Below are 288,358 nucleotides of genomic sequence, written 5' to 3'. Positions count from 1 at the left end.
ACTTTGGCCCACCTCCGACTGAGAAGATGATACCAGAATAGAGGTAGCAGGAGGTATATTTAGTAAAGACAGATATGAATATAATAAGGATGAAGCTCATGTGCCCCATAGATAAGGTCAAAGCTGAAGAAACATGTTAGGAACTGGATAATAAATCACCGGAAGAACAACATGACTGTCTCAACAAAAATTATTTTAATTGAACCGACAAAATAGATGCAATGTATATTTATTGCTGAATTTCCTAAGATGATAATACTGTGCCTGAGATGCATGGTGAGAAATGGACTGTGCATATGTACCTGATATACAATCACACCAAACTACTACATGAATACTAAAGAATGGCTATAAAGCACCAACCCATGAGGTCATACTGACCAGAAGAATGAAACGGTTGTTGAATTTTAGTGTTTATGTTCGGTAGAAAATCCTCACAGAATGTTAAGAGAGACACAATCAAAATTTGTTTTTGAAAAGTGATATTAAGAATGCGCTCGATGGAAGTGAAGATGGGGAGGGTAGAGAAGATGTTATAGACGCCCAATAACCAGGATGCCCTTCGACCTCAACAGGAACAAAAATCTTGCAAGAGTGAACACTTTGTTGGGCAGGGATTGCAGATTAAGTATTCGCATGGTTTCTGATGAACCTGGCATCCCTCTGAGTGATATGCATCGACTTGTGAGCTAAAACATAGGCAAGAGAACGGTGTGCGCGAAGTTGGTGCGGCGAGGGCTCTCAGACGACCAAGGAAACTTGCACACAGATCTGCCAAGAGCTTCTAAAACATGAGAGTGAGGATCCAAATTTTTTAGACAATGCGCCACCAGACCTTTTCCTCTTCCCCCACCTCAAATCCATGCTGTGAGGAAGTCACCAGTGGAAGCATTACAACAGGCTGTGAAGAGGGAGCCTCGCAGTATTCCGGATGCCGCCTTCCCGAAGGCATACGAGGAATGGGAAACCCGTAGCAGCAATGTGTGGGGGTGCTACTCGGAAAACCTTCGGGTGAATGTATCAATTCTGGCAATAAAGTTTCATTTTAAAAAATCAACTCAGTCCCACTACTTTTGGGACAGACCTTCTATACACAATAAACATGAATAATCAATCTTAAATTCATTTACCCTGCAAGTAGAAGCTCTTTAAATGGATTTCAAAACTGAGTCATTGAATTCTTTGATTTCAAATTTAAGCGGTTGGTAATATTTATTAAAACAAAAATTAAGTACTCTTACCCCAAGATATCTCCAGTCAATTTGATAATTTACATGCTTTTATCAAGATCTCCCTTCTCACTCTCGTGTGCAGCTAACTTTTCTTCATGTTCCACCCTTGACCGAGAAGGTCGACTGTTTGATGACTCACCAACACAATCCGAAAGACTTTCACTTTTAGTTACAGTAGTAGTGCAGTCCATTGGCAAATTGTCCAACTGTAAGACAGGTTTAAATAAAGAGTAATCACCGCACAATACATTATTAATTACTGCATAAAACTAAGATCAACGCATCAAAGAATTAGATACCTATATTTACTTTATATGTAAGAAAGGGTGCATAAGAGTTAAACACATATTAATTAGAATTGATACTAAGATATTAGTATGTAAAGAATATGGAATAAGAGCACCATCCTCATCAGCATTTCCTTGTGAATGCATGTTAGTGACAGTTAGTGTTAATGACAATCCTGGTGACAGATCCAGGAGTCAAATTCTTAGTTGTGGATACAATGTCCCAAGGTTGCTAGAGGATAAGGAGCTAGGGAGGGTGGCACACTCTTTGAGGCTGAGGATACTTTGGACCATCATATGGAGGAAGGCCAACTTCAACCACAGGAGACGGAAATGCCTGGACAGCCATCTGTTGGAAATCATTTAAAAATGAACACTTACCAGTGATTCCAGGGTGGGAATATTGACCCAGAAAACCTGTTTCCAATAAAAAGTAGGGATGGCCTGACAATAAATACGGATATACCAGTCTATTAATACCAACCAATACAATCAAAAACTTACTGTGATATATCCATGACAGTGACAAAAATACACATTACAGATTAAAAAATACAGGTATGACAAGCACATTAGCAAATTAGGAATTAAAACTACTCTTGACCAGCCAATTGAATGAATAATGAAATAAGGACCATCTGCACTTTTCCACAGTTTATTTAACGTACGATGCGTTCCAACTCATCGAGTCATCATCAGGTACAAGACCCAGGTACAAGTTCATTATGATAAACTTCCACGACCTCAAGCCTGAATCTGTTGAACCAATTGAATGAATATTTGAAAATTTCCAATGAAGGCACCAGTACACACACATGCCAGTCCCACTTTCAATAGGATAAGGGCTGCCCGGGAAGTGCTTAAAAAGTTCCCAAGAACCTGCTTAAAAACCCCATTACTTTCTAATTAAGTTGACTAATGTCAGCATAGAAAATATATTTACTCAAATTCACTGAATTATTTCCAGAGAATGTGAAAGCTGATTGCATAATGTGTCACTTATCTTTTTGTTAGTTCTAGTTTTTCAGTTTTCTATGGATAATTAAATTTTTCTTAAATTTAAAAACTGGCATCGGGAAGTTATTTAAAAATCATGTTCATTGGACCTTCCTCCATAGTGTCTCAATTTCATTCTTGTCACTTGGAACTGATGAAGTTACCACTCATGAACATAACTGGGACATCTTGTATGAATCATCATATCTGAGAGACAAGAGCACATTAATATAGCGTACATACGAGACAAACCAACGGTTGGGAAGAGTACGTTTTTGTTTCAGGGTCATAGCCATAGACCCATGACTCATCTCCAGTTTTAACCTTTCTTAGAAAACCTGGGTCATCATTTGTAGCTGGGAGCAAGTCCCCTGCAACTGCAGCACAAAATTCTTGACATTAAAGAGATCAAAGGGCATACGATGAGGCAGGTGGTGATCATTCCAAAAAAGGACTTTGCTGATTGTTTTGAAAAGTGGAGGAGACGCTGGGATAAGTGTGTGAGGTCCCAAGAGGAGTACTTCAAAGGGGACTACTTGCACACCATATGCATTGATTTACCAGGCAATAAATCCAAAGAGAAACCAGAGGTCACCGAAATGGTGTTAATGTGTCATTATCAAACTGAGTGGGATTACATTCCAAAAAAATTAAACACAGTGATTAACACAAAAAAGGAAAGTAGAGATAAATTTAACTCAACCAATTTGCTGCGTATTGGGGTACATCACTTTTAAGGTAAGTCAATATCTGAGGTCATTCCCCTAACTTCTTAGTTTACACTGCCCAAGGAATTTTTACTGGTCTTTACACCTTAAACGGTAAGAGTATTGTTAAATTCATAATTACCGCACTGCCAACTGCTACTCCTCCCACAGATCTTCCATCACTGCCAGAATCTTTACGGGAACCAATGGTTGCAACTGGCTTTCCTTGTACACTTGCCAGAGGAAGTGATGGATTTTCCTTATTGATATCAGATCCTCTCGAGGCACGCACGGCCACGGCTCTTCCTCCTTCAGGAAAGAGTTCTGGCTTCATCTTCCTGCCACTTTGACGCAGACTTTCAAGTTTAGGAGAGGCTCCTTGGTGCACTGTAGCAGATGGTTTTTGGTATGATTTTCCACATGAAGAATTCTTCATACCAACCACATTACCATGTCTACTGCGCCGGACTCTACTTTCAGGCTCCTGAATAAAGGAGGGCAGCTCTTATCAATGACTCAGTAAAAACATCTCTTACGTGGTCATTACCATTTACACGAATAATTGAGAATTAATTGAAATATTATACAAAATAAAATGGCCATAAATAACCCTCTTTTGCTTGAATACTTGTCACCTCACAAACAATAATGACAAAATTTACAGTTTCAAAACTTCTGCTTATATGAGAGAAAACATACTTGGCAGCTTCAAATTCTGCATGTCCACTAGCAATATTTTTATCTATGCTAAACACACTTTCCAGAGGCTACTCTTCAAGCAATTAAAAGTCACACACGATACACTGTAATTAGCATACATTTGACTCTTTCAAGCCAACTCCTTCCTTTATTCCTTTATCGATGTTTCTCTTTTCACCATCGGCAGCTGTAGGGGTAGCACTTGCTCCACCCAATGGCAAATCTCTACTTTTCTGCATTCTTGCCACACTGGAAGCCATAACACTTGCTGCAGGAGCTTTGGACCAAGACACTTTTTCATTCTGTGACTTTTACAATAAATAAAAAAAATGTAACATTTTTAATGCAGTTGAACTAACCCACACAATGGCATGCAAATAAAAAAATCAAATGCAGTAATCGACCCCAACATCGGTTTGGTAGGTTATGGTAGTGTTCAGACAGTAATAAGTCTGATGGCGTGTGAAGCTCACACATCAGGGTGGAGGGACCAGACCCTTTCCCTGTGCCAGTTATGGCTTCCCAGGAAGATCTGGCACCCGAAAAATAACACAGCTTGGGTGGAGCCGATTGTGCCCATAGGCATTCCCAGGAATCGAACCCAGGCCCTGCAGTCAGTAGTTCATTGCTCTACCCTTGGACTACCACGTCCCTAACAGGGTAAAATTAAAATCATTTTGAAACTGATTTTAATTTTTCAGGTACATATTTAAGAAGATCACCGCACCATTAAATTTTCACTTATGTTTTATGAATAAAGAGGTGTATACTACATGCATGCTAAATAAACAAAGTGCATCAAGAGTAATAACAGATTCACAAACAATGCAAAGAGGAGCTCATGGAACTTGTGCGATTTTGAAAGGAAGTTTTCAGGTCACTATAATGAGTGGTAATCTTGTAGCAAATGCAGATCCTTCTCTGAAAAAGGAAATCTTTATGGCCACATGATAATTACAAATAGCCTCACCTGAGTTAATTAAACAAAGAATCTTGCAGCTACAGGGGCCCTTAATATAATGAATTAAACATGCACTTAGTTAAGGTAGACATTCACTGCCCGGGACCTATTTCCCCCCTTAATTCCCATCTTTTGACCCCTTCCCCAACTCCCTTGCTCATCTCACTGCCTTGAGCTTCGGCTTTACTCTATCGCTACTAAAATATCTACACTATTTCAAACCACAACCAGAAATAATTCATATTATTTAGTAATTAATCCCATGCACATTTAAATTACCTGCATTTTGTTGAAATTAAGCTGGGGACTGTTTTCAATTTCCCAAAGCGCTAGGTTAAATCCCTTGCGTCTTTTCTGAAGCTTGCCGAATCTTTCCTTATTCCCCTCATAAGAAAAGAGCTCAGATAATTTACACGCCCCACTAAAGTGAAAAGAACAATGCATAAAACCTTTGTTAACTATGAAATTGGATTGATTATTACCCGCCCTAATGCATATGAGAACTGAGATGAAGCCAATTGATTTTCAGTCAACTTGCAATTTTGACTTCAGAATCACTATAACCCCTTAGCAACTTTCACCAGTTCAAACCTTTGCACTGATTAATTGATTTCACAACTTTTTGCTGGAGGGTATGAACTAACAGAATTTTATCTCCATTTTACATTTTTATTTCCTTAATCATATTGTACACTTTATTGCTACTTGACCACTGTAGTTGTGAAATGAGAATTTTGTGCTTTTTATGCTGTGCTAGAATGCAAGCCCTTGTTAAAACATTGAGATTTATGGAAATAAAATATTGCATGTGATTGTCAGTTACTACCACAAGCTAATAGTCGAGTTCACCCTACTTATATTTCAAAGGATGTCTGGCTTCATGCGAATGCAATGAGTCCTCATACAAAACTAATGACGTTTTTGCTTTTGAAAGAGGATAAGTTTTGAAGTATAGATAATAGGAACACACTAATTTCACAATTAATATTTATTGCTGATCATGGTTGCCTGCAATGCCATTTACATCAGGCAAACTGTGAGAACATTTGGACTACTTCACAAACAAAAAATACACTTCTCAGTTGGCCAAACACCCATTGAAACCCAACCAACACAGTGCTTTCCAAACCAAGATCCTAAATATGGAGAAAATAGGTCCAAGATTAGAGGTGCTAGAAAAATTAGGAGTAAGCCCATGTGAATACTCTAATGAAAACCCCCTGATTAATAAGCTATTGCACTCCTCTCACTCTCCCCTCCTAAGTTCCCCACTGCCCCACCCATCTCCTTCGACCATGCGGTGCGATCTCAGGCCCCCATGTGCTGTCCATCTACCCCTCCCCCTTCGCCAAAATGCCTCACTCCTTCAATGCCTGCCCCTCTTCACCTAAATGCCTCAATCCTTCAAACCCTTCCCCCTCTCACTCCAAACCCTCACCTGTCCCTTCTTCCTGGAAGTGCATATATCCCTTGCTTCATGACGTATTTTCACCCGATGATGCCAGTGGCAAAACCATGGCAATCAATAAATATTAATTGTGAAATTGATATGAATCTGTTCTCTGTACAATGCAGATATTCCACCGAGTAACAGCAAAAACAAGGTTGTAGATACATTTTTTCATTATGTCAACATGGTCCTATCACAATTACATAAACATATCATATGCTTTCATTTTCATGGACTATAAACTGTGGGATATTTATGCTGCGAATGATAAGGTGTCTTCTGAACATTTGATTTGAAAACCTAATTAAATAGTGTTCATAAAATAGTGGCATCAAGCCCTACTAAACTAGACTGGAGAAACTTTGATTGGCTGATAGGTGGCAATTGCATTGAAGACTTTGCCAACCAGGGTGCGCACGCTTGCTAGATCTCACAAGAGTTATACAACTCTCTCTTTTGTGGGATGTAGTCTCAGTGGGTTGCTTTGCTGGCTTCAGGACCTATCGCCTTGAATTGCACAATTTGGTTTGAGAATGACCACCTGTACAGTACCCGATATTAAATTCTCTATTTTAGCCCGCTGCTGTGGAACTTCCAAATAACAAAGCTGCATTGTAGCTGTAAGGATTTGTGTTTTCTATTCTTTTACAGTGTTCAGTGGTTAACAGCCATTTTGGATTCCTGTGTGCGAGGTCATAGCTGGTTGGTAGTGTTGCTGTTCAAGTGTCTTTTATTGTAAATGTTTTGCCTTGCAATCTGGATACATTGTAATTGATCTCAAATTTTGTGTTTTCATAAGTAATATAAATAGCGGGTGGCTTTATTTGTTAGTTAGGTCATTTGTCATTGACATCAATTTACACTTGAATTAACATTAAATTACCATTCATTGAGCCGGATGAAATTATTATTCATTAAATTCTTAACATTCCCTTTTTTAAATTCCCAAATCTTTGTTTAAAGGTTTGGCAAGTACCATAAAATTAGCATGGCTACTACAGGGTCTTCTGTCATGATACATGCCTGCACCGGTGACTGCATGCCTGTAAGGACCTTTATCACTACATTGGAAGGTATCATGTCTGATCGAAGAGAAGGCTCTTCTTCTGGAGAAGGATACTCCCTTGGGTGGAATTGCAAAAACTAGCCGTAACAATGGGACTGCATCAGTTCACTCGAATGCAACAAGTGGCAGAGTGAACAGAAAGCTGCCCGAGGTTCAGTCTTTCGATGAAGGAGAGATGCCAATCCTTAGACTGGAAGATTGGGAGGCTTTCTTGTGCCGTTGAGGTGGGACGCGACAGCTGCAGCAAGGGATGGAAGAAGTGAAGACAAACCTCATCCTCAAATCCCAACAGATATCAGGTACTAGTAGAAGATAGCCCCTATGGTATCTGCAATCCCTACCTTCACTTATGTGAGAGCACCACTGGACAGGCACCATCAGAGTAGGTGAGGATCCTAATGGTAGGCATTAAGAATGTCAGATGTGTAATGACTCCATTGCAGGAAAGGGCGGACCAAGAGGGTGTGAGCCAGCACCTAATGGCCTGGTGCTCTCAGATTGGCGGAGTTTCCAAGGTGACAAAGGTAGTTGGAGAGGCAGCCATGAAGCACTCCAGGTTTGGAGTCATGGCTGACGTTGGTGTCAACAGTGCCGTTGACTGTGGCTCTGAGGAGATTCCTTCAGGGAATTGAACTCGGAAGTGAAGTGGGTAGGTGGGGTGAAGTGGTTGGGTGGCTTTGAAGAGGTTGATGTGACATAACCTTGCCTTGAGGATTGATCATTGACCTCTGGTTTTGAGCCAAATGGAAGGCATTACTAAGAGGTTGCATCATTTCTGCAAACAAAGGGGCCACAGCCTTCGACCTTAAGTCGATGATTCAATCATGTAGGAGCCCTCTGAATCATTCTGGTGTGAACTACTCATCTAAGGCCACCAGGTGCGCAGTGGGTAGGACATAAGATCACCGCTGAGCTTTTTAGATTAAAGAATAACTCGAATATTGGTTTCCTAAAATCCTCGTTGTTAACTAATTAAGACTTAAACGAAGTGACGGACAGTGCTAAAGTTGCAAACTTATTATGTAGATAAACCGGACAGAACTTTCAGAAATAAAAGGAAAATGATCCCATCAAACGCTCCAGTAATCGTAATGCCGTAAAACATTATCTACATTAGGACAGTGTCTGGCATAGTACAATTTTATTTTTTACATAAAATCAAATGCTTGCGGAATATTCTGAGTACTGTTTAATTACAATATTAGTAAGTTAGTAATTTCCATAATTTAAATCTCTAACTAATGTTTGAACAAAATCAAGGCAATATTAATGTGTTATTGTTAGATTAGAGGAGCTGAGGATGGGTATTTCAGCCAGGAAAAGCCTACACAGAATACAATTATAATACCAAATAGCATTTTGACGAAACAACAAACACAATAAACCGCCAGTTCACCACGCTATGTACTTACGTTTCGTAGGTTCCAAAAAAGTGGACCTTATACTTGTTGCCCTTTGTGCCAGCTGAATGTTCTGGAACAGTTTCGACCTTAAGTAGAATAGGTATTAATAATTAATATTTCAAATTGAGGTGTTTAGTGATCGTTAATGAGAATTACACTTTTACCCTTGCTGGCCATGGCGGATATCCTCTGACTTTGGCAAATACTAAGTCACCTGGAATATAACTTTTAGCCATTTTCAAAGGTGTTTTCCTAATTCACCGGCTCGAGCTTTTACTAGTCAACGATATCATACAGTTCAATCGGTTTGTGCAGAAGCAAATCTTGAACTTTTTGAGCGGGACTTTTCCTGTATTCATACGCCTCGGATTTTCAGACTGCTTAGTGGCTCCGCTCATGAGTGTAGTGCATACAATGCAAATAAATATAATAAATTTAATCCATTTAATGGCTCTACTTTTGTAGAATGTCATACCATATTTTCTCTGTATAATAATTAATGATTTAAATGAATTATAACCGTAATAACTATTTTTGTTAATATTTTCGGTAAACAATTGCCAAACTATCTTGCTTAACATTAGGTTGAAATTCGTTTCAAATTGCACTTAGTCTGGACCTCACTTGAACGTGTATAAATTGATAAACTTATCGGTCCACCTCGTTGGAGGGCACAGAGAATTTTTGTTATTTCTAAAAAAATCACAATTCTACTGATGCGAGAATATGTAAATCCCGAGGTTGCAGTTATTTTAGATTTCTCCGAACAACTTCCAGTTAGTGTGGATTCATTCGGTAATTGTATACTAATTTAGATTCTGACGTTATTGCCGTAATAACATTAGTCTTTTCTCGCCCATTGTAGTTTTAAGTGCTTAAAGCGAATAGATGTAAGATTTTTAGAATATTTTGTCGCTGCACCCCTTCTAGTTTCTTTGGGTGGCTTACCATTAATGCATGTGGTGTTAGCAAAAGATTTTCTGTGATTTCATTAAAGGATTGCATTAACATTAGCGGTGAGTCACTACTATAAATAAGGACTACTGACCGGAGGGGCCGGGATAGCCTCTCTGGGCACCTGCAACACCACCCAAGCTTTGTGATTTTTTGGGTACCAAGTCTTCCTGGGTACCCATTACCGGCAAAGGGAAAGGAACTGGTCCCCGTACCCTATGTGTGATTTCCAAGCGCCGTATAGGGCTTGGTAATGGTTGAACTCTACCATCACCGACCTTCGGGTAATAACTATGTTTATATACATATATCATTATTGGTCGTTCAAGCCTAAAATTGGTTGACTACAGCCCTCCATGCTACCCTATCTGATGCTGATGGGCTTACTTCCTGGTATTTTTTGCAATGTACTTTATTCTATATTTGTCTCTTGGCCTTCCTCAAGGGACTTTTCCCTCCATTTTCCTTCCATCATATTCTTCACAAATCCATTGTGCCTCAGGGTGTGGCCAACCCTTCTGGTTCTTTTTTCTAAGGTAAAATTCCAAGCATGTTGTTCCATTCCACATAGTTGAACACTTTCTCCAAGTCCATGAATGCCACATACAGTTGCTTGTTCACATGTATTAAATTCTCTATTACGATTCTCAGACCAGAGTGTGGCTTCCCTGGTTCCTCTGTTCTTCCTAAAACTAAATGGTTTCCTGATAAGTTATCTTTAATTTTCCTCTCCATTCTTTGACTTAATATTCGTGTAAGTATTTTTGATTCCATTGACACAAGACTCAAGGTTCAGTGTTCCTCACATTTCGCTGTCCTCGTTTTTTTCTTCTAGAAACACAATCATCACACTCCTTTGATAGTCTTCCTTCTTTGTAGTTATCTTTGATTGTTGCTTACAGATTGTCCTTGGCTTTATATCCGAGTGCCTGGATGATGTCTTCATCGATTTTGTCATTTCCATGAGCTTTGTTAAGGTCTTTTACTGCTCTATTGAATTTGCACCTCAGTATGTATGGGCCTTTGTTTCCATCATCCGTTTCACTCTCGTCCTTCATCAGGTTTTCTTCCAGCAGCCTCGAGCCTTAGTAGTTCTTCGATGTATTGCTTCCATCTATTGGCCACATCTTCACCTTCTATCAGTTTATCCCCTTTTACATCCCTGATGTTATTGCTTTTCATTTTCCCTTCTCTGAAATGTTTCTTTGCCAGTTTGTATGCTGTGGCAGTATTCCCCTTCATATTTTCGTTCATTTCCTCGCAGCAGGCTTCTATGCAATTCTTCCTAGCCTTTTTGCATTCTCGGTCGACTTGGTTCTTAAGCTTCTTGTGGAGCCTTTCTCCATCATCATTCCTGGCGTTCTTATAATTTCTTCCTTCTTCTACTAGTTCCCTTATCTCTGTTGTGGCCAAAGGCCTTGATGGAAGGCCAAAAGCAGAGTAGAGTGTTTGCTAGCGATGGCCTTCTGCAACAGCATTTCAGCCATTCCCCAACCCCTTAGTGTCCCAACTTGGCACCAGCAGACCAATTCCTATTCCCAGAAGTGAACTCCTCCCTCAAAGGACACCACCATGGGTCCCAAAATGCCGTCAATGAAGCTTGCACGCATATCCTTAAGGACCTTCTGGAATCTGCCTAACAGGGAGCCTTTGTGTTGTAAAAAATCCGCTGGTAAAAGTATGTAGAAGCTCACGGGATGTACTTTGCCGAATTTTGAAGCATTGTAGCAATATCAGAAATAAATCTGCTTTTCCAGATACTTGTTATACAAAATATTTGCAATCTACAGGGCCATGTAGGTTATCATAATCAGCATCTATGTTTGTCTTCCTTGTCACGAGGTGAAGAAGAATCTGCGGACCATGACATTTGGTCCCCCTTCTCCCTCCTCCACTTGCTGCAACAAAGGGCCTTTGGACAACCACTTCTTCTTCCAGGCCATCAGCTGTCATCTATGCTGTACTTCTCATATGATTTCCCAATTCTCCTTTATTGCTCACGCTCCTCTCTTTTGGTTGGCACTGAGAAACTGGTCTGGACTAAGTTTACTTAGATTGTGTTCAATGGGATAGTATTCTTGAAGAGAGTTCCCATGAAGATTGCTAAGCTTATCCAATTCATGATGTGATTCTAGGTATAATGGAACTCCCACATTTGAAAGCTGCGTTTATGAGTGGAATGGATGTTAGAGTTTGAGAGGCAACAAACTCGCCAATCACTTCCCAACTGGCAATTACCCCTCCTCAACCAATGACACTGCCTATGAAATATTGTCAGAAATCCAGGCAAACAAAGTTTTCGTACTGATTTTTTAATTGATTAAATACACTTCATTTACAGGTGATGAATTAATTCAAAGAATATGTTGGTCTTCAGCTCATACTTTAGCTTCATATGCACTTTGCTATGATTAGTCAGGTCGAAAAATATAATGATCTATTATGCTATTTATTGATGAATACTTAGAGGTAATAAATATTTGAAACACCAAAATAATCCCATGCAACTCAAATGAGAATTTTTGCGATGTTTACCTTATGAAAAAAATTAGGAGAACTGCATGTAAAAATATGGAAATTTGCAAGCAGGTAAAAGTGAATTTATATTTCTCCTTATACTAAAGTTTAATATTTTATTGAGGTTTAAAATTGTTCACTATCCCACAGAATTAGCACTCAATTCCCTCTTTTACGATACACATTTTGCTAGTTGATTTGAGTCGGTATCATTTTTATTACGTATTCTTTTTGGATCGTTTTGCCGAGTTCATTCATTCACAATCACTAATATACATGCACAAATTAACAACAATGCATTATGATTACATTAAAACTGCACTTTTTATTTCCAATATAAATACAAGTTTTGTTTAGAAAGGCAACGATTTTTTCGTGACATGTGCGTGAAGTGCTGAATCAGACCATCAGTTAAGTGTGTGAATGATCGGAGATCATGTTGGCATGGATGAGATGACAGTGCACACCATTATCACTGGCAATTCAGCAGATGCAAAAGATCTGCCCTAAACTCATCCAGAAGGTCTTGATGGATTATCAAGGGTAGAGTTGAGTCTCTGCTTGAAAAGAGCTTCTGCAAAGGCATTACAACATCTACGCAAACATCTTATAGTCACCACTGGGCACCAGCAGACTATTTCTTATGCCCAAAAGTGTATGTAATCCTCCCTCAAAGGACACCATCATAGGACCTTTAGGTACTACCAAAGAACCTTGCACGCATATCCTAAAGGACATTCGAGAATCTGCCTACCAGGGGCCCTTAGATTAGTGGAATAGCCACTGGCAAAAGTGTGTCAACACTCAAGGGATATACGTCGAAGAATTTGGAGGCATTGCAGCAATATCTGAAATAAATCTATTTTTCTAAAACTTTTCCTGATACTTTCTATACAAACCATTTAGGTATGTAAAATGGAATTTGAAACATATATTTATGCAATACTATAATAGCCTACTCATAAATAAGAGAATACTATGGAAAAGAAATACTCAATCACAATACCATCAGCTGTATGTGGAAAATCCTATAATAAAAAACCCTAGAATTATTTTGCTTGGTTTCAACTTAGTGTATTAGGCCTAGTTTCAACTTTTCAGTATCTTCTTTGGCTTTTTGACTTTTCATCCATTTCCTTCATTTTAAAAGTCTTTTCTTAACTATTTCCAACTAGTTAATTCCCTATTCAACTTTTTCTGTATTTTAATTACTCCGTCCTTGTTTTCCTTAATTATATTAGTAACACATTCTTTTCCTGATGACATCTACTGAGCTCATCAAACTCTTAGTTATGTTTAATGCATCAAGAAGCCTTTACAGTATCACACACCTTTTTTAGTACTCCTAATCTTTATTCCAATAGGTTTGCCATGAAGTAGTAATTATTTTTTGAAAAACTCAATAATGCCATTGCATTGCATTAAAAAGAGAGCATATGGACCTGTATGAAAAGTTTTTCAGGATGGGAAACAACATTTTTCAAAAGAGGCATTTCAAATCATATGTAATCCCCCTTCATGCTTCTGTTTTATTGCAGAATATAGACATTTAAGGTATTGCTCTTTTATAATACCTGTGATAGCTTAATTAAAGTGGTCTTGGCTGTGTCTCCAAAGGGGTTTCAAAAGACAATGCAATCTATATTTTCCTCTGATTTGCATTTGACTTGCTTTTGAGAGAAAAGTAATTTGCAGCTTGAGTTAACTTTTTATGGTACGTTTATGTAAAGCTTCCAGCAAAGCCAGTGCAGCAATGGAAACAATCCTTTTTAACAATCAGGCACCAATGATGACTGCTTCTAATTTGACTCGCAGCAAAAATCCTGCATCAATATGCTTTGTAAGCTTTAAATTTTCTTCTTCAAATATAAAATTTCCATATTTTGTCCAAGGCTCAGGCAACATCCATCCAGGAATACTGCGTCAGTGGGTCACCATAGGATGAATCCTTGACTGATGGATCCCACCAGGTGATAGATAGAGGTAACTCTCGCCCAGAAGCTGAGTTTTTTTTGGACAGATGGTATTTATTGAAATGGCATATGCTTCAAAGCAGGTGAGGATTATTTATTCAAATTTATTGGATACGTTGGAAAGTAGGGTAATGGGTCTTTGCCTGGTTTAGGGATGAGAATAATTTTGCATGTTTTCCAGGTTTCTGGAAAGTAGGATGAAAGTTAACAAGGGTTAAAAAGATCAGCTAGCAAGAGAAGGAACTTTGGGACTGAGAGGCAGATTCAAGTATGAAGTTGGTAAGGTCGTCCAGTCCTCGGGCTTTATGAGAAGGGAGTCAGTCAATTATTGATTAGATTTCAAGGGTGTCAGTTAGTGTTGGGTGAGAAAAATTGTAGGGTCTTATTTATTTTGTCTTCAGTTGTGCTGTTGGAAGGGTCCAGTGTCATGGTTTGTTGTGGGATGTCTGGTTGTAATTGTGTTTGAAATTTGGGTTTGAATATAAGGTTATTACCTGTCATGTGTCAGGGTAGGGGAGTGAATTTTGCATTGTTTTCAGAGCGATCGTATTCTTTTACAGAGGGAATTTTCCTTGAAGGAAAGTGTGAATATGTGCGCTTCCCATTATTTGGATGTATTTTTATATTTCGTATTCAATTGTGTTGGAAAGGTGAGAGTATAAATGCTTGTCATGAGGGAGGCTGGAGTATTGCCAATTTCAATGGGAGCTGTGGCATAATTTAATGAGATTTATTAGATAATGAAGCAGCGGGCAAAGATGTTGATGTTTTTTGGGACTGTGCATGTGATTTTGTTCAGGGATGTGGCAAGGGACTCTGAGATGAGTATTGCATGTGTACTCGTATTGACGTCTTCATACGTCGGGTTTTGGAGTGGGGTGAGAAGGTCAAAATTGGAACGTAATGTACCAGGGAAATGATGCCAGTCGGTTGATCGAGTGCATGCCATGAGTGCTCCAGCAGTGTTGGGTGGGAAGAGTGTCTATGTCAGGTTTGATTGGAATCACAGAGGATTGGGAGATGGTCAGAATCAAGAGGGTGGATATCGGTAGGGGATTCTTGGAAAGGAAGGTTCTTGGAGACAGCAATATCCAGGACGTCACTACGAGCCCAGGTTTGAGGAGGAATATGGGTGGGTTCAGATGGAGATAAAATGGAAGGAGGGTGCTTTGTCAGAAAGGAATGAAGGATGATGCCAGTTGTTTGAGCGGCAGCCCCAAACATGGAGTTCCAGTTGCATATGAACAGAGACTGATCTCGGAGTGGAAACAGCATCCCTAGATCCTCCTTCCTTAGCTTTTTTGGTGGATGATATATTGTGTGTTGTTGCCATGTGGTGTGTAATACCAATGGCCTTGACACTATTACAAGTGGGGATAGATAGCCGGGTGTGCTTAATGTCCTTCCTGACTAAAACAGTTCCTCCTGCGTGCGAGTTTCCATCGATTTTGTAGTGTTGTGGGTGGGAGAGCAATATGCAAGATGTGGTTTCAAAAATGTTTCTTGAAGAAGTATGATGTCAGTGTTGTACTCCGCAGTGTATTTAAGTAACTCGTTTCCTTTACGATATCCCATTACAGTTCCAAGAATGTTTACATTATTCGGAGTGTTTTAAGAGTGTATGTCGTCCATTGTACAGCTTGGATGACGAACATATGTTCCTGCGGGAAGTTTTATTCTTTTAGGGTGGGAAGAGAGGACATTTTGCCCCATGTGTCCTTGAAAAAGAACATAAAAGCTACGGCTGATCATAATTGGACAAAGCAGGAGTTGACCCGACTGAGTAGGGTAGCGAGGGAAAGGACTGTGGCATGTTAAGGGCAAGGGGGTGGAATAAGATGAGGTAAGTTGGGGGAGTGGGTGTTCTGGGAACAGGAGATCAGGGCCTGCTTGGCATCCTTTTGAACCTGGCAACCTCGGTAATTAGCCATGTGGTCCAGTTTGCAAAGATAACACCTTACCAGTGTATCGTGGGATTTCTCACAGGTGGAAGAATCATGGGGACTGCCATAACAGAGACAGTTTGGTGGTAAAGTGCAATGGTTTTTAGTGTGCACGATCATTTGAAATCTGAGGCATTGCACTGGGATGTGTACTTTCCTGAAACAGTCGGTCTTGATGCTAAGGCCTGAAAGGTAGGTTTCTGCTAGGAGCACCTGTATCCAAAATGTTTTCAAAAATCAGTTGACATGAGCAGGTGGGATATTTTGAGACCAATGTCTGTCCCAATAAACACTCAACGTTGGAGGGGCAAGTGGACCACATCAAGTGGACAGAAACTATTTTATCACTTCCTCAGAAATAGAGAGGAAGAGACCTTTCACAAAGAACTTCTTTCCTCATTCTGTTACTAGTTGGTATGTGTCAAAGGGCACATCCAATGATTTAATATGGAGGATACCTTATCATCATCAATAGTGTAGCATTTAATAATGCCTGAGATGGGGCCGGCGGAATGAGGGACAGACAGGATTAAGCATGCTTTTGGAATTTCAGCAATGGTTAACTATTGACAGTCAACCATTTAGAAATATCAGCAGAGCAAAACGGTGGGAGGTTTTTTTTAAAATTTATGTTGGTGGTGACGCAAGTGGGTTTGAAGTGCATTTGTTTGGTTGTGCTTCGTCCTCCACCAAAGTGCAAAAAAGGGGTCAACCCATTCCTCACATGAATTGGTATGGATGTTGACTGACCGTGGGGTTGGCTTGACTTTCTGATTGTTTGCCTATTGGATTTGCCATTGGTAGAGAGGACTTCGAGCTAGAAGAGCTGGAGGGTGTCCTTGTGGGTTCTTTAGTGTAGTTTAACTGCCACGGCAGGATGTTCCACTTGGAGTTTTTCATCACGTTTGCTGCTATCCTCGTGGAGTTTTTCCATGGAGCCATTCTCAAAGTCCGAGTTTCGGCATGACTAGCCAGACCCAGTCACAATTGAATTTACTTTCAATGTGTTCTAGCTTGCTTGGTTTTATTGGAGTAGGCTACATCTATGGTTGAGAAAGAAGTGAAAAAATAAATAATTTTTAAGGCCATAATTCAATTGCTGAACATGGCTCCAATGAGTACTAGAACCAAGTGATACGTCCCAAAAAAAGTAGATTAAATCCAGAAAAAAAATGAATTTCAGATCAAAGAAAATTTCTTTGAAAGAGCACCCTTGGGCATCAACACACCAGTGTCACTGCTTGGATGTGGAGCTGGCAATTGTAGAAAGAAGTGGGCGGTGATCTGATTGGTGGGAATTAATGAGATTTACTTGATGTTAAACAAAGTTAGCAAATCAAGAAAATCAAATTTTGCATTGGAATCTCCCATAACAATATCATTGATATCACCTGCAATTATCTTACAAAAAAGGAAATAAATGTTTCCTCTACAATTACCTCAAAAAATTCAAAATCATTGTTTGTTCATTCCCAAAATGCAAGGGAAACCATTTCTACAATTAAACAAAAAATTTTTATTTCATCCTTAACAATATACTACAAGTTTAATGGCATTCTTGGAGGTGGAGCCTCCTTTCTTGAGGAAACAGTTTTCATAGGCGGAAGAGGCCTTATTTTCCGTCCAAATCGCCCAGTTTTCCTCTGCCAGAGTCCAGATCTTGGCCTATTCCCAAGTTCTCTGTTCCTCTGCGCACTTCCAATGGGAGTCCTGCTATGCATTATATTTGACAGCCTCCCTGAAAATTAAGTACATGTTATTGTTTCTACTCAAGAAAATTGATTAAAAATTATTTTAAGCAGAAACTAAGCCGGAAACAACTGGCAGCAATAGAAAACCATGATGATGGATAAAAATGTTGGCAATCATTTTGAAAACTTTGCTGAAGTAATTTAAGAAGGTTAAAGTAATAAAAATATGAAGTTGACAACAAGAGCATATTAATATTGATCCCTCCCATGGACTACAACCTTGAGGTATTGGAAGGGCTTTTGCATTCTGATGACCCCTGGAGCTGTGCTGGTGGGAGCAATGGTAATTGCTCCTGGTAGGGTCACCCATGCCAATAAGTTGAAGGTTATGAGACAAACGAAAGATAAACAATGCAGCCGGTGTTCCTCAATGAGGTGGCTGCAAAGGCCAGCGGGGCAGCCATTGAGTGATGATGTTACATGAAAAACACTATTGAGAAAGGCAATGGCACACCACCTCAATTACTATTCCCAAAAACTTTATGATGCTTAATATAAAGAATATGAGTCCTGGCAACTATGGAACTTGGCCCAATTGGCCGTGTGTTGTGCCCGACAGTGGGAGAGGCAAGGCTTCCGCACTTGTCATTTCACTAAAACCTTGCAAAGTAAAATTGACAGCAGCAGCAGGACAGAAGACGAAGAAGAAGATGACCAAATTAATTAGAATAGGAACTTGGAATGTTAGTACAATGTCCAGGACTGGAAAATTAGAGAATATATAGTGAGAGATGGGAAGAGGAAACATAGACATATTAGGTCTATGCGATGTGAGATGGAAGGATAGCGGGGATAACTGGAGCGATAGTTACAGAGTAAGAAACAGCGGAGGGGATGAGAGCCATGGGTTGCCATAATATACAGGGTGCGGCACTTAAATCTGGGCAAGCACCAAGCACATGTTTCCTCGTATAAGATTTCCTTGTCAGGTTAGGGAAACCTTCCCCAGACTTCTCCGAAGCATTATACTAATCAGCAATATCGTAAACAGTCATTTGGGGTACCAGAAGAATTGAACTATTTCGAAATATAACTCCCAGGGCGAGGACTTTCGATAACATCGGTTTTTCATTTGTACTCTACACTCGTGCGTACCATCTAAGCCATTTTGAGGTTATGGCTCTTTACTAGATACCTATAGCTTTCAAGAACGCCAATCGCGACCTCCAGTGGAACTACAATGAATGGGAAATTCAAATTGAATTTTGTCCGGATTTAAGCATTGCACCGTGTAAATTAAAAAGCTTGTAAAAAGCAAAATCAACATACGGCAAGCAATGGCTAGAATATTACAAGGAGGGATAAAAGGAGAGCCCACGAACTTGGTCATTTCTCAGGTATCCATGACAACAAGCAATCATGAGGGGGAAGAAGTCGATAGGATATAAAATCAGTTGGAGGACATAATCGCGAGTGTTCCTGCAGGGGAACATTTGATAGTGATGGAGGATTGGAATGTGACGTTAGGCGAGGGAAGAAATGGTGATGAGGTGGAGTACGGTTTAGGTATAAGGAGTGACCCCGGGGAGAAAGAAATTGAGTTCTGTAGGAGACAGGTTTATCATCACCGACACTTGGTTTAGACAACACAAGAGGCATTGGTAGGCATAAAAAATGCCAAATGCCTCAGAAAGGTTTCAGTTAGATTATATCATGTTTAGGCACAGATAAGGCATTAATTTGGCACTGTTATATAATCTGATGCCCATTTCAAAGGGTCCTAAGTTCAATGCTTTAGTTCTTATATTCCCAATATGGATGTCATTCCTTCCTCTGGTGTAATGATGATAATAGGCAGAGTTAAGAGAATAGTTGTCAATGTTATTTTTTATATTTAGAATTAAAAAATAATGTAGATGCACGGAAGTGGTAGAATATTTAATTCATGGAAAATAGGCCTTGATGGAGCATTGTGAGGTTTCCTGGTGATGATTCTAATAGCTTTCTTTTACATTTTAATGATGATTTGAGAAATAGCAGCTGATCCCCATAATATTATACTGTAGGTTATATTTGAATAAATTTCCCCATAGTATAAATTGAGTACTGGTTTTTAATTGTAGTTTCATACAGGTGTCTTAATAAGTAGCACGTTGAACTGAGCTTGTGTTGAAGGGCTTTTACATGAGTATATCAAGAAATATTTGCACATAGAGAAATACCTAGAAATTTGCATTCTGTCACATTCTCAATTGATTGGTCATTGATTTTTACCAGCAGATCATCTGACACGTTCTAATTGCGTGTAAAGTATACTATTTTACTTTTATTTACATTTAAGTCGGGAAGGTTGTCTGTACACCACTTGCTTATTGCAAGTGTGACAGACTTCGAATTTTCCTCAAGGCTGGGATATGTTTTTGTTGATATTATTACATTAGTGTCGTCAGCATACAACACTGGTATTATTCCATCATTATTTGGTAAGCAGTTAGTTAGGTCATTGATATATATCAGAAAGAGGACTGGCTCAAAAGTTTAGCCTTGTGGAATGCCTTTATTAACTTGGTATGCTTCAGATGAATATTTGACCCATCCACTGATAACACTACTTTCTGAGTGTGATTATGAATATAGGACTTCATGCAGTTTAGAGGAATTCCTCTAATTCCTATTTTATTGAGTTTAATTAGTAGTCTATTGTGGTTTACCTTATCAAAAGCCTTTGACAAGGCAAAAAACATTCCAAGAGTTTTGCGTTTAGCATCCAATGAATTAAGCATGCTGTCGATTGCCAGACATGGCAGTTGTGGTAGACCTTTCAGATCTAAATCCATGCTGAGAATTTGAAAGTAGGAAGTTTTTTATGACCAGAGTGATGGTTGCAATTCAGCTGTTGGGGACAGATGGAATGAGAGACTCAATCCAATAATGAGTGGTAGATTTTCCTCTTTGATTAATTATGAAGAGTCTATTATCTCATTGATCGAATGTGATGGATGGATAATTAATTGATTACAGGGCATTAAGAGGCATTTACTATCTATCATCCATTTAAGTCCTCTCTCATCTCAATGCTACTGGATAATAACATATAATCCTATTGAAAAGTTACTCCAGCCAAGCCCAAATGATTTACCCACATTACTTATAAGCATTTAAAGTATTATGATGAGTCCTTGAACGAGTTGGGAGCAACTGTGTGTGTTATTCAATTGAAGTTTAGCTAATCTTGTTAAGTGTACTTCAACATAAGATTAGGAGAGAAAATGCCAAACTTAGTTACAAAATTTACTTGGAAATATTCATTGAACTTTCAAAATCAGAAGGTAGTTTGCAGATTAAGACATGACCTAGCAGTATGAAATGTTCAGGATACGTCGGGGTCAATGACCCCGACTGGTGAACTCTTGAGGGAGTGGAGAGGATTCGGGCTTGGGATCTCTGAAAGGCCCTTCCACAGTGGTGAGATTTGAGTCGAAATTTCAAACTTTCAAAATTAGCTCATGAAATGGACACAATAATTAAAATAATATGATTCAAGACCATTTCAAACTTATGCAAATCTTTGGATAGCCATTTATATTTCATTATGTTATTATCTGCATAAAAGACATAGCGCACTTTTTCTAAATAAAGATTATGAAGCTGCTAACAATTCTAATTATCTAGTAGTAATTACAACTCTTAAATTTGTTAGGAGGGTGAAAGGAATCTATTGTTAGGTTAAAAAGTTATGATAAAAACTACATGGTAATTCAGTCAGACACAGACCTGAGACTATTATATTGTATTATATATAATTGAAAGGAGGCCAAAATTCAGTAACACATTAAGCATATCCGATTATGAATAATGATCACTTATTGATGTACCCTCTCTCAGTCACTCGAGATAATCCACACAATAACCAATATTATTATTTCATCATGATACAAGCTGTTAAATTTAAACATTTTAACTACTCCGATTTCATTACTTAGTTCATTTGCCAGCTCAATTGCCTATCTTTCTCCCCAACCAGTCATCAACATTAAGACAAGCATGATGGGTAAGAGCAGAGATGAAAACTTTGGTAAAACTTACAGTATGGCGAATAATGTATGCTGAGTGGGTAGCCCACTTTCCTTCCCTTAACAAGAAAGCTTACACAATCAAAAAATCATGCAGCTGCTTGTCAATCAGTTTAATTCAGGGATATTTGTAAGTATTAGACCAACAGAATATATACTTCCAATTTTAAGGTTTAACCACTGCACTAACTGAAACGCAATACGAATACATACTTTACCACCATTACAAAATTTCTTGGAATCAATAATTTGTCTTTCTTATCTTAAATAAAATGGTTAAACAAATACCATTGATTATGGTGTCAAGGCCAACATCACTGGATATTATTCCATGATAATCTCACAGTAAGTCCATAATTTACGAAAATAATTTTCTTTTCAGGCTTACATTCCTGTCTATGTCATAACAACCAAGAGATTATTATAGAAGATTTCATTTCTATATGCATCAGAATTCCTGCCTGATTTGGCCCACCAATGCTCCAAAAATAGAGAAAATAAATAAAACAACGGAAAACATAGAAGTCATATACGTGGGTAGAATGATTTCACAGAGCATTGATTACATTCTTATCCTCCTCCATTTCAACAACCCAAGAGCTTGATCTGAATTACCCGAGTTCCTACCACATTGAACAGTATTTTAAACAAAATGTTTCCTAAAGTGAGGCTGCATTTAATGGGGGGAAGGTGTACGTGTACAACTTCGACTTATAACAAGCAAGCCATATTTGTGGAAAAATAGCTACTATTAAGTATTTTTTTCCAGCATCAGGCATGGAAAATGGTTGTCTTATAACCAATTTTGATAACAATACTGTTTTGAGCCAGTAGTATGCAACATAGGGTTCATATCTCCTTCCTAAAAAATTTCCACATAAATCGTTAATGTTCACAATGTAGCACATTTGGTTACATGTCACATGTGGTGCTACTCAGAAAATTATGCACATTGAGCGCTAAGGGTTGCTGCTCCTATACATGCGTTGTATCTCTACCGATAATCTCAAGAGTTCACAGGCACTCTGCCTTCAGTAAAATTGAAGTTGTAATGGTATAGAAAATGTACATGTCAACAACGCCAATTTTGAAAACGTAAAAATAATAATAGGAACTAAAAGAGTTTCAAAAGTAGTTAAAATAATAGCCTCATGGGATCATACGAGAGAAGATTGTTATACAGCATGGAATTTAAACTCAAAGTCATGAATTATGCTTCAGAACCCAAAAACGAGGCAGCTGTGAGGCACTTTGGCCCACCTCCGACTGAGAAGATGATACCAGAATAGAGGTAGCAGGAGGTATATTTAGTAAAGACAGATATGAATATAATAAGGATGAAGCTCATGTGCCCCATAGATAAGGTCAAAGCTGAAGAAACATGTTAGGAACTGGATAATAAATCACCGGAAGAACAACATGACTGTCTCAACAAAAATTATTTTAATTGAACCGACAAAATAGATGCAATGTATATTTATTGCTGAATTTCCTAAGATGATAATACTGTGCCTGAGATGCATGGTGAGAAATGGACTGTGCATATGTACCTGATATACAATCACACCAAACTACTACATGAATACTAAAGAATGGCTATAAAGCACCAACCCATGAGGTCATACTGACCAGAAGAATGAAACGGTTGTTGAATTTTAGTGTTTATGTTCGGTAGAAAATCCTCACAGAATGTTAAGAGAGACACAATCAAAATTTGTTTTTGAAAAGTGATATTAAGAATGCGCTCGATGGAAGTGAAGATGGGGAGGGTAGAGAAGATGTTATAGACGCCCAATAACCAGGATGCCCTTCGACCTCAACAGGAACAAAAATCTTGCAAGAGTGAACACTTTGTTGGGCAGGGATTGCAGATTAAGTATTCGCATGGTTTCTGATGAACCTGGCATCCCTCTGAGTGATATGCATCGACTTGTGAGCTAAAACATAGGCAAGAGAACGGTGTGCGCGAAGTTGGTGCGGCGAGGGCTCTCAGACGACCAAGGAAACTTGCACACAGATCTGCCAAGAGCTTCTAAAACATGAGAGTGAGGATCCAAATTTTTTAGACAATGCGCCACCAGACCTTTTCCTCTTCCCCCACCTCAAATCCATGCTGTGAGGAAGTCACCAGTGGAAGCATTACAACAGGCTGTGAAGAGGGAGCCTCGCAGTATTCCGGATGCCGCCTTCCCGAAGGCATACGAGGAATGGGAAACCCGTAGCAGCAATGTGTGGGGGTGCTACTCGGAAAACCTTCGGGTGAATGTATCAATTCTGGCAATAAAGTTTCATTTTAAAAAATCAACTCAGTCCCACTACTTTTGGGACAGACCTTCTATACACAATAAACATGAATAATCAATCTTAAATTCATTTACCCTGCAAGTAGAAGCTCTTTAAATGGATTTCAAAACTGAGTCATTGAATTCTTTGATTTCAAATTTAAGCGGTTGGTAATATTTATTAAAACAAAAATTAAGTACTCTTACCCCAAGATATCTCCAGTCAATTTGATAATTTACATGCTTTTATCAAGATCTCCCTTCTCACTCTCGTGTGCAGCTAACTTTTCTTCATGTTCCACCCTTGACCGAGAAGGTCGACTGTTTGATGACTCACCAACACAATCCGAAAGACTTTCACTTTTAGTTACAGTAGTAGTGCAGTCCATTGGCAAATTGTCCAACTGTAAGACAGGTTTAAATAAAGAGTAATCACCGCACAATACATTATTAATTACTGCATAAAACTAAGATCAACGCATCAAAGAATTAGATACCTATATTTACTTTATATGTAAGAAAGGGTGCATAAGAGTTAAACACATATTAATTAGAATTGATACTAAGATATTAGTATGTAAAGAATATGGAATAAGAGCACCATCCTCATCAGCATTTCCTTGTGAATGCATGTTAGTGTTAATGACAATCCTGGTGACAGATCCAGGAGTCAAATTCTTAGTTGTGGATACAATGTCCCAAGGTTGCTAGAGGATAAGGAGCTAGGGAGGGTGGCACACTCTTTGAGGCTGAGGATACTTTGGACCATCATATGGAGGAAGGCCAACTTCAACCACAGGAGACGGAAATGCCTGGACAGCCATCTGTTGGAAATCATTTAAAAATGAACACTTACCAGTGATTCCAGGGTGGGAATATTGACCCAGAAAACCTGTTTCCAATAAAAAGTAGGGATGGCCTGACAATAAATACGGATATACCAGTCTATTAATACCAACCAATACAATCAAAAACTTACTGTGATATATCCATGACAGTGACAAAAATACACATTACAGATTAAAAAATACAGGTATGACAAGCACATTAGCAAATTAGGAATTAAAACTACTCTTGACCAGCCAATTGAATGAATAATGAAATAAGGACCATCTGCACTTTTCCACAGTTTATTTAACGTACGATGCGTTCCAACTCATCGAGTCATCATCAGGTACAAGACCCAGGTACAAGTTCATTATGATAAACTTCCACGACCTCAAGCCTGAATCTGTTGAACCAATTGAATGAATATTTGAAAATTTCCAATGAAGGCACCAGTACACACACATGCCAGTCCCACTTTCAATAGGATAAGGGCTGCCCGGGAAGTGCTTAAAAAGTTCCCAAGAACCTGCTTAAAAACCCCATTACTTTCTAATTAAGTTGACTAATGTCAGCATAGAAAATATATTTACTCAAATTCACTGAATTATTTCCAGAGAATGTGAAAGCTGATTGCATAATGTGTCACTTATCTTTTTGTTAGTTCTAGTTTTTCAGTTTTCTATGGATAATTAAATTTTTCTTAAATTTAAAAACTGGCATCGGGAAGTTATTTAAAAATCATGTTCATTGGACCTTCCTCCATAGTGTCTCAATTTCATTCTTGTCACTTGGAACTGATGAAGTTACCACTCATGAACATAACTGGGACATCTTGTATGAATCATCATATCTGAGAGACAAGAGCACATTAATATAGCGTACATACGAGACAAACCAACGGTTGGGAAGAGTACGTTTTTGTTTCAGGGTCATAGCCATAGACCCATGACTCATCTCCAGTTTTAACCTTTCTTAGAAAACCTGGGTCATCATTTGTAGCTGGGAGCAAGTCCCCTGCAACTGCAGCACAAAATTCTTGACATTAAAGAGATCAAAGGGCATACGATGAGGCAGGTGGTGATCATTCCAAAAAAGGACTTTGCTGATTGTTTTGAAAAGTGGAGGAGACGCTGGGATAAGTGTGTGAGGTCCCAAGAGGAGTACTTCAAAGGGGACTACTTGCACACCATATGCATTGATTTACCAGGCAATAAATCCAAAGAGAAACCAGAGGTCACCGAAATGGTGTTAATGTGTCATTATCAAACTGAGTGGGATTACATTCCAAAAAAATTAAACACAGTGATTAACACAAAAAAGGAAAGTAGAGATAAATTTAACTCAACCAATTTGCTGCGTATTGGGGTACATCACTTTTAAGGTAAGTCAATATCTGAGGTCATTCCCCTAACTTCTTAGTTTACACTGCCCAAGGAATTTTTACTGGTCTTTACACCTTAAACGGTAAGAGTATTGTTAAATTCATAATTACCGCACTGCCAACTGCTACTCCTCCCACAGATCTTCCATCACTGCCAGAATCTTTACGGGAACCAATGGTTGCAACTGGCTTTCCTTGTACACTTGCCAGAGGAAGTGATGGATTTTCCTTATTGATATCAGATCCTCTCGAGGCACGCACGGCCACGGCTCTTCCTCCTTCAGGAAAGAGTTCTGGCTTCATCTTCCTGCCACTTTGACGCAGACTTTCAAGTTTAGGAGAGGCTCCTTGGTGCACTGTAGCAGATGGTTTTTGGTATGATTTTCCACATGAAGAATTCTTCATACCAACCACATTACCATGTCTACTGCGCCGGACTCTACTTTCAGGCTCCTGAATAAAGGAGGGCAGCTCTTATCAATGACTCAGTAAAAACATCTCTTACGTGGTCATTACCATTTACACGAATAATTGAGAATTAATTGAAATATTATACAAAATAAAATGGCCATAAATAACCCTCTTTTGCTTGAATACTTGTCACCTCACAAACAATAATGACAAAATTTACAGTTTCAAAACTTCTGCTTATATGAGAGAAAACATACTTGGCAGCTTCAAATTCTGCATGTCCACTAGCAATATTTTTATCTATGCTAAACACACTTTCCAGAGGCTACTCTTCAAGCAATTAAAAGTCACACACGATACACTGTAATTAGCATACATTTGACTCTTTCAAGCCAACTCCTTCCTTTATTCCTTTATCGATGTTTCTCTTTTCACCATCGGCAGCTGTAGGGGTAGCACTTGCTCCACCCAATGGCAAATCTCTACTTTTCTGCATTCTTGCCACACTGGAAGCCATAACACTTGCTGCAGGAGCTTTGGACCAAGACACTTTTTCATTCTGTGACTTTTACAATAAATAAAAAAAATGTAACATTTTTAATGCAGTTGAACTAACCCACACAATGGCATGCAAATAAAAAAATCAAATGCAGTAATCGACCCCAACATCGGTTTGGTAGGTTATGGTAGTGTTCAGACAGTAATAAGTCTGATGGCGTGTGAAGCTCACACATCAGGGTGGAGGGACCAGACCCTTTCCCTGTGCCAGTTATGGCTTCCCAGGAAGATCTGGCACCCGAAAAATAACACAGCTTGGGTGGAGCCGATTGTGCCCATAGGCATTCCCAGGAATCGAACCCAGGCCCTGCAGTCAGTAGTTCATTGCTCTACCCTTGGACTACCACGTCCCTAACAGGGTAAAATTAAAATCATTTTGAAACTGATTTTAATTTTTCAGGTACATATTTAAGAAGATCACCGCACCATTAAATTTTCACTTATGTTTTATGAATAAAGAGGTGTATACTACATGCATGCTAAATAAACAAAGTGCATCAAGAGTAATAACAGATTCACAAACAATGCAAAGAGGAGCTCATGGAACTTGTGCGATTTTGAAAGGAAGTTTTCAGGTCACTATAATGAGTGGTAATCTTGTAGCAAATGCAGATCCTTCTCTGAAAAAGGAAATCTTTATGGCCACATGATAATTACAAATAGCCTCACCTGAGTTAATTAAACAAAGAATCTTGCAGCTACAGGGGCCCTTAATATAATGAATTAAACATGCACTTAGTTAAGGTAGACATTCACTGCCCGGGACCTATTTCCCCCCTTAATTCCCATCTTTTGACCCCTTCCCCAACTCCCTTGCTCATCTCACTGCCTTGAGCTTCGGCTTTACTCTATCGCTACTAAAATATCTACACTATTTCAAACCACAACCAGAAATAATTCATATTATTTAGTAATTAATCCCATGCACATTTAAATTACCTGCATTTTGTTGAAATTAAGCTGGGGACTGTTTTCAATTTCCCAAAGCGCTAGGTTAAATCCCTTGCGTCTTTTCTGAAGCTTGCCGAATCTTTCCTTATTCCCCTCATAAGAAAAGAGCTCAGATAATTTACACGCCCCACTAAAGTGAAAAGAACAATGCATAAAACCTTTGTTAACTATGAAATTGGATTGATTATTACCCGCCCTAATGCATATGAGAACTGAGATGAAGCCAATTGATTTTCAGTCAACTTGCAATTTTGACTTCAGAATCACTATAACCCCTTAGCAACTTTCACCAGTTCAAACCTTTGCACTGATTAATTGATTTCACAACTTTTTGCTGGAGGGTATGAACTAACAGAATTTTATCTCCATTTTACATTTTTATTTCCTTAATCATATTGTACACTTTATTGCTACTTGACCACTGTAGTTGTGAAATGAGAATTTTGTGCTTTTTATGCTGTGCTAGAATGCAAGCCCTTGTTAAAACATTGAGATTTATGGAAATAAAATATTGCATGTGATTGTCAGTTACTACCACAAGCTAATAGTCGAGTTCACCCTACTTATATTTCAAAGGATGTCTGGCTTCATGCGAATGCAATGAGTCCTCATACAAAACTAATGACGTTTTTGCTTTTGAAAGAGGATAAGTTTTGAAGTATAGATAATAGGAACACACTAATTTCACAATTAATATTTATTGCTGATCATGGTTGCCTGCAATGCCATTTACATCAGGCAAACTGTGAGAACATTTGGACTACTTCACAAACAAAAAATACACTTCTCAGTTGGCCAAACACCCATTGAAACCCAACCAACACAGTGCTTTCCAAACCAAGATCCTAAATATGGAGAAAATAGGTCCAAGATTAGAGGTGCTAGAAAAATTAGGAGTAAGCCCATGTGCATACTCTAATGAAAACCCCCTGATTAATAAGCTATTGCACTCCTCTCACTCTCCCCTCCTAAGTTCCCCACTGCCCCACCCATCTCCTTCGACCATGCGGTGCGATCTCAGGCCCCCATGTGCTGTCCATCTACCCCTCCCCCTTCGCCAAAATGCCTCACTCCTTCAATGCCTGCCCCTCTTCACCTAAATGCCTCAATCCTTCAAACCCTTCCCCCTCTCACTCCAAACCCTCACCTGTCCCTTCTTCCTGGAAGTGCATATATCCCTTGCTTCATGACGTATTTTCACCCGATGATGCCAGTGGCAAAACCATGGCAATCAATAAATATTAATTGTGAAATTGATATGAATCTGTTCTCTGTACAATGCAGATATTCCACCGAGTAACAGCAAAAACAAGGTTGTAGATACATTTTTTCATTATGTCAACATGGTCCTATCACAATTACATAAACATATCATATGCTTTCATTTTCATGGACTATAAACTGTGGGATATTTATGCTGCGAATGATAAGGTGTCTTCTGAACATTTGATTTGAAAACCTAATTAAATAGTGTTCATAAAATAGTGGCATCAAGCCCTACTAAACTAGACTGGAGAAACTTTGATTGGCTGATAGGTGGCAATTGCATTGAAGACTTTGCCAACCAGGGTGCGCACGCTTGCTAGATCTCACAAGAGTTATACAACTCTCTCTTTTGTGGGATGTAGTCTCAGTGGGTTGCTTTGCTGGCTTCAGGACCTATCGCCTTGAATTGCACAATTTGGTTTGAGAATGACCACCTGTACAGTACCCAATATTAAATTCTCTATTTTAGCCCGCTGCTGTGGAACTTCCAAATAACAAAGCTGCATTGTAGCTGAAAGGATTTGTGTTTTCTATTCTTTTACAGTGTTCAGTGGTTAACAGCCATTTTGGATTCCTGTGTGCGAGGTCATAGCTGGTTGGTAGTGTTGCTGTTCAAGTGTCTTTTATTGCAAATGTTTTGCCTTGCAATCTGGATACATTGTAATTGATCTCAAATTTTGTGTTTTCATAAGTAATATAAATAGCGGGTGGCTTTATTTGTTAGTTAGGTCATTTGTCATTGACATCAATTTACACTTGAATTAACATTAAATTACCATTCATTGAGCCGGATGAAATTATTATTCATTAAATTCTTAACATTCCCTTTTTTAAATTCCCAAATCTTTGTTTAAAGGTTTGGCAAGTACCATAAAATTAGCATGGCTACTACAGGGTCTTCTGTCATGATACATGCCTGCACCGGTGACTGCATGCCTGTAAGGACCTTTATCACTACATTGGAAGGTATCATGTCTGATCGAAGAGAAGGCTCTTCTTCTGGAGAAGGATACTCCCTTGGGTGGAATTGCAAAAACTAGCCGTAACAATGGGACTGCATCAGTTCACTCGAATGCAACAAGTGGCAGAGTGAACAGAAAGCTGCCCGAGGTTCAGTCTTTCGATGAAGGAGAGATGCCAATCCTTAGACTGGAAGATTGGGAGGCTTTCTTGTGCCGTTGAGGTGGGACGCGACAGCTGCAGCAAGGGATGGAAGAAGTGAAGACAAACCTCATCCTCAAATCCCAACAGATATCAGGTACTAGTAGAAGATAGCCCCTATGGTATCTGCAATCCCTACCTTCACTTATGTGAGAGCACCACTGGACAGGCACCATCAGAGTAGGTGAGGATCCTAATGGTAGGCATTAAGAATGTCAGATGTGTAATGACTCCATTGCAGGAAAGGGCGGACCAAGAGGGTGTGAGCCAGCACCTAATGGCCTGGTGCTCTCAGATTGGCGGAGTTTCCAAGGTGACAAAGGTAGTTGGAGAGGCAGCCATGAAGCACTCCAGGTTTGGAGTCATGGCTGACGTTGGTGTCAACAGTGCCGTTGACTGTGGCTCTGAGGAGATTCCTTCAGGGAATTGAACTCGGAAGTGAAGTGGGTAGGTGGGGTGAAGTGGTTGGGTGGCTTTGAAGAGGTTGATGTGACATAACCTTGCCTTGAGGATTGATCATTGACCTCTGGTTTTGAGCCAAATGGAAGGCATTACTAAGAGGTTGCATCATTTCTGCAAACAAAGGGGCCACAGCCTTCGACCTTAAGTCGATGATTCAATCATGTAGGAGCCCTCTGAATCATTCTGGTGTGAACTACTCATCTAAGGCCACCAGGTGCGCAGTGGGTAGGACATAAGATCACCGCTGAGCTTTTTAGATTAAAGAATAACTCAAATATTGGTTTCCTAAAATCCTCGTTGTTAACTAATTAAGACTTAAACGAAGTGACGGACAGTGCTAAAGTTGCAAACTTATTATGTAGATAAACCGGACAGAACTTTCAGAAATAAAAGGAAAATGATCCCATCAAACGCTCCAGTAATCGTAATGCCGTAAAACATTATCTACATTAGGACAGTGTCTGGCATAGTACAATTTTATTTTTTACATAAAATCAAATGCTTGCGGAATATTCTGAGTACTGTTTAATTACAATATTAGTAAGTTAGTAATTTCCATAATTTAAATCTCTAACTAATGTTTGAACAAAATCAAGGCAATATTAATGTGTTATTGTTAGATTAGAGGAGCTGAGGATGGGTATTTCAGCCAGGAAAAGCCTACACAGAATGCAATTATAATACCAAATAGCATTTTGACGAAACAACAAACACAATAAACCGCCAGTTCACCACGCTATGTACTTACGTTTCGTAGGTTCCAAAAAAGTGGACCTTATACTTGTTGCCCTTTGTGCCAGCTGAATGTTCTGGAACAGTTTCGACCTTAAGTAGAATAGGTATTAATAATTAATATTTCAAATTGAGGTGTTTAGTGATCGTTAATGAGAATTACACTTTTACCCTTGCTGGCCATGGCGGATATCCTCTGACTTTGGCAAATACTAAGTCACCTGGAATATAACTTTTAGCCATTTTCAAAGGTGTTTTCCTAATTCACCGGCTCGAGCTTTTACTAGTCAACGATATCATACAGTTCAATCGGTTTGTGCAGAAGCAAATCTTGAACTTTTTGAGCGGGACTTTTCCTGTATTCATACGCCTCGGATTTTCAGACTGCTTAGTGGCTCCGCTCATGAGTGTAGTGCATACAATGCAAATAAATATAATAAATTTAATCCATTTGATGGCTCTACTTTTGTAGAATGTCATACCATATTTTCTCTGTATAATAATTAATGATTTAAATGAATTATAACCGTAATAACTATTTTTGTTAATATTTTCGGTAAACAATTGCCAAACTATCTTGCTTATCATTAGGTTGAAATTCGTTTCAAATTGCACTTAGTCTGGACCTCACTTGAACGTGTATAAATTGATAAACTTATCGGTCCACCTCGTTGGAGGGCACAGAGAATTTTTGTTATTTCTAAAAAAATCACAATTCTACTGATGCGAGAATATGTAAATCCCGAGGTTGCAGTTATTTTAGATTTCTCCGAACAACTTCCAGTTAGTGTGGATTCATTCGGTAATTGTATACTAATTTAGATTCTGACGTTATTGCCGTAATAACATTAGTCTTTTCTCGCCCATTGTAGTTTTAAGTGCTTAAAGCGAATAGATGTAAGATTTTTAGAATATTTTGTCGCTGCACCCCTTCTAGTTTCTTTGGGTGGCTTACCATTAATGCATGTGGTGTTAGCAAAAGATTTTCTGTGATTTCATTAAAGGATTGCATTAACATTAGCGGTGAGTCACTACTATAAATAAGGACTACTGACCGGAGGGGCCGGGATAGCCTCTCTGGGCACCTGCAACACCACCCAAGCTTTGTGATTTTTTGGGTACCAAGTCTTCCTGGGTACCCATTACCGGCAAAGGGAAAGGAACTGGTCCCCGTACCCTATGTGTGATTTCCAAGCGCCGTATAGGGCTTGGTAATGGTTGAACTCTACCATCACCGACCTTCGGGTAATAACTATGTTTATATACATATATCATTATTGGTCGTTCAAGCCTAAAATTGGTTGACTACAGCCCTCCATGCTACCCTATCTGATGCTGATGGGCTTACTTCCTGGTATTTTTTGCAATGTACTTTATTCTATATTTGTCTCTTGGCCTTCCTCAAGGGACTTTTCCCTCCATTTTCCTTCCATCATATTCTTCACAAATCCATTGTGCCTCAGGGTGTGGCCAACCCTTCTGGTTCTTTTTTCTAAGGTAAAATTCCAAGCATGTTGTTCCATTCCACATAGTTGAACACTTTCTCCAAGTCCATGAATGCCACATACAGTTGCTTGTTCACATGTATTAAATTCTCTATTACGATTCTCAGACCAGAGTGTGGCTTCCCTGGTTCCTCTGTTCTTCCTAAAACTAAATGGTTTCCTGATAAGTTATCTTTAATTTTCCTCTCCATTCTTTGACTTAATATTCGTGTAAGTATTTTTGATTCCATTGACACAAGACTCAAGGTTCAGTGTTCCTCACATTTCGCTGTCCTCGTTTTTTTCTTCTAGAAACACAATCATCACACTCCTTTGATAGTCTTCCTTCTTTGTAGTTATCTTTGATTGTTGCTTACAGATTGTCCTTGGCTTTATATCCGAGTGCCTGGATGATGTCTTCATCGATTTTGTCATTTCCATGAGCTTTGTTAAGGTCTTTTACTGCTCTATTGAATTTGCACCTCAGTATGTATGGGCCTTTGTTTCCATCATCCGTTTCACTCTCGTCCTTCATCAGGTTTTCTTCCAGCAGCCTCGAGCCTTAGTAGTTCTTCGATGTATTGCTTCCATCTATTGGCCACATCTTCACCTTCTATCAGTTTATCCCCTTTTACATCCCTGATGTTATTGCTTTTCATTTTCCCTTCTCTGAAATGTTTCTTTGCCAGTTTGTATGCTGTGGCAGTATTCCCCTTCATATTTTCGTTCATTTCCTCGCAGCAGGCTTCTATGCAATTCTTCCTAGCCTTTTTGCATTCTCGGTCGACTTGGTTCTTAAGCTTCTTGTGGAGCCTTTCTCCATCATCATTCCTGGCGTTCTTATAATTTCTTCCTTCTTCTACTAGTTCCCTTATCTCTGTTGTGGCCAAAGGCCTTGATGGAAGGCCAAAAGCAGAGTAGAGTGTTTGCTAGCGATGGCCTTCTGCAACAGCATTTCAGCCATTCCCCAACCCCTTAGTGTCCCAACTTGGCACCAGCAGACCAATTCCTATTCCCAGAAGTGAACTCCTCCCTCAAAGGACACCACCATGGGTCCCAAAATGCCGTCAATGAAGCTTGCACGCATATCCTTAAGGACCTTCTGGAATCTGCCTAACAGGGAGCCTTTGTGTTGTAAAAAATCCGCTGGTAAAAGTATGTAGAAGCTCACGGGATGTACTTTGCCGAATTTTGAAGCATTGTAGCAATATCAGAAATAAATCTGCTTTTCCAGATACTTGTTATACAAAATATTTGCAATCTACAGGGCCATGTAGGTTATCATAATCAGCATCTATGTTTGTCTTCCTTGTCACGAGGTGAAGAAGAATCTGCGGACCATGACATTTGGTCCCCCTTCTCCCTCCTCCACTTGCTGCAACAAAGGGCCTTTGGACAACCACTTCTTCTTCCAGGCCATCAGCTGTCATCTATGCTGTACTTCTCATATGATTTCCCAATTCTCCTTTATTGCTCACGCTCCTCTCTTTTGGTTGGCACTGAGAAACTGGTCTGGACTAAGTTTACTTAGATTGTGTTCAATGGGATAGTATTCTTGAAGAGAGTTCCCATGAAGATTGCTAAGCTTATCCAATTCATGATGTGATTCTAGGTATAATGGAACTCCCACATTTGAAAGCTGCGTTTATGAGTGGAATGGATGTTAGAGTTTGAGAGGCAACAAACTCGCCAATCACTTCCCAACTGGCAATTACCCCTCCTCAACCAATGACACTGCCTATGAAATATTGTCAGAAATCCAGGCAAACAAAGTTTTCGTACTGATTTTTTAATTGATTAAATACACTTCATTTACAGGTGATGAATTAATTCAAAGAATATGTTGGTCTTCAGCTCATACTTTAGCTTCATATGCACTTTGCTATGATTAGTCAGGTCGAAAAATATAATGATCTATTATGCTATTTATTGATGAATACTTAGAGGTAATAAATATTTGAAACACCAAAATAATCCCATGCAACTCAAATGAGAATTTTTGCTAAGTTTACCTTATGAAAAAAATTAGGAGAACTGCATGTAAAAATATGGAAATTTGCAAGCAGGTAAAAGTGAATTTATATTTCTCCTTATACTAAAGTTTAATATTTTATTGAGGTTTAAAAATGTTCACTATCCCACAGAATTAGCACTCAATTCCCTCTTTTTTACGATACACATTTTGCTAGTTGATTTGAGTCGGTATTATTTTTATTACGTATTCTTTTTGGATCGTTTTGCCGAGTTCATTCATTCACAATCACTAATATACATGCACAAATTAACAACAATGCATTATGATTACATTAAAACTGCACTTTTTATTTCCAATATAAATACAAGTTTTGTTTAGAAAGGCAACGATTTTTTCGTGACATGTGCGTGAAGTGCTGAATCAGACCATCAGTTAAGTGTGTGAATGATCGGAGATCATGTTGGCATTGATGAGATGACAGTGCACACCATTATCACTGGCAATTCAGCAGATGCAAAAGATCTGCCCTAAACTCATCCAGAAGGTCTTGATGGATTATCAAGGGTAGAGTTGAGTCTCTGCTTGAAAAGAGCTTCTGCAAAGGCATTACAACATCTACGCAAACATCTTATAGTCACCACTGGGCACCAGCAGACTATTTCTTATGCCCAAAAGTGTATGTAATCCTCCCTCAAAGGACACCATCATAGGACCTTTAGGTACTACCAAAGAACCTTGCACGCATATCCTAAAGGACATTCGAGAATCTGCCTACCAGGGGCCCTTAGATTAGTGGAATAGCCACTGGCAAAAGTGTGTCAACACTCAAGGGATATACGTCGAAGAATTTGGAGGCATTGCAGCAATATCTGAAATAAATCTATTTTTCTAAAACTTTTCCTGATACTTTCTATACAAACCATTTAGGTATGTAAAATGGAATTTGAAACATATATTTATGCAATACTATAATAGCCTACTCATAAATAAGAGAATACTATGGAAAAGAAATACTCAATCACAATATCATCAGCTGTATGTGGAAAATCCTATAATAAAAAACCCTAGAATTATTTTGCTTGGTTTCAACTTAGTGTATTAGGCCTAGTTTCAACTTTTCAGTATCTTCTTTGGCTTTTTGACTTTTCATCCATTTCCTTCATTTTAAAAGTCTTTTCTTAACTATTTCCAACTAGTTAATTCCCTATTCAACTTTTTCTGTATTTTAATTACTCCGTCCTTGTTTTCCTTAATTATATTAGTAACACATTCTTTTCCTGATGACATCTACTGAGCTCATCAAACTCTTAGTTATGTTTAATGCATCAAGAAGCCTTTACAGTATCACACACCTTTTTTAGTACTCCTAATCTTTATTCCAATAGGTTTGCCATGAAGTAGTAATTATTTTTTGAAAAACTCAATAATGCCATTGCATTGCATTAAAAAGAGAGCATATGGACCTGTATGAAAAGTTTTTCAGGATGGGAAACAACATTTTTCAAAAGAGGCATTTCAAATCATATGTAATCCCCCTTCATGCTTCTGTTTTATTGCAGAATATAAAGACATTTAAGGTATTGCTCATTGCTCTTTTATAATACCTGTGATAGCTTAATTAAAGTGGTCTTGGCTGTGTCTCCAAAGGGGTTTCAAAAGACAATGCAATCTATATTTTCCTCTGATTTGCATTTGACTTGCTTTTGAGAGAAAAGTAATTTGCAGCTTGAGTTAACTTTTTATGGTACGTTTATGTAAAGCTTCCAGCAAAGCCAGTGCAGCAATGGAAACAATCCTTTTTAACAATCAGGCACCAATGATGACTGCTTCTAATTTGACTCGCAGCAAAAATCCTGCATCAATATGCTTTGTAAGCTTTAAATTTTCTTCTTCAAATATAAAATTTCCATATTTTGTCCAAGGCTCAGGCAACATCCATCCAGGAATACTGCGTCAGTGGGTCACCATAGGATGAATCCTTGACTGATGGATCCCACCAGGTGATAGATAGAGGTAACTCTCGCCCAGAAGCTGAGTTTTTTTTGGACAGATGGTATTTATTGAAATGGCATATGCTTCAAAGCAGGTGAGGATTATTTATTCAAATTTATTGGATACGTTGGAAAGTAGGGTAATGGGTCTTTGCCTGGTTTAGGGATGAGAATAATTTTGCATGTTTTCCAGGTTTCTGGAAAGTAGGATGAAAGTTAACAAGGGTTAAAAAGATCAGCTAGCAAGAGAAGGAACTTTGGGACTGAGAGGCAGATTCAAGTATGAAGTTGGTAAGGTCGTCCAGTCCTCGGGCTTTATGAGAAGGGAGTCAGTCAATTATTGATTAGATTTCAAGGGTGTCAGTTAGAGGGGGTAGGTCTGTAGTGTTGGGTGAGAAAAATTGTAGGGTCTTATTTATTTTGTCTTCAGTTGTGCTGTTGGAAGGGTCCAGTGTCATGGTTTGTTGTGGGATGTCTGGTTGTAATTGTGTTTGAAATTTGGGTTTGAATATAAGGTTATTACCTGTCATGTGTCAGGGTAGGGGAGTGAATTTTGCATTGTTTTCAGAGCGATCGTATTCTTTTACAGAGGGAATTTTCCTTGAAGGAAAGTGTGAATATGTGCGCTTCCCATTATTTGGATGTATTTTTATATTTCGTATTCAATTGTGTTGGAAAGGTGAGAGTATAAATGCTTGTCATGAGGGAGGCTGGAGTATTGCCAATTTCAATGGGAGCTGTGGCATAATTTAATGAGATTTATTAGATAATGAAGCAGCGGGCAAAGATGTTGATGTTTTTTGGGACTGTGCATGTGATTTTGTTCAGGGATGTGGCAAGGGACTCTGAGATGAGTATTGCATGTGTACTCGTATTGACGTCTTCATACGTCGGGTTTTGGAGTGGGGTGAGAAGGTCAAAATTGGAACGTAATGTACCAGGGAAATGATGCCAGTCGGTTGATCGAGTGCATGCCATGAGTGCTCCAGCAGTGTTGGGTGGGAAGAGTGTCTATGTCAGGTTTGATTGGAATCACAGAGGATTGGGAGATGGTCAGAATCAAGAGGGTGGATATCGGTAGGGGATTCTTGGAAAGGAAGGTTCTTGGAGACAGCAATATCCAGGACGTCACTACGAGCCCAGGTTTGAGGAGGAATATGGGTGGGTTCAGATGGAGATAAAATGGAAGGAGGGTGCTTTGTCAGAAAGGAATGAAGGATGATGCCAGTTGTTTGAGCGGCAGCCCCAAACATGGAGTTCCAGTTGCATATGAACAGAGACTGATCTCGGAGTGGAAACAGCATCCCTAGATCCTCCTTCCTTAGCTTTTTTGGTGGATGATATATTGTGTGTTGTTGCCATGTGGTGTGTAATACCAATGGCCTTGACACTATTACAAGTGGGGATAGATAGCCGGGTGTGCTTAATGTCCTTCCTGACTAAAACAGTTCCTCCTGCGTGCGAGTTTCCATCGATTTTGTAGTGTTGTGGGTGGGAGAGCAATATGCAAGATGTGGTTTCAAAAATGTTTCTTGAAGAAGTATGATGTCAGTGTTGTACTCCGCAGTGTATTTAAGTAACTCGTTTCCTTTACGATATCCCATTACAGTTCCAAGAATGTTTACATTATTCGGAGTGTTTTTAGAGTGTATGTCGTCCATTGTTCAGCTTGGATGACGAACATATGTTCCTGCGGGAAGTTTTATTCTTTTAGGGTGGGAAGAGAGGACATTTTGCCCCATGTGTCCTTGAAAAAGAACATAAAAGCTACGGCTGATCATAATTGGACAAAGCAGGAGTTGACCCGACTGAGTAGGGTAGCGAGGGAAAGGACTGTGGCATGTTAAGGGCAAGGGGGTGGAATAAGATGAGGTAAGTTGGGGGAGTGGGTGTTCTGGGAACAGGAGATCAGGGCCTGCTTGGCATCCTTTTGAACCTGGCAACCTCGGTAATTAGCCATGTGGTCCAGTTTGCAAAGATAACACCTTACCAGTGTATCGTGGGATTTCTCACAGGTGGAAGAATCATGGGGACTGCCATAACAGAGACAGTTTGGTGGTAAAGTGCAATGGTTTTTAGTGTGCACGATCATTTGAAATCTGAGGCATTGCACTGGGATGTGTACTTTCCTGAAACAGTCGGTCTTGATGCTAAGGCCTGAAAGGTAGGTTTCTGCTAGGAGCACCTGTATCCAAAATGTTTTCAAAAATCAGTTGACATGAGCAGGTGGGATATTTTGAGACCAATGTCTGTCCCAATAAACACTCAACGTTGGAGGGGCAAGTGGACCACATCAAGTGGACAGAAACTATTTTATCACTTCCTCAGAAATAGAGAGGAAGAGACCTTTCACAAAGAACTTCTTTCCTCATTCTGTTACTAGTTGGTATGTGTCAAAGGGCACATCCAATGATTTAATATGGAGGATACCTTATCATCATCAATAGTGTAGCATTTAATAATGCCTGAGATGGGGCCGGCGGAATGAGGGACAGACAGGATTAAGCATGCTTTTGGAATTTCAGCAATGGTTAACTATTGACAGTCAACCATTTAGAAATATCAGCAGAGCAAAACGGTGGGAGGTTTTTTTTAAAATTTATGTTGGTGGTGACGCAAGTGGGTTTGAAGTGCATTTGTTTGGTTGTGCTTCGTCCTCCACCAAAGTGCAAAAAAGGGGTCAACCCATTCCTCACATGAATTGGTATGGATGTTGACTGACCGTGGGGTTGGCTTGACTTTCTGATTGTTTGCCTATTGGATTTGCCATTGGTAGAGAGGACTTCGAGCTAGAAGAGCTGGAGGGTGTCCTTGTGGGTTCTTTAGTGTAGTTTAACTGCCACGGCAGGATGTTCCACTTGGAGTTTTTCATCACGTTTGCTGCTATCCTCGTGGAGTTTTTCCATGGAGCCATTCTCAAAGTCCGAGTTTCGGCATGACTAGCCAGACCCAGTCACAATTGAATTTACTTTCAATGTGTTCTAGCTTGCTTGGTTTTATTGGAGTAGGCTACATCTATGGTTGAGAAAGAAGTGAAAAAATAAATAATTTTTAAGGCCATAATTCAATTGCTGAACATGGCTCCAATGAGTACTAGAACCAAGTGATACGTCCCAAAAAAAGTAGATTAAATCCAGAAAAAAAATGAATTTCAGATCAAAGAAAATTTCTTTGAAAGAGCACCCTTGGGCATCAACACACCAGTGTCACTGCTTGGATGTGGAGCTGGCAATTGTAGAAAGAAGTGGGCGGTGATCTGATTGGTGGGAATTAATGAGATTTACTTGATGTTAAACAAAGTTAGCAAATCAAGAAAATCAAATTTTGCATTGGAATCTCCCATAACAATATCATTGATATCACCTGCAATTATCTTACAAAAAAGGAAATAAATGTTTCCTCTACAATTACCTCAAAAAATTCAAAATCATTGTTTGTTCATTCCCAAAATGCAAGGGAAACCATTTCTACAATTAAACAAAAATTTTTTATTTCATCCTTAACAATATACTACAAGTTTAATGGCATTCTTGGAGGTGGAGCCTCCTTTCTTGAGGAAACAGTTTTCATAGGCGGAAGAGGCCTTATTTTCCGTCCAAATCGCCCAGTTTTCCTCTGCCAGAGTCCAGATCTTGGCCTATTCCCAAGTTCTCTGTTCCTCTGCGCACTTCCAATGGGAGTCCTGCTATGCATTATATTTGACAGCCTCCCTGAAAATTAAGTACATGTTATTGTTTCTACTCAAGAAAATTGATTAAAAATTATTTTAAGCAGAAACTAAGCCGGAAACAACTGGCAGCAATAGAAAACCATGATGATGGATAAAAATGTTGGCAATCATTTTGAAAACTTTGCTGAAGTAATTTAAGAAGGTTAAAGTAATAAAAATATGAAGTTGACAACAAGAGCATATTAATATTGATCCCTCCCATGGACTACAACCTTGAGGTATTGGAAGGGCTTTTGCATTCTGATGACCCCTGGAGCTGTGCTGGTGGGAGCAATGGTAATTGCTCCTGGTAGGGTCACCCATGCCAATAAGTTGAAGGTTATGAGACAAACGAAAGATAAACAATGCAGCCGGTGTTCCTCAATGAGGTGGCTGCAAAGGCCAGCGGGGCAGCCATTGAGTGATGATGTTACATGAAAAACACTATTGAGAAAGGCAATGGCACACCACCTCAATTACTATTCCCAAAAACTTTATGATGCTTAATATAAAGAATATGAGTCCTGGCAACTATGGAACTTGGCCCAATTGGCCGTGTGTTGTGCCCGACAGTGGGAGAGGCAAGGCTTCCGCACTTGTCATTTCACTAAAACCTTGCAAAGTAAAATTGACAGCAGCAGCAGGACAGAAGACGAAGAAGAAGATGACCAAATTAATTAGAATAGGAACTTGGAATGTTAGTACAATGTCCAGGACTGGAAAATTAGAGAATATATAGTGAGAGATGGGAAGAGGAAACATAGACATATTAGGTCTATGCGATGTGAGATGGAAGGATAGCGGGGATAACTGGAGCGATAGTTACAGAGTAAGAAACAGCGGAGGGGATGAGAGCCATGGGTTGCCATAATATACAGGGTGCGGCACTTAAATCTGGGCAAGCACCAAGCACATGTTTCCTCGTATAAGATTTCCTTGTCAGGTTAGGGAAACCTTCCCCAGACTTCTCCGAAGCATTATACTAATCAGCAATATCGTAAACAGTCATTTGGGGTACCAGAAGAATTGAACTATTTCGAAATATAACTCCCAGGGCGAGGACTTTCGATAACATCGGTTTTTCATTTGTACTCTACACTCGTGCGTACCATCTAAGCCATTTTGAGGTTATGGCTCTTTACTAGATACCTATAGCTTTCAAGAACGCCAATCGCGACCTCCAGTGGTACTACAATGAATGGGAAATTCAAATTGAATTTTGTCCGGATTTAAGCATTGCACCGTGTAAATTAAAAAGCTTGTAAAAAGCAAAATCAACATACGGCAAGCAATGGCTAGAATATTACAAGGAGGGATAAAAGGAGAGCCCACGAACTTGGTCATTTCTCAGGTATCCATGACAACAAGCAATCATGAGGGGGAAGAAGTCGATAGGATATAAAATCAGTTGGAGGACATAATCGCGAGTGTTCCTGCAGGGGAACATTTGATAGTGATGGAGGATTGGAATGTGACGTTAGGCGAGGGAAGAAATGGTGATGAGGTGGAGTACGGTTTAGGTATAAGGAGTGACCCCGGGGAGAAAGAAATTGAGTTCTGTAGGAGACAGGTTTATCATCACCGACACTTGGTTTAGACAACACAAGAGGCATTGGTAGGCATAAAAAATGCCAAATGCCTCAGAAAGGTTTCAGTTAGATTATATCATGTTTAGGCACAGATAAGGCATTAATTTGGCACTGTTATATAATCTGATGCCCATTTCAAAGGGTCCTAAGTTCAATGCTTTAGTTCTTATATTCCCAATATGGATGTCATTCCTTCCTCTGGTGTAATGATGATAATAGGCAGAGTTAAGAGAATAGTTGTCAATGTTATTTTTTATATTTAGAATTAAAAAATAATGTAGATGCACGGAAGTGGTAGAATATTTAATTCATGGAAAATAGGCCTTGATGGAGCATTGTGAGGTTTCCTGGTGATGATTCTAATAGCTTTCTTTTACATTTTAATGATGATTTGAGAAATAGCAGCTGATCCCCATAATATTATACTGTAGGTTATATTTGAATAAATTTCCCCATAGTATAAATTGAGTACTGGTTTTTAATTGTAGTTTCATACAGGTGTCTTAATAAGTAGCACGTTGAACTGAGCTTGTGTTGAAGGGCTTTTACATGAGTATATCAAGAAATATTTGCACATAGAGAAATACCTAGAAATTTGCATTCTGTCACATTCTCAATTGATTGGTCATTGATTTTTACCAGCAGATCATCTGACACGTTCTAATTGCGTGTAAAGTATACTATTTTACTTTTATTTACATTTAAGTCGGGAAGGTTGTCTGTACACCACTTGCTTATTGCAAGTGTGACAGACTTCGAATTTTCCTCAAGGCTGGGATATGTTTTTGTTGATATTATTACATTAGTGTCGTCAGCATACAACACTGGTATTATTCCATCATTATTTGGTAAGCAGTTAGTTAGGTCATTGATATATATCAGAAAGAGGACTGGCTCAAAAGTTTAGCCTTGTGGAATGCCTTTATTAACTTGGTATGCTTCAGATGAATATTTGACCCATCCACTGATAACACTACTTTCTGAGTGTGATTATGAATATAGGACTTCATGCAGTTTAGAGGAATTCCTCTAATTCCTATTTTATTGAGTTTAATTAGTAGTCTATTGTGGTTTACCTTATCAAAAGCCTTTGACAAGGCAAAAAACATTCCAAGAGTTTTGCGTTTAGCATCCAATGAATTAAGCATGCTGTCGATTGCCAGACATGGCAGTTGTGGTAGACCTTTCAGATCTAAATCCATGCTGAGAATTTGAAAGTAGGAAGTTTTTTATGACCAGAGTGATGGTTGCAATTCAGCTGTTGGGGACAGATGGAATGAGAGACTCAATCCAATAATGAGTGGTAGATTTTCCTCTTTGATTAATTATGAAGAGTCTATTATCTCATTGATCGAATGTGATGGATGGATAATTAATTGATTACAGGGCATTAAGAGGCATTTACTATCTATCATCCATTTAAGTCCTCTCTCATCTCAATGCTACTGGATAATAACATATAATCCTATTGAAAAGTTACTCCAGCCAAGCCCAAATGATTTACCCACATTACTTATAAGCATTTAAAGTATTATGATGAGTCCTTGAACGAGTTGGGAGCAACTGTGTGTGTTATTCAATTGAAGTTTAGCTAATCTTGTTAAGTGTACTTCAACATAAGATTAGGAGAGAAAATGCCAAACTTAGTTACAAAATTTACTTGGAAATATTCATTGAACTTTCAAAATCAGAAGGTAGTTTGCAGATTAAGACATGACCTAGCAGTATGAAATGTTCAGGATACGTCGGGGTCAATGACCCCGACTGGTGAACTCTTGAGGGAGTGGAGAGGATTCGGGCTTGGGATCTCTGAAAGGCCCTTCCACAGTGGTGAGATTTGAGTCGAAATTTCAAACTTTCAAAATTAGCTCATGAAATGGACACAATAATTAAAATAATATGATTCAAGACCATTTCAAACTTATGCAAATCTTTGGATAGCCATTTATATTTCATTATGTTATTATCTGCATAAAAGACATAGCGCACTTTTTCTAAATAAAGATTATGAAGCTGCTAACAATTCTAATTATCTAGTAGTAATTACAACTCTTAAATTTGTTAGGAGGGTGAAAGGAATCTATTGTTAGGTTAAAAAGTTATGATAAAAACTACATGGTAATTCAGTCAGACACAGACCTGAGACTATTATATTGTATTATATATAATTGAAAGGAGGCCAAAATTCAGTAACACATTAAGCATATCCGATTATGAATAATGATCACTTATTGATGTACCCTCTCTCAGTCACTCGAGATAATCCACACAATAACCAATATTATTATTTCATCATGATACAAGCTGTTAAATTTAAACATTTTAACTACTCCGATTTCATTACTTAGTTCATTTGCCAGCTCAATTGCCTATCTTTCTCCCCAACCAGTCATCAACATTAAGACAAGCATGATGGGTAAGAGCAGAGATGAAAACTTTGGTAAAACTTACAGTATGGCGAATAATGTATGCTGAGTGGGTAGCCCACTTTCCTTCCCTTAACAAGAAAGCTTACACAATCAAAAAATCATGCAGCTGCTTGTCAATCAGTTTAATTCAGGGATATTTGTAAGTATTAGACCAACAGAATATATACTTCCAATTTTAAGGTTTAACCACTGCACTAACTGAAACGCAATACGAATACATACTTTACCACCATTACAAAATTTCTTGGAATCAATAATTTGTCTTTCTTATCTTAAATAAAATGGTTAAACAAATACCATTGATTATGGTGTCAAGGCCAACATCACTGGATATTATTCCATGATAATCTCACAGTAAGTCCATAATTTACGAAAATAATTTTCTTTTCAGGCTTACATTCCTGTCTATGTCATAACAACCAAGAGATTATTATAGAAGATTTCATTTCTATATGCATCAGAATTCCTGCCTGATTTGGCCCACCAATGCTCCAAAAATAGAGAAAATAAATAAAACAACGGAAAACATAGAAGTCATATACGTGGGTAGAATGATTTCACAGAGCATTGATTACATTCTTATCCTCCTCCATTTCAACAACCCAAGAGCTTGATCTGAATTACCCGAGTTCCTACCACATTGAACAGTATTTTAAACAAAATGTTTCCTAAAGTGAGGCTGCATTTAATGGGGGGAAGGTGTACGTGTACAACTTCGACTTATAACAAGCAAGCCATATTTGTGGAAAAATAGCTACTATTAAGTATTTTTTTCCAGCATCAGGCATGGAAAATGGTTGTCTTATAACCAATTTTGATAACAATACTGTTTTGAGCCAGTAGTATGCAACATAGGGTTCATATCTCCTTCCTAAAAAATTTCCACATAAATCGTTAATGTTCACAATGTAGCACATTTGGTTACATGTCACATGTGGTGCTACTCAGAAAATTATGCACATTGAGCGCTAAGGGTTGCTGCTCCTATACATGCGTTGTATCTCTACCGATAATCTCAAGAGTTCACAGGCACTCTGCCTTCAGTAAAATTGAAGTTGTAATGGTATAGAAAATGTACATGTCAACAACGCCAATTTTGAAAACGTAAAAATAATAATAGGAACTAAAAGAGTTTCAAAAGTAGTTAAAATAATAGCCTCATGGGATCATACGAGAGAAGATTGTTATACAGCATGGAATTTAAACTCAAAGTCATGAATTATGCTTCAGAACCCAAAAACGAGGCAGCTGTGAGGCACTTTGGCCCACCTCCGACTGAGAAGATGATACCAGAATAGAGGTAGCAGGAGGTATATTTAGTAAAGACAGATATGAATATAATAAGGATGAAGCTCATGTGCCCCATAGATAAGGTCAAAGCTGAAGAAACATGTTAGGAACTGGATAATAAATCACCGGAAGAACAACATGACTGTCTCAACAAAAATTATTTTAATTGAACCGACAAAATAGATGCAATGTATATTTATTGCTGAATTTCCTAAGATGATAATACTGTGCCTGAGATGCATGGTGAGAAATGGACTGTGCATATGTACCTGATATACAATCACACCAAACTACTACATGAATACTAAAGAATGGCTATAAAGCACCAACCCATGAGGTCATACTGACCAGAAGAATGAAACGGTTGTTGAATTTTAGTGTTTATGTTCGGTAGAAAATCCTCACAGAATGTTAAGAGAGACACAATCAAAATTTGTTTTTGAAAAGTGATATTAAGAATGCGCTCGATGGAAGTGAAGATGGGGAGGGTAGAGAAGATGTTATAGACGCCCAATAACCAGGATGCCCTTCGACCTCAACAGGAACAAAAATCTTGCAAGAGTGAACACTTTGTTGGGCAGGGATTGCAGATTAAGTATTCGCATGGTTTCTGATGAACCTGGCATCCCTCTGAGTGATATGCATCGACTTGTGAGCTAAAACATAGGCAAGAGAACGGTGTGCGCGAAGTTGGTGCGGCGAGGGCTCTCAGACGACCAAGGAAACTTGCACACAGATCTGCCAAGAGCTTCTAAAACATGAGAGTGAGGATCCAAATTTTTTAGACAATGCGCCACCAGACCTTTTCCTCTTCCCCCACCTCAAATCCATGCTGTGAGGAAGTCACCAGTGGAAGCATTACAACAGGCTGTGAAGAGGGAGCCTCGCAGTATTCCGGATGCCGCCTTCCCGAAGGCATACGAGGAATGGGAAACCCGTAGCAGCAATGTGTGGGGGTGCTACTCGGAAAACCTTCGGGTGAATGTATCAATTCTGGCAATAAAGTTTCATTTTAAAAAATCAACTCAGTCCCACTACTTTTGGGACAGACCTTCTATACACAATAAACATGAATAATCAATCTTAAATTCATTTACCCTGCAAGTAGAAGCTCTTTAAATGGATTTCAAAACTGAGTCATTGAATTCTTTGATTTCAAATTTAAGCGGTTGGTAATATTTATTAAAACAAAAATTAAGTACTCTTACCCCAAGATATCTCCAGTCAATTTGATAATTTACATGCTTTTATCAAGATCTCCCTTCTCACTCTCGTGTGCAGCTAACTTTTCTTCATGTTCCACCCTTGACCGAGAAGGTCGACTGTTTGATGACTCACCAACACAATCCAAAAGACTTTCACTTTTAGTTACAGTAGTAGTGCAGTCCATTGGCAAATTGTCCAACTGTAAGACAGGTTTAAATAAAGAGTAATCACCGCACAATACATTATTAATTACTGCATAAAACTAAGATCAACGCATCAAAGAATTAGATACCTATATTTACTTTATATGTAAGAAAGGGTGCATAAGAGTTAAACACATATTAATTAGAATTGATACTAAGATATTAGTATGTAAAGAATATGGAATAAGAGCACCATCCTCATCAGCATTTCCTTGTGAATGCATGTTAGTGTTAATGACAATCCTGGTGACAGATCCAGGAGTCAAATTCTTAGTTGTGGATACAATGTCCCAAGGTTGCTAGAGGATAAGGAGCTAGGGAGGGTGGCACACTCTTTGAGGCTGAGGATACTTTGGACCATCATATGGAGGAAGGCCAACTTCAACCACAGGAGACGGAAATGCCTGGACAGCCATCTGTTGGAAATCATTTAAAAATGAACACTTACCAGTGATTCCAGGGTGGGAATATTGACCCAGAAAACCTGTTTCCAATAAAAAGTAGGGATGGCCTGACAATAAATACGGATATACCAGTCTATTAATACCAACCAATACAATCAAAAACTTACTGTGATATATCCATGACAGTGACAAAAATACACATTACAGATTAAAAAATACAGGTATGACAAGCACATTAGCAAATTAGGAATTAAAACTACTCTTGACCAGCCAATTGAATGAATAATGAAATAAGGACCATCTGCACTTTTCCACAGTTTATTTAACGTACGATGCGTTCCAACTCATCGAGTCATCATCAGGTACAAGACCCAGGTACAAGTTCATTATGATAAACTTCCACGACCTCAAGCCTGAATCTGTTGAACCAATTGAATGAATATTTGAAAATTTCCAATGAAGGCACCAGTACACACACATGCCAGTCCCACTTTCAATAGGATAAGGGCTGCCCGGGAAGTGCTTAAAAAGTTCCCAAGAACCTGCTTAAAAACCCCATTACTTTCTAATTAAGTTGACTAATGTCAGCATAGAAAATATATTTACTCAAATTCACTGAATTATTTCCAGAGAATGTGAAAGCTGATTGCATAATGTGTCACTTATCTTTTTGTTAGTTCTAGTTTTTCAGTTTTCTATGGATAATTAAATTTTTCTTAAATTTAAAAACTGGCATCGGGAAGTTATTTAAAAATCATGTTCATTGGACCTTCCTCCATAGTGTCTCAATTTCATTCTTGTCACTTGGAACTGATGAAGTTACCACTCATGAACATAACTGGGACATCTTGTATGAATCATCATATCTGAGAGACAAGAGCACATTAATATAGCGTACATACGAGACAAACCAACGGTTGGGAAGAGTACGTTTTTGTTTCAGGGTCATAGCCATAGACCCATGACTCATCTCCAGTTTTAACCTTTCTTAGAAAACCTGGGTCATCATTTGTAGCTGGGAGCAAGTCCCCTGCAACTGCAGCACAAAATTCTTGACATTAAAGAGATCAAAGGGCATACGATGAGGCAGGTGGTGATCATTCCAAAAAAGGACTTTGCTGATTGTTTTGAAAAGTGGAGGAGACGCTGGGATAAGTGTGTGAGGTCCCAAGAGGAGTACTTCAAAGGGGACTACTTGCACACCATATGCATTGATTTACCAGGCAATAAATCCAAAGAGAAACCAGAGGTCACCGAAATGGTGTTAATGTGTCATTATCAAACTGAGTGGGATTACATTCCAAAAAAATTAAACACAGTGATTAACACAAAAAAGGAAAGTAGAGATAAATTTAACTCAACCAATTTGCTGCGTATTGGGGTACATCACTTTTAAGGTAAGTCAATATCTGAGGTCATTCCCCTAACTTCTTAGTTTACACTGCCCAAGGAATTTTTACTGGTCTTTACACCTTAAACGGTAAGAGTATTGTTAAATTCATAATTACCGCACTGCCAACTGCTACTCCTCCCACAGATCTTCCATCACTGCCAGAATCTTTACGGGAACCAATGGTTGCAACTGGCTTCCCTTGTACACTTGCCAGAGGAAGTGATGGATTTTCCTTATTGATATCAGATCCTCTCGAGGCACGCACGGCCACGGCTCTTCCTCCTTCAGGAAAGAGTTCTGGCTTCATCTTCCTGCCACTTTGACGCAGACTTTCAAGTTTAGGAGAGGCTCCTTGGTGCACTGTAGCAGATGGTTTTTGGTATGATTTTCCACATGAAGAATTCTTCATACCAACCACATTACCATGTCTACTGCGCCGGACTCTACTTTCAGGCTCCTGAATAAAGGAGGGCAGCTCTTATCAATGACTCAGTAAAAACATCTCTTACGTGGTCATTACCATTTACACGAATAATTGAGAATTAATTGAAATATTATACAAAATAAAATGGCCATAAATAACCCTCTTTTGCTTGAATACTTGTCACCTCACAAACAATAATGACAAAATTTACAGTTTCAAAACTTCTGCTTATATGAGAGAAAACATACTTGGCAGCTTCAAATTCTGCATGTCCACTAGCAATATTTTTATCTATGCTAAACACACTTTCCAGAGGCTACTCTTCAAGCAATTAAAAGTCACACACGATACACTGTAATTAGCATACATTTGACTCTTTCAAGCCAACTCCTTCCTTTATTCCTTTATCGATGTTTCTCTTTTCACCATCGGCAGCTGTAGGGGTAGCACTTGCTCCACCCAATGGCAAATCTCTACTTTTCTGCATTCTTGCCACACTGGAAGCCATAACACTTGCTGCAGGAGCTTTGGACCAAGACACTTTTTCATTCTGTGACTTTTACAATAAATAAAAAAAATGTAACATTTTTAATGCAGTTGAACTAACCCACACAATGGCATGCAAATAAAAAAATCAAATGCAGTAATCGACCCCAACATCGGTTTGGTAGGTTATGGTAGTGTTCAGACAGTAATAAGTCTGATGGCGTGTGAAGCTCACACATCAGGGTGGAGGGACCAGACCCTTTCCCTGTGCCAGTTATGGCTTCCCAGGAAGATCTGGCACCCGAAAAATAACACAGCTTGGGTGGAGCCGATTGTGCCCATAGGCATTCCCAGGAATCGAACCCAGGCCCTGCAGTCAGTAGTTCATTGCTCTACCCTTGGACTACCACGTCCCTAACAGGGTAAAATTAAAATCATTTTGAAACTGATTTTAATTTTTCAGGTACATATTTAAGAAGATCACCGCACCATTAAATTTTCACTTATGTTTTATGAATAAAGAGGTGTATACTACATGCATGCTAAATAAACAAAGTGCATCAAGAGTAATAACAGATTCACAAACAATGCAAAGAGGAGCTCATGGAACTTGTGCGATTTTGAAAGGAAGTTTTCAGGTCACTATAATGAGTGGTAATCTTGTAGCAAATGCAGATCCTTCTCTGAAAAAGGAAATCTTTATGGCCACATGATAATTACAAATAGCCTCACCTGAGTTAATTAAACAAAGAATCTTGCAGCTACAGGGGCCCTTAATATAATGAATTAAACATGCACTTAGTTAAGGTAGACATTCACTGCCCGGGACCTATTTCCCCCCTTAATTCCCATCTTTTGACCCCTTCCCCAACTCCCTTGCTCATCTCACTGCCTTGAGCTTCGGCTTTACTCTATCGCTACTAAAATATCTACACTATTTCAAACCACAACCAGAAATAATTCATATTATTTAGTAATTAATCCCATGCACATTTAAATTACCTGCATTTTGTTGAAATTAAGCTGGGGACTGTTTTCAATTTCCCAAAGCGCTAGGTTAAATCCCTTGCGTCTTTTCTGAAGCTTGCCGAATCTTTCCTTATTCCCCTCATAAGAAAAGAGCTCAGATAATTTACACGCCCCACTAAAGTGAAAAGAACAATGCATAAAACCTTTGTTAACTATGAAATTGGATTGATTATTACCCGCCCTAATGCATATGAGAACTGAGATGAAGCCAATTGATTTTCAGTCAACTTGCAATTTTGACTTCAGAATCACTATAACCCCTTAGCAACTTTCACCAGTTCAAACCTTTGCACTGATTAATTGATTTCACAACTTTTTGCTGGAGGGTATGAACTAACAGAATTTTATCTCCATTTTACATTTTTATTTCCTTAATCATATTGTACACTTTATTGCTACTTGACCACTGTAGTTGTGAAATGAGAATTTTGTGCTTTTTATGCTGTGCTAGAATGCAAGCCCTTGTTAAAACATTGAGATTTATGGAAATAAAATATTGCATGTGATTGTCAGTTACTACCACAAGCTAATAGTCGAGTTCACCCTACTTATATTTCAAAGGATGTCTGGCTTCATGCGAATGCAATGAGTCCTCATACAAAACTAATGACGTTTTTGCTTTTGAAAGAGGATAAGTTTTGAAGTATAGATAATAGGAACACACTAATTTCACAATTAATATTTATTGCTGATCATGGTTGCCTGCAATGCCATTTACATCAGGCAAACTGTGAGAACATTTGGACTACTTCACAAACAAAAAATACACTTCTCAGTTGGCCAAACACCCATTGAAACCCAACCAACACAGTGCTTTCCAAACCAAGATCCTAAATATGGAGAAAATAGGTCCAAGATTAGAGGTGCTAGAAAAATTAGGAGTAAGCCCATGTGCATACTCTAATGAAAACCCCCTGATTAATAAGCTATTGCACTCCTCTCACTCTCCCCTCCTAAGTTCCCCACTGCCCCACCCATCTCCTTCGACCATGCGGTGCGATCTCAGGCCCCCATGTGCTGTCCATCTACCCCTCCCCCTTCGCCAAAATGCCTCACTCCTTCAATGCCTGCCCCTCTTCACCTAAATGCCTCAATCCTTCAAACCCTTCCCCCTCTCACTCCAAACCCTCACCTGTCCCTTCTTCCTGGAAGTGCATATATCCCTTGCTTCATGACGTATTTTCACCCGATGATGCCAGTGGCAAAACCATGGCAATCAATAAATATTAATTGTGAAATTGATATGAATCTGTTCTCTGTACAATGCAGATATTCCACCGAGTAACAGCAAAAACAAGGTTGTAGATACATTTTTTCATTATGTCAACATGGTCCTATCACAATTACATAAACATATCATATGCTTTCATTTTCATGGACTATAAACTGTGGGATATTTATGCTGCGAATGATAAGGTGTCTTCTGAACATTTGATTTGAAAACCTAATTAAATAGTGTTCATAAAATAGTGGCATCAAGCCCTACTAAACTAGACTGGAGAAACTTTGATTGGCTGATAGGTGGCAATTGCATTGAAGACTTTGCCAACCAGGGTGCGCACGCTTGCTAGATCTCACAAGAGTTATACAACTCTCTCTTTTGTGGGATGTAGTCTCAGTGGGTTGCTTTGCTGGCTTCAGGACCTATCGCCTTGAATTGCACAATTTGGTTTGAGAATGACCACCTGTACAGTACCCAATATTAAATTCTCTATTTTAGCCCGCTGCTGTGGAACTTCCAAATAACAAAGCTGCATTGTAGCTGAAAGGATTTGTGTTTTCTATTCTTTTACAGTGTTCAGTGGTTAACAGCCATTTTGGATTCCTGTGTGCGAGGTCATAGCTGGTTGGTAGTGTTGCTGTTCAAGTGTCTTTTATTGCAAATGTTTTGCCTTGCAATCTGGATACATTGTAATTGATCTCAAATTTTGTGTTTTCATAAGTAATATAAATAGCGGGTGGCTTTATTTGTTAGTTAGGTCATTTGTCATTGACATCAATTTACACTTGAATTAACATTAAATTACCATTCATTGAGCCGGATGAAATTATTATTCATTAAATTCTTAACATTCCCTTTTTTAAATTCCCAAATCTTTGTTTAAAGGTTTGGCAAGTACCATAAAATTAGCATGGCTACTACAGGGTCTTCTGTCATGATACATGCCTGCACCGGTGACTGCATGCCTGTAAGGACCTTTATCACTACATTGGAAGGTATCATGTCTGATCGAAGAGAAGGCTCTTCTTCTGGAGAAGGATACTCCCTTGGGTGGAATTGCAAAAACTAGCCGTAACAATGGGACTGCATCAGTTCACTCGAATGCAACAAGTGGCAGAGTGAACAGAAAGCTGCCCGAGGTTCAGTCTTTCGATGAAGGAGAGATGCCAATCCTTAGACTGGAAGATTGGGAGGCTTTCTTGTGCCGTTGAGGTGGGACGCGACAGCTGCAGCAAGGGATGGAAGAAGTGAAGACAAACCTCATCCTCAAATCCCAACAGATATCAGGTACTAGTAGAAGATAGCCCCTATGGTATCTGCAATCCCTACCTTCACTTATGTGAGAGCACCACTGGACAGGCACCATCAGAGTAGGTGAGGATCCTAATGGTAGGCATTAAGAATGTCAGATGTGTAATGACTCCATTGCAGGAAAGGGCGGACCAAGAGGGTGTGAGCCAGCACCTAATGGCCTGGTGCTCTCAGATTGGCGGAGTTTCCAAGGTGACAAAGGTAGTTGGAGAGGCAGCCATGAAGCACTCCAGGTTTGGAGTCATGGCTGACGTTGGTGTCAACAGTGCCGTTGACTGTGGCTCTGAGGAGATTCCTTCAGGGAATTGAACTCGGAAGTGAAGTGGGTAGGTGGGGTGAAGTGGTTGGGTGGCTTTGAAGAGGTTGATGTGACATAACCTTGCCTTGAGGATTGATCATTGACCTCTGGTTTTGAGCCAAATGGAAGGCATTACTAAGAGGTTGCATCATTTCTGCAAACAAAGGGGCCACAGCCTTCGACCTTAAGTCGATGATTCAATCATGTAGGAGCCCTCTGAATCATTCTGGTGTGAACTACTCATCTAAGGCCACCAGGTGCGCAGTGGGTAGGACATAAGATCACCGCTGAGCTTTTTAGATTAAAGAATAACTCAAATATTGGTTTCCTAAAATCCTCGTTGTTAACTAATTAAGACTTAAACGAAGTGACGGACAGTGCTAAAGTTGCAAACTTATTATGTAGATAAACCGGACAGAACTTTCAGAAATAAAAGGAAAATGATCCCATCAAACGCTCCAGTAATCGTAATGCCGTAAAACATTATCTACATTAGGACAGTGTCTGGCATAGTACAATTTTATTTTTTACATAAAATCAAATGCTTGCGGAATATTCTGAGTACTGTTTAATTACAATATTAGTAAGTTAGTAATTTCCATAATTTAAATCTCTAACTAATGTTTGAACAAAATCAAGGCAATATTAATGTGTTATTGTTAGATTAGAGGAGCTGAGGATGGGTATTTCAGCCAGGAAAAGCCTACACAGAATGCAATTATAATACCAAATAGCATTTTGACGAAACAACAAACACAATAAACCGCCAGTTCACCACGCTATGTACTTACGTTTCGTAGGTTCCAAAAAAGTGGACCTTATACTTGTTGCCCTTTGTGCCAGCTGAATGTTCTGGAACAGTTTCGACCTTAAGTAGAATAGGTATTAATAATTAATATTTCAAATTGAGGTGTTTAGTGATCGTTAATGAGAATTACACTTTTACCCTTGCTGGCCATGGCGGATATCCTCTGACTTTGGCAAATACTAAGTCACCTGGAATATAACTTTTAGCCATTTTCAAAGGTGTTTTCCTAATTCACCGGCTCGAGCTTTTACTAGTCAACGATATCATACAGTTCAATCGGTTTGTGCAGAAGCAAATCTTGAACTTTTTGAGCGGGACTTTTCCTGTATTCATACGCCTCGGATTTTCAGACTGCTTAGTGGCTCCGCTCATGAGTGTAGTGCATACAATGCAAATAAATATAATAAATTTAATCCATTTGATGGCTCTACTTTTGTAGAATGTCATACCATATTTTCTCTGTATAATAATTAATGATTTAAATGAATTATAACCGTAATAACTATTTTTGTTAATATTTTCGGTAAACAATTGCCAAACTATCTTGCTTATCATTAGGTTGAAATTCGTTTCAAATTGCACTTAGTCTGGACCTCACTTGAACGTGTATAAATTGATAAACTTATCGGTCCACCTCGTTGGAGGGCACAGAGAATTTTTGTTATTTCTAAAAAAATCACAATTCTACTGATGCGAGAATATGTAAATCCCGAGGTTGCAGTTATTTTAGATTTCTCCGAACAACTTCCAGTTAGTGTGGATTCATTCGGTAATTGTATACTAATTTAGATTCTGACGTTATTGCCGTAATAACATTAGTCTTTTCTCGCCCATTGTAGTTTTAAGTGCTTAAAGCGAATAGATGTAAGATTTTTAGAATATTTTGTCGCTGCACCCCTTCTAGTTTCTTTGGGTGGCTTACCATTAATGCATGTGGTGTTAGCAAAAGATTTTCTGTGATTTCATTAAAGGATTGCATTAACATTAGCGGTGAGTCACTACTATAAATAAGGACTACTGACCGGAGGGGCCGGGATAGCCTCTCTGGGCACCTGCAACACCACCCAAGCTTTGTGATTTTTTGGGTACCAAGTCTTCCTGGGTACCCATTACCGGCAAAGGGAAAGGAACTGGTCCCCGTACCCTATGTGTGATTTCCAAGCGCCGTATAGGGCTTGGTAATGGTTGAACTCTACCATCACCGACCTTCGGGTAATAACTATGTTTATATACATATATCATTATTGGTCGTTCAAGCCTAAAATTGGTTGACTACAGCCCTCCATGCTACCCTATCTGATGCTGATGGGCTTACTTCCTGGTATTTTTTGCAATGTACTTTATTCTATATTTGTCTCTTGGCCTTCCTCAAGGGACTTTTCCCTCCATTTTCCTTCCATCATATTCTTCACAAATCCATTGTGCCTCAGGGTGTGGCCAACCCTTCTGGTTCTTTTTTCTAAGGTAAAATTCCAAGCATGTTGTTCCATTCCACATAGTTGAACACTTTCTCCAAGTCCATGAATGCCACATACAGTTGCTTGTTCACATGTATTAAATTCTCTATTACGATTCTCAGACCAGAGTGTGGCTTCCCTGGTTCCTCTGTTCTTCCTAAAACTAAATGGTTTCCTGATAAGTTACCTTTAATTTTCCTCTCCATTCTTTGACTTAATATTCGTGTAAGTATTTTTGATTCCATTGACACAAGACTCAAGGTTCAGTGTTCCTCACATTTCGCTGTCCTCGTTTTTTTCTTCTAGAAACACAATCATCACACTCCTTTGATAGTCTTCCTTCTTTGTAGTTATCTTTGATTGTTGCTTACAGATTGTCCTTGGCTTTATATCCGAGTGCCTGGATGATGTCTTCATCGATTTTGTCATTTCCATGAGCTTTGTTAAGGTCTTTTACTGCTCTATTGAATTTGCACCTCAGTATGTATGGGCCTTTGTTTCCATCATCCGTTTCACTCTCGTCCTTCATCAGGTTTTCTTCCAGCAGCCTCGAGCCTTAGTAGTTCTTCGATGTATTGCTTCCATCTATTGGCCACATCTTCACCTTCTATCAGTTTATCCCCTTTTACATCCCTGATGTTATTGCTTTTCATTTTCCCTTCTCTGAAATGTTTCTTTGCCAGTTTGTATGCTGTGGCAGTATTCCCCTTCATATTTTCGTTCATTTCCTCGCAGCAGGCTTCTATGCAATTCTTCCTAGCCTTTTTGCATTCTCGGTCGACTTGGTTCTTAAGCTTCTTGTGGAGCCTTTCTCCATCATCATTCCTGGCGTTCTTATAATTTCTTCCTTCTTCTACTAGTTCCCTTATCTCTGTTGTGGCCAAAGGCCTTGATGGAAGGCCAAAAGCAGAGTAGAGTGTTTGCTAGCGATGGCCTTCTGCAACAGCATTTCAGCCATTCCCCAACCCCTTAGTGTCCCAACTTGGCACCAGCAGACCAATTCCTATTCCCAAAAGTGAACTCCTCCCTCAAAGGACACCACCATGGGTCCCAAAATGCCGTCAATGAAGCTTGCACGCATATCCTTAAGGACCTTCTGGAATCTGCCTAACAGGGAGCCTTTGTGTTGTAAAAAATCCGCTGGTAAAAGTATGTAGAAGCTCACGGGATGTACTTTGCCGAATTTTGAAGCATTGTAGCAATATCAGAAATAAATCTGCTTTTCCAGATACTTGTTATACAAAATATTTGCAATCTACAGGGCCATGTAGGTTATCATAATCAGCATCTATGTTTGTCTTCCTTGTCACGAGGTGAAGAAGAATCTGCGGACCATGACATTTGGTCCCCCTTCTCCCTCCTCCACTTGCTGCAACAAAGGGCCTTTGGACAACCACTTCTTCTTCCAGGCCATCAGCTGTCATCTATGCTGTACTTCTCATATGATTTCCCAATTCTCCTTTATTGCTCACGCTCCTCTCTTTTGGTTGGCACTGAGAAACTGGTCTGGACTAAGTTTACTTAGATTGTGTTCAATGGGATAGTATTCTTGAAGAGAGTTCCCATGAAGATTGCTAAGCTTATCCAATTCATGATGTGATTCTAGGTATAATGGAACTCCCACATTTGAAAGCTGCGTTTATGAGTGGAATGGATGTTAGAGTTTGAGAGGCAACAAACTCGCCAATCACTTCCCAACTGGCAATTACCCCTCCTCAACCAATGACACTGCCTATGAAATATTGTCAGAAATCCAGGCAAACAAAGTTTTCGTACTGATTTTTTAATTGATTAAATACACTTCATTTACAGGTGATGAATTAATTCAAAGAATATGTTGGTCTTCAGCTCATACTTTAGCTTCATATGCACTTTGCTATGATTAGTCAGGTCGAAAAATATAATGATCTATTATGCTATTTATTGATGAATACTTAGAGGTAATAAATATTTGAAACACCAAAATAATCCCATGCAACTCAAATGAGAATTTTTGCTAAGTTTACCTTATGAAAAAAATTAGGAGAACTGCATGTAAAAATATGGAAATTTGCAAGCAGGTAAAAGTGAATTTATATTTCTCCTTATACTAAAGTTTAATATTTTATTGAGGTTTAAAAATGTTCACTATCCCACAGAATTAGCACTCAATTCCCTCTTTTTTACGATACACATTTTGCTAGTTGATTTGAGTCGGTATTATTTTTATTACGTATTCTTTTTGGATCGTTTTGCCGAGTTCATTCATTCACAATCACTAATATACATGCACAAATTAACAACAATGCATTATGATTACATTAAAACTGCACTTTTTATTTCCAATATAAATACAAGTTTTGTTTAGAAAGGCAACGATTTTTTCGTGACATGTGCGTGAAGTGCTGAATCAGACCATCAGTTAAGTGTGTGAATGATCGGAGATCATGTTGGCATTGATGAGATGACAGTGCACACCATTATCACTGGCAATTCAGCAGATGCAAAAGATCTGCCCTAAACTCATCCAGAAGGTCTTGATGGATTATCAAGGGTAGAGTTGAGTCTCTGCTTGAAAAGAGCTTCTGCAAAGGCATTACAACATCTACGCAAACATCTTATAGTCACCACTGGGCACCAGCAGACTATTTCTTATGCCCAAAAGTGTATGTAATCCTCCCTCAAAGGACACCATCATAGGACCTTTAGGTACTACCAAAGAACCTTGCACGCATATCCTAAAGGACATTCGAGAATCTGCCTACCAGGGGCCCTTAGATTAGTGGAATAGCCACTGGCAAAAGTGTGTCAACACTCAAGGGATATACGTCGAAGAATTTGGAGGCATTGCAGCAATATCTGAAATAAATCTATTTTTCTAAAACTTTTCCTGATACTTTCTATACAAACCATTTAGGTATGTAAAATGGAATTTGAAACATATATTTATGCAATACTATAATAGCCTACTCATAAATAAGAGAATACTATGGAAAAGAAATACTCAATCACAATATCATCAGCTGTATGTGGAAAATCCTATAATAAAAAACCCTAGAATTATTTTGCTTGGTTTCAACTTAGTGTATTAGGCCTAGTTTCAACTTTTCAGTATCTTCTTTGGCTTTTTGACTTTTCATCCATTTCCTTCATTTTAAAAGTCTTTTCTTAACTATTTCCAACTAGTTAATTCCCTATTCAACTTTTTCTGTATTTTAATTACTCCGTCCTTGTTTTCCTTAATTATATTAGTAACACATTCTTTTCCTGATGACATCTACTGAGCTCATCAAACTCTTAGTTATGTTTAATGCATCAAGAAGCCTTTACAGTATCACACACCTTTTTTAGTACACCTAATCTTTATTCCAATAGGTTTGCCATGGAGTAGTAATTATTTTTTGAAAAACTCAATAATGCCATTGCATTGCATTAAAAAGAGAGCATATGGACCTGTATGAAAAGTTTTTCAGGATGGGAAACAACATTTTTCAAAAGAGGCATTTCAAATCATATGTAATCCCCCTTCATGCTTCTGTTTTATTGCAGAATATAAAGACATTTAAGGTATTGCTCTTTTATAATACCTGTGATAGCTTAATTAAAGTGGTCTTGGCTGTGTCTCCAAAGGGGTTTCAAAAGACAATGCAATCTATATTTTCCTCTGATTTGCATTTGACTTGCTTTTGAGAGAAAAGTAATTTGCAGCTTGAGTTAACTTTTTATGGTACGTTTATGTAAAGCTTCCAGCAAAGCCAGTGCAGCAATGGAAACAATCCTTTTTAACAATCAGGCACCAATGATGACTGCTTCTAATTTGACTCGCAGCAAAAATCCTGCATCAATATGCTTTGTAAGCTTTAAATTTTCTTCTTCAAATATAAAATTTCCATATTTTGTCCAAGGCTCAGGCAACATCCATCCAGGAATACTGCGTCAGTGGGTCGCCATAGGATGAATCCTTGACTGATGGATCCCACCAGGTGAGAGATAGAGGTAACTCTCGCCCAGAAGCTGAGTTTTTTTGGACAGATGGTATTTATTGAAATGGCATATGCTTCAAGGCAGGTGAGGATTATTTATTCAAATTTATTGGATACGTTGGAAAGTAGGGTAATGGGTCTTTGCCTGGTTTAGGGATGAGAATAATTTTGCATGTTTTCCAGGTTTCTGGAAAGTAGGATGAAAGTTAACAAGGGTTAAAAAGATCAGCTAGCAAGAGAAGGAACTTTGGGACTGAGAGGCAGATTCAAGTATGAAGTTGGTAAGGTCGTCCAGTCCTCGGGCTTTATGAGAAGGGAGTCAGTCAATTATTGATTAGATTTCAAGGGTGTCAGTTAGAGGGGGTAGGTCTGTAGTGTTGGGTGAGAAAAATTGTAGGGTCTTATTTATTTTGTCTTCAGTTGTGCTGTTGGAAGGGTCCAGTGTCATGGTTTGTTGTGGGATGTCTGGTTGTAATTGTGTTTGAAATTTGGGTTTGAATATAAGGTTATTACCTGTCATGTGTCAGGGTAGGGGAGTGAATTTTGCATTGTTTTCAGAGCGATCGTATTCTTTTACAGAGGGAATTTTCCTTGAAGGAAAGTGTGAATATGTGCGCTTCCCATTATTTGGATGTATTTTTATATTTCGTATTCAATTGTGTTGGAAAGGTGAGAGTATAAATGCTTGTCATGAGGGAGGCTGGAGTATTGCCAATTTCAATGGGAGCTGTGGCATAATTTAATGAGATTTATTAGATAATGAAGCAGCGGGCAAAGATGTTGATGTTTTTTGGGACTGTGCATGTGATTTTGTTCAGGGATGTGGCAAGGGACTCTGAGATGAGTATTGCATGTGTACTCGTATTGACGTCTTCATACGTCGGGTTTTGGAGTGGGGTGAGAAGGTCAAAATTGGAACGTAATGTACCAGGGAAATGATGCCAGTCGGTTGATCGAGTGCATGCCATGAGTGCTCCAGCAGTGTTGGGTGGGAAGAGTGTCTATGTCAGGTTTGATTGGAATCACAGAGGATTGGGAGATGGTCAGAATCAAGAGGGTGGATATCGGTAGGGGATTCTTGGAAAGGAAGGTTCTTGGAGACAGCAATATCCAGGACGTCACTACGAGCCCAGGTTTGAGGAGGAATATGGGTGGGTTCAGATGGAGATAAAATGGAAGGAGGGTGCTTTGTCAGAAAGGAATGAAGGATGATGCCAGTTGTTTGAGCGGCAGCCCCAAACATGGAGTTCCAGTTGCATATGAACAGAGACTGATCTCGGAGTGGAAACAACTTCCCTAGATCCTCCTTCCTTAGCTTTTTTGGTGGATGATATATTGTGTGTTGTTGCCATGTGGTGTGTAATACCAATGGCCTTGACACTATTACAAGTGGGGATAGATAGCCGGGTGTGCTTAATGTCCTTCCTGACTAAAACAGTTCCTCCTGCGTGCGAGTTTCCATCGATTTTGTAGTGTTGTGGGTGGGAGAGCAATATGCAAGATGTGGTTTCAAAAATGTTTCTTGAAGAAGTATGATGTCAGTGTTGTACTCCGCAGTGTATTTAAGTAACTCGTTTCCTTTACGATATCCCATTACAGTTCCAAGAATGTTTACATTATTCGGAGTGTTTTTAGAGTGTATGTCGTCCATTGTTCAGCTTGGATGACGAACATATGTTCCTGCGGGAAGTTTTATTCTTTTAGGGTGGGAAGAGAGGACATTTTGCCCCATGTGTCCTTGAAAAAGAACATAAAAGCTACGGCTGATCATAATTGGACAAAGCAGGAGTTGACCCGACTGAGTAGGGTAGCGAGGGAAAGGACTGTGGCATGTTAAGGGCAAGGGGGTGGAATAAGATGAGGTAAGTTGGGGGAGTGGGTGTTCTGGGAACAGGAGATCAGGGCCTGCTTGGCATCCTTTTGAACCTGGCAACCTCGGTAATTAGCCATGTGGTCCAGTTTGCAAAGATAACACCTTACCAGTGTATCGTGGGATTTCTCACAGGTGGAAGAATCATGGGGACTGCCATAACAGAGACAGTTTGGTGGTAAAGTGCAATGGTTTTTAGTGTGCACGATCATTTGAAATCTGAGGCATTGCACTGGGATGTGTACTTTCCTGAAACAGTCGGTCTTGATGCTAAGGCCTGAAAGGTAGGTTTCTGCTAGGAGCACCTGTATCCAAAATGTTTTCAAAAATCAGTTGACATGAGCAGGTGGGATATTTTGAGACCAATGTCTGTCCCAATAAACACTCAACGTTGGAGGGGCAAGTGGACCACATCAAGTGGACAGAAACTATTTTATCACTTCCTCAGAAATAGAGAGGAAGAGACCTTTCACAAAGAACTTCTTTCCTCATTCTGTTACTAGTTGGTATGTGTCAAAGGGCACATCCAATGATTTAATATGGAGGATACCTTATCATCATCAATAGTGTAGCATTTAATAATGCCTGAGATGGGGCCGGCGGAATGAGGGACAGACAGGATTAAGCATGCTTTTGGAATTTCAGCAATGGTTAACTATTGACAGTCAACCATTTAGAAATATCAGCAGAGCAAAACGGTGGGAGGTTTTTTTTAAAATTTATGTTGGTGGTGACGCAAGTGGGTTTGAAGTGCATTTGTTTGGTTGTGCTTCGTCCTCCACCAAAGTGCAAAAAAGGGGTCAACCCATTCCTCACATGAATTGGTATGGATGTTGACTGACCGTGGGGTTGGCTTGACTTTCTGATTGTTTGCCTATTGGATTTGCCATTGGTAGAGAGGACTTCGAGCTAGAAGAGCTGGAGGGTGTCCTTGTGGGTTCTTTAGTGTAGTTTAACTGCCACGGCAGGATGTTCCACTTGGAGTTTTTCATCACGTTTGCTGCTATCCTCGTGGAGTTTTTCCATGGAGCCATTCTCAAAGTCCGAGTTTCGGCATGACTAGCCAGACCCAGTCACAATTGAATTTACTTTCAATGTGTTCTAGCTTGCTTGGTTTTATTGGAGTAGGCTACATCTATGGTTGAGAAAGAAGTGAAAAAATAAATAATTTTTAAGGCCATAATTCAATTGCTGAACATGGCTCCAATGAGTACTAGAACCAAGTGATACGTCCCAAAAAAAGTAGATTAAATCCAGAAAAAAAATGAATTTCAGATCAAAGAAAATTTCTTTGAAAGAGCACCCTTGGGCATCAACACACCAGTGTCACTGCTTGGATGTGGAGCTGGCAATTGTAGAAAGAAGTGGGCGGTGATCTGATTGGTGGGAATTAATGAGATTTACTTGATGTTAAACAAAGTTAGCAAATCAAGAAAATCAAATTTTGCATTGGAATCTCCCATAACAATATCATTGATATCACCTGCAATTATCTTACAAAAAAGGAAATAAATGTTTCCTCTACAATTACCTCAAAAAATTCAAAATCATTGTTTGTTCATTCCCAAAATGCAAGGGAAACCATTTCTACAATTAAACAAAAATTTTTTATTTCATCCTTAACAATATACTACAAGTTTAATGGCATTCTTGGAGGTGGAGCCTCCTTTCTTGAGGAAACAGTTTTCATAGGCGGAAGAGGCCTTATTTTCCGTCCAAATCGCCCAGTTTTCCTCTGCCAGAGTCCAGATCTTGGCCTATTCCCAAGTTCTCTGTTCCTCTGCGCACTTCCAATGGGAGTCCTGCTATGCATTATATTTGACAGCCTCCCTGAAAATTAAGTACATGTTATTGTTTCTACTCAAGAAAATTGATTAAAAATTATTTTAAGCAGAAACTAAGCCGGAAACAACTGGCAGCAATAGAAAACCATGATGATGGATAAAAATGTTGGCAATCATTTTGAAAACTTTGCTGAAGTAATTTAAGAAGGTTAAAGTAATAAAAATATGAAGTTGACAACAAGAGCATATTAATATTGATCCCTCCCATGGACTACAACCTTGAGGTATTGGAAGGGCTTTTGCATTCTGATGACCCCTGGAGCTGTGCTGGTGGGAGCAATGGTAATTGCTCCTGGTAGGGTCACCCATGCCAATAAGTTGAAGGTTATGAGACAAACGAAAGATAAACAATGCAGCCGGTGTTCCTCAATGAGGTGGCTGCAAAGGCCAGCGGGGCAGCCATTGAGTGATGATGTTACATGAAAAACACTATTGAGAAAGGCAATGGCACACCACCTCAATTACTATTCCCAAAAACTTTATGATGCTTAATATAAAGAATATGAGTCCTGGCAACTATGGAACTTGGCCCAATTGGCCGTGTGTTGTGCCCGACAGTGGGAGAGGCAAGGCTTCCGCACTTGTCATTTCACTAAAACCTTGCAAAGTAAAATTGACAGCAGCAGCAGGACAGAAGACGAAGAAGAAGATGACCAAATTAATTAGAATAGGAACTTGGAATGTTAGTACAATGTCCAGGACTGGAAAATTAGAGAATATATAGTGAGAGATGGGAAGAGGAAACATAGACATATTAGGTCTATGCGATGTGAGATGGAAGGATAGCGGGGATAACTGGAGCGATAGTTACAGAGTAAGAAACAGCGGAGGGGATGAGAGCCATGGGTTGCCATAATATACAGGGTGCGGTACTTAAATCTGGGCAAGCACCAAGCACATGTTTCCTCGTATAAGATTTCCTTGTCAGGTTAGGGAAACCTTCCCCAGACTTCTCCGAAGCATTATACTAATCAGCAATATCGTAAACAGTCATTTGGGGTACCAGAAGAATTGAACTATTTCGAAATATAACTCCCAGGGCGAGGACTTTCGATAACATCGGTTTTTCATTTGTACTCTACACTCGTGCGTACCATCTAAGCCATTTTGAGGTTATGGCTCTTTACTAGATACCTATAGCTTTCAAGAACGCCAATCGCGACCTCCAGTGGTACTACAATGAATGGGAAATTCAAATTGAATTTTGTCCGGATTTAAGCATTGCACCGTGTAAATTAAAAAGCTTGTAAAAAGCAAAATCAACATACGGCAAGCAATGGCTAGAATATTACAAGGAGGGATAAAAGGAGAGCCCACGAACTTGGTCATTTCTCAGGTATCCATGACAACAAGCAATCATGAGGGGGAAGAAGTCGATAGGATATAAAATCAGTTGGAGGACATAATCGCGAGTGTTCCTGCAGGGGAACATTTGATAGTGATGGAGGATTGGAATGTGACGTTAGGCGAGGGAAGAAATGGTGATGAGGTGGAGTACGGTTTAGGTATAAGGAGTGACCCCGGGGAGAAAGAAATTGAGTTCTGTAGGAGACAGGTTTATCATCACCGACACTTGGTTTAGACAACACAAGAGGCATTGGTAGGCATAAAAAATGCCAAATGCCTCAGAAAGGTTTCAGTTAGATTATATCATGTTTAGGCACAGATAAGGCATTAATTTGGCACTGTTATATAATCTGATGCCCATTTCAAAGGGTCCTAAGTTCAATGCTTTAGTTCTTATATTCCCAATATGGATGTCATTCCTTCCTCTGGTGTAATGATGATAATAGGCAGAGTTAAGAGAATAGTTGTCAATGTTATTTTTTATATTTAGAATTAAAAAATAATGTAGATGCACGGAAGTGGTAGAATATTTAATTCATGGAAAATAGGCCTTGATGGAGCATTGTGAGGTTTCCTGGTGATGATTCTAATAGCTTTCTTTTACATTTTAATGATGATTTGAGAAATAGCAGCTGATCCCCATAATATTATACTGTAGGTTATATTTGAATAAATTTCCCCATAGTATAAATTGAGTACTGGTTTTTAATTGTAGTTTCATACAGGTGTCTTAATAAGTAGCACGTTGAACTGAGCTTGTGTTGAAGGGCTTTTACATGAGTATATCAAGAAATATTTGCACATAGAGAAATACCTAGAAATTTGCATTCTGTCACATTCTCAATTGATTGGTCATTGATTTTTACCAGCAGATCATCTGACACGTTCTAATTGCGTGTAAAGTATACTATTTTACTTTTATTTACATTTAAGTCGGGAAGGTTGTCTGTACACCACTTGCTTATTGCAAGTGTGACAGACTTCGAATTTTCCTCAAGGCTGGGATATGTTTTTGTTGATATTATTACATTAGTGTCGTCAGCATACAACACTGGTATTATTCCATCATTATTTGGTAAGCAGTTAGTTAGGTCATTGATATATATCAGAAAGAGGACTGGCTCAAAAGTTTAGCCTTGTGGAATGCCTTTATTAACTTGGTATGCTTCAGATGAATATTTGACCCATCCACTGATAACACTACTTTCTGAGTGTGATTATGAATATAGGACTTCATGCAGTTTAGAGGAATTCCTCTAATTCCTATTTTATTGAGTTTAATTAGTAGTCTATTGTGGTTTACCTTATCAAAAGCCTTTGACAAGGCAAAAAACATTCCAAGAGTTTTGCGTTTAGCATCCAATGAATTAAGCATGCTGTCGATTGCCAGACATGGCAGTTGTGGTAGACCTTTCAGATCTAAATCCATGCTGAGAATTTGAAAGTAGGAAGTTTTTTATGACCAGAGTGATGGTTGCAATTCAGCTGTTGGGGACAGATGGAATGAGAGACTCAATCCAATAATGAGTGGTAGATTTTCCTCTTTGATTAATTATGAAGAGTCTATTATCTCATTGATCGAATGTGATGGATGGATAATTAATTGATTACAGGGCATTAAGAGGCATTTACTATCTATCATCCATTTAAGTCCTCTCTCATCTCAATGCTACTGGATAATAACATATAATCCTATTGAAAAGTTACTCCAGCCAAGCCCAAATGATTTACCCACATTACTTATAAGCATTTAAAGTATTATGATGAGTCCTTGAACGAGTTGGGAGCAACTGTGTGTGTTATTCAATTGAAGTTTAGCTAATCTTGTTAAGTGTACTTCAACATAAGATTAGGAGAGAAAATGCCAAACTTAGTTACAAAATTTACTTGGAAATATTCATTGAACTTTCAAAATCAGAAGGTAGTTTGCAGATTAAGACATGACCTAGCAGTATGAAATGTTCAGGATACGTCGGGGTCAATGACCCCGACTGGTGAACTCTTGAGGGAGTGGAGAGGATTCGGGCTTGGGATCTCTGAAAGGCCCTTCCACAGTGGTGAGATTTGAGTCGAAATTTCAAACTTTCAAAATTAGCTCATGAAATGGACACAATAATTAAAATAATATGATTCAAGACCATTTCAAACTTATGCAAATCTTTGGATAGCCATTTATATTTCATTATGTTATTATCTGCATAAAAGACATAGCGCACTTTTTCTAAATAAAGATTATGAAGCTGCTAACAATTCTAATTATCTAGTAGTAATTACAACTCTTAAATTTGTTAGGAGGGTGAAAGGAATCTATTGTTAGGTTAAAAAGTTATGATAAAAACTACATGGTAATTCAGTCAGACACAGACCTGAGACTATTATATTGTATTATATATAATTGAAAGGAGGCCAAAATTCAGTAACACATTAAGCATATCCGATTATGAATAATGATCACTTATTGATGTACCCTCTCTCAGTCACTCGAGATAATCCACACAATAACCAATATTATTATTTCATCATGATACAAGCTGTTAAATTTAAACATTTTAACTACTCCGATTTCATTACTTAGTTCATTTGCCAGCTCAATTGCCTATCTTTCTCCCCAACCAGTCATCAACATTAAGACAAGCATGATGGGTAAGAGCAGAGATGAAAACTTTGGTAAAACTTACAGTATGGCGAATAATGTATGCTGAGTGGGTAGCCCACTTTCCTTCCCTTAACAAGAAAGCTTACACAATCAAAAAATCATGCAGCTGCTTGTCAATCAGTTTAATTCAGGGATATTTGTAAGTATTAGACCAACAGAATATATACTTCCAATTTTAAGGTTTAACCACTGCACTAACTGAAACGCAATACGAATACATACTTTACCACCATTACAAAATTTCTTGGAATCAATAATTTGTCTTTCTTATCTTAAATAAAATGGTTAAACAAATACCATTGATTATGGTGTCAAGGCCAACATCACTGGATATTATTCCATGATAATCTCACAGTAAGTCCATAATTTACGAAAATAATTTTCTTTTCAGGCTTACATTCCTGTCTATGTCATAACAACCAAGAGATTATTATAGAAGATTTCATTTCTATATGCATCAGAATTCCTGCCTGATTTGGCCCACCAATGCTCCAAAAATAGAGAAAATAAATAAAACAACGGAAAACATAGAAGTCATATACGTGGGTAGAATGATTTCACAGAGCATTGATTACATTCTTATCCTCCTCCATTTCAACAACCCAAGAGCTTGATCTGAATTACCCGAGTTCCTACCACATTGAACAGTATTTTAAACAAAATGTTTCCTAAAGTGAGGCTGCATTTAATGGGGGGAAGGTGTACGTGTACAACTTCGACTTATAACAAGCAAGCCATATTTGTGGAAAAATAGCTACTATTAAGTATTTTTTTCCAGCATCAGGCATGGAAAATGGTTGTCTTATAACCAATTTTGATAACAATACTGTTTTGAGCCAGTAGTATGCAACATAGGGTTCATATCTCCTTCCTAAAAAATTTCCACATAAATCGTTAATGTTCACAATGTAGCACATTTGGTTACATGTCACATGTGGTGCTACTCAGAAAATTATGCACATTGAGCGCACAGGGTTGCTGCTCCTATACATGCGTTGTATCTCTACCGATAATCTCAAGAGTTCACAGGCACTCTGCCTTCAGTAAAATTGAAGTTGTAATGGTATAGAAAATGTACATGTCAACAACGCCAATTTTGAAAACGTAAAAATAATAATAGGAACTAAAAGAGAGTTTCAAAAGTAGTTAAAATAATAGCCTCATGGGATCATACGAGAGAAGATTGTTATACAGCATGGAATTTAAACTCAAAGTCATGAATTATGCTTCAGAACCCAAAAACGAGGCAGCTGTGAGGCACTTTGGCCCACCTCCGACTGAGAAGATGATACCAGAATAGAGGTAGCAGGAAGTATATTTAGTAAAGACAGATATGAATATAATAAGGATGAAGCTCATGTGCCCCATAGATAAGGTCAAAGCTGAAGAAACATGTTAGGAACTGGATAATAAATCACCGGAAGAACAACATGACTGTCTCAACAAAAATTATTTTAATTGAACCGACAAAATAGATGCAATGTATATTTATTGCTGAATTTCCTAAGATGATAATACTGTGCCTGAGATGCATGGTGAGAAATGGACTGTGCATATGTACCTGATATACAATCACACCAAACTACTACATGAATACTAAAGAATGGCTATAAAGCACCAACCCATGAGGTCATACTGACCAGAAGAATGAAACGGTTGTTGAATTTTAGTGTTTATGTTCGGTAGAAAATCCTCACAGAATGTTAAGAGAGACACAATCAAAATTTGTTTTTGAAAAGTGATATTAAGAATGCGCTCGATGGAAGTGAAGATGGGGAGGGTAGAGAAGATGTTATAGACGCCCAATAATCAGGATGCCCTTCGACCTCAACAGGAACAAAAATCTTGCAAGAGTGAACACTTTGTTGGGCAGGGATTGCAGATTAAGTATTCGCATGGTTTCTGATGAACCTGGCATCCCTCTGAGTGATATGCATCGACTTGTGAGCTAAAACATAGGCAAGAGAACGGTGTGCGCGAAGTTGGTGGGGCGAGGGCTCTCAGACGACCAAGGAAACTTGCACACAGATCTGCCAAGAGCTTCTAAAACATGAGAGTGAGGATCCAAATTTTTTAGACAATGCGCCACCAGACCTTTTCCTCTTCCCCCACCTCAAATCCATGCTGTGAGGAAGTCACCAGTGGAAGCATTACAACAGGCTGTGAAGAGGGAGCCTCGCAGTATTCCGGATGCCGCCTTCCCGAAGGCATACGAGGAATGGGAAACCCGTAGCAGCAATGTGTGGGGGTGCTACTCGGAAAACCTTCGGGTGAATGTATCAATTCTGGCAATAAAGTTTCATTTTAAAAAATCAACTCAGTCCCACTACTTTTGGGACAGACCTTCTATACACAATAAACATGAATAATCAATCTTAAATTCATTTACCCTGCAAGTAGAAGCTCTTTAAATGGATTTCAAAACTGAGTCATTGAATTCTTTGATTTCAAATTTAAGCGGTTGGTAATATTTATTAAAACAAAAATTAAGTACTCTTACCCCAAGATATCTCCAGTCAATTTGATAATTTACATGCTTTTATCAAGATCTCCCTTCTCACTCTCGTGTGCAGCTAACTTTTCTTCATGTTCCACCCTTGACCGAGAAGGTCGACTGTTTGATGACTCACCAACACAATCCAAAAGACTTTCACTTTTAGTTACAGTAGTAGTGCAGTCCATTGGCAAATTGTCCAACTGTAAGACAGGTTTAAATAAAGAGTAATCACCGCACAATACATTATTAATTACTGCATAAAACTAAGATCAACGCATCAAAGAATTAGATACCTATATTTACTTTATATGTAAGAAAGGGTGCATAAGAGTTAAACACATATTAATTAGAATTGATACTAAGATATTAGTATGTAAAGAATATGGAATAAGCGCACCATCCTCATCAGCATTTCCTTGTGAATGCATGTTAGTGACAGTTAGTGTTAATGACAATCCTGGTGACAGATCCAGGAGTCAAATTCTTAGTTGTGGATACAATGTCCCAAGGTTGCTAGAGGATAAGGAGCTAGGGAGGGTGGCACACTCTTTGAGGCTGAGGATACTTTGGACCATCATATGGAGGAAGGCCAACTTCAACCACAGGAGACGGAAATGCCTGGACAGCCATCTGTTGGAAATCATTTAAAAATGAACACTTACCAGTGATTCCAGGGTGGGAATATTGACCCAGAAAACCTGTTTCCAATAAAAAGTAGGGATGGCCTGACAATAAATACGGATATACCAGTCTATTAATACCAACCAATACAATCAAAAACTTACTGTGATATATCCATGACAGTGACAAAAATACACATTACAGATTAAAAAATACAGGTATGACAAGCACATTAGCAAATTAGGAATTAAAACTACTCTTGACCAGCCAATTGAATGAATAATGAAATAAGGACCATCTGCACTTTTCCACAGTTTATTTAACGTACGATGCGTTCCAACTCATCGAGTCATCATCAGGTACAAGACCCAGGTACAAGTTCATTATGATAAACTTCCACGACCTCAAGCCTGAATCTGTTGAACCAATTGAATGAATATTTGAAAATTTCCAATGAAGGCACCAGTACACACACATGCCAGTCCCACTTTCAATAGGATAAGGGCTGCCCGGGAAGTGCTTAAAAAGTTCCCAAGAACCTGCTTAAAAACCCCATTACTTTCTAATTAAGTTGACTAATGTCAGCATAGAAAATATATTTACTCAAATTCACTGAATTATTTCCAGAGAATGTGAAAGCTGATTGCATAATGTGTCACTTATCTTTTTGTTAGTTCTAGTTTTTCAGTTTTCTATGGATAATTAAATTTTTCTTAAATTTAAAAACTGGCATCGGGAAGTTATTTAAAAATCATGTTCATTGGACCTTCCTCCATAGTGTCTCAATTTCATTCTTGTCACTTGGAACTGATGAAGTTACCACTCATGAACATAACTGGGACATCTTGTATGAATCATCATATCTGAGAGACAAGAGCACATTAATATAGCGTACATACGAGACAAACCAACGGTTGGGAAGAGTACGTTTTTGTTTCAGGGTCATAGCCATAGACCCATGACTCATCTCCAGTTTTAACCTTTCTTAGAAAACCTGGGTCATCATTTGTAGCTGGGAGCAAGTCCCCTGCAACTGCAGCACAAAATTCTTGACATTAAAGAGATCAAAGGGCATACGATGAGGCAGGTGGTGATCATTCCAAAAAAGGACTTTGCTGATTGTTTTGAAAAGTGGAGGAGACGCTGGGATAAGTGTGTGAGGTCCCAAGAGGAGTACTTCAAAGGGGACTACTTGCACACCATATGCATTGATTTACCAGGCAATAAATCCAAAGAGAAACCAGAGGTCACCGAAATGGTGTTAATGTGTCATTATCAAACTGAGTGGGATTACATTCCAAAAAAATTAAACACAGTGATTAACACAAAAAAGGAAAGTAGAGATAAATTTAACTCAACCAATTTGCTGCGTATTGGGGTACATCACTTTTAAGGTAAGTCAATATCTGAGGTCATTCCCCTAACTTCTTAGTTTACACTGCCCAAGGAATTTTTACTGGTCTTTACACCTTAAACGGTAAGAGTATTGTTAAATTCATAATTACCGCACTGCCAACTGCTACTCCTGCTGAAGATCTTCCATCACTGCCAGAATCTTTACGGGAACCAATGGTTGCAACTGGCTTTCCTTGTACACTTGCCAGAGGAAGTGATGGATTTTCCTTATTGATATCAGATCCTCTCGAGGCACGCACGGCCACGGCTCTTCCTCCTTCAGGAAAGAGTTCTGGCTTCATCTTCCTGCCACTTTGACGCAGACTTTCAAGTTTAGGAGAGGCTCCTTGGTGCACTGTAGCAGATGGTTTTTGGTATGATTTTCCACATGAAGAATTCTTCATACCAACCACATTACCATGTCTACTGCGCCGGACTCTACTTTCAGGCTCCTGAATAAAGGAGGGCAGCTCTTATCAATGACTCAGTAAAAACATCTCTTACGTGGTCATTACCATTTACACGAATAATTGAGAATTAATTGAAATATTATACAAAATAAAATGGCCATAAATAACCCTCTTTTGCTTGAATACTTGTCACCTCACAAACAATAATGACAAAATTTACAGTTTCAAAACTTCTGCTTATATGAGAGAAAACATACTTGGCAGCTTCAAATTCTGCATGTCCACTAGCAATATTTTTATCTATGCTAAACACACTTTCCAGAGGCTACTCTTCAAGCAATTAAAAGTCACACACGATACACTGTAATTAGCATACATTTGACTCTTTCAAGCCAACTCCTTCCTTTATTCCTTTATCGATGTTTCTCTTTTCACCATCGGCAGCTGTAGGGGTAGCACTTGCTCCACCCAATGGCAAATCTCTACTTTTCTGCATTCTTGCCACACTGGAAGCCATAACACTTGCTGCAGGAGCTTTGGACCAAGACACTTTTTCATTCTGTGACTTTTACAATAAATAAAAAAAATGTAACATTTTTAATGCAGTTGAACTAACCCACACAATGGCATGCAAATAAAAAAATCAAATGCAGTAATCGACCCCAACATCGGTTTGGTAGGTTATGGTAGTGTTCAGACAGTAATAAGTCTGATGGCGTGTGAAGCTCACACATCAGGGTGGAGGGACCAGACCCTTTCCCTGTGCCAGTTATGGCTTCCCAGGAAGATCTGGCACCCGAAAAATAACACAGCTTGGGTGGAGCCGATTGTGCCCATAGGCATTCCCAGGAATCGAACCCAGGCCCTGCAGTCAGTAGTTCATTGCTCTACCCTTGGACTACCACGTCCCTAACAGGGTAAAATTAAAATCATTTTGAAACTGATTTTAATTTTTCAGGTACATATTTAAGAAGATCACCGCACCATTAAATTTTCACTTATGTTTTATGAACAAAGAGGTGTATACTACATGCATGCTAAATAAACATAGTGCATCAAGAGTAATAACAGATTCACAAACAATGCAAAGAGGAGCTCATGGAACTTGTGCGATTTTGAAAGGAAGTTTTCAGGTCACTATAATGAGTGGTAATCTTGTAGCAAATGCAGATCCTTCTCTGAAAAAGGAAATCTTTATGGCCACATGATAATTACAAATAGCCTCACCTGAGTTAATTAAACAAAGAATCTGGCAGCTACAGGGGCCCTTAATATAATGAATTAAACATGCACTTAGTTAAGGTAGACATTCACTGCCCGGGACCTATTTCCCCCCTTAATTCCCATCTTTTGACCCCTTCCCCAACTCCCTTGCTCATCTCACTGCCTTGAGCTTCGGCTTTACTCTATCGCTACTAAAATATCTACACTATTTCAAACCACAACCAGAAATAATTCATATTATTTAGTAATTAATCCCATGCACATTTAAATTACCTGCATTTTGTTGAAATTAAGCTGGGGACTGTTTTCAATTTCCCAAAGCGCTAGGTTAAATCCCTTGCGTCTTTTCTGAAGCTTGCCGAATCTTTCCTTATTCCCCTCATAAGAAAAGAGCTCAGATAATTTACACGCCCCACTAAAGTGAAAAGAACAATGCATAAAACCTTTGTTAACTATGAAATTGGATTGATTATTACCCGCCCTAATGCATATGAGAACTGAGATGAAGCCAATTGATTTTCAGTCAACTTGCAATTTTGACTTCAGAATCACTATAACCCCTTAGCAACTTTCACCAGTTCAAACCTTTGCACTGATTAATTGATTTCACAACTTTTTGCTGGAGGGTATGAACTAACAGAATTTTATCTCCATTTTACATTTTTATTTCCTTAATCATATTGTACACTTTATTGCTACTTGACCACTGTAGTTGTGAAATGAGAATTTTGTGCTTTTTATGCTGTGCTAGAATGCAAGCCCTTGTTAAAACATTGAGATTTATGGAAATAAAATATTGCATGTGATTGTCAGTTACTACCACAAGCTAATAGTCGAGTTCACCCTACTTATATTTCAAAGGATGTCTGGCTTCATGCGAATGCAATGAGTCCTCATACAAAACTAATGACGTTTTTGCTTTTGAAAGAGGATAAGTTTTGAAGTATAGATAATAGGAACACACTAATTTCACAATTAATATTTATTGCTGATCATGGTTGCCTGCAATGCCATTTACATCAGGCAAACTGTGAGAACATTTGGACTACTTCACAAACAAAAAATACACTTCTCAGTTGGCCAAACACCCATTGAAACCCAACCAACACAGTGCTTTCCAAACCAAGATCCTAAATATGGAGAAAATAGGTCCAAGATTAGAGGTGCTAGAAAAATTAGGAGTAAGCCCATGTGCATACTCTAATGAAAACCCCCTGATTAATAAGCTATTGCACTCCTCTCACTCTCCCCTCCTAAGTTCCCCACTGCCCCACCCATCTCCTTCGACCATGCGGTGCGATCTCAGGCCCCCATGTGCTGTCCATCTACCCCTCCCCCTTCGCCAAAATGCCTCACTCCTTCAATGCCTGCCCCTCTTCACCTAAATGCCTCAATCCTTCAAACCCTTCCCCCTCTCACTCCAAACCCTCACCTGTCCCTTCTTCCTGGAAGTGCATATATCCCTTGCTTCATGACGTATTTTCACCCGATGATGCCAGTGGCAAAACCATGGCAATCAATAAATATTAATTGTGAAATTGATATGAATCTGTTCTCTGTACAATGCAGATATTCCACCGAGTAACAGCAAAAACAAGGTTGTAGATACATTTTTTCATTATGTCAACATGGTCCTATCACAATTACATAAACATATCATATGCTTTCATTTTCATGGACTATAAACTGTGGGATATTTATGCTGCGAATGATAAGGTGTCTTCTGAACATTTGATTTGAAAACCTAATTAAATAGTGTTCATAAAATAGTGGCATCAAGCCCTACTAAACTAGACTGGAGAAACTTTGATTGGCTGATAGGTGGCAATTGCATTGAAGACTTTGCCAACCAGGGTGCGCACGCTTGCTAGATCTCACAAGAGTTATACAACTCTCTCTTTTGTGGGATGTAGTCTCAGTGGGTTGCTTTGCTGGCTTCAGGACCTATCGCCTTGAATTGCACAATTTGGTTTGAGAATGACCACCTGTACAGTACCCAATATTAAATTCTCTATTTTAGCCCGCTGCTGTGGAACTTCCAAATAACAAAGCTGCATTGTAGCTGAAAGGATTTGTGTTTTCTATTCTTTTACAGTGTTCAGTGGTTAACAGCCATTTTGGATTCCTGTGTGCGAGGTCATAGCTGGTTGGTAGTGTTGCTGTTCAAGTGTCTTTTATTGCAAATGTTTTGCCTTGCAATCTGGATACATTGTAATTGATCTCAAATTTTGTGTTTTCATAAGTAATATAAATAGCGGGTGGCTTTATTTGTTAGTTAGGTCATTTGTCATTGACATCAATTTACACTTGAATTAACATTAAATTACCATTCATTGAGCCGGATGAAATTATTATTCATTAAATTCTTAACATTCCCTTTTTTAAATTCCCAAATCTTTGTTTAAAGGTTTGGCAAGTACCATAAAATTAGCATGGCTACTACAGGGTCTTCTGTCATGATACATGCCTGCACCGGTGACTGCATGCCTGTAAGGACCTTTATCACTACATTGGAAGGTATCATGTCTGATCGAAGAGAAGGCTCTTCTTCTGGAGAAGGATACTCCCTTGGGTGGAATTGCAAAAACTAGCCGTAACAATGGGACTGCATCAGTTCACTCGAATGCAACAAGTGGCAGAGTGAACAGAAAGCTGCCCGAGGTTCAGTCTTTCGATGAAGGAGAGATGCCAATCCTTAGACTGGAAGATTGGGAGGCTTTCTTGTGCCGTTGAGGTGGGACGCGACAGCTGCAGCAAGGGATGGAAGAAGTGAAGACAAACCTCATCCTCAAATCCCAACAGATATCAGGTACTAGTAGAAGATAGCCCCTATGGTATCTGCAATCCCTACCTTCACTTATGTGAGAGCACCACTGGACAGGCACCATCAGAGTAGGTGAGGATCCTAATGGTAGGCATTAAGAATGTCAGATGTGTAATGACTCCATTGCAGGAAAGGGCGGACCAAGAGGGTGTGAGCCAGCACCTAATGGCCTGGTGCTCTCAGATTGGCGGAGTTTCCAAGGTGACAAAGGTAGTTGGAGAGGCAGCCATGAAGCACTCCAGGTTTGGAGTCATGGCTGACGTTGGTGTCAACAGTGCCGTTGACTGTGGCTCTGAGGAGATTCCTTCAGGGAATTGAACTCGGAAGTGAAGTGGGTAGGTGGGGTGAAGTGGTTGGGTGGCTTTGAAGAGGTTGATGTGACATAACCTTGCCTTGAGGATTGATCATTGACCTCTGGTTTTGAGCCAAATGGAAGGCATTACTAAGAGGTTGCATCATTTCTGCAAACAAAGGGGCCACAGCCTTCGACCTTAAGTCGATGATTCAATCATGTAGGAGCCCTCTGAATCATTCTGGTGTGAACTACTCGTCTAAGGCCACCAGGTGCGCAGTGGGTAGGACATAAGATCACCGCTGAGCTTTTTAGATTAAAGAATAACTCAAATATTGGTTTCCTAAAATCCTCGTTGTTAACTAATTAAGACTTAAACGAAGTGACGGACAGTGCTAAAGTTGCAAACTTATTATGTAGATAAACCGGACAGAACTTTCAGAAATAAAAGGAAAATGATCCCATCAAACGCTCCAGTAATCGTAATGCCGTAAAACATTATCTACATTAGGACAGTGTCTGGCATAGTACAATTTTATTTTTTACATAAAATCAAATGCTTGCGGAATATTCTGAGTACTGTTTAATTACAATATTAGTAAGTTAGTAATTTCCATAATTTAAATCTCTAACTAATGTTTGAACAAAATCAAGGCAATATTAATGTGTTATTGTTAGATTAGAGGAGCTGAGGATGGGTATTTCAGCCAGGAAAAGCCTACACAGAATGCAATTATAATACCAAATAGCATTTTGACGAAACAACAAACACAATAAACCGCCAGTTCACCACGCTATGTACTTACGTTTCGTAGGTTCCAAAAAAGTGGACCTTATACTTGTTGCCCTTTGTGCCAGCTGAATGTTCTGGAACAGTTTCGACCTTAAGTAGAATAGGTATTAATAATTAATATTTCAAATTGAGGTGTTTAGTGATCGTTAATGAGAATTACACTTTTACCCTTGCTGGCCATGGCGGATATCCTCTGACTTTGGCAAATACTAAGTCACCTGGAATATAACTTTTAGCCATTTTCAAAGGTGTTTTCCTAATTCACCGGCTCGAGCTTTTACTAGTCAACGATATCATACAGTTCAATCGGTTTGTGCAGAAGCAAATCTTGAACTTTTTGAGCGGGACTTTTCCTGTATTCATACGCCTCGGATTTTCAGACTGCTTAGTGGCTCCGCTCATGAGTGTAGTGCATACAATGCAAATAAATATAATAAATTTAATCCATTTGATGGCTCTACTTTTGTAGACTGTCATACCATATTTTCTCTGTATAATAATTAATGATTTAAATGAATTATAACCGTAATAACTATTTTTGTTAATATTTTCGGTAAACAATTGCCAAACTATCTTGCTTATCATTAGGTTGAAATTTGTTTCAAATTACACTTAGTCTGGACCTCCCTTGAACGTGTATAAATTGATAAACTTATCGGTCCACCTCGTTGGAGGGCACAGAGAATTTTTGTTATTTCTAAAAAAATCACAATTCTTGTGATGCGAGAATATGTAAATCCCGAGGTTGCAGTTATTTTAGATTTCTCCGAACAACTTCGAGTTAAGTGTGGATTCATTCGGTAATTCTATAATAATTTATATTCTGACGTTATTGCCGTAATAACATTAGTCTTTTCTCGCCCATTGTAGTTTTAAGTGCTTAAAGCGAATAGATGTAAGATTTTTAGAATATTTTGTCGCTGCACCCCTTCTAGTTTCTTTGGGTGGCTTACCATTAATGCATGTGGTGTTAGCAAAAGATTTTCTGTGATTTCATTAAAGGATTGCATTAACATTAGCGGTGAGTCACTACTATAAATAAGGACTACTGACCGGAGGGGCCGGATTAGCCTCTCTGGGCACCTGCAACACCACCCAAGCTTTGTGATTTATTGGGTACCAAGTCTTCCTGGGTACCCATTACCGGCAAAGGGAAAGGAACTGGTCCCCGTACCCTATGTGTGATTTCCAAGCGCCGTATAGGGCTTGGTAATGGTTGAACTCTACCATCACCGACCTTCGGGTAATAACTATGTTTATATACATATATCATTATTGGTCGTTCAAGCCTAAAATTGGTTGACTACAGCCCTCCATGCTACCCTATCTGATGCTGATGGGCTTACTTCCTGGTATTTTTTGCAATGTACTTTATTCTATATTTGTCTCTTGGCCTTCCTCAAGGGACTTTTCCCTCCATTTTCCTTCCATCATATTCTTCACAAATCCATTGTGCCTCAGGGTGTGGCCAACCCTTCTGGTTCTTTTTTCTAAGGTAAAATTCCAAGCATGTTGTTCCATTCCACATAGTTGAACACTTTCTCCAAGTCCATGAATGCCACATACAGTTGCTTGTTCACATGTATTAAATTCTCTATTACGATTCTCAGACCAGAGTGTGGCTTCCCTGGTTCCTCTGTTCTTCCTAAAACTAAATGGTTTCCTGATAAGTTATCTTTAATTTTCCTCTCCATTCTTTGACTTAATATTCGTGTAAGTATTTTTGATTCCATTGACACAAGACTCAAGGTTCAGTGTTCCTCACATTTCGCTGTCCTCGTTTTTTTCTTCTAGAAACACAATCATCACACTCCTTTGATAGTCTTCCTTCTTTGTAGTTATCTTTGATTGTTGCTTACAGATTGTCCTTGGCTTTATATCCGAGTGCCTGGATGATGTCTTCATCGATTTTGTCATTTCCATGAGCTTTGTTAAGGTCTTTTACTGCTCTATTGAATTTGCACCTCAGTATGTATGGGCCTTTGTTGCCATCATCCGTTTCACTCTCGTCCTTCATCAGGTTTTCTTCCAGCAGCCTCGAGCCTTAGTAGTTCTTCGATGTATTGCTTCCATCTATTGGCCACATCTTCACCTTCTATCAGTTTATCCCCTTTTACATCCCTGATGTTATTGCTTTTCATTTTCCCTTCTCTGAAATGTTTCTTTGCCAGTTTGTATGCTGTGGCAGTATTCCCCTTCATATTTTCGTTCATTTCCTCGCAGCAGGCTTCTATGCAATTCTTCCTAGCCTTTTTGCATTCTCGGTCGACTTGGTTCTTAAGCTTCTTGTGGAGCCTTTCTCCATCATCATTCCTGGCGTTCTTATAATTTCTTCCTTCTTCTACTAGTTCCCTTATCTCTGTTGTGGCCAAAGGCCTTGATGGAAGGCCAAAAGCAGAGTAGAGTGTTTGCTAGCGATGGCCTTCTGCAACAGCATTTCAGCCATTCCCCAACCCCTTAGTGTCCCAACTTGGCACCAGCAGACCAATTCCTATTCCCAAAAGTGAACTCCTCCCTCAAAGGACACCACCATGGGTCCCAAAATGCCGTCAATGAAGCTTGCACGCATATCCATAAGGACCTTCTGGAATCGTCCTAACAGGGAGCCTTTGTGTTGTAAAAAATCCGCTGGTAAAAGTATGTAGAAGCTCACGGGATGTACTTTGCCGAATTTTGAAGCATTGTAGCAATATCAGAAATAAATCTGCTTTTCCAGATACTTGTTATACAAAATATTTGCAATCTTCAGGGCCATGTAGGTTATCATAATCAGCATCTATGTTTGTCTTCCTTGTCACGAGGTGAAGAAGAATCTGCGGACCATGACATTTGGTCCCCCTTCTCCCTCCTCCACTTGCTGCAACAAAGGGCCTTTGGACAACCACTTCTTCTTCCAGGCCATCAGCTGTCATCTATGCTGTACTTCTCATATGATTTGCCAATTCTCCTTTATTGCTCACGTACCTCTCTTTTGGTTGGCACTGAGAAACTGGTCTGGACTAAGTTTACTTAGATTGTGTTCAATGGGATAGTATTCTTGAAGAGAGTTCCCATGAAGATTGCTAAGCTTATCCAATTCATGATGTGACTCTAGGTATAATGGAACTCCCACATTTGAAAGCTGCGTTTATGAGTGGAATGGATGTTAGAGTTTGAGAGGAACAAACTCGCCAATCACTTCCCAACTGGCAATTACCCCTACTCAACCAATGACACTGCCTATGAAATATTGTCAGAAATCCAGGCAAACAAAGTTTTCGTACTGATTTTTTAATTGATTAAATACACTTCATTTACAGGTGATGAATTAATTCAAAGAATATGTTAGACTTCAGCTCATACTTTAGCTTCATATGCACTTTGCTATGATTAGTCAGGTCGAAAAATATAATGATCTATTATGCTATTTATTGATGAATACTTAGAGGTAATAAATATTTGAAACACCAAAATAATCCCATGCAACTCAAATGAGAATTTTTGCGATGTTTACCTTATGAAAAAAATTAGGAGAACTGCATGTAAAAATATGGAAATTTGCAAGCAGGTAAAAGTGAATTTATATTTCTCCTTATACTAAAGTTTAATATTTTATTGAGGTTTAAAAATGTTCACTATCCCACAGAATTAGCACTCAATTCCCTCTTTTTTACGATACACATTTTGCTAGTTGATTTGAGTCGGTATCATTTTTATTACGTATTCTTTTTGGATCGTTTTGCCAGAGTTCATTCATTCACAATCACTAATATACATGCACAAATTAACAACAATGCATTATGATTACATTAAAACTGCACTTTTTATTTCCAATATAAAAACAAGTTTTGTTTAGAAAGGCAACAATTTTTTCGTGACATGTGCGTGAAGTGCTGAATCAGACCATCAGTTAAGTGTGTGAATGATCGGAGATCATGTTGGCATTGATGAGATGACAGTGCACACCATTATCACTGGCAATTCAGCAGATGCAAAAGATCTGCCCTAAACTCATCCAGAAGGTCTTGATGGATTATCAAGGGTAGAGTTGAGTCTCTGCTTGAAAAGAGCTTCTGCAAAGGCATTACAACATCTACGCAAACATCTTATAGTCACCACTGGGCACCAGCAGACTATTTCTTATGCCCAAAAGTGTATGTAATCCTCCCTCAAAGGACACCATCATAGGACCTTTAGGTACTACCAATGAACCTTGCACGCATATCCTAAAGGACATTCGAGAATCTGCCTACCAGGGGCCCTTAGATTAGTGGAATAGCCACTGGCAAAAGTGTGTCAACACTCAAGGGATATACGTCGAAGAATTTGGAGGCATTGCAGCAATATCTGAAATAAATCTATTTTTCTAAAACTTTTCCTGATACTTTCTATACAAACCATTTAGGTATGTAAAATGGAATTTGAAACATATATTTATGCAATACTATAATAGCCTACTCATAAATAAGAGAATACTATGGAAAAGAAATACTCAATCACAATACCATCAGCTGTATGTGGAAAATCCTATAATAAAAAACCCTAGAATTATTTTGCTTGGTTTCAACTTAGTGTATTAGGCCTAGTTTCAACTTTTCAGTATCTTCTTTGGCTTTTTGACTTTTCATCCATTTCCTTCATTTTAAAAGTCTTTTCTTAACTATTTCCAACTAGTTAATTCCCTATTCAACTTTTTCTGTATTTTAATTACTCCGTCCTTGTTTTCCTTAATTATATTAGTAACACATTCTTTTCCTGATGACATCTACTGAGCTCATCAAACTCTTAGTTATGTTTAATGCATCAAGAAGCCTTTACAGTATCACACACCTTTTTTAGTACACCTAATCTTTATTCCAATAGGTTTGCCATGAAGTAGTAATTATTTTTTGAAAAACTCAATAATGCCATTGCATTGCATTAAAAAGAGAGCATATGGACCTGTATGAAAAGTTTTTCAGGATGGGAAACAACATTTTTCAAAAGAGGCATTTCAAATCATACGTAATCCCCCTTCATGCTTCTGTTTTATTGCAGAATATAAAGACATTTAAGGTATTGCTCTTTTATAATACCTGTGATAGCTTAATTAAAGTGGTCTTGGCTGTGTCTCCAAAGGGGTTTCAAAAGACAATGCAATCTATATTTTCCTCTGATTTGCATTTGACTTGCTTTTGAGAGAAAAGTAATTTGCAGCTTGAGTTAACTTTTTATGGTACGTTTATGTAAAGCTTCCAGCAAAGCCAGTGCAGCAATGGAAACAATCCTTTTTAACAATCAGGCATCAATGATGACTGCTTCTAATGTGACTCGCAGCAAAAATCCTGCATCAATATGCTTTGTAAGCTTTAAATTTTCTTCTTCAAATATAAAATTTCCATATTTTGTCCAAGGCTCAGGCAACATCCATCCAGGAATACTGCGTCAGTGGGTCGCCATAGGATGAATCCTTGACTGATGGATCCCACCAGGTGAGAGATAGAGGTAACTCTCGCCCAGAAGCTGAGTTTTTTTGGACAGATGGTATTTATTGAAATGGCATATGCTTCAAGGCAGGTGAGGATTATTTATTCAAATTTATTGGATACGTTGGAAAGTAGGGTAATGGGTCTTTGCCTGGTTTAGGGATGAGAATAATTTTGCATGTTTTCCAGGTTTCTGGAAAGTAGGATGAAAGTTAACAAGGGTTAAAAAGATCAGCTAGCAAGAGAAGGAACTTTGGGACTGAGAGGCAGATTCAAGTATGAAGTTGGTAAGGTCGTCCAGTCCTCGGGCTTTATGAGAAGGGAGTCAGTCAATTATTGATTAGATTTCAAGGGTGTCAGTTAGAGGGGGTAGGTCTGTAGTGTTGGGTGAGAAAAATTGTAGGGTCTTATTTATTTTGTCTTCAGTTGTGCTGTTGGAAGGGTCCAGTGTCATGGTTTGTTGTGGGATGTCTGGTTGTAATTGTGTTTGAAATTTGGGTTTGAATATAAGGTTATTACCTGTCATGTGTCAGGGTAGGGGAGTGAATTTTGCATTGTTTTCAGAGCGATCGTATTCTTTTACAGAGGGAATTTTCCTTGAAGGAAAGTGTGAATATGTGCGCTTCCCATTATTTGGATGTATTTTTATATTTCGTATTCAATTGTGTTGGAAAGGTGAGAGTATAAATGCTTGTCATGAGGGAGGCTGGAGTATTGCCAATTTCAATGGGAGCTGTGGCATAATTTAATGAGATTTATTAGATAATGAAGCAGCGGGCAAAGATGTTGATGTTTTTTGGGACTGTGCATGTGATTTTGTTCAGGGATGTGGCAAGGGACTCTGAGATGAGTATTGCATGTGTACTCGTATTGACGTCTTCATACGTCGGGTTTTGGAGTGGGGTGAGAAGGTCAAAATTGGAACGTAATGTACCAGGGAAATGATGCCAGTCGGTTGATCGAGTGCATGCCATGAGTGCTCCAGCAGTGTTGGGTGGGAAGAGTGTCTATGTCAGGTTTGATTGGAATCACAGAGGATTGGGAGATGGTCAGAATCAAGAGGGTGGATATCGGTAGGGGATTCTTGGAAAGGAAGGTTCTTGGAGACAGCAATATCCAGGACGTCACTACGAGCCCAGGTTTGAGGAGGAATATGGGTGGGTTCAGATGGAGATAAAATGGAAGGAGGGTGCTTTGTCAGAAAGGAATGAAGGATGATGCCAGTTGTTTGAGCGGCAGCCCCAAACATGGAGTTCCAGTTGCATATGAACAGAGACTGATCTCGGAGTGGAAACAGCATCCCTAGATCCTCCTTCCTTAGCTTTTTTGGTGGATGATATATTGTGTGTTGTTGCCATGTGGTGTGTAATACCAATGGCCTTGACACTATTACAAGTGGGGATAGATAGCCGGGTGTGCTTAATGTCCTTCCTGACTAAAACAGTTCCTCCTGCGTGCGAGTTTCCATCGATTTTGTAGTGTTGTGGGTGGGAGAGCAATATGCAAGATGTGGTTTCAAAAATGTTTCTTGAAGAAGTATGATGTCAGTGTTGTACTCCGCAGTGTATTTAAGTAACTCGTTTCCTTTACGATATCCCATTACAGTTCCAAGAATGTTTACATTATTCGGAGTGTTTTAAGAGTGTATGTCGTCCATTGTACAGCTTGGATGACGAACATATGTTCCTGCGGGAAGTTTTATTCTTTTAGGGTGGGAAGAGAGGACATTTTGCCCCATGTGTCCTTGAAAAAGAACATAAAAGCTACGGCTGATCATAATTGGACAAAGCAGGAGTTGACCCGACTGAGTAGGGTAGCGAGGGAAAGGACTGTGGCATGTTAAGGGCAAGGGGGTGGAATAAGATGAGGTAAGTTGGGGGAGTGGGTGTTCTGGGAACAGGAGATCAGGGCCTGCTTGGCATCCTTTTGAACCTGGCAACCTCGGTAATTAGCCATGTGGTCCAGTTTGCAAAGATAACACCTTACCAGTGTATCGTGGGATTTCTCACAGGTGGAAGAATCATGGGGACTGCCATAACAGAGACAGTTTGGTGGTAAAGTGCAATGGTTTTTAGTGTGCACGATCATTTGAAATCTGAGGCATTGCACTGGGATGTGTACTTTCCTGAAACAGTCGGTCTTGATGCTAAGGCCTGAAAGGTAGGTTTCTGCTAGGAGCACCTGTATCCAAAATGTTTTCAAAAATCAGTTGACATGAGCAGGTGGGATATTTTGAGACCAATGTCTGTCCCAATAAACACTCAACGTTGGAGGGGCAAGTGGACCACATCAAGTGGACAGAAACTATTTTATCACTTCCTCAGAAATAGAGAGGAAGAGACCTTTCACGAAGAACTTCTTTCCTCATTCTGTTACTAGTTGGTATGTGTCAAAGGGCACATCCAATGATTTAATATGGAGGATACCTTATCATCATCAATAGTGTAGCATTTAAAAATGCCTGAGATGGGGCCGGCGGAATGAGGGACAGACAGGATTAAGCATGCTTTTGGAATTTCAGCAATGGTTAACTATTGACAGTCAACCATTTAGAAATATCAGCAGAGCAAAACGGTGGGAGGTTTTTTTTAAAATTTATGTTGGTGGTGACGCAAGTGGGTTTGAAGTGCATTTGTTTGGTTGTGCTTCGTCCTCCACCAAAGTGCAAAAAAGGGGTCAACCCATTCCTCACATGAATTGGTATGGATGTTGACTGACCGTGGGGTTGGCTTGACTTTCTGATTGTTTGCCTATTGGATTTGCCATTGGTAGAGAGGACTTCGAGCTAGAAGAGCTGGAGGGTGTCCTTGTGGGTTCTTTAGTGTAGTTTAACTGCCACGGCAGGATGTTCCACTTGGAGTTTTTCATCACGTTTGCTGCTATCCTCGTGGAGTTTTTCCATGGAGCCATTCTCAAAGTCCGAGTTTCGGCATGACTAGCCAGACCCAGTCACAATTGAATTTACTTTCAATGTGTTCTAGCTTGCTTGGTTTTATTGGAGTAGGCTACATCTATGGTTGAGAAAGAAGTGAAAAAATAAATAATTTTTAAGGCCATAATTCAATTGCTGAACATGGCTCCAATGAGTACTAGAACCAAGTGATACGTCCCAAAAAAAGTAGATTAAATCCAGAAAAAAAATGAATTTCAGATCAAAGAAAATTTCTTTGAAAGAGCACCCTTGGGCATCAACACACCAGTGTCACTGCTTGGATGTGGAGCTGGCAATTGTAGAAAGAAGTGGGCGGTGATCTGATTGGTGGGAATTAATGAGATTTACTTGATGTTAAACAAAGTTAGCAAATCAAGAAAATCAAATTTTGCATTGGAATCTCCCATAACAATATCATTGATATCACCTGCAATTATCTTACAAAAAAGGAAATAAATGTTTCCTCTACAATTACCTCAAAAAATTCAAAATCATTGTTTGTTCATTCCCAAAATGCAAGGGAAACCATTTCTACAATTAAACAAAAATTTTTTATTTCATCCTTAACAATATACTACAAGTTTAATGGCATTCTTGGAGGTGGAGCCTCCTTTCTTGAGGAAACAGTTTTCATAGGCGGAAGAGGCCTTATTTTCCGTCCAAATCGCCCAGTTTTCCTCTGCCAGAGTCCAGATCTTGGCCTATTCCCAAGTTCTCTGTTCCTCTGCGCACTTCCAATGGGAGTCCTGCTATGCATTATATTTGACAGCCTCCCTGAAAATTAAGTACATGTTAATTTTTCTACTCAAGAAAATTGATTAAAAATTATTTTAAGCAGAAACTAAGCCGGAAACAACTGGCAGCAATAGAAAACCATGATGATGGATAAAAATGTTGGCAATCATTTTGAAAACTTTGCTGAAGTAATTTAAGAAGGTTAAAGTAATAAAAATATGAAGTTGACAACAAGAGCATATTAATATTGATCCCTCCCATGGACTACAACCTTGAGGTATTGGAAGGGCTTTTGCATTCTGATGACCCCTGGAGCTGTGCTGGTGGGAGCAATGGTAATTGCTCCTGGTAGGGTCACCCATGCCAATAAGTTGAAGGTTATGAGACAAACGAAAGATAAACAATGCAGCCGGTGTTCCTCAATGAGGTGGCTGCAAAGGCCAGCGGGGCAGCCATTGAGTGATGATGTTACATGAAAAACACTATTGAGAAAGGCAATGGCACACCACCTCAATTACTATTCCCAAAAACTTTATGATGCTTAATATAAAGAATATGAGTCCTGGCAACTATGGAACTTGGCCCAATTGGCCGTGTGTTGTGCCCGACAGTGGGAGAGGCAAGGCTTCCGCACTTGTCATTTCACTAAAACCTTGCAAAGTAAAATTGACAGCAGCAGCAGGACAGAAGACGAAGAAGAAGATGACCAAATTAATTAGAATAGGAACTTGGAATGTTAGTACAATGTCCAGGACTGGAAAATTAGAGAATATATAGTGAGAGATGGGAAGAGGAAACATAGACATATTAGGTCTATGCGATGTGAGATGGAAGGATAGCGGGGATAACTGGAGCGATAGTTACAGAGTAAGAAACAGCGGAGGGGATGAGAGCCATGGGTTGCCATAATATACAGGGTGCGGCACTTAAATCTGGGCAAGCACCAAGCACATGTTTCCTCGTATAAGATTTCCTTGTCAGGTTAGGGAAACCTTCCCCAGACTTCTCCGAAGCATTATACTAATCAGCAATATCGTAAACAGTCATTTGGGGTACCAGAAGAATTGAACTATTTCGAAATATAACTCCCAGGGCGAGGACTTTCGATAACATCGGTTTTTCATTTGTACTCTACACTCGTGCGTACCATCTAAGCCATTTTGAGGTTATGGCTCTTTACTAGATACCTATAGCTTTCAAGAACGCCAATCGCGACCTCCAGTGGAACTACAATGAATGGGAAATTCAAATTGAATTTTGTCCGGATTTAAGCATTGCACCGTGTAAATTAAAAAGCTTGTAAAAAGCAAAATCAACATACGGCAAGCAATGGCTAGAATATTACAAGGAGGGATAAAAGGAGAGCCCACGAACTTGGTCATTTCTCAGGTATCCATGACAACAAGCAATCATGAGGGGGAAGAAGTCGATAGGATATAAAATCAGTTGGAGGACATAATCGCGAGTGTTCCTGCAGGGGAACATTTGATAGTGATGGAGGATTGGAATGTGACGTTAGGCGAGGGAAGAAATGGTGATGAGGTGGAGTACGGTTTAGGTATAAGGAGTGACCCCGGGGAGAAAGAAATTGAGTTCTGTAGGAGACAGGTTTATCATCACCGACACTTGGTTTAGACAACACAAGAGGCATTGGTAGGCATAAAAAATGCCAAATGCCTCAGAAAGGTTTCAGTTAGATTATATCATGTTTAGGCACAGATAAGGCATTAATTTGGCACTGTTATATAATCTGATGCCCATTTCAAAGGGTCCTAATTTCAATGCTTTAGTTCTTATATTCCCAATATGGATGTCATTCCTTCCTCTGGTGTAATGATGATAATAGGCAGAGTTAAGAGAATAGTTGTCAATGTTATTTTTTATATTTAGAATTAAAAAATAATGTAGATGCACGGAAGTGGTAGAATATTTAATTCATGGAAAATAGGCCTTGATGGAGCATTGTGAGGTTTCCTGGTGATGATTCTAATAGCTTTCTTTTACATTTTAATGATGATTTGAGAAATAGCAGCTGATCCCCATAATATTATACTGTAGGTTATATTTGAATAAATTTCCCCATAGTATAAATTGAGTACTGGTTTTTAATTGTAGTTTCATACAGGTGTCTTAATAAGTAGCACGTTGAACTGAGCTTGTGTTGAAGGGCTTTTACATGAGTATATCAAGAAATATTTGCACATAGAGAAATACCTAGAAATTTGCATTCTGTCACATTCTCAATTGATTGGTCATTGATTTTTACCAGCAGATCATCTGACACGTTCTAATTGCGTGTAAAGTATACTATTTTACTTTTATTTACATTTAAGTCGGGAAGGTTGTCTGTACACCACTTGCTTATTGCAAGTGTGACAGACTTCGAATTTTCCTCAAGGCTGGGATATGTTTTTGTTGATATTATTACATTAGTGTCGTCAGCATACAACACTGGTATTATTCCATCATTATTTGGTAAGCAGTTAGTTAGGTCATTGATATATATCAGAAAGAGGACTGGCTCAAAAGTTTAGCCTTGTGGAATGCCTTTATTAACTTGGTATGCTTCAGATGAATATTTGACCCATCCACTGATAACACTACTTTCTGAGTGTGATTATGAATATAGGACTTCATGCAGTTTAGAGGAATTCCTCTAATTCCTATTTTATTGAGTTTAATTAGTAGTCTATTGTGGTTTACCTTATCAAAAGCCTTTGACAAGGCAAAAAACATTCCAAGAGTTTTGCGTTTAGCATCCAATGAATTAAGCATGCTGTCGATTGCCAGACATGGCAGTTGTGGTAGACCTTTCAGATCTAAATCCATGCTGAGAATTTGAAAGTAGGAAGTTTTTTATGACCAGAGTGATGGTTGCAATTCAGCTGTTGGGGACAGATGGAATGAGAGACTCAATCCAATAATGAGTGGTAGATTTTCCTCTTTGATTAATTATGAAGAGTCTATTATCTCATTGATCGAATGTGATGGATGGATAATTAATTGATTACAGGGCATTAAGAGGCATTTACTATCTATCATCCATTTAAGTCCTCTCTCATCTCAATGCTACTGGATAATAACATATAATCCTATTGAAAAGTTACTCCAGCCAAGCCCAAATGATTTACCCACATTACTTATAAGCATTTAAAGTATTATGATGAGTCCTTGAACGAGTTGGGAGCAACTGTGTGTGTTATTCAATTGAAGTTTAGCTAATCTTGTTAAGTGTACTTCAACATAAGATTAGGAGAGAAAATGCCAAACTTAGTTACAAAATTTACTTGGAAATATTCATTGAACTTTCAAAATCAGAAGGTAGTTTGCAGATTAAGACATGACCTAGCAGTATGAAATGTTCAGGACTCTTGAGGGAGTGGAGAGGATTCGGGCTTGGGATCTCTGAAAGGCCCTTCCACAGTGGTGAGATTTGAGTCGAAATTTCAAACTTTCAAAATTAGCTCATGAAATGGACACAATAATTAAAATAATATGATTCAAGACCATTTCAAACTTATGCAAATCTTTGGATAGCCATTTATATTTCATTATGTTATTATCTGCATAAAAGACATAGCGCACTTTTTCTAAATAAAGATTATGAAGCTGCTAACAATTCTAATTATCTAGTAGTAATTACAACTCTTAAATTTGTTAGGAGGGTGAAAGGAATCTATTGTTAGGTTAAAAAGTTATGATAAAAACTACATGGTAATTCAGTCAGACACAGACCTGAGACTATTATATTGTATTATATATAATTGAAAGGAGGCCAAAATTCAGTAACACATTAAGCATATCCGATTATGAATAATCATCACTTATTGATGTACCCTCTCTCAGTCACTCGAGATAATCCACACAATAACCAATATTATTATTTCATCATGATACAAGCTGTTAAATTTAAACATTTTAACTACTCCGATTTCATTACTTAGTTCATTTGCCAGCTCAATTGCCTATCTTTCTCCCCAACCAGTCATCAACATTAAGACAAGCATGATGGGTAAGAGCAGAGATGAAAACTTTGGTAAAACTTACAGTATGGCGAATAATGTATGCTGAGTGGGTAGCCCACTTTCCTTCCCTTAACAAGAAAGCTTACACAATCAAAAAATCATGCAGCTGCTTGTCAATCAGTTTAATTCAGGGATATTTGTAAGTATTAGACCAACAGAATATATACTTCCAATTTTAAGGTTTAACCACTGCACTAACTGAAACGCAATACGAATACATACTTTACCACCATTACAAAATTTCTTGGAATCAATAATTTGTCTTTCTTATCTTAAATAAAATGGTTAAACAAATACCATTGATTATGGTGTCAAGGCCAACATCACTGGATATTATTCCATGATAATCTCACAGTAAGTCCATAATTTACGAAAATAATTTTCTTTTCAGGCTTACATTCCTGTCTATGTCATAACAACCAAGAGATTATTATAGAAGATTTCATTTCTATATGCATCAGAATTCCTGCCTGATTTGGCCCACCAATGCTCCAAAAATAGAGAAAATAAATAAAACAACGGAAAACATAGAAGTCATATACGTGGGTAGAATGATTTCACAGAGCATTGATTACATTCTTATCCTCCTCCATTTCAACAACCCAAGAGCTTGATCTGAATTACCCGAGTTCCTACCACATTGAACAGTATTTTAAACAAAATGTTTCCTAAAGTGAGGCTGCATTTAATGGGGGGAAGGTGTACGTGTACAACTTCGACTTATAACAAGCAAGCCATATTTGTGGAAAAATAGCTACTATTAAGTATTTTTTTCCAGCATCAGGCATGGAAAATGGTTGTCTTATAACCAATTTTGATAACAATACTGTTTTGAGCCAGTAGTATGCAACATAGGGTTCATATCTCCTTCCTAAAAAATTTCCACATAAATCGTTAATGTTCACAATGTAGCACATTTGGTTACATGTCACATGTGGTGCTACTCAGAAAATTATGCACATTGAGCGCACAGGGTTGCTGCTCCTATACATGCGTTGTATCTCTACCGATAATCTCAAGAGTTCACAGGCACTCTGCCTTCAGTAAAATTGAAGTTGTAATGGTATAGAAAATGTACATGTCAACAACGCCAATTTTGAAAACGTAAAAATAATAATAGGAACTAAAAGAGAGTTTCAAAAGTAGTTAAAATAATAGCCTCATGGGATCATACGAGAGAAGATTGTTATACAGCATGGAATTTAAACTCAAAGTCATGAATTATGCTTCAGAACCCAAAAACGAGGCAGCTGTGAGGCACTTTGGCCCACCTCCGACTGAGAAGATGATACCAGAATAGAGGTAGCAGGAGGTATATTTAGTAAAGACAGATATGAATATAATAAGGATGAAGCTCATGTGCCCCATAGATAAGGTCAAAGCTGAAGAAACATGTTAGGAACTGGATAATAAATCACCGGAAGAACAACATGACTGTCTCAACAAAAATTATTTTAATTGAACCGACAAAATAGATGCAATGTATATTTATTGCTGAATTTCCTAAGATGATAATACTGTGCCTGAGATGCATGGTGAGAAATGGACTGTGCATATGTACCTGATATACAATCACACCAAACTACTACATGAATACTAAAGAATGGCTATAAAGCACCAACCCATGAGGTCATACTGACCAGAAGAATGAAACGGTTGTTGAATTTTAGTGTTTATGTTCGGTAGAAAATCCTCACAGAGTGTTAAGAGAGACACAATCAAAATTTGTTTTTGAAAAGTGATATTAAGAATGCGCTCGATGGAAGTGAAGATGGGGAGGGTAGAGAAGATGTTATAGACGCCCAATAATCAGGATGCCCTTCGACCTCAACAGGAACAAAAATCTTGCAAGAGTGAACACTTTGTTGGGCAGGGATTGCAGATTAAGTATTCGCATGGTTTCTGATGAACCTGGCATCCCTCTGAGTGATATGCATCGACTTGTGAGCTAAAACATAGGCAAGAGAACGGTGTGCGCGAAGTTGGTGCGGCGAGGGCTCTCAGACGACCAAGGAAACTTGCACACAGATCTGCCAAGAGCTTCTAAAACATGAGAGTGAGGATCCAAATTTTTTAGACAATGCGCCACCAGACCTTTTCCTCTTCCCCCACCTCAAATCCATGCTGTGAGGAAGTCACCAGTGGAAGCATTACAACAGGCTGTGAAGAGGGAGCCTCGCAGTATTCCGGATGCCGCCTTCCCGAAGGCATACGAGGAATGGGAAACCCATAGCAGCAATGTGTGGGGGTGCTACTCGGAAAACCTTCGGGTGAATGTATCAATTCTGGCAATAAAGTTTCATTTTAAAAAATCAACTCAGTCCCACTACTTTTGGGACAGACCTTCTATACACAATAAACATGAATAATCAATCTTAAATTCATTTACCCTGCAAGTAGAAGCTCTTTAAATGGATTTCAAAACTGAGTCATTGAATTCTTTGATTTCAAATTTAAGCGGTTGGTAATATTTATTAAAACAAAAATTAAGTACTCTTACCCCAAGATATCTCCAGTCAATTTGATAATTTACATGCTTTTATCAAGATCTCCCTTCTCACTCTCGTGTGCAGCTAACTTTTCTTCATGTTCCACCCTTGACCGAGAAGGTCGACTGTTTGATGACTCACCAACACAATCCAAAAGACTTTCACTTTTAGTTACAGTAGTAGTGCAGTCCATTGGCAAATTGTCCAACTGTAAGACAGGTTTAAATAAAGAGTAATCACCGCACAATACATTATTAATTACTGCATAAAACTAAGATCAACGCATCAAAGAATTAGATACCTATATTTACTTTATATGTAAGAAAGGGTGCATAAGAGTTAAACACATATTAATTAGAATTGATACTAAGATATTAGTATGTAAAGAATATGGAATAAGCGCACCATCCTCATCAGCATTTCCTTGTGAATGCATGTTAGTGACAGTTAGTGTTAATGACAATCCTGGTGACAGATCCAGGAGTCAAATTCTTAGTTGTGGATACAATGTCCCAAGGTTGCTAGAGGATAAGGAGCTAGGGAGGGTGGCACACTCTTTGAGGCTGAGGATACTTTGGACCATCATATGGAGGAAGGCCAACTTCAACCACAGGAGACGGAAATGCCTGGACAGCCATCTGTTGGAAATCATTTAAAAATGAACACTTACCAGTGATTCCAGGGTGGGAATATTGACCCAGAAAACCTGTTTCCAATAAAAAGTAGGGATGGCCTGACAATAAATACGGATATACCAGTCTATTAATACCAACCAATACAATCAAAAACTTACTGTGATATATCCATGACAGTGACAAAAATACACATTACAGATTAAAAAATACAGGTATGACAAGCACATTAGCAAATTAGGAATTAAAACTACTCTTGACCAGCCAATTGAATGAATAATGAAATAAGGACCATCTGCACTTTTCCACAGTTTATTTAACGTACGATGCGTTCCAACTCATCGAGTCATCATCAGGTACAAGACCCAGGTACAAGTTCATTATGATAAACTTCCACGACCTCAAGCCTGAATCTGTTGAACCAATTGAATGAATATTTGAAAATTTCCAATGAAGGCACCAGTACACACACATGCCAGTCCCACTTTCAATAGGATAAGGGCTGCCCGGGAAGTGCTTAAAAAGTTCCCAAGAACCTGCTTAAAAACCCCATTACTTTCTAATTAAGTTGACTAATGTCAGCATAGAAAATATATTTACTCAAATTCACTGAATTATTTCCAGAGAATGTGAAAGCTGATTGCATAATGTGTCACTTATCTTTTTGTTAGTTCTAGTTTTTCAGTTTTCTATGGATAATTAAATTTTTCTTAAATTTAAAAACTGGCATCGGGAAGTTATTTAAAAATCATGTTCATTGGACCTTCCTCCATAGTGTCTCAATTTCATTCTTGTCACTTGGAACTGATGAAGTTACCACTCATGAACATAACTGGGACATCTTGTATGAATCATCATATCTGAGAGACAAGAGCACATTAATATAGCGTACATACGAGACAAACCAACGGTTGGGAAGAGTACGTTTTTGTTTCAGGGTCATAGCCATAGACCCATGACTCATCTCCAGTTTTAACCTTTCTTAGAAAACCTGGGTCATCATTTGTAGCTGGGAGCAAGTCCCCTGCAACTGCAGCACAAAATTCTTGACATTAAAGAGATCAAAGGGCATACGATGAGGCAGGTGGTGATCATTCCAAAAAAGGACTTTGCTGATTGTTTTGAAAAGTGGAGGAGACGCTGGGATAAGTGTGTGAGGTCCCAAGAGGAGTACTTCAAAGGGGACTACTTGCACACCATATGCATTGATTTACCAGGCAATAAATCCAAAGAGAAACCAGAGGTCACCGAAATGGTGTTAATGTGTCATTATCAAACTGAGTGGGATTACATTCCAAAAAAATTAAACACAGTGATTAACACAAAAAAGGAAAGTAGAGATAAATTTAACTCAACCAATTTGCTGCGTATTGGGGTACATCACTTTTAAGGTAAGTCAATATCTGAGGTCATTCCCCTAACTTCTTAGTTTACACTGCCCAAGGAATTTTTACTGGTCTTTACACCTTAAACGGTAAGAGTATTGTTAAATTCATAATTACCGCACTGCCAACTGCTACTCCTGCTGAAGATCTTCCATCACTGCCAGAATCTTTACGGGAACCAATGGTTGCAACTGGCTTTCCTTGTACACTTGCCAGAGGAAGTGATGGATTTTCCTTATTGATATCAGATCCTCTCGAGGCACGCACGGCCACGGCTCTTCCTCCTTCAGGAAAGAGTTCTTGCTTCATCTTCCTGCCACTTTGACGCAGACTTTCAAGTTTAGGAGAGGCTCCTTGGTGCACTGTAGCAGATGGTTTTTGGTATGATTTTCCACATGAAGAATTCTTCATACCAACCACATTACCATGTCTACTGCGCCGGACTCTACTTTCAGGCTCCTGAATAAAGGAGGGCAGCTCTTATCAATGACTCAGTAAAAACATCTCTTACGTGGTCATTACCATTTACACGAATAATTGAGAATTAATTGAAATATTATACAAAATAAAATGGCCATAAATAACCCTCTTTTGCTTGAATACTTGTCACCTCACAAACAATAATGACAAAATTTACAGTTTCAAAACTTCTGCTTATATGAGAGAAAACATACTTGGCAGCTTCAAATTCTGCATGTCCACTAGCAATATTTTTATCTATGCTAAACACACTTTCCAGAGGCTACTCTTCAAGCAATTAAAAGTCACACACGATACACTGTAATTAGCATACATTTGACTCTTTCAAGCCAACTCCTTCCTTTATTCCTTTATCGATGTTTCTCTTTTCACCATCGGCAGCTGTAGGGGTAGCACTTGCTCCACCCAATGGCAAATCTCTACTTTTCTGCATTCTTGCCACACTGGAAGCCATAACACTTGCTGCAGGAGCTTTGGACCAAGACACTTTTTCATTCTGTGACTTTTACAATAAATAAAAAAAATGTAACATTTTTAATGCAGTTGAACTAACCCACACAATGGCATGCAAATAAAAAAATCAAATGCAGTAATCGACCCCAACATCGGTTTGGTAGGTTATGGTAGTGTTCAGACAGTAATAAGTCTGATGGCGTGTGAAGCTCACACATCAGGGTGGAGGGACCAGACCCTTTCCCTGTGCCAGTTATGGCTTCCCAGGAAGATCTGGCACCCGAAAAATAACACAGCTTGGGTGGAGCCGATTGTGCCCATAGGCATTCCCAGGAATCGAACCCAGGCCCTGCAGTCAGTAGTTCATTGCTCTACCCTTGGACTACCACGTCCCTAACAGGGTAAAATTAAAATCATTTTGAAACTGATTTTAATTTTTCAGGTACATATTTAAGAAGATCACCGCACCATTAAATTTTCACTTATGTTTTATGAACAAAGAGGTGTATACTACATGCATGCTAAATAAACATAGTGCATCAAGAGTAATAACAGATTCACAAACAATGCAAAGAGGAGCTCATGGAACTTGTGCGATTTTGAAAGGAAGTTTTCAGGTCACTATAATGAGTGGTAATCTTGTAGCAAATGCAGATCCTTCTCTGAAAAAGGAAATCTTTATGGCCACATGATAATTACAAATAGCCTCACCTGAGTTAATTAAACAAAGAATCTGGCAGCTACAGGGGCCCTTAATATAATGAATTAAACATGCACTTAGTTAAGGTAGACATTCACTGCCCGGGACCTATTTCCCCCCTTAATTCCCATCTTTTGACCCCTTCCCCAACTCCCTTGCTCATCTCACTGCCTTGAGCTTCGGCTTTACTCTATCGCTACTAAAATATCTACACTATTTCAAACCACAACCAGAAATAATTCATATTATTTAGTAATTAATCCCATGCACATTTAAATTACCTGCATTTTGTTGAAATTAAGCTGGGGACTGTTTTCAATTTCCCAAAGCGCTAGGTTAAATCCCTTGCGTCTTTTCTGAAGCTTGCCGAATCTTTCCTTATTCCCCTCATAAGAAAAGAGCTCAGATAATTTACACGCCCCACTAAAGTGAAAAGAACAATGCATAAAACCTTTGTTAACTATGAAATTGGATTGATTATTACCCGCCCTAATGCATATGAGAACTGAGATGAAGCCAATTGATTTTCAGTCAACTTGCAATTTTGACTTCAGAATCACTATAACCCCTTAGCAACTTTCACCAGTTCAAACCTTTGCACTGATTAATTGATTTCACAACTTTTTGCTGGAGGGTATGAACTAACAGAATTTTATCTCCATTTTACATTTTTATTTCCTTAATCATATTGTACACTTTATTGCTACTTGACCACTGTAGTTGTGAAATGAGAATTTTGTGCTTTTTATGCTGTGCTAGAATGCAAGCCCTTGTTAAAACATTGAGATTTATGGAAATAAAATATTGCATGTGATTGTCAGTTACTACCACAAGCTAATAGTCGAGTTCACCCTACTTATATTTCAAAGGATGTCTGGCTTCATGCGAATGCAATGAGTCCTCATACAAAACTAATGACGTTTTTGCTTTTGAAAGAGGATAAGTTTTGAAGTATAGATAATAGGAACACACTAATTTCACAATTAATATTTATTGCTGATCATGGTTGCCTGCAATGCCATTTACATCAGGCAAACTGTGAGAACATTTGGACTACTTCACAAACAAAAAATACACTTCTCAGTTGGCCAAACACCCATTGAAACCCAACCAACACAGTGCTTTCCAAACCAAGATCCTAAATATGGAGAAAATAGGTCCAAGATTAGAGGTGCTTGAAAAATTAGGAGTAAGCCCATGTGCATACTCTAATGAAAACCCCCTGATTAATAAGCTATTGCACTCCTCTCACTCTCCCCTCCTAAGTTCCCCACTGCCCCGCCCATCTCCTTCGACCATGCGGTGCGATCTCAGGCCCCCATGAGCTGTCCATCTACCCCTCCCCCTTCGCCAAAATGCCCCACTCCTTCAATGCCTGCCCCTCTTCACCTAAATGCCTCAATCCTTCAACCCCTTCCCCCTCTCACTCCAAACCCTCACCTGTCCCTTCTTCCTGGAAGTGCATATATCCCTTGCTTCATGACGTATTTTCACCCGATGATGCCAGTGGCAAAACCATGGCAATCAATAAATATTAATTGTGAAATTGATATGAATCTGTTCTCTGTACAATGCAGATATTCCACCGAGTAACAGCAAAAACAAGGTTGTAGATACATTTTTTCATTATGTCAACATGGTCCTATCACAATTACATAAACATATCATATGCTTTCATTTTCATGGACTATAAACTGTGGGATATTTATGCTGCGAATGATAAGGTGTCTTCTGAACATTTGATTTGAAAACCTAATTAAATAGTGTTCATAAAATAGTGGCATCAAGCCCTACTAAACTAGACTGGAGAAACTTTGATTGGCTGATAGGTGGCAATTGCATTGAAGACTTTGCCAACCAGGGTGCGCACGCTTGCTAGATCTCACAAGAGTTATACAACTCTCTCTTTTGTGGGATGTAGTCTCAGTGGGTTGCTTTGCTGGCTTCAGGACCTATCCCATTGAATTGCACAATTTGGTTTGAGAATGACCACCTGTACAGTACCCAATATTAAATTCTCTATTTTAGCCCGCTGCTGTGGAACTTCCAAATAACAAAGCTGCATTGTAGCTGAAAGGATTTGTGTTTTCTATTCTTTTACAGTGTTCAGTGGTTAACAGCCATTTTGGATTCCTGTGTGCGAGGTCATAGCTGGTTGGTAGTGTTGCTGTTCAAGTGTCTTTTATTGTAAATGTTTTGCCTTGCAATCTGGATACATTGTAATTGATCTCAAATTTTGTGTTTTCATAAGTAATATAAATAGCGGGTGGCTTTATTTGTTAGTTAGGTCATTTGTCATTGACATCAATTTACACTTGAATTAACATTAAATTACCATTCATTGAGCCGGATGAAATTATTATTCATTAAATTCTTAACATTCCCTTTTTTAAATTCCCAAATCTTTGTTTAAAGGTTTGGCAAGTACCATAAAATTAGCATGGCTACTACAGGGTCTTCTGTCATGATACATGCCTGCACCGGTGACTGCATGCCTGTGAGGACCTTTATCACTACATTGGAAGGTATCATGTCTGATCGAAGAGAAGGCTCTTCTTCTGGAGAAGGATACTCCCTTGGGTGGAATTGCAAAAACTAGCCGTAACAATGGGACTGCATCAGTTCACTCGAATGCAACAAGTGGCAGAGTGAACAGAAAGCTGCCCGAGGTTCAGTCTTTCGATGAAGGAGAGATGCCAATCCTTAGACTGGAAGATTGGGAGGCTTTCTTGTGCCGTTGAGGTGGGACGCGACAGCTGCAGCAAGGGATGGAAGAAGTGAAGACAAACCTCATCCTCAAATCCCAACAGATATCAGGTACTAGTAGAAGATAGCCCCTATGGTATCTGCAATCCCTACCTTCACTTATGTGAGAGCACCACTGGACAGGCACCATCAGAGTAGGTGAGGATCCTAATGGTAGGCATTAAGAATGTCAGATGTGTAATGACTCCATTGCAGGAAAGGGCGGACCAAGAGGGTGTGAGCCAGCACCTAATGGCCTGGTGCTCTCAGATTGGCGGAGTTTCCAAGGTGACAAAGGTAGTTGGAGAGGCAGCCATGAAGCACTCCAGGTTTGGAGTCATGGCTGACGTTGGTGTCAACAGTGCCGTTGACTGTGGCTCTGAGGAGATTCCTTCAGGGAATTGAACTCGGAAGTGAAGTGGGTAGGTGGGGTGAAGTGGTTGGGTGGCTTTGAAGAGGTTGATGTGACATAACCTTGCCTTGAGGATTGATCATTGACCTCTGGTTTTGAGCCAAATGGAAGGCATTACTAAGAGGTTGCATCATTTCTGCAAACAAAGGGGCCACAGCCTTCGACCTTAAGTCGATGATTCAATCATGTAGGAGCCCTCTGAATCATTCTGGTGTGAACTACTCGTCTAAGGCCACCAGGTGCGCAGTGGGTAGGACATAAGATCACCGCTGAGCTTTTTAGATTAAAGAATAACTCAAATATTGGTTTCCTAAAATCCTCGTTGTTAACTAATTAAGACTTAAACGAAGTGACGGACAGTGCTAAAGTTGCAAACTTATTATGTAGATAAACCGGACAGAACTTTCAGAAATAAAAGGAAAATGATCCCATCAAACGCTCCAGTAATCGTAATGCCGTAAAACATTATCTACATTAGGACAGTGTCTGGCATAGTACAATTTTATTTTTTACATAAAATCAAATGCTTGCGGAATATTCTGAGTACTGTTTAATTACAATATTAGTAAGTTAGTAATTTCCATAATTTAAATCTCTAACTAATGTTTGAACAAAATCAAGGCAATATTAATGTGTTATTGTTAGATTAGAGGAGCTGAGGATGGGTATTTCAGCCAGGAAAAGCCTACACAGAATGCAATTATAATACCAAATAGCATTTTGACGAAACAACAAACACAATAAACCGCCAGTTCACCACGCTATGTACTTACGTTTCGTAGGTTCCAAAAAAGTGGACCTTATACTTGTTGCCCTTTGTGCCAGCTGAATGTTCTGGAACAGTTTCGACCTTAAGTAGAATAGGTATTAATAATTAATATTTCAAATTGAGGTGTTTAGTGATCGTTAATGAGAATTACACTTTTACCCTTGCTGGCCATGGCGGATATCCTCTGACTTTGGCAAATACTAAGTCACCTGGAATATAACTTTTAGCCATTTTCAAAGGTGTTTTCCTAATTCACCGGCTCGAGCTTTTACTAGTCAACGATATCATACAGTTCAATCGGTTTGTGCAGAAGCAAATCTTGAACTTTTTGAGCGGGACTTTTCCTGTATTCATACGCCTCGGATTTTCAGACTGCTTAGTGGCTCCGCTCATGAGTGTAGTGCATACAATGCAAATAAATATAATAAATTTAATCCATTTGATGGCTCTACTTTTGTAGACTGTCATACCATATTTTCTCTGTATAATAATTAATGATTTAAATGAATTATAACCGTAATAACTATTTTTGTTAATATTTTCGGTAAACAATTGCCAAACTATCTTGCTTATCATTAGGTTGAAATTTGTTTCAAATTGCACTTAGTCTGGACCTCCCTTGAACGTGTATAAATTGATAAACTTATCGGTCCACCTCGTTGGAGGGCACAGAGAATTTTTGTTATTTCTAAAAAAATCACAATTCTTGTGATGCGAGAATATGTAAATCCCGAGGTTGCAGTTATTTTAGATTTCTCCGAACAACTTCGAGTTAAGTGTGGATTCATTCGGTAATTCTATAATAATTTATATTCTGACGTTATTGCCGTAATAACATTAGTCTTTTCTCGCCCATTGTAGTTTTAAGTGCTTAAAGCGAATAGATGTAAGATTTTTAGAATATTTTGTCGCTGCACCCCTTCTAGTTTCTTTGGGTGGCTTATCATTAATGCATGTGGTGTTAGCAAAAGATTTTCTGTGATTTCATTAAAGGATTGCATTAACATTAGCGGTGAGTCACTACTATAAATAAGGACTACTGACCGGAGGGGCCGGGATAGCCTCTCTGGGCACCTGCAACACCACCCAAGCTTTGTGATTTTTTGGGTACCAAGTCTTCCTGGGTACCCATTACCGGCAAAGGGAAAGGAACTGGTCCCCGTACCCTATGTGTGATTTCCAAGCGCCGTATAGGGCTTGGTAATGGTTGAACTCTACCATCACCGACCTTCGGGTAATAACTATGTTTATATACATATATCATTATTGGTCGTTCAAGCCTAAAATTGGTTGACTACAGCCCTCCATGCTACCCTATCTGATGCTGATGGGCTTACTTCCTGGTATTTTTTGCAATGTACTTTATTCTATATTTGTCTCTTGGCCTTCCTCAAGGGACTCTTCCCTCTATTTTCCTTCCATCATATTCTTCACAAATCCATTGTGCCTCAGGGTGTGGCCAACCCTTCTGGTTCTTTTTTCTAAGGTAAAATTCCAAGCATGTTGTTCCATTCCACATAGTTGAACACTTTCTCCAAGTCCATGAATGCCACATACAGTTGCTTGTTCACATGTATTAAATTCTCTATTACGATTCTCAGACCAGAGTGTGGCTTCCCTGGTTCCTCTGTTCTTCCTAAAACTAAATGGTTTCCTGATAAGTTATCTTTAATTTTCCTCTCCATTCTTTGACTTAATATTCGTGTAAGTATTTTTGATTCCATTGACACAAGACTCAAGGTTCAGTGTTCCTCACATTTCGCTGTCCTCGTTTTTTTCTTCTAGAAACACAATCATCACACTCCTTTGATAGTCTTCCTTCTTTGTAGTTATCTTTGATTGTTGCTTACAGATTGTCCTTGGCTTTATATCCGAGTGCCTGGATGATGTCTTCATCGATTTTGTCATTTCCATGAGCTTTGTTAAGGTCTTTTACTGCTCTATTGAATTTGCACCTCAGTATGTATGGGCCTTTCTTTCTCCATCATCATTCCTGGCGTTCTTATAATTTCTTCCTTCTTCTACTAGTTCCCTTATCTCTGTTGTGGCCAAAGGCCTTGATGGAAGGCCAAAAGCAGAGTAGAGTGTTTGCTAGCGATGGCCTTCTGCAACAGCATTTCAGCCATTCCCCAACCCCTTAGTGTCCCAACTTGGCACCAGCAGACCAATTCCTATTCCCAAAAGTGAACTCCTCCCTCAAAGGACACCACCATGGGTCCCAAAATGCCGTCAATGAAGCTTGCACGCATATCCTTAAGGACCTTCTGGAATCTGCCTAACAGGGAGCCTTTGTGTTGTAAAAAATCCGCTGGTAAAAGTATGTAGAAGCTCACGGGATGTACTTTGCCGAATTTTGAAGCATCGTATTCTTTTACAGAGGGAATTTTCCTTGAAGGAAAGTGTGAATATGTGCGCTTCCCATTATTTGGATGTATTTTTATATTTCGTATTCAATTGTGTTGGAAAGGTGAGAGTATAAATGCTTGTCATGAGGGAGGCTGGAGTATTGCCAATTTCAATGGGAGCTGTGGCATAATTTAATGAGATTTATTAGATAATGAAGCAGCGGGCAAAGATGCTGATGTTTTTTGGGACTGTGCATGTGATTTTGTTCAGGGATGTGGCAAGGGACTCTGAGATGAGTATTGCATGTGTACTCGTATTGACGTCTTCATACGTCGGGTTTTGGAGTGGGGTGAGAAGGTCAAAATTGGAACATAATGTACCAGGGAAATGATGCCAGTCGGTTGATCGAGTGCATGCCATGAGTGCTCCAGCAGTGTTGGGTGGGAAGAGTGTCTATGTCAGGTTTGATTGGAATCACAGAGGATTGGGAGATGGTCAGAATCAAGAGGGTGGATATCGGTAGGGGATTCTTGGAAAGGAAGGTTCTTGGAGACAGCAATATCCAGGACGTCACTACGAGCCCAGGTTTGAGGAGGAATATGGGTGGGTTCAGATGGAGATAAAATGGAAGGAGGGTGCTTTGTCAGAAAGGAATGAAGGATGATGCCAGTTGTTTGAGCGGCAGCCCCAAACATGGAGTTCCAGTTGCATATGAACAGAGACTGATCTCGGAGTGGAAACAGCATCCCTAGATCCTCCTTCCTTAGCTTTTTTGGTGGATGATATATTGTGTGTTGTTGCCATGTGGTGTGTAATACCAATGGCCTTGACACTATTACAAGTGGGGATAGATAGCCGGGTGTGCTTAATGTCCTTCCTGACTAAAACAGTTCCTCCTGCGTGCGAGTTTCCATCGATTTTGTAGTGTTGTGGGTGGGAGAGCAATATGCAAGATGTGGTTTCAAAAATGTTTCTTGAAGAAGTATGATGTCAGTGTTGTACTCCGCAGTGTATTTAAGTAACTCGTTTCCTTTACGATATCCCATTACAGTTCCAAGAATGTTTACATTATTCGGAGTGTTTTAAGAGTGTATGTCGTCCATTGTACAGCTTGGATGACGAACATATGTTCCTGCGGGAAGTTTTATTCTTTTAGGGTGGGAAGAGAGGACATTTTGCCCCATGTGTCCTTGAAAAAGAACATAAAAGCTACGGCTGATCATAATTGGACAAAGCAGGAGTTGACCCGACTGAGTAGGGTAGCGAGGGAAAGGACTGTGGCATGTTAAGGGCAAGGGGGTGGAATAAGATGAGGTAAGTTGGGGGAGTGGGTGTTCTGGGAACAGGAGATCAGGGCCTGCTTGGCATCCTTTTGAACCTGGCAACCTCGGTAATTAGCCATGTGGTCCAGTTTGCAAAGATAACACCTTACCAGTGTATCGTGGGATTTCTCACAGGTGGAAGAATCATGGGGACTGCCATAACAGAGACAGTTTGGTGGTAAAGTGCAATGGTTTTTAGTGTGCACGATCATTTGAAATCTGAGGCATTGCACTGGGATGTGTACTTTCCTGAAACAGTCGGTCTTGATGCTAAGGCCTGAAAGGTAGGTTTCTGCTAGGAGCACCTGTATCCAAAATGTTTTCAAAAATCAGTTGACATGAGCAGGTGGGATATTTTGAGACCAATGTCTGTCCCAATAAACACTCAACGTTGGAGGGGCAAGTGGACCACATCAAGTGGACAGAAACTATTTTATCACTTCCTCAGAAATAGAGAGGAAGAGACCTTTCACGAAGAACTTCTTTCCTCATTCTGTTACTAGTTGGTATGTGTCAAAGGGCACATCCAATGATTTAATATGGAGGATACCTTATCATCATCAATAGTGTAGCATTTAAAAATGCCTGAGATGGGGCCGGCGGAATGAGGGACAGACAGGATTAAGCATGCTTTTAGAATTTCAGCAATGGTTAACTATTGACAGTCAACCATTTAGAAATATCAGCAGAGCAAAACGGTGGGAGGTTTTTTTTAAAATTTATGTTGGTGGTGACGCAAGTGGGTTTGAAGTGCATTTGTTTGGTTGTGCTTCGTCCTCCACCAAAGTGCAAAAAAGGGGTCAACCCATTCCTCACATGAATTGGTATGGATGTTGACTGACCGTGGGGTTGGCTTGACTTTCTGATTGTTTGCCTATTGGATTTGCCATTGGTAGAGAGGACTTCGAGCTAGAAGAGCTGGAGGGTGTCCTTGTGGGTTCTTTAGTGACAGTGGGAGCATTTTGTCAGTCCTCGAAGTTTGTTGTGTAGAGGCCAGAAAAACTATTCTTTCTTCTTGTGTGGCATGTCAGTGTTAGCGCTGGAGTAAGTGTAGTTTAACTGCCACGGCAGGATGGTCCACTTGGAGTTTTTCATCACCTTTGCTGCTATCCTCATGGAGTTTTACCATGGAGCCATTCTAAAAGTCCGAGTTTCGGCATGACTAGCCAGACCCAGTCACAATTGAATTTACTTTCAATGTGTTCTAGCTTGCTTGGTTTTATTGGAGTAGGCTACATCTATGGTTGAGAAAGAAGTGGAAAAATAAATAATTTTTAAGGCCATAATTCAATTGCTGAACATGGCTCCAATGAGTACTAGAACCAAGTGATACGTCCCAAAAAAAGTAGATTAAATCCAGAAAAAAAATGAATTTCAGATCAAAGAAAATTTCTTTGAAAGAGCACCCTTGGGCATCAACACACCAGTGTCACTGCTTGGATGTGGAGCTGGCAATTGTAGAAAGAAGTGGGCGGTGATCTGATTGGTGGGAATTAATGAGATTTACTTGATGTTAAACAAAGTTAGCAAATCAAGAAAATCAAATTTTGCATTGGAATCTCCCATAACAATATCATTGATATCACCTGCAATTATCTTACAAAAAAGGAAATAAATGTTTCCTCTACAATTACCTCAAAAAATTCAAAATCATTGTTTGTTCATTCCCAAAATGCAAGGGAAACCATTTCTACAATTAAACAAAAATTTTTTATTTCATCCTTAACAATATACTACAAGTTTAATGGCATTCTTGGAGGTGGAGCCTCCTTTCTTGAGGAAACAGTTTTCATAGGCGGAAGAGGCCTTATTTTCCGTCCAAATCGCCCAGTTTTCCTCTGCCAGAGTCCAGATCTTGGCCTATTCCCAAGTTCTCTGTTCCTCTGCGCACTTCCAATGGGAGTCCTGCTATGCATTATATTTGACAGCCTCCCTGAAAATTAAGTACATGTTAATTTTTCTACTCAAGAAAATTGATTAAAAATTATTTTAAGCAGAAACTAAGCCGGAAACAACTGGCAGCAATAGAAAACCATGATGATGGATAAAAATGTTGGCAATCATTTTGAAAACTTTGCTGAAGTAATTTAAGAAGGTTAAAGTAATAAAAATATGAAGTTGACAACAAGAGCATATTAATATTGATCCCTCCCATGGACTACAACCTTGAGGTATTGGAAGGGCTTTTGCATTCTGATGACCCCTGGAGCTGTGCTGGTGGGAGCAATGGTAATTGCTCCTGGTAGGGTCACCCATGCCAATAAGTTGAAGGTTATGAGACAAATGAAAGATAAACAATGCAGCCGGTGTTCCTCAATGAGGTGGCTGCAAAGGCCAGCGGGGCAGCCATTGAGTGATGATCTTACATGAAAAACACTATTGAGAAAGGCAATGGCACACCACCTCAATTACTATTCCCAAAAACTTTATGATGCTTAATATAAAGAATATGAGTCCTGGCAACTATGGAACTTGGCCCAATTGGCCGTGTGTTGTGCCCGACAGTGGGAGAGGCAAGGCTTCCGCACTTGTCATTTCACTAAAACCTTGCAAAGTAAAATTGACAGCAGCAGCAGGACAGAAGACGAAGAAGAAGATGACCAAATTAATTAGAATAGGAACTTGGAATGTTAGTACAATGTCTAGGACTGGAAAATTAGAGAATATATAGTCAGAGATGGGAAGAGGAAATATAGACATATTAGGTCTATGCGATGTGAGATGGAAGGATAGCGGGGATAACTGGAGCGATAGTTACAGAGTAAGAAACAGCGGAGGGGATGAGAGCCATGGGTTGCCATAATATACAGCGTGCGGCACTTAAATCTGGGCAAGCACCAAGCACATGTTTCCTCGTATAAGATTTCCTTGTCAGGTTAGGGAAACCTTCCCCAGACTTCTCCGAAGCATTATACTAATCAGCAATATCGTAAACAGTCATTTGGGGTACCAGAAGAATTGAACTATTTCGAAATATAACTCCCAGGGCGAGGACTTTCGATAACATCGGTTTTTCATTTGTACTCTACACTCGTGCGTACCATCTAAGCCATTTTGAGGTTATGACTGTTTACTAGATACCTATAGCTTTCAAGAACGCCAATCGCGACCTCCAGTGGAACTACAATGAATGGGAAATTCAAATTGAATTTTGTCCGGATTTAAGCATTGCACTGTGTAAATTAAAAAGCTTGTAAAAAGCAAAATCAACATACGGCAAGCAATGGCTAGAATATTACAAGGAGGGATAAAAGGAGAGCCCACGAACTTGGTCATTTCTCAGGTATCCATGACAACAAGCAATCATGAGGGGGAAGAAGTCGATAGGATATAAAATCAGTTGGAGGACATAATCGCGAGTGTTCCTGCAGGGGAACATTTGATAGTGATGGAGGATTGGAATGTGACGTTAGGCGAGGGAAGAAATGGTGATGAGGTGGGGTACTACGGTTTAGGTATAAGGAGTGACCCTGGGGAGAAAGAAATTGAGTTCTGTAGGAGACAGGTTTATCATCACTGACACTTGGTTTAGACAACACAAAAGGCATTGGTAGGCATAAAAAATGCCAAATACCTCAGAAAGGTTTCAGTTAGATTATATCATGTTTAGGCACAGATAAGGCACTAATTTGGCAGCGGCAGTGTGCGCCATAAATTTATTTAATGATCATTCTTAGTCACATTTTCACCAAATTTTGGAGCGTCGTCAAAAGCAAAAGCTGCTAGACAGTTTTCTGGTAAAAATGAATTAGGTACCTATCATAAATTCTAAGTTAAGGTGAAAATTTCTCTTCCTGACACAGATATGACGTTCTAATCTGCGGAAATTTCTGATTCCTGTCTGGGTTGAAGAGTCATTAATTCATAAGGCAACTTTCAACTAGTTCTCTCAAGTAATTTGTTTACACATATTGTTGCAGTGGATGCCTTTAGTGGTTTTCATTAAAACAGAAGTACTTGAATTTCGTGCGGTCATAAATTTCTTTGTTTTGGATGGATTAACCCCTGAGGACGGGGACTCTGCTCCTTCAATAAGTGCCCGTGATTGACGACAAAGGGTGTTCCTGAGGGAAGTTTATGTTATCATCATGTGCTGCCATCTATCAAATGATGGTGAAACAAATTTCAGACTGATTTAAAGGTTAGTTTGGATTTGGCAGGCATTCGAGTTAGATGTGTTTGGTGATTTTCGCTAAGATGGAAAAAGAGCAGTATCATTCCATAATTCGCTTTTTGTATTTGGATGGGAAGAAATGCGAGGAGGTAAAAGCAAAGTTGGATGCTGTTTATGGGGACACTTTGCCATCTATGACCACAGTCAGATATTGGTTCAATGAATTGAAACGTGGGCAAACATCTATTTTTGATGAGGAGCGACCGATGAGGGTGCCGCATTTCCTCTAAAGCAAACGTGCGAACAATTTACACAGCAAAGTTTGGACTGATTCAAGAGAGAACCGACGCATTTTGTGCGACGATTTAACACCATGGATGGGACATGGGTCCACCAATACACGCCAGAAACAAAACAGCAGTTAAAGCAATGGGTGGAAGCCAGTGGTTCAGTGCCAAAGAAAGTCAAGTCGATCGCATCTGCCGGAAAGGTCATGGCCTGTGTTTTGGGATACAAAAGGGATCCTATTACTTGTTTACCTTGAAAAAGGCAGAACAATTACAGGCGAATATTACTCCAAACTTGGGCGGAGATTTTGAGTGGTGTTTTATTAGGAGAGACAAGGTATTTATTTGGTAGTTAAACAGGGTCACACCCAAAAGTGGTAGGACTGATTTTCTCTGGCGCGAACCGAGCGGTGGAGGGGGTTCTGCCTGGCAGGGTAAGGTGGAGGGGGCTCTTAGCAATAGACCGACACCAACCTCAGTCGCCTGCGGGCTGTCGTTGAGTGAGGACACCGTTTTTAGTGAAGTAAGTTTTTTGTCCGCGTTAAAAAACAAAATGAATCTGAATTTAGAGCAACGTTATTCCGTGAAGTTTTGTGCGAAACTCGGGAAGACGGCAACTAAGACCCTTGATATGATCAAGCAGCCTGATGGGGACACTGCCTTAAGCTGATCCATAGCATTTGAGTGGCACAAGTTGTTTAAAGAGGGTAGGGAGCTCGTTGAAGACGACCATCGCTCCAGACGGCCGTCGACGGCAAGAACAGACACGAATGTGGACAGAGTGAGGACACTGCTGAACACAGACCGACGCTTAACCAGTGAAGAAATTGCAGACCAGCTGGGGCTGTCTGCATCCAACGTCCAACGCATTATTTCACAGGATTTGGCCATGCGAACTGCTGGGTGCTTCATCATGACAACGAGCCGTGCCATGGTGCGCTTGTCGTCAGACAGCTCCTGGCCAAATACACCGTTGCCATGCTGCCACACCCACCCTATTCTCCCGGTCTGGCACCACCGGACTTCTTCTTCTTCCCCCTGATGAAAAGACAGCTCAAGGGACGACGTTTTGACACGATAAAGGCTGTTCAAAAGGCTTCGACGAGGGTCATCAAAGGCATCCCCAAAGAAAATTTCCAGCGGGCGTATGGGGAATGGGAGCAATGTTATACTAAGGGTGTAGCAGTTCAAGGGGCATACTTTGAAGATTATTAAGTCGATGTAAGTATATCGTCAATAAAATTCTTGTAAAAAAATCAGTCCTACCACTTTTGGGTGCGACCCTGTAGTTACCCAAAACCAATCTTAACCAAAACCAAACCCAGGATTCTCAATGAGAAGAGTATTAGCTAACTTAATGACAGTCAACACATACCAGCTACTGCCATACATTCCTTGCTCAGTGATAACTCTCGTTTTGATGGAAGTTGGATGATAACTCTATCACCAATCCGTCGTACCACTGTGGCACATGTTCCAGCGGCTTGAGCAAAGAATCCCCCATTGCCAGGTAGTATTTCCACACTATTCACTATTGTGCCAGCAGGAAAAGCTCCAAGAGGATGTGCATCACCTTCACTAGCCCTGACTACAATGGAGAGAGAAATAATCTTGTGAGTAGAATAATAATTGATACAAATACAAGGCAATAAATAATTTAGAAGAATCAACTATGAAAAGAGGTGTAATTATAATTTATTCCATGATATTTCAAATGAAGGCCCCTGACTTGGATCTGATACACAGCACTTGTGATGATCTGCCCTAGCAAGGGATGCCTCTGCCACGGGTAGATTAAAGGAAGGACTAAGAACATTGAATTTTTACTCCTATTAAAACATTTACTTTAAAATGGTTTAACAAAATTCACATCAACTATACCAGCTATTCAAAAGTTAGTAGTCAAACATAAAAACATATTTTCATACACTCTTCGTAGAGTACACCAGTTTAAAATTTTATACCAGCATAAAATAATGCTTTTTCAATCCCTCTCCAAACCAAAATCTCAAATGCCTCCAATTACTACTTATCATTTTGTATCAGTGACCTAATTTCCACACCATACAAAACTAAGTTCCATATCTAAGTATTGACTCAATTTTTCTTCAAATTCCCATTCAACCTGTCTAGACAACTGCCCTTCTGCTTGGTGCAATTCTTCTTCTTGTCCTCACTGCACTGAACACCTTGGTCCAAAACATTTCCAGGACAGGTATTTTACCACCTGCTCCACAGATTATTCTCCTTTTTTAATGCTTGACCATTAGTTATAACCAATGTTTCCATCAATTCTCATCCCATACCTATCACACTGATTTTCTAATACACTTCGCAAAAATTGCAACCCTTTGCCTGCATGGCTGACTTAAGCTTAATCATTAGCAAATCTTACCATTTTATGACTTCACCACCAACTCTCAACCCCATCTCAAGCTCTTTCCATGCCTCTTTCGTTCTCTCGACCCCCTCATTCCTGTGCATGTTGAAAAGCACATGAGATAAAAGAGCTCTGGCTCACCCCCTTGAATATCACTGCCTATCTCAACTGTAGCTGTGGATGGGCCAACTATTTCCCCAGCCAAATCTTACCTCCTATAATACATCCATTAATTCTATTTAAATACTCGTTCACAAACCCCAGAAGTAGCCAAATACATTCAAGTTGTATTCTATCTGCGACATCATTTGCTCTCTTCTCCAACCTTTAATAAATGGGCCTAAGTACTGTCCATTTAAATTAAAATACAGTAACCAACCTGCGACGATTCACAGGTAAGGATCGAGTTCACCTAATTCCAAGCCAAACAGTGGGTATATTTGTTACTAAAAAAATCACACATCTAGAACGAGGCGGAGAGTGCCTAGAAAAAAGCTAGGCCCTATGAAGCCTTCGCATTAGCTCATTCCTCTACCCACCGGACTAACATAGCCCTCTATTTAAATTAATAAAAACATTGTATACTTATTTTTAGGCGTAAATAGGATAATTAAACCGTGCGATTACATTTCCTTGCGTATGACCAAGAAGAATGGTACAGTAAAAATGTCTGATAGCAGAGACAAACCTGGAATTCGAGGAATTTCTTTTGAAGTCTTTAAGATGTCCCCTGGCTTCATATTTTCAGTGGCCAGAATGTAGCGCATCTTATCACCGCTTGCAACAAGGGCAATATCAGCCGTCCTGCACCCATCTTTCATTATATGTATCACCCTTTCGAAGAGGGGTCCGGTAGAACTTGGCGGCATTCTATTCCGATCAATCCAATGGTAAGGGAATTTGATTCCTCCCCCTATTCCTTTAACTACCAGCCTCTCTGAAAACAAATAATTGACCAATGAACAATGCTGTCTAATCTCTTGGTGGAACACAATTACTCACTTTTACTTACTCGTATTAGGATCTCTACCGCCAAGTCTCGTGTAAGGAATGGGTTCAACTGTATATTTTTTTGGGTAGTGTACTACCCGCCGGTAACATTTACCTTGCCCAGGTTTTGGGACCGTCACATCTTTCACGTTAGTTCTATAGGTTATCTTATTGAATAGTGGGCATCGGCTTATCTCTAGTAAATTAACGCAGACAAACCTCACCCAGCCCCATGGTGGTGTCATAACTAACATAAGATATCGACGAACAATATTCAACCAAAGGAAATTTTCAAACAAAAATACAATAACATATAATAAGAAAAGGAACGCAAATTAAATTTAATAAATATTGCCAAGAATCAACCACCTTCCCCAGTGAGAGAAGAATTATTTTTTAGAGCAAGATAAAATTGGGACAGATGCTTTTGCATGAAATATCAACTTGGCCGTCGGTATTTAATTTTCAGGTTCGAAAGCTTTCAGATAGCTTTAACGTATCATACGCGATGCTACAATGAGACTAACTCGGTTCCTCGGCACTGTAGACGCAGGAATTGATATTTACCTACCGGCAACACAGACTAAGCGTATCCAAGGATAGCACACTCCCGTGGGACCTTTACCTCTTTCTAACCATCGCTCGAAGAGGGAGTTTTACACAACCAAACTACGACGTAGTTGCATTACTGACTGATAGACAGCGCTGGCGTCACAGCACTGTGGCTAGGGTCAAATTCCCTTCATCTCTCGTACATTGTTTACATATGCCCTCATCCATATACTAACCATTTCTTCAATTATTTAATAAATGTTCATAGTACGTACAATGCCCCCGACATCAGGAAATGACTTAGATGATGTTCGCCGGATAGAAAAACCCAGCAGTGACCATTACATATATATGATACGGAGAAACTCGTTTTAAGAAAGTTCATTTAAAAAACCACAAATTCTGAATTATAAAATGGACCACACATACAAATGCCTATATTTACAACGAATGCCTTATTTACTTGCACCGGTCTCCACAATTAAGAAACAAAATTAAATTAGAATTGTACACCTATGAGAAATATACATAAAATCACAATGAAAGTCATTTACGATGATAGAATCACGAAAAAGCTATAACAAACAAATATTATGGCTGAATATTCCACCACCAGCCAAGAGGTTAACAGCTTTGAAGCATTTACATTATTTCATAAGAAAACGCATGCGGAAAAGAGATACCCAGGAAAACATCAAGCAGTGCCTGTACATGGGGCAATATCTTAATACGAGGGTCATCCGGAAAGTAGTACCCGTTCGTGAAATAAAGACACAAAAGTAAATATTAACAAACATAAAAAATTTTATTTGAAAGAGGATACTTTAAACTACTTCTCAACATAATCTCCAAGCAAATTAAGGCATTTGTCATAACGTGTGACAAGTTTCTGTATTCCTGCTGCATAGTCCTTCGCCGCCAGCTCATTGAGATACGCGAGGGACCCATCTTGCACAAATTTTTGCATAATGCAGATGGTGTTTAACAATTTCATGAACAATTGTTCGAGAAACATTGGGAAAATGCTCACAGATGTCATCAATTGTGACGCGCCGATCGTTCCTCACGAATTCGTCAACTGAGCTCACCAGTTGGTCTGTAATGACAGACGGTCTCTCCGAACGCTCATCGTCGTGTGTGTTCCCCCTCCCCATGTTGAAGTTGCGACACCACCGCCGAACAGACGACTCGTCCATTACATTGTCTCCATACACCTCCTTTAATTGGCGATGAATATCACATGGGCGAACGTTTCTTGCATTGAGGAATTTAATCACTGCCCTCACTTCACAACTGGCGGCGTTCTCAATTTTTTTAAACATTGTATACAATCACAGAAACAACACAGGCAATGCTAGCGTCACGCAACTTGGCTCAGAGAAGGCAGACAAGCCACTGAAGCTATCTGACCTCGTCCAGCGGCTACTCGCGTCGTCAGCACTTCATGCGGCCCGAACGGGTACTACTTTCCGGATGACCCTCGTAATATGAAAGACACAGCAATGCCCATTCTTGCCCAAAATACCTTTATGAACAAGCAAGTTTATTTATCCCCTCCTAAGCAATGTATGCACTGCAGTGTCAGCATGATTACTAAAAACTTGACCTGCTAATTTGACAAGCATTTTATGGAATGACGTCGGGGATAAATAAACTGCGAGGTTAAAGAGCCTAAATATATAAAGCATCATCAAGGAAATAAATACATCACTCACACAATTGCCAATCAGATTATAAGAATAACGGAAACAGGTAATCTAAGAAACCAATTTTGAACCATGATATTGTAAAAAAAGGTTGCAGTTTGAAGAGACTATCATCTTAAAAGCTTTAGTAACTCCCATGTTTAACTAATAAACAATGCTCAAAAGCTGCTATTATTTGGTCGCGGCTACTGAAAATTATTAACCATGTCCGCAACAAAACATTACTCTTAATTAATCGCTAGCTATATTTTGTGATACCTCAGTTTATCTACACAGAAATTTATGCTGTTCACTTGGAAGCACTAGATTGAAAAATGGAGAATGGATACATACATGAGTGTGTATATGCATATTAATACGTTGTAATGAGGTTTAGCTATGATTATTAAAAATTATTTATAAAGAAGGGTGAACGTTAGGCTTATATTCAGAAACATTAACAATGCTGTGACTTCGATTGGCCTACCGAGTCATCCTCATGCCCCAACTAAAATGTACCGAAATGTAAACATTTCCTACCACAAATCAATCAAAAACACTGACTGAGCCAACATGTGGCAAAAAATACATAACCATGGAATTGTATAGGCATGGTAATAATTTCCGAACATACTGCAGGTAGATCGAGTATTGCACTAACCGAGACAAGTAAAACCAATTCTTCATTAATCAACTTCCACATGACTAAAATATAGTTGCCCTACACATGATATAACTTTTGATGATATAAAGCTGAAAGTGATTCCATCATTGACTGGTAAAATGAGTGCGTGACTTCGTTAGGTATGAATCTTAATACTCAACTTACTTGCCTCTCAATTATTCTCGGAAAGTTGCACTGTTTTCCTCCTCTTGAGTCACAGCCGAACACGGAACATCTTCTACGTGCCATTGATGATTTATGAAATATTCAACAGTGAAATATAATAGAAAACTCAACTTAATTCGAAGCTAGCGAGATTAAGTTTGAAGCGAAATTGCATCCTTTCCCGGGAAGGCGCTATCATCCTGATTCAGGAGAGGGGGAGGTCTGTCGGTCTCTATTAGTTCTAATTCTCGCTCATAGATGACTCAGAATGAGAACAAAATATTTATTTACCATCGACACCGGCTGGCCGGTTATATCGTTCATATTAACGATATCAACTTCCAGTGAATCCAGTCCGATTACAATCGAGAGTTATAATCGAACGCACGTATTAGTTTCAAAAACCTCGCAAAATAATTGTATCGAGATTGGTCGGATTCAGATCATTCATGTTTTTGCTGGACAAGTAGGCAGTAGGATGTACGAATATTATAAATTGAAATTTGGGCGTGATGGGTTTATCAATTGTGTAGTTTTCTAGTACCGGTAGTCAGGTTTTCAGAGGAAGTAACCTGTCGTCATCAAGATATCTCATGTAAGCTGGTAATAATCACATTAGTTGAATCCTTGTTTTACCTGGCATGTATTAATGTTATTTTTTCATTCTAGTGTTTATGCATTCCTACTACGCAATGGACATCTTAGAAACCCTTAGAAAACTTAAGAGGTACCTGGAAGCGTATTTTACGTAAGTATTATCAGATGTCAGAGTTCCCATTTTTCTAGGGGAAGAGTAGTGGGTTTATTTTTCCCATTCCTTTTCGCAGGTACAGGAGAGCCCTGATATTACTCATGGTAGTATTTTGTTTGATTCTGTACGGTGGCCCGATGCTATTTCGTTGGATATCCCGAAAAAGTACCAATCAAGTGAAAGGTATAATAAGTAGATTTACACTACTTGTCCTGCTAGAGGATTTCATTGTCTTCAAGGTCCCAGGAGTTTGTAAACTGTGCAAATTATTTGATGCCATGTTATGCAATAATGTTTTGAAAATCTTTCTTCCAGAAATTGCAGAACGTTGCCTAAGTGACCGGTTACTGCCATTTTATTTTGAAAATGAGGAATTTAATGCAAACATTTTGCATGTTCCTAAGCGTAGTAATGAAAAGCCATATCTTCCTTTCGTCGGCAATGGAATATTTGGTTTAGATATTTATTCTGACCGATCTCTTTACATAAAAAAAGGAAGAACTTTGTCTGTGTCTGTGCCTGTAAGCCCTTTGGTTGAATTTTCGTTGGAACCTGACAGTTACCACGAAGCCACAGTGGTCCAATATATTACTGGAATCTTATACAAGTTTCAGTGCTTCAGTAGTGGTAGCTACATTTCATACCAGTACTACGCACATAGAACATTGCCGTCTGTTTTAGTGCAAGACATCAAAATCACCAATCCTACGAGTGAACCCATGCATTTACGCATTTTGCCTCCAAATTTGCTCCACTGGCCGTCAGCAGATTCTCATATGTTAAGGTTAGTTGAAATGCTGCCTATTGAAGTTCGTTGTCACTGCCAACACTTTGTCAGGCACAAGTATTATTATATGTCCTTATGATTGCTGTTTTTGGTGTTGTGACGGCATGTAGCTGGATTTTTGAACTTCTTCTGAGGCGATATACTTATAAAATTGTCCTTTTAGTAAATTAGAATAGGCACTCTCCATGGTTTACCTTGGTGCCACGTTCAACATCAACGAAAACCTTACGGAATCGCTGTGGTTGCTCATATCAGGGCAGTAATCAAGATAATATGTAATTTCTACTTCAATAATTATAAGTTTTTAATGTTCCTTGGCAGGCTACATAACATTCTACAGCCAAATACCTTTCGTATACGATCAAATGTGCGACAGTTCGCTCAAGCCCTTGCGTCATCAATATTGAGCCTAGAGGTAGGATCATGGTTTCCAATCAGGGGAAACTTGGTTTCCAAAATAGTGGGTAAATTTTTCCAGTGGTCGTGAAAAACAATATATGGTAATTTTTAGCAAGGTATTTGACGTGGGAACAGCAGGGCAATGGTGGGAGTCATTGTTTGTTGAGGGAAAAGAAGGAATGAAAACATGATTTATCATTGCATTTGGTTAAAAGCAAGGGGAAAATAAGCATTATTTCAAGCATACCTATCTAATGGCGCGTTGAAGATAGATAGTTATTAAAACGGTTGGTCATGAGGAAGTTAACATTTTTTATTATTTAATAAAAAAATAGTTACTAATAGTTACTAAAGGTAATCTTTCCTGCTTATTTTTGCCCTAACCAATTCTTAGATCATCAATATATGTCACAGTTTTTATGACATGTCGCAAGGAAAAGGAGGAAAATATAAGTAGAGATAATAATACTTAGTCCTTTTGTTAATTTTCTACAAAAAGAATTCATTTCGATTTTCTTCCATGATACCGCGATACTCATTGCTATTAAGTCACCAGAGTGGGTATTTTGAAAAATGGCAAAATTGATGCCATTATCGCTGTCAATTTTTCTAAACATTGCTATTCTTTAGTTTTCAGCAGTTGCGGAATTCAAAGGAATATATGATTGTGGCTGGTTCTCTTCCTATTCCCAACTCAGATGATGTCATTGCGGTTTGCTTAGTGATGCGGAAACTGTTGCAAGTAGTGGAGGTAAGGCTTGCCTTCATATAAGTTGAGAACTTCAACTGAGACAGTGCCACTAACTTCTCTTGCATCGCCATTTATTATATTTATTAAGTTAATAAGCTGAAAGACTCATACAGAGTTGGTAGAGTTCATTCTCTGGTAGACATGGTGAACAATTTTACTCTATAAAATTTACTGTGGGATGAAAGAGCTTAGGCACTGGAAAAAGGAACAAACCAAAACACCAATGTTAATTGCTTTTGAGTTGATGGCATAACACTCAACTTACAGCACCTATAACCAACCCTGGCTTATTCTCTTGTATGCATTTCCTAGTTATGCCAATCTATGCAATATGCTTTAAATAAGTTGCCATCCCATAATTGATAACACTATGTTTACCTGGTTGTTATATGCCTTTTTATGGCTTTAGTCTATGCTTATGGATCCATCGTCAATTTCTCATTGGCTTGTCAGTTATTGACTTAACAGTGATGGTAGAGGTTACGAAGTACATCCAGAATGTTAATATTGATAGAAATGAGCTCTTACGGCTAGTAATATATAATAAATTTGAAACTCCAATAGCCGTAAACAGTTTACCTTTCTAAACAAAGTGAAAATGAAATTAATTGGCTAGCGCCACAAGTCAAAAAGGGGTAAAGGTAAAAAAGGATAATAAGGTAGGTATAAGGTAAAAAGGAGAGGATAAGAAAGGTGAATACGAATACGCGTATTTCGGCCACAAAGTAGCCCTCTTCAGCGTACTGAAGGGTAATCGTCACTACAACACAAGTCGAAGTGAGGACTTCACCTCACTTCGACTTGTGTTGTAGTGACGATTACCCTTCAGTACGCTGAAGAGGGCTACTTTGTGGCCGAAATACGCGTATTCGTATTCACCTTTCTTATCCTCTCCTTTTTACCTTATACCTACCTTATTATCCTTTTTTACCTTTACCCCTTTTTGACTTGTGGCGCTAGCCAATTAATTTCATTTTCACTTTGTTTAGAAAGGTAAACTGTTTACGGCTATTGGAGTTTCAAATTTATTATATACATCCAGAAAGTAAGTTTCATTTGGTAACAAAACAAAACTAGAAAAACTATATGTATATTGTAAAAAAATGACAGCTACTATCTTTCTACGTAGCTCTCAGGATTTTGTTTACGCTTGTCATTGTAAGTTTTTGTATGCCTTCTTCATAAAGTGTTTCCACCTGTGGCGCAATCCTGTGGTAACATGTTCGTTGAGCCCATCATCATTGTTGAACTGTTGACCCCCAAGGTACGTTTTCAGATGCAAAGAGAGATGGGAATGGCTGAGGAAGGGATGAGGTCAGGGGGTCTACTGAGTGTGGTCAAACTGGCTCCATTCAAAGCCCTGTAAGATTGGCCATGTTTTGTTTGCAGTGTGAGGTCAGGCAGTGTCATGAATCAAGATGGTGACCCACTGCGTTTGCCATCATGCGCTTGGTCTCGTCATTCATTGAACTGTTGGACCAATCTCCTTATCAATGTATCACTCATTAAATTTTCTCCTCAAACCTTGAAATTCTGTCAATAAGTGTTGACTGGCTAAGTGTTCTTCGTTTTCAGAAAACTAATTGCAGATATATATCACAAGAGGTTGGTTTTTCAGTGAATGCCCCCTTCTAATCAAGCAGTGTAAAGCATTGACAACAAAGAGCGGTCTCAAAATGGTATCCTCTCCCTGACTCAGAGCAACTATCATGCATATGGCGAACTGCGATTGCATTTTTGCCATGGCAAGAAAAACAAATGTTTTCTGGGCATATGGACTTATCAATTTTTAAAGCCAATTTATGATATTCTATCTGTCCCGTACATTAGACTTCTGCGTTGTTATCCCATTGACGTAAAAGTTGGTTTTAAGCTTTATTTTTGGCAAGGATTATGTACTAATGGAACTGACCTGCTAATCTATGGAATTTTATTCCATTCAACACAAATATTTTTTGTGTTCAATTGTGGTTGAATAGAATCAGTTATGAGCTAGTTGCTATTTAATGTTTAGATTATTAAATATGCTATCATGAAGCCCATTGCTACTTGGTCTATTTTATCGTATTGGTATATTTCCAGTTAAAATCAGGCATGGGAAAAATCACTAGTCTCGTGACATCGATTGAGATGCTTAGAGCATATGTTAAAAATTGTGTATCAAGTTATCATTTTATTTTTTGGTTTGATGAGTAATATTTTATAAAATTTCTTAATCACATTGTTGATTGGCACTTTTGAATTTGATTGTTAAATCCCAATAGTTCTTCATACGTTTACAGCTCTGCTGCATTTGTGGCATATTTATATTGGCCCAATGGGTTCATTATTAGGAGGAAATGGTCTCCATTGTTTTAGGATACCTTTCCGCGTTCAAGGAATATAATGCTTTTACCATGTCAACTAAACATTTTCTAAGAAATGGGGAGAGTTTATTGACTTCATAATATCTATTTATATTATGTATCTGTTATTTGTAGTGTCAAGGTTGCCTTCATTGTTGGTGTGTCTGACTGTTGATGCTTTTATCCTTCAACCGTAAAATGTTCTAAATTTTTGGAAATATTATGTTGGTTCTGCTTCTGACTGCAGGAAAATTGTAGGATATATTTTCTGTGTAGAAAAATGTTTTTTCAAAAGTGCCATGCAGTTGTATTTTAACCATGTGTGATTTTACATTATTTAGTATCTTCTTCAGTATTAGGTTGTTATCAAAAGCCAATGTGCAGAAAGGTTAATTTTCCCATCATTTTCCCCTCCAAAAAAATTATGGTGATATACAGGTAGAACAGGGAAGCAAAGCTAATATTTTTGTCTATTCGCCACTGTTGCTCATTGGCTGGTATTCCCTGTGAAGGTGTTTTCATGTGTAATGTTAGTATTCTAGTCAGTTGGATGCAATGTATTTTTGTTAGCATTAAAGAGTTATTGTTCTTTCACAGGTTAAACCATTGAGTTCTCTGTCAATTGATTCAATGACAGTCATTAACTATTCAGTGCCAATATCTAGAAATCAGTATGAGTATGAAAAGGAAGCAATGGAGAAAAAGGCTGTTGAGGTTAGTAATTGGTTGTTGATATAAATATTCTCTTGTGCCAATTCTGAGATTTTAAATGCAAAGCTATATAATTGTTAGTACGAAAGGAGTGGGCAAAGGCTGTTGTTAAAAATGTGTTGGAGTAGCTGAAGTTGTGAGTGACCTGTTCTCACTAAGTAAGTGGTGCATTTGGAAATCTTAAAATTGCCTACCAAACAGCAGTTTTAAAGTTTAAATCCCAGAAGTGATGTATTTTTAGTTTCAATCCTATTTGCTTCATGGGTGGCTGAAAGTCATCGTTTGAAAAATTATTTTAAACAATTTAAATAAATTTCCTCTGCTGAAATAAAAAGATAGTCAAGCTTAAATGAACAACATTGCTAAGTTGGTGATTTGTAATGTATACACATATCAAACTCTATCAGTTAGTTTTATATTAATGAATATTCAAAATCATTCACTTCCCACAAATCAGCTTGAAAGATTTTTCAGTCATGTGTATTTATTATAATGCAGGTCTCATGAAAGCTTACGGAGCTAAATGATTATATGGCTATGTATTTGGTGATTATGGAAATTTGGAGGGGCCTATTTTTTTATAATTGGTGGCTTTGGGAGGAAGGTTATGTCCTGCGTGGCGGTGTTTACAAGGAAGCCCAGTTGTGAGCCAACTTCATAATGTGCCCTATTCTCCCTTCAGTTATGCCGTGGTATACCACAGTGGTGGGCAGAGGACTGAGGAGGGATGTAATCAGGAGTTGTCTCTCTGTGCATGCCATGAGGAAGTTGTGGGCTTTATTTCCAATAATATATCATCTTGTTCTTTGATATTTTAAACAAATATATTCATGCTTCTTGTGATTTACTATTCAATTTGACATGCCATGCAATTGTGTAAATATTTAGGTATGTTTTACTGATGATTTTCCATGTAAATGTAACTCTACATGTGATTGGTCAGAATCAATGGAATCCCATGTAGCCTGGGGTCTAATTAATCAAAACATCGTGACAATTGATGTAATATTAGTTTTCAGTTAACATTGAAGAAAAAAGTAATACTACTGTTGCTAAGTTCACTTGAGTCATTTCGCAAGGAATCCGCTGTCCCCTGGTATGCAGAAGACAGATTATAGGGATTTAAAGAAATGCCTTACTTATATGCCGCATGTATTATAATATTGTTGCCAGGCGGATATATTTCAATTGGGATACAGTTGTCGTGGTCAAATTCTTGGTAGTATTTCGATACATGTCCCTATTTAGGTCACTTATGCTAATTTTAAGGGATTGGATTAATCGTGGGGAATTGAAAGTTTTCGCTGTTATACGAGGGCAAGGTGAAAAGTTCTCGGCCTGGCAATGAAAGACTGCGACTTTCAGTTAAAAAATTATTTTATTTTTCTACATGATCTCCCTTGACTCCAATACAACACTTGCTCCAGCATTTCTCCAACATCTGTATTCCTTCCCAGAAGTGAGTCTGGAAGGCTGTGAAAATGTCAATCTATGGCCCTCTCAACTTCATCATTGGACGCAAAGCGCTTCTCAGAAACAAATTTCTTCAAGTCTGGGAACAGATGTAAGTCTGTGGGTGTTAAATCAGGAGAATAGGGGGGATGGCTGAGCAAGTAGTACCCCAAATCCCATTTTCCCTTCGCCAACGCACTTCTGTGAGTAGGTGCATTGTCCTGGTGAAAGATGATTTTTATCATTTTCAAGCCAGGCCTCCTCTTGGAAATTTTGGCAACCAGCTGATCAGCAAGCTTGGAGTATTATTCGCTTGTAATTGTTCTGCCTTTTTCAAGGTAAATAAGTGGTAGGATCCCTTATACATCCCAAAACACACAGGCCATGACCTTTGCAGCAGATGCGATCGACTTGGCCTTCTTTGGCACTGAACCACTGGCTTCCACCCACTGCTTTGACTGCTGTTTTGCTTCTGGCATGTAGTGGTGGACCCATGTCTCATCCATGGTGTCAAATCGCCACACAAAATGGGTCGGTTCTCTCTTCAATCGGTCCAAACATTGCTGTGTAAATCGTTGGCGCGTCAACTTGGGATGAATTTCCTAAGGGGTCAATCCATCCAAAACAAAGAATTTTATGACCGCACGAAATTCAAGTATTTCTGTTTTAATGAAAACCACTAAAGACATCTACTGGAACAATATGTGTAAACAAAGTACTTGAGAGAACTAGTTGAAACTTGTCTTATGACCTAATGACCTAGTGGCTCTTGAACCCCGGCAGGAATTATAAATTTTTGCTGATTGGAACGCCATCTCTGTCAGGCCAAGAAATTTTCACCTTACCCTCAAACTAAATTTTTGAAATTAAATTCTCGTTATCAAGTGTTAATTTTGGCAAGGCAGATGCTCTATATGTCATCTGGAATGTTGAAATATCTCATTTTACATGTTTGATGCGTATATAATAAGTTTGGGCTCTTGATACTTGATATCAACTTAAGGATTGAACCTCTCTCAAATGTTGCTCAGTTTCAATCTATCCATCTTTTATTAAAGTGAAAAATGAAACTTCACTTAGTTATTTCCAATGTGCTGGATATGCATAACAGGTGGGTTTTGACTAAAGTAAGAGTGCAATATTCCCTAGCCTTGCAATTGCTTCTAACAACTGTATGATTAAATAAGTGCTCTTCTTTACAAGTATTATTTATTATATGTATGCAATGGCATTAAATCATGGGTAAATATTGTGGATTACAAATTATAATGATCAGTATTTATGCTGGAATATTGCTGTGAAACACATGCATTTTTTATATATAATCTATTTATGCTGCGTGTCCAATGAATTTTACATCATGTTTTAATAGCAAATGAAGATAGCCTCCATGAAAGAGAAACATATGCTTAAAGAATCCCATGCAGCTGTCTGGAATCAACTCTGGAGTACTGGCATAACCATAAGTTATTCAAAAGCTGCAGATGCAATTAATGGGGACAAAATCAATGCAACAATGTACTATGTTTTGTCCCAAGTTCCTGCTCCAATATATGAAGAAGTGACTAAAGAGAGTAGAAAGCCTGAGCTTGCAAACATACTGTTCTATGCCGAAGGCTGCTATCAGGGCTACCACACTTTGTGAGCATTCAAGTTGCCAAGTTGTAAATGAAGTCTCATATTTGGTTGTGATAAATGCCCTAAGTAACTCTTTGCTTTTGTGATAGGCAAGCTGCCAACCTGTGGAATGCATTGTCTACCTTCGAAGAGATTGATGCAGTGGCGTCTCTTTGGCTGCTCACCCTTGAAAAACAGGTTATTTCTTATCTTATGTAACTTTATCTCAAGTTTGCCCTGAATGCCCTTAAAAGAGGTGGTTCACCTCTCATAGATTAACTCATGAAAATGCTTTCGGAATGGGGTGATAATGAAGTAGGAATAGTATGATTGTATGCAAGAAAGTGGAATTAGCTCCAATAAAAATGAGAATAAATGAATACGAAGGAGCTAGTTTTAAGCTTACTTATGTACAAAGTATTTTTCAATTTTTTGTTAAGTGAATTAAAAAATCTGTCATTTTGAATAAACTATTGATGGACATAATCTGCTGAAATGGCATTTATCTGAACAGCTTACATCATTACTGTTTTGATACATTTTTAGTCAAAACTGGAAAAACCATTCATTTTGACCTTCCTGCACTCACTGATGTCTCACTCTTGAATCGAAATTACCATTTTATCAATTTTTCTTATTTTCCGAAAGGAACATCTAGGGTGATTGCCCTCTCTCAGCAATGCTTAAGTTGAAGAATATTTTATATTCCCTCCTAAATCAGCAAAAAGTAAAATGTGGGCGTTCATGTCTCACATGAGATGGTATTTTTTGAGATCGACGTGGATTTTGATTTTGCGTATTTCTATTGTATAATTTGTTCTGTAAATTTTTTTTAGGCATTAATGCACCAATTGTACTTGTGCCCAAATACTACTCATCAGGCGCAGCATTAAAAATTTTTATTTTTGAGCTTAGGTGAGCACATGCAAGCACAAGCCTAGTTACATTGCATCACTCACTCATTGTTTTGGTGTCCACCTAATATCAACCAAGTGTTTTAGTAAAAGGTAATCCAAGCAAAGCAATGCAGAGAAATTTGTCCTAGCATTATGAAGAGAGATTAATATTGCTTTGTGCAAAGTAATGAAAATTATTGTTTTCATTGATGTGTATCCTTGCAAGAGGTTAATTTAACTTTCCTTTTTACTCCCTGCTTGTCTGTTGTCTCACTTTGGGAATATTCTCTTAAAAACTCATCCGCAGGCATAAAGATTCATCTGTGGCAACAGATTAAAGATAGTGAAAATATGGTACCACCTAATTTAGTTAGTGTAATTTTCCAGATTTGAGATGAGTATTTGTCTCTTTTGCAGGGATGCCACAACCTTTTGAAGGCAGGTGCCAGTGGTGCTGCACAAGCCATGGTATTGAGCTTTGGTTCGTTGCGTTTTAGCAACCAACATCTTGAACTGAATATTCATCCTAAATATCTCCACAGAGATTATACTTTCAGGCAGGGATAATTCTACTAATCTGTGATATAACTTTTCCTCATATTATGGTTTCTTTTGTGTTTATTTGATGGTCAATACAATGTTTCTTTCATTTAGGAGAGTGAGTTATGGAAATTTAACGCATGTAAACATCAGCATTGTTGTCAAGGATGACAACAAAGCAGTTTTATGTGTGGCCCTGGATAGAAGTGATAAGAATTATTATGCCTGTGATGGTGGATGCTTAGATGATCCTGTCCAACTGGGGTAAGATTTGCATTTCTAGCCATGTGCCTGACTTCTTGCATTGTTTCAAATTGTTTCAGCATTTATGTTACTATTGGGATGAAATGTGAGAATACGATAAATAATATGCAAATTTCAGTTAAAAATTCATTGTATGACTCATGCTGAAAACCTCTGAAAAAAATGCGAGCGTGTTAACATTTGCCCTGGTGAGTCCATGAAGAGGCCTTGGAATTGTCATGACTGGCATGTTTCTCATATGTGACATTTAATCTGATTTGTGTAGTTTTGTTTGTAACTTGGTCTTGGCTTAACACCATCTTATGTTGCAATTGCTGAGGAGCCACCAAATGACTTATTTTTCTAATGAAATGAGATTTTCAGAGTGATTTTTGTTCATGTGAACTTCATGAACTTACGACTAATGGGCTGAGAAAATTTGTTATGATGTGTGTATTTTGTAAATGACAGTTGTTATATGATGCCATTGTTATCCCACTTCCTATCTCAATGTGTTTCATTGCTTTATATCATTCCGTTACTTGATTCTTAAGTACATTTTTCTCCTTTACAGACCTCACAAAACTATGTTTCCTGTGAAATTGACTGATCCAGTGACAGCTATCTTGTACATAACTTATGATAAGAAACATATGGAAGACTTAAGACATGCGATTCATGTCAAGGAAGTAGTTGAAGGTACTCCTTATTTTGGTTTTATTAGAACTTTTCTTTCCTCCTCATGGAATGGGATTTCAGTAGCTCTTAGTAGATGCTTTTGTCTTTTCACTCTTGAACTGCCTTGACATTGAGTCATTTTGGGCCCGTGATTGAGGTATTCATTGTTTGATATCGTGCACTGGCCTGCAACTAAATACCAAGTTGGCCAGTGGCCCTCTCTTAACCTTTTGTCATCGTTTATAATGTGATCATAGTGCTGCAAAGTACAAAGTAGTATTCCATTATGGAACATGTAAATATCAGTCTAGTAAACTTGGTTGATAAAACCATTGATATTAGTTTTGCCGGTCCCATCTGATTTATTTAAGTGCCCTGATAATAGTAAATCATTTTGATGGTTACTCGTTTAAGTTGATATTCCATGGCCCTCATTAATACCATTCTCTGAATTCTTTCTTTGATACACACTTCAGTGCCAGGTTTGTTTGAACCTTTTTTGATAAAATTCCACTCCAAAGATTGTTTTGTTTGAGTCACCGCAACCTTTGGAATTGGGGCTGGTATAGGCAAACCAATATTGCCCAAATGAGTCATTTTCATCCCAATCTGCATTGTTTCACCAGTTCTCATAATATAAGTGGTCACCCAGATTTTATTTGATTTGTGGTCACCCAGATTTTGTTTCTTTTTCAAATGTTAAGGTCAATAATTAACCCAAAATTTTTAACAATGTGATGTAGAACTTCATACTATTTGTAGTATTCATGTGTGCTTCAGTAAATCCCCATGAATTTATTGCCATTTGATCTGATTTGGAATAATTTAATCTTCTTAATCTTAATAAATATAGGAATAACTTAATAAAAACTTTAATCTGATTTGAAAATTTAATCTATTTACCATAACTGAAATTCGGAAAGCCATTTAATTTAAAGTATCAATTTTATACACAGGTCCTATGATGCATTTACAACATATGATCCCTCATACCTGGCTCATCTCTTTACTCTGAAAGTGCTGTTAACAATGAGTGTCCATCTTGTCCCGGTTACCCCCTTACCTTGACCTTCTGGGAAGGCCCCTAGGAGAGTTTTCCTCACCCTGCCTTCTTCTGCCTCTCAGGCCAAGGGTGAAGATTGGGGAAATGCATGTCCTATTTCAAGGGCATCAAACACTTGCCTCCACTCACTAGTACCCCCTGTCTCACAGCTGTTCTCTGTGCTTGCTTAAATTCTAGCCTTGGCATTTTTGACTGAGAATATTTGTCTCACTACTTCTGTGATTTGTCATCCAAGGTATCAGATTTTGAGGGTTTTACCGTGTTTAATAGATCACCCCCAGAAACTTCAGTGGATATGAAAATAAGAGTTCCAGATGTTACAGTCCTTAATCCGGTGCAGTCTTATATCTTAATACTATTTCAGCCGAAAAGAGCTGGAATGAAAAGTCGTATAAAAAAGTTCCTCTTTGTAATCAATCATTGATATTTTTTCAAATAGTTTGATTTCTAATGCTCTGATAAGTTCAGATTTGGAGCAACACTTGTTTTCGATAGTATTAAATATGAACAGAGTGTGATATTAGCTTCAAAAGTTCAAGATAAGATCTGCTTTCTTTAATCTCTCATCACAGATGTTATTTCACTTTGTATAATTGGTCCATAACTCTGCCCATGGGATGAATTAGTTTTCTTTTGTGAAAAATGTTAACCAAAATGATGACATCTTCATGGTATGGGCATTGAAAATTTCGGGTGCATGCCGCTCCATTGGTTAGCTCTGTCGATGCCCTCTTTGATGAGGGCTTTCTCCATTGAAAGTGTGCCTTCACACCTTGTAGTAATAGCAATTTCTCTCTCTCTTTTTCCACAGCCCCACCGCATGAGCACCACGTGATTGCCCTCCACAAGCATGGTCATCACTTGGGTGGTCTCCCTACTCTATTTTGGGTTTCCATTTGTTTTTTAATAACTGTGTTCCACTTGTTCCTGTGTAAGCTAATCTACAATGAATATTGTGGATCCCAAGACAAGTACCGTACTAGGTATGGTAAACTTTAAATGTGCTTCAGTGAGTGTTTCTCATCTATGAAGAGTTCATTTTGGTTAATTTTTGTGAAATGAATGAATGCTGGCTTTTGTCTCGTCACTTATAGTTTTTAAAATGACTGCTTGCATTTCAAGACTTAGAAGCATTAGTTACATGAAACATAATTTTGAGCGTGTTGGATCGTATGACTTTGAGAGTGATATTTCGATCACCCTGTAACTCTTTTGCCAGATGAACTGTATTTTTATATAATCATGGACTGTAAATAAATGTTGCTATGATTGTAGCAATTTTTTATAATAAAGGTTACTTGGATCATATAAATTGACTTGGTGCATTGTAAACAAACTACCCATACGCCACTAAATACAGTTCAGATGTTTTTGCACCAAAGTTGACTTTAAGGGGGAGCGTGTTTTCTAAATAAATGCTGTTGCCAGTCTTTTATTAGCTTTCTACACTACTACATTACTTCCAAAACTTATATACTATGTGAAGTGTTGGGTGTAGAAATTTTGATGTAGTTCGGTTGGGAAAGTTAATTAACTAACTCATTTTGATGAGAAAACTTGGTTCTTATGTCACATGAAAAGCCACAAGGCTATATTTGCATAATTGAATCTCTGCCTGGCTGTCTAAATGGTTGGTTATTTTGAATGATGTGAGGAAGGATATTTTTTCATTGAGCACAAGTGTTTGCATGGTGTTTTTTTATCCTATTCTGTATGATAGTTTAATGACGTGAATGCCATTGTTTGTGATCTTTACCTAAAGCCTCTCCACCACCAGTAATACTCTCGAATATGTACTCATTTCCGTTCTCTGCATACTTCTCCTGGGAACTACAGCTGAGCTTAGATGAGTTTCAGGGTAGGAAAGATGGTTTGAGCTGTAGAAATTTTGGGTTAGAGAAAATGTACTTCTAGAATATCACAGAGTAGTAGTAGTAAGATCACATGTAGTAGTATGTTGATATCTTATGTTTTATTGCAGTAATCATTGGAATTACAATAAAAGTTGTTCTTACTTGCAATAAATACCTTGATAAAATATTTAACTTAAAAAACACTCATTCTAGGTAATAAATTGAGTAAAAAAACATAAATTCACTAAGTACTTGCTAATCTCCTGCAGAGGTAGCTATTAAAAGTGTAATAAAGTAAGTATCTACTGAAATCATAAAGTACAATTCGGAAATTCATAAAACTGTGATAGATTGAGAGATATTTACATTTAAACAAGTCAAACTTACATAATTTTCAGCTTTGAAATAGTCAGTTGTTCTAGTTTGTGCCTTAGTTTCCAACTTCATGTTTCCATCAAGTTTTCGACTGTTCTTGGCAAACTAGAGGTGTTCATGTTCACCAAAGGTCATTCTAGAACGTAGCTGTGAGGTGATATAATAGCCTATGATGCCTCAGCTGCAAAAGGTGCTATGGAGCAATGAATAACTTAAGTTTTCTCACCCTTGTGACTCTAAATCATATTTTGTGGACAATGAATTGATGATGCTCAGCCACAATCAAGCCATCATTCCCACTTACTAAAGCCGCATATTCCTCATGATATTATACCAAATCCTGGACTCTGAACCATTCTTCTGGAAAGTGAATAATCATATCTTCTCCTTCAAGCCTTGCTTAAACTTTCAGAAAAACAGCTTTGCAAAAGCAGTTTGCAGTGGTCTCTTGTTTCTTCCCAAAATTTTTCAAGCACAACAATTTCTACCAACAGATTGTTATGTTCAATTAGATTTCCATTTTTGATGCTTATTAATATTCATTGGATGCACTTTTTTGAGTGCATGTGCATCAAATTCTTTTTTACAATGTCTTGATCCATTGGTTGCAGCTGAGATGCCATGTTTAGTGGCAAGAGTATCACCAGGATAGCTTTGTGGTCTTTGGATTAGCAGGACTCATGTGTCAATAGAGGTAGCATATTTCATTTCGCCCTGCTGAACTTTTAATCGAGTTGTTTATCCAAGATTCATAAATTAGACTTGCCTCCCATGATTTCTTGTTGTAACTAAATTGGTTGATGAAGGCCCAATGCTTAAAAATACCTTACATTTGCCAACAATGAGTTTAGTAATAATGTTTTTTCTGTTCCCCTAGTATTGACCCTGCCATCACCATGACTCTTTCATTGCTTCATTTCCCATGTAACACCTTTCACCCTTAAATACCAATGTCCTTTCAGTTACACTTTTGAAGAAAAGACCCATTTTATCCACATTGAATTCGTCATCTGTGCTATACTCTTCAAGAAGTCTTGGCGAAAAAGCATGTCGCTAATGGTTGTACTCGGCCTTACAAACATTTACACTCTCTCATGGTCCTTGTTATAATTTCATTGTGATATTTAAATACATCCAGCCCTCTTTTACCTGCCTAGAATAATTGAATGCCCATATTCTTGGTGAATTTTTCTGCTTATTTTTTGACTAATAGCCCTGACCCTCGATATTTTTGTCCCTGGCAATAGTCATCCCTGCATCTTCTAATGGTGTATTATCTAAAGTCTTAAGCTTCTTCCTTCATTGGGTTAATTGCATTCCATCAATTGCCTGATGGATTTCTTCTCTATCCTTAACATCGTTGACTATGTGCTTGGAGAAATTCTAAACTCTACCCTGGCGCTCGTCTTCTGTCAATTCTCCACTGCATTTTAACTCTGTCACTAATGCTCATGGGTTATGGCATTGTTATAATTTCACATGTGATTGACTTGAGATAACTGCAAATTAAAGTAAGTCTTATAATTCAAACCTCCGAATGAATTTTCAAGGTTGATCTGTGTAACAAAGTTTCAGGCTTGGTGGGATTTTTTTATTCTGAGGTTCAGAGTACAAGAAGTGCTGCTCTATCGCAATCACAGTTTACTTTTCATGGCTACGGTTTTACTGCTTTGCAGGATCATTAGGTGAAAAATGCATTCGAAGGGAAAGAGTATACATGTACTAAGTCATTGCAATTGAGAGGAAATGGAAAGGAACTCGCCACCATTCTCTCCCTTATGGATTTAGGTAAAGGAGGGCGGTCCACTAGAGAGTGATCATGCATTGGGATAATAGATTTAACATTGGAATCAAAATCAATGCATCTTGTACCACATAGGCGTTGCATATGTAGCTAATATAACATTAAGTTATATGTATGCACAATGAATTAAATAAAACCCTATGGACACTTTTTATTGAACAGCCCTCATATATTGTTATTTTGACCAATTGCATTGTTCACCTATTGATTTCGTGTGGCAGTGGCTATGAAAAATAAATTGTAAATGTAGAATAGATGTGTTTTTGTCAGCTGAACATCATGGAAGTAGATTTAGTTGATTTGAGTAAAATGGAATCTCATTTGTTTTTGCTCTTTGTCCAACATTTGTCATATTGACTTGTCAATATATGTAAATATCTCCTGAAGCACTCTATACGCCACTTTTGCTATGCGCATGAATTTTATAATATTGAGATGATGATGCTCCTATAAATTTTTGATGCAAAGTGATAGGTACTAATACAAGATGGACCCTGATCTGCTGAGTAAAGCAAAAAAATTGTTAGCTATATTGTAAAAGATGAACAGAGAATATAATTAGGTACTTAATTTTATTTAAGTATTGTGATATCACAAAAAAATTCAAGTGGAACGTAATGTATGCTAGTTTTAATGTTTGCTGTGAGTTCAAATTTAAATGTATGGAATTTTCTTTCTGCACCGGATAATGCAGTATTCCTTAGAAGGTCTTTTGTTGGGTGATCTCAGTTGATGAAATTCTGGAATTTTGGGCTGATTTGTAAACAAAGAATTTTTCCCTGCTCCATAATTTTGCCCTAACAATTTCATAATATAACAACAAAAAACATTGTTTTACTAATATAAGAAGCGTGTAGAATACGTATGTAATATTTGCCGCCATGGGTTCATAGGGATAAGTCTCCTGGTTTTGAAATGTAGGCCAAAGGTGCTTAACATGTTGGTCCTACTTTGAGAGTTGGGATGTGGTGAGTAACAATACCTTTCTTCATTTTCTGCTGAGCCCATCCAATTGATATGTGAACAGAACAACCGATAGTGATTATTAAGTCCTAAAAGACAATTTCAGTTGAACATATACAGTGAGCTACCTGCTTTTAATATTTAGATTACCTGTGATTATTATATTTTGAGCCAATTGCATTCATTAATTCTCTGGTAGTGGAAAATTAATTTCTTGTGGGGTACATAATGATGATGAGTTCATCAAATATGCCTTCTTAAATTTCAGTACATCATTCACATTCATAGTGCATACTAAATATTTGCAGGTTCTTAATGTGCTTATGACCTGCCAAGCTGTATTTAATTAACCTTTGACTAAAAATAAGGAATTTAAACCCCTTTACTTTTGATAGAAAATGAACAATCACTGAAATTAGTTGGAGTATGGGTGTGCCGGATTATTGTTACTATGGTTTAGTTTAGCAATCTTTAAAGAGAGCTATGTTTTCTTTCAGCTTTAATTTTTATTGGATTTTTAATTTGATTAATTTTGAATAGGCATTGAAGTGGCATTTGATTTTCTAAATATTGTTTAATCCTTTTTTTTCGATGAAGTTCTCATTCTGATGCATCTGAACTAATTTTCAGAACCCAATCATAATTTCAGCAGCCTATAAGGTACAGCCCCAGGCCGCTGAAGGATTTCTGCTTTTGTGATATGGCTGTGAAGTCTGGGTTCCTTGTTGAGGATGGACTGAGGAATTTGTTTGCTCAGTGGTTTGCATATTCTTTGTCATATTTTAAAGGAAGAAGAAATATATATTCTAGTTACCATCTGTAATGGAGAAGTTCAATGTTTCATACTATGGACTGAGAAATTTGCTTGCTCAGTGGTTTGCATAATGTTTTGTCAAATTTTATCGCAGGAAGTATATATTTTAGATACCATCGGTAACTGAGAAGTTTCATGTATGTGAAACGGTTATCTTGTAGTTGATGTCCTTACAAGGAAGGAATCTCACGCAGTGTTATTACCCAATGTTGCTGGTTTCAGGTGTTCAAAATGTTTAATTTAGATTATTGGATGTTAAGCCACAAGCAGATAACTTGTCAATTCCCTAGATACTTTTTCCATTACACTGGTGCATTTATTAAAGTAAATAGTTCCTTTAAAGGTGATAAAAATAATATATGCAATACTTAAGGTAGTTTGTTTTGTTTAGCTATGATTAAGGGTATCTGCCAAACCTTTGAAAAGCCAAAGTCAGTTTTAAAGTCTTCTATTTAATCATTTACGTTTCATTTGTTATTTTAAACAGCCGAGGTGATAGTTCAAGTATTCTTATTTGTTGCCCTATATTTGTTGGCATGTATCATTTTTACTAGTCTTTTTATGTCTAAAGGCATTTTTCTAGTCTGGCATCAATTGACTGGTATATACCAAGATATGATGATAAGTGAACTATGCTATTCAAGTTAAATTTTTTTGAGATTTGCCGTTCACCCTAGTTGTGTCTTTTGGTGCATTAATATGGCTTAGAAGTTGAGAAGTGTGCTTTACACCATCTGGCATGCGTCCATTTATAGACTAGTTAATTAGTCTTATTGGATTTGTTTTTGGCACAAAATGTGCTTTATGTTAAAAGTTCATATTTTTTTGTTTTGTAAGAATATAGTTATTTTTATATTTGTGGTAGAAATGATTGGTCTTTAAATGCATGGATGCTGTTTTTAAGAAAACTGTTCTCAATTTTAAAATTAAGGATGAGGATTCTGAATGTTTCCTCAGAAGTTTGTGTGATTTTATTAATATTGAAATGTTAAAAAAGTTCAAGACTGTACAATGTTTGAGAGTACAAATGTCTGATTTTTTTAAGTTCCTACTGCGTTTCAAACTCATATTTTTGGAAAAGAATGACAATAAATTCTTTAAGAGCTCGTAATACTAGTTAATTTTCAGCCTTAAGAAAACTGCAGCCGTCCTTTCTTTCATGCCCATCTGCTATCTTTGCTGCATGTTTCCATCTTCGTCATGAGTGTGATTGAGTCCCGTCTTAATGTTGCTGGCTGCATTGGCATCATGATGGCCTTAGTTGGTCACATGATGTTATCTTTTTAATCAAGATGCAGGGACATATAACCAAAATAATCTATGGCATCATCTTCATTCTATGTTGGCTCTTAATTTCAGCCACAAGTGGTGCATTTTTGAAGTGAAGTATTTCTGTTGCATTGCCTTTTGGCTCGAAGGTGCTATCCGCAGCATAGGAAAAAGGCTGATTGTATTGAATCACCTTGGATCAATAATTTCTCATCCTCACACTTTTTGGTGTCCACCGTGTCTCTGTCTTGTCCTATCAGGATCCTCCCCCAATCGCTCCCCAATGCTCAAAAAGGTGAAGGTGACATCCTGGCCACCTACACTGGATGATTTTTTGGTGCAGCCATCACCATGGGGCAACACCAAATAAAACCCTGTAAAGTTCGTTCGAAGGTTTCCGCGGCGATGAGTAGGTGATTTCCACATTTTTCGGGCTGCGTCCGCGTATGTCGTTTAAATGCACAACAGTTTCGCCAGCTATCCTGCTGGCGTCCTCAGGTCAAGGATGAAAAGAAGCTTGTTGTCCCGTCTTATATAGGAAAAATCCGGCGCCAATACCGGGAAATTTCTTGGCCAATCATCAAAAAGAATTATTCCGCGAAAATATGAGGACGTTCCCTGATTGGCCAAGAAATTTCCCGGTATTGGCGCCGGATTTTTCCTATATAAGACGGGACAACAAGCTTCTTTTCATCCTTGACCCGAGGACGCCAGCAGGATAGCTGGCGAAACTGTTGTACATTTAAACGACATACGCGGACGCAGCCCGAAAAATGTGGAAATCACAAAACCCTGTAAAGTTTGTTTCTTACTTTCATATGTGCTGGGTAAATTTTCATAAGCTGATGGTAAGCAAACAAGTCACCAGAGGGTCTCTGTACTCATAACCCTTTGAGTGCCATGTGTCATTGCTTAATTAGGTGCAATGATTGATTGCTGGGCTATTTTATGGAGAAATGCTTAATTTATGTGAAATGTTGGTAAAAACATTATTGCTCATAATAAATTGCTGAAATTTTTTGCTGTGATATCATACTATATAATTTGGCTCATAATAAGAAAAAAAAACAAATATGAAGTGATTTATTGTTATTTAAATTGATAGGTATCGAAAAAAAAGTCATCTGGTGAATGGTGGCACATTGGGGAAAATTTGTCAGCGTTGATCACGGAAACATTGGCACTCGAGGGTTAATGATGGGAATATGTGGTGCACACTCACTTTCTCCAGAGGTCCATTGGCATAAGCCAAATTTATTGCTTTCATTTCCAATTTCTAATATTCTGATGACAATACACCAGGCAGAAATTTTTAAATGTAAAAAACCTCAAAATGGAGTGTAGTGAACATTAAATCAGAAAAACAATGCCTCTGATATGTACACTTTTAGTTTGATTTCATAGCGCGTCATTGACTTAAGATGATTTGAGCTGTGATGTCATTAAAGAGACCTCACTCACTTTCTCCAGAGGTTGTGGTCAGAAATATTTTCATCAAAAATGCAAGCGTATTAATTTTGCACTTTTGATTCTACAATAAAAGATAGGGCCAGGCCAAAGAAGGCAAGTTCCTTTCAGAAGTACTAGGAATCCCATCTCTTCATTCTACCCTCTCACCCACCAAATCCAAACAATCAATTGAGGTCACCAATCTCCATTACTCCCAGACATTCAGAGTGGATAGCCACTCATATTGAAGCAGGCAGAGAGGAGGTAGTCTTTTGTTGAAACGAATGGATAATCCAATCACTGCATGGCCTGATATCAATCAGTCAGTGGTCAACAGTAATATATAATTAATAATAACTTTCTAATACAGGTAATAATTTCTTGCACCCTAAAACATGAGTTGCAATTTAAGGTAGAAACATCTAAAAGATGAATAAACAGGATCATCTATGTACATCTGTCCACCTTCTAGCGGAGAATTAACTATCCTAATAATTCCAATCACTTGCAGAAATTATTCTGCTGGACAAATAAAGCTCTAATGAGAAATTGAATTGAGATTATTTACAATTATAAGATATCTAGAGTGAATGCCGAGAGAGAATTTTGGAAATGAAAAAGAAAAAAGATTGGCTGAAAATTTAAATGAGAATCCAAAATCATTTTGGTCCTCTATCAGAGAGGTGCAGATAAATAAGTCTACAGTTAATTCACAAATACCAATATTTACACAAATACAAACATTAAGGGGTTAGAGAGTAACCAGCAGTTTAGGAAAGAATGTGTGGAAAGAATGAACTTAATAAGTTCCTTCTTTTCACCGACTTCATGCAAATTATTTTAACCACATGACACAAAAATTGAATTAATGATGAAATTTCTCATGATAGAATAGCATATTTGTTGATAAACATTAACCCTAACAAATCCGCCAGGCCCAACCCAATGCCAGTTGGTATATTTAAGGAACTAGTATAAGAAATTGCTCTATACCTAGAAAATATATTTAGTATGTCCCTAACAGACCACAAGGTTACCAGTGAGTGGAAAATGGCTAACAGAACCCTAATATTTAAAATTGGAAACAGGGAAGAACCAAGTAACCACATACTGATTTCCCTCATCCATATCATGTCAGGTTATGGAACATAACATTTTCACTTTGAGGAAACCTTTGCTTGTCTTGTTTGATGGAACTATGAGAATAAAGTAATGAGTGCTTGAATTATGATGAATTTTAAGACTTAAGCTTAAAATCTAACTACATTGTTATTTCATGAAGGACGTGGAAGTGCCTTATGAACTTTCTCCACTGATTTTGGATGGAACCTACTCAACGTGAACCCTCTTACCTCCACGTAATTATGGTCTACCAAAAAGACACACCTGGGCTCTCCATCCACTCTGAAATTACTGATTTAACCTCCACCCCCTAATACCCATCACTTCTATATTGAAACAAAATTCAAATCCAAGTTCAGAGCATAAAATTACCTTGAACAAGGAAATAAGCTTTTGTCTCACCCCCCTCCTGCCAACAATGAAAGAGGAATGAAAATGTGCAAGATGAAAAGATATGTTGTATGAAAGCAATAAAAGAAAATAAACTTTACATAATTTTTTATGCATAATTAAAGTACATTGGTTTCTTAACAATGAAACAACATTTCCCGACTAAATTTTATCCCCATTAAATACTCAAATGAAGTATGTTACACTGAATGACATAACTTTTTATTGCATAAAACCACCCACATCCATGAGAAATAACCTATTTAAAGGTTCATGGTTAGAATACAGCAATTCTATAACAAGTTGTAAGAGCCTCATAGACAAAAATCCTCACTGTCACCCGGATTTGGAACTGGTATGGATGTGGACGCAGATGAGGCCGAAGAAATATGTAACCTTTCTATGCACACACTTAACTTTTCCAGGCTCTTGATAAGTCTTTGCATGCTCTCGCGACCAGACCACAAACCCTCATCACTCAGAGGAGGGAACAGTTCTTGTGCAGCACCCAAATCAAAATGAAGCCTTGCAAGCCTTTCCTGCTGCTCACGGATTGCTTCCATTTGCTCCATGCTGCAATCTTTTCCTGTAACCAATAAAAGAGGGAAAAAACCATTTGGTATTCTCATATAATTGTCTCTTTAACATTAATTGCAGAACATTCCACACAGTAGAAAATATTTCAAGCATCATAAAATGCTGTCTGTGATGTCAGCAAGATTAATTACGACCACCTTTACTGTGGTGCATTAGTAAATCTAAGTTTCAAGATTCGGCATGCCTAAGTGAGGTACGCTCCGTTGCCTCACAATGATGCCACGGCAATCAAGACACAACATTGCCTTCGTAACTGTAATAAAAACTGTGATAAGCAGATATTCACAAAGATCTAAACTCTTATCACTTCAAGAATTTGGAATTACTCCATTAATACGGTCACGTCAAAAGGAAAACCTGAACCTATATATCTATACTAAATCAAATTAAAATCAATACGGATTTGAAATGGAATCAACCTGGGAGTGAAAAGAAGTAGAATTTTATTATTTATGGAGTTCTTACTGAAATAGTTGGATTGGGTAGCAGATGACTCTTTGAAGGCTGTGCCCATGTTCAATTATTCACATTAAATACATTGAGCTAATGTTGTTCATACATACACTAAAAGCATAGAGATGAATAAAATGACAGGGGCAGCATTATCTTAGGAGTTACGCCCGTGACAACAGCATAAGAATTTGAAAAAATTGTAGCTGTAATTTATATGCAGATACTACGATAGTTTTTCTAGAATATAATTTGGTCTAGATTTGAACTTATACTCATTTTACATCACAATAATAACAGATCCTTGAATATTTCAACTCAATTAGTTCAATTTGCCGTTTCCTATGTTACTACAAGGCTGTAGGTTTTACAATCACCTTAATCATGGATGCCATGTCACTGAGTTAGGGATTTTCTTCAATTATGTTAACAGTGTACATAACTTAAGCCTGAAATCACTTAAAAATCCCAGATAGTGTCACATTTATAAGCATTTCAACAGTCATACCTTTTCTTGCAGCATGTGGACATGGATCAAATTGCACCTGTTACTCACTACTAATTGCTAATATCCATTACAGCAGCTTCAATCATACATGAAAATGTAACTAAGACCTTAAATATCATAAAATGAGGATTATGATAAAATCCTTCACTCACCAATGTCAATGAACACAAGAGTATTTACATTCTGAAAAAAGCATCCGAGAATGAGTTCACTTTACTATAGACATGAGCTTTCTTGAATTGCTATGAATATTTCACTTGAATGCTCTTTCACTATACATGAACATTTTCAAACAACCTACAGGTACAGGGCATACCTGTACCTGTAGGCATACTCCTAATTCCCATATTATGCCACCATACTACATTAATAAAACAATGTAATACCATCAGAATGAAAATGCGAGAAATTTCATTTCATAGAAACATGAATACATACAAGGTTAGCATAAAAATTATAGGTGACAATTTTTCCTGCCGTGTGCGTGAAATGCTGAATTCAGGCCATCCGTTAAGTGTGTGCATGAGCGCAGATCGTATTGGCATTGATAAGCTGACAGTGCACACCACTATCAATGAACATTTGGTGTTGAGAAAGAACTGCAGTTAACTCGTCCCAAAGGTCTTGATGGGTGTCCAAGAGCCGAGTTGAGTGCCTGCTTGTGAAGGCCTCCTGCTATGGTACCACGACAATTCACCAACCCCCCTACAGTCCTGAATTGGCACCAGCAGACTACTGCCATTTTCAAAAGTGAAATCTTCCCTCATAGAATGCCACCATAGGGCCCTAAGTGAGGTCAAAGAAGCTTGCACACATACCTTTGAGGACCTTCCAGAATCCACCTACGAGGGAGCCTTCGAGTCATGGAACAGTCGCTGGCCAAAGAGTGTCCTCGCTCAAGGGATTACCAAGAAATTTTAACAGCCAATGTACTGATAGTGAAATCAATAAGAATGGATGAATGGAATGCAGCTGTCAGTCACACTACACCCAAAATGTATTCAATTACCCAGGAGAAGACATGAAAATCAGGATAGCAAATTTTTTGGGAACTTGAGAACTTGGCTCCTTTCATAGAAAGATATCGAAATATCCCTCACGGTCACCAATTGATAACACCCCAAAATAGCCAACTTACTATTTTATAAACTGACCTTTCCCTTGCAATACATGACTAAAATAATTGATAGGAAAGCACTTGTACATGAGGGCAACTAATTTGGTTATTTACTTATAAATTAGCTCAATAATTTTGAATAATATAAATTCTAACTGCCATATAGATTCCTGCTGCTATGAGTAATGGCAACACATAAACATGAAATATTTCTACGGCACTACAAAATTTAACTCTTATAACTACTTTTTGTCCTCAATGAGGCAAGTGCAAAGAGAGTACTAACCAAAGGCCCTTAGTTTTCCGGAATGGAAGTCTTCCAAGAGGTGCAGGAGAGCTGTTTCCATGCGACGAACATCAGTCACATCTGAGAGAAAAGAATGATGACTACATTTGTGATCGCAATGATCAGTGGAGAGGTAATGTTGTGATGGACCTTCATGTCAGCAAGGTGTCAGAGGAAATGGTGGCCAAAATCAGGATACCAAAATGAAAAAGAAAACAAACTTTCTAATGCCAAAATAATAGTAAAATAATGAGGTACTAGAACAAAAGCTTAAAAATTATTGTAGTTTGAAATTACATAAACAATAAAGCATGACATAACTGAAGTTTTAGTATACATAATGGTAAATTATAAAATGAAAAAACATAATAAATACTGACAATCCATAATAAAACAACAGAAAACAATGTTTTAAAACATTAACAAAAATACAATGGGAAAATATCATATATGGAGCCCTTGAGATTGGATGGATGGGTAATAAAGCATTGAACATAGGGCTTGGTTAAATTAACTTTTGAAAGCAGGTATTCCTACAGACCTTTACAAAATGCGGCCATGGTAAATTATAATGATAAAATACCAGTAATATCATTCTCTATCACCACAACGAGGTCAATTTGGCATGGTAAATCAGGCATTATTTAATGTGCAAATAAATGCCACAGCCAGATTTCAGACATTGTTGTCTTAAGATGTCATTTAGGGATGGCATAACATGCTCAAATTTCTCTTCAATGGCAGACCTTGCATCAGCGCTTGGTGGATTGGATGGACAACACTGAAGGCTAACATTAGAAAGAGAAGCCAGGTGAGCACCTTCGACCCCACATTTGAAGTAATTCTATTCATGACTTTCAAATAGATTGGTAGTTGGGGTTACAACTATTCCTCTGTGATCAGCATAAAACTCATTAAATGCATTTGTCCCATTAAGATACGTCTTACATGCAATATTCATGCCTTAAATTGACACTCATTAGAGGCTTCACAATAATCATATTACACATTAGTTCCCCTCAGATGAAAAAGGAGTGCATATGACAGATTCTTGCCTCTGAGGGACACTACTGAGAATATTTTCTGGTTCATCTGAAGGCCAAAATCAAAGATTGGAAATAATTACGTTGATATCACCTGGCAAATATCATAGTCTATCGGGTCCTTCATGTCTTGCTAGAGGACTTGCATTGGCAGAAGGCCTAACTTTGACAAATATTATAGAATCAACAGCATTTACTTAATCAGGACTAAGAGAGGGCATATCATTAGGGGAATGTCGGATGTTATTTCCACTAAATTGGAGCTACCTCTGATAACTATTCCTTTTTTGCCTGATTTCAAAAGAAAATTGTGAATCTTATTATCAAAATTACTTTAATCTCTCATTATTGCTATACATTACAGTAACTAATCATGTGATATTAGGTCACAAGCAATTTGAATGGAAATTTGCAGACAGTGAAGCTGGAGGGTACTTGATTTGTCAGATTACCAATATGGGGGTTCTTTCATCATAGCCTGCAGCACAATACATTCACTCAGCAAGGAGCCGAAGCCAGTGTCCGGCGGAGAAGTCACTTCCGAGCATGAGCTGCCATACCCAAGTGAGCATTTCAAAAACAACCTCAAATTTGGCAAAAATATTTATTTAAAACCTGTACACAGTAGTACAATAGATGTAAACAATATACCAACACATAACATCTTAAGCTAGATTGAAAGCAATATGAGATTCCTTAAAATGGTGGCAGTTTTTATCTTGTGAAAGCAAATACTGGTTGAAGATCTCACGTTGCCACAATTCACTGCTTATTACCAAGGCTCTTTTCATCATTTTCTGAGTTAGTAGTAGTCCTGAGTCTTAAGTGAAGCTGCTGATTAGAATTACTTCTTTCTTAAGATTTAGTTAAGCAATACATAATATGAAGAAACGCTATACTCGATAAAATTAGGTTATATGAGTCAGAATAACTCTTTTGCCAACTATTTCCTAAACTCATGACTAATTTTGGGAGGACTAATATTTAGGCATGATTGATGGTTTGGCATGACTAATATTTAGGATCCATGATTTTGTCCTGAGTGATCTAAAAATCAAGAACTTGTGCAATAGCAGGGGCCACAGGCATATCACAAGGTACGCTGCTTATAAGTTAGTATGAAAAATTGGGCGCCCCGTTTGCTCTCAGTGGAGAAAAATGCAATCGTGTGGTCCATTTGGAGTCTGATTTGAGGCTTTTCCATCACAATCCTGATGAGTTTCTGCACTACTACACTCCAGAGACAAAGGAAGGTCAAAAGAGTGGGTTGCTAAAGGCAATCCAGCTCCGTAGAAGGTGAAGGTGGTGGCCATGGTTTTTTGGGATGCACGTGAAATTATCCGCTTAGATCACTTGCAAAAGGGAAAAAGAGATAAATGGAGAGCATTACGCATTGCTATTGCACGGCTTGGGCAAAGAAATCAAGTAAAAGTCCTCATTTGGCAAGGGAAAAATTATCTAACATTAAGACAGTGCATGGGTGCACACACTTAATGCTTCGATGGCAACAATCATGGAATTAAAATGCAAATTATATCCACCAGATTTGGACCCCTGTGACTTTTCTTTATCTCTAGACTTGAAAAAATACCTCAGCAGAAAGTGATTCACGTCAAACATAGTCATCAGCAAAACAAATGCCTTTTTGGAGGACATTCCAAAATCCTCCTTTTTGGATGGTTTGATAAAGTTGAACATATGCCGGCTAAAGTGTTTTGAGCTAAAAGGAGATTATGTGGACAAAAAAAAAAAGAAATTACCCAAAATAATTTGTTTCTATATTTTGTCTTAAGAACTAATTGAACGACCCCCCCACTAACACCTTTTGCTTGCTCATTCACTTTGAACATGGGGATGCTAACATGTGAAGAAATGCACCATGCCACAAACAAATAAAGTTATGGAAAGCTACAAATTTGCTTTTACCATGGACATTAAAATATAAATATATTATAGTTCCCATGCATCAAAATGGAATAAATGCAGGATAAATTCTGGGGGAACACTGAGACTCTGATTAACATTCCCGAGAGACCACCAGCCACATTTAACAGACCACCTGCATACACGTTATTTATCTAAGAAAACCGAGATTATATTTGATAAAAAGGATAATTCTTGATTATTGTGACAAATAAATCTAATTAACTCTCCGAGATGTATTCCAAAGACACACCTTTCTTGGGTTCCAGCATCTTCTGTATGTTCGGTCTTTCACGTGTGATTGCAGTGCTGGAAGCACAGCCTGATAATAGCCCGCGGCCACCACCTCCGCTACTGTCAGACTGTAGTGAAGCACCTCGGGATGCCTTTTCACTAGCACTAAAATACTTATTAGTGTTCACAGCCCTTTAATAAAATTAGACAAGGCACTTGAACCTAAACAGATAATACAATATCAACCATGCAAATACACAATCACTACACTGCAATCAAAGAAAGTTTATAAAATAAATTATGGTTCAGCGAAGGAATAAAAAATTTTTTTGGAACTGCTCCAAAAATATATTCTCCCTTTATTACTAATTAGCGAGTTAGTAGTGAAATAAATATATTTCATCACATTTAGAAGACAATATTGTATTTTGCAATCAAATAACACAGGGATACAGGGTTATTTTCATGAATTAATAAATATAACTAATGAATTAAAACTATAGAATTAGATATATTATAAATACGAAGTAACAGTTTTCTAATTCACTCTTTAAGAGCAAATCTAGAGAAAGATTATTAAAAATCTTGAACTGAGAGTATGTAAATTATTCATCATATCTATTTCAATTAGGATGTTGGATACGTATGATGAATCAGGGGATTCTGGCATCTCAGATAGAGAAAGTGGAGTGTAATGAGGAGGTGTTAAATTATTAAACGATTACACCAAACACAATGCACTTAGAGTTGGGAAGAATTGAATGCAAGAAATGTCTTTTAAAATTAAATAAATGGAAAAATGTAAACTGCCATACTAAGGAACCCAATTAATTACAATCGGCCATAAAGCACCTACACACATAATAAACACATCAGTCCCAACAAATCACACACATCAAATAAGAGCAACCAGACAAGATCTCAACTCACCCAGTTGAGCCAGCAGCTGTTCTTCCTGTGTATGTCCCACGGCTGTTGGTGGCTTCTGCTGCAAAACAAAAGCACAGAATTTACCCATAATTTCAGTTTCCTCTCATTGCAGGGAGATGGGCTGGAAAGCAAAGCTTAAGAAATGTGTCCCCAAAGATTTGACACTTTTTAATGGCACCCTCAATTAAGGATGAAAACATTGATTCTTGAGTGCACTAGGGGACTATTTTTTTCCTCACATGATGCAATGTCTATAAAAATATATGCTTTGTGCATATATATGAAACATAAAAACAAAGTAAATTTTATACACAAGGACATTTCAATTAGACCAAACTGTCGTGGAATGAGGTCTTCCATAGGAAAAGAAAAGCAGTGAAAACCATTGTGCCCTACCCATCATCTCCGACATTCTAGACGTTCATTTCCCATAAGTCTGGGATAGCGCTTTTTCAATTCAGTATCCTTTTAAGTTTATACACCATTCATTAACTCTCACTCGCGTGGATGTGATTAAGAGGAAAAAACATGCCAAATCTATAAATTGTTTATTCTAAAGAATATACGTGGTCTGTACAATAAATGCGAGAACTGGCGCAATCTAGTGGCCCTGATGCAGACTATAGCCCCGCCCACTAGTAGCGCTAGTTGCCTGAGACCCATTGAGCCATCTGTGCTTAGCGGGTCGTCTAGCTGTGCGTATGGTGCCAGTTATGTTGGTTTCTGTTGTCCTGGTTTTACTGTTTGTCGAAAATGGAAATTGACGAAACCACGGAGCAACGAATCAACATCAAGTTTTTTGGTGAAGTGCAGTAAAAGTTATCAAGAAATTACAGAATGGCTGGCAGCTGTTTACGCCGATAATGCCCTGAAGAAAATATCTATTTTCAAGAGGATTAAGCGTTTTAAAGAAGGCTGACAAGACGCCACGGATAATGCAAAGCCGGGACGACCTTCAACCACCTGTGTTGACGACAACAATGATCGTGAGGGGTCCCTTGTCCTTACCGACTGTCAAAATACTGTCCGAATGATAGCCGATGAACTGAATTTAAGAAAACCAACAGTGCACATTATTTTAACCAAACATGACGGATGGATCCTTCACCATGACAATGCACCCGCTCATTCAGCATTGATTGTCCGCCAGTTTTTTGTCAAAAAATTCAATAACCATCCTTGATCGTCCTCCTTATTCGCCAGATCTCACCCCCAGTAACTTTTTCCTATTCCCAAAATGCAAAAATGTGATGAGGGGACATCACTGGCAAGATGTGCACAAAATAAAGCATGAAACAATGAGACAACTAGAAAGCTTAACTGCCGAGGACTTCCAAGGGTGCTTTAAACAGTGGACAAAAAGATGGAATAAGTGCATAGCAAGTCAGAACTGTATGGAAGTTGGGGAATGGTCGCAATGCCATTGCAGAAGGTCTTTGCAAGCAGACACTTGACTAAGCTCTTGTTCGTCCGTCAAGACCTTCGGGACAAGTTAAGTGCAGATATTTTGCATGGCCAAATTTTCAGTGATAATGCTGTGCATCTTATCAATGTCAGTATGATCTGCGATTATATGCAAACTTAACTGAGTCTGAATTCAGCACTTTACGTACAGGCCAGGAACAGCTTGTACATACTTATTGCCTACCTTTTTCCATTTTAACTTGTAATTATGACTTTCAAAAGAATAAAGTCTCATGCACAATAATAATTATTGAGTCAGAACTGGAAAGCCAAGAAATAATTGCTAAACTTGACCTCGGGCATATCATTATTCAAGATATAAACAGAAACCTCCCAATGTGGGCTAAATTTTTTTCTTGAGAATTAAAATAGTTCATAACATTCCACAAATTTATAGTAGCAGTAGTATTTAGGGGAGGCGACCGACAGCCGAGGTCATTTGCGCCATAGGGGATGGACAGGAAAGGATGGAGGGTGGAGAGAAACCAGGCGTCCGCATTAGCCTACTCTTTACCAAAGGTGCCAAGGTGTCCGCAGCTTGGCGTCCCTTCCGACAGACGGCGTACTCACTCAAAGTGCCCTCCACAAAGCACCTAGAGTAGGGTTCGAGATACTTCTGAAAAATATTCAACACCGACGGGATTTGAACCCGGGCCCTCAGGGTGGGAAGCCAGTACATTAGCCCCCACACCATCTTGATCCCCCCACAAATTTATTCAGAGCATATGAGTGGAGACTATAAAAAGTGTACGGCCAATATTTATTAAGTTTTTCATTGCTCACAAGCCACAATGGCACAGGTAGCATATTTAAATGTGAGCCTGAGGGTTGGAAAGTTAAATCTCTGAGGATGTTACAAATTGTTTCAGCTCCCTAGCTCTTTTGACTGAATTTAACATACTAACATTAAATTACTGATTAAAAACTCTTACCTTTCATTCAATTTTAGAGCATTTCCTGTCAAAAAACAAGGCATCACATCCACAAGTGACGTACCTACCCATACTTTTACATATTTCCTGAGGAGGATAACCCTAGTACGAGGCACAATAACTCAGCAACCCACAATCCCTTTACTATTTCCAAAAATGGTATCTCTGCACAAAAACCAATCCCTCGATTCCCTCAGCTTGAAAGACTTTCATCCCTGTACCATTTTGCTACCCAAAAAAAACTATCACCATCTAAGGAGTTTAAACTTCCCTTCATAAAATTCTACATTTTTGTGCAACTAAACTTGAAAGAGAAATTAAGAGCACAATTATTTGTTTTTTCTTCACTTTTTTATCCTAGAACCTTTATAAAACCTTTTACCTTCAATATATATCTGCTAAATTTCCTAATATAATGTAATAAGTTATACATGCTCCATTATTATTAGTTTGAAGATAAAGCTGGACACAAAATCATTAGCCAAATTTATCCTCAGTGCGATTTCAGTCAATTCAAGCCCTTGGCTCAAACATGAACACAACTTAATTGGGTCATTTGAAGGAGACATTAATTCTATCATTATATTAAGAATATTTTCAACATTATTAACGAATTCAAGCAAATCCCAAAGTTTTAAATTTCTAAGAAACCAATCTTCTCAAGCTAATCTAAATTTTATAATACTCAAAATCCTACGTCACCTCATTTTGAAGTTAATTGTTGACACATGAGCTTACTACAGAATGGACATTAGAGACCAAATGTTTTATTTTGTGAGCCGTCCAATTTGATTCAATGTAACGGCATTCTGGCAATTGAAGCATATTTCAAAAAAATTCAATCAATAGTTTTCAAAACAAAGATCCATCATCCCCAAATGTTCTTCCCAGCTCCATCCCATTTTTGGGCCCTCTCGCTTCCACTAATTTCCCCCCTCATCAAGCATCAACCATGCTTGCCTCTGCAGCAATGCCAAAGCCACCATGCTACCTTGATTGCAGCTTTTACTTAGCAACCCCCTTTAACTATAACATCTCTGGTGACCAAAGAATTAATGGGCATTGAATTGGAGCAGTGGTTAATGTACTGGGTACTCGTGCCAAGATCCAAAGTCAATGCTTAAACATGGCACACATACCAGTAGTAGTTCACTCTCCTGTAACCCAGTGGCACTGATGATATAGGAGACAAAGGCACAGTGGGGCATTGACATAGTTTGCTAAGGGTAGGCCAATTATTTCTCTCTACCCTTGAATTTCTATATAGTTATCCACCCATACAGGCCAAAAGATAAGTGACAGGCACTGTTTTTAAGTAGGTTATTTCTTTACCCGAAAAAAGTTGATTATAGAACACAACAGCTTATAGCAAACATCACCATCAACTGATATTTTAATATTCATTAAAACAAGCTGTGCTCTGTAACCAAACATGATGGTGAATAAACGTTGTTTTAAAGACGAATATAACTTTTACTGTCAAATTACAATGGTGCCAGGCCTTCCACAATGACCTATAGATTAAAAATCTTTGTTTTTATCAAAGAATAGCAAGGGATATCATTTACTGCTAATATTCTGCATACATTAGGATATTGTACCCAGGTGGATACCATATTAGGCTGTTGGCAAGAGGGCGCTGCATTTAAAACTGGGAGACGCCTCAATAAGAGCTGAATTTTTGCCGGAAATATCATAGATTTCTTTGAAATAACATTAGTAAAGGGATAGAGGTTGGTTTTCAAGCCTTTGTCCTAGAAAACTTTCATAAGGTGTAATGTTTTGCAGAACGCGAGCTTGACACCATCCATCCATTAATGGTTGCTTTATAAATTGACTGATGTTACACTGTTAAGGGCGCAAAATTTCACCTACATCCCGCCCAGTCAAATCTCAGTCATTCTTTATCGAACACTGTTTTACCATACCCTAAAGACACTTCAGATACATTTTGGGAAGTTTTAATAACTTAGTTCGAACAGCGAAGTTATTCACTATATAGGTGTAAATATTGTGGCAGTCGTTGAAGAAAAAGTTACCATTGCTCCTTCCCCAGAATATTCTGACCGGTGGAGATTTACGATATAAGCTCAAAATTTCAATATGAGACTATCATTAACTTCTTTATGCATTATATTTTTCACAGATTAGCAAACAATTTTGGAGGTTGAATAAATGCACGCTATTTTAAAACATCAATAATACTTATTGAGGCGTGTTAAATATTTGAAAACCTTGTGGATAAACGGTTTTCTGCTAAACAGAGTTGTTTCTATCATAAGCTATCTATACATATAAAGTGAAAACTCACCATAATCTACATTAGCTGGGGAATAATTTGTCACTTTGGTTATAGCTGGAGTAACTGGTGGAGTAACCTCATCAGGAGGCACAAGCTGCTGGAGCTCACACTCTTCGCCACCAACTTCGCCCATTTTGTTAAAATAGTAAGCACCCAAAACCTGAAGGGTTTATCTTCCGGAAAATTCCCTTTGGTTTACGTTGCCTCTATTTGTAGAGTGCGATTGTTCAGGAATACTACCGTCATGAGGAGGTATGGCCTTGAAACCAGGAGAAACAAAAAATAAATAAAACCGGCAATTTTGTTATAGAAGTATAAGACAAAAAATGGGTTGATTTTCGTTTCTCTCTCTCTTGCCTTTAATATTTAAAATTAGTAGTCATTCAAGTAATCTGTATATTGAAATAAATTCATTATGAGCTAAATACGACAGTATAAATGTTTCACTAGCTCACCTTGTCAAAACATGTTAACTTTACTATAATAGTTCATATTCGGGAACACTTACTCGTACCTATCAATCCTTCGCTGGACACCTTAATCATTTTTTTAAAACAATGAATTAAATAGATGGTTACTAAGTATTTCCTTTTCCAGTTATTACACTAAACACATACAACTGAGAATCGTTAAAATACCGTTTAAGTTGAACTTACTCATTTGTTAATCTAAATCAGACAAGAAACATACGCATTACGATAGTATACTGTCAATGTTGCCAACCACAAATATTTTCCAAACAACAAAGAGACGAAATGTTTGACATCTCTCGCAAACTTGTATATTGGTTAAGGTGGTTAAGGTCAAATCAGTCAAACCAATCAAATCATTGTATCTAAGTTGTATTTTTCGATGAAAAAGTTACTTTTCAAGTGGCGCAACGGCGCTATTAAAGAATCAAAGGGAAACCTTTGGTGATTAATTTTTTTTGCACTATTATTACAGACCATCTTTTTCAGAGATAGAATCTCAATTTCGATGCATCGTACCTTCTAAAAAAACAAATGTATTCAGTTTTAGCATGGATATTTACGATTTGAGCTCTATAAGTAAATGGTAGCCTTATTAGTGAAGCACTCATTTCCACTGAGCATGTACGGTTACCTTACAGTCGTGAATTGGTACCAAGGAGTGCATCTGAGCGATGGAGTACATTGCCCTTGGCAGTCGACGCGCGCAACCAAGCCTGGGAAGGATGAAAGTTAAAATATGAGCGGTTTAGAAGGAAGAGGCTACCGAGTGCTACGGGAAGGCTGTACCGCTAGGAGCTGGTTCTCACACGAGCCGGCGAAAGTTTGTCTTTGGAGTGTCGGTCGGTGCCAGCGCTTGAGCAGATGGGACTTTGTTCATCAGCGGGAAACGTTACTAATTTTCTAGCTGGAGAGCTTCATTGCTGGAGGTATGTGAGCGTTTATTTACTCTAATAGGACCGATACTTATCCATGATAGTTTCATCCTTTCATGTACACTTGGTGATTTCTATGGGTGTCGATGTTGCTTGTTGTGAATTATTGAAGTTACAAGGCATTCAGCGATCAGGTTAGGCGCGTTTTGATTATTCGCGAAGTGACTTAATTGTTGTTTAGAGAAGAACTGTGTCTTAGGTTGTCAACTGTGAGCAAATTTCATTATTTTGCAACGCTAAGATACAATGCATATCTGTAAATGTTTGTACGCTATCGAAAGTTATGTTCCTGGCAGGTATTTAGTGTGCACATTATTATTATAGATGTATACTTAACGATCATTAAAACTTTGTGGCACTCTTTCGTGTATTTAATAATGGTTAATTAGTTGAGTGGTTTAATTAGTTAAGATTACTTTGGAAAACTTACATTGTGCTGCTACTGTGTTTGAAAGATGTTCTCCGGTGTCACTTCGAAGTTAGGTTATAAATGTTGTAGAAGTCATTGAAGTTATAACCTATCTTTGTGCTCGGGTTGAGGCTGACTTTTGAACTCTCGGTAGATAGTTCTAATGCACATTTTGATGGAAGAATGACATATCCTGCGTCTGGTTAATTAAGAGTTTAAGTATTGTGGAAATTCAATTTTAAGCGGCTCGAGCGATAAAATTGAAATTAGAATCGGAATTGAAAAATATATTTAAGAGGCTTCTCCATTCGCCGGAACCACCGTATTTCGTTTACGACAGTTACAATTTGTTTCCGGGATGAAGGGATAGATTGGATGGAATAAATTCATATTCATCACTATGGGGCCTAAGTTATCAAAAATGTTATTCCAATTAAATTATTTTGCGGATTTTACTTCAAGAGTAAAATTATGTGACATGACCTTGGGAATTAGAGAAGAATTCGGTACTAAGTATAAATATTTAACCGAGGTGATTATTATTGTTAAGAAGCTTAGTAACGCCAGTATCGGTATACGGCTACATAGTATTTCTCTAGGTTACTACTCGCTGTAACGTTCATTATGAAAATTGCTTTGCAGTGAGAAATCAGTTAAATTGACCTCTTGCGCGTGCCTGCGGTGACTTGAGGTCCGACAGTTTAGCATTTATCCCGTTTTAAATTTTATTTGGTTCTCATGCGTAGAAAGTAAGTGTGATGTATTCCACTCACACTTGCTTCGTCCCGCTCCCTCCTAACATGTGCTAGGAAGCAATGAGTAATGATCTGACATTGATAGTAGTCATCATGGAATGCAATGCCTCGTACATAATTCGTTCGTTAATGCCAAGATCCGCGCCGACAACAGGGAATTTCCTGAAATCTAAATGACATTTAATGAAATTGCTGATGAAGGAATCCTAATAGCAGTTTGCTATTCAGATTGATTTTCCATTAAAATAAGGTGTCTTTATATGACTTCAGATCCAGTTACCGTGGATTATCAGGATGCCTTTTTCTGATTATAATATTGCTATTTTTTCCCTTGTTTGCTGTAAAAATCGACTTAAATCATTACGATGATGATATTTCAACAGATAATGTATAAACGCGGCCAAATATGTCCATATACACAGTTTAAATTGTACTTTGTGTTAGGATTTAATTTTTCTTGGTGGAGATGTGACACATTTGGTGTGAAATTTTGTGGTGACTTTTTATTTGAATTTGAAATTGGATTTGAAATCTGTACTCTCAATGTTGCGTGTGTGTTTGCTGTGAAACTCAGCAGGTTCTGGAATCAAAAGTTGAAGAGTAGTAATGAGCAAATTCAGTTTAAAATTCCCTTATTTTTATATTAAAATTATTGCGTTAAAACTCTTTAAAAGTTATAGTTGAGGTGCCCCGAAAATGTAGGGCACTTTCACGAAATCCGAATGAACGACCGCCCTCAGCAAACGTCTTTCTACAACTGAAACAATAAATAGAAGGGGTGAACGTTATCGTGTTTATTACAAATCGTGATTCAAAGGATTGACTTGACCCGCTTGCAGCGAAGTGTTAGAGTTACCCCCTCCCCTCTCCCATAATCAACCCATGCACGTGAAATGCTCGCTACCGTCCCCTGAACTGGAGGTCAGCAGCATTCGCGGGAAAGGAAGGCCTTAGGAAATCCACAGATCCGCAAAAGCTCGATTGCACTTCACGTTCATGGCATTGGCATTTACCGTTTTCAAGCAAGAAATGTTTATTCGATTCGAATTTTTCAAGTGTGACGATTGACTTACCAGGCCCGTCGCAAGGGTTCGCCCGAAAAACTGATGCAACATTTGAGAGGTGAAATAAAATTTGCGTGGACATGTTAGGTTGAAATACGAGTATACCGATTAATGCAACGTTAAATTTTTGAATTTTTAATCACTGGCATTAATTCTATCTATTCTTAGGCGGTGTTTTATCTGGATTTCCGAGGAGACCTTTATAAAATTGTTTTAAATATAAATATTTTTACTTCCTGCAACAAGTAAAGGAAGTATTAAGAACGAAGAGTGCCGGTTACCTGAACGAAGTATCATTTTCTAACGTCTTCTTATAACGAAGATATTGGCCGATTCGTAAGATTTTCTTTTTTGTTTGTTATTTGAAAAATATATCAAATATACCTTGAGCCAATCAGATAGGTTGCCGTCCTTTGCATGCTAGTTAGTAGGAGTATACGTAAATTAGAAATGATGGTATATTCTTAGGTCTCGATTCTTGAGGCATTTATTTCGCAAGGCCAACAGAAATGGTTTAGGTCAACGGCATTCGACCGGAGGGTCAGCTTGATGTAGAGGGTAGTGCTCGCCGGGTGCCAATCGCGAACACGTGAGGGAACTATGGGTCGGTTTCTCACGAAGCCTGGGATCACTCAACCACCTCGATGACATAGCACATAGTGATGCGTACATTGACTATTTGTCCGTATTATCATTTATTCTCTTTTTGAAAATCTGTAATGACTATTTTGGCTTTTTGTTTGCTCAAGAACTTGAAAATGGCCATTATTAATGTGCATAGTCGGTATTAACCGTTTCCAATTTCTACATGGAAGTATCTTGGGTGGAAGCACTTCGACGCATTAGTTCAAAATCATTACCCCCTTCAGTCCAATGCCGAGTATTGAGATTCGTCTAGGCGCAAGCTGAAGGAGGAAAGTCAAATCTGTCACTCATAGATTTTCATTTCCTCTATCCTTGAATGCACAATTGTTTCATTTTGCCATTCAAATCATTTTAATCGTACTGCAAATACAGTTGTGGATTAAACGGCCGTTTTAGAAAAGGAGGAAGAGGAAAGTAATGATTAATGAGGAAGTTTCGTCGGTCTTTCAGACTGGTCCCCTCTATTTCAACCTTCCACCGCCTTTGCAATTAGTACGTGGCCTAATTGAGATTGTCTTGAAACTCCATGCAATTTAGTCGAGAGAGCATTGGTAAAGCCTGTGGTAAAGTGCTACTGTTCGTGGGTTATGATTTTGACAATTTGTCGTAACCTATTGCCTTCGTATTATTTGAACCGTATGTGTCGAGTGACGTCGAAGATTTGTATTATGAAACTATGGTTTACCTTTGTTGCCGAAAATAGCCGCGACGCTCGGCGAGAAAAAAATCGGAAAAAATAGCGAAGGACCCTTGAAAATGTTTTGAGGTCGGAGCCTTTAAGTTCGCATAGTCACTCTCCATTGAGATGTGTGCATGCAAACATACGTCATTATTTCAGTCCATACCATTTGAGAACAAGGGCTGAGATTCGGTCGGTTTTTTCAAAAAACCACCCACATTCAATGGTTTCCGGAGATCTTCGAAATTCAGTCGTCCCCGAATCCGTTGGGTAAATTTCTGTAAAATAGAATGACAGGATCTTTTCCAGCATTAGCTGCTTTCCTGTTGTGTACTACGACGGCGCTAGTCCTACTTGTATGTAGTGCAGTTTAGCACTATAGTACATGCATGTGTGAGCATAATATTACCGAAGTTGTATCTTCTTGCAGTTTTCTTGTATAATTTCTAACAAGATGTTTGAACCAATATCAGATGGAATTAGGTCCCTTCTTCTGCAAAACTCAAATTTTTTTCCAACCGCAAGTATTTTTCGTCGATAGATCCACTTCTCTCATTTCTCCCTTCGCTCACGCGCCATTAAGTCCGTTTCATTATCGGGTACTCAATTCCTGAATCGTTCATTCCTCTAGGTGACCGTATGTTCATTCTACTTATTGCTCCTAGTAAATAATTGTCGGGAAAATGGCAAATTTCATTGGGGATTTATTCACTTCCAATAATTGCTTTCCCCACCTGTTTACTGTTTAGGACACCCTTTCCCAATTTTCTGCCCATCTCTTAGCCTCCCCGCGCGGATGCTAGTGGAGGTCGCCTTTCTTCTCGGCCGTAAAATACTCCGTAAACATGACTATGCCTCGTCATTTATTAGGAACGTCTCGCATGCGTGGACAAGCATTTTAGGCATATATGTATAGCGTAATGATCGTGAAGCCGTAGTAATAATTATTTCCATCAATCAAATTATTTGACTTATTCATGAGTAGCTAACATATAAGCAACAATTAAAATTGATGTTGAATGCCTGGTGCGGAATCACCTCTGCCACACACCCTAACGGTAGCTTGCATGGTACCATGTATACATGTATATACGTGAGAGTTGCTCTCTTCTTCTGCCTTTTCATCTCGGCTTATGGATTTCCTCTGGTCTCTAGCTCGCCTTCCCTGCGCCGGGCAAGGGCCCACATCTCACTGGGAGTGAGTTCTCTAGTTGCCAGGATTGATTTTTTACCTCTGTTTTTTTCCACGGGAAGATAATTTTAAATGACTTCGTTATATTCCACAGTAATGGATTTATTGAGACAAAAGTGTAGAAATGGCTGCTTCGTCAGCGTCATTCATTTTTGCAGCCACATCGCTATGGAACGGTTGTTGTGTAACCTGCCTGTCTGCCAACCTTAGATTTGTATGGCATTGATGGCCCTTTCAGGATTAATCATAATGGCTCCCTCAGAGCATTCATTGACTCACTCATCAGTCATCAGGGTGCTCTAACCCTTCTACAAAATCAATTTTTAGTCTCCGGCCAAAATATAAAATTATAAGTAACTTAACATGGATTATACCAACCATTTTGAGAGAATTCCTTTTTTCCAGCGACGGGTCGAATCGAAGGTTAGCAGATTTACCTAGAGGTTCATTCGAATCCTCAATAGATTAATAGAGATTGGGTTAGAGGCGAATTGAAACAGAGTGTACATTTTGCATGAGTTTCTGATCATCGTTTTGTCCTTAAACTTTCTTCCTACGGATTCATTCTTTATTTTTTTAGTGTTATGAGGGATTTTCAGAGAAATATTAAGACGGGGACGTTTTTGCATAATTTGGTCAGCTTTGAGCCCATTCATGTGTCCACTGGAAGTACGCTGATGAATTTTCGGTTCCACTTGCATCAATCATTGTGGAATGGTAATGAGAAGTCTCGAATTCTGAACAAAACTTTTGGAAATTCGCCCAGCATCGTTGCGATTTCTCTGCGGCGTCATACTTAATTCCGAGAATATTTCGAGGAATTAAGTCAAATTCCGAATGTGAGGTTGGGAGAGGGAGCCGGGGCGTGGGAGGGGGGGAGGAAAGAACGGAGACGGATACAGGGAGTAGGCATATATATACACATATATATGTATATATATGTATATATATACATATATATATATATATATATATATATATATATGTATGTATATATATATATATATATATATATATATATATATATGTATGTATATATATATATATATATATATATATATGTATGTATATATATAGTGTGTGTATATATAGTGTGTGTATATATGTTTATATATATAATAAACATATTATATATATATTATATGTATATATAGTGTGCCAACTTTGTCCTGCCTATTATATTGGGCAGTGTACCACACCCCTTAATATTAGAATTAACAACCACCGAGCCTCATGCAAGAATTCTTCCCTAATTGATATGCTCCCTATCCCCAAACACGCCTCCGAACACATCACTCCCTTCGATAAATACTATAGTGTATCCATCTTAGCATCCCTCTCACCCTCTGATCCTCCACTGAAACTCAATACATCAGAGCAATCCTTCAACTGGCTCTTGAAGTCCTGGAATTGGCCAGGAATCAATATTAGGCATTAATTACCCTGCTCCAAACATATTTTCATCCCCCCTCCACCCCCATCACCTTCTACATTTTCCCCACCCTTCCAACACTGCCCGTCCAAACCCTTCCCTTCCGAATTCTCTCCCCCCCTTCCCCTTCCATCCATCGCTCCAGCTCTCGTATTCCCTTCAGTTCTATCCCTCTCTTCCTTGATGAAGGTGGCTGCGACCTCCGAAAATTCGAAAGTTAGTGAGTCTCTTTTTAATGTGTTTCTGTGTTTTTGTCTGTGTCCACTAGTGCTAAGTGTTATACATTACTTTTCACGTCCGTTAGGCTTTCAAAAAGTGCTACATATATATATATATATATATATATATATATATAATATCTATATATTATATATATAATATATATATATAATATATATACTATATATAAATATATATAATACATATAATATATTTAATGTGGGTCGCGGTAGTCCAGGGGGTAGAGCGTTGGACTACTGACCGGAGGGTCCTGGGTTCGCTTCCCGACCAAGTCTCTGGGCACCTACACTTCACCCAAGCTACGTGATTTTTCGGATACCAGAGTTCACACAGTACTAAGCCCTATACGGCGTGTGAAACTCACACATCAGTTCCATCAATCGGCACAGGGCCAGTTCCTTTCCCTGTGCCGATTATAGTTTCCCAGGAAGGTCTGGTCCCCGAAAATTCACAAAGCTTGGGTAGACCTGAGAATGCCCCAAATGAATTTGCCGCGGAATTGAATCCGTGCCCTCCGGGCAGTAGTCGAACGCTCTGCTCCTAGACTACCACGACCCTATATACGTTATTATTATAAAGTAATCTACCAGTTAATGCAGTTTTTGGATGGACACAACTACCAAATGAATATTTTGCGACTCCTAAAAAAACCAGCAGCCTACTCTACATCAAGTCCCTCTTCATCTCTGTGTACATCCGCCCTCCTTTCATCCCGTCCAACGTCCCTATCCTGTTCCTGCCCTTTCCTCGTTTGCCTAGCATTCTACCCTCCATTACAGTCTTCAACATCCCACCGCCGGTCAATACCCCCTTCATCCACTTTTCCCGCCTCCATAGGATTTCTCCCAACAAACCCCTCTCTTCGCCCACCATACCCACTTCCTCGTTTGTTTTCTTCTCGGTCCATTTTACCTTTTCCATCCATCCCTCTCCACACCTACACTTCAAATGCCTCAAATCTGCTTCTATCATCCTGCTTCAGTGACTACGTTTCTGCGCCGCACATAGCTAGGCTCCGTATCAAAGTTTTTAAGTCTTTTCCTAGCATCCTTATTCAACGTCCCTGTCATCAACCCCTTCCTCCTTGTGAAAGGCTCTTTGCCTAGCTCAATTCTTCTCCTTACGTCCCTACTACTTTGACCGTGTTGGTCCAAAACACTTCCGACGTACGTAAACTGTTCCACCAGCTTTGTGTATTATTTATATTGATTCTATCGCACCTAATTTCCAATTCACTCGACAATCCTTGCAACCCTTTGGCTGACTAACAAATTAGAGCTTGTTCATCAGTAAGCTTAACTGATTTTACAAATTCCCCTACGAATTTCATTCTTTAACTCCAGTTCTTCCCATGCCTCTTTAAGCATATATATATATGTATATATATATATATATATATATATATATATATATATATATATATATATATATATATAATAGCGAAGGAGGGAGACGGGCGTTAGCCGACACAAATATATGTAGAAAAACACACCAAAAAGGACACTTCACACGTATTCCGAAATCCTCGATGGCAAGACAAAGGCAAGAGTTCCTGTGCGGGAAGAAGGAACTTTCCAGTGGAAAGAGTTCCTCCTTTCTGCAGAGGAAGGTGCTGTTCTCGTGATAATTTTAATTTTTCTCTTTGGATTAAAACTGACGGAATTAGTTTGTGTACTTGTGTGTTGTAAGGGGAAAGATTGAGTACTTAAATCGATGATTGGTGGTGTGTGTCCTTATTTCAAGGATGGCGAAAAGAATGATCATGACACTTTAGCTTTCCTTCAATGAGAGATCTCGAGTACATGTGGGGTTTTCGATCGCGCTGAGGGCGTGCTGGGTAGAGCAAGAGATAGGATCCATGCCATTAGCATTAGGAGGAAATACCCAACGCAAAGTCACCTTCAATTTGTCGATTTATTGGCTTTCTCTAGCATACACTGGAATTCAGTTGAACCCAGGTATTTTTATGGCGATAGTGGGTTTCCTCTAATTGATAATAATAAGTACCTTCTACATAACTCCCCTCCCCAAGTCTCCGGCATTGTAACGGGCACGAAATCCGATGTTCGTCGGAACTCTGAAGGGGAGTTTTCCTATAGATGTATTTATGAATAACATTTATTGTTCCATTGACTAAAATTACTACTGTCACAAGTTGAAATCTATATTTAAAGTCATAATCGTCTCATTTGTGTTTACGCGCAGATTATGAAGTGGGGGAAGGGATCGGAGGAAGAAAATAAATGCTCTCACCTCGATTCGAGTAATTATCGTAATATTTATCGTATTCGTGAAAAGTATGATGAAATCGGATTAGTGTAGGGTTTTTTTTTAAATTTGTAATAAAATGAGGAATGCTATTCGTTAGAGCGAGGAGTGAATGTGTTTTTCTCTCGTTCGCTCTGAAATGAGAGTAGCCTCGTGCTTTTTTGCGGCCACATCATGCCTCGCCTCCGGAGAGGGAGAGGGGGGAGGGAGGGAGGGAGGGAAGGAGCGAGCGTCCACGCCACTCTTTCCATGATTTCGCGCTCCCGAGGGCGCGTGTGAGGAAGCGGGAGAGACGGGGGTTTAACAATGGAGGGGGGGAATCCGGTGTGACGTCACACCCTCGCGTCTCGCAGCTCCAGTGCAGTGTTAGCTTTCGGGGGTGGTGGGGGATAGAATGGTGCATGGTTCAGCGTCATGTGACTCAGTGCCGGTTCTCAGGTGCGTAGCCCCACGACCGCATTTCCTAACGATGCTCTCATGGGGAGAAACGGTCCCTCACACGGAGGAATCTCCCGCTCACGCAAGTATACCGTTAATTTGTGTGCTAGCGCCCATGTGCAAGACTTGTTCTTTTTTCTTTCTTTCGGATTACCGTAACGGAGAGGTCCGGGTTATTTTGAAAATGTTGCCTAAAGAGTTGATGATGCTCTTCTTATTATTTCGGATTTCCCTTTCTCGGGTCTTTGCTTGTCTACGTACGTGTCAAAATTTGATGGCATCGGGGCTTGATAACAGGACGCCAGAACTTCACGCAGGAGTGGCTTATCAAGAGCGGAGTAATCCAACGTGCTTGCCCGCCTCTGCATTCTAATTATCAATCGCCTAACATTCATTCTTTTCGGGCTGAGCGCTATGCTCTATCGGTTGATCCCAAGCGCCCGAGTTGTTCAGTTTCAGTGTTACTCTGAGGATTAATTTCGTTAATTCCGTGGGGTGAATCGCTCAGTTTTGTATTAGGACTATTAATATGACACCATAACGTAGCTGTGGTTTAGTGGATTTGCTTGAACGCAATAAATAATAATTAAAACGCTGGCGGTGATAATAATGGACTCCGGATGGATTCCAAATTTAAATCTAAATGTAAATTCCAAATGTCGTTTATAGCCGATTCTCTTGCTGGTGGTGCAGGATTAATTCGCCGTTTTTGCAGCGGTATAGTGATCTGGAGTAAACTAGGGACTACATTCTTAAAATTCATTTTTGCCCACTGAATGGAGTGTAATTTCCGATTACCATTGGCCAGACTGAGGATTCTTCGAACTCTTATAACTGCTTTATACTTCCTGTGCTTGAGGCCTGTTTCTTAGATACATGTTCAATTCAAAAGCCCCTCAATCGAGCGATACTCGTAGCGCATTATCATCATCATTGGTTATTCAATCCTCTCCCACCTTACCCTATATGGTTATATTGACTTACTTCCTGGTATTCATTGCGATGTACTTTCTTATTTATTTGTCCCATATATTTATCCCTTGGCCTTACTCTTGGGAATTTTCCCTCTATTTTTCCTTCTATTATATTCTTCACGAATCCATTGTGCCTCAGGGTGTGGCCAATCCATCTGGTTTTTCTTTACTCTATGGTTTTCCGTGAGGTCCGTTCTTCGTCTATTCTTCTGTATACTTGTTCATTTCTTATTTTATCCGTCCATTCGATCTGAAGCGTCCTCCTCCAGCATCAGATTTCGAAGGCTTCTTGTCTTTTCTGGTGTACTTTTCCAATGGTCCATGCTTCTGATCCATAGGGTGCCACGCTCCATATGAATGTTTTCACGTATTGTTTCCTCGTTTGTACTCCTATCTTCTTTGAACAGAGTAGTTGTCATTTCATTGTGAATGCTTGCTTAGCTTAAGCTATTCTTCGCTTGATATCTGTAGTATGCTCCGTCCGTTCCTTTTCATGTGATGGCACTTCCGAGACAGTTGAAGAAATCTACTTGCTCTAATTTTTGTCCTTAAAGTGCGACTACCGTCTTCCGCTTCTCTCTTCCACGTACTAGGATTTTAGTCTTGTAGCGGATTATAAAAATTGAAATGTCACCTTCCTCCATGATTTTGAATCATCAAATCATGGAGAGTGAAATCAAATATGTATATGTATATATATATATATATATATATATATATATACATATATATATACATACATACATACATATATATACATATATACACACACATATACATATATACATAAATACATATATATATATATATATATACACACATATATATATACATACATACATACATATATATACATATATATACACACATATACATATATACATAAATACATACATATATATATATATATATATATATATATATATATGTATATATATATCTTATACACGCGATAGCTTAGGTCCAGGCATACCCGACGATTAGCTAGAAGGGGCATTAAGGGAGATGAAATCAAACAAGGCCGTGGGGGTATACAACATTCCTGCGGAACTAATTAAGGTTCATAGAAATGTGGGAGGAAGAGGCTATATGGGCTGATTCGTAGCCTCTATGAGGAAGGAATCTGGCTGGAAGACTTAGTAAGATCAGTGTTAGTTCCTGTTACGAAAAAGGTAAAGGCTGCATCCTGGGAGGACTACAGAACAATAAGTTTTATTTCACACGCAGCTTAAGTTGTTCTCAGGATCATCAACAAAAAGTTGCAGAGCAGAGCAAATGATTACTTAGTAGATGATCAATTTGGATTTAGCCAGGGGACAGGCACACGTGATACCGTTGCAGCACATAAGGCACTGAGAGAGAAGAATAAAGAATACATTCAGGAAGTATTTGCCGTTATGTAGATTTTGAAAAGGCGTTCGATAGAGTGAATTGGAAAAATTAATGAGTTTTTGCAGAAAATAGGAATAGATTGGAGGGATAGGAGGCTAATCCGCAACCTGTACATGTCTCAGACTGATCAGGTGTGAGTGGGGAACGGGGAGTCCGAATGGGCAGTGTTAGGAAGGGGTGTAAGGCAGGGTTGCCCATTATCACCGGTGCTGGTCAACGAATATGTAGAGGAAATGATTAAAGAGGCATTGGAAGAACTAAAGATACGTATGAAAGTCGGGGAGTAATTCGCAAAATCAGGTTTGCTGATGACCAAGCTCTAGTTTGTCATTCAGCCAAGGGGTTGCAAGCTCTGTTGAGTAAATTGGAAATTCAGTGCTATAGGTACGGGATGAGAATCAATATAAATAAAACAAAGATTATGCGATTGTCCAGATTGTCAAAGACTAGGCTAAACATTAAAATAGGAGGGCAAAAACTAGAGCTGGTGGAGCAGTTTACTAATGTCGGAAGTGTTTTGGACCAACACGGTCAAAGTAGTAGGGACGTAAGGAGAAGAATTGAGCTAACCAAAGAGCCTTTCACAAGGCGGAAGGAGTTGATTACAGGGACGTTGAGCTAGGATGGATAAGGATGCTAGAAAAAGACTCATTAAAACTTTAATACGGAGCGTAGCCATGTACCGCGCGGAAACGTGGTCACTAAAGCAGGAGGATAGACGTAGTTTTGAGGGTTTTGAAATGTGGGTGAGAAGAAGAATGGAGAAGGTGAAATGGACCAGAAGGAGAACAAATGAGGAAGTGGTAGTTATGGTGGGGAGGATGGTGGATTGTTGGGAGAAATGATAAGGAGGCAAGAAAAATGGATGCAATGCATATTGATCGCCTGTAGGATGCTGAAGACTGTAATACTGGTAGAGGAGAGAATGTTAGGGAAACTAGTACAGGGTAGGAATAGGATAAGGATGTTGGACAGGATGAAGGGAGGGAGGAAGTATACAGAGATGATATGGGACTTGGCGTAGAGTAAGATATTGGGTTATGTTTTGTTAGGAGTAACAAAATATTTATTTATTAGTTGTGTCCATCCAAAACCTGCATTAACCGGTAGAATATCTGATAAAAAATTATTTGTATATATATATATATATATATATATATATATATATATGTATATATATATATGTGTATGTATGTATGTATGTATATAATTTCTTCTTTTTTCCCCCTTCGTTATATGAGCAAAGCCTTCTCCTTCGATTTCACTGATTCCAACAGACTAAATTCTTACTTTTCAGATTTTATCACCGTAAAGGTAGTTGGAGATCGGCAGAAAAACTGTGATTCCGGGAACTCGCCTCTGTAGGCAGAAGAGGTTGGCTTTTTTTCCTTTGGCCCGCGGGGAGGATCAACGGCTTTCCAGTGTCTTAGGTCATGATGTCCGCGACACACCGTTCCTGAGAAGGTTAACGACTAGGGCGCAAAAATAGAAAGCCTTCAACTAAAGTGGTCAGTCGGGGAGATTATCCAGCCATGGCCTTCGAATCCTAAATGTTGGATTCTGCGTGACTCAGTGCATGAGTGAAGGAGGAATTGAGTGCTAAGCATGATGGCGGACCCCGACGGCTCGGCCCTCGTCGAGGCGGCCCGCGTGGAGTGCGCGACGTCACCGGGTGTGCCCGAAGCACTTGCGGTCATCGAAATCTCCGAGGACGGCTCGTGGGAGACGAAGCCGCTCTCCGTGGGCGAGTTGAGTGCGTCGGCGGAGGGAAACGGTGCCGGCGGGGACGAGATGCAGCCGGACTTCCTGGCCACGAGGGACGAGGGGAGGCTGGAGAGTGTGAAAATCAAGCACGTCACTCGGGCGCACAGCTCTCAGTATTACGTCAACTGCCCCGTGGCGAGTGTGAGACCCATGGTCCAAGAACCAATGTCGAGTGGCAATGGTGGTGACTCCGAAGCGAAGGCTTCACCGCCATTGACCAGAGATTCGCTCACCGCAGTGAGCGAATCTATGGTCAATGGCGGTGAATTGGAGTCGCTGAATATTGAACGTTCGTCTTCGGGTGCCCTGATGAATGGTGGTGTGAACGGTGTCCACGAAGTCGGGTGCCAAGAGCCATGCAGTGCGGAGGCGGAAGCAGATACTGGGTGCGATGAGATGAGCGTGTCAGCAGAGGAGGTCGCGTCGGGATGTGGCGCGGGAGACGGTGGCGGTAAGTCCTCTCAGCCATTCATTGGGCCCACTCCCCGACACTCACCCCAATCAAGTCCGCCCACGATGCCTCACTTTCTCGTAACAGGCGCGAATGAAGCGTGTCCTCTCCGTGCAAACCACGGTATTGATCACGCTGCTCGTTTTCACCATTTCGCGAATTTCCCCGCAAAATTGAAATGAATTTTTTTTGCATTATTACACTCTGGGATGCCGAAGTGTGGAATAATAATATGGTTCTCTTCGCAGGCATAAGTGTGAAATGGATCGTCATCCGTATTTTGAGACCTCGGGCCGTGCTAACTCATCGTCGCATGAAAAACATGATGAGGCGAAATGATGTACTTTTGCGAGAGGAAAAATTTCGAAGACTTGAGGGAATTTTAAAATGGCGGTAGTTTGGCTGCACTTGGCCAGACTCAAATTTCAAGTGCGATTAACGTACATTCGCGCTGAAAGTTGAACTTTTGAAGCTTTCCTGGCCCTCTGCTCACTCTTGTGACTGCTTTATCAAAGTACGGCAAGATTCTTGATGTGTTCATTTTCGTCGCATCGATAAAACGGCTTACTCCATGCGCAGAAATGTCATTATTTTAGTGGTATGTAGTTCAACTTCAATCGTGTATTTCACGGTAGATAAAATTTATCTTCAAACCCAGATTCCACGCTGATTTGATACTATTTATCATCTTTTATGTGCAAATATGAAATACCTTGCATGTTAATATAGATCATGAATGCTCCATTCTTTGTCAAACCGTGCGTTAATTCCTTGCGGAAGAGCAGGACATTATTCTCGGGTGATAAAACTAAATTATTTAATGTAATTTTCACAATTTTTCATTTGTTTGAAGGTAGTTAATTTTTTTCTTTAAATGCAAGTACTTGGGAGAATTTGGCTGAGTTCAACATGGGAGGCGGAGGTGTAGAAGGCCCGGCGAATTTCTACTCTAAATGTCAGGTGTTAGGTTTCAAAAATTAGGATAAAGAGATGAGAATATTATAACTTTCATAATTCAGGCGTTTTGATGAACGAGCTCTCGTGGGCTATTGCGGAAGTGAACTTTAATTAAATTTAGGTTTAATCTGATTGGGAATAATGGACTTTGAACGCGAGCGTCAGCTAGGATACTTTTTATGTCTGCCACTGTTTTTGCCGGTACTCGGTGGAATTTCTCTGGTGCATAAATCCAGAAACGCATTAAATTCACAATTGATATATATTGTCGACCATAGTTTCGCCACTGTGTGGCATCATCAGGTGGTCTTCATGGGTTGGCAATAAATATTGTGTAAAGGCTGTGTTTCCATTATCTATAAGTTTTATGTCGCTTTTGGTTTTCAGTATGAAGGGTAATCGGTAGGTATTCAACGAGGTATCTTGGGAATGACTTTTCTATGGAATGGCTCTTGAGCAAGAGATGATGATGACAAATCCACTTGGTCGTGAAATGACACGAGTCGTCGTGGCAGTGGATTTTCCATAAGTCGGGCAATTCGAGACTTCGCAACTTAATTCCGAATAGAGTGAGACCAAGCAAAGGCTAAGTGGCAGGGGGACACGAGAAATATCCGGGATAAGCAGGTATTCCAGTATTCCAGAGAGACCACTGCGGAGACATTTCCATTTAAAAATATGACGAAACGAAAACTGCTGGTAAATGATGGAACGGACGTCTCTCCATGCATGCGATTCAGTTTAACGCAAATACATTTTTTTTCGAATATCTCTCCCCATGGTATTTGGCTCTAAGTGCAGATCAATGTTTAGAGTGCAAATGCTGCGACGAAAATGGACGCCGAGAGACGAAACTTTCCTCAATAGACTCCGTGCCTGCTCACGGACGGAGGGGAGCGAAATCCACCGTCGCCCCGTTGATTGATGCGATGGAAATTTGCCAGCAGCGTCCGAGGACCAAAGGACGCGCTCTGCCTTCACCTATATGCATGGTGAGGGGGGGGAGGGAAAAGGAAAAAGGGGCGTCCTGTGAGCAACAATATATCGAGAGACGTTGAGTAAACATGAGCTTAGACTACCCGCGGAAATAAATTGGTGCGATGCAATGCCTCGTGGGGGAGAAAGCAAAAGCGTGCGTTCATCCGAGAATAATGAGTGTTGCACTGCCCCCGGGCAAAAATGTGATTTCAAAGCGGCAGAGGGGAAGAAGTCAAAAACGTCCATGTCGAGCCATTGGTCAGCGGTGTGGTCATAATCGGGGTGGAAAATGCGCAAGGGGGCTTGAAACGGGTCGAGATGAGTGCGAAGGCAGTGCCAAGCGCGAGTTCTCATCGGAGAGGAGTAAGAGGTGTTCGGGGTGATTCGGTCGAGGAATCTGGGGCGGAGGGGAGAATATCCGCAGGTATTTCATGCTTCACATCCTGTTTTTTTTTAATCTTTGAAACGGAATCGGTGTGCATTTTGTGATGGATCAAGTTCATTGTTCATTCGATTGTATCAGTGTATTCATATCCTTTAATCGTTTGATGAACGTGAAACGTAAAATACCGAAAAGGTCGCTTGCCTGCTTTCTCCCACTTTGGCTCCACTCTCCATTTTCCCTCCACGAACCCCTGCCTCTGGTCCCACCTCCCAATTGCTTACCTCGTGCCTTATTCCCATGACTAATACGTACTCCTCCCGTGGTAATTTTCTATCCATGTTATGGAAACGCTCGAAAAACCAACAATGGTTGCTGATCCAACATGGTTGAGCGATTTTATAACTTGCCCAGAATGGTTACGTGTTTGAAGTTGGGACGAAATAGTTTGTAGGCCGTGATCATGTGAAAACACACACATTGTGTAGAGTGTAGTTGAATATGTATGTTTCCCCGATATTGCTCCGTATTACTCATCGAGCCGACTTTGATATGCTAAATCCATTTAGTGAATTACAATTAACATTATTACATATTTTTCAAGGTGAATGAAAGTGAATATCCTCGGAACAGTTCTATGCGGCGGAAAGCATGTGTACTCCAATAAATGTCGTTTTTCAGTTTTTTTGCATGGGCTGGAATGCATGTAAGGTCGATAACTGCTCACAAGACCAATGAGATACCATTGTAGGACGGTACTAGTTGGGACGTAGGTAGGTTATGAGAGCGAATCCTCGAATGACAACGTTGGTGATGCACACGAGGCGGACACCGGGTGGACAGCGTCCGTCACTTCCTGCATCGTAGCAGCTCGCGCACTTCTCTCTCCGACGGAGGTCAGCTGTTGACCAAAATGCCGTCGCTCAAGTTCCGTCTTGTATTACATTTGTAGGGGCGATCATCCAGAGGGGTTGACTCGCACCTGAGACCACTTGGAAGGTCGATTTTTACATGCATAACCATCCCTATGCGAATGTGTTATCAATTACAGCGGAAAGCGATATCTCTATAGAGTAGCTACCATGCCCCAATCGATCATTTAGACCAAATCGCTCGTGTCGGGCTAGTTAAGAGCGCCATAAAAAAATGTTTGTTCCAGGAATCAATTTAAAGTATATAAATTTACTAATCCTTTATAGGCACCCTTCTCGAAGACTCTGCCCTGGTCTCAAAATAGATTTTTCAGTGAAAATGCCGATGAAAGTTTTGTACGCACGTGCAACATGATCCACCTTCCGAATGGCATGATAGTAGCTGTGACATTGCATTTGGTAGATGGGCGAGTCTTGTTGCTCACTCGAAGCTTTTGTACTTCATGATGTTAGCTCATCTAATCGCTTTTCTAAATCTTTGATACGCTGGCCGATATCCTCATGGGTAAAGCAATTAATAATTTGAGGGGCGAACTAAGAAAATCCGCGGTGGTTTTAGGACCACACCCACGGAAGGCGTGAATGCTGACCAAAAGCATTTACCAAAAAAATGCTGTATTTCTTTATTGTTGAAATATTCAACATTATAAAATGTAATTGTAACTTGATGACTCGTTCTCCGATAGCACCGGCCCCATTCGGTTCCAACGGAGCGATGCTCGAAGGGGAAGGGGGCGTTGCCCTGCGTCCTACCTGGGATGATGAACCTGAAGGGATTTCCGGGATCTCGGGTATTCCTGGTGAATGAACATCCTTGTGCTCTGACAAGCTTGCGGCAAATGGTATCAGGGTGGGTCTTCAATCCCGCGTTTTTGGGGTGATAGGAATTTGCGATACGTTGCTCTCGCAAAGGGAAAATCAGGTGACAAAAGGGCGTTCCATCGTTGAAAAGTTAGGGTGTGTTTGACTTTGGATTTTTTGCGGCCGCGAATCCTGTGGTGACAGAACTAGCGTTTGAAGTCTAACAGCGGTGGGGATTGTTTTCTAATTTTGTGTGCGTGGTAAAATCTCCCGCTGTAGGGTGGAATGGTGATAAATCTCCCTTAGGTGTCAAAAGTGACCTCGAATGCCTTTCTAAAATGCTTCCTCTGGTTTGCTCTCCTCGTGTCTCCCTCGCCCTCCCTCCAGCCCTAGTTCATATAATAACACGCATATTCACTTGATTATGGCAAAAAAATCATGATTGGAGGGGATCTTCTCAGAAAATTATCAGATTCGTGGCACAGTCTCCGATGGATCATAATTACTTGGCGCACATTCTGGGAGTGGCTTAACTGAAATGAATCACGCAATAATATTTCTCTCATTGACGTTTTTGCGACATTCACTTACCACCAGCAAACTTTTCCCGGCCACATATATAAATTAGTGTGTATCCCGTCCATGCAAGCCGGGAAGAGCATATCGTAAGAAGCTGCATTGTTCGGGGCTACTTAATCCATCTATTATGCTTACCATAAAATTTGGGTCGTTTTTTTCCCCATCAGGGATTTTACAGTTGACCGTTCCTCATATTCATCCCTGGTACCTTAGGACTCTGGTCTTTTGGGTCCGTGTCATTTTTTTCATCGCTTCGGTGGTAGAGAAAGCGGGTGTAAGGATACCTCACCACAGTCATAGAGACAAATGCTCGAATGAAGGAGAGAGAAGCGTAAAACATATTAGGGAGTTGGAGAAATTGCTTTGGTTAGAGAAGAATGGACCTCGGCCGGGTAATATGTGGACAGAAGAACTGAGCATGGTGAAAAATTGACCTTGAATGCAGTTACGACTTAACGCATTATTATCATTATTTTTTCTCTATACTCTTCTGGAAATTCTTATTTAGTTTCTCGGTTTGTCTGAAAATTGTGATATGACTTCGTAAGAAATTGGCTATGCTGACGTAGTGTGTCGTCGTTGGTAGAGCTATGTTATGCATTGTCAATGTTTCATTGACCAGACCATCAATGATTTGATTTACTAAATCACTGTATCACAGTGTTGTGATTCCATTCACAGTCACATTTTCTGAACGCACAAAAATTAAAATCTCCCTATCTTATGTTTTCAGTTAATAAGTTTTTTTTCCGAACGGAAGACTTTTTTCCGTTTACTGAGTTTTTTAGTTCTTCTCGTGGAGAGATATAAAGACTTTTTGAAATGGACTTGGTCAATGTATATCCCGTATAGATTTTTTTGTACCACTGAGTGAATTTCCCTATTTAGGTCTCAATCTTATGCCCTTCTACTGACGCAGTTTTATGTACATTTCGTTGGAGTAAAATAACCCATAAGTCGATGCTCGAAGAAAACTAGGCAACGTGACGCCTTACTTGACATTATCGTCCGCATTCGTAGGTGTGTGTAGGTGTCCGTACAGTGGGAGAGTTTCGAGATAACATTTATGATTTTCAGCCTGTGCTGGATGACTGGGCAAGAGTGCTCAAGGCAGTGTTACAATTTAGTCAATTCAGCCGCCGATATGATCTCACCTAGTTCGCTGTACGCCGTGTGCCAGTTTCGTAACACAGAATGCCTGTCAGAGCTGGAAATATCGGAATTGTTGAGTGTTATGACCGCCTTAGGTTAATCCCATAAGAAGGACGAGAAGGGGAGACACGTACGGAATGAATTCCATGTAGCATTTTCACCTAAGAGTTAGTTGCTTTTAACTCGGGTTTAACGCGTAGTTAAAATTCTAGACTGAATTTTATTAAAGTGGTCTGGTTAGAGAAAAATGTCTACATCCCGAAAAAAAATTATTCCACATTGTGCTCTTCTGCATATTTACACGGCAATCCCCACGATCGTCGTTTTGATCTGTATTAGGCGAAAAGTACGTGGATCTGAAGGTTGATTGAATGCTACGCATAGGTTTTTTTAGTATTTAAATGTTCTCTCTACCGTAGAAGACCACGGATTTGTGCTATAGTCTTGAGAGTCAATCTAAATCTACCTGTTACGGGCATGCTACTTACTTCCGCGAGTATCGGTGGAGAGCTTGTCTATATATTAAACGACATGTGGTCTCCTGCCACTCCGCCTTCGGTACGTCAGCGGGAGTCTACTTTTCGAAGCAGGCTGCTTACTCTTCTATGGGGAGGAAGCCTCGATACGAAGCGGCGGCCATCATCACCTAGGGGGCCGGCCATCTGGCTTGTGCCCGCTTCCCATCGCCCCTTGCGACGTAGCGTGCAGTTGCGCCCCGCGAGCAGGTAGCCCGCCTGTTAGCTCTCAGGGGTGGTTTGCCACAACCACCTGCACTTAACCATTGAGCCACTGGGCGGAGGAGATACGCCGCCCTCACCCGGCTACTCGCCACAAGTCCATTGTAAGGTGGAGAGGCCCCCCGAGACATTTACCGAAGCGTCGTGACGACCGCGCAAAAATTCGCACGGCCCGCTGCTTAAAGATTCATACAGGAGTGACGATCACTTTGACAAACATTCAAAGTCATGATAATATCCACCGTGCCTGAGCGTCAATAGGCCATCCTCACCGGCTCCAGCCCATCCTCCCTGCCCCCTCCCACCCGCATGTTTTTCCCCCGCGTTCCGTTGGTCAGCCCGTGGCGTCCAGTCACGACGCTTGGCACGCCCGCCTGTGGTGGCGTCGCAATTAGTGTGAAATTTGAGGCTCGCGTTCTTTTTATATTCTTCAAGAAGTGGTAATAATTCGAGTCACCGACTAGGAGCGGCGGCGGCGGCTAGGGGGGTGAGACGGTTGGCGGAGACGGCACCAGGGTTAGTTCCGTGATTCCCTTTTCCAGGCATCGGAGTGAACACGCGTGAAAATAGACCGCGAGTGTGGAGGCGGGGTAGTGGTGACCTTGATCTCGCGGGTGGGACGGAGTGTTGGAAATGTATATGGGGGCTCCTGCTGAAGGCCAAGGGCATTCGTCGCTTCTCGCTCGCGGCTGTGTACGTCCGTGCATACATGCGCTCGGAGAACAAAGAGAACGACGTCCTCGTCATTTTGCGCACGCATTTAAATCTCCCCTTCTCAAGCGCCCCACCCCCCGCTTCCCGCCGGGGCCCCGGCATGTCCATTTCATTTCCCGCGGCCGCGTGTTGTGATTGAACTCTTCGTGGCGATGGATGTTGCGGGCTGGGTGGCGGACGGGCTTTCTCGTTTGCGATCTGGCCGGTGGTGGCGTCCGCGTCGGCGAGCGTCTCCACCGGACTGAATGTTTCTTTCTCCCGTCGGCCGCGCGCCAACCCCGCGCCCCCCCTTCGATCTCGACTTCTGCCCCTTCCACGCCGCTCCGCGATCCCACCCCACACCCCTCTCCCGCACAGGTTCTCGTGGGAGATGGAATAACGGTGAAGAGCTGGGCAAGTGTCCCCAAGATGGCTGCCGACGGTGGCGGAAGACCCCTCGGTACCGAAGGTGGTGAAGGGGTACGCGGTGGATGTGGCCCCAGGGTCGGAGCTCGTCCCCGCGGGCGCATGTAGCGTGGCTCGCGGCGGAGTCTTCGATGGAATGCAGTCGTTATTTTTTTGCTAGTATAAATGACGGCATATCGTGGCATGGATATATTTTTAACATATTCACTGAATTCGCTGTTTCATTAGATAATAATGGGCTCCCAGTTTGTTTATAGATATGAATAATACGGAAGTTCGTCAGGCGCTGTGATAATTTTGGAATAGCACTTCCTCGCCGGCCGACGCGGAAGCCTTGGGTTCGATTCCCGCATAGGAGGATTTTCATCCACTTAGGGCTTGGGTATTTTTAATTGTCTATTGTTATGTATATCATTGGTAGTAGTACGAGTAAGTACGATTGGAGATAGTACGAGTTAAAAGCAAAAAAGTACTATTTTCGGATAAATGGTAAATAAATGAAAGTGTAGCCTAAGGGTAAGAATTAAAATCAAGAGCCACCACCTGACAAACATATTTTTCCTACATTTTGAATTAACAGTGCATGTTTTGCTTAGGTTAAGTTGGGTTCAAGGTACTATCTTGTGATGGTGGGACGTGGTAGTCCAGGGGTAAAGCTTTGGACTATTGACTGGAGGGCCCGGGTTTAATTCCCGGGCAAGCCTCTTTGGGCACCCTCAGCTCCACCCAAACTGTGGTTTTTCGTGTACCTGATTTTCTTGGGAAACCATAACCGGCACACGGAAAGTAACTCCCCACCATGATGCGTGAATTTCACTCGCTGTTTAGGGCTTAGAACTGGGTGAACTCTATCATCGCCTACCAAACCGACCTAAGGGTTGATTACTGTGGTTGATTGGTAATCATGGTGTTCACATAATTTGAAAACCGAGAAAACTTCGTTGTATTATTTATTTTTTACTGATAGATTTGCAACCAATTCTGTGATTAGGGAGAAATATCAATTCGATACTTTTCTTAATGTAATGCCACGGTACGAAAATTTATCTCCAAGTATCTCTTAAATAAAATTGAACGGTCGATATTGATGAAATATCGTTTGGGATCTATTTTTTGCTAGCTAATGCATGCTCTTCCTTTTGTTTGTCTCTGTTGTGGACGCGAATAGGTGTCATTTGTGTCAACGGAAAATCAGCTGATAACTTAGTATTTACAGACGGCGATGGTATGGCTGTTAGCTTGAGTGAGTAGTTACCTTTCCATTTCCTTCCATTCTTCTTCCTTGTGTCACAGTGTGACTTTCATTTCCCAGAGCACTTATTTCCTCTTCTTACCTAAACCCATTGCTAGCCGTGCTGTCGCACCCCCTGCCATTGCCCATGGTTCTCTCAAAACACTGCTCTATCGCCTTAACCTCGCTTCCTAGCTTCCATTCACCACTCCATATCTCCCTCCCGCTCGTCTTCTCGCCTACCACCTTAGTAATTCTTTCCCTCCCACTCGCCTTGGATGGTTTCATCATTTGCCTTCTTTGTTATGGACCAATGACCTGCTTTCTTTGTACTCCAAAATTGTCAAATCAAATTCACCATAATTGAGAAACGACCCCTTTTTCAACTATTCGGACTGGAAGTATTTTTTACAGTTTGTGTTTCGACTTTACGATGAAAGTGATTGACGCGGTCATTCAATGCCCGCGCCTGATGGGTGAACACTCTTTCAGGAACTGAATGACGGACTTGACCACACGCGTCATCGACCAAGTTCGGCCCGGAAATATCGTCTAATTTGACCAGTTCGTCGTTAGATGAGAGAACTTTGGGAAATATGGTAATGAAATATCCGCCATAATAGCAAGCGAATGAGTCAGTTTTGAGTAAGAAATGAGCTAATAATGATTGCTGAAATAATGCCTTATTTCCCGAGGTGTTCACTGTAAACCACAGCGAACCAAGTAGTCCCACCTCGGGGCGAACTTTTAAGTAATTCTATTCGTTTGAAATTTTTGACTTCAAATGACAGTTTTAATTATATTGTTTTAAGGTGTTTAGGGTTTATATAAATAGTCTCTGCAATAATCCAAAACGACTAGGATACGAGTATGGTGCCATTTGTGCTAACTTATATTACAATTGTCATCCATTCCTCGGAGTCATTTATTGACTAGGGAACTGAAGAAAAGACACAGCATCGAATAGAAAATGTAAATATCGAAGGATATTCCAGTGCGGCATTTCTCCTCCTAGCTTAAACTTGTTAATGAAGCTTTGACCGCTTTACCTGAGGCACGGACGACATTTCCGTACTTTCCCATCAACGCTAAAGGTAGAACAACAGTTTTTCATACCAGCATTTTCTTTTTCTCTTCTCAGATTTCATCCCTCGAAAATACATAGATTTTTCTTATTTTATCTCTATGGAGTGGTGATCTTTTTCCATGTATCGTAGTCGATGCAATATCAAGAGCGTTAGAGCTGTAGCAATCGAAAATTTTCTGATCCTTCCAAGTTTTCAACTTCCAAAATACTTCACGCGAAGTCGTGTACCCATGACGTTATCTATACTGATAATCATTACAAATTAATATGAAATTTCAATGATAGTTACGCTCTGTAAAACCTAGTTAGGTTCGATGGTACGTATATAGTATAGCCACCACAGATCCCTAAATCCTCTGGCACCGGAATTCGTCTCTTTCCAACTTGAAGGTAAAAATACGTCTCGAAGACTTTCCTCTGCAACCATTGATCTACGTGAACGATACGTGGCTCCAAGTAAATTCTTTAACAATCAATTAACCTTATGCAGCATTTTTAGATCTCACCCTCGTTCTTTTCAAATAATTTACCTCAACGCCCAAAGTCTCTCTGCGCACCTTGACGAATTGTGTCAACTTCTACCTGACAACGACGTTCATGCAATTTCCATCGCTGAGACTTGGCTTAAGCCTCATATGCCTATCTCATCCATCGACATTCCTGGCTACAACTTCTATCGACATGATCGTATCGGCAAGGGTGGTGGAGGCGTAGGTGTCTACGTGAGAAAAGATCTCTCATTCAAAATTATATCAAAAAGTTCTTCCGTTTACTGCAAAAGACCCGAGTTTGCATTCTTAGAGATAACCTTCAACCTACAAAAAATTCTTTTAGGCATAGTTTACCGCCCACCCAAGATAGGTTATTTTTCCGACTTGGAAGAAGCATTATCTTCCCTCATTCCGAACTATGACCATGTTATTATTACTGGTGACTTCAATGCCAACTTTCTTTCCTCAACTCATGACTCTAAAACAATTACTAACTCTATGTCATCCCTCGGTCTTAGTATACTTCCCCTAGAACCTACCCATCATACATCTTCATCAGCCACTTGGCTTGATGCAATAATTACAGCCAACCCTGACAAAATCACAACATATGGGCAACTTTCTGCCCCAGGAATATCCATGCATGATGTGTTATTTTTAACATACTCAGTTAGATGTCCTAAATTTAAGCAGAAATTCATTCTTACTCGCGATTTCAAGTCCATAGATGACAAATACCTGGTATCCGATGCGGCTACCATTCCATGGCAGTCTATAGAATTCATCAACGACATAGATAAAAAAGTAGAACTATTTAATACGTTCTTAAATGATCTAGGAGACAAACATGCACCGTTTAGAAAAATCCGACTGTCCAAACCACGCTCCCCCTGGATAACAGATGAAATAAAATACTTGATGCGTAGGCGTGACGCAGTCTATAGCCTGTTTAAAAAACATAAAAACGAAAATGTATTCAATATCTACAAAAAACTGCGTAACAAAACTAAACAAGTCATTAGAAATTCCAAAATCAGATATGCCTTCCAAATATCTAAAGAGCCCCCGTCACATATTTGGAAAAGCTTGAAGTACCTTGGTGTTGGAAAAACTAAAAATCAACACTCCCTACCTGCTGACATTTCTCCAGACGACCTAAACCGTTTATTCACAACCCCACCGACGGAAATCGACTTTAATGCAAAAAATGAATACATATACAGTTTGCAAAATTCTGAACCAACTCCAGTTTCTGCTAGAAGCTCATTCAAAATTTCTCCCGTCACACAAATGGAAGTCCTCCAGGCCCTCAAAAAAATCAAGTCCTCCTCAGATGGAGCTGACGGAATTTCAGCTATTCTCATACAAAAGTTACTTCCCATTGTACTTCCTGTTTTAACTCATATCTTTAATTGGTCTATTTTAACTGAAACATATCCCTCCCCCTGGAAACGTGCCCTCGTCCGTCCCATCCCCAAAAAATCCACACCCACTAACATTGCTGAATACAGACCAATCAGCATCTTGCCTCCTTTATCAAAAGCATTCGAGAGACTCATTCACGAACAAATTTCAAAGTTTCTGAATGAAAATAACTTACTTGATCCTCTACAATCTGGCTTTCGGTCCTCTCACAGCACAGCTACCGCTCTCCTTAAAATAACAGATGACATCCGACTATCCATGGATCGCAAAGAGGTGACAATAATGACTCTCCTAGACTTTACCAAAGCCTTTGACTCTATTGACAAAGATATTCTCTTAGCAAAACTTCAAAACCTGAATTTTTCTTCCTCGTCTTTACTGTGGATTCGCTCATACCTAAGTAACCGATTCCAAAGTGTCACTACACCTAATTCATCCTCTAACTGGCTTCAAATACACAGGGGTGTTCCACAAGGATCCATTCTTGGACCTTTGCTTTTTTCCCTGTATATAAACGATATTAGTAAATGCATTTTAAATTGCAATCATCACCTTTATGCCGATGATTTACAAATATATCACCATTCCCGCCTTCAAGACCTACCTACAATTATAAACGAAATTAATGCAGATCTGGCTGCTTTGTCACTATGGGGAATAAAAAATTTATTGAAAATAAACCCAATCAAAAGTCAGTCCATCATAATTGGATACCATAAAATACATTCTAAAATAAGTATTGATAAACTACCACCACTAAAATTGCAAGGATCTATCATACCATACCTAAGGACAGTAAATAATTTAGGCTTAACCATAAATGAAACATTATCTTGGACTGATCATGCAATTGCTATCTGCAGAAAAATTAACTCATCCCTGCATTCACTGAAAAGGTTAAAGCACATTGCTCCCCCCTCCTTAAAGATGCTTCTTGTGTCCACTCTTCTCATACCCCACTTTGATTACTGTGATGTAGTATACCAAGACCTTTCAGGCGAACTAAAAACCAAACTCCAGAAGACCCATAATTCCTGTGTGCGGTTCATATGTGATCTTAGGAAGTACGATCATATTTCCGACTCATTTAATAGAATATCCTGGTTAAAGCTAGAAGGCCGCAGGCATTTACATATTCTTTCACTTCTCTACGGAATACTTTCAAAGCACACCCCTAATTATCTATACAAAAACTTCCTCTTCATCAACTCAATCCACAACAGAAATACCAGGGGTAATAACAAACTTCTTGTCCCACACCATCGCACGGAAATCTATCACAAATCTTTTCATGTTACAGCATGCCGTCTGTGGAACTCTCTCCCAGATGACATAAAAAACTCTTCATCAACAACAACATTTAGAAGAGCACTTCACAAGTTCATTTTCCTCAGGTACTTAACTTAACCAGTATCCCTCCGTCATTCCACTCAGCTGTTATACAGATCACTGTGTCTACTTTGTTTTTTACCCTGCTTTTTGTTTTGTCTCTCTCTATCTCAAGCGGTAGGAGTTTGCGTAATTATTTTTAGAAACATCACGCTTCTCATTACTCCGCATGTGTTGTCAATGTATTTAATTTCTCCATTTCAATTTCAGTAACTTAATAATATGTATACTCTGTAAAAATGATTGTTACAATGTACATGTATCTTTCCTCTAATTAATAGGGTTTTCGCAGGTTTTTCACACCCCCCTTCTCTTCGTGGGTGTTTTTCCTGCGTGGGTTTTTACTAGTTGAGCAATGCCACGCTCTCCCTAGCTTTTCCCACAAACCTCATTCTTTGCTTAGACTTTCCTCATTTTATTGTACTCTATCTTCACTGTCATTTAATTTGAGTATTTGAAGGAGTATTCTTAATTTATATATGTATATGTATGTATGTATGGGTGTGTATGTGCGTACTTATGTATGTATTTATGCATGTGTATGAATGCATGTATGTATGTTTTATGTGTGTATATGTATGTGTGTGTCTATATATATGTATATACTTTTTTCTTTTCGATGTGCAAATTTGGATTAATGAATTTATGTCTATCTCTATGTGTTTATGTTTAGATTTGAATGTAACTGTAAGTTTAAATGGCTAATATAATATGTATATGACGATGGGTTAAATGGAAGAAGGGACCATTTGGTCTCAATTTCGCCCAAATAAAGACCGCTATCTATTCATCTATCTATCTATATCGGCTCAATGTTTTGGAACTTCACGATGAATTGTGGAAATACAAACTTTGTACGTTCAGTGGAACTTGCAGAGTTTTTTTATTTTCATTATTCCTAGTTAGGTTGCTGGATACTCAGCCAAGTATCATATTACCGACCATTGTAATTGCATGTATTTTACTAGTAAAAATTGAGTTGTTACTCTAGGATTTCTCTAAGTTATTACTGCCTCCGGTATTTTTCTGTATGTTAGTCGTACGTGTAAGATTTTACAATGGTGGCTTCTTTCTGTGCCATGGGTAGTGTGAGGAAGAAAATTTCTGAAAATTGTTCGGTTCTAGGTTGTGTTCCTATCTCGATGATTTCCGGAGATAGTTTTCTGAAACATACACGGATTTAACATTGTCACAAGAAATATTTCCGAGTACCCGAATGCGTTATAAAGAAAGCGAAGTGATAAATACCTAGATGGAAGTAGCACGGAAATTGAGTATGGTTAATCATCGAAGTCGCGGAAAAAACTGAAATGTAGGTCGGAAATGTAGACAAATAATGGGCTCTGGTAATTGGAAGGAAATGAGAGTATTTCCAAGTATTAAAATGACTGAAGTCATTGAAAAGTTGCGCTATTACGCTGCAAGTTTTTTAGCACGATTTTCTTTGTAATATGTATTTTTTAGCTTTCTCGTCAAAAAATATTCTTTATGTATTTGCTTAATCATTTTTGGTAGAGAAAAGTCTCGTGATTTTCATGTCTGTATGCCATATGCCATGCATGGGCCATAATTAGATATATGCTGGGAAATTGTTATTAATTCCCTTGGAATACTGAAATGGATGTCGAATTTCGTTGTCTAATGATTTACTATAGTGAGAAGGCTTCTATATAGTAATAAGCGATAGATTGAAAAATTAAAATTCCATAATATCAGTTTAAGTCCACTATTAAAAGTGGAATACGTACAATTGATAAAATTGGAAATTGAAAAAATAAGTTTCGTGAACTACATGCTGCTTGTCCTCGAGTTGCGTATCAGAACAGAGAATTCAGGATCTTCAACGGTTCAATTTTTCGTACTGTATGCATGCTAATGTTAATATTTTAGGAAAAAATGAATGCAAGATGAATGAGTAATTCAGGGCTATAAACTGCTCAAGTTGGTGAGATGCAGTTATCGTGAAGTCTGGAGGGATTCTCAGAGAAGGTATGATTTCGCTTCCTGTTGGTCCATGGATGAATATTCTCCAGTGTTCCGAATTCTCATACATAGACTTGCAGCAGACTCGAAAAATGTTCTATCTATCGTGAGAGCAAACTTGATAAGGGTTGAGCGAGCCTGCATTCGCCTGCAACATGCAATATAGCTCCAAAGCCTGAGCATGCCATTCACAGCGTTTCCCCAATTTCTTCCTATTCTTAAAATATTCATTGCTTAGGGACACGAGTAAAATGTGGTTAGCCTGATTTTCAACCCATATGCCACGAAACACTAAAATTTTTAAAATTAAATTTATTGAAGTGAGAGTTGCAAAAATATTACATTAAGTCACGTGAGTGTTCTACTTTTTGAAAAAAATCATAATCCCGAGCGCTCGAAATATTCTCCCCGAATCATCGAAAGATTTCCAATCTAAGCTGGAAATATTTTTCTCCTGGCATCGTTATGTTAAATATTAAAATAATCGCACAAATCCGAATCATTCACGCAGAATTTGGGTTTCACGGGATTGAGCTTAAGTTGCCATGTTTAAATTTGCATGGGGAACTAGCATCGTAGAGTAATTTCCAATTACAATCAATGCTGTAATTACCTTGATACCCGGAAAATTATAAGACTACAAATGCCAATGATTATTGTAGCATCTCACTTGATATGCGAATATTAGTCTTTCCTCTATTCCTCATCCTGAATGGATTGCATTAATATCTTCAAAAGAAGAGGTGGTTCCACATCGATCAAAAATTTTTTAATGATTCGTATTTTTTAGCTTTTTACCACGTTGTTTCAACATGTGACGAAATGTGACATTAACGACAAGCTTTGCGACTCATCATGGAAGATGTTAATGAGAGGATTGAGGACAATACGGAGAGATGCTCGCATTTGTGGCGGACAGTAATGGCGTAATTTAGAAACGCAGGCACAATATGCAACAGGACAGAGTGAGGAATTCGTTTTGCTCTTGTGTATTTTCCTCTCGCACACGATTAAATTAACGTTAATGACAATTTATTGACTCTTACTCAGTACTTCTATGACTGATATATCCATGCTCCTCAAGCAAGACGTGTCGTGTGGCGGCTCTCGAAGTGTCGTGTAGATGTTACATGCGTTCGAAACGCAGAAAGTCTATCATGACGGGATGACCAGTTATGGCGCGGAACGAGCGCACGCAAGCCTGATTCCTATCCCATCTTGCTGAATGCCATCGTAACAAGATGAAAGTGAGAGTCGGAGCCAAATCTCTTCGCAGTGCAGAGCTGTGTTTGGCGTCCGATGCTGCCATTCCGTCGCGACAGTGTGTGCGAATTCTTTGTTAGTAATGGGCGGCACAAATGACTGAATTCCGCAGTTCCCTCTACTCCTCCCTCGTGTCTGGTAGTCGACTCGGACCGTGCACCGCCTGGCAGCCAAGTTGTCGTAGCGTGCCGATCACCGGAGGGTAACGGGCTCATATCCTCTTGTCTGTGTGTGTGGTCACCTAAACAGGATGACGGGATGTGTTCTGTCACACTTGAGCAAACCCCAGGCCCGGAGGAATCTGAGAAAACGCGGAGAGAGGAAATGTTCCCCGACCTCCACCGAACAGGTCACCCTCTGAAAAAATCTAAACTAACCCAAAAAGCCCAACTAATCTGAAAAGCCCACCTAACTTAAAGCTTCACCTACTGGTAACGAGATATTTTATTATCGAGACTCCAGTTGTAGCGCTCATACCACAGTTACCGCAAGAGCTGATTGTGCTTCGAGCTAAACCAAAATCGAATAGGTCTCGGTCAAGCTAGATGAATGCCAAATTAAACTTCCGAGAGTCGTGTTCACTGACTATGACGACAAGTTCCTCACGATGAGTGATAGTTGAGTCAGTGATTGCCCCGCAAGACGTTGTGAATGGTACATCGAGTTTTGGCGGTTATGCCTTCGAGACAATCTTTTCAAGTAGGACGCAGGTGGCATCATGAACCTGATAAACCCAAGAAAAATTCCTGGGTTTTTTTATTTTTCGTGAAACCGGTTTTGGCCGTTAGGGCATCGCCGGGCACAAATAAATACGTCGGTTTTCAATTCAAAGCCGAGAGGTCACGTTTCGTCCAACACTTCATCGACCTGGGTTACTTTCGCCATCGTCCAATTCCACATTGGACGAAATGGCTTCGGACTCGAAGGTCTGAAGCAAACTGGAAGTCATCGCTCGCTGGAACCACATGAACCTGCGCCAGAGAGGAATCTCCCCTCCCTTCTCCTTCCCGCCGCCCTCGGGTATCCCTCCTCCTATGCACCCTCGCCCCCGAACCTCCCTCGCCCCCTCCAAGACACTTTAACTTTGTGAAGCCACGATATTCTTAAAAACCTGTGCGTTTTATGTACCTGCCGGGCTGGCGGGTAGAACCGGTTGTGCGCATAATAAAAGTAATTGTGGAATGTTACTAGGTTTATTTTATCGTTGAAATGCGGAGATTCCACCAAGTACGGCGGGGAGCGTTGCTTTTTTCAAGACATCATAAATCTCATCAGCACGGCAAAAAAACTATTGAAGCCGTAATGAATGCAAAATAGAACACGTGGAATTAGCTAAGATTTATATTGTGCCTGCTTCATGGCAAGGGTGTCACGGGCATTTATTTTTTGTTCGATTATATTGTGGTATTAATTCACAAATTAGAGCGTTAATGTACCTTTTACACGCCATGTATGATATAATATGACCAAACCAGCCAAATCTTCAGATTCGCAATCGCGCGGATTTATGCCACCTCTTCGTTACCTTACTATGAGATGAGTTCAGTTAGGAGATAAGTCGTCAGTATTGGAGTTGAGGAATTGCCCGTTTTGGGATATTTCCGTTTGAAATGTAGTTCCACACATAACACTTTAACCAAGCGTAAATTATTTCTCGCTTTGCCGTAGTATTTTGTTGCTCGCGAATCTGTTTCGTCTTGATAGCCTTAAACTGAAAACTTGTCAAGAAAAGAGAGCGGCAGGCCCTGCCCTATTCGATTGCGTCGCAATTTATCTGCAATCATCATTCGATATTCTCTGTCAACATCCATGAACGTGGAGCATATCACCCAAAACTGTGAAATGAATGCGTTAGATGGCGTCATTTGTTGCCATTGGAATTGTCATACCAATTTAAATTAAAGTTTTCGACTATTTTTTTAACAATTTCAACACTATCCAGTAAGCCGTTACAAGTGAATTGGGAAGGGGTGCGGGTAGTATTAAGGTATCCGTCATAAAACGGAGAAGAAAAATACTGTATAGGTGCGGGATATATTAATTTATCTTTGAACCAGTCTTTGTTTTAGTGTTGTGAATATATCGCGGGCAAAACGAGTCTTTTAAACAGTTTCTCTTTCAGTCAGTATTGCCAGGCTCGCTGATTTGGTTTTTGGACTTAAGATTAATTTTTCGGGGTGTAAAATAAAGTCGCTCGTTTGATATTTTCTAATAAATATAATCCAGGTAGATTATCAACGTCCCCTTAGTGCGAGGCCGTAAGTTCAAAAACATTTATGAGGAAACGTCCTCGTCTTTCGGCGCATATCCCTCCGTTATGATGCACGTCGGAGTCTGTGAGTGAACATTGATCGACTTCGCCCATCCTGGATGGGAACTGCGTGAAGGGCGAGAACCGCCCCAAGTGGCTTCTTCCAACTCAGCTCATATAAACTTGCTCGTTTCTCACTTGAGCTATCCCTTTGGCCGAATGAGGGATTGTTAATAGGATACACTACGAGGGGGTAGCGCAGTTGGCTGTTCAGGGCGGAGAACGACATAATTTAAGACCTTATGAGTAAAAAAAGTAATGCAAAAGAAAACCCTATCAACACGCGTAGTGAACAAGTCTAAGCAAAAAGAAAGAAACTAAAGGTCGAACGGCTCAGCATAATAACCCTGAATTACCTTAGTATTGAAAGCAAAAGAGCTGAACTCAGAATTTGAGGTGACGACAGGATTCCGGAAATGGAGCTGGCTAGCCAAAGATATTAAGGACGGAGAAGTTTTCCATTGAGGTTAGAGTATTTACTGACGAACGGGTTAAAGGAACGGGAGAGGAGTTTTCATTGCCATCAACAACACTTCAAAAGCCATGCGAACAAATTTTACGACGAGACAGAAGGCGTTTGGTGGGCAACGGAGAGTGAGAGAGAACAAGAGAAAAAATATAGACATGCTCATTTTTCAGTCCAACCGAATCCACTTCAGACGAAATACCCCTAGATAACAAAGTATCGTATTTCAGTTGCAAGAACACCGGAAGTTATTTTTTTTTTAATTTTTAATTTTTTTTGGACCCATTTGACCAATGGTTTCCTTGGTCCACTTTTATTTTACTTCACAGTTAGTTGAGGATTCCTTTGAATCTTAGTTCCCCTTTTTACAAACAATAATGAGGCATAAGGAAACAACATACATAACAAAACAGACAAAAAGACAAAAATAATCAGACATAAGGAAAGTTTTTCTAAAATTTTAACATCTACAGGTGCTTATATATGTTGGGAGTTAAACTAATGATAAACAATTCAAGAAAAGAAAAAAAATCACTCAATAGACATATAGAATACATTGCTACATTTTACACAAAATTTTACACAAAATATTTCCCAGTTAGTTCGCTTGTTGTGGTTCACTATTTGCTGGTTTTCTTATTGCAAATTTTCCGAGCAGGTTATTGTTGTTCTTTAGGCAAAATGTAATCATTTCCCTAAAGCTCGTTAGCTTCTCTTCCATACTGTTCCATAAGAGTTGCCGCTCTGTCTCGTAGAAAACACAATCCTCCACTCTGTGTTCTGCTGTGTCTTCGTTATTGTTGGAGGTGACAAAACACCTTCCTTCAATATACTGGGATGACTAATGCATTGATACCGAGGCGAAAAATGGCGATTCATGTTTAGCAACACTTAATATGCTCAACATCCGCTCAATGTACCAAATAATAACACCAAACAGGGATACAACATTGTGCGTAGAGAACTTTGTTGATAAACCACTGCGAGATGATGATACATGTAACCGAAAGGATAAGTGACCACAAAACCATTGTTGCCGAATAACACGCTTCGGTAAATGAGTTCATAAAATCCTGACGAAAGATAGACCCGTTTTCGAGAAAGGGAACTTCGAGGATTTTGCCGATTTAAGAGAAACGTTAAATTACTCACTACGAAAACGCGCAACGCTCGAACTGAAACTACAAAGAAGCATATCGTATATTTAACGCGGCCTAGAGGCATATTTCTGGCAAAACAAAACACGAACGTACCCCAGTGTAGTACAACAGTGAGGTTAGAGCAACTACAAGAGCTCGCGGCCGATATACACACACGTGCACTCACGCACACGCACAACACTTGGAGGACACAACAGAACACAAAAATATTATTAGAAAACACACAAATATTAATAGAAAACACACACATTAATAGAAAACACACAAAAGGCACTCACATTTCAGAATGTTTAAGCTTTCTACCTTCTCTTAGGCCTTCTTCAGGTCAGACTGCGGTCTTCATTGACTTGCACCTGACGCCACCTGTCTTTAAAATTCGAAATAAACAAGACCTCAGGCCACTGATTTCCAATTTCGTTACCTCCACTGTACCCTTGAGTCCTACACTTTCATTGTTAACAATCACGACATTTCTCGATACTCACAACCTCATATCCACCAGACCACAAGGAATCAGAATGAGGAGATCACGCAAAACGCAGTTGGGGAGACGTGCTATATTACTTTAGTAAGACCCTGATTGAATATGCAGCGAGCATATGAGATTCATCTCAGGAAAACTCACGTTAAAGAATTGTACACATAATTGTACACAGCGTCACATATTTACGGCAGGATTTATAATGGGAACCTTGAGGTATATATGAAGACTCGGAGAAAGAATAAACCGATCGCAAAGATGTATCTAATCGTGTGGTTTTGCACCCGACGTATAAGATGTAATTCAGCCACCATTTGATATCGGCAGGACTGAAAAATCTCACAAAACAGACGAGATCGACTGCGGAACGGATAGATTCAGTCATTCGTTGTTCCTGCGCACTTCGCATCAACCGCTCAAGGGGGAAGCACCGAGGTGCAAATGAGGAAGTGCTTGCGGAAACATATGGGAACATGGAAGCTACATTACCCCTCATCTCACCTCATGGCTGGCGTCCTTAAGGCTCCCTGCACGTGCCCGTGTGCAGCTGTCGTGCAGAGCTAACGTATAAGTGAATTGTCCGTCCTCATTGGGTAGAATACGAAGAGACTGAGTTGCATGTAAGCCCGCCCTTTTTAATAGGCTCACTTATATGCCTTCCTAGTGAAGTCATTGGAGTAGTTAAAAGTATAATATTCGCAATGTGTGTAAAGGATGCTGTACTAAGGGTGTCCGGTAGCCTCGATTGCCCGCGTCCTTCCGTTGGATCGCGAAAGTAGTGGGGTGGAAATAGAATGGTGGGTGGCCTAACACCCCCTGACACACGCCGTTACGACAGCTTGCGGGGTAATGAGTTGATATGTAGTTAGCTCTCCACCTTCAGCAACAAGTTTCGAAAGCTTCTACGTATTTTTCTCCGGTCTACTCTATCACTAATGCACAATTCGTCGGATAAAATCGATGAAAATGTGGAAGTGGGGGTGGTATTATAAAATGAATATTTTTTCCCTTACATTTTTGATAGAAAAAATGTAATTGCTTGAATAATTGCAGATATTTCTTGTTCCTGACTGTTAATTTGGCGACTCAAGAAAACAAAGAACGGTTATATTTTTCTGCCCTATACGCGCGCGCGTGTGTATATGTATATATTATCCCATTAATATTATTATATTATTATATATATACATATAACGTAATTTACGGAATAAGTATAATTTCATGATATGTTTTCCTACTAGAGTTATCACGAGAATTAGTGCATCTTAATCGGCCAGCGAAAATCTTCAAATGCCAGTCCTGAACGAAGGAAGTTTAATTTCTGATCGTGCGCTCGGGTAGCTCGCCCTATTGTAATACCGAGGAGAAAATTGAGAATAATAGTTGGATGCGCTAATCATCAAACCCTCCTCGGGCGCGGGTGGTGATTGTCCCACCTCGGTCGGAGGCCCCGACGGCGCCCGTGACTCCGGTGTCCCAGGGACGGCGACACATTCCGCAGATCCCGTAGTAATTACTCCGTGGTTTGCAATTCTCGATCTCATGCCCATAAACTCTTGCATTTACGGCCGGCGCGGCCGTCCCGCAACCCCCCCCCCCCCCCATACCCATTCCATCATAGCCCATATCACGCGCTGCATATAAAAATATGCCGAATAGGCTACCGTTATCGGAAAAATTCGAGATTTAAGCTAACGGTGTTTCTCCATTTATTACATAGTCCATCAGTGGTGGATGTGCCGACGGGGGCATTGGCCCACCCATCCGTACCTTCCCCCCCCCCGCCTCGCCCCGCCCCTCTCTCTTTCCGCTTCGCGCGGAGGTCATAGGTGCCCCATTCTATCATCCTAAATCTGTCACCCATGACGCCCTCTCTTGAGAAATTGAAGCTAGGTGAGCGGGAGAGGAAATGTTTACTGGAGTAGAAGCAAATGAGGTGGAATGGAGAAAAGTGTCGGGACGCGAAGTTGGCGGTTGCCCGTTCCAAGGGACACGGAGAGGGCGTCGGGAGCCGGAGATTAATTCGACTGGGAAGTGTCCAGGTTGTAGGAGAAATACTTTAATTCCAGTTTATCTAGAATCGCCATGGTTGAAGATTGTGCCAGTTAGTAGTAAGACAGTGAAATATAACTATTTCGGCGATAGATTGAACAGGTGATGGGATATGAAATTTTCGGTTTTGAATGTTTTCGTGGGCGTACCGTTTGATGGGCTGAGGGCCGTATTTTAAACTACGTTCTTGTCCGTTGGGCGTGACTTATCGCACATTCAAGATAAATCAAAAGAAACGTTTAAAGATAAATGCTTCAGTCAGAAAGAAATCACCTCTGCCCTTTTTTTCAAGATGATTACCTCTCCCTTCCCTTCTCAAAAAGGAGAATATCGATCTCTTTGATGGCGAAGACGTTCCAGATTTTATTTTTAGCCGATATCATACCAAGTGCCAAAATCACTTCGTGGAGAGAGAATTCATATTTTTTGTGCCCGAAGGAAATCATAGCGTTAAGTTAAATTTCCTTCTAATTTGAGTTTCCCCATGGTTTTTTTCTATTTTAACCAGCGGAAATGCTGTATTATTTATTTCTCAGGTTATCATTTGCTTTTATTAGCTTATTAATAATGGTTTGTTGTCGTGCGTCCCAGGAATTTCCTTTTTTATATTAATAGTTAATGGTGATTTGGTGATTTTCCAAAAATTTTATCTTTCTTGTAAATTTTCGCCGTCTAGAATGATATTTCATCAGCTAATGAAGTGTTTTCGCCACCAACAATAATTTTCCATTCTTACTGCTTTTTCTTCTGTTCGGAATCTATCTGGCTATCCGTGATATCTCTCTGCTAAACATTGGGATTAGTTTGCCGAAGACACGGGGGAAAGTTTTCACTTAAAATGGATCCTCAGTCATTTTTGCCTGTGCTCATTGATCACGCTTGATTTCCAGCCATCTCAACCGGCGACTTTTTTGTCGGGAATCAATCGCAAGACGCTATCGAAAGGATTTTGAGTAACATTTTAGTGGTCCGTGCAAGAATATTATTTTGTCGAAAGAATGACTATTCCAACATTAGTAAAAATCCTAACCATAACTCTCTTGGACGTGATCCACTTACCGCCTGAAGTCATTGCCTGTAATTTTCTCTTGCGTATCTAATGAGAGTCTAAACTAAACCCTCAGCTTGTCTGCGTTTAGAGGTATGCTCACGCACCCTTATCCTGGGCCCATCTCGATTTTCATCGTTAAAATTTGCTTTGGCTGTTGAAATACTCTATCGGCACTTGATCTAACAGCATTTGTGAAAATGAAATCTCTCGCCACTTATCGGTCCTGTTGTGAGATATGGTTATCACCCCACAAAAAAATAAAAAGTCCCGGAGTTTGGATAACAAACAATTCCCATCTATGACACAAATAAAGACTGGCGTGAAAACAATTGGAAGTCTGCGCACAACATCACTCTCGAGGCCACTGGACTCACCAGTCCAGTGACCGACAAGGGAATTTCCCGCATTGGTGGCCATCGATTCACAAGCGTGCGGGCGGCCATCAAGGCGCCGGTAGTTTCTCGCGTCAAAGAGTCGGTCCTCTGGCAGAAGTATGTCGAGCAACTGACGGCAACTGGGTATTTGAGACAGGGAGTGACGGTCAGTCGAATGGGACGGAAGCAGGGCATGGACCCGCGTGAGGATTTGGAAGGCGAAGACAGTCCTTCAAACCAATGCCCCACTCTCTTGCACACAAATATGTAGCGGCAGAATCTCTCTTGTCTGTGCCAACCCCGTCTCGTGAATTCTCCCTCGATTCTTGTTAGGATTCTTCCGTGTGAGTCCGGGTTCATCCTACGGATAGCGGGGAAATATTCGAATGGTAAAGTTTAGGAGAGGTTTTATTAATGAGAGCAGCTTAGTGATGTCCGCGAAAACTTTTAAAAATCTTTTTCCCTCGGTTTGAATAATGAAGTTTTATGGAATATTTTATCAGCCGAAGGCTGGGTCGAGGAGTGATAAGTTTTTCTTTTGCTCTTAACAAGGTTTTTAAAGGAGACGTTTTATTTCGCTTATTTTGGCGAGACCTCACCTTGAAAACGCATTGAGTGCTTGGGAACCTTCGCAGGATGACTTGGTTTCAGAGCTAAACAGAATACATAAGAAAATCTACCCGTGTCGTGAAGAATCGTCATGAGAGAATGGAGAGCGTCGACTTACTGCTGAAATTCAGTGGTTGGGAGGCATGGGAAATACTAAGATTACATTAACTGCCCACATTTTTAGATTAGTAGAAACCGTTAGAATTTAACGCTGATACGGAAGGCGTCACAATACATCGGTTGGTGAGACCGATGTACTTAAAGTTTATGATACCTACTTTTGGAATGAAAATAATACTTCCTTTCCCCCGCAGCACACAGTACGGGGGACGAGCGGGTGGGGAAAACGGTTTGAATTGAGGCCCTTGAAATCCTCTCTCCCCACCCCATTTAATTTGCCTGGATATAAAATGAAATGTTTTTGCCCTGGGTTTATTAAATCCATAGGCATCTCTTAAGGACACACCCAGAAAAGTTCATAGGGAAAACGGAAAACCTCAATTAAACGATAAAACTTGGACAAATGATGGTAACTTTATCCGAAATGCTGCTTAAATACGTTAACAAAAGTCGGCCTGCAACTAATTTAGCTTTGCGTGGAATAATGAATCCTAAAATCTAAGAGACTCACGGACGTAATTACTCGCCTGCTCACTGATGTTCCTTAGAGACTGAATTTGCTGCACCGGAAAGATACTGTTGTAAAAGGAGGCAAGGAACGACCCCGGGAGAGGACGGCACCGACGTGATAATGAACCCAACGCGACGAGACCGAGGTGAAGCGGAACCCTCTTTACGCAGTATTCTTGTGTGATCACTGTGGGCAACATGCACTTACGTCAAATCGGAGGGGCACTATTGATGTGGGTAATTAACAAGATTTGGATATCTTCAAATACGAGTAAAGCACCGTAATGTCAGGAAGGACATGCGAAGGCATATGAGAGAGAGTGGCAGCTACACCGACGGCGTTGAGGTCTTGACCGGGAAAGATTCACTTATAAATCCAGAAAACACTTCACAAATTGTGAGTACATCATAGTTATACCTGCTTGATGAAGGGGGAGAAAAAGAGTGTGGAGTATGGTAGTCGGGGACATGAAGGGGAAATATGGAACTTTATGGAAGCGTAAAAAAAGTAGTCAGAAAAGGTGCGTTGATCGAAATTATTGGGTAGTCGACGCCACGAGGGTTGGGATAAGATTCTCGAAGCAAGAATGAAAGTGTGACCGAAGGCTGAAGATGATGCACTTTTGATTTTTACAATAAAAATTTTAATGTGAATTGAAATAGAGCAATTTTCTCCACATTCCATAGTTCCGGGATGCGGTAGTTTCTCTGAGACGCAGAAGCATGTGTTGAATCTAATCTTCCCTGGCAGCTCGAATGGAGGAATGGGCCTGCCGGCTCGCCGCGTGCATGTAACGTACATGAAACTGATCATACGTTCGCGGGTGGCATGGCATGCCGCGCATGCGCAAGAAGCGTGGTTTTGAATGTCTGGCTGGGGTGCCGGTGTCGAGTGTGGGTGGGAAGAGGCATCGGTCTTTGGCAGATTTGCGGGCCGGAGGAACAAACTGTAGCGCCCGAACAAAGGAGTTCATTCGGTTCCAAAACGAGCCTTCCCACGGAGGGAGCCATCTTGCCACGTGACTCAATAGGAGGGATCCGTGTGGCGGGCAACAAGTCTCTCATCTCCTTGCATTTTCTCCACGGTGGGAACGACCCCAAAAGCTCATTCCAATGCAGACAATGGCATATTATCTTTCTCATCTCTTTCCCTCTACCCCATTTCCGTTACTAATGCTTCTAATAATGCCTTATTTGCGATTCCGATTGTCTTTATTTTAAAAGAAACATAAGCGATGGGATGAAAGGGTGCCACTTGGATCCGTCGGATTTCTCGTCATGTGCGGAACTGTTTGTCCCGTTTGGTTTTTCGGGACGGGCGACTGTAGATTACCTAATCTACCGAGCGCAAAATATTCCATTGAATTGCTAATTTTAATGGATCAGTTAGTGCCAGTACGCAACCGTTCTTTGCCTCCAGTCTTCGAGTCCCTAGTGTCTGCTTCGCGAGTTTCGATTTATGGCATCACAACAAGGGGAGGACAACTGAATCTAGTTTACGATAAATGGCCCCTAAGCGGAGCGATTGTTATTCCTCGAGTATACTTGACGCATGAGCAGTGGGATTTCTGTTCAATTCATTAGCAGCTTCGCCTCCCCAATGCCCTTCGTTTGGCGAGTAATTGAAGCCGATCAGTCTTAAATTAAGCACTAAGTATTGGATATTTCACCTATGTATACAGAGGAGGATTACGCGGAAAATCTAAAAAAAGAAATGAGCTAACCCCTTCAAATCTCTTGGATTCCACAGTTTTGATGACGTTGCTGCAAGCTTCAGTGATCTTCGGAGACGGTGGCTGCAAGCATAATTGGCTCGCTCGGCATTCTATCTCTCCTCCTTTATTATTTAATCGTATATATCCAAACTACGAACTTGAGGTTAAATTATTGCAAACTGTGAAAACATCGAAAGTGATGGAATGTAGGATTTCGCGACGAACTTTTCATGCTTCGTCGTTGCAGCACCATATGTCAGGAAAATGCGCTCAGTCACCTTGGGCGTGACAGCTACGGCGTCGCGTAATTTGGGTACGAGGCACTCCAAATGGAGGAGGGGGAGAAAAGTTTTACTTTCCGTGATGTCACGAGAGGTACAATCCGAGCACATTAAAAGCTGTTGGGGAGTAGGGAGGCAAGGGATAAAATATTAACTCTCTCCCAATCTCTGACTACTGACAACAGTTGTTTTTGCTTAAATCGGACCTAATTATCAGCTAAGTATTACTGTCCAAAGTTTACAATTATTTATTCCCCGGTATGTGACGTCACCGTATCAATAAGTAGAATAACGCCGAGGCAAGGATACCCCACCAACTGCTTAAAGAGGGCAGGTTTTCGGGGGAGCATGACGTACCCACGTACGTAAGCGTGGGCATTCATCGATGTGGTGTCGCTGTGCATCCCCGCTGTCCGTCAGCAGCGGAGTATGGCCTTGTCTCCTGTCTCGCATTGAAAGCGAAATCCTCGGAACGCGACTGGTCATTCGGACAGGATTATATTTATCCGCGAGCAATACAACATATGTAAATTTAATATTGTATTATAAAATATTACATTATGTGCGTTTACTTATACTCCATTCCCCTCTGGCTCTATTAGATTTGCTACCAATACCATGTTTAACAAACGTGCTACAGAAATATTCAGCTCAGAATTTATAACTGTTTGGGGCATGAAACTTCTTCCTAATTGAGTTAATTCTCAATAAAGTGATTAACAGAATACGCACCAAAATTACCTGAAATACTTTGACTTAATGCTTTAAAAGTGGTACACTAATTCCTCACTTCCTTTTGGCCGTATTTTTTTAATTTTGGAAATCTAATTTTTGTTACTTCGACTTGAAGAGTTTGATGTATTGACTAAAGAAGAAAAGATGAATGGATTCATTTTGGAAAATCAGTCCCTTGAATCCAAGAAATGGATTTCCCGTCAACATTTGCAAAAAGTGGCGAGGTACGAATATCTCGAGAAAATAATCATTTATTCTTTGCGGTCTGTACTAATTATCTAATTTGAACCTTTTTTGGTGTCACAGTTCTCCCTAATAACCATCTTGTATAGACACCTTTAAATTTTCTCCAAACGAGGATGCAACGTCCGCCACTGATCGATTGAAAAACTTTGTGTCGGTACCAGAAGAAAGGAACTAGTCAGTGGCGGATTCAGCAATAGTCATGACCCGAACCCCCCTCCCTTCCGCCCTACGAGTCCTTAATTCGAAGGATTGCCGCCATTGGAAGAAAAAATCGATCTAATTTTACGAAAATAAAAACGAAACACTCACGCAAATGGACAAACAATTTTTCATACTGGCATTAACGTGTAGCAAAGTTTAATGGTTAATAAAAAATGGACTTTTCTCCATCCATCGATATTCCATGACATGCCAGTTGGTGTAACCGGGCGCTATTTTCTCAATTGGCCAACAGCGACTGTCGCGGATTAGCCATTGATACATACATATTTATATATAGCTCGCCGCTTCCCCAGCGCACCCCATCATTTGGTAAGTATGAACCCCATGAATTTTAAGCCTTCGGTCTTCGACTATAGTCCAATGACGCCCCCCAACCCTTCCCCACCCTTCCACCTCCCCCGCCCTTCCACCTCCCCCGCCCTTCCACCTCCCCCGCCCTTCCACCTCCCCCGCCCTTCCACCTCCCCCGCCCTTCCACCTCCCCCGCCCTTCCACCTCCCCCACCCTTCCACCTCCCCCACCCTTCCACCTCCCCCACCCTTCCACCTCCCCCACCCTTCCACCTCCCCCACCCTTCCACCTCCCCCACCCTTCCACCTCCCCCAAACCCCCCCTGGCTTTCTGAAGTTGGTGCGAAAAAGCGCTCGGTGCCCTGAGAAAAACGTACCTTCTGCTGCCCAGGTTTCCGAATGGCGTGATTGGGTCGGGAGTGAGGACCCATTGTGTCTGCTGCATGCCCCAAGGGTTCATTGGCCCGAGGGAAAACTCTTTTGTTATTCGGCGTAATTTGATCGAATTTGCGCATTTTGTTCGAATGAGGAGGTGCTAGACCAATCGAACTTGATGGGTACTTTTACAGGCTACGGTGTTTACGCTAGCGCGTCATAATTCACAATTTTATGTTCGCGTTGGAATTGGTTTGGTTTTACTCTCACCGGGAGGACTATGGTCCTCTCCCCTTTTTTCGCCTCTGGAAATCTCCTCCTATGCATTCGCGCCTTCTCCACTCGCGCTAAAGCATCCGGATATGAAGAAGAGACGGTACTCTTCAAACTGCCCTCCACATAAAATAATATCCCAACTGATATCGAGGAACACGTTAGAAACCTCTGCGGAACTGCATTAAAGGAACTTGGCTTCGTCCGCGGAATGGTGGGGAAACGTGTTTGAATCGAAATTATGGCTATTTGTTATTTCGCATAGGTCAGGCTTCCCCTACACATGTCGTGGAGCATTGCGTCCGAAGGCCTATTTTCGGAAGGAAAAAAGTTGCGGAGAAAAAAGCTCTTTAAGTTGACAAATAGTTTTAATCGAATAGGGCGTGTCACGTCACAAGTGCTCAAAATTGAGAGCCGCTAGAAACACGAAGTAGAACGAGTATTGGATAAATGCAAATGGTTCGCGTATCCCCGCGCATTACTTTGGCCAGCGAGACCACAGCGATCTCTAATCCGTGGATATCGATTGCTTAAGGAGGCCTTATGCATAAGGATTTTTCCCTCACTCTACCCAATTCGTGAACACAGTAATGGGAAACATCACGGTGGCAGTGGTTGGCGAAATATCACCCCTTGTCATACACCATCGTGTCGGCTTTGTCGGGTGAGATAAGGAGGTAAGATATGCCCTAAATCTGCGTACTTCGCACCCCACGAGTCCAAGGCGAACGGGAACGTCGCCTGCCAAATCGGCTGCCTGGTCGAAGACAATGGTATACATTGTATATACGTACTGAGTATTGAATCGTCCCAAGAATGGGTTGTCGATTTTCAAGGAAGCAGCAATCACAGATGCATAAGTACGTAATGTCCAGGGTTTCCGGAGCGTTAGGCCCTCGGTTGTTTCATGATAGAGTCTGCATGCGGCTATGGGCACTTTGGTTTGAGCCTTCTGATCGGCCAAGTTGCCTTCGACACTTCAAGTCGCAATGCTCCCGGGGCAACACGCTTTTGCGTTGAATGTGGAGACTCCAGTAATTTGTCAAACGGGATTTGGCGAGGAGATTGGCTGACAAGAAGTAAGGGAGCTGGAACAATTTTTGTTCGTGTACATATTTAGCTGGAATTTAGAAAATTAGTCCCAAAAATCTTCTATATGAACGCACAAAACCATGTAATAATAATGGTCTGATGCTTTTCGAAGTTAAAGCTAAAAAAAAATCACGAAAATTTGTGGTCAAACTTTGCTGTGTTAGAGGCATTAGAAACGTCTTTTCAAATAGGTTATGTAATATTATAATGTCATCCATCGCGGACTTAAATTGTTATGTAAATTCGTTTAAAACTGTTATGTGTATTTAAAAATTTTTCACGGATTTCGCGGGATCAGAACAACTTTTAATAAATTGAAAAAGCAATTCTCGTGAAGAAAATAAACCACATCTTGCAAATGACCACCGGTCATTTGCAAGATTTGTAGATACACACACTTTACTCTTGATTATTTAAAAAAAGTGCTGAGATTAATTTTAGTTCTCAAATTAAATATTTTAAATTAAAAATTATGGAAATTCCACCAAATTTTCTTTCGTTAATTTTACAGGTTTTAGAATTTTTTGTTTCATTTAAAAGTATAACAAATGCCTGGTCACTTTTTCTCGCTATTTTTTATTCGTTCAAGGCATAGGCCAGGAAACTCGGTTGGGAGAAGTGATTTTTTAAAAGAGTTCTGTTCCTCCTTATAAATTCATTCTCTTGCGCATACAGAGTTGTTCCTCTGAAGATTTGTGTTTAAGTTATATTAATCATGTAGGAGATCCACCGCAGAAAATTCGTGACAAAGTTGAAAATAGTACAATAAAAGAAGGACTTTATGTCGTGAACCCCGAATTATCTTATTTCGTACAACGTACGAAATCTAGAAGTCCGTGAATTCAAAGCTATTCATTCATTTTAGTTAAAGGGATTTCATCATTATTTGGTTAGCATCTCCGCGGGTTCAAGATTTAAATACGAATAAAAGCTAACCGCATATAGTTATGGACAATTCTAGTTGGTTGAAAATTTATATCGGAAGAAATTAAAATCTTGGCTATTCATAAAATTGACAGTTACCATCCTATAGAGTAGTGCTCAGGAGGTGGGCGGTTAAAGACAAGACTACGCCATTAGACTACATTTGTAATAGATTACTTGGAATGTATGGTTTTAAGTTAAATGTAATATGTAATTAATAATCTATGTCTCTCTACGAGACGTGTAATCCACAGTTCATGACCTTATTAACTAGTTAAATGAAATGAAATGATTTACTTTGTAATTCCACACACTTTATTTAAATAAACACGACTCAGGTTTCGACGTTGAACGTCATCAACGGTTCAACGTCCAAACCTGGGTTATATTTTTTAAATAAACTGTGGGAATTACAAGGCAAATTATTTCATTTCATTTCAATACGTTATGCAAATTCCATAAAGTTACGCCTGAGACAACAAACGTATTTACTAGAGTCAGAAAAGAGTGGAAAGTCGTGACTAAAATGTAAAATTTTCTGCCCAGCTCGCCTATGTCATACAAGCGAATATGTAGCAGTATGGAGGGAGATTGCTCACGACTGCTCTGACGATTGTTGATTTTGGTGAATTATTGCCGGCCATACTTCCTCAAATCTTCATCCATTGTTCAGAAAATATCTAGCTAGATTAGCAAATTTTTCCTACGGCTTATGTTAGCGAAATGATTGCGCGTGGGAGGATTTATTGCATGTTATCTGTTGCCACAAAGCCCGTCTGTTGCATCCGTTGTGAAACGTTACTCGATATCGCCCACCAAAATTTCCGAAAATGTGGAACACTTTTAGAAATGAGGGAGGATAAATAATTAAAACTCCCTGAGAAGTCTTGCATTATATTTCTGGTGAAAGTTAAAAGCTGGAAATTTTAAATTAATAGGAACAGGGAAACTATTTCTGAGGTGAATAACTCAGTTCTTCTTAGTTATGCTCCAGTAGAGACTTTTTCTTTGGACGGAATGATTTTCCGCCCTCGGAGACAACGTCAGAGCGATAGCATGTTCGTTCAACTCCCCTGCTCTCCAGAAAATGTTTCGTGAAATTAATTACCCTACGATGAAAATGCAAACACTTAATTTGATTGCTGCAATCATTCATGTGCATTTTTACCGAAGCTTGTTGAAATTGTTGTCGATTTTCAAAGTTTTTTGGATTACTTTTAATCATCATTGTAATCTGGATTAAGCGTCAGTTAAGTAATCATATAGTTAGTTGATATTCGATGTAGTGTTACGTCAAGGAATTATCCAATTATAATTCACTAGAACTCCACCGATAGTGACAAACTTTGTACGCATGAGAGATTAATTATAGAATGTTATATAAAAACTGTTGAAGAGTATATAAAAAAGTAAAAGACTGAATAACTCGCCCTCAAAACACTCAATTTCCAAGTTAGGGAATAAACGTTGTGGTCAAGTGTTTTTGCTTCAATTCGTTGCGCATCGACTCTTATTACTTGCGCCTGAGACGACGGAACAATTAGTCTTACGTTCATAAACATCCCTTGATAGTGGACCAAGTTGTGGTTCGATAATCTGGTGGAAGGAAATGGCGGAGAAAATAATCATTCTGGAAAATGTAATAGTGCACTAGAATATCATTAATAGAAGTTACTTTGTTATCTTTTCGCAAAAACAGATTCGTCCTCGTTTAATGGCTAAAGTTTGTTACAATGAAGTAAGTAGTGTGCAGAGTTAGGATCCTTGGAAGGAAATAATGCTAGTGCGAGAAGCAATTAATTTCATTCTGTAATTTTTTGAGCCTAGGCAAAAAACCCGAACTGCTGATTATACCTTAATATCTTACTTGATATACCAAACCAAAAAATGGAATCTTTCATTTTTGAATCTCTTGTTAACCTTCGCATGATACTTTCATGACCCGGTGATCCATTGTTACTTAGCTTCTCCATATCACAATGCGAAATAATTGGCACTTAATTCGACGAGGTGAAGTCATTATTTGCTTGAATGCTGGAAATTCAACTCGTTTTATGGACCGTCTTGAAAAGAGTTATTGCTCTCCCGCGGCCAGTGCTTACTCAGCTGACGGCCTGCTTATGTCCGGTTGGAGCGAAACTGGCGCGCCTGGAATTGCAAATTCCTTCTTGTACCAACTAAACGGGTGCAATTGCGAGCGGCAATCATTTTGATGGCTTGTTGGTGATTTCTATTGGATTGATAGCAGTTGGAAAAGGAATGTTTGCTGCAAGGTGCAGAAGAACCTTGCACCATTCCTTGTCATAAAAACATTTCCATAAACCGTATCCCTTCCAATAAGTGGACCAAGTCAACTACACGAGGGAATACGAAGGGAAGCATTTCACCATGGAGCAGCTTTCGGTATGTCAAATCGTTCTCCATGGAAATGTTTCTTGTAACTCATGTCATAAGGAAATAAATATTTGATCCCGATTTGCTTCACACTTATTGCATAATATATATTTGCATATGTAGATTTAATATCCCAGTTATCATTGCGTTATTCAGGAAGAAAAATTTTAATATGACTGAATAGGTTTAGTGCCAAAGGAGCAGATTTTGACGGTCATAGCAAGTGTTGGATGCTCAAACAAGAGCTTTCACGATGTACCTGTTTCTCTAAAAATACATAGCGGTAAGAGTCGACGTATTTACCCAGTTCAATTTGACGCACCCTGCGACCGGTTTCGCCTCAATAAGGCATCATCTGGCTGGCCACACTGCGAAACCGGTCGCAGCGCGCGTCTAATAAAGCTTTGGAAAATTACGAAGACTTAGGGCGTGTTTGAGTGTCCGCCACTGTCTGTGCAGGCTGCATCTGAAACCGCCAAGGAGGCTTGTAGGAAGCACACGCATCAACAGCAGTAATTTTGTCTTCCATCCCGAATGAATTAGGACGGTGGCTTCTTTCGGGAAGGTGACGAAGACGCGGCGGTCGAGGTTCATCGGTGTGGAGGTCATTTGATCGCACTGATGGGAGCGCTCTCACGCCGTGAGGTACGTAACTGTCGCAAGCACGCTCAGCGGCAAATAGCTCTCATCCTGCCGTCCCGCGCAATTGAGGTCGTGCGATTACAGCAATGGAAATGCGCTGAAGATTTGAATCAGTCGGTGCAATCATAAATCAAAGAAGCACTTGCCCCGCTTGTACCATCCTTCTGAAGTGCGAGGACGTGTTGTGAGCGTAAGTGCGTTGGCCGAATGCAATGATACGTTACTGCCGAATCTTGGCAGCATTCCCCCCCCCATTTTTCGTGCCCATGTATTGTCACACCTTGCACTCACGTTTTCAATTGACTCGGGTGGCGGTGGGGGTATTTGTTAGGGTGCGGATGTGTCGAGCTGGTCACACTGGTTATCGTGTGTACCAGTAACAGGATTTAACGCGTGATTGATTGCACTGCTTGACGAGAGTGCTAAATAATCATACCTAGTGCTATTTGCTCATCAGTTAGTATCGGCATCGAACTGGATCCTCTCGGCAATAGCCGGTCGCTCTCCACCCTGGAAATCCCCGCTGCCAACTTTTTATTCATCAGCTTAGTTAATATCGAGAGATGTTAATTGATGGTTCCACAAAGATCGTGGTTAATTAGGTAAACTCTCATAATTTGAAAGATTAAACTGAGTGCATTGTTTGCCAGGTCTGGTGAATCTGATCGCTTGTATTTTCGGCGTGAAGTGCTTATTAAATACAAAATAAGGTCATTAACAGGTGAAATTTATATGTTAGAGGATAAAGTCAAGATTTAAAAAACATATGGATTGAAATATTTTAGAGAAAATACTTGTAAAAGAGAAGCAGGCCGTATTTTTCATGCCCATAAAATTTCCCTCGAGGTGTAAGGTCTTACTGTTGGCTTATTCTACCGATACAGTCATCGTTTGAAATACATTGCTTGCAAGTCGGCGGTTACTGTTCTACCTCGATAAGCGTTTTCAGAAGAGTGGAGAAGCTAATGCAGATTGACCAGATGAACTTTTTTGACCTCTAGACTTAGATTTAATTTTCACTCATCGTGAAAGGCATATTCGCAATGGAAAGCATTCTCCTGTCAAAATTTCATGCTCATGACGCAGATAACTCCCGTTAGCGGTTTCATGTGGGTTTATTTAAGTTGGGGAAGGAGCCTGGCCTCGGTTTTATTCTCTTTATTAGCATATACATGTAATACGTTGTGCGGGCATAATTTTAAATCTCAATGTTCCGAGTCGAAGATCGGATGTAATCACCTATGACGACGAAGTCGCTGGCATGTGCCTTTTCCAATGGATCAGTTGACTCGAAACCAGTATAAGGTTTTTAATGAATTCCGAGCTGACCGCACTCCTCGGTCGAGAGGTGAGCCATCGAGACAATTAGCCCCCAACAATATCCTTCGGGATCGTTTACGCGATGCGGAAAATATTTTCGCAACCAGCTTTGTTTCGTAAGAACTCTTTCGCTGTAATCGAGTGTATGAGGGTTAATGAATTCCGTTTCTTGGATGGACCCAGCAATTATTTCCTCTCCTTCAATACTTCGCGCTATAAATCGGACGCATCACGTTTAGACCACCCTCGAGTCCAAAAAAGATTGAATTCGTTCTGCCCCAAGCTGCGATCGACGTCTAATTATTTTCCCCCTTCAAGCCAAATTCTCTTTGGGTCTTTGGACTCTTCTTTGTCACGTCTTCGGTTGCTCGCAACCCTTCGATATTTTGACAAGTTTCCTCTCGAGCTCCGTCAGTGGTGGTTTTGCGTGATTTCGGTATCCGTTATTTCCCTCTCGGTTTGCAAAAAAAATGCCTTCGTAATTTGACGTTCCAAGTGGAAGATGTGCTGTGTAAACCTACGAAGAAGTCCCTAGCATGCGTCTCATTTCATTGGATCCGTTTGCCATAAACCGGTGTCGGCGTTCAAATGAACCCGCCGCCGACCGCACTCCTCGGCGGAGGTAAGTGGAGTGTAAAGAAATCGAGCGAACGGAGTATAAAGGAGGACATAGTGAAGTAAATCGTTTCACGGTACACGGAAAGGTTGAAGGCAAGAGTCCCCCCTCCCCAACCCAACCCCTCATGAAATGGGGGTTGGGGTGGCTAGGCCACCTGCGCAATTAGTGATTTTGTCATGCGAAAGTGTTAGGTAACATTTCATTTCCGAGTGGCTCTGATGGTCGAATGTGTTGTTTTATTTCTTCAACACGAATCATTCGAGGGAAGCAAAATTCAATTTTTGTCAACTTCTTCTTGTGGTTACCCCTGCCAATGTAATATGGGGCTGCAGTTGTACCTTCAGTTAATATGAAACCCCGACCATTTGTATCCATCCAGTGGGCTAAGTCAAGCGTGTGAGACTCCCAGCGTCTCTCGCCGAAGGCTTCCAGTATTCCTGCGATGCTTTTTTCTGACTTGGCGACGATCTTCAATGAAGCGGCACTGCATTTTTTCCATTTTCAAATTGATCACTCCGCGCAGTGTCTCAGGTGATCAACTTTCGTCCAAGTTGATGTTTAACGAGCGTTAATTGACGCAGGTTTTGAACTCTTTCATCGAGTATTCCTCCGCTAATTGTTTTGTTGGGAACGCGAGGACAACAAGTATTGTATGCAACGGTTTTCCCTGTAGTCGATTGCCCTATCGGTGTGGTCTCGGCTACCAGCGTGGAAGAACGGGGTTAGACTTATTCCCTCGGTATCATATTCATTGGTAAATTTAGGCGATTTATAGTCATCCATTTGGTTTAATCGTCGAGGTATGATCATCTTTATCCGAGCGGCTCCCATCTCAGGCTTTTTGGCTCTCGCTGGTGTCGCTTTCTTTTTCAATCGCGGACATTTCCCACCGAACGGCCAGCCTTTCTCCGAATCTTCTTCGTTTCGGAAGTGGGGATCCCCCTGCCTCAAGGGTCTGCAGTGTTCGACGCTTATCCTAAGGCCGGGCCAGACGAACGGGTGTGGAAACCTCTCCATTTTCCATTTGAGTACTTCCCCATCATTCCCACGACGAAGCTCGGTTTCTTCGGCGCGGCTTCGAGCTAATGCCCTCCACCCTCCCCCTTCTCACTTCGTCATCCCCCTTCCCCCAATTCTCTTTCCAGCGGTGCCTGCGAGAAGAAAGTGCGGCGATCGTGTTTCCCTCCGGCGGTCGCCCCGAGAAGCGCATTCGCGACAAATGCGTGCGGGGAGCCGGCTGCCTCGGAGCGCCCACGGGGGTCCCACAACCTCCTGCGCACCTCCACTCCTCTCCTTCCCTCCACAGCCGCGCCACCATCTCTTCTCCATCCACCGATCCCTTATGTCGCTTACCCGCCGTCAAGTTACAGTTCACTCTCGCCAATTGGGGGTTTTGCGGCAGTTTCACCTGCCGCGTGCCAAATCTTGGCTCATAACTTGGTCACGTTCAGCCAAGCGAGCGCTCGGCCAGTAATACGGATAGTGCCCCCGTGTGTGCGCGCCGCTGTTTGCTCCTCGCCAAGTCGAGGCGGTGACGTCTTGAAAGATTTTGATAACGACGACATGCCTTTTCCCCATCGCGATACATTCGGTGCCGAAATTTCCCCTGGGGCGGTTTCGACCGCCGGGGGAGCGAAAGAGGGAGTCGGGAGAAAAAATCGGTGAGAGTTCGCTCCGTAATTAGCGAGAAGACTATAATGCAAACGAAGAGTTTATCATTGCTACGGCAGCTTGAATTCACGGCGATAATCACCGCGCGTATGAGTAAACAGTTTGAGTAGTGTCGTTAAATTAGTTGACGAATAAGTTCGAGGGGAAAAATCCGGAAGTACTTCGGATACTCAGTCCTCGCTAGAGAACTCTCTCTCGGGAAGACAACAGGTGCAGAATTATTGAAGTGAATAAATGAGCAAGGTCTGTTGGGTTTGCGTAACGAGAATAGTTATCTTGAAAAAATTTAACTAATATATTCAAAGCTATCAATTATTAACAGTTTGTTTTGAAACCCCTCGGAAACAAATCAAAATCGTGAATTGTTGAGTATTTCTCTGTTCGCCACATCAGTATTAAAACCTATCTAATACGAGTAAAACTTGTACAGAATTTTTGTCATTAATACTGTGAAAAATAATACTGACGCAATCAATATCACGTGTTGATCAATCATATGGTTTGGTTGTCGTAACTCTCGATTCATTCTTTTAATTCGCAAATTTCGTCACGGCTGCATATTTATCAGCTCTGACTTATGTCCACGTAATTATTTGTTTCGCGCATCTAATCTGGGGTTTTCCTTAGTATTTATTTCCGTTCACCCTTCCGCAACGAAGATGTTCGTCAACCTGCCATTGACGCGAATTGTGACATTATACCTTATAACGGTGAAAGTGGGAGCATCATTGATTCGCCCCTTCCTTTATTCTTGCTTCTTAATTGATATATCCGTACGGAGAGATAATTAATTATTCTCCTGTCTTTTTTAGACCCCCAGAATTGTGTGCCTTTTTCTGCTTAAGTGTTTAAGGCGCTGGTTTTTTTATCTAAATTTCGGAACATAATTAATTAAGGTATTGATATGAAATCTTGATGGTTTTTTAATAATGAAATCAACAGGAAATAATCTATTTTTTGAGGGAATGCACTCCATATACGAAGAAATGTCGGGAAGTATTCGGTTTCCAATTTCGACATGAAATCTTTAGTCTACTTCCACTGTAGTCTATTTGTCCTCTATTTATTATCTTTACGTTCTTTCTCTTCTTTCTTCGTTAGCTTATAATTATATTTTATAACTTATTGGCATGTTTTCTGGCGGAACTTCTGTCCTTGTGGGTAAAGATTTATCCAATTTAAGGAAGCATGATATTCCTTGCGAATACCTATACATGTGCTAATTATAGTGGTTTACCTTTTAAGTACTTGTGCATCGTGCTCGTGTGAAATTTCTCCCGAGAAAAAATTATTTATTACATTCCTCTTCGTAGTTAATTTCCATAACGCTTACATGTTCCATCTTAACGTTAACTGGGTAAGGTCAGGCTTAAACGTTTTCGCTTTGGGATCTGATTTTTTTCATGCTTAAAGTTCCTATTTCTGCTGTACATGTATAACAATTACGGTGCACAAAAGTATTAAATTATTAGTTTGTTGATCTAGTTATTAGTATTTCTGTTTATAGAAGTACAGCTGCACGGTGTAAGTCCTAGTATGCTTCTTCTCTGGACATTCAAAAAAATTGAGTATTTTAAGTTTCTCTTCAATTTTCTTTCTTTTCCGAAAGTAATTCAAGCAAAATCGTCACCTAAAATGAGGAATGTGTAATCTGTTGGTTGATAAAGTTCATTAAACTTGCAGGTTGGAGCCAGATTTGATCAAAAAACAAGGCTGTATTTGCCGGGGTTTTGTTATTGCACTGATTGATTATTTGCAACGTTTTACTCGTAATTCAATCTTGGTACGATGTCTCGTGAACGCTTGCTGAAATTAATTGGTCACTCACCATAAATTGGCTAAGAGGGCTCTACTTTTTTCACTCATGTATATGTGGCAATCAGAATCCCGTATGAGTGTATTTGTTGCCCGTGGATAAAATTTAAGTACCAAAAAATGGACAGTTATATCAAAAGCTTTCGCAATTTTGAAAACTCTTTCAGTGTTAAAGATCAATTTTAAACTTAGGTTGAATCTTCCCCGCGACTTGCCACTCATTGTTACGACCGGCTTGCAAATGGACGCTGCATCGTTTTCATCGCAGACCGCGCGGGAGTAGGATTTGGACATTCCCCGGATTTGGACATTAGACGGACGGACGGACGGATCGCTCCAGTCGTCCCTCCGCCCGCCCTCAGAGCGGGGGAAGCTATCCGGAAATTCAATTTGCGTTGGGCATGCGTGAAAATCACGTATGTCGTGCTGCATCAACGCAAGACTTCGCATGTGGCCGAGGAGGCAAATTTTAAAGGGTCGTCGGGAAACCATTCATGAAACGAAGAAAGAAAACGGAAGTAAAGGGTTAACTATGTGCGAGATAGCTTTTGAAACATGCATACAGTTTTCGGGTGTGTAACCGGGTTAAAAAGTGACGTGATGATAGCCGACACACTTAACGACTTCTCTTGATGGCAGCATCAGCCATTGCATCGTCCTTGTTCGATTCCCCAAACCGCTTTGAGACAAGAGACCTCTCTTAACGCGGCCTCTTTATTTATTTATTTCAATGTTTTAGTCACCGATTGCGATGAGAAAATAATCCTCGAATTTGTACATTCGGCAGTCTCTCATAGTTAGTCGCTTCTAGCCGGCCCGTCAATGCAGTGCGTGGGGATTGGCTCATTCCCCCGCTGCCTCGAGTGAAAAATGTAGAACTTGTGACACTATTGCAATGCGTTGAATCCAGAGTTGGGTCGTGGCGTCATGGTTTCGTCATCCAGGGGTTCCCACTCGAGACTTCCTAGTAGAGCTCAACTTTTTCATGTTTCCTAATGCTACGTTATTTGCAAGTAACCGGGCGGCATTTGGAAGCATAGTTTCGATTGTTTGTCGGGAATGAAGATGGAGAGAAATAAAATAGGTAAAGTCTAACCAAAGAATGAGGTTTGTAGGAAAAGCTAGGGAGGGCGTGACGTTGCTCACCTTGTAAAAAACCCACGCAGGAAAACACCCACGAAGAGAAGGGGGATTTATCGTCATTTTCAAGTTACAAATGCGTAATTGATCATTCCTATCGCACGTTTTCTATCATAATTGCCTTTGTACACCATAAATACGTACACCCAAAGACTTCAGGTGGTTGAAGAACTAAGGGAAAAAAATGTCTCGGAAGGGAGTGATGAGCAAATGGAGAAATGGGGAGGGGACGTTTGGAAAGGAAGAGGATTAGGTGTGGATATATAGAAGTGGAGGACCATTTTAAATGTTATAAATGAGGGTATATGAGTCATATCGAAGGGTATACGAGGAATCTCGTACCGCTGAAGGTATAGTCTGGAGTAAATTAGTGTTGGAAAGCACTAATCATTAGTATGCCTTTTGAGCTACTGAATAGGGTCTCTTCCGAACGTAACTGTAAATACTAAGCGGGAAAATGTTTCCTTGTGATAGGTCCAAAGTGGGATAGCATCGAAGTGCTCCCCGTTTCATCTGGCACTCGTAGTCAGTCCCCGGATCAGCCTCCCCATCACTCGACGGCCCGCGTCTTTACCCTTGCCTTTCACGATGCTAATCGCGAGTTCACCCCGACTCTGACCATCCAAAGAATAGGCCTCTCTTCGTAATTCTTGAAATATTGTCTTGCCTGACATTCAGAAATACAGTAGTCTAGTCTCTCTACAAAAGGCTGTATTGTACTTAGGTTGGCATTAAGTTACAATCTCTCAGATTTGTCTTTCTCTGGTGAACTGCAGTTTCTACGGCAGACATTTTTAAGTTTCCATTTCTTTAAAGGTTACGTGTTGTTAGTTATGGCTATAAAATGAAACATATATCATTATTAGCAGTCGGAAGGAAGGGAGAAGCTAAGCTCAATTTTAAAATAGGAAGGCAAATACTAGAACGGGTAGAACCGTTCTCGTATCGCGGAAGTGTTTTGGATCAAAATGCTAGAAGTAGTAGGGACGTAAGGAGGAGAATTGCACTTGACGAAGAGGCTTTCACAAGGAGGAGGGAGTTGATGACAGGGATGCTGAGTAAGCATGTGAAGACTCGTCAAAATTTTGGTATGGAGCGTAGTTATATACGGCGCGGAAACGTGGTCATTGAAGCAGGAGGATAGACGTAGATTGGGGTGCTTTTGAAATGTGGGTGTGGAGAAGGATAGAGAGGGTGAAATGGATCGAAAGGAAAACGAATGAGGAAGTACTAGGTATAGTGGATGAGGAGAGGGGTTAATTGCGAGAAGGCAGAGGGGTTAGTGAGGAGGCAGAAAAATGGATGAAGGGAATATTGATCGGCAGTGGGTTGTTGAAGACTGTGATAGAGGGGAGAATGTTAGGCAAACGAGGAAAGGGCAGGAATAGGATTAGGATGTTGGGCAGGATGAAGGGAGGAAGGAAGTACACTAAGATGAAGAGGAACTTGTTCTAGAGTAGGATGTTGGGTTGTTTTTTAGGAGAGGCAAGAGAATTGGCACCGTACAGGTTGGCAGCTTTTGTCCATGCAAAAACCTACCCTAAGCGGTCGATTACCGATGATAATAATTAGCAACCTTGAGGGCGATCGGGAAATAAAACCATTACCGATTTTAGGGTCCGGTTGAAGACAAAGTAGTGGATCCCTTTATTTCCCCGAGTGTCATTTAATCTGCATCCTTGCAGCTCGCATGTCATGTACTCCGAAAACACATCCCTTTGTTTTCCCAAATCCGAAAGTTTTGCTTAAATGTAAGAAAGTAGCAACCATTTACTTGATCGCATCCGCTGGATTTAGGTTGTAAGTTTTTGAAGGCCTTTTCGTTTCACCAAGGTTCTTTGATTGCTAGATACACGTATGAAGTTATTCATGGCTGCCGGAGGAGGAATACAGAATGCAAAGTAGGAGATTCCTAATGGTTGAGCTAACACGTATTCTACGGAAATTGCGATGCGCAGGTGATAATTATTTGTCGTCGTACTTTCATAGGTTGACCGCTTCTGTTCCGTCACGGAGGCTTTCAACGAAAAAAGATTGCGCGAATTGACCCGGATAGGGATTGAGTTGAGTGCACGACTATTAAAACTGGATGAGAGTCGAGCACGATTGCGGGTAAGTCAATCAAGCGAAGCGCACGCGTGTGGTGGTGGTGGTTGCGCAAATTATGTGGAGGGCCAAGTCCACTCTGGGTGGCGCGGCCCGCATGCTAAACATGTGAAGGTGACCCCATCAGGCGCCGCCGGGGAGCAAGTACGCCTCGTTGGTTCGTTGGCGTTTCACGCAGTATTGGTCACCGTGCCCCTCTTTTGGCGCTCCTCTTGTAACTCTTAAAGAGTTCCCCAACCAATCCTTCATGACACCATTGATTCAAAGCACTGTAAATCATGTAGAAATGTTTTTAGGCAGTGTCCAATTATCCAAGATAAAGATCTTCATCCCTTTGTTAGGGTCATTCGGGGACCACGTGGGAAATTGTTTCTTCTCTTTTGTAGTTTTCGTTTCCCTCCAATATTCGCTAATATTTTCGCTCTCTTTTTTTTATTTCATGAAAAATAATTTTAAAAGTATGATTTCCGTTAACGATCATTTGAAATTCAATTTTATTCAGAGGATAATTATATATTCAAATGTACAAAAATATTTCTATCGATGTATATCCGTGAACCTAATACCGTAATCATTTTCTCTTTCCCGTAATTCCATTATGCTTCTCCTACATTTACAGGTGACATTACATCTATATACGTCCATATGAAAGCTTTGGGATGATAACGACTGGAAAAATCTCATAGAAAACTATTCATTTCTCCTCATCGCACAACTGCATGGGGAATATGAAAAATGAGTGATGCGAAGTGTATAGTGCTCTTTCAAAAAAAAAAAAATCCGGCCAGCGGGCAAGAATAGAACATTAGGGTCATCACGTAATTTCCAAGGCGTGTAAATCTAGTGGATAAGCCGAGCGATGGCCGAGCTATAATTTACCAAGACGTGTTGAAATAATGTTGGAGTGAAACCATTAATAACACGTGAATACAAACGACTTCGAATGCGACTAAGCGCTTGGCGCACTGGAAATTTCCAGTGGCAGAGGTGAACGAATCCAAGTGACCTAAAACGGAAATAAAACAATCGAATAGGATTAACTCGATTTATGCAATCCAATCTAGGTTGCATATTCTATCTGCTAGTTGATCCTTAGAATACGGATTGGAGCCACGGTAAAAGATATTAAAATCGAGACATCTGTACTTATCGTGCTCCTATATCGAGTTATGGCTTACTTTTGTTCGAAAAGTGATCGTAGAGTCCACGAATTTATTGAGCAGAGTGCAACTCCCATATTAAAGCAATATTTGAACCTATGCTATATTAGTTTTACCGTGAAAAAGTTTTCTATTTTCTTTTACTGCTCCATTTGTTTACTATTTAATTTAATATTGCACGTCCTCTGCGAATAAAAGAAAAAAATCAGTGGAAATGCCCGAATGGAAGATTGTTAAGTTCCTGACGAAAATAACTGCATGCATTGTTTTCAGGGCACAAAGTCAACTTCTAGTAAACCTAATGACGACTTTTTGATTGCAGGCCCGGATAATACGTAGTTTCGATGGAATCCCGTTGTGAATTGGCGTCCATATTAAAAAGTCTTTTCAATATGGATATGAAATACTTCCACGAAGTGAAGTCTGAAACAGTAGAATATAAATTGGCATATCTAAGATTTCGGTTTCGGCTGATTAAATGAAGCAATCAAAGCAGCTAAACGGATTCGTCGCCAATCGACCTGCATAAAGATGAATCCTGCCCATTTGAATGAAAATGGTCCACTCTCACGATTGAGAATCGAATCGATTTCCTTGCACCAACGGCTTCACTAGCTTCGCCAATCTGCGCGGACACAGTTAGAGACAGGCAGTCAATCTTAATCGGACTTCAAAGGCCACTCCTCGAGCTTTGGATGCGGTCAACTGAGGCAGAAAGTTGCACGGGAGGGTCAGAGGGACTAATCAGATTGTGACTATCCTTGCATCGCCGAGGGGACTGGCGGCAGCCGTCTCGCTCTCATGAACCCTGTACCATCTAGTGGCCAAATCCGTCTAACTCTCAATGTTTTTAGGTTTTTAACTCACTCTACATGGGGAGCAGATCGCACTACCATGCTGTTAATGTATCGAGCCTTGGTCCGTTTAAAATTGGACTACGGTTCCACAGCATAGTGTTCAGGACGAGAGTCTTATTTGAGACCCCTTACATGTGCTCACAATTCCGGGATTCGTTTGATCACTGGGGTATTTAGAACCAGCCCAGTACCAAGCGTACTTGCTGACGCAGGGGAGCCTCCGTTGGCAACCCGCAGGACCTTTTTGATGAGCAATAATGCCTGTAAATTTTTATTCGTGACGCTCCACCCTTGCTTTAACATTCTATTTAACCCACGGTTTTTTACACATATTTGTGTAAAAAACCGTGGGTTGTATTTTGACTGGCGAAGAAGGGCCACCATGCTCTTAGCCGTTCGTTTTAATTATGTTATTCATGAATTTAATTTTAGCTTTCCCGAAGTATGCCCGGTCTTTCCGCAAATATACCCCTTGGTTAACACGAAAGCCTGATATTAAGACCATGTCACGCGCGCACCCTGAAGCGTTCACGACCTAGTCGACATCCCTACGACTCTCTAAGTGCCTCCCTCGGTTCGAACTCCGACCTCGTCCGTCTACACCGATGGGTCGAAGTCGGAATCCGCATGTGCCTGTGCGGTCGTCTCCATCTACCGTGGAGTGTTGAGGGAAAACTGAACACATTCTGCAGTATATTCACAGCCGAACTGTTAGCTATCAGGATGGTCCTAAAAGAAATTAACGGCTCATTCCTCGTTTGATCGGACTCGTTGAGCGCCTTAAAATCCATATCGGTCCTCTCACCAATGCACTCGATGGTCCAGGAGAACCATTGTACCCTCTTATCCCTTCAGAGGAAGGGGAACAGGGTATCCTTTATATGGACTCCTGGTCACGTAGAAATACCTAGCAATAATAAAGCCGGCAAAGCAGCGAAGGAAGCAATGGGCAAACTCGAGACTTGATTCCACGTTATTACCTGTGTAGGATCTAAAGGCCGTCTTGCGGAATTCGGTCCTAAACCAGTGGAAGGAAGCTTGGCGGTCCTTACATAATAATAAACTCAGGGCTGTAAAATCGGTCGTTTCGGTATGGCCCTCTTCCATCCGGAAAAATCGGAGGGAAGAGGTGACGATCACACGCTTGAGGATAGGGCACCACTCTGCCCTAGTGCACTCCTATCTCTTCGTGGAGGGAAAAGTGCAATCTCGCTGCAGTGTTTGTAAACTTCCCCTGGCGGTGACATCTATCCTGACCAGTGCAATAACTATCAAAGGGCCAGGGACTTTTTTTAAAATCAGGGGCAATTTAAGCAATATTTTAGGGGAAGACCCCAACTCTTTAAATAGAGTTTTAAAATTTGAAAAAAAAAACTGGCCTATCGGGACAACTGTAGTTGAGGTATCTTTATTTTTTAATGATTCGATTTTTAAATATTTAATGTATTTACTTATTTATGTATTTATTAATATTGGATTGAGGTGGTAAACGTGCAAAATGATCATAGTTGTCGATGCATCCTAACAACCCAGACTTCTCCAGAAGGTGCGGCAAGAATCGCATCGCGTGATTCGGTCAGCTTTTGAGTTCGCTGCTCTCTGAAGCGTCCCCTATTTTATTGGTATCTCTCTCTCTCTGGTTTATTGGAGCCCTTTCCGTCACAGTACGCTGTGGAATGGATGAAGAGCGTTTTTTTGACGGCGAACCGTTCCGGGCAGTCGCAAACTCTTCGTGAAAGGAGTAGAAAGTGGGCGTACAACGAAGTGGTGGAGGCAAAAAAATGTGACAGTAAGTCCGTACCAAAAGGTGTGCATTCCTGGAGCCTCTCTAGACATCGTCGAGGGCAAGGCACTTAAACGTCAACAATACTTAAGCGACATTTAGGTCAACCAGGTGACCATCCTCGGATTAGAGAAATGGTGTTGATGGCTTGGCACAAGAAAAGACCGGGGCAAAGCATTGGCCTGTGGTGAAGTGTGATTTTGATGGCCGATAGTGCAGCTGTTTTTTCTGCCATTGGTATATCCTTATTAGCTCCTCGAATAGGCGTCGGCACCGAATGATACCAGGCAGCTAAGAGCTCGCACAAAACTAATGCTGTTCACTGGCTCGGCTGTCTCATAGCGGGAGTAAGCCATAACTGGAAATCAAATAACGTAACACTTTCCCACTTTAGATTGGAATTCTCAAGTGGAAAGTGTAATTTTATTTGATTTCTGTGTAGTTACATGCGTCCGGACGCTTCCTGTGAGGATGTTTTATGTGCGCTCGAATCAAATTATATTCTTTCCTCCAAAATGTTTTTCGTGGCATGCGCTATTAAAAGTTAATTTTAATTTAAAGCCAAGCCCTACCGGCTGTCTGTGGCACGGATTCTAAGCACCTATGAAAACATTATCGTGGGAAATCGAGTGTAGATGTCGGCTTAAGCCATTGAAAATTCAATTTTATATTGGTAATTAAAAAGAAAATGTCATATTCCTGGTTGATCTTATGGCATGGGGCTTAAGTTTTGATCTTGAATGTTCATTTTAATTTGGATGGACTCCGTTGGATCCGCGCACAATTTGGAAGTACAAAACAATGTGTTTTTTTTTGCAGAAATACAATGTGGCGAATTTCTGCAAATATTAGCGCCAATATAGTTCGCGGGTTTCACGTAAAAATTGATCCTCATATTGGGTGCTGAGAAAATTAAAATCCTTTGTGAAACTTCAGAAATCAATGGAAATCAAATTAAAAATGAAATGTTTGAATTAACGTCACGTGCCTTCTGCCATATCTCTAATCTCGAAGCCAGAAGAAAGTATGAAGGAGTGCAGGAGGAAATAATGTAGGGCATGCGAGAGTTTCGGCTGGAGGAAGTCCACGGGATATGTCTGCAATTTATTTGATATCGACTATAATCTACTGTTTAAGGTAGATTTTCGATGACCCTATAGACCAAGCATGCAATATTTCTAACCTTTGCTTAACATGACACTAAATACCATAAAACCGATCATTACAATAAACCATTTTTCAGCTCCACACACTTTCTACCGCCCATAATTCTGTCCAGAATGCCTACCCTTTCCTCCCTCAATGCCTATTGTGCCTGCCTTACCCAACATTCTTTTTCTTCACCTTCGAGGTCGTCAACTAAAACTCATTGCCTCGCAGTATGACCATTTCTCATCCATTTCTCCCGTCTCCTTCGGATTTCTCCCAACAGCCACCTCTAACTATTCCCTTCTCATTTGTAGCACTTCATCGTTTTTTTCTCTTTCCTTTCATTTAATATTTTCCATTCTTCACACCCCCGCCGTAGGAGTCTCGAAATTTGCTCATATGCTTAAATGACCATAATCCAATGCCATAAAAAAGGGGTTCGATATCAATACTGTCACCATCATTTTCTGTGCATCTTTACTCGAGACCCTTGTTAACAACCTCCTCCTGTGAAAATCTTCTTAACTTCACGCAATTCTTCCATTGATGTCCTCCCCACTATTTGGTCTCACTTGAAACAATACCTGAATGAGTGTTCTGCCAGCACACATTTGTATCCTCCAGCAATTTAAATAGTTCTTAGGTTCTTTTGAAAATTTACATTTTTATAGGTAAAATCCCTGGTAGACTACGTCTGATGATGGATTTAAACTGACTAAATCGACTCTCAACTTATAGAAGTGGAGCGTACACGCGTGGTTTTAGTTTTCACCATCACTTGAGGATTTCTGTGGTGGCCCACGCGTGTTTGATTGTCTGCCCATCTCGCGCAGCTCCCCTGTCGGGTCCCGCTCCGCACTGTTCGCACCGTGGCCTCCCACGCCCCACCCGTGGCGAAGGTCGCGCTGTGGCTTGCGGGGGAAAGCGCGCGCTGGCGGGAGAAACGGCCGAGTTAATTCGAAATCACGGCATGGAATGAAAAAAAATGAAGCAGTTGAGTGAACTTCCGTGTGATGGGTGTCGAGGAATGCTTTCATTCACGCAAAAATAGGCACGCGCGTGATAAGGTATGATGCGTCGCTATTTATGAGGGGGCAAGTAGGTCAGGCCGCGGCGCCCACTTGGAGGGAAACGTGAGGTGGATCGGTGGAATCGGCTCTCGGGGATTTCGTCGGCTGATGCCAGCGATAAAGTTCCGCGGCACCCTCACGAAGAAGCCCTCGGCCTCTGGGAAGAGTAACTTCCGGCCCACTGATTCGACACCGCTTCGGTCACCCGTGGGCTGATTCGAGACCCCGAGTCTAGTTTCTGCCTAGGTGAAAGGTGACCATGGAACGGTTGCCTAGCATCCACACATCCTCTGCAGCTGTGGTCTCCTGGTGAAACAATCAAATTATTTGGAAAATGTTTTAGCCTAAAAATCACCTGTTCCACTCTTAAATTATTTTTTCAAGACATACTTTTCCTTAATACTCGTATAAGTGTCCATAGTCTGCTTTCTTCTTTTTCGTGTGCATTCGCTCCCCATGTTCGTTGAATGTCTGATTTTTACATCGTCAGATGCCGTCTTCCGTAGATATCTGGCCACTGGACGTCAATGACGACGACGGTTTCGCAGACTAAGGCCGCAACATTAAGGGTTAAAGTGTGCACTCAACTCGTGTCGCGCATCCTCAATGGAGTAGTCCCGGGAAGAGGGATGTTCCCCTCCTCCCCACCCAGGTTCCCTCTCTCTGCTAGCCTGTGAATATTAAAGGAGAAACCCTAATGCATATGAAATCGTGCGACTGATGGACACTGAGTGCGAACGTGAATGCATGCAGGGGAGGGTATTAAGAGTTTTCAACGTGAGCCTTATTTGGAGCAAAATCTGCAACGAAACGTCTAGAATGCCAAAATGTGGAGTTTCTGGGCGGAAATCGTTTCATTGCCATACAGGCTGAGGACGTTTTTCGAAAACAGGAGTGACTGGGTCGCGTCTCCGCAGTAGAGATGACGGAGCTGGTAGTTTGTCGCACGTAGATTGTGGGCTTCAAATGAAGTATGTCTCGTCTGGTGCAAACATTTCACTGCCAGAGATGCAGCTGGAGAGTGAACAGATGGGTACGACGGCGCTGCAGTACCAGCCGGTGTGAAGCACTGCTATGGTTCCTGTTCTATCTTGCCCCTGTTTTTTTAAATATTTGAATTTCAATTTCGTCGAATTCTCCGAGTCACGCCTTTTGGTTCTACAGTCAAGCTGTGTGATTTTTTTGAAACCTGGTTTTCCTGGAAAACCGCTGTTGGCGCAGTGGAAGGAACTGCGCCTCCACTCTGACCGAAAATATGTGACCTCTGCAAATGGTTACGAGGGGGCCTCAGCTCGCGCACACATTTTCAGCCACGTTGGGGACGATTACTTCAAGTTGATACTAGTGGTTAGGTCAAGTTTGATTCACTTCTCTGTCCCGTATTTCTTAAGTGGCCATCTTGTGCGGCAATTTATGGAAACGAATTTTTGGGAAAGCGGAGGGCGAAAATGTGACGGTTTCATGTGCATGGGATTGATAAATATCCAAAACCTAATTTAAACCTAGTTGCAAACGGGAAAAAGCCGGAGGTTTTAGTGAAATACTTTTCCTCTTAAATAAAATTTTATTTGTATTTCTTGAAGCCTGCGTACGAAGAAGACAGCTTTAAGAAAACTTACACATCGACAGAATGAAAAATGCTCGTGTTGCTACTATGCCTTGACGTATGGCCACATACCTACGTACATTTGATTAGGTTTTCTCGTGACTTTTTTACATTGATTTTGATTCTGCGTTTTTTTAACCACGCGTAATCTAGACCGATTTAAAGGTTTGGGATAAGTGAAGAGGAGTGTTCAATAAAGGACGATAAGCCATTAATTTTATCAGCTTATTAATTGTGCAAACGTTCGCGTGAAAGCATTTATCATTTGAATGTGCGTATGCGATCTAAAATGCTTCAAATTTCTACCGCTGCCCTAATGCAATACTGGAGCCAAATGAATTAAAGTTTTAGAACAAATGCATCGCACAATAAGCTATTTAAAAAGCGATTAATTTGCACATTTGGTTTGGAAATAATGGGTATAAAGAACTATGATCGCACTAATCCTCGTTAATTACGCAAGATATATTTTTAATAGATATTATATTACTGCAATTGCATAGAGATACTACTGGTCTATGTGCCAATGTTCAGCTATTGAGAAGAGGAGTTGAACAACGGCTGGAAGAGTAAAAGGAGAGAGGAAAGATTGACTGCAGTCGTTGGCTAATTTGGAAATAGCAGAGGGCCGAGAGGTGTCCATTCCTCAGCTAGGATGCGGAAATGAAATTCCAATCGAGGACGATAAATAGATAATTGCTGTGCGAAGAGCAAGCTCACTTCCCGGGAAACATCGGCGAAGGCATAGAGAATGCTGGGAGGCAGATTCGGGCCCCACATCGATAACAATTGACCGGTCAGAGGCATCATATGTAAATCTGTGAGAGACTCAAGATTTTTGGCCGGTGCAGATAAAAATACTGAGAGCGACTGTTTGATCCCGAGGACACACCCATATTGGAAATGGCGAGTTGACGCTTGCCGCTGTTTTGGCCATTCAGCAGCCGTCTGCCATCCCTCTTTATTCTCTACTTTCGGTCCTCGAGAATTATTGAAATGACGGCTTCCTGGCGACGCTCGGCAGTTTTCCAGATGCTGTACGGAATGCCAAATGCCCACGTAATATGAAAACCATGACCTAAAAATGTTTAACGGCAAATGTTTAAAGTACAAATTACCCGCCATCCACTCCCATCCCATGTATACCCTTTTGGCTTTAGTTTAGAAATTCGGGCGTCAATTGCAGAGTTCCTTAATGGCGCCGTTCACTAGGAGCTGATCTAAGGCCGGCCCAGTTCTCTCCGATTTTAATTTGGCAAAAATCGCGAACGATCTGAGGCAGAGAATCACGCACATCGTCAAAATGGTAGGTAATATCACTTTGAATGGGTATCTTAATGATGCATCAAGTGTTCCGAATGCTTAGTAGTAAATCGTTTGCCTTGCTTCTTCTTTGCGAGAGGCATTTTGAACACTAATAAGAATGATTCCAAGATCGGACAGATAGAGGTCACATTCCTATGATCGTCTGCTTTCAGGATCAATCAGCTACGTATTGCTTGCAAGGAAGGGTGTGTAATTCTCTTAAATACCTTCAGTCAGTCGTAATTCTAGCGTCACAACAGCTCAGGTCACATCTTCCTTACGCTAAGAGAAGAAGGAAATCTAAAATACTCGTGATTTATGAAAGTGTTTACATATAGTATTTCTAATTCCCGCTATCATTCGGGAAAAAATTGAAGTATAACTTCAACCGGACGATATTGTAGCGAGACCCTAAATATTTGTGTGCGTAATTTCGAAACTGAGGCATAACTTATGGCACGCCTGCCCCTGGCCGGGCAAACATTATATTTCATTCTCCCATGAATACCTACCCAGCGTGCAGTAGTCGAAACTGCAAGAAGACCAGTCTGACGGACTTGTATGACCCAAAATGAAGAATACTCGGCTCCTGTAGCCCGCGAAAAATGTCGCGTATCTAATGAACGATTCCTTACACAGACTCCGTCACCGTACAGATCCTTTCCTGCGGTGCGGTTTTGAGGAGCACCCCGGTGACGTCAGTGGTCCAGCGAGCTCGGACTAATTTAGCATTCGACTCCTGAGCGGAGTGATGGGATCGTCCCCGAGGATGTGGCCGAGATACATTTGCTTCGAAAGTTCCACCGAGGGCATGGTTTGAGGAGGGAGGGTTTGGTAATAAAATGAAAATATCTGCGCAGAATTCCCTTTCCTCAGTGACCCCCGTCAACGAAGTCCGTCATTGGGGCGGAAAGGATTAAATTAAACGACGCCGCACAGATATGGGGTGCCGAGGACGCGCCGGCCTGCGAACCGGACCAAAGTAGGCTCGCGGCGGCGTGGGCGCGACTGGCCGCACTGGTGCGACGCGCGGCGGTGGGCGAAGAGCGCTCTGCAGGAGCCCACATCCGGCCGCTACACTTGGGCGGCCACCTGGCATACCTGCGCCCTCCCATTTCGGGGGGCTGCCGTGCGAGGCTACACGGGCTCACTCGGCCGGAAGGCTAGCCCCCACCCCAGCGCCCCGCCCCGATCGAGCGGCCGGCCGCCTTCCGTGCCTCTGTCACCCTCCGTGCCACCGACGCACTCTGGCCCGTGTTCGCATCCACACAGGTGCCACAGTCGATTTTCTCGAAAGATTCTGGGGAGAAAATGGAGCTCGCTGATGACATGGAGCAAATGGTGCTACTGGATCCCGCAGTATCGTCAATGCTGGCCACAGGGATGAAATAAATTTCTCCTACACCAATAGATTCAAATCCTTCTCCTTCCTACGGTCGAAGCAAAACCAAGGTCAGCGCTCCCGACTTATGATCTAAAATCTTCATTGCCGTATGAAAATTCTTGTGCTAATTCTGATTTACCGACAATTAAATGTTGAGGCTGCGTGCTTACATCTCCGGCCACCCTCCCTCGTAGTTTTCGCTAGGCATGACCTACCAACAGATGAAGCATCACGGGAAAGAGTTGTGCATTGACCTTGTTTTGAAACTGCATGCGGCTCTTCGAGTCCCGATATGGCGGACCGTAATATATTCCGCTTTTTTTTAGTGGTTGAGACGATCAAGGGAAAATTCCTTGGCCGTAAACAGGTTTGGTACCAAAGGCGGTAAATGAAAGAATTTAAGGCAAGCGTCAGGTCCGGAGTGGCGATTTTCGGTGAATTGAATTCCAACTGAAGGGTCAACTCAAGACTGGCATTAAGAAAAAATAGCTAGATGCGTTCACCGGCTATGTGGTTTTGATGGAAAATTAATTTATCATCGGATGCAGCCACTGGCTTGGAACAAACTGGCAATTAGTGGTTATCAGAAGGGTTCTTTGCGGGTGCACTGAGAAATGGACACTAATAGGTCACAAACACATGTAGTAATTTGCGGGCAAGTTATTCTCTAGTCGGGGATTGACTTCCCCGACTCAAGAGTGACACCCAAACCAGTTTACACGGAGTTGTATGCGAGGCGTTTTTTTCTCGTCCCAAAGGACCAACTTGGGGGTAAAATCGCACCAAAGTATGTTGGCCTCCCTTTCACTAATAAACGTCATCTCTATTATATTTTCTCGAAAGATAATGCAACGTAACAATTCTTTCCTACATTAAATAATGAAAATCGTCGACATGAGATTGAATGCCAGTAAATTTGATGTAAAACTGTTTTAACTAATTAGCCTTCGTTTCAATAATGGCTGTGTTCTATGTAGGAATACTTGCAAAAAAAGTAGCAACTCAAGGGAATTCCGAATGAGCGTGTATGTCGGATCACATTGTAAGTGCATACGTTCTTTTTATACCAGGTACAAGTTACTTGCATAATGCAATGAAGGGACTAACGAGGGACTAAACCAGTGATATGCATCCCTGCGTAAAATGTTAGTGTTTAAGTCTGCGTGTATTCAGTACGTAATCAAATGAGGGCAGGCAGAATAAATGTAAATAGTTACTAAATTGTGTGTTCTCATTGTGTTTGGGACTTACGTTTGAAACTTGGCGTCAATAAATTATTTTGGGCCTGGAAATCTAAATGTGTGTTATTGTTAATTGGCGTTTGGAAGAACAAATCTAATAATACGAAAACAACTTTTAATAGGGAGGAATAATAATTGAGGAGCAAAGGAATTAGATAATGCTTGGGATGTAGGAGGAAATACAGAATCAGGCGATAAGCTATATTGCAACTTCTTTGGCAAAATTTACGTGCCACACCACCTGGGTATTTTACTGTAATTTAATCATAAAATGAGACAGTTGTCAAATCCAACGCATATTTTTTCATGAAGAAATGGATTTTTATCACAGTTCACTTTTCCTTTTTGCTGAGGAGATACATTTCAGTTACAATCTTTCAATTGCTTCATTCCAGAGTTGATTCATGGATGCGCCTTGGTAGTCCACGTAGTCTTCATACATTACGGTTCAAATCACAATGTTGTTAGCATGTAGACTTCGAGGAGGACACACGCGTGGATATAGTCTATAGTCTACGGCACATCACTGGCCTTAACTTGACGAGCACTCATGCTAATCCAGTGTCAGGGGCTTTAGTGTCAAGAAATATATAAAAGAATAAAGATTACTAGTGGAAACCGACTCTCATTTACAAATGTCACCTTCGCGGCCTTATCCCTGCATGCCTCTGGCACTTCCATACATAGTATATCTGACGTGTCTGATCTTCCTGAGACTCGTATGGCCTTCATATAGCTCGTGTATTGTGAGTCTCATCGACCACTTTCACCCCCCCCCACTCAATCCTCATCCCATCTCCTGTTTTGCCGCGTTCCAAATACTCCTCGTACCAAGTGAATTAAGTTGGAATATATTCTCATTCTGGAATACCCAAGTTTCCCTTCCATACACTTATTTGCTACACTTTCACGCACTTTCTTTCTGCTCCATTGTGAAAGACTCGATTTGTTTATGCTCCACATCCCACCAAAAAATTTTATAAATATTTTACATCTGGTAAAATATTTATTTCTTAGAAGCAATTAATTATTATTTTATTAAAATATATTTGCATTCATTTCCTCTCTCTCTCCTCTAAAGCAAATATGGAAAGCGAAAAGGCCATAGTAATGAATCCGAAGGTCAGTTTGTCCTTGGCGGTAGAGCTTCAGCTAGCAGTGAGACACGCCGACTCCCCGGGTTCTGATCCCGGTGGCGGCAGATAGTTTTCAGTGGTATCCCGATCCCTGCTTGGGGTGCCTGGTGGAGAGCACTTTGAGTGAGTGCACTTGCCGTTGGATGGGACGTTAAACTGCGGCCCCTTGGCGCGTTAAGAGTAGGCTAATGCCGACGCCGGGTTTCTCTCCACCCTTTCTCCATTCCCTGAATATACTTCCCCTACAAAATTATCCACCTATCCCTTCTGCTGTCGGTCGCCTCCCCGTGTAACCACCGCCAGTACGAAGGCCAACGGCTTGTGGAATGCACACGTCAGGGCGGGAGGGCAGTTCCTTTCTCTGTGTCGCCTTTGGCTTCTCTGGAAGATCTGGTACACCAAGAGAAAAATAGCTTGGGTAGAGCTGGGGATGCCCGGAGGCCTCACCCGGAATCGAACCCGGAGACTCCGGTTGGCGGAGCTCTTGGCCGCTGCCCGAGCATGAATTTATGATGCACGGATGAGCTACAGTTTTGAGTGAGTCGAACTTCCATCAGGTGAGGTGACTCGGGGGTTGCGAAATTGACGTGAAACCAAGGGCTTCACCCTGTGAGCTTCGCAGTGCGGTGTGTCTTGGGGGAATGCTCAGACGCCATCAGTCTCTAATTTTTCGATTCGTGTCAATTTGATGGGGTGAATTCGATGGACATGATTGGCTCGTATTAGAAATGCTAGATTACACCCGGGCTCTTCCGTCACATTTGTGGAAAAACTGCGCGGGAAAAGAAAGCGTTGCAATCCTTTCGTGGCGCTCTCTTTTTCTCTTATTTGATTCGGTGATTTTTTTGCGGATGTGACGAGAGGGGGCCCAATAAATCCCTTAATGTGAGATTATAAACTTAAGTAAAAGAAACATACGATTTCAGGCTTTCCTGTATGAAATTTCTCCATGGGGATACTAGCACCGAGAAATTTTATTCCGAATGACCCTGCCCGATGGACCTGATGAAAATACTTGTCGAAACCCAGGTCATGGATATGAAATAAGATGTCTTGGTGGAAATACCTCCCTGGAAGTGTCTTCTTATTAACCTTCGATGTACCCGGTACCGTACAAAATGTATGTCACATTTGACCTCGTCTAGTTAAGAAGATGAGAGCGAAGACTTAATTTAAGACAGAAGTTTGGATCTTATCCTGGTGTTTTACTTACCCCGTCACATTGACCTTCTCTTCGGAAAAAAGTTTTTCAAAAACCAGTTCAACGAAGTTCAGCCTACCGGCTGGACCGAATTCATATAAATGCCGCGATCGTGATGCTGACAACCTTTAGTGGATCAATGTCAAATGCTAATGTTATGCATGTGTATGTATACGTATTCGAGGTCAGTCCAGAAGGTGTCCAGCCATGCAAAATATTCAGACAAATTATCTAGCGAGAACAATGAGGCCTTAGTTGCCTCCTTCGAAGTAGTCCCCTTGTGGGAGTGAGTGCGTGAGGTCCCCTCGGGACCTCACGCACTCAAATCATGAGGAGGCAGAAAAGTAGATGAAGGGCATATCGATTGAAAGTGGGATATGTTGAAGACTGTGATAGAGGGGAAATGTTGCTAGATGGGAGGGGGTTGAATGTTGATAGAGGGGAGAGTGAACGAAGACTGTGATAGAGGGGATAATTAAGGCAAACGAGGAAAGAGCAGGAATAGGATAGGGATGTTGGGCGGAATGAAGGAAGTCTGCGGAGATGAAGAGGTGCTTGTTGTAGAATAAGATATTGGGTTGTGTTTTGTTAGGAGAGACAAGAGTTTTATTTGGTAGTTGTGTCCATAGAAAATCTACCTTAACCGATAAATTACGTATAATAATAGTAATGGTGATAATAAAATACATTATTTGGGACATTTGGTAGTCCATATGTTAGAGCGATGGAGTAGTGATACCTTTGGGCATTCTGTGCTTCACATAAGCTGTGCAATTTTTCGATAACCAGGTCTACCTGGGGAACCACAGGCGGCACAGGGAAGGAAATGCCCTCTCAAACCTGATGCGTGAGTTTCACACATCGTTGGGTTTACTACTAGGTTGAGGTCTACCCTTGCCCATCGAACCAACCTTTGGGTTGATGACTGTGTTTGTTGGTATGGAATGTTGTGAGTTCTGGGACCTTTTTTGAACTCAAGGTACACACTCGAAAACGGTGGCATTTAGGGATTTCATACGGTAGTCAAGAAATATATTTCATGGTCTCGAAATCCTGAACTACCCTGAAAAAATCTTTAATTTAGTAATGTTGTACGCTTTAGCAATTTTGGACATCGTATTGTGAAATAATCGTAGCCGTAATGGAAGGGCAGAATATTTCGTGAAAATTAACAGAGTAATAAGTATTTGAGATCTGTATTCATAAAGGTGTAAGGATAGACGGATAATCCTTGGCTATTGGAATTATTTCTTGCTGCCTCATAAATTCCCTTGATATTTATTTTTTTTCCTCTGTTTTAATATTTGCACCCCATAGAGTAATTGGTTACAGGGTAGAAAAGAATTTCCACGTTTGAACGAAAACTCGGCACCTATTCCAACCCAGTCCCATCGGTAGGGCATGCCCGGTAATGTGTGCACTGGAAGAAGAGTGAAGAATATTTCACTAAATGCAAAAGATTACAAAGGCTTTTTACATTCCCCCAACTAATTTGCGGTGCCTTAAATCCTAAGAAATAGGTGTAAGAAATGGGATTCTTTTGGACAGGTAGAATGTAGCATTACGTTGCGATACTTTAAATAACTTCTCGGATTATTAGAGGACCTGCTGTTTTCTCTAAATAATTATTATTTAACTACCTTTGAAATTTCGTGAGAAATATGCCATTTGACTGAGCCGAGATTTGGCAACGCAATTATTGTTTGTGACAGCGAAGGTAAAGTTTTATACGGAGATATTCATGAGTAAATAATTGGAAGTTGCAAATGAAATCCAAAACTTAGATAAGGCTAAGGCTGTTGCCCAGAAAAAGCTCGCTTGAGAAATGGACGACCGTCTCTAGGAGTATTAGATGTCAGCATTTTTTCCGGAATGGGAGAGCACTTTGGAGGCTTCCATGGGCAAGAGACGATGGGTGTAAATACGAGTCTCCGCCACTTCCTTTTCCCCCCTGGGCGAGGAAGACATCCTTATGGCTAAGCTGCATAACCGGTTTCATCACCAGCAATAAATGTGCGAAATCACGAAGTTTATTTACTGGTGCAGATATGCCAGAGGAGCTTTTCGCGCAAATTTCATTGCTGGCTTCAATTTTCTCTTAATTTGCTAGTGTAGGTAACTGTTGATTACGGATTTAAAATTTACTGACCATTTAATGGCTGTCATACCGCTCCCGAATATTTCTGCGTTCAGAGTTGGCACTTGTGAACGTCCGGGTCCCATTGAAAAATGTTATTAAGTAATTTTAGAAGATAAACGCACTTTGAACTGAATTGCGAATTTAGCAATTTTTTTTATTTTTTTAATTTAATTTAATTTAAGTGTGCCAATGTATCATAAATATCGATTGTGACTGAAGACTGTAGGCACCATTTTTTTTTACGGTGTATTTAAAAGTCCTTACGGTAGGATGAATCAAGGGCAGAAATGTCAGAATTGTACGATTATGGTACGATTGCTGTAACATTTTTGTCAGTATTTTCTGGTGTATACATTCTTAGCTCATTGAAATATTATCCAGACTTAAATACCTCGATGATTTTTGTGTTACCTCTTCACAAATATTTGATTCCGTTGACATTTAAAGACAAGGATCATCCTTCCTGTCGCTTTATGCAAAATACGTCCAGGGAAATCTATCCTCCTCTTCACCTTTAGAGATGATTTCTTTCTACGAAGCGTTTCAGTATGAAAGTCAAGGATAAGGCTAATGCAAAGTTACAGGCATAAACACTGGATTAAATACATGTTAGAGGTGAGAGTACTCGTATAGCCATGTTATATTTCCATTGAAAAATTTTTGAAACAAAACTCACATTTGATATGGAGCTTATTGCCTGGTAGTGTGTTCGAATAATGAAAAAATTAATGTGATATATTTCCCATTTTCCTTTCTTTTCAAAAAAATTGAATAAATCAGTTAACGTCTGAAACCAATGCTTGCCGCGTCGGTGCAAGTAGAGAGGCTGCATTGCTGTTGTTTTATTGTAATAAATGCTGTTTTATTGTAATTATGTTGAGCATATGAGCATTGATGACATGGAAGTGGGATTTTTAATAGTTGCGCACATCTATAACGTGAATAGTCATTGGACAAGCACTTCCTATTACCGTGCGGTGAAGGAGGTGAAAACAATCTGAGTTGAATGAAAGTTAACTTCGTAATAGAGCTCACTCCGCGTGCTTCAGGCAGCTGCAAGGCGGACTCAAAAATACACAAAAGGCCTTAAAGAAGTAAATATTCTCCTATTAGAGTTCATACTATCCTGTAATTATCAGGTTAACAATATTTAAACGAATGTTGAAATTCGGGTGGAAATGATCAAAGCAACTTTTTAGGGCACGAAAAATAAGCGCTTAATGTCGTTTCAGGCTGTCTTCGAAATCATTTCGACGTTCGATTCGCTTTCAGCGCAAAGCGTCTAAATATCGCAGGTTGGGAAAGCGAAGGCCCTTGCGCCAAGCTAACGAAAATTCCATGAGAGGTGAGACCCAGCCAATCGAGGCATTGTCTCGACATTCTTAATTGATAGCCTCTGCAGGGGCTGACACTATTAAGATTCCTCATAAGGCAGAGAAAGAATTCGTCATTAATTGAGGGATATCGTCTACGCCAGTGAAATAGCATACACGATGCGTTCCGAAAGCGATGCAGCTGAATTTCTAGCGCCGCTCCTATTGGTCGGAGTGTGATCAAACCACTTGGAGTAGGTGGGAAGGCGCCGAGATTTGTAGCGAAACCCTTTTCGGTGCTCTTGAAGACGTGAAATTGGCAGGACTTCAGTTACTGTACATCTACATCTACATCTACATAATACCCCGCAAGCCGCCGCAAGGGCGTGTGGCGGGGGGTGTTAGGTCACCAACCGTAAAAACGAAAAATACCACATGCAAAAAACAACACGGAAAATTACACCCCAGCAGCGCACACACTCATGCAAAACTCCCTCCATCCAATACTCATGCCTGTAATCTGTAAACCTCTGCGCGCCGACCGTTTCACGAAAAAATGGAATTGACGATCGAGCAACGTTACGTGATTGCTAAGTTTTGTTCTAAACTGAAAAAATCTCTTGAGGAGACTAAAAAAATGGTTTGTGAGGTTTGCGGGGACTCAGCTCTGTCCTACTCACAAGTTTCGAGGCGGTTAAAGACCTTTAAGGGGGGACGGGAAGAGGTTCACGACGGAAAACGCTCTGGGCGGCCGTCAACCAGCAAAAACTGACAACAATGTGGCTCATGTTCGACAATTGTTGGACTCCGACCGTCGATTGAGTATCACGATGGTTGCCAATGAACTGAACTTGTCGTCTTATGCTGTGTTTTGCTTTGCTGTTGAAGATTTATTGATGAGGAAAGTGTGCGCCAAGCTCGTGCCCAAGGTGTTGTCAGACGAACAAAAGGGCAACTGGGCGGAAATTTCAAGTCAACTGCCGCAACGAACTGAAATTGAACCTGATTATTTGGTCAACATCATCACTGGTGATGGAACCTGGGATTTTGAATACGATCCAGAAACAAAACGCCAAAGCTCTGAGTGGCACACTGACCAGTCCCCCGAGCCCAAAAAGGCAAGAATGAGCAAATCAAAAGTGAAAGCAATACTGATTGTCTCTTTCGACAGTAAGGTAGTGGTCCATAAGTAGTTTGTTCCTCCAGGACAGACAGTTAACGATGCCTACTACGTGGATGTGCTGGAAAGACTCCGAAAAAGGGTCATCAGGACGAGAAAAGATATCTCCGCTTCAACTCCATCACGACAACGCGCCTTGCCATAAAGCACTACGAGTCCGCGAGTTCCTGGCCAAACAACAGGTGCCAACGCTAACCCCTCTATATTCCTGACGTCGCCCAGCAGACTTCAATTTGTTCCCTTGGATTAAGGCAGCCCTGAACGGAACCCATTTTTCGTCCATAGAAGAGATTCAATCAGACGTGACGAAAACCTAGCGAAAGGTCCCCGAAGCCGCCTTCCAGGCCGCGTACTGACCATGGCAGAGTTACTGGAAAAATGTTTCCAGGTCCAAGGACACTGCTTTGAAGAATTTTAAGTGTTTTTGCAAATCTGTCAGATAAATTACTTGAAAAAAATAATTGCATTACTTTCGGAACGTACCCTGTATATTCCAAGCATCATCCGTTTATTTGACAATAGTGCTCGTTTGTATAGTAGTATATTTTGGGTCTATAAATTTGTCGCTATGCCGTTAAACATGCGCTATGATCGGGAACTCATTGGGAACGAATATTATGTCGAGATTGCTGCCTTTTTGGTTCATCTGCCCATGCTTTCGTTAATCTTGCAACAATGATTAGAAGTAATCAATGATATCATTTAGAACATAGAGGTGTGCAGCTTTAACATATGTAAAATTATTGCCGTTGGATACTTCCAAATAGTTTTTTCCTCTTAAATGATGATTTTTTGAATGGTTCATGCCATAATTACTCAATTGAATGGCAAAATCTTGCTAACAGAAGGTTTGCGAGTAAATATTTACCGAAAGATTGTTGTTTTTCCAAAAAAAAGGTTAAAGGGAGGAACTTCACGCATTTCCCATAACTGCATTTCTCTTTTGATATGTTGTAAAAAGTTTATGGAATCGAACGGTGTCATTGTCTTCATTCCTAAGTGCGCAAGTACCTTCCGTTACCTCCTTTTCTACATACCCCGAAACCCGCCGCAAGGGAGTGTGGGGGGGGGGTATTAGGTCACCAGGCATGCAGGAACATTCCCAATCATGCCATCTATACAAAAATAGCAGTTTGATCATGCACTCGAAAAAAATGTTAATCACACGAAATGAAGTACTTTTATGCTAAGGATATTCATTAGCAGGACACGTAAAAATTACTAAAACTCTTCAAAACAGCACCCTTGTGCATCAAAACTCACCGATATGAGCGCCTCTGCCGCGCTTCTGGTACTCTGCCTGGAAGGCGTCGACGGGACCTTCGTCCAGGCACCTCGTCACGACCACTTTGACATAATCCATTGGTCCAAAATGGTACTCGAAGGGGTTGTACTTCGGTGGCACTCAAAGGTCCCCATCTCGTCACTAGTAACCACCTCTTCTAAAAAATTCGGGTTTCTTTCACCATTGGTTCAAGGCAAGGTTTTTACTCGAGCAGTCTTCCAACGGCTCCTTGGGGACCATCTTGGCACACCTTTTTCATGGATAAATTTTCTCTAAGAATGCAATGCACTGGCGTTTTATGAGCATTGAACTCTTCTGCTAACATCTTGACACTTGGGGGCCAATCAGAAGTGAACGTCTCACTTTTTGCGCACTGCATCTTCAACCTCCCAGAAAATGCTATGGAATCAGCAAACCATCACTTGGGGCATTCCTCTATCTCCATGAGCATCCTTAACCATGGTCATGGTCTCGGAACCCAATTTACTTAGTTAAACAGATATTTTATCGCATACCATTGCTCCATGGCAAGTGGCATCGCGAATTTTTTACGCAACCCTCGAAAAGGGGTTCAGTCTAGCAGCAATCCGCAGACTGTAACGGCCCGCAGACAACCGAAGCGGGTTGTACTACTTTCCCAAGACCTCTCACCATTTTTGCTGCCACAAATCGTCCCACTCCAGTCGTCCGCTTTGCCAGGAAAAATCGTTTTCATTACTTTGTGAGACCGACCTAGTATATTCATGTCATGCGGGAGTGTTAAAATTGGGTCTATTTGAAGAAACATGCAGGATTCCGACAGAATTTGTACACTGCCGATGCTAAATATCTCCTTCGCGCCGGTGAACTTATTGGCCAAAACCGCATTGGATATTGCCGAGTTTGTCTTCTTTAATTTAAACTTGATTAATTCGTTTATCTGCTTGGCGTGCTTCGCATACTACATGATATAAATTTATCTGAGGGAGGTTTAGACATATGCTAAGACCATATATCAGGTCTCATAAGAGCTCTCGTATCTTCTCGTCAGTTCATGGAGCCACGCCACGCCATGTGCCATGGTTATCTCTCGAAAGCGAGTTCTCGTGCCTTTTCGTGAGTTCACAGAGTCTTCTCTAAAAGTCTGTGGCCAGACCACCTTTAATACCTACCCAAAACACCCACTTTCAAGAAGTCAGTTTTTCCCCAAAGAAATACTAATGCCAGGGTCAACTGCTAGTAAACCCCAGACACCACAATAATTGCGGCAGTGGGGACGATAGCCAGCGCTAAGTGGCGTTTTCGTCGAAGAAAATTCGAGAAGCAGACTCTTTGGATACGCATAGCAAAAATCGAGGGCATCGGCTGCCGAGACGCGGCGAGCGACGGACCGTGACACGGCTGCTGTGCACCACGGATCGTCGCAGGTTTCAAAAGGCGATGAGTGGTTTCGACTGGGTTCATTCATATTTGCATCGAGTAACCCGCGTGATTTCATGAACCTGTCGCTGTGAAGTGGTTTTCGATGTACATATTTGTTCGTGGTATTCCTCTCGGCTTGACACGAGTAACGCGACTTGGGGGCACCGTATCATCTTGGGGCACCTCAAGATGGAACGGACAAAGGGGTTTATACCAACACTAAAATGTGGGAATTCCACGCGCCACCTTAAGATTGCGTGCCCGGCCACTCCTACGGTATCGAGTCATTTTTCGGGTCGATAAATTTGGTCCGAGGTAATCCTTCACATCTTTCATTTTCGCCACACGCTTCCCCTTTCAGGTTCCAAACTACGTAGTCTGCCCTCATCATTGTTTTCACAGGCATGGTATGCATAGTGGAGCGTGCTCCTTAGATGTTTCCCTACGTGTGTTTTACTGCGGAAATATGAGTGGTGAAATAAATTGAAAACCCAGCGGCGCTATATTAATTACGCCACACCGCTCGGTTCCCTTGAACTAACAGTGTCCGCAATCAGATGACATTCCATTGGAATCTCGTGTCGTGTAACCGATGGCAAGATAAGACGGTGGGCCACTGCGAAGAATATTCAGTTAGGCGGGGGGGAAGTTGATGGCTCATTGTTGCGGGTGATGCGCCTCAGATAAGGGAGCCGCCTCCGAGATAAGGAAGGCGTCTGATAATGTCTCCATCCGTGCGCAGACACACCTGCGGGCAGTAATCGCCTTGGCCCCCTCGTGAGCTTTCGAATCGCGAGACCGGGGTCTGGTGAGGCCAAGACGGTCCATCACGCTCCGCCCGTGCCTCTGGAGTGTGCGTCTGAGCCGAGCGCCCTAGAGACTCGGGGGGTTGTGCCGCCCTTAGCAGTGTGCCTGCTGCTGCCGGAGTGGCAGTGCTCCCGTGATTGTGTGCTTTCACGATGGGACCACAACCCTCACCCGATCGGCGGGTGCCAGGTGAGTCGGAAGTCGTCAACCGTCGCCCGTTCGCTCTCTGACGCGCACTGCTTGTGGTGGGGTGTACGTGAAAAGACGCTCCGAAGCATATCGCCACATTCTGCCAGCTCATCTCGGGATCGGGCGATTCCAGGCCCGAGCGTTACACAGACGAAATTGATATATTGCCAGTTACACTCGACTGCAGCATCTCCAGGCTAGTGTTTTCTACAATGTGGCGGAGTTAGTTGTTACAAAATCATTTAAACTGTTCCCAACCGAGGTTTTCCAATATGCGACGCTTTCTGTTTGCTTGTGGCGATATTTCTCTCTTGTATTTCCGTGACTCGCCATGCCCATCCGGACCGCCGCTCCTCATCTCGCCTGAGCGAAGTGAGCTGTGAGTCCCATTCAGCATTCGCGGACATAGCCGCCAACCCCTCGATTCAATGTCCACGAAATGCTAAGTCTCGGTTGCACATGCCACGGTTGTTTTCGTAGATATCTAGTCTCCAAGTATGAAGTCTGGCCTTGAACCAAGAACCACCGAGCAATGATAAGCGGAATTCCTTGGCATCATCCTCCTCTTTCCGCGCGCCTCGGGAACCGAAGCCGGAAGTCTGGCTCGTGAGCCAGCCGTACAGGAATCGATTTCTGAGCGCGATGCACAATATTATCGTCGGCATTCGGTTGAATTTACCAATTTAGACACTCTTGGTGATGATCCACGGAGACATTGCTTGGCACCGTGAGATCTCTCTCTCCCCCCGCCCCCCCTCCCCCCAAGATGTCTGGAAAGTACTAGACGTGTACACGTGGGGGTTGCCCTCGCGAGGCGCGCAGGGTGCAGACACGGCGCCCCCCCACCTCCTTTTTCCCCTTCGCGTCAATCCGCACGTGTCGCAACCGCTCCCGGAGGGGGTCGCCGCCAGTCGTGATTTCGACACTCTTTCTTAAAAAACAGGATGTCATCCTTGAGGGGGGGGCACGGGATGATTACCAATGACGTGTGCGTCTTAGATGGTTGGGCACCACCTTGTTTCCAAGGAGCGTGCATTTTCATAGGTATTCTAGTTAGTCATAGCTCCTGCCCCAGTTTGTTCTGAGTAGCTTTGCAGCTTATTAAGTGAGTAAAAGAAAATCAGTTACGGTTACTCGAAGTTCGTAATGGCTCTATTATCTCCCTCATTCGGTGAATAGCGGAAGGTGATGAACAATGAATAATTCCCGTTGTCGGCTTGTTTTCGCGTTAATGCGGGTGTAGTCGAATAAACTATCTGACGCATGCCTAATAAATTGTATTATCAACTGAATACAATATATTAATGTTTTCCGTTGTCGTCAACCTAAGGATACCTAAATAAATAGCTCCAATCGATAGCGTTATTCAGTTTTCGTCGGAGACAGCTTATGCTAGTTTTCTGTGTTGTGACGTCCTGTTCATTGTAGATATCCCTCGTTTTTTATTTACGTGTATTGACCGAAATGTTACGAAACATTTCCCCACTGTCTATGTTAAGCTAACCATTTTAGAGATCATAAATCACTTTATGCTCATCGAGTGTTTTTTCCCAACAATTGTTAGTGACACATGGAGGAGGAAATGAGGAACTTTACTCAATACGAGCCTACGCGAGGGCCTTCGACGGTGGCTGTTAGCCTGCTAGTTAGTGTGGCTTACCTTAAATTAAGGAATTGTACATTCTATGTGAAGTGTTCGTAAAGGATTGAGTCGGTTAATAAATATTACATTAGGAAGGGCTGAGCTACTTACCTGCAACTGATAGCAGAAGAAATTCTATCGTTTGACTGAGTTCATGTAGGTTAGGTGCGATGTATGGAGTTGTTAAAAATGACCAAGTGTGGGAAGATTTTAGGAAGGAAATAGAAAACTCAAGTTTTATGCAGAAAAAACCCACAATTTTAAGATAAAAATAATGCAAATAACCCGCAGAAAGAGTTTCATTTTTAAATAGAAGTATTGTCGAATGGAACCGGCTACCTGGAGAATTGCTGGAGCCCTTTCCATCAACTGTTAGGAGCATAAGTAATAGGTGTGAGGCCGCCAATGGGCAAAGGATTGGGTGATAAAACAAATGCTGACTCTGGCGATAATGGTTGCTCAGTGTTGTGGACGGTGCGAAGTTGGACACTGCAAGTGTGTGATGTTACTTGGTGCGTGATTTTTGACGGGTTATGAAGAGGGGCATTGCGTGACGGAGTGTCATATAGGACGGTGCGTTGTTTGTATGGTGTGATGCTAACTCATGTGTGATGCATTGCCTTGTATTTGCTTTAATCATATTAGCATGTAGTAGCTAAGTTTTTGTATTTTTATCGATGTTCATGCTATTGTTTCAAGTTTGATTGCAATGTTAGGGAATTGTTTGTCATATGGCACTGTCTACCAGCACATTAAAAATACAGGCATTAAGCTGGCTCCTCGATCCGTTGAATGAGACGGGTATCAATGTCAGACATGCATTACCCCAACCTCGAGATATTTTCATTCCCCTTCCGCTCCCAAAACCCTCCTTATCCCTCCCACTCTTCCAATCCTTCTCCTCCCAACTCTTCCCCTCCCAAACCATTCCCCGCCTTCTCCTTTCATCCAGCACCCTTGTCCTCTCCTCTTGAAACCTCTTTCTCAGTTCCTTCTTCCCGCAGAGCAAGGTGTCCTGTCACCGACAATTTCGGATTACATGGGTCCTTTTTTTTGTGTGTTTTTCTATATTTTCTATACATTGCACCTAAAGTCATCTCGCTCTTTAGTTTGAATTATATATGAATACATATGGGTCGCGGTAGCCCAGGGGTAGAGCGTTGGACCACTGCCCGGAGGGCCCGGGTTCGATTTGCGGTTAAGCCTTTCTGGGCACCTGCAGCTCCACCCAAGCTATTGTAGGGTACCAGATATTCCTGGGAAACCATAACCAGCACAGGGAAAGGTACTGGCCCCCCTACCCTGATGTGTGATCGATGGATAGTGGGAATCACTCGGATCACTTGGATAACTTTTGTTTTCAATAGGTTGCTGAATCACCGCAGTAATTAGCCCAAAGATTGGTTTCATAGCTAGGTATGGAGCCCATTTGACTCGACTGAGCCCTATACTGTGTGTGCAATCCGTACATACAGTGCAGGGGCCAGTTCCTTCCCCTATGCCACCCGTGAATTCCCAGGAAGATCTGGTGCTCGAAAAATTACACAACTTGGCTGTAGCTGAGATGGGCCGGAGGCATAACCCGATATCGAACCCTGGCCACCCTGACCAGCGATCTAACCCCTGCCACGCCCATGAAAAGAAACAAAAAATCTAAAAAAAAACAAAAAAATGTTTCATGAATATTTCCAAACTTGAAATTTAAAACTTGATGTAAGCAATTTATCCAGATATCGAATAGCCACGCTTTATGGGTAAAATCATCATTGGCTCTTCAACGGACATAGTGACATTGATAAAGTTGTATGCCCCGGAAACAATTCTATGATTTTTCAAGTATTGATTTTCTAGAAATTCGCTTCCGCGTGGCGGAGTATTGAGCATCCGACCAAGTCATGTCTTATATAAGAAAAATCGGAGTTACTAATATTGTTTTGTTCGAAAATATATTATATTAGTTAAAAATAAGTCATTTGGAAAGCATTTGAAATTATTTCCTTAAATTTATAGTATCATTCCCCGTACCGGTGTGACCGCCAAGTAACGCGAACGATAAATCGAACGATGATTAACTGCTATGATTTCTCTGCTCGGTGAAACCATCGTCTAGTAGAATTACGTAGAATTGAAAATTCAAAAGAAATGTTGACCAAATTTTGCTCACTGATTTTATACATCTCAGCGCAGAAATCGCATACTTGCTCAGGAAATATAAATAGTGCAATGAAATATTCGGGCTTCTTCCATATTTTTTATGCCCCGATATGTTGAGGATGGCGAAAGTAAAAACAGAGCTAAAATACCTAATGAGAAAGAGATTGAGCTAAATCTTCCATCACTGGAAGCAAACCCCATGCAAGCGTTGTCTATTCTAACGAGAGCCCCAGCCAGGCATAATAACCGGTGGTTTCCTTTTCTTGATGTGTTTCTATTGTCAGCATAGAAAAATGTAACGAGCGGGTCGGTTGCCGTGGCATTGGGCGTAAAATGGTAAGTTAACGGAGTACTGTTACATTTCTCTTTTCCCATCTGAAGTAAATTTTAAGTTACCCTTCTCGAACGGGTGCGGAATCATTAGCGAATGATTTAAAGCGAAGGCGATGAATAAGGTGTTAACTGAAAGTTTCTTTCTTTTTTGTCTCTCTCTTTCCCTTTACACGTTGTTCCAAGGTTTCCCGAAGTTTCCTCGGGAACACGAGAGGCATTCACTCACTCAGGAGGTCGTCTGGAAGGGCCATCCGTGTGCAGTGACTCAGAAGGGAATGTTGATTGACGGTTTCTTTTCAAATGAGCTTTAAGTGCCGGAGAATAACGAGTTTTTGAGTGAATTAAAAACCATAAAGTGGTAGCAAGAGTGGGATGAAAGTAGTGACGGAGCTGATCACGGGAAGGGATATACATGTGTGCGTCTTTCGATAAATTGGAATATTTGTATGCTAAAACTTCTTCACGTGCTCGTTGACGTTAAGGGCACAAGGATAACGGGAAGAGTGAGATTGTTTTGATGTTCTACAATAATTGTATTGCTGTTTGTCAATAATAGCGCCAGAGGACTACGTGCTGTGAAACTGTGAGAGGTTTAGGCACCGCTCACTACCGGAGCGGATTTTATGAGATTCGTCCCGCGTGGCCAAATATAAATTAATTTATGGATTCAATTGAATCTTCGAATTTTTTTAACTTCTAAAAGTAAATTTGATCCCTTATTTTAATTCTATACGCCTGCCTCAAGTTCCTGTAAAGACACCATGTTAGCCAGATAATGAAAAATGACGGTAATTTACGTGTAAACTATTTTTTCTAAAATTTGAATAAAAATGCATATGTATAGTATTCCTTTCGCTGAACTTATTGGCACTGCGAATACGCTGAAAAATTTGGAGCTGATGCAAAGTTTGAAATCATGATTTAATTCAATGAGTGTATGAGGAGCGTCGAGTGACAAATGCTTTAAACTTGAATATAGCTGTTGTAATATTTTTTGAACTGGATGTTTGATTAAACTAATTTGGCAATATTAAAAAAGCAATGCGATTTTTCTGAAAACCATTTCGACTTAGTCGGAATGACTGGGCTAGAAACTTTCTTATTTAATTCAATGAGAAAAATTGGGTATTTAACGCATAGATTCAAAGACTCGGGAATATTTCAATAGCTCCGGAGCTTTAGATAGGCCTCAAGGTTTTTGCTATCTCGTAATATCACTCTTCAATACCTGTTGTAGTTTTTCCCCCGGAATTTCTTTAATTTCTCTCAAAAGTGTCTTAAATGTAATCCATCGATAAAAAAATGTTCTCGAATTTTTGCAAATGTGAAAATGGAAGCGGGATAATAAAATGGGTGTCTTGCATGAAGGTTATGTAGTCATGACCCTTATTACCGCAGTAAGGCAGAATTTCTAGTTTTCTTTATGATCAGCATTAATACAATGATACATGATATTGAGAATAAACAGACAGCAGAAGTAGCAGTCCTCACCTATTATCTCCTTCGTGCATGGGTAAATGAGAGTTCACCCGCGATCAAGTGACAATGTCTTCAGGAAAAATGTCTTAATCGCCTGTGGGATCGTAGAAAACTACAACAGAACATTGAACAGAGGGAACTGTGAAGAACTTTGACAGAAATGAAGAAATAAGACATCAGATTGAACTCTTAGAAACAGCAGTACAAGTGAAAGAGTCAGTTGTGGTAGGCGGAGTGCGCATTTTTGCACGAAATCGATTGTGTCGAGATTCCATCCGACCGTTTTGGCGTCCCGCTCCCTGAGCGCTCAGCGGACGAAAGGACATTAGGGATACGACTTGATGCAAGTGTATGGGTGTACTTTCTCACTGCAAGCGGGAGTATGTACCCTTGATGAGCGAGTCTTTATCTCCAGTGAATGGAAAAACAAAGTTTTACACCGTATGTGGCCTGGTTATACTTCCCTCTAATAGATCAGTAAACATACCAGCATCGGGCCCACTACTCCCAATCTTTTGCTCCTTGATTAATGGTTACGGAGGAGATAACGATGAAATGTCAAGGATGAGTTATCTAATGCCCGTGCGCGAGACCACTTGTGCACGGAGCGGTCGAGGACGAGATTCGGAAACCGTGGACCGTTAGGTTAACTAGTGGCGTAGTGTGGTGCTCAGAAGTCGGCGCAACCTAATAATCCATATCTCCAGCAAGAATATTTCACCCTGATAAGAACGGACGAAGGGACTTTGGGAACATGGCCACAGACACCGTCTTGGAGCACAGGCACCCATGGAGCCCGGGCGAATACCCGCGTGCGAATGATCCGATCAGCGTAGCTCTCAAGAGTGGAGTGTGGATGACCTTGTGGATGGGAAACGTGGACCTAAGCTGTGGAAGACAAAAGAAACACTACGGAGAATGGAGGGTCGACCGTTGGCATCGGCGGCGGAGTTGTGAGAGGATTGGGATGAGGGAAGTGAGCGGTGCAGTCGATGAGGTGCACCGGGAGAGGAAGCGCCGATGGGCCAAACCACGGCGGGGGAGGTCGGCGGGATGCTTATTCGCCGATTTGATAGCCGCTGTGAATGAAACCACTCCCGCCTTTGAAGTCATCCGTCGTTCGCAATGTTAACGGCAGTGTCACCGATATAGGGTCTATTGACGTCTAGAGTCTGAATTGGGGGAGTGATGCGCAATCTTTGTCCGCCAACTGATATTAGCGGAGCCTGCGTGAGGAAAATTTTAGCAAACAGAAATAACTTCGCGCTTTATATTTATTTTATTGCATAAGTATATGTGTACATAATAAGGAACTAAGTGACATTTTAAATTAAATTAACAAAAATTTCACGTTTATATGCTTTAAATTAAAAAAATTATGAATATTGACTTTAGAAGATAGTTTAAATAAAAAATAACCAACAAAAACGGTCACGTACCGCATAAAAAGTAGTTGCGGTCCATATGCGGCCTGTGGGTTGTGTACCACTGGGTTAGGAGATCTAGAGTTTGACAGTCGTACTTATTGTAGTCCCTATTTGCTTGATACCTTCAACTAGGAATGTACCCAGCTGGGAAAACGCTCTGAAGAGAGATTCATATTAGCGAATTCCATGAATGGAACACTAGGTTTAAATTGGCGGGCAGGGAAGTTGCCGCGGATCGGCCCAGGTGAGTAGACATAACTTTTTCGAGCCTCTCCAGGGTGGTGTCCTTAAAACATATGTTGATTCTCTCTTTCACGGTTCGAATCCAGTCGACGCCTCGTTGAGTTCCCCCAGCTGAAATGTGGCTGCATGGTGTTTTCTGGGTAGCGGACTATTATTCTTCGGAGGAATGCCCCACGCCCTTGGGATGTGTGTGAGCCGTCAGCTTCCGTTTCTTTTCCATCATATCGGAGTTATTTCGGGTGGGACAGGTTTTTCATCGAATGCAGGGGGAGCAATTGGGGGCCCTTTTGTAGGACCTAGTCCCTGAATTGAACCTGGCACAGAAGAGAAGCCGCTTGTTTCGTGAGAGTGGTTGAGAACGTGCGGGGAGAACTCCCCCATACTCCTCCAGATCTACATTGAATAGAGGCCTTCGAAATGTGTATTTGGAGGAGGGTAGAGGGAATTAGTTGGGAGGATAGAGTAAAAGATTCAGGTGGTGCTACGAGGGATTGGAGAAGCAAGACCAGGGGTAAATATAATCAAGGAAAGGAAGGTCGGTAGGCTGGGGCATTGTAGTGCGAGGAAGGTTTGAAGACTGTGCTGGAGGGAATAATGATGGAGGGGAAGAGAGGACGGGGGAGGATGACGATAGACAAGCTTCACGTTGGGGAAAGATACGAAGAGATGAAAAGAATGGCTCAAGGTAGGAAGACATGGAGATCAACCATGAGAGGGCCTGCCACTTGGCAAGAAGAACCAATCATGAAGTATTACTATGTTGTGACAAATTCACGGCCTCAGTGGTATACATGATCACGTACGACAATTTGAACCAAGCACCCGAGAATAGATAGACGCCAAACGCCAACAATCACCGATTGCATTAATGTAGCCTAAGGCCCCCTTGCCACCAGCCCTCGTGTCGGCATGCGGCTTATGGTGTGGATTACGAGATGAAAGCACGAGGCATGGGCGACGGTTGATATCCTCCCTCTCGCCACGCTCTCGTCGTGGTTCCGCCTTTTCCGTGCACACGGAATAAAATCTCCACGCACAGTAATCGGGTGTCATTTCAGTGCGTCAGGTCCTCACCTCCCCCCCCCCTCTCTTTTGGGTGAGTCGCGAGGTGGGAGGGCGGAGTGCTGTGAGAATGAATGGCCACAGCCCAATCAGCTCCAATGGCGTGGCTGTGTTCCAGGAGAGCGCTGTTTATCTGACTGATTACACGACTCGTTGGATAAATCGAGATGAGATTAATGAATGGAATTGCGCTTGCTCAGTAACTCAGCCTGGCCAACGCACACGCCTTGAAGTTCTCTCATTGCGTATAGTGCCCAGGTATAATGGGTTTTCATAAATGTGGCAAGCAGGTCCACGACACACTTGCTTAACGCCAATTTTGCTCTTCATAAAATATCGGTGTCTCCGAGAAAAAAAGGACGAGACTTATTTGGGTCGAGCTACCAGATTTCTCTCTCTCCGTCGCTAAATAACAAATATTCTAATTGAAACGGAGACATTTTTGACATTAAGATCGTCTCAAGTATTCCGCTTTGCAGAAATTGAACTATATTCATAACTATATGAGTGCCATTGGCATTAGATTGCTGGTGTGCGTGGTATATCCTTGTAGATATGTACAGATGCTTGAGTGCTGAATGCACGGTTGGGCTCGAATTCTGTTGGTGGCTCTTGAAACCGGCTGATAAAAATCAACGTGGCGTTATGCAAATGATAGTGAAGCACTGGGAGAATGAAAGCATATGCACAATATCTGGAGCATAAAAACGCATTTCCCTTGGCTGGCTACTTCCCTGTATTGGAAGTTGGGAGAGGTCACTCGGCCCACGTACCCGCTATTGGACACTTCTGCATTAGAGCTATGCATGCTTGTTTGTGGATACCTATGGTCTTTGGGATGCTCATTGATATTCTAAAAGCTAACTCGACCGAAGCTAATCAAGAATGCTTCCGTGGTCGCTGAAACCTTGCTCGTTCTGCGCGGCTGGCTTTTGTTGTAATGTTCTGTCGTTAGCTGCTTGTCCTAAGAGTTGATACGAGTGCAATGAGGAGTGGGAGGTGGAGTGATGACGTGTCATGTCCGCGCAGGCAGTTTCCACGGGCTGCGAATCAGTCGGACGATGAGGGTGAGGAGGCGAAGTGATTAGCCATTTAATTACTGTTCTCGCGCTTCGGGAATGTCCACCCTGGTGTATTTGGTGTGCGTACGCTCGACGAGGAGCTTGGCGCCCTTTTTCTCGCTGGACCGGCGCCCAGGGGTCCCACTTCTCGCTCACTTAAACGCGAGCAAGATTGACGCCGTGCCTCTTCTGAATGGATACAGTCTTACGGGTCATATGCGGTCATTCCTTAGTCACACATGGAAATCCTGCGGGGCATATGCTCGCTCCATTTTGTCAGTGGCTCACGAGTGATATATGACGATCGGAAAAGCCTGGTCAACTCCATTCAATAGCCTTATCTTCTTCGTCTTCCATATGGATTCACGAGGTTTATTCACGAGAATGAATCCCTTTGTTGGGGGCTTTGTATTCCCCTTGTGACCTCGTGTCATCCTAATCTGAGTGACCTTCCGGCGTGGAGAAATCACGCATTTAGCGATAATAGAAATCTTTGGCAAATTGTCGATTTTTTGTAGAAACTAAATAATTCATGGAAATATGATAAAGCCAATTTTTATGGGCTGTAATTAGTTCATGCATAGGAAAGTACATATTTATGTAGATGTATGTATACAACACACATGTACATATATACACGCACATATATGTTCACATATGTTTATACACGCACACATATATGCACATATATGTATATAACCATAAACCATAAACATAGTAATCAACCCGAAGGTCGGTTTAGTAGGTGATGGTAGAGTTCACCCTGTACTAAGCCCTATACGGCGTGTGAAAATTCACACATTAGGGTAGGGGTGCCAGTTCCTTTCCCTGTGCCGGTAATGGTTTCATATATGTATATATACACATGCATATAGACACACATGCATATGCAAATATATGTATGTACAAACACATGTATTTGCACATATACGTATATACACGCACATACACATACATTTGTGGGTCGCGGTAGTCCAGGGGGAGAGCGTCGGACTACTGACCGGAGGGCCCGGGTTCGATTCCCGGTCAAGCCTCTCTGGGCACCGGCAGCTCCACCCAAGCTGTGATTTTTCGGGTACCAGATCTTCCTGGGAAACCATAACTGGCACAGGGAGACGTATTGGCCTCCTACCCTGATGCGTGAATTTCACACGGCGTTGGCCTTAGCACTGGGTGAACTCTACCATCACCCACCAAACCGACCTTCGGGTTGATTACTGTGTTTATGGTGTACATAGGCATATGCATATATATATGTGTGTGTGTGCGTGTGTATATTTATTTATTCGATAAATTCATGGATTTACCACTGAGGGGGATCATACCCTGATGCGTTTGCTGAAGTGCTAGCTTCCCACCTAGAGGGGCTGGGCTCCATTATTGGAGACCGAGGATACCTGTAGGACTTGAGGAGCTTTGTGGAGGGCGCGTCGAGTGAGTACAACGTCCGTCGGATGGGGCGTTAAACTGAGGACCCCTTGGCTCCTTCCGCTAAGAGTAGGCTAATGCCGACGCCGGGTTTCTCTTCACCCTTCCTCCATTTCCTGATACAATTTTATCCTGAAAATCGAAGAAGCCATGCCTTAGCACTTAAGAAACTAGGCTTTTCACCCAAAATGAAATAATAATAATAATGGCGAATGTTGTGCGAGGAATGCGTAAAATGCTACTATGATATTCTTGAGCGTACACCAAACGGGTCTCTTTTGCTGCATTGTATCTTGCTGGAAATAAAACTGTGTATTTTATTTGCCGTGTAAATATTTGGTGAGGAACAATAAACAACTTATGAATGTGGAATGTTATAGATATTCGTCCTCCGTTGCTCACGATAGAAAAATTCCACCAAGTAAGGTTGGAAACAGTGCTATGTTTAATGTATTTCATGGGGACTATTAATCGCACTTATGATTAATGAATGAGGACGTTTAATGCCCTTTCTACATTTGGATAAATGAATTGTAAGAACTTCCCTGTTGTCAGTGTGTTGCGGTGGTCAACGTCTTCGACAAAATGTGAGCATGAACTAGGCCTACGGCGATCATTGGCGGATGTAATTTACACCTTGCCAAAATTTTCAAACTTCAGGTTGAGTTGACGGGATCAAATATTTATATTAATTGATTTCGGGAAAAAACAATTTAATTCTACGATGTGTCCACTAAAGCGCATAGGGCAACATTTTTCCGTATTTAAGTATTACTTAGGCCCAATCTTTTGCCCAAGTGTATTTCATGGTGTATTTATTTTTCATTGAAGGACATGGGAGTGGTACAAACTGGAACCACGAATGAAAAAGCAATCTTCTGTTTTTTTGGTGGGTCTAATAATATTTCGAGGAGTTTTACGCTGGGATTTTTCGCATTTTTATTTTTTTATTCGGCTCATGATTCCGCGGACGATCCAGGAAAAAGTTTGAAGAGTTTCTCGTAAACTCCGCATTATCGCATAACGTTTTTTTAAATATTGTCCTCTTCTTAATGTGCCGTACATACCCATCTGGTGGCACCGCGGAATGATCGATGCTGGAAAAGCGGAAAAGTTCAGAGCTCTACCAGTCGAGAATGGGCTTGTAAGGCGTCAGGAGTATGTTGCTTTCACTCAAACAGCGAATCCCATTCCATGGGAAATACTGAAGAAATGCCTGCCATTTGAATTAATTAGATGGCTGCCACTCCCGTGAGCCTTATTCAAAGGTCGTGGGCTACATATCTCCGTGGATATAGGTGTAATGTCCATGCGGATGGTTAGGCCCGTTGAAAACTTGGAGTCTATGCAAAAAGCGTCTTATCAATATCCCAGCGAACCCAAGGTCATAAGAAAACCGCCAATTGAAAGACGTATCGACCCCTTTATGCATAGTTATGCGCTCAAGTTGAATCAATGAACATAAATATCTTGGTTACTTTTTATTTGGTCATAGCTACTCCACTAGCGAGTTATGATTCGCTTTCAATCACAGTTTTCTTATTGTCAAAATACGAGCATCTCGTAGCATTTTCGTATGGTCAAGAAATGACGTCTTAGGTTTTTGCTATTGGAACTATTTCACGTGATCAATTCTTTTGTAGAACACGATAGTGCTAAAATAAATAGCGGTAATTGGTAGATAGGCCGGACACATCCTTAAAACCTAGTACATTTTTAACAAAATTTGATTTTTATTTGTATGGGTGTAGTTCATTTTATTAATGAAAAAAAAAGTTGAGTGCTTAACACGAAAAGCCATGGTTTTCTGGATTTTGACTAACCTGATTATTCTAGTGAATTTCTTGGTTCGTCAATCACAATTCCATGCTTACTGGACAAGTCCATCGTAGTTCGTATCGCCGTAAATATCCCTCTCGACTCATTAGTCAAGGAGTCTGCCGGCTGGGAAACTAGGGACACATTTGGAAAACTCGAGAAGTTTGGTTGGTGCTCGGAAAAAGTCAGTTTGACACATTTGACGTAAAAAAATTCTCCGCTTGTCATTTTGGAATGTCTAATAATTTCATGACAAAGTAGAGAAGCGAAATGACGACGACCACGGTGTTGAGGCCAAATTGGAACCAGAGGTGGGCGCGGTTGTAGTCTTTCTTCATATCTGCGATGCACAACCTTTCATTCATCACAGATATTTTCCGAGCTGGCCGGATCAGGAAAGTTGTAGTAAATATAGAAATTAATTGTTGTATTTCCATTATTTTTTTGACTATTACGTACACTCTCAGATAGAGAAGCCCACTGAGAAACAGGTTTTGAAACTAAATTTAACGACAAATTTAAGTTTTAATAAATGATTTAAGTGCTAATAAGGAAGTACAGTGTTATACTTCAGTTTTCATGTACTTTTAAAAATCTGCATCGGTGGTTGTGGGCCGTATTAAAAACAGTGGCGGGCCGCGGGTTGGAATGCGACAACATATCGCAGGTTACATTCTGGATCGATTTGGAATCGGACGATGTGAAAGCATTCGGTAGGATCTAATTACCTTGAGTGCGAGAAGGGGATTGGGTAGAGGATGGATGATCACGATGCATTTTAGGGGGTGCTGTCACAAGTACATCGGATCGACATCATTAGACAGTTAAAATGTACCGTTTGACGTCGCCTTTGGAAATATAAATTCGTTCATGCTGAATTTGGGCGTGCGAAGTTAACATTTTAAATATATACGTGAAACATCCTGAAACTAGGATTATAATTATTTTGTCAATCACAATTTGTATTGGTGAAACTAATAAGAGAATGCTCGGTGAAGTCCTGTAAAACTTGCGGCTGGAAAAAAACGGAATGAAAATGAATTCTTGGAATCGGAACTCAAAACGATTGGGAGCGAATTTTGTCGATACGTCACATCGGAAATACAAACAGCGCCAGAATTAGACACCCGGACTTACAAGCTTAGTTGGAATACTGAAATGAGGAGTTCTATATTTAAATTAGTGGTATTAGTAAAAGGAACTTTCATTCTGCTTTTACCAATCAACCTCTTATGATATCAGAATAATTGGTGGTGCTCTGCGATCATTTTTATGTGCGCTGCGCGGTAATATGACCAAGACGGTTGGTATTTTTCTCCCCTGTACATAACCAAAGTTGATAATTATTAAACCTATCAAGATTAATCAACATTCAAAAGTTAATTTTATCCACATTCTCGCGTTTTATTCGTGGATTACTTAAATATCTAACTAGTATACATTTATACTCGTTCTATTTTTAGGTAAACAAGCCACCCAAATTTCATTTGATATATAGGTGATATTTCCTCAGATCTTTCCAGTTCTCGGCTACAATATCTGCTGAAATAGGTTGCTCATTTACTTACGAGGTATCGTATCTTAGTTCATGCATTTTTGTCATGACGACGAAACTTGTACGTGGGCGTGGATTGTCTTGATAAACTATTACTTTCTTCCTTGCCAAACCTGTTCTTTTTTCATGTATCTTTTGTTGTAGTTGGTCAAAGAGGTTACCGTTGTATTTTCCAGTGATAGTTATACCAATGGGAAGATAATTTATGAGCATAATCCCTTTCGCATCCCAGAAAATTGAAGCCATCACATTCCCGGCCGACCTTAACTTGCCTTTGCTTTCTTTGGTGGTGGTGAATCAACACGTTTCCGCTGCTTTGGCTGCTGTTTTGTCTCTGGGCTATAGTAGTGGATCCAAGTTTTATCTGTGGTCACAATCCGACGCAGAAAATCTGTTAATTGCTCTTAGAACGGGTCAAACATATTCGGAAATTTCCGTCCTGGTTCGTTTGTGATCCTGCGTCGAGAGACGCGGCACCCATCTAGCAGATTATTTTCTCGTATCCAATTCCTGTGTTATATTGTGATATGCCTGTTCAGGTGACATCCCTACAGCGTCAGCGATTTCTCGCACTTCGTCGGCGATCCTCTCTGACTATTTTATGCTCATTTCCAATAATTTCTGGGGTAGTGGCACATTTTGGCCGACCACTACGCGGATCACCATCGAAGCTGTCCCGACCAAACTTAACACTCATTTGTCCGCTGGGTAATATTTGAATATGCAGAGCAGTCACCCAGAGTGTTCTGGGAGTCGGCATGAATGTCCTTTGCTTTCATACCTTTCCTCACGAAGTATTTAATCACTGCTCCAATATCAATTTTTTCCATATTCACAAATCACTACACGGGAGCAAGAGCAGAGAGGCGTGCGCACCACAGATCTCTTCCCAGAGCACTGAAGCGTTACGTTTCACTCATTAAGTGTTACCACGCGGGATTCTGGTTGCGCTAGCTAGTTGTCTGGCTGACTACGGGCGATGATTCCGGGAACCTTTCAAACTACCCCCTTACTACTCTTTTAATTTATTTTTCTTGCCCATACCGTAATTTTATTTCATTATCTAGGTGTAGTTAGAACGGTGCTGATGAAAGATTGCAAGTTTGTGCGACGCGTTTATGTACGTTTTATTTTCCTTCCTGCCCTATGCCTTTCGCAGCGTGGGGCTTTCATTCTCGTTGCAGGTAGAAGACCTGCCAGTGAGTGTACTTCGTTCAGGACTTCCTCCGCGATTTGTGCAACCTGTTCCACTCGACGTTTTTCAAGATCATATTAGTCCCAAATTTCACATGGAATGTCTTCGTCTCGTGCATAGTTGTTTCTGCCAATATCCATAGGCAGGGGATGGCGGCTCCTCTCGCTTCTTAGCTCGAATGTAATAGTCAGCACACGCGCCTTCTGCAAAATCAGTTTCATTGTAGATCTGAATTTGGAACCTTTTTCACGAGGAGGACCAAATATAGTGCAGGGATAGCTGGAGATGGGGGTGAATGGGACTCGCGCCCCCTTGAAGAAAAGAAGGTAAAATCGCTTGTCATAAAAATGTGGGAGAAATCTCAGAGGACAAATTTATGTCATGCACTAATTTTTTTACCATTTTTTTGATTTTGAAGTAACCTTTTGGGAGAGAATTTCCCGAAAATCGTTTATTATTACTGACAGATGTCTTTTCATTCGCGTATCCCAAATGGTTACAACATAATAAATTTTCAACTACTTCCCTATAACGTAAAAACATTCTGCTTCTTTATCTCACTTTCTGGAATAAATATTTTTTTGGTAAAGAAGTATTAAGATAGGGATAACAACTGAGGGAATCAACCGAAGAAATTTACCCAAAATATAGTCTCGGATGAGCGAACTTGCCTTGCTCCGGGGAGCATTAAATGCTTGTAATTAACACGGTGTCATTCAAGTGGTCTTTCGAGAGTGACGCAGCAGCATCCTCCTCCTACGCGAGTGGTCTCATCTCGATGCTTGACGTCTCTCTTCTCTTTTTCGAGACTTGAAGACTCGAGGCTTGGGGTAACAGTGATGGGATTGCACGATTTTTAGTCAATTATAGTTTCTCCCGCGACATGCAATTCGCTTCGGTCGCGGGGCGAGCGCAGAGACCCTGTCAGCCCACTGAGTCGGTCACCTCCTCTTTTGCAGACGGCGTCGTGGTGACCGAGTCCATCATCGAGAACAAGGAGAAGACGAAGAACTACTGGGAGGAGATAATGCTGGCGGCTGCCGCTTCAGGAAGCAGTCCCCCGAGGGTGGCCCCCAGGGCCGAGGTCGAGGCGGCCGAGGCGGCCGAGGTGGGCGAGGCGGGGGCGGCGGAGGTGGGCGGTGGGGAGGAGGAGCCCTCGCCCCCGGCGGCCACCGGCCCCAAGATCGTGGAGACGGTGGCCAAGCGGCCCGAGGGCGAGGAGGAGGGGGCGGCCGAGGAGGAGGGGGGCGGCCGGCGGGTGGCGGCGTGGACGCGCTCGGAGACGCCGGCCGAACTGAAGATAGCGATGGAACTGCGCGAGATGCGGGAGCGGGAGGAGGAGCTGCGGCGGCTGAGGCAAGAGCTGGGGCGGGGGGGCGGGGGCGAGGAGGGCGGGGGCGAGGAGGGGGCGGGCCGGGACGATTCCGCGCTGCACTCCATCCCCACCACGGACGAGGGTAACTGCTCGGAGAGTGGAGCTGATGAGAAGGAGGGCTCGGAGGGCAAGGGCCGCAAGTAAGTGGACGTTCCCATCTCCAAGAGAGAGAGCGGCGGAGAAGTTAATTTAATGACTCTTAAATGACGGAAAATTACCACTATAAATTCCCAAGTTTTCAGGGTTATAAGGTATGTTTTTGTATTTTTTCTCTAAATTGAAATATCAAATTTATTAGCTATTAAAATGTTAGAATTCAAAAAGCCACCCGACGCATTTTCTTTTACGCTACCTAGAAAGTTTTACTAGTGAGCAAAGATATGAACTAAATAGCAACCGGAGAAATTCAGTAGAAATATAGAAATACGGACGATGCTTGAGAAAAGCCGAATAGATGGCGAGATGGCCTTCGAAATAACCACGGGGGGAGAAAATTGTAAGTAAGCATTAAGATCTCATCCGTGGCAGCTGTGAGACGAAGTCAGTTTTTCCGACTGACTTTATTTTTATGCTTAATAATTTAATTAAATTATTTCGTGGTCGTGGTAGTCCAAGGGTAGAGCGTTTGACTACTGACTGGAGGGCCCGGGTTCGATTCCCGGTCAAGCCTCTCCGGGCAGCTACAGCTCCACCCAAGCGGTGTAATTTCTCGGGTACCAGACCTTCCTGGGAAGCCATAACCGGCACACGGAAAGGATCTGGTCCCCCTACCCTTTTAATATGTAAATTTCACATAGAAGACTTAATAGTGGGTGAACTCTACGACCACCTACCAAACCGACATTCGGGTTGATTACTGTATTTATGGTTTATTTTATTCAAATAAGTAAAATTTATTATTATAAAATATAAATGCTTATTAAATTATTATTTATGTGGCATTTTAATGATTGTGCAACAGATAATAATGAAACTAATTTCTATTTAAAGAAGTTTAAATGACGTTTCAGGTATTTTAATATCCACTTTCAAAAATTATTTATACGAAGAAGTAGTAATGCGTGGTATCGTCTTGAGAAAACTGCCACAGACCGAGGTTTATGGCGTTGCCTCGAATCCCTAAAACGCTAAACTCCTCACGTAATATTTCACTTAAAATTCTTCTATGAGAACTATAAATTCAGCTCTTAAACGATTTATTTTGCAACTTCAAATGACAAAACATCCTGTGCTTGCTTGTCAAAACATAAAATTGAAAATATCCTTTTTCTAATGAAGTATTGTTAGTAATCTGAAATGGTCGCAAGAGTTATTTTTTCTGAGTATTAACACACAGTGATAGTTAATAAAAAGCAACATGTCTGGTATGAAAACTTTCATGGAAATCAGATGCGATATAAGCTGTTCTTTTTTCCTGCCATTTCCTTGAACGCCTATCAGCCTAATGAAACGACTCAGATCAGAGTAAAATGTTATTCAACTTCCGAGGCTGTTGTGGAAGCCCTGGAAAGAAACTTGCGTTTCTTGACACAATGCTGCTGGCACACATTCGGCGAAACCTTCACGTTTCTGCTCGTTCGGCATCGTTGGTAATAGCTACCAACTTTTTCACGCAAGTACGCATTTACATTACCCAAGGCAAATACGCTTTGTTGGTGGGGCGTGACAACAGCTCTACCGAAACTGTACCTACTTTTTATCACGCGCGAAAGTAAAAAAATATATTTTCTGAAATTTTGGTCGAATTGTTTTATATTTTTTTAATAGAAGGAGACCGTTAATGCTAATTTTTTAACGTGAGCGTACTTCATACTGTCACGTTAATGTTTCAGCCATTTAAAAGTAATAATATTAAAGGAGTACAGGGTTTCCACTTATCTGGAACAAATGGAAAGGTCAGGAATATTTATTTGGATATGGGATCCCGAGATAGTTCGAGGAATCTGGGAAAGAAAACACGGAACAAATTGCTCTAGATTTGTTTCCTATATCCTTCGCGAAGGAATAGATACGGTGCAAAACATATCTAGTGTTGAGTAGGTTTTTTTTTTAGCATATGCGGAAGAGTTCTCGCTAATTTGTTATGAATATCAAAAAAGACTACCCTGCACTAATCTCTCTAAACGCAAGTAGAAATTGGCAAGTGAAATTGGTTCTTAATCTTTTATTGCCACTATGGATAAAAAGATTTCATTTTTAGTTTTAAGTTTGAAATATTTTGTTAATGCGTTTTTGAATTGATCGGTTGCCTTATCTTTCCTTTTTTAAAAACATTGTGGAGGTCTCTTCATGTGAAGTCGTCTATCAAATCTGGTGAGGAGAATTCGTTTCCTAAGAATGTCAAATCATGTGTAGGGCCAGTTAATAATAATAGGAATGGGAAATGCGCTTCCTGCCAATAGTTGGACGTTAAATGCACACCCTGAGGTTAAAAATGCCTAAGGAATGCAAAAAAAAACGGTGGAAATGAAAGAACTGCTGATAAATAAACTACGGCGGAAGAAAGCGGTTGTCTAATTAAGGGGAAAATCACCATAGTTGTTCATGCACCTATTACCAATATAAGGAATTGTAAATATTCACCTTTGAAACAGTAACGTTTTATGAAGCACTGACTAAATATTGAATGGAAAAATTATTTCAGCATATTTGGTCTTATTAACCCTACAATTTTCGCAGATTATGCCGGGAGTACGGAAAATGGATAAATCAGTATTAATGAAAAATTAAACTTAATACAGTTTTCCACTGAATAAATCAGCTATACGACGCCCGTTTTGGCTCACTGAGCCATCACAAAGCCTTCCTTCAAGGCCTTTCATCTTTTACATAATGAGGGTTCAGAGATCCGATATCATTACTCGAAATAAAAAATGTCGAGGTGAAGCGCTTAGCAGTAAACTTTTTATTTAGTGGAAAATAACACTATACAATTTTTCATGATGGACTCCTTCCACCATATCAAGCTTCAAAATGTGAATCTTCAGTCGGAAACAATCGGGTGCATTAAGTTCATGATTCTGTCCAGTCACATTTTACGAATATGGGTTTGGGAAGACATTTTTATTTTGGTCTGGAAAAGTCAGAGAATGATAAAATCAGAAGTAAGTGATAACTCTGAAGTACTCGCGTCCCGTGGGGGATGTCTCAAACAATTGACTTCCTGAGATAACATATATCTCGTGTTACCTAAAATAAAAAAATCCCCTCCCAAAAAACTTGGTGATTACCCTCACAATGGGTACGTGTGTTCCCTTCTGGGAAGAAAACTCGAGAATTGACGATGTAATTCCGTGCGTTATTATGTATTAACGGTCTTAGTATTTCCCTTGTTGACAACCAGTAGAGTGGTGACATGTGTGGTTTAAATTGGACAGAAGAGAAGGAAACCCAAGATAAAGTGTGTGCTCCGAAAGTAATGCAATTGAATTTCTCGCGCCGCTCCCATTGATCGGAGTGGAATCGAACCACTTGGTGGAGTAGGTGGGGAAGGGGACGCTAAGCTTTGTCGCCAAATCCGTCTCAGTGCTCTCCAAGTTGTGGAAGCAGTAGGAAATCTCTGCGGGCCGACCGTGCCACGAAAAAAATGGAATCGACGATCGAGCAAAGTTACGCGAATATTAAATTTTGTGCTAAACTGAAAAAAATATCTTGAGGGGACTAAAAAATGCTTCGCGAGGCTTACGGAGACTCTGCTCTATCCTACTCACAAGTTTTAAGGTTGTTAAAGGCCTTTAAGGAGGACCGGGAAGAGGTTCACGACGAGCGACGCTCTGGGCGGCCGTCAACCAGCAAAACCGACAACAATGTGGCTCGTGTTCGACAATTGTTGGACTATGACCGTCGATTGAGTATCACGATGGTTGCCAATGAACTGAACTTGTCTACTGTTGCGTTTCGTATTGCTACATCTTAAAAGGGTCATCAGGACGAGAAAAGACATTTCCGCTACCTGGAAACTCCATCACGGCAACGCGCCTTGCCACAACGCGTTACTGGTCCTCGAGTTCCTGCCCAAACACCAGGTGCCAACGCTGCCCCATCCCCCCTCTAGTCTTGACGTCGTCCCAGTGGACTTCTTTTTGTTCCCTTGAATTGAGACAGCCCTGAAAGGAAACCGTTTTTCATCCATAGAAGGAATCCAATCAGCCGTAACGAAGACCTAGGGAGAGGTACCGAAGACGCCTTCCAGGGCGCGTACCTGTCATGGCAGAGTCGCTGGAAAAAATATGTAGAGGCCCAAGGACGGTACTTTGAAGAATTTTAAGTGTTTGTGCAAATCTGCTCGATAAAATACTTGAAAAATAATTGCTTTACTTCTGAAACGCACCCTATATTCCCGTTTCTGGAAATCATTGCCACTCTCCGTGTAGCTAGCGACTTTCCAAAAAATGTTTTTCTTAAGATTTTTTCCCGAGACTGCCCTTAAAATGTCATCTAAAATATGCCACGTAAATGATTTACGATCGGCCACCGTTGATCATCTTTTCTTTCTGACGTGTTCACTTGCGAAACAGTGCTTACTTTTACCCTCCTATTAAGTTGCCCACGAAGTGAGCAAATGCTGTCAAATATTAATACACAATGAACCCACTCGCTCAAAATGGCAATTCCTGATCATTTCCTTTTCAATCAGGTATAGTAAGATCCTGTCGAATCATGTCACCAGTTTACTTATCAAATAATTTCGTGGAGAGATATGCAAGATCAAGTTCAGACGACAGTAATGATGCGAAGACAAGTGGCTTGCACGAAGAGGATCCCGTAACAGGGCAAAGAGAATTCGGTACGTGGAAAAATTCGTAGATGTACTGCGCGCGTCACTCTTTGGATCGCAGAAATTGACTAGAGGGAATGCAGAATATAAACTTTCGGAATATATTAATGGGAAAAACGGATTAAAAGCTTAGAGAATAAATGAATGGGTAGATTGAGAAATAATGAAGTATAGAGATTAGGTGGGAGAGGAAAAGTTCGAAGGGGTCGCCATATTTAATAGAACCAGATGTATGGGGCACAACTTGAGAGACGGTGGGTGTATCAGGAGCGTAATGGAAGGGAAAACGGAAGGCAAGGCCGCTCGCGGATACAGGAAAATTACTCGGAGACGATCTAGAGGGAAGGCTGAGAGGAATGGCGGGAGGATAATTATCCCTGGGAAAGGAAGTGCGGGGGGCTTGCAGTCAACTCCTTTGCTGGTCGAAGGAATCTCGATGGTTTGCAAATTCAGTACAGAAGCCGTCGGTGAGGAATTCGGTGAGGCTTGGCATGCATTACGGCGAAGGTTCAAATAGCCCCCCCCCCCCCGACCTCATTCCCCCTATGCCCCGTTGGGCGGGAAGCGGGAGCTTGGAGCAAATTGTTATCTGTTAGACTTAGAAGGCGGCAATCAGTAGGAATGTCGTGAGGATTGGCTGGTTGAAATTTGAGGGTGAGGGATGAAAGAAAGAGGGAAGCTGCCTCATGAATCACTGACTTCCCTTTCCCTTCCACCCCTTCTCCTCATTTAAAACGCATATCATTTTCTGGCAACACACAATCTCGGCATTTTTTAAAAAGGAACGTATCATAAATTAATAATAATGTATCTGAAAAAATGGAAGAAACTTAGGGAAACTGGCTGAACCTTCAGCAAAGTCCGCTGAGATGCATCGTAGCGCTAGAAAGTTCACGGTTGAAGAATAATTCGCGAGGAGCGGGATTCGAAACCAGATCTCTCGATATCCGGCCGAGTGATATCGCCGGTTCAGCAACTGAGGCGTCCTCCAAGCTCGCCGGAGGACGCCTCAGTTGCTGAACTGGCGAAACTCGGTTCTCTCGCTGGTTTAACTGGCTGAAGCACTGGGTCGGAAATCGACAGACCCTAGTTCAAATCCCGCTCCTGCATGTTCTTCCCCTGTAGAATTTCTCGAATCTAAAATTTACGAGCGCCAAGCATCCAGGGGCTAGGGATGTGATGGTTCTTCCTCACCTCCAAGCTATGAGATGCTTCCGTGCTGCCCTTTCCGGGAGTAGAGCAACTCGCGGTCAACGACATGGTGGTCTTGAGCTTGGGAATTAATTTCCTCCGCCGATGGCAGCGCCGCCAACCGTAGTGGTTGGCGGAGTGGTATGAGCGGTCACACGCACTAATTGGAAATTACATTCTCACGAAGTCCAAATTAGAAAGTGTGGCGAGAGCATCGCGCATCTCTCGGGTCTCTATCAGCAGAGAAACGTTGAGAGAATGCATTCTGTAAACGGTCTGAGTGTATCAACAAATTAAAACAACTCCACCTTCTTAGCAGGCCGTCTCAGATTTATTGTAGTTAATTATTGCGAGATATAGTAGTATATAGATAGAGTATATAGAGTATATAGTTATTGCGAGAGTAATCCTTGCGTAATAGGCGACTCAGATTTATTGTAGTTAAAATGCGTGCATTTTTCCAGCTGCTTCCTTGCATGCTACAAGAAAACCTTCCGTCTTCGTTCACGGGGACAGCTCAAACAGAGGCACCGATAAGGATGGAAAGGAGAGATTTTCAGCGTTTCCCATCAGAGGCTATCGGCGTGTGTATCATCCATATATTGGTATTTTATTTCATTTCAAATTACGAAAGTTGACAAAAATCAGGGCTGGAGTGGGTCGAAATTACAATCAAAAGAGATGTCATCAGACTGCCATTGTCTATTTTACAATGCCAACTCCAGCACTAGTATATTCTTCTTTGTTGGTAAAAGTCGTCTGGACAAAATTTCAATGCAACGCTGTTCCCTTTTGACCATCCTGCATTTATCGACAATGGGGAGGCTTAAAAATTGTCTATTTGAATATTATTTCTGATGTGTGGTGACGAAAACCGCTGTTGGAGGATAAATGTGTTCCTGGAGGTAGTTTTGGAAACATTTTCGCTGGGAAAAATCATAAGATTTCATGGAAAATGAAAAAAATCAAAGCAATTAGGAAGATAGAAGGCTTATACTTTGGCGGCACAGAACTCGTTTAATCTTGATGGGGAAATATCACCATGTTTTCCCAATGGAGGAGGAATACATATATTATCCCTGCAATGTCTCCGTATGCGTATGTAGTATATACGAGCGAATGAATGCAGTAATTGTTAGAGATGCCCTTGCTTCATAAAGCATAACCAGGAGTATGCATAGTTGGTAGCTTTAAATTCATTGCACAAAATTCATTTCCTATCCATTTTCACGGTAACCTAAACATTAAGTTCACTTTCCTATAGTTTTAAAATATATTAGATACGGAGAGCGAAGAAAAGTATAATTAAGTATTATAGGCCAAGGTGCTCCAGGAGAGTAATGAAAATAGAATAGTTGTACGTGCATGATAACTTACGAAACCGAAAGCCTTCGGTAAGCTGCTTGTAGAATGGAGTGTATGAAGGGCACAAGAAGCCTCGGTAGTTGGCTGGAAACCGCGATGGAAGGAATATTAAAAATAAGGAAACAGAGGAAGGGCAAAGACGAATTATCCTCGCAATCAACGCAACTTAAACGCTTTACATGGTTTCCTTTTTACTGGTTTACACATTCAACCCCCGCTTTGCACCGGCCTGAACAACCTTGCTTCCCCCCCTCTCACACCCTTCGACATTTTCAATGTAGCTTCCGTTTACTTCCTCCCAACGTGCTCTTCGGTTGCCTTCCTCCGTGTCAATGTACTCCTTCCCATCCCTCTCCACAGACCCGCACCTAAAAAGCATCCATCCACCTTCATTCTACTCCCTCGCATGTCACGCAAGGGACGCTACGTAGGTACACTCAAACCTCAGAGCTATTTCCACTTCTTTGTGAAAACTTGTTCCACGCAACCCCCTAATTCGTTTACCACCATGATCATTTCCTTCAAAAACTATTGTACATCCAAGGAAGCATTTTACCGGCTCTTAATTTTTGCCGTCCAAATTTAATGCTTGACTTAACTCCCCTGCCTCTGGTGTATCCTTAATATTTTCCTTCCTTATATCTTAATCTCCTAGGTTTATCATATATCCCATAACATGCTATGACATGGTTCAAATGCCTTAGCTGACGGGAAACATTATCGTATGCTTACTTTTTCTAGAGTATATCAAATTTTCGTTGCTAATTTTACACTGTAAAATAATTCCGAAATGCTGGATATTATATGTGGCGTATTTTATTTACTTCAGAGTCTATACTAATAGCCTTTAAGTAGAATTAAATGTCACGATACTTATTATTTTCGCGGGTAAGAAACTCGTTCGAGCATTCTTATGTGAGCCTTACGCCGATGGGCTTGGTTGAGGTGTCTCGGATTAGCACCTCACCTATTGATAGAACCAATCTTCGTGTTTATTACTCTCGTTTTTAAAAAGCATGTTGATCTGAAGATTGTGTTCATGCAACGTAAATAGATATTTTGTCGGTCAATACTTAGAAAAGCTCAATTCCTAAGAAGACCGCGGCATGTGTAGGCGTTTTTGCACGCTACATCAAATACCTATCCTCGAGTGATACATGACTGCTAGTAATTAATGCTATTTCGCTCTCCGAACCACTCTTCCTTAAGTCGAGGACATCATCCAACACCACCTGCCGAAGATTCACTTTTGGGTGTGTCTAGCATTCGTTTTATATGATCTGGATATTCCCGGGCGTTAACCGTTTATCAGTGAACGGCTTACTATATATTATCTTTACCGCACCAGTTCGACCTCATAGGAGAGTCTAATGCTGTCAACGTAGTTCACTCGTGCTGAAAAAATACAGATTTATGAAAAAATCCCCTCTTGTGAATGGCTTACGTAATGCACTGGCTACGTATCCACTAAATGATGCGGAAAGTGTTCCGCATATTACTCCTTGCCTTTCAGTGCGTTTTTGATGGGCTTGCGAAAGTCCTAAGCTAGCTTCCTTCGCTTCCTTTCTCGGAAGTGTTCTTTGTTGCTTGGCCGTTGCCGTTGGGAGATCGCATTGAATAAGTAGCGCTGCTGAGCAAAGTCGACCAGCTAACGTTGGTCGACTTACTTTCTTCGAGCTGTCTTGCGTTATTATGTCTGAGTAATAAAAATCAGAGATATCCGTCTGAAAGTAAACACATATTCGTAAGCAAGAAGGCGTGTTGAAATAGCCATATTTGTCGTGTGTTTATGGGAAGCTTAAGACGGGAAGCGAGTCCACGTCACCTGCATTATTTTCTTGCAAACTTCTGGAGAATACATATAATTGAAGTGATGTCACATCTTCCTGGAGTGTCGTCGTGAAGTGTTTTACAAGCAGAGACGAATGTTCACTAACAAGTTGATCTTGTGAAACGTAGCAAGATCTGTGTCTTCGTTACCATGCAAAATCTAGTGAAACAAAAACAGGTGAATGAGATTGCCGTAAAATTTTAAATTAATTAGACACACTCTTCCCAGAATCCGGAGATTTACAGTTATAAAACGGTACTAGGAATCATTTGCCCAAAGGATTTGCGAAAACGCTACATTAGACACTCCTATTCCAAGAAATGGTTCGATGAATTTGTCCAAAGTGCCATACCATACTTCCTTGTAGTACTATGTTAGTATGTAGATGTAGGTTCGAGTAAAATTGGCGGATGTCTAAAGCGGAGGGCACAAGGAAATAGTGAACTGACGGATTGACGGAAATGAGTGCAGAGAAGATGGGATTTAATTTTTTCTTGAATCTGAGAAAATACATCGTCTTAAATGAAAACGGATAAGTATTTGAATTGTGCGGAGAGCACCTGGCAGATGTGCTAAAATATGAACTATGGTACTAGGGTGTGTCTAATGTTATTAGGCGTGACTTTGTTCGTCCATAGACTGTCATAAAAACATGTGGTTACGCTTGGAAGTGCATCAACTATTCTCCTTCCTGGTGAGCGGAAACATTATCCGAATCTGGGGAAGGGGTGTACATGTGTTGCAATGCATCAAAGCCACTTATTCAAGAGTGGTAGTTGATCCAGTGCTTTCACTTTTCTAAGCTAATTCTTTTAGCTGACTCTGTTGGAATAATCCTTTATATGCTTACGCTTTATTCTAGCAGTGTTCGATGCGATGGCAACCAACATATAAATATAATCAACACATTATTAGTTGGAACTCGAGGATCTATTGTTGCATATGAGCTAATTGTCGGATTTTCAATATTTATCCGAGGAAGATAATAATGGAGTAATTCCACCTAACCCCAAAGAATGTTTTTAACTAACTTCTAATGGGATCGCAAGTCCATGCTTTAAAAATCCGGCCGCTATCCCGCGCTGAAGATGGATTCGTAAACAATATATTAAAATAAAATTACGTGGACCGCTGAATGTTGAGAATTTCAATTGACACATGAAATAACAGGAGCGGCAATCATCTGGACTAACTCGCCCAGCTTATGGCCAACCGTGTTTAATTTACCACCTGTGGTGGGATGCAGTACGCGATCCTTAACCCGAAATATTTCTCATCGTAATATTCTCACCGCTCCTCTCCTCTCCACTTCTTCCCTACACAATGGTTCCTAATACTATTCCTAGATTTTCTCTCGACCCTCATCCGCTTTCGCCCAACTGCTACGGTAAACTTTTCCTTTCGGTCATTACAATTTTTCTCTAGCCTAGCGTCCTCCGTTAAAGCCACATCCGATCATGAGATGCACGAATTAATTATTGGCTGTTTGATTGATTAATTAATTGTTAAAATATATTTATCTTTGCCAAGATCATGGAGAGGTTGGTATCTTTTCCGCTTGAAGGGCGACAGTAAACATTCGCGGAAAACTGCGATAAGATAACGCGTCGGGTGCAAGGGAAGAACATCTGCCAGCCTGGGAGCATCAGATAGTCGCAGTCGGGGATAAGTTAAAACCCTTCAACAGCAGGACGTTAATAAAAATGGATACTCTTTAATCATTTAGTGTAAACCACAAGCACAGTTATCAACCCAAAGATCGGCTTGGTAACTTACTTTTATAAATTATTTCGCCACTGATCTAATATAGCATTTTGATTACTCCAAATCTTTTTTTTATTACCATTTTTTCACGCATCTTCTCGGAAAATCCAAATAAAACGAATTGTTTATGCAGCAAATCAAAAGTAGCCTTGCTTTATGTGACGCACTATAGGTACAAGCGATGATTGTCAGTTTGACGAGTACCTACCTTCTCGTGTATTGGTTTTTTAAAATCGAATTCAAATATGAGGTTATACGTCATGAATAAAGGCCAACATTAGTATCAATTCGTAAAAAAACTCGTATCATTCAGTTGATATTTATCCAATGCTTTGCATGTTAAATAAGCAAGGCCCTTATTTAATGTTAACTGTACAGCGTTCTCATGAAACACCATGAACTGTTCTTTTTCTCAGCGACACCCTGAGCCCAGATATGGCGTCCCTCGAGATCCCCGCCGAGGATGGCTCCTATGTGCACAGGCGCACACAGTCCATGGACTCCACAAGCTCCGGCCACAGTTCTGCGTCCGGAGGGCAGCGTCCCGGCTCCGAATACCCGCCACGGCGGAGGATAATTGTAAAGCCGTTTACCAACGCTGACGAAGATCAACACTTTAGGTTGGTTATGCTTCCATTCAAAGTTTTGCTACGTAATTTTCAGCGGCTAATTGTCAGCCGGTGTGCGAGTGGCGGGAATGTTACCGTTTGACTGCCAAATGTGTCTGAATGTATTGTGAGAAGAGCAACTCCAAGGGGAGGCGCTAAATGGGGTGGTCGCGGAAAATGTTCTCCTTGGACTTCCAGAGCTTAGCCATTCATAATTTGGAATGGAACAGTTAAAACTTAAAAGCTGCCGCCAAATCGTACTTTCAACCGGGAACACCTTTTAGTGTCGAATCACTATTGGGGGCATATTTTTGGGCGGGCAATCAGCACGGCACACGTTTAAATGCACCCAGATAACGGGGAGAAACAGTCATTCGTCCGACGAATGTTGTCGGAAGTCCACCCCCTCCCCCCAGATACACAGGCAGTGAAGGTCATTTGGTATTACTTCTCATTATTCTAATCTGAGGGCAATGATAGCTCCAGTTGCTGTTACTTGTAGCTTTTATTGCTAGTTGTTCCTCTACACTTAAATTCAGTTTCATCATCAACGAAATATTCTTGTTGCCTCTCAACTCTTATAAGATGTTATTGAATTCATTGTCTTCAAAGAGTTATGATAATTTTTAAGAGCAGGCTTTGATAGCTCCATTGATCTATTGCATTAAACATTGTTGGGGATTATCTGTAATTCTATAAAAATACTTGATATTCCCCAGGTTATACTGGGAGTGTCTTCAGGAAAATTAAAACAATTGCATGAGTTCACTCGTTTTACATGAATCCCAGTGGCCATGACCTTTGTTCCATTGTTACAAGATTTAATCAATAATATTAATCATTCAAAAGTGTTCACATTTGTTTCTCCTCATTCTCATTTTCAGCATGGGACTGATAGCATGAATCAGAAAATCCCTGATATCTTTTACAAATATCACAGATTAGTTTGTAGTTTTCAAGAATTATTTTAATTTTATTCAAGGAAACAGATTAACAGGAAAGGGTTCAATCAAGTAAAGCCTGAGCTCTTTTATCAAGATATTTGTTCAGTGGTAGTTGGGCCATTCTTGGAGCCTTGTTTGACAATGAAACACTGCCGTGTCAGATTTGGCCATGAGTGTGTTCTCATTGTTACACGTAAAATAATCATATTTTTCTATCATCTCGCAATTACTTCCTGTTCTTTATATAGATGTTTTGAATATTTTTCCACGCATTTATGGTAATTTCAATAAGAAAAATTTTGCTCTTACCATTTCAAATTTCAAAGAATTGATCTATGCTCTTTGTTTAAAGAAGTAGTGAAATTTGATTGATCTTTTTCTTCTAAGCGGTAAATTTATTTTGTGGCATCCAGTATTTGACAATTCCACATATATCACCTATTTTTGATTTGTCATGTGTTGGTAAGAATATCTTCCTTATTACCTGCTGGAATTCCATACTTTGGTTGCTTCCATCAATCTCTCCACTTGTCATCTATTCTCCAGTTTTTTCCAAGCGTCATGGGTATAAGTTGGCATTTCATTAATGCAAAATCCTTTGACTGTTAATATCTTCCCCATATAGCTTTTGTTTTTCTACATGCAATAGCATAAATCTACTTATATGTGGATGTAGTCAATTTAAAATGCTTTTCTCTATCCCTGGACATCTTCAATGTGTATATTTTCTTTGCCATCAAATATGTATTCAGAACTCAAATACCTTTTTAGCATTATTTTCTTTTGTTTTCCTAATGTATACCCTTAGAAGTATTTTTCTTTCTTGGCCTTGTGTGGTCCTATTTCTTTCAGTCTTTTATTTCTTGCCGAATTTTAGTCTCCCAAAAATTTTATTTTTATTTCCCTTCACTTTTTTCAGTGGAGTGACATATCCAAATATGATATTGTGTCTTTGGGTTTCAATTTGTAATTTGCTCTTGCAATTTTTATTTCTTGAATTGTCAACGGGAAGCTCTTTGACAAATTCCAAAGAAAAGAAAATTCCATTTGTCAAAGGGAAAACACCATAAGTGTTTAAAGTTGGCTTTAACCTCGTGGACAGTGGCGCCTCGCGCACGACTGCGAATGCCTGTGACATTGTATGTACGGTATTTCGTCATAACATCTAGTTCCTTTAAAAGCTCCAAAATTTCAGAGTTTAAGAGGATGCCTCGGTAGCTTAAGTGGCTAAAGCACTCGACCAGATATTGAGGGATCTGGGTTCGAGTCCCAGTCAAGGTGAATGATTTTTACGCTCTGAAATTGTTGCACGGGGAAGCTCTTTGCTCCACGGAAGCCTTCTTTTGTGTCAATGTCTTCACTCCAGTATTTGAATGATAATGCTGTTCAAATGAGCCCATAGCTGCTATTTTACAAACCTTAATCTCAGGTCCATGTCAATATACTAAAACCTGTTGCCCCACCCCTTTCCTACCAACTGGAATTGCACCTTCATTTAGGGAACTCTCTTTTTATTTGATAATAGAATTTAATGCAAAATATGAAATTGGTCATTAAAAAAGCAGGTCTCTCTTGAGAAATTGTGTAAATGCTCAGGACTTTAAATTTTGAATTGAAAAAACTAGCAATTTTGGCAAAATCTGCAGGCTTATGTGTACTAAGAACACAGAAAACAGGGTGGATTTTATTCTTGAAAATGCTGATTCTTTCATTCCTCTAATTTTTTTCTCTATTTTGACAGTGTGAACAAATAATTATGCAACTTTTAAAGTTAAAACACTTGGCTAGTATAAATAGCTAGAAACTGATTTTTGGATCAATCTCATAAATTTGCACCATCCTTCAGGTTTAAGAAATGTAAATTACCATTGCATAACCTATACTGAGCGATAACAAATAAGCCCATCCCATTTGGCATATTGCAACTTATGGAATCCCTCTTCTTCTATGTGAATTAATTCACCAGAAACTCATTGTTTCATACTAAATTTATTGAATACTTGACTTGACCCACTTTTAGATCCAAATGGGATCTATTTCCCCATGAAATTAAATTTGAAAGAAGATTCATTCATTCCTTGTGAAGGCTTCCACAGTGTGCAGATGTTGAAGACCCAAGTCTTCCGGGATTTACTTGGTCTGTATTTCACGGACAACAGTTTTGCCAGCATCGCAGTTGGTATCTTAAGGCCTGAAGTGATTGATGCTGGTTTTTTTCAGTCTTTTATACCTCTGTTCAGGTGCTCTCTGATTAGCCAATTAATTGAAGATGCCGACTGTAGCACCAGCAAAACTGTTATTTAAAAAATATGGACCAATGTGGAGTAAATCCTGCAAGACTTAGGTCTTCAAGATTCTTTCATGTTTGTCCTTTTTCAGTAAATTTGAAAAAGAGATGGCCAAAATGTCTTGACTTTGCAGGAGGGTAGGTGGTGGTTTCCTATGAGCTTTCACTTCATAGTATACTATAGCTGATAAAATTTGTTGAAAATGTAACAATTAGTTTGTTGCTGTACTGATGACCCCTGGGATCACATCCGCTACTGCTGTGATGAAGACCTGGTGCTCCATCCTCCGGTGGGTGGCCTTTTGGTTGCTGGCTACCAACCCACCCAGTCAGTGAATCTTTGTAGGAGAATGGATCCCTATACTCCATTATCAATGCCCATTGACTGTGTACATCACCAAGTTCACTTGCTTATTTTTCAGCAAATCACACCATCCAGAGGTTGACCCACCAACTAAGTGCACTGTGTGATGTACCTAATAATCATGGTTCCAGCAGGATTTAGTAAAAGTTCATTCCAAGTAGTTAATACTCATTTTTTTCCTGTGTTGTACAATGGCTTTAGATGAAAGTAGATGCACAGTGAAAAAAAATCCTATTCTCTTAAATTGCTGAAGTTTAGCTTGTACATGTATACATTCCCTCTTCTTCACCTATATAAGTTGATACATTTTTGTGCCTGATGATGGCTTTTTGAGTCTAATCTCTGTTGTGCAATAAGGGATTTAACTCTGGAGAAGTGCAGTTTTCACTCTACCTCTAGGTCTTAGATCACTCACTCTAGGTGGTCGTTTTTACTTTAGTTAGTCATTCTGTCTATAGCTTAGTAGTCTTTAAGTTGAGCCACAATCATCTAGGTATACCCACAACATCTTAGGTCATAGTGGTTTAGAATTGTCATCAGTCCTAAAATGCATGCATTTCATGAGCCTTTATTTTCAGTGAGGCATGGGTAAATGCTGGATAATTTTCTATTTTTCCCCTGAAAATGTAACACTCATTGTACCTTGTTCATTTTTTGTGCACCTTATTAAATATGCCTCTTCCAGCTGTAGATGGTGATGATTGTTGAGTGACTTTGTGTAGCCACCTGTTGTTGCTGTGGTTCCCAGAGCCCTTTTCCCTCATCTGTGAGACAGTTGTCTGATTTGATCCTCTCTTCTCCTCCCTCAGGGAACCAGAGCTCAAGGATGAAAATACAATAAACATTGAAAAGCAGTCACCTTCCAGACCTTTTCGGTGAGTACCCTTGATTTTTGGATTGTGCTCCCAGTAATAAAACTGGATGAAATCTCTTCTTTTTGTCACTCCAAAGTGGGGTCACTCCATCAAATTGGAACAGGTTCAAAGTTCAACCAGTTGTGTCTATGTGCCCAAATGTTTTGTCAAGTGTATCACCAAGTGAGATCCTTCAAGAAAAGAACAAGTTTATTTTACTAGCTCTTTTGAGAATCAAGAGAGAATCTTAATAGGAGGGAATGTAAGATGCTTTTCTTATATGCATGGTATTTTTTCAATAACAGTCATATAAATAATATTACTATTTTTCAGAATAGATCAAGTGCCCCACCAAGGCTTTCCTAATGCTCTGTTTGCAACTCTGCCCACACAAGCTACGCAAATATTCTATTTCCATTGTGTTTTCAAGAAAATTCTTAACTGGTGGCTTTAGTGATCCCTAAAAAAATCTCCGAAATGAAGACTAAGAGGTTTAAAATGTGTTATTAATATGAAAAATAAACTCTAACAGATACATGTAAGGGATTAAAAATATTGCCTAGGTAATATTACTCTTCTCTTATACATATATTAAGGAATGTGGTAGTCCAGTGGGTAGAGTACTGTGCTCTACTGACCAGGGGGCTGGGGTTTGATTCCTGGGGGTGCCTCTGGGCACCCTCAGCTCCTTACAAGTGGTGTGATTATTGTGTGTGATCCCACTAATGTTAACCCTTCAGTCATGATTAGATATACATTTCTGTTTAAACATTTTATTGAATTGTGTACTCCTGCAGGTAGATCTCATATCTCTCTCTTATTACTCTTTCAAAGTCCCATTTCCTATTTGCTATATACTTCTCTCAAGTATTCTCAAAAATCATCCCGTGGCATCTGTCTAACAAGTACTTCATACAATTCCTTGATGAGGAGCAGGAGTAACCTGTTTTGGAGTGCCAGTGTGAATTTATAAAATTAATAATTTTATTCCATTTCATAGATAGCTGTTTTTTTTACTGAAATTTGCATACTCAGCTAATGTCTGTCAGTTGTGCTGATGAAATTCCCTTGGAATTTAACTAGAACTATGTGAATTAAAATTAAAATTCTTTGCACATAGGCAATCTTTTACTGGAGGCATGATTTTTTCATGATTCTTTGTAGGATAAATGATGAATAACTACTAAAATGGACTGCTATGCTGGTAACTATCATGAATACTACATTGTAATGATACCTGGCCATTTTATTGCCTTAGCAACATTGTGGGCCAAGCTGCTGAGGAGCTATTAAGAAGAATCCATGAATTAACTCTTACCATGAAATAATCAACCATAACCACCATAGCTTTTGAAGGAAATACTTATTAACAATGGAAGATATGTATTTGCATGAACCAAGGATGTGACATATTCAAATAATGGATTTGTCAACCTTTCGTTTACAGCATGATTGTTATACTGCAACTGACATTCTGCAGTTTTGTAGCATTGTTCAACAATATTCTAATGAAAATAATTAAGGGAACAAAGAACATAATTCAGTATACCAAGTTTGTGTAATGTCATGAGGTGAGAGGGAATGAGTTTCAGCATAGGAAACTGGAATTAGTTAGGGCTGAATGGCCCTTACTGTTGTCAAGCTGACCAGTTGAATGAACACCCCAAGTGGCATGAAATCATTAAATGTGTGGCGAAGCACTTATATTTCTTCTGTTCCAGGGGTTTGAAGGAGACTCCGATTGAGAGAGAGATAAGAATTGCTCATGAGCGGGAAGAGGAGCTACGCAGGGAGAAAGGAATCGCCCAACCCATGAACCAAAGGCCAGTGGCACGACCTGAGGTATGACATCCATATATTTCAACATACAAATTCAAATAGCAAGCTGATATTACTGTATATTATAGGAACACCTTTCTTTCAATGACATAGAAGTGAGGTTTCTCAATATTTATAGTGTTGCATTAAAGAAAAACTGTGTGCACAGGTATGGAGGTATGATTTCATCAAATGTAATGAACACAACCTCATGCAAAGCCAAGCAGTGGTGATTTCAAAAAATATATTGTGAAAAGTGAATACAAGAAGGTACAAACAAAGTCAAATTAAGGATATTACATAATCTCCAATCATACTAAGTGTTAAAGAAGTGAAGCCAATAACCAACATCGAAGCAGCAAGATGGATATTCTAGAATTATTTCATGATGCAGTTACAGATCATGAAATAATTCAAGGAAAATAATTGTCCAGTGTCAAGGTTATTCATTTGTGGCAACAAGCATCATCTGAGAGTGTGGAATGACTGTCAAAATGCTATAGTATACAAAAACTATTTTGGGGTAAGAAAAAAGATACTGGAAGTGCCATTTCCACTAATACTCTTTCTGCAGTCTCTATGGAGATCGGAGACCAGTGGAAAGGTCTTGTGTAAGGCTACCAACATCATGGACTGATGCCAACCTTGTGTGCCATTAGTGTGAATTGCCTTTCTTGTTGTGTGGTGAGAATTAAAATGTTATGCTTGTGTGTGCCATAGTAGATTCAGCTAACTCATGAAATATTTCCATAGCCATGAGTTGTTTTGTATTCTTGTATATTTCTACATTTTAACTAATGATTATTTTATCAGATGAAAGAGAACTTCTGCAATTTTTCTCAGGAAAATTGGTGCATGGATAGTAAACCTTATGCTGTGCATAATTTTCCTGGGGTAGAAATTTTTGGTGCATCATATAATCGTTTGGATCCTTTTGTTATTCTCAAAATTCTGCCATAATTGCAGCCCTGCTTTCATATTTTTGCCAAGTCAAGAACCATGGGGTCGTGCTGCATAAATGATATTGAAGAGTCTTCTGCTTGATGTTATTTTTCAAGTAAACTTCGTATTTTATGAGAATACAGAGAGTATGCCGTAATGAGTTGTAGGGAGGGGACCACACTAATGGTGTTACTCCCCTAAAGGCAGGGGTCATGTTTTTTGGTAGTTTGCATAGGCATAGGGTAATTGGCATGACAAACCAAAATTTTTTATAAAGAGTGACTTGGCTACAGAAGGTGATAATAAAATAAATACTTAATAATCTTGGGGTAAAAGGATTGAGTTATATATATGTGTTGTAATTCTATGGGAGTGGTGTTGTGTTCCACCTGAAAGACATTGAAAAGCATAAGACGAGAGTACAATGCAGTGTGGCACTCTAGTCAATAGATGACGTCTCATTGCTTGGCATTTGTGCGAAAAGGAGGGCATCTCATTAGCCATGGAGGTGTGTATAGGAATCTCGGAAAATCATAGGGATTTCATTTTCTCCTGAAAACTTTTTTTAGAGGAACACTTGTTTGGCCATTTTGGAAATATGTGGAATTTGATGTGGCAATCACTACGTAGTGATAGAGTGTGAAGAATTATTTGTGATCTCTGGCCAGCTAAATTACTGTTGTCTTCTTGAATTGGTGTGACTGACTGGTCAGCCTGACTTCCAGGCAAGAATTACTGTAGTGAATATGTTAATGTCTAATCAGAGAGAGAGAGAGATGGGAATGCAGGACCTTTAAAAGAAGTGGCTAACTACAGATCTCCTTCAAGCGTACTCTTAGTGCTGAATAAGGTTGGCTTTGCAAATAGGTAGTGAAGACTTATCATTGCCTTGATGACCTGGGCAATTGACAAAAAATATGGGGAAATAGAATTTTCCAGAAATTTAAGTAAAAATTTGTAGACTATGCTACCTGTAGTAACATGCTTAATGCAACATCTCCTTTCTTCCGAAATGAAAACATATTTACCATTTCAGTTGAATAAAATCTCATGCAAAAAATATACAGACACTACTGGAATGGTATAGTATGAGAATATTAAAAATTAAAAAAACCAATGACGGATGTGCAATAATTATGACGCTGTGATGCATCTGTTTTTCTTTATAAAATAATTATTCCAGTGCTACTTTCAGTAATATTCCAGCTGTATTTGAATGCATTTTAATGTCTTGTGCATTCCCATGTGCAGGCACTGGTTCGAAGCACTGCTGCTCCAGTGACTCAATCGGGCAGGGGCCCACAAAGTGTGCAGCATCGCTTGGCAACAAGTCGCATTCAACGAGAAATACAGGAGACGACGGAAAGGGAAAAGGAACTCAGGGAGGGAGGAAGGATTCAAACCATGTCTGAGGACACTGTTGACTCAAAGGTATGCCTGGAAAATAGTTGAAATTATTTACTACATATGCAATGTGAACTTCTTAAAAAAAAAAGTGACGTATCTGGCAATCACCTCAAGACCCAGGTTTTATGTAGAAAATATTGCTCTGATAATACTGCTTTATAGTCTACCTTTTATGAGTTCAGAAATATTGTGAGGAGCTTGTGTAGTAAATTATAGCGCAAAATGTAAAATGGTCACAGAAGAGCACTGATACTCTTCTGTTCTGAATATCTGTTTGGTGGGTTATCTGTTGGTTCCTGCAAGAGCCATTCCTTCCCCTCTTGCCCTCTCCTTCCCCTTCCCCTCATCCTTCGTTGAAATTACCAGTGGCCTTTAATTCATAAATGTTTGTCTTTCCCCACATGAGTAATTTACTTGTGTGTAATTTATAATCATACAATCGCATTGCAATGAATTTTAGACTCTATGGCTCCATATTAGTATTACCCGAGTAAGTGTCTGTGCATGCTTTTTGCTCCAACAATCATATTTTTGTTTTCTTTTAGAAATTTTTTTTAAGAATAAGGGAATCTGTACCTAATTTAGCCACAAAAATTACGTGGAAAAAGTTGACTGAATATCCATTTAGTAATAACATTTTATATTACGAATGAAAATGCAAATAGATGTAATCTATGCTGAATATTCAGGAGTAGCTGAGGTTGGTGACTTAGATTTGTTAGCTCTGTGGGGGGTGAGTGCTTTGGTAGGGTTAATGGCGGGGACCATATGCCTTCATCCATGAAAGCCAGAGTATACTATTCTCCCAAGTGACCACATTCTGCATTGATCATGGTCATTGCTCATTTGTCCTCTACTTGGAAAAGCAGTAGAGGGCAGTCTAGGGGATGACTTCAAAAGACTATTGTTATTTAAATGTGCAGTTACAGTTTTACTAACTGTAATAGTATGGGATGTAATTTCAAATAAGTGAGGATGTTATTGCTATTGACGATTGAGATTAATTGCATTTTGGTTTTTTTCATCTTGTTAGTTGCGTTGAAGTTGAACTTCATCTGGTCAAAATAAAGTCCTGATAATTTTGCTTCTCTGCAGAACCACAGGCTTAACTTTGCCATTCTTAGTCTCTCTAGCCCTTCCATATTCTAAATTTTAGTCATAATTACAAAATTATTACGCCGACCCCGGTGGCGGCGGGGTAACGTCCTCGTCTGCCATTCCAAGGGTCGCGGGTTCGATTCCCACCTGGGTGAGTTTCCCTCCATCTAGGGCTTGGGTGTTTGTAAATGTGACCATTGTTATCGTTGTTAATAGTTCGATGTAAAGCCAAAATGTGCTGTTTTCGGACTTATACTGAATAAATAAATAAAAAAAAATAAATATGTACACTCCTCATTCCAGGTAAAGCAAACATTTTTAATTAACAAAATTACTGATAGATATTTTCATAGATTTTTTCCGCTCAAAAAATCTTTTGATATGAACATTTAATTTTTCCATATTTGGTCATCATATTTTCGGCCCTGAGGCAATAACTAATTTGCTGTTTTGTTATTGAAAGGAGTAAACTTCTTGTTTAGCACTAGTATGTGGAAATCACCCATAAATATTAGGGATATTTTTTATAAGGAAACTTGTGTTAGAGGAAATGGATGCTGTACACACATTTTATCACAAAGATAGCCTATAAAGCTGACCTATGATTTACAAAGGGAAGATACATGCTTAATTTTATTCCTGGTTAAGCAGACTGGTCCGCTCTCAAAGTAATAATGACTACCCTAAATGAACAGACTAATCCACTTGAACTGTTTAACAAGTCTGGTAAGAAAATAGGATGATCAAAACACTGTTTGTATTCACTGTCTGGTTCTAATACATAAGGTGTGCATGTTTTAAGGATAAACTCTGAATGTTGAACTAATGATGATCATAACCATAGTTAAATAGGATAATTTACCAGATTAAATGAATAGGAAAATATATTATGGTACATATATTGACTCTTATTGTAAGAGTCCTCTATTTCAAAGTGAGATAGTTTGTAGTATGATCTTTGGCACTGTCTACCATTATGTGAAGAGGTTTTATTTTAATTGCCCATGTAACATCACGTGAATGAATTCTACGTTGGTAAATCTTTTTTGACTAGCATATACTATTTATTTAATGTATTGATTGATCAGGTCAAGGAAAATTAGTGTTTACGCTCATTGGCTGTGAAGGATGAAATTAATGTGCACTTGATAATTTTTTTGCTACTGCTTGGCAGGAAAGGAAAAATAGGTGAGTTGTATGCTTGTGAATATTTCTTGTCTTTACACTCTGGGTAGCATGATTTTCATAGTAGTTTACTTATTTTATCTTATTAAGTAGCATAGAAAGAGGAATGCTGTAGTTTTCAATGAAATAATTTTGAAACCTGCTATTATGAGTTCTGCAAGGAAACACTTATCAACGAATCACTCTCAGTTAATACAGTCTGTAGTAATGCCCAGCAGGCAAAAGAGATATGGTCAAACTTATATATTAGTGAAGTGAATGGTAGCAAAAAATGAATTTTCACTCCAGGGCCCATGCAGTAAGGAGGTAAAAAGGAAAGGAGATCCAATTGCATTATGAGATATTTGAACTGAGTCAAGCTAGATCCAGGTGTTGCAAATATTTTAAACAGTGCTAATTTGCCAAGGTGAAATAATTCCATCTGAGTTGGTATTTTATATTGGCAGAGAGAAGTCCATAATAATATTTATTATCATGGCCACTAAAAGGGTGAGTAATCAGAATCATCAAGCTACTCGTATGGAATGACTCACTTTAGTAATTGTCCATGCTGTTGTTATCATGAATAATGGGGAAAGTGATATCCTGGAACAATTCATTTCTTGCACAAATTTATTTGCTTGGCAGTCTTCTTCTTACTCTATCTGTAGTCTTGCTTTTCATTTGTATTAATATAAATTTAATTGCACATATACAGGTATATGTATATATGTGTGTGTCTGCGTCTGTCTGTCTGTGTCTGCCCCTGTGTCTTTTTGTCTTGTGTCTGTGTGTGTGTGTCAGTGTCTTTGTCTGTGTGTCTTTGTCTGTCTATCTCTCTCTGCGTGTCTTTGTGTCACTGTGTCTCTGTCTAAGTCTTTGTGTCTGTGTGTGTCCGAGTCTTTCTGTGTCCCTCTGTCTCTCTCTCGGTGTTTGTGTGTGACTCTGTGTGTGTGTTTGTATGTGTATATGTGTATGTGTTTGCATGTGTATGTGTGTGTGTGTTTTTATGTGTATATGTGTATTATGAGAAGAGTGTTAGTTCCTATTCCAAAAGAGGTGAAGGCTAGATCTTGTGAGGACTACAGAACAATAAGTTTGATATCCCACACAGCTAAAGTTGTCCTCAGAATCATAAACAAAAGGATATAGAGTAGGGCAAATGATTACTTATGGGATGATCAGTTTGGGTTTAGGAAGGGGAGAGGTACGCGTGATGCCATTGCAATAATGAGATTATTAATCGAGAGGAATATAGAGCACAACCAGGAGGTATTTGCCTGTTTCGTAGATTTCGAAAAAGCGTTCGATAGAGTGACTTGGGAAAAACTAATGAGTATATTGCAAAAAAAAGTAATAGATTGGAGGGACAGCAGGCTAATCCGCAACCTATACATATCTCAGACTGCTCAGGTGTGAGTGATAAATGGGGAATCCCAATGGGCAGTGTTATGAAGAGGTATAAGGCAAGGTTGGTCATTATTACCAGTGCTGTTCAAAGTATCTGTGGAGGAAATTATTAAAGAGACATGGGAAGATCTAGAGGTGGGAATGAAATTCGGAGGAGAAAAGGTACCTGAGGATGACACCGTAGCGTCGAAACTAGTCGTACCTGTAATAAAGTGGTGGATTGGAACAAAGTGTTTCTTTTTCATTTATTAAAATGAACTTCCACAAAGTTGAGGCGGAAACTATTGAAATAATGGAGGAGAATTCGTAAAATCTGTTAAGGCTGATGACCAAGCTCTAGTTTGTCAGTCAGCCAAGAGGTTGCAAGCATTGCTCACTATATTCAGTGCAATAGATATGGGATGAGAATCAATATTGATAAAAACAAATGTCATGCGATTTTCCATAAATAAAAAGGCTAAGCTAAACATTAAAGTAGGAGGGCAAAAACTAGAGCAGGTAGAACAGTTATGTATCTCGGAAGTGTTTTGAACCAACACGGTCAAAGTAGTAGGGTCCTAAGGAGTAGAATTGCGCTAGGCATAGAGGCTTTCACTAGGAGGGGGGAATTGATGACAGGGACATTATGTAAGGATGCTAGGAAAAGGCTCTTTAAAACTTTGATATGGAGCAGAGTTATGTATGGCGTGGAAACGTGGTCACTGAAGCAGGATGATAGAAGTAGACTGGAGGCTTTTGAAATGTGGGAGTGGAGAAGAATGGAGAAGGTGACCAAAAGGAAAACGAATGAGGGTGTACTAGGCATGGTGGGCAAGGAGAGGGGTTTTTGGGAGAAATACTAAGGAGTCAGGAAAAATGGACAGAGGGCGTATTGATTGGTATTAGAATGTTGAAGACTAATTGAGTGGAGAATATTAGGCAAACGAGGAAAGAGCAGGAACAGGATAGGGATGTGGATGAGATGATGGGAGGATGGAAGTACACAGAGATGACGAAGGAATTGATGTGGAGTAGGTTGCTGGATTGTTTTTTGTTAAGAGTCACAAAATATTTATTTGGTAATTGTGTCCATCCAAATCCTAACTGAACCAGTAGATTACTTGATAATTATATATTTACATACATAAGAATATTTTTTTATGCACCGAAGAACTGTTATCCCATGATTTTTTTTGCTAAAAGTGTTTTATGTCAATTGTTGCAATTTGATTTTCTTAAACAAATTGTCTTTCTGACTGAATATCTTTACCATATTCATTTTTAGGTGACAAGAATTGGTGAGAGAGTTGCAGGGAGTGGTGCGGCATTTGAGAAAAAGCTTCACAAGTCAGTGTCAGCATTTCAAGTGGATGACCCTCCAGTAGTGGAGGAGGTTATGATGTCTCCTCCCACCAACAAGGTGCAAGAAGTTCACAGTGCACCAAGTTTTCCTTTGAACCACAGCATTTCTGTGGGTTCAGGGTTGGGTGGCAGCGGTGGTGGTATAAGTGGAGGTGGAGGAAGTCCATTCTCCCGACGCTTCATGCCAACTCTGGGGCAGAAGGGATTGATGGAGCGATTCCTTGCATCCCGTGGGAAGATGACATGCATATCAACTTTCAATTCTACATCACCAACCTCATCAACTGTGCCCTTGGCAGCAATGACTCAACCCGCCACTGTACTAAGTCCACCTTCATTCAATTCAAGTTCCAGTGCTAAAAGTACCTTTACTCACATAGGCTTGGGGGGCCCAAATATCTCACCAGTTGTCCATAAGCCATTGGAGATAATGACTGATAATCGGCAGGTGTGTATTGAATTATATTCTGTTCTGTGTTTGTCAGAATGCATAGGCCTACCAATTGTCATTGATGAATTATTTGCCTGGATTATATTTCCAAAAGTTTAAAAGTGATATCTTTATGTAGTCCTAGTCATCCCTTACATAATCTTTGAAATTAAACAAATTTTTTTTTTAGGGATTTAAAAATTCTTGATTGACTTGGTATTTGAAGTTTCACTTAAATTCCATGTTAGCATAGTAGCTGTATTGCAAAAATTTTGTGGTTATTTTTTACACTTGTTAGTGTCATGCATAGCTGGGTGGAATTTCTCCATCATGAAATAAATTAAAAGCTATGCATTTCCACTGACAAACATTTATTATGTCCTTCCCAGGTTCTGTCATAGAGTGAGACCATCATGTTAATGTTCCTATGATAAAATTATGATATTTATTGACTTTGGTTATTTATTTAAGTTAAGTGAATTTGTTGAATGTGTTCAATTGGCAGCAGGCAGAGAGAGTGGAGGGTGGTGCTGCATCAGAGGGAGTGCAGAGGCGTGGGTGGACGTCTGCGGAGGAGAAGATACAGGAGGAACTGAAGGAGATGAAGATGAGGGAGGATGAGCTGAGGTACGAGTGGGCAGAGATAGACATTTGACTTTGCAGCTTGTTTTGGGCTCAAATACATAGGCAGACATGAACTCATGAAAGAAGGTCAATGAGCATGAGTATCAATGCTGGTGAATGTGCTGGCAATTTTCATGGCCTTGGTGTACCTTAGTGGAGGAATATTAAGAGAAAAAGGGATGTTAAAGACTGTGATGAAGGGGAAATGTAAACGAGGTAGAGGAAAGAATAGCCATTTTGGATGGAAGGAAGGAAAATTAAATATACATATGCACATAGATGTGAAATATAATTTAGTTTGTTGCAGTTGACTTTTTTTGTTGAACAGTGCTCCTTAAAAGATAATGGAATGTAGTAATAATATTAAGCGCCAACACTCGAGAAATGGTATACTAACATTTATTTTTTTTGATAACCACTTAGTTGTTCAATATTACTGTTGGTCATTTTATCAACATTTGCTCCCAAAAATCTATCACTAAAGTTGAATAATTTTGATAACTGATAAGGTTGGAATGAAAATGTGTTATTGATTAATGAAATGCATAATGTTCTACATACTATTTCTATACTTCCTCTGCAGAAAATGTCTTAATTTTTGAAAGACAAGCAAAACAAAGAAAATGACACATAGATTTAAGGTTAACTATGAGAAATTTAGAGAATCAATCCACAAAAGATAAGGAATTTGACGTCAAAATTTGTGTAGCCATACTTATTCTCAGTGAGAAATTTTTACATTTGAATCAGGAATGATGCTGGACATATGACACATTTTTTTTCTCATTGGATAATTATTGTGATTAATGTTCACCTGGAATGTGAACTACTCACTTTTGATTGGTCATCAGATTTATTGGAAGCAAACCACTGCTTTATTTGACATCTATGTCCAAGACAGAGCTCAAATCCGTAAGTTTTGGTGTAGAAAATGGTAGCATTACACACCTGACCAAGTTGGTTGCTTAGGATATTCTAAGGGAGAAACAAGAGTTAGCAAAATTGAATTCATGATTTCCATATTTACTCTACCTTGTGTTTGAATACGCTAATGTATGTTATTTTATAAAAGTTCATCAAAAAATATTTAGGTTATGATCTGGGGAAGTTCAGGGTAAATATAAAAATTTTGAAGCATTAAAAGGTAATTAGATATGCTAATGTAAAAGTATAAAGTTTATTGTCTCTTGGTTATTCCAAAATACATTCATGAATATGTCAGCAGAAAATTGACAGAAAAATACATTATCATTATCAATTATTAATGCGAATATAATTGGATATTTAACAATTAGAGTTCCCTGGCATAAATTAAGAATAATTTCATTATGCTTGATTGTTGGATAATACTGTTGCCAGTGTTTCAGTGGGTTTTAACTTTTAACTTGATCGCAAAAAGTTTACAAGCAATGCCCACTATAAATTAGAGAAGCTGGGCTGCATGAGACTCGGAACGTGGCCCACTGAAAGGGATTCCAAGCAATAAGCTAGAAATTTAATGCTTCTGGATTTTGGATGAATTTCCTTAAGATGAACTAATGATTGCCTGAGTCAGAATTTAAAAGAAATGTTTGCATCAGACAGAAAATAGAATATCTTTTGACGATAAAAATTATTGCAAAGAAAAATAAATTGTTACATTAAAAAATTAGAAGCTACATACATATCAATAATTATTCATTATAGAATCTGGGAAATTCATCCTCACTGGGCCAAATTGCCTTTCAGCTTCCTTGATTCTCTGTGCTTAAGAGTAATTCACAAATTTAATTTTGAATTCAATCCTGCGTTGCAATCTTCTCTCCTAAGATCCCATGAGGTTATTATAATTTTAACTTTTTATACAACCCTTATTTTCGGTTGTTATTATCAACATTTGTATTAAAGCAACCATTTTCTATGCAATGCACCCTCGTACTACTTGAGGGTTAGTTGTAGACTCTTTGAGTTTATGAGAGAGATAAAATGCTTGTATGCATCAGCAGAGGGGTGAGATCTCCGCTAATCCAATGTGTCCTAAGTTTTGTCGCAGTATCACATGTGAGATGTAACTGAATGGGATAGTGTGTGTACATTTATGATTCACTAGGGAATATTTTTAGGAAGTACTTTCCGCAGAATATAATAATTTGGCTGCTTATTACTCGCTCAAAACAGTGATATTATTGACATATATAATGACGGCAAGTATTATCTATAACTGATTTGGGATAAAATATATAACAATATTTTTCTTTGGCTTGGTCGAAATTATACCCATGTACTCCCGGTCCATAAGATTCAGGCTGATATAAGAGTCCATTTTGATGTAAAAAAGTGTCTTGTGGGCTGGGAAATGCGATATTTAATTGACTTGAACAGCATTATGGTTGACATTTTTACTGAGGACACATTGAACTACATGAAGACTCAAGGGCATAAGTTTGCTTTAAGTTTATTGAGATGAGATTGTCAAATGATTGGATGAGTGACAATAATAATTAAACCATTATGAATCCTAATTGCATTATTTTAGATAAACACTTCATTTAGGGATTAGTGTGTGGGTTGTCTTAATAGTGGATTATTTTATTAATTATCCCATGGAAGTGAGCATCTTGCGATCCCCAGGTGTATAAAATTTGGGGGTAGAGGATAAATCCGATAATTTTATAAAATAAAAGCATTTATTAATGATGAACAAAATGCAGACCAAAACTAATCTTCCTTCCACTTCAACCATTTTCTCTTCTACAGCCACTTTTGAAATAATGATTGCTTTTACTCTTTATAAACAGGGAAAGCTAGATTATTTGGAACTGTGCTTCTCTCTCATGATAATCTAATTTTGTAAGCTCACATGCATTCAGTTTTATTTATTAAAATAATTTCAACTGGGAAAATGTATTCAAGTGAATATTAGTCTTCATTATGGATATATGTTAGCCTGGTTTAGCATCATTGAAGAGAAAATACTGTATCCTTGGAGCATCTGACTAACAACATCGTATAACTGATTGCATAAGCCGTTTTTCAGCAATAATATTAAAAAAAAGGTTATCCAATTCAACTATGTTCCATATTCAAACAAAAAGTTTTCAATATTGGCAGTTCATTTAGTATTTAAAAACCATATGAATGAATTATTCTATATTGAGAGTTATTTTTTAATAATATTGGTGGACATGTACAATGGTCACGTTTCTCACCTATCCCTTTGCAGGCTGCAGAGGGCACACAAAATGGCTAAGTCACAGCCAAATCTTTTGTCCTTAATTGATGGAAATGAAGAGGAATCACAATGGAATGAAGATGCCAGCAAACCATCTTCTTTGTACAGCAACCTTTCAAATCCAAGTCTCTTAGATTTGGATGATGATGCACCAGTCAGAGAAATGCATGCAACTCCAGTGCAGGTAATTGAAGTGAGAATGTCATTTGTTAAAGATTCACATAAGATGTGCCAGTAAGGCATATATATAATACATAGTTTGAATATTATGTATCAGGAAAGGTTTTGGAAAAATAAATTTATTGGAGATATTGCTAAAATACCTCAATCTTCAAAGTGCATCCCTTGAGCATGGACATACTTTTGCCAGTGGATTTTCCATGACTCAAAGGAAGGTAGGCAGATTATGGTAGGTCCTTAAGGGTACCCTTGCAAGCTTCTTTGATGGCACTTAGGGTTCCATGGTGGTGTCATATGATGGATGGTAGATTTTACTTTTGGGAATAGGAAATAATATGCTAGGGCCAAGTCAGAACTGTTAGGAGGTTGGGGAATCGCTGTGATGCCATTACAGTCGGCCGTTGCAATCAGACACTTGACCCTGCTCTTAGTCGACTGTCAAGACCTTCGGGACGAGCTTAGGGTAGATCTTTTGCATCGCCAAATTTTCAGTCATAATGGTGTGCACTATCACTATTGATGTCAATACGATCAGCTATTATGCACACAATTAACCCCTTGTGCTGAAATGATGAGTCTAGCTTGTCATGAACTTCCGATGCCAAATGGTGCGATTATGAGTGTAGCTCGTCATCAGATTTTCATAATTTTAGCTCTATTTAGGGGAACAATGTAATTATTTTGAAAGTTTAACAATGTCAAAACATCACTAATGTACATAAAGAACTCATATTTCATGAAATATGATGCATTGGAAGTAATGAAATGATTTTCTACGAGTGGCGATAGCTGTGTTCTCGATGTTCTTACGGGAAGAGGGTTCGTTCGTCAACTTTTTAAAATCCTACTTTTGGGCAGCAGATTTGAAATTGCACTTGCTCAGGAACTACTGCCTTGATTGCCGTGAAATGTAAAAATGAATAAATGGAGTTCTCTTCCATGGAGATTACGAATTCGAAGGATATATGCTATTTTAACACACAAATTTTGAAATAGTTTTTCATCAGTATACTATTGGTAACATTATTTGTGAAACGAAGCTGCAATTTGGAATCTTTGACAAACTGTTAGGTTAGCCATCTGTAGTATTATTTTCTTTCATTTTCGTGTAGGGTGTCCACCTAAAAGTATCAAGTTTCTACTACAGAGTTTCAAGTTTCTATAGAGTTCGCCTTCTCGAAAAGGGTGTCCCTATTACACGATGGTTCATCTTTGCAGCATTTCTTGTGGTGTCTACGCAGTTCCTTCATGATAAGCTTAGTTTGAATGCGATCTGTGGTTCGACGGAGTGTGTTATAGGTGGTCATTTCGGTTTTTGTCCAAGTTTGTTATATATATAGTGTTGTGAAAACTACCCTTCAATGTATAAAAGAATTATAAATAGTGTATGTGAAAGTGACAATGAGAGCATTGAAAAGAAGAGAAGAAGGAGAGATGGTAGCAAAGAAATTGTTTCAAAACCAGCTTATGTGATTTATTATAATTGAGGAATGGGAGGTGTGCACAAACAAGACCAGCAGCTGGCATGCTCCCCGTTGATGAGAAAGTTCAAAACCATTAACACAGTAATCAACCCCAAGGTCGGTTTGGTAGGTGATGGCAGAGTTCACCCAGTACTAAGCCCAACGGCGTGTGAAATTCATACATAGGGGGGCCAGTTCCTTTCCCTGTGCCCGTTATGGTTTTCCAGGAAGATCCGGTACCCAAAAAATCACATAGCTTGGGTGGAGCTGCTGGTACCCGGTGTGCCTTACCTGGGAATTGAACCTGGGATCCTCTGGCCAGTAGTCCAATGCTCTACCCTCTTGACTAATTATGTATATGCATATAATATTATGTATTCCAATCTATTGTATAATAATGTTGTCTTACTTTAAACACAAATATTTCCCAATTTTTAACTTTATGTATAGATTATTCAATGACATATATGTAATTTTCTTTTTTTTTGTTAATATTTAATAATTGTTATTACAATTGTAGTTATAAGAAAAATGTCTTGATTTAAAAAAAAACATTCAACTAGATACTTTACAATATGAAATAATAATCACTTTTTACTTCACTATTCTACGTCGATTACCAACTACAAAATATCATTTAATTACCTACCATACCATTTTAAAAGAACCGCAGAAAAAATAAATAGAGGATAGGGGCACGATATTCAGAAAATAATTTGGAGTGGAAGGGGTTAACTGATGGTCGGAATTCACCACTTCATGCACACATCAGGAAAAAAAAACTGTTACTGATACTTTTTATACAAACCTTGTGTATGATAATGCATAATTATACAATTTCATGAACCATTAATAAATTAGTGCAAATTTTCTCTAGGACCCAATGAAATGTCTCGATCTGATAGACACCCACAGGAACTACTCCATTTCCATAACTTGTAATACCCTTTCTGTATGACATCTGTGTAAAAGTAATCATGCAAATTTAAAAAGTATGAATCTAATTACCTTCCCTGTAATTTATTATTTCATTTATTCCCTCAGTTTATTCTCATAATTAATAATGTAGATGGAGTTGAGCCCTGCTAATAAAAAAAAAAAAAATTTCATTTCTAAATAGAACAATTGTTGAGTGGAACACCTTACCTGCAAAAATATTCGAGCCCTTTCCTAACAGAGTGTATACTTTTAAGAATAGATGTAAGGTATATATGTAAAAATTTGATTTATGTGTGGTGTATGGTATTATATGTTATAGCTTAATTTTTTTTTTATGTATCTTTTTTTTTCTTGCTGGTTAATGGTTGTAAATGGGATGGGGATTCACTTGTTTTGTTAAAGAGATCTGTGTTTGTCTGGTTTTATGTATTATATTTTGCAATTGTTTGGGACTTGTGTGCCACCTGACAGTGTCTATTAGCACATGTGTATTTATAATAATAATATATAATATCATGGACCCATTGGGAAGAAATTGAAATATGTAAGGCATCTTTTTACATGCATGTATATTTCACAGAGTAATCAATTAAGATCCTTAATTGTAAATCCTGAACTCTTTTAAAAGGGGAAGAGGTCAATATTTCATTCAGATTAGATTTATCACATTATTATTCAACAAATGTAGCACATAATCCATAATAATTCACAAATAGGACATCTCTACTGATATCAAGGAAATCTGCTAAAAATTTGAAGGAAAGAGTCTAAATAATTGGGTATGTAAGTCTTCTTTAAGACATGAATCAAAGATGGAATCAATTTTCTGTTCTAGTGAGCCACATAGTGATACACAAAAAAGTTAGATAAAAGTGGAAGCGCTCACAAGGAAGATGTGTAGGGAAGAAAGGTAGTTAGAGAGGAATAGGAGAATGAGGAATTGGGTTGGACCAAATTTAATACATTGTTGGTTGAAGGAATGCTAATTTATGGACCACATGGGCATTGATACTACCTATTTGGATACCTAGTCATCTAAATGATGCTTAAAACGTGGAATATCTATTTGAAGGCCAAAACTTCAAATTTGTGGATAGAAGATGAAAGCCTGAGCACCGGGGCCTGAAATTTAAAAGCTGGGGTATCTGTGTTATGTGATTGCCAAACAAAAAATACCTATCTTTTAGGTCCATTTTGGGAGTCATACTAATTGATCTAAAAATCTCCATAGCTCTTAAGGTTAAAATATTCACATTTTTTCCATCACCACTGATGTTTTTTAAAGCTAATAATGTACTTTTTTATTTCTAGGTTAGACAGAAAGGCAACAGGAGAAAGAGTTACTCTTTGATTGCTCATTGGGAAAATAAGATTCAGCAAAATAATTGAGTGTGATTTACAAATATATTCTAATGCAGGTAAGATTCCTGTAGTCTCTATTAATGGTGAGGAATTTTCCTTTAGGGGGACAGGGAGCCAAATATTAATTTAAAATTTGTTGTTATGGAATTCATGTGTCCTAGATAGCTTTGAATTCAACAAATATAAAAGAAATTAATTGCAATTCCCTGTTAAGGATATCAAACTGCAAATCCTTTTCATCTGTTGATTAAATTAATAAAAAAATTTACCTGTCAAGTTTATAATTCAATTTACGTTAAGGTTCCACTTAGAGCGGTAAGTATTTGGGAAAATATGTGAAAATGAATGCAAAGCAAAGAGTGCGCACTGGTGAACTAATAAAAAAATTAGATCAACTAATATTTTTGGAGTTTTTAGAGCAACTGATATCTTTTTTGATTGCTCTTTTCAGTACCACCTAGAACCTTGCCTTGTTGTATCTATTTGATATGCTTCTCTCACTTCCATTGAAAAGGGTGAAGTGAATCGTTTTGCATCTTGAAGTTTCAAAAATACATTTGATGTCACACAGAGGAGGGGACTCTCCAATGAGTTTATACTATGCTAGAACTTAAGCATATATTTTGAGGATTCTTCAAGATACATACCTTATGTGTACGTTCTACTCAATATTATCACATCCTCTTTGATAATGAAATTCAGTCCATAGTATTTTGCCTAGAGTTACACTAGTATCAAAATATGAAACAACTTAAACACTATGTGTAATAATAAAATACAAGACAACACAAGAAACATTTAATTTAAGTATTTATCACAAGTTTATGGAAAGAAAATATTTTTAATTTTTATCATAATAAGATATCATTCCTAAAATGAGCAAAAAGAAAATAGTATGATCCATTAAAACAGCCCGGAAGTTTAAGATCCCCATAAGAATATCGTTGATACTGGGAAGAGATACTCAGAGGAGTTAATGTCTTAAGATTCTAAAATATTCTTTGTGAAAAATTCTATGATTGCAGAATTTTTGTCTGAGGATCTGTGGGCTATTAGCACCATAATGAAGAGGAAAAAGGGGCTGCAGGTGGTGTACGCAACATTAAGACGTGAATGGCAGCACAGAGTTAACTATGGTTCTGGTGACAGAATTCAATTCTAAGAAATAGCAGGAGATACTGCAATAGTAACTTTTTATGGAATCATCCCGTAATGCGCACATAACAATGATTTTTACATTTTGATATTGTTGCATTGGAAATGTTCAATAAGAGAATGCCTCATTTGAGGAACGACAGTTGTGGGTTTTTCAAATATTTGCTTAACATTGAAAGCATGTTCATGATGTTTTCAAAATGACTACGGAAAATGTAAAAAAAATCCAAAAATATTGATAAGATATTTGTGATTCTTCAAGAGAGATGATCTCTGGAAGGCAGGCCACACATCCTTCAATTGTTAATATATTAACAGTTGTCTATGAATTAAATTTGGTTGTGTTTAGGCACAAATAACAAATACCACTACATTTCAAAGCCTTGCCTAACATGAAAACCTGCACCAAAATTATCCATTCTTCAAATCCATGTACTATTATTGTTCTTCATTCATCCTATTTTATTTCTCACCTTCATTTACCTTGTGCTCTTCTCTCCCAGAATTTGGACTAGTTACCCATTGTTAACTCGCAAAGTTTGAAACAGACCATGTGAACTTTTCTGTAGAAGTAAAACAAAAGTTGTTCTCTTAGAATGTGATGCCTTAGGAGAAATCCCAAGCAGTGTTTCCTGAAATTAGAAAATTTATGAACCTTCAAGCCATTTGTTGACCTTTAACATTGCATTTATTTTTCATATACTGCTTTATCATCAAAATGCACTGAATAAGTATTTGGCTCATTGCAATTGCTTTTCTATGCAAAGCTAACCCAGTTTTTTTCCGTGTATATCACTGCAGTTTCAGTAGATCCCTAGAATGTAGCTATATTCTCTCAGCATTTGGTCCACCTCACCGATCTTATTTTGCTATTTTTTTCCAGGATCGTCTCCAAGTGGAAAGAAGAAAGCCAGAAATTTAAAGTCAGAATAAGTTATACCTCTCAGCAAAAAACTCCCATTACTCCATGACTGGAGTGAAGAGAATTAGTTGCTGAAAGGCATAAACTTATCTGGCATCACTTTGGAGCAGTCTTGGTTTGGCACCAGTTATGGAGTAATGGGAATTGGTTGCTGAAAAGTTATTAAAATGGTTATATAATACTAATGAATATATTGGTAATAGAATTTGTGATTGTTTATGAATATTTTTTTGGAAATTTATGTATGAAATGAAATACTTATATAAATTAAAAAGTACATATGCAGTTGTTTTAGCAAAAGCACATCATGTTTTTTTGCCAAGTACTTTTCCAGTTTTTTTTTATTTTGATGGAAAAAAGGTGCTAGCTAAAATGGTGCAGAATTTTGAATATATTTCCTGTGCAATAAAAACTATATTTAAATAAACTTGAAATTCTTTCTTTTTTCATGTAAAAGTCCATTTCAAAGTTAATTTACTTTTTCTCCTATCTTATTCCTGCCCCTGCTTCATTTGCCTAACGTTCTCCCCTCTAATCCCACTTCCAATCAATAAGCTTTCCATCCATTTTTCCTGCTTCCTAACCATTTCTCCCAGCAATCTGCTCTCCACCCCGCCATACCCAGCACTTCCTTGTTTGTTTTCCTTTCAGTCCATTTCACCTTCTCTATCCTCCTCGACACCCACATTTCAAAAGCCTCTAAACTGTCTATCCTCCTGCTTTAGTGACCTTGTTTTCATGCCATTATATAACTACCCCTAAATATCAAAGTTGAAATGAGCCTTTTCTTAAAATCCTTAATCAACGAACTTCCCTGCGATCAACTCCCTCCTTGTGAAAGCCTCGTCCAAGTGCAATTCTTCTCCTAGCATGTAAACTACATTTACCATTTTGCTTCAAAACACTTCCAAGATAAATTGATTGTTCCACCGCCTCTTATTTTGCCCCATTTTTTAATTTTAGCCTTGGCCTTTCCCTTTCTGGAAAATTGCACAATCATTATTTTATTAGTATTGATCCTCATCCCATATCTATCACACTGATTTTCCAATTCAATGAGCACTGCGAGCAAAAGATGAGAGCGTTCTCAAATACTCTCACATTGAGCCTATTCAACAAGCGAGGGCGAACCGTCCCCCGGCCCCTCACGAAGCCAACGGCCAGCGATCGTCACGCGTTGGAGTCTCCTCCCTTTTCCTTCTCCTACACCCCTCGGTCGGAGCACTTCTGGGCGAGATTTATAAGCCTCTTTGCATAACTATTGTTTTTTGATGATTGCCGATAACCCAGAGCTATTCCCGACCGAGGAAGTATAAGAGGCTTATTAAAATAAGAAAAATACCAAAAATTCTAATCAAGTGGTATTCGTCCAACTAAGAACGAAATCGAGCGAAAAACACGCTCATTAGATTACCTCCGGAAAGGGTGAAAATATAAAAAATGGCATCCAGTTTTAACTGATCCATTAGCTTAAGGTCCAGTTTTGGCTTTAGTCTTGGTATATACCTTCGTTCAATCATAACAAGTGTCTTTCAGTCAGCAGTATGCGAGGAAAATCTGTACTAAAATATGCATCAAAAAATGGTCTTCGCTAATCCCATTCGTGATATAAGTGGTAACATAACGCCACCGAGCACTTACAAGGAGGATCCCGATTAAAATCTTATCTACTTTCACCGGAAGATAACTTTTTGAAAGAAAAATTGGAAAGATTGAAAAAAGCTTTTGCAAAAATCCGCGTGACTGAGGATGTGTAATGTTCCAAGACCTTCACAGTTCTGGAATCGCCAATAAGCACCAATGGCTAAGCAGTTGATGCAATGCATTGGGTGGAAAAAGAGGTGGCAGTAAGATGGCCCGAGTGAATCTCTATTTAACTCACTTGACCAACGTCAAAAGCAAAGATCGCCCCCGGTCGATTAATACCGCGATCACCGTGACCACGAGTGTGGACTCTCATTGAATGTCATGTAAGGCAGAGAGAGGCCTCCCTGCAGGGTTGCCGGGGAAGAGGAGGAAGATACCGCTCGCGTGTTGGGAACGTGTAGCTCGGATCGATGGGAAGGACGTGATGGATTTTCAGTTCAGAGGCGGTGCAAAGTGAATAATAACCATGAGCGGGAAGGACGCGATGGATTTTCAGTTCAGAGGCGGTGCAAAGTGAATAAGAACCATGAGCGGCTTTGGCCTTAGAAGTATGCGATGTGAGTTAGAGGTTTCATATGTTGAGCAGGACGAAGACAGTGGACCGAAGTACTACGCACGAGTGAAGCTATTATCTTGACACCACCTGCTCCATTATCGATATGATTCTACAGTACAAAGAAACTTGAACACATTAAACAAGAATAATTCAAGGATCGCGGGTTCGAGTCCCGCTCGCAGAACACACCGAATTAGATCACAATTTGGTATGTCATTATTATTTGTATCATCATCTTCCTCTAAGAAAATACTTAAATTTAAACAGACTTTTGGCAAGAAATATAGTGCATATATTGAGTGGTAATAGTGGCATTATCCTAAAGGTAAAGCTCACTTATCTATGCATTTGTCAAAATCATCCATATTTTGTATCATCCAAATTTTTGTGGAGCATCTATATCCGCCAGGTTCATTTATACATATTTATGTAGCTTTCCCACATACATGAATATTTTCAATGTACTCATCTTGGTATAAGGATTATTGTAAACACCTAATTATTAGCACATCCTTATGACTGAGATTAATATTCACAATGATGTAGAAGCCCTATTGAGTCGTATGAGAATTCAGGAGCTAATGATTTGTGTTAACTATGAAAATGAACAATTTAGGAGGATGAGAAAATTAGATAAACTACTCTCTGCAATTCTCACATTTTGTAATTGGCTCAAGTAATTTTTCCTTGCCACACACTGCTCTACTATAATGAGAGGTAAGGGTGTCAAGTGGGACTTCATTATAACTGTGGAGAGAAAGCAATTGAAAACCACACAAAAACATACCATAACTTCCCCGTCACATAAATGATCACCAAGGAAGCCATTCCCCCACTCATCTCTTCCCTACGGCATTGTATTTTTTTCTTCACTCTCATCATGCATGAATTTTACAATATAGTCTGAGACATACCATGTCAGTGGTAACAATGATCAAATTCCAATTTAAGTTGACAGTGTCTACTTACTAACAATGAATCATAGTTCCAGCATAAATCACTCACCCATGCATAATTTTTTCAGTATGTGACATTGTAATCTGGCTCCACATTAATTGCTGGGAAAAAGTACCACAGGGGGGGGAGATGGACAAATGAAAAACTTCCATTTTTATTTATACATACCTCCCTAAAATTACACCTTTCGGTTTCATCTTCACATTCATTGATATCTGGTTGGAAATGAAAGACACACAATCATAACTAAACCTTTTCTTGAGCCAATCATATCACTCAACTTTTGGGGTGCTTTTTTTACCAAGAATATGGCTCTGAAATCTAACTTTCACTGAACATGAAAAAGAAAACTGTTTGTTACATCATGGACCTATTGCAGTACCTGTGCACACACATGAGGAAATGTTATTTCAAATATTTTACACTTAAGTTTCTTTTATTATTACATATATCAGCTGACACCCAAAATATTAGCATTGAAAACATAATTGGCACAATGTTTGGGTAACACATTCTGTAATATATGAATGATTGCTATATCAATGTAAAAATGTGAGCATTGAAGTTGCACAGGTGTATTTTTCTGATTCATATTCACAATATAATTGGCTATTTTCTAATTCATCTCAAAAATAGTAAAATATAGTAAACTATTTTCCAGTACCCCATCTGCACACAAGCAAGTGATGAGCAAGAAATATGGAATGCAAGTGAAAAAATAAACATCACTTTAAATATCAGAATAAATTTAGTAATATTCAGGTGTCATAACAGGGGTATAATGATGGGAGTAGGATGTCAACATTTATGAAAAAATATAACAACAAATTTATTAAAGCGCTGATGGAATAGACAGGGAATTTTAATGATTTCAAAGAATGTACTGGAGAATTGAAAGACAAATTAAATAGAGTCTACAGTAGAAGCATTCTCTTAAAACTAGTGTTTTCAGACTCTGAATATGGAAAAATCATTTGGTGCTACTGGTAAAAATAATGTAGAAAATTCAAACCTACCTTTACATCTTTGCAAATCTTCATTGAAATTAAAGCCCGGTTCACATGTAGAGTACATTATTATACCCCGGAATAATGCGACAGATTTCATTTTCAGGGGAGCATTCATTAATTTTTTCTTTGCATTCATCTACTAATATCTAAAAAACAAAATTAGGTTGCATCATGAAAAATAAAATTGAGATATGTATTTCCATCATCAGGTATGATAATTCAAAAGTCCAACATGATTAAATCTATTCAAATTTGACATATGAACACTGTCAGTTGCAAGAACTTGACAGAAAAATACTGAATGAATGCTTTTTTGTCATGGAAAGACATTTTGATTTTAGGTTGGGGACTTTTGGGGTAAAATATTTATTGTTGAAGCATTCAAGGCCCACTGGGTGATGCAGTCTCAGGAACCACACGAAAAGATATTGAATAATTAAAGTCATGCCACAGTATTTGGGAGCCCTTAGCATATCTCAAGGCAATCTACAATATTTCTCTACTATAAAAGTTTAGGCGACAGCTAAATGATATGAACCTGCAAGAGAAATGTTTTTCAAAAAGATGGCATAGGTTTCCATATGGATTGTAAAATACTGCCAAGCAAATTGGAATTCACTCAGTGAATTAAGTAGGATCCTGCATTTAAAAAAAGACACTATAGTACATTGTAATTCTTTGAAAAATTATGGATTATTGAATCTGTTTTTGGATTCAAATAGTTTTTCCATTAAGCCTTGTTAATCACATATTTTAAATTTAAATATACTTTGGAATATTTGAAAGAACATTATTTGTAATTAAAGATACTCGAGTCCTCACATTAAACATAATATGGGGAAAATATGCATGCAGTATCTCATTTTTTTCTTGAAGAAAGTATCATAATTGCGTAGCTGGACAACCACAGGGCTCATACATAAGAGTAGATATCACATAATACCAAGCCCACATTATCA

The 288,358-nt window shown here is 39.8% G+C and overlaps 4 protein-coding genes across 13 annotated transcripts; 2 read left to right on the top strand and 2 right to left on the bottom strand.

Moving 5' to 3' along the window:
- Positions 1–106,811: 106,811 nt before the first annotated feature.
- mRpL2 (mitochondrial ribosomal protein L2) lies at positions 106,812–113,649 on the bottom strand. 2 transcript variants are annotated; one of them, XM_071583064.1, is made up of 5 exons: positions 113,437–113,649; positions 113,090–113,314; positions 112,766–113,014; positions 111,073–111,285; positions 106,812–107,229 (listed from the first exon to the last, which is right to left on the bottom strand). In XM_071583064.1, exons 1-5 carry the CDS (start codon positions 113,498–113,500, stop codon positions 107,030–107,032), a joined length of 951 nt encoding a protein of 316 aa, XP_071439165.1. In that variant the 5' UTR covers positions 113,501–113,649; the 3' UTR covers positions 106,812–107,029. The 2 variants fall into 2 exon arrangements, with proteins under 2 accessions (XP_071439165.1, XP_071439166.1); XM_071583065.1 differs by having other exon boundaries at positions 113,090–113,649.
- A 2,926-nt stretch (positions 113,650–116,575) lies between these two features.
- Positions 116,576–135,244, top strand: LOC139685922 (uncharacterized protein KIAA2013 homolog). Of its 4 annotated transcripts, none has more exons than XM_071583053.1 (13): positions 116,576–116,728; positions 116,803–116,881; positions 116,961–117,067; positions 117,200–117,668; positions 118,701–118,821; positions 121,764–121,880; positions 124,702–124,970; positions 125,057–125,144; positions 126,260–126,399; positions 126,497–126,646; positions 127,200–127,324; positions 129,178–129,349; positions 134,014–135,244. In XM_071583053.1, the coding sequence occupies exons 2-13, from the start codon at positions 116,808–116,810 to the stop codon at positions 134,018–134,020; spliced, it is 1,839 nt and encodes a 612-aa protein (XP_071439154.1). In that variant the 5' UTR covers positions 116,576–116,728; positions 116,803–116,807; the 3' UTR covers positions 134,021–135,244. The 4 variants fall into 4 exon arrangements, with proteins under 4 accessions (XP_071439154.1, XP_071439153.1, XP_071439152.1 ...); XM_071583052.1 differs by having other exon boundaries at positions 134,011–135,244; XM_071583051.1 differs by having other exon boundaries at positions 133,992–135,244.
- Positions 135,245–138,532: 3,288 nt separating this feature from the next.
- Positions 138,533–150,896, bottom strand: LOC139685926 (coiled-coil domain-containing protein 28A). 6 transcript variants are annotated; one of them, XM_071583058.1, is made up of 7 exons: positions 150,848–150,896; positions 150,647–150,727; positions 150,201–150,450; positions 145,494–145,551; positions 144,583–144,755; positions 141,364–141,513; positions 138,535–138,991 (listed from the first exon to the last, which is right to left on the bottom strand). In XM_071583058.1, the coding sequence occupies exons 3-7, from the start codon at positions 150,322–150,324 to the stop codon at positions 138,720–138,722; spliced, it is 777 nt and encodes a 258-aa protein (XP_071439159.1). In that variant the 5' UTR covers positions 150,325–150,450; positions 150,647–150,727; positions 150,848–150,896; the 3' UTR covers positions 138,535–138,719. The 6 variants fall into 6 exon arrangements, with proteins under 6 accessions (XP_071439161.1, XP_071439159.1, XP_071439158.1 ...); XM_071583060.1 differs by having other exon boundaries at positions 138,533–138,991; positions 145,494–145,548; positions 150,647–150,875; XM_071583057.1 differs by having other exon boundaries at positions 150,647–150,875.
- A 136-nt stretch (positions 150,897–151,032) lies between these two features.
- Positions 151,033–283,622, top strand: LOC139685924 (uncharacterized). Its single transcript, XM_071583055.1, has 13 exons — positions 151,033–151,105; positions 151,303–151,590; positions 164,382–165,299; positions 247,363–247,918; positions 259,123–259,326; positions 263,719–263,784; positions 265,485–265,605; positions 267,775–267,954; positions 272,867–273,391; positions 273,879–274,000; positions 277,200–277,392; positions 281,102–281,208; positions 283,191–283,622. Exons 3-12 carry the CDS (start codon positions 164,690–164,692, stop codon positions 281,177–281,179), a joined length of 2,655 nt encoding a protein of 884 aa, XP_071439156.1. The 5' UTR covers positions 151,033–151,105; positions 151,303–151,590; positions 164,382–164,689; the 3' UTR covers positions 281,180–281,208; positions 283,191–283,622.
- Positions 283,623–288,358: the final 4,736 nt, after the last annotated feature.

The sequence above is a fragment of the Hetaerina americana genome, unplaced genomic scaffold (genome assembly GCF_022747635.1).
Source record: "Hetaerina americana unplaced genomic scaffold, ioHetAmer1.1.p SCAF_120, whole genome shotgun sequence".
NCBI lineage: Eukaryota > Metazoa > Arthropoda > Insecta > Odonata > Calopterygidae > Hetaerina > Hetaerina americana.
This window is presented reverse-complemented; position numbering and strand designations above follow the sequence as displayed.

Excerpts from the sequence above, each read along its gene's own strand:
- mRpL2 (XM_071583064.1), bottom strand. The coding sequence starts at position 113,500 with ATGCAAAAGCATCTGTCCCAATTTTATCTTGCTCTAAAAAATAATTCT. Across the intron at positions 111,286-112,765 it reads AGAAATTCCTCGAATTCCAG|TCAGGGCTAGTGAAGGTGAT; the intron begins GTTTGTCTCTGC and ends TCTCCATTGTAG. Across the intron at positions 107,230-111,072 it reads GGAATGTATGGCAGTAGCTG|GGAGGCTGTCAAATATAATG; the intron begins GTATGTGTTGAC and ends CTTAATTTTCAG.
- LOC139685922 (XM_071583050.1), top strand. The coding sequence starts at position 116,808 with ATGCATTCCTACTACGCAATGGACATCTTAGAAACCCTTAGAAAACTT. Across the intron at positions 117,669-118,700 it reads GCAGATTCTCATATGTTAAG|TTTTCAGCAGTTGCGGAATT; the intron begins GTTAGTTGAAAT and ends GCTATTCTTTAG. Across the intron at positions 126,400-126,496 it reads CACAGAGATTATACTTTCAG|GAGAGTGAGTTATGGAAATT; the intron begins GCAGGGATAATT and ends TCTTTCATTTAG.
- LOC139685926 (XM_071583058.1), bottom strand. The coding sequence starts at position 150,324 with ATGGGCGAAGTTGGTGGCGAAGAGTGTGAGCTCCAGCAGCTTGTGCCT. Across the intron at positions 145,552-150,200 it reads CCCAGCTAATGTAGATTATG|CAGAAGCCACCAACAGCCGT; the intron begins GTGAGTTTTCAC and ends TTTGTTTTGCAG. Across the intron at positions 138,992-141,363 it reads CGGAAAACTAAGGGCCTTTG|GAAAAGATTGCAGCATGGAG; the intron begins GTTAGTACTCTC and ends TATTGGTTACAG.
- LOC139685924 (XM_071583055.1), top strand. The coding sequence starts at position 164,690 with ATGATGGCGGACCCCGACGGCTCGGCCCTCGTCGAGGCGGCCCGCGTG. Across the intron at positions 247,919-259,122 it reads TCGGAGGGCAAGGGCCGCAA|CGACACCCTGAGCCCAGATA; the intron begins GTAAGTGGACGT and ends TCTTTTTCTCAG. Across the intron at positions 263,785-265,484 it reads TCACCTTCCAGACCTTTTCG|GGGTTTGAAGGAGACTCCGA; the intron begins GTGAGTACCCTT and ends CTTCTGTTCCAG.